General features: G+C 44.0%; 3 protein-coding genes and 1 pseudogene across 5 annotated transcripts in view; 3 read left to right on the top strand and 1 right to left on the bottom strand.

Annotated features, from left to right (window-relative positions):
* The first annotated feature begins 10,690 nt into the window (after nt 1–10,690).
* HMOX1 (heme oxygenase 1) lies at nt 10,691–20,505 on the top strand. Of its 2 annotated transcripts, none has more exons than XM_082265521.1 (5): nt 10,691–10,844; nt 16,973–17,093; nt 17,262–17,753; nt 19,166–19,262; nt 20,361–20,505. In XM_082265521.1, the coding sequence occupies exons 1-5, from the start codon at nt 10,813–10,815 to the stop codon at nt 20,480–20,482; spliced, it is 864 nt and encodes a 287-aa protein (XP_082121647.1). In that variant the 5' UTR covers nt 10,691–10,812; the 3' UTR covers nt 20,483–20,505. The 2 variants fall into 2 exon arrangements, with proteins under 2 accessions (XP_082121647.1, XP_082121648.1); XM_082265522.1 differs by having other exon boundaries at nt 20,364–20,505.
* A 3,466-nt stretch (nt 20,506–23,971) lies between these two features.
* GORAB (golgin, RAB6 interacting) lies at nt 23,972–97,123 on the top strand (the record flags this gene model as incomplete). The annotated part of the gene is made up of 8 exons (XM_082266315.1): nt 23,972–24,059; nt 25,460–26,074; nt 26,291–26,439; nt 57,733–57,799; nt 69,475–69,805; nt 80,604–80,705; nt 84,107–84,247; nt 96,625–97,123. 8 exons carry the CDS (start codon nt 23,972–23,974, stop codon nt 97,097–97,099), a joined length of 1,968 nt encoding a protein of 655 aa, XP_082122441.1. The 3' UTR covers nt 97,100–97,123.
* A 23,685-nt stretch (nt 97,124–120,808) lies between these two features.
* On the top strand, nt 120,809–122,609 carry LOC309562318 (piggyBac transposable element-derived protein 4-like; annotated as a pseudogene). Its single transcript has one exon. The product of its transcript is annotated as a piggyBac transposable element-derived protein 4-like (transcript).
* Nucleotides 122,610–196,946: 74,337 nt separating this feature from the next.
* The window catches only part of NTMT2 (N-terminal Xaa-Pro-Lys N-methyltransferase 2), a 132,736-nt gene continuing 41,324 nt past the window's right edge, over nt 196,947–288,358 (bottom strand). Inside the window, exons 2-4 of the mRNA XM_082266086.1 lie at nt 273,071–273,246; nt 245,443–245,692; nt 196,947–197,317 (exon numbers count right to left, since the gene is read on the bottom strand). Of these exons, the coding sequence (XP_082122212.1) occupies nt 197,061–197,317; nt 245,443–245,692; nt 273,071–273,246 (683 nt within the window). The 3' untranslated portion in view covers nt 196,947–197,060. The remainder of the gene's footprint in view (nt 197,318–245,442; nt 245,693–273,070; nt 273,247–288,358) is intronic.

The following is a 288,358-nucleotide window of genomic DNA, read 5'->3' on the forward strand; positions in this document are numbered from 1 at the left end:
TGGGTGTCTGGAGTCCGTCACATTGGTGGCAGCGGTGGGATGCTTCCTGCAGTCTGGGACATCCAAACCTCCACCGGGATCCAAGACCAGGATAGCAGACTTTGGTCGCCCCAATGGAGATATGGACCTGGGGATCGAGATTCACCATCTTCTGTCTGTGGAATCCAGAAGATGTTACTGGTGCTGGGCAGAGTGCCCCATCATTGGTGTCTGTGGGAGGAATTGTGCCCCATCATTGGTGTCAGTGGGAGGAATTGTGCCCTATCATTGGTGTCATAGGGAGGAATTGTGCCCTATCATTGGTGTCAGCTGAGAAAATTGTGCCCCATCATTGGTGTCAGTGGGAGGAATTGTGCCCCATCATTGGTGTCAGTTGGAGGAATTGTGCCCTTTCATTGGTGTCAGTGGGAGGGATAGTGCCCGGCCATTGGTGTCAGCTGAGTTTGAGGGGGTGCTGCAGATCCCCCCCTTCAGTTTACCCCAGGATGGTGTCTGCGGATCAATACCTGGAGCTCAGGGAGCAGGTGTGGGTGGGGCTCTGGATTGGAGCCCTCCAGCTTGCTGGTATATACCAGAACAAGTACTTTCCAGCCCCAGGGGAACAGGCCAGTGATCAACGAACTTGCGGATGCCATTCCTGGGAGAGCGGCCCCAGGTACAATGGGTGTCCGAATTGGACAGGCTAGTCCAGAAGGAGATAGAGCTGGACAATCAGTATCGGGCTCTGCAATGGCACACAGAACAGAAATATTTAGGGGAGACAACAGAATGCTCTCCAGAGGGATATGACTTTGGCGGCCCTGGATTGCTGTGGGAATGAAGTGTAACCTACCCTTGAAGACCTGCGAGAATACAGAGAGGCTATGCTCAGTCTCGCAGGGGCCTCAGAGCTTAAACCTGATCTAGAACACTTGCTAAGGAAAGAACAGCATCTGGAAAGGGCATACAGGAAACTGCTAGAACACATTCAGCAGCATGCCTTAGAGTCGGCAGCGTAAACCTAGGAGATTGCAGTCCCCAAAGCTGAAGTGCTACAACAGGCCAGAGCTCTGCTAGCCTCTGCCCAGCACCAGTAACATCTTCTGGATTCCACAGACAGAAGATGGTGAATCTCGATCCCCAGGTCCATATCTCCATTGAGACACCACCAGAGGCTGGGTAATTATTAGAATTTTCTGTTGAGGAGGAACAGCCCGGGGAGCCTCCAGCAGAAGAGCTGACTTAAGAGCATGGCGTTGTTGACCTCTGCATACAACAATAGGCTGCCCTGAAAGATTTCTGCAAGGCCACTGACATTTCACTTTACTTCCCAGTGGAACAGCTGGCAGCTGGGCAGAACGCTACTGGCCTCTGCCCACAACAATCAACTCTGCAGGAGCTCCAGGGAGAGAATGCAATCGGCACCTCCCAACTGCAGCTTGAGCTAATATCAGTGGATGGGACTGCGGTATTCACTGACAGAAATCCAGCAGAAGAGCTTGCAACAGGGCAGAGTGCTGCTGGCCTCTGCCCCCAACTAACAGAAGATGGATTTTCTGTGGTAGTAGATGGGACTTCAGTTTCCACTAACACAACCCCAGAAAAAGGTCTGGCATTGGGACAGGAGGATGTCAGCTTTGTTGTACAAGCAATGGTGGATTTTCATTAAGAAAAAGTGGATGAAGAGACTATGGTCTCGACCTGGATACCCCAGGGATGCTGGGCAGTTGGCCCAGATCCCCAACAGCACGATGGAGTGAGCCCAGCTACCCTGTCTTCTCTCCAGTGGCTAAATGGACTCCAGGGAAAAGGGGCATATCACACTTCTCCCCAGCAGGGATTATGTTCTACGAGAGAGGCAGAGGTTGGCTGGGTGAGTAACGATCTGTTATGGACAATTTGTGTGGGGTACTGTGTGGGTACAGACATTGGGGGACTGGAAGTACGGACTAACTTTGAAGTCAAACCGTTTGGGGTCTCCTTCTTTGTCAGTCTCCTGCCAAAAGGGGAGAAATGTGAAGGGAGTCGCTTTGGGCGGGGGGAATTACCTTAGAGAGATTGGGGAAACTCCTTGTCCAGCTTCCCCGGCCCCTCTTATGTGCAAGTCACCCTGTGTCTATTAGGGGCACAGGGTGACCAAGAACCCCAGTTGGGTCTGCACTAATCAGACTCGCTGTACAACCACACTGGACTCAGCATTTCATGTTACCTTGGTTCTCCTGGGTTCTATATGTGTGGTTTGTGTTGAAAGAGTGAGGAGCTCTTTCAATTGGGACTATGATATTTCTGAACAGTGTCCCTCGGGAAATATATGAAGATGAACGGTTTGACTTTTCAGATTGCTAGAATATTGTAGGAGTGTCTTATAGACCCTTGCTAGATAGTGAGGTGAGGTGGGGTTTGTTATTGTTAAGTGCCTATATCCCATTGTTCTATTGTTTCTGTCTGCCTTAAGATTAACCTATTATGGGATGTATATGTGTATGTGGATTACCTGTTAAGGGGGAGGGGGGATTGTCCCAGAGTGTATATCTCTTTGTGCCTGTGTTTGAATAAATAGTTCTTATTCTGTTTTGCTCCAAAACTGGTATTGCCTAGTTCTTGGGGTAACTATAGCCAGATTCACGGGTCTCGTGTTCTAGAGCTTAGGAAGTAGCTTCTTGGCGGAGATACCCAGCGCAGGGTGTTCAAGGTCCTTCACAGGCGGATAAGTGCCCCATCATTGGTGTCTGTGGGAGGAATTGTGCCCCATCATTGGTGTCAGTGGGAGGAATTGTGCCCTATCATTGGTGTCATAGGGAGGAATTGTGCCCTATCATTGGTGTCAGCTGAGAAAATTGTGCCCCATCATTGGTGTCAGTGGGAGGAATTGTGCCCCATCATTGGTGTCAGTTGGAGGAATTGTGCCCTTTCATTGGTGTCAGTGGGAGGGATAGTGCCCGGCCATTGGTGTCAGCTGAGAAAACTGGGCCGCCATCATTGGTGTCAGTGGAAGGAATAGTGAACCAAGGGCCAGAAAAGGGCAAGCAAATGGCCGCATCTGGCCCCTGGGCAGCAGTTTGGAGACCGCTGACTTGGTTGAAATGGTTTGTATCTGGCAGGTAGTGCCTATTGATCGGGACAGGGAGTTTAATTACTGCTGTGGTATGTGCATAACCTCCTATCATTGGTGTCAGTGGGCCGATTAGTGCCCCATCATTGGGGTCAGTCTGAGGAATTGTGCCCCATCATTGGTGTCAATGGGGATGAATTGTGCTCCATCATTGGTGTCAGTGGGGAGGAATTGTGCCCTATCATTGGTGTCAATGGGAGGGATTGTGTCCTATCATTGGTGTCAGTTGGAGGAATTGTGCGCCATCATTGGTGTCAGTGGAAGGAATGGTGACCCAAGGGAGAGAAAAAAGCATGCAAATGGCCGTATCTGGCCCCTAGGCAGCAGTTTGGAGACCACTGACTTGGTTGAAATTGTTTGTATCCGGCAGGTAGTGCCTATTGATCGGGATGGGGATTTTAATTACTGCCGTGGTATGTGCCTGACCCCGGCTACTGCATCTGCAGCTAAAGAGGGAGTGGTTGAGGGTGTGTGGTAAAACTGCAGATTAACCACAGCGTGATACCAACCCTGAACCGCTAGTGTGCACTAGCTGAGCCCCAGATAGCCGTAAAATATGACAGAGGGTCTAACCCTTCTGCAGTCTATCCAAAACTAAATCGTTTTGCTATACTTACATTTTTAGAAAAGCAGTCTTAACTATCAAATTATGCAGTTACCACCTTTTTGGTATTCTAAAAAAACAGAAGACAAGAACAAAAAGGGATGAGTGGCAAGAGAAAGAATAAAAATACAACTGGATTCTTCTCAGGACTGGTGCACACCACAAAAACATTCCAGATGCATTTCTGCATGTTTTTGATGCGCTTTTGACACGTTCCGGTGCGCTTTTGATGTGTTTCGGGATGCATTCCAGATGCTTTCTTTTTTCCTTCGCTTATCCTGTTCTGTTCTTCATTGTACTGGGGTCTGGTGCATTTTTCATGCGTTCCAGTGCATTTCAGTGCATTTTTGATGCTTTTTACCGAGTTTCAGTACAGTCCAGTGCAGGAAAAATGCAGCATGGTCTACTTTTTTTTTTCTGGGAACTGACCGCACTGTAACTGACGAACACTAATCTATTGGAAACCATATAGCCTACTTTCCATGTGCTTTGAATGCAGAAAAAACTGCACTGGACTGTATGTGGTGTGAACTGGCAGTTCCAGTACAGTACAGTCCAGTTCAGGAAAAATGCAGCATGTTCTCCTTTTTTTTTTTCAAGAACTGACCGAACTGGAACTGACTGCACTGGTGTGAGCCAGTGTTAATTTTGTTGACTAAAATATTTCTGTCTGCTAAATTAACACTATTTTAGTAGACTGAAATTAAAACAATTCAGATGACTAAAATACGACTAAAACTAAAATGACATTTTAGTCAAAAGACTATGACTAAAAGTAAATAGAAAATTGACATCAAAATGAACACTACTCTGCTGGCCAAAAAGGCTTTTCTTATATTTTTTTCTTAATATTTAATGTTGGTAATATGTGCAATGACAGTACAGCCAATAGAGTTTACAGTTTTTGACTTTTTTGTATTTTAAAGTTGCACTCTGTTTGTCAGAAATAAATATTTTTGCTTGTTTATGAAGCTTGGTTTTATTTATAAAGACGTTATATATCACAACGACTAAGACCCCATTCACACTAGCGCGACTTGTCAGGCGACTTGGTCACCTGACAAGTCGCGTTGGGTCGCCTGCCATTGATTAGCACAGGACCCATTCTAATAGGAGCGACACAAGTCACCTGGAGGCGACTTGCAATGACTTCAATGATATGAAGTCCGTGCATGTCGCACCGAGGTCGCGGTGCACACAGGTCGCCCCGGCAAGTTGTGTCGCCCCTGTGTGAATGGGCTCTGAATCTGTGTCTGTAGTGCATGTTCAAACCTTAATACCTTAAATCAGAGGTGTCAAATTAAATTTAATCACAGGCCGCAACAGCATTATTGTTGCCCTTAAGGGCCGTTTGTATCAGTAAGACTATATAAATGTATTTACATATCATATGAAATATTTGCCTCTGCATTCAATTATTACTAGTTTTATTACCAACTGAAGACTTAAGCTGTGAAGGGCAGATGCACACCGGCATGGTGCCCACTCACACCCCTGTAGCAGGTGATGCAAGTATCATCCACAAGAAACCGGTTCTGCCATGGCATTCTGCCTAAGGCAGTCTCCAAAAAAGTTTCTTATGGATGATAACAGTGGTGTGCGACCCTCCTTTTCAACCGACATAAAATTCTATTATTCTCATAATAATTATAAGCAAATGTCAAAAAAAAAAAAATGTCAAAAGCCCCCCCACCATCAGAAGTCAAGAGTCCCCCATCCTCTCCTACATCAGAGTGCACCCCCTTGTACCTGCTGACTGGAAGAAGCTAGGAAGCAAAAAGTTCAGGGTCTGGAGCAGGACCAGAGGAAGGCTGGAGTCAGTTGCCAGAATCTGCAGAATGGTGAGACCAGGAGGTGCTGCAAGTGAACAGAGAGGTGCAGAATCTGTAGGAGGTATGTCATCCTCTCTGCTGCTGACTGCTGAAACAAGGTGGGAACGGAGATAAGGGGGGTGCCACAGCTGCAGAAGACGTGCGAGAACCACATGAAATGGCCTGGAGGCCGAAATTGGCCCGCGGGCCTTGTGTTTGACACATGTGCCATAAATAACATGTTATTAGATTTTTATTTCAGGAGTATATAACTAGTTTGAAAAGTATGAAATGTTGAAAATAATGCATTACAATTTACCTAAACCCATTCGATTTGTAGTTGACTAAAATAAATGATATGAAATAGATGAGATAAAGTGTACTGGAGATTTTACTCTTAAATATGACTAAAACTAAAACCAGATGGCTAAAATAAGACTAAAACAAAAATAGCATTTTAGTCAAAGGACGATGACTAAAACTAAATGGAAATGTGCTGCCAAAATGAACACTGGTGTGAAGTAAGCCATTGGAAACCATATAACTTTCCATGCGTTTTGGATGCATAAAAAAAAAAAAAAAAAGCACAGGACTGCATGTGGTGTGAACTGGCCCTAAATAGGGACATGTGCGTTCCAGTGCAATTTTGATGCATTTTACTGCGTTCCAGTACAGTTCAGTGTAGAAAAATGCAGAATGTTCTAGTTTTTTTTTTTTGTTTTTTTTTAGAACACCCAGGTTTGCTGAGTAACGGTAAGATCTCTGTGTTCTGCACAGACGCCCTCTCCAAATCTCTGTCATGTCATGCTTTCATTTTGAGAAGTTGTTTTTCTTTGCAGTGTGCTTGTGCTCAGATTTCACACTTCATTCTCCCACAATCCAAATCCAGGAGAACAATACATCAAGTATGGCCTCTCATAGAGGATGTTCTGCTGAGTCACGCTGCTTGTTTTCCAGACTCTCAGCTCAGGAATGCTGAGTCATGGTCAGATGTCCTAGGAGCTGGAAATGAGAAGTGAGAAAAGAACAGAATTTAAACTTCCTGCATGTCATCTGACCCGCTGTTCATTAACGCTTTGCTGGTTTATGTTTAGGATTCAATACACAAACCTCTGGACAACATAAAGTATTAAAACCATTTAAAGCAGTATTAAACCCGAAAGCAAACTTCGCAGCTTACCAATTGTTATATTTGATCGCTGCACTCATTTTCTTTTTCAGGCTTTCTTTCTTCTATTTTCACCCGGTGATCTGGTCAGTAAGTCTATTGTTTTTTTGCAGAACAAGCTGTCCTGCAAATGTAGCAATTGAGAGCGTTGAGACAAACCATCTACCACTGACAGGGGTGCCTGCAATGATCAGCCTTTTAATAATTAATGTAAAATGTTTATTGCAAAAGGTAAAAAAACAAACAAAAAAAACTTCTGTAAGGCCCCGTTCACACAGGGGCGATCCGACTTGGGGGGGGCGACCTCCGAGGTCGCGGTGCGAGCAGCGCGCCGCGACCTCGGAGCGGCCGGCACGGACTTCATAACATTGAAGTCTATGACGGTCGCTCCTGGTCGCCCCAAAGAAGCTCCGGACCCTTTTTCTAAGTTGGAGCGACTTGTGTCGCTCCTATTAGAACGGGTCCGCAGCTTCCCTATGGAAGGCGACCTACGCGACCTGTGAGGTGACCAGGTCGCCTCACAGGTCGCCTTAGTGTGAACGGGGACTTACTGCTTTTAAAGTTTTAGCTGGAGTTCGGCTTCAATTTGTTAGTGTAACTAAATCTGTTAGTGCATTTAACAGTACCCTACCCCAGTCTAGACTGACAGTGCTGCTGTCTGCTATACCTCATGTGCTCCTTCAGCCAGAGTTGGGGCACAGGTTTGTTACTGGCCACATCACCCAGTTGAAAACAGAGAGAAAGTAAAAGAAAACAAATGCAGCCACCACATCTAAGGATTAGTAAGCTGCAATATACACTATATTACCAAAAGTATTGGGACGCCTGCTTTTACACACACATGAACATTAATGGCATCCCAGCCTTAGTCCGTAGGGTTCAATATTGAGTTGGCTGCTATAGCAAGCTTCAACTCTTCTGGGAAGGCTGTCTACAAAGTTTAGGAATGTGTCTGTCTATTCTTCTATTCTTCTTCTTCGAGAAGCGCATTTGTGAGATCAGGCACTGATGTGGACGAGAAGGCCTGGCTTGCAGTGTCCACTCTAATTCATCCCAAAGATGTTCTATCAGGTTGAGGTCAGGACTCTGTGCAGGCCAGTCAAGTTCCTCCACCCCAAACTCGCTCATCCATGTCTTTATGGACCTTGATTTGTGCACTGGTCCAAATCATTTGGTGGAGGGGGGATTATGGTGTGGGGTTGTTTTTCCAGGGGTAGGGCTGTGCCCCCCTAGTTCCAGTGAAGGGAACTCTTAAGGCGTCAGCATACCAAGACATTTTGGACAATTTCATGCTCCCAACTTTGTGGGAACAGTTTGGGGATCCCCCCTTCCTGTTCCAACATGACTGTACACAAATCAAGGTCCATAAAGACATGGATGAGTGAGTTTGGGGTGGAGGAACTTGACTGGCCTGCACAGAGTCCTAACCTCAACCCCATAGAACACTTTTGGGGTGAATTAGAACGGAGATTGCGAGCCAGGCCTTCTCATTCAACATCAGTGCCTGACCTCACAAATGCGCTTCTGGAATAATGGTTAAACATTCCCATAGATACACTCCTAAACCTTGTGGACAGTCTTCCCCAAAGAGTTGTAGCCGTTATAGCTGCAAAGGGTGGGCCAACTCAATATTGAACCCTGCAGACTAATGCCCCGTACACACGTTCCGATTATCGTACGATCATCGTACGACTAAAGTTTCGTAGTTGTTGCATGATACAAAAATCGAAAGCAACTCTGCGTACAAACCGTATGATTTTTGACGTACGATTCTGGAAAAGCTTCCTGGTTGCTTAGCTACGTATCAGATGGTGCAAATCAAAACAATGGCAGCCAGGCTTTTTCGGGGCTATTTTAGTGTTTCTGAGCATGCGCGGTCTTTGTCGAACGACTTTTAGCGTACGCATACTGTACTGACGAGTCGATTATCGTTCGGGAAGATGTCGTACGACAGAAGTTTTCCTGTTTGTCCCTTCGGATTTTGTTGGACCAACTGTCGTGGTCGGCTGTCGAAAGCTGTGTACTAACGATCCGATTATCGTGAGACTAGGTCGAAAGCGAGGTTTGTCGTACGATAATCGGAACGTGTGTACGGGGCATAAGACTGGGATACCATTAAAGTTCATGTGCGTGTAAAGGCAGATGTCCTAATACTTTTGGTAATATAGTGTATTTTGGTATTGGGTTTAATACCGCTTTAAAGTATAGTTACTGTATACCTATAATCTTCTGCTCATTTGTACAGTGACAGTGCATATTCTTTTTAGCACTGATCACTGTATTAGTGTCACTGGTCCCCCAAAAAGTGTCAAAGTGTTAGTTAGTGTTTCCTGACTGTCCACCGCAATATCGCAGTCCCGCTATAAGTCGGTGATCGCCGCCATTACTAGTGAAAAAATAAAAAATAAATAAATATATCCCATAGTTTGCAGACGCTATAACTATAACGATAACCAATCAATATACGCTTATTGGGATTTTTTTTTTTTTACCAAAAATATGTAGCAGAATACATATTGGTCTATATCACGGGTGGCAAACACAAGGCCCGCGGGCCGAATCCGGCCCGCCAGACCTTTTCATGCGGCCCGCGGCTGCCTGCCACCTCTGTGTCACTGTCCGCAAAAAATACATCCTCCGGCACCCTCTTAGCGCATGCGCGGCCGGCCGGTCTCCAAGGAGACATCTCACGCTTCCTCTCCTGGCGGCGCCTCTGTGTTTGTGCGCATGCGGTGCCGGCTATTAGTGTCAGTGCCTTTTTTTTTTTCCTGTCAGCTAGCTGCACCCTGAGAGCGGGCTTTTTGCCCAATAAACAGGCAGGGCTTGTACCAGAGCAGGAACAGATAGTAAGGTAGGATAATGCACAGATGTGAGAGTTTTTTGGGGGTTTTTTTTTCGGGGGGGGTGAGGGCTGTGGAGGCAGGTGGGAGGATGGGAGCAGAGCACACTCCTGAGCCCCGCACGCCAAAACTCCGCACGCAACCCCGCACTCCATGCGCAGCGCACTCCTGAACCCCACACTCTGTGCCCAGCGCACGCCAAAACTCCGCACACAACCCCCGAACTCCATGCGCAGCGCACTCCTGAACCCCGCACTCCGTACCCAGCGCACGCCAAAACTCCGCACGCAACCCCGCACTCCTGAACCCGCACTCCATATGCAGCGCACTCCTGAACCCCCGCACTCCGTACCCAGCGCACGCCAAAACTCTGCACGCAACCCTGCACTCCATGCGCAGCGCACTCCTGAACCCGCACTCCATATGCAGCGCGCTCCTGAACCCCGCACTCCGTACCCAGCGCATGCCAAAACTCTGCAGGCAACTTTGCACTCCGTACGCAACTCTGCACGCAACCCTGCACTCCATGCGCAGCTCACTCCTGAATCCCGCGCTCCATATGCAGCGCACTCCTGAACCCCCGCACTCCGTACCCAGCGCACGCCAAGACTACAGATACCACCGGCCCCTTGAGGGCAACTATACTGCTGATGGGTGTGTTTTATAGCAGAAAGAAAAAAATATTGTTTACTTTTTTTCAAAATTGATAATTTTTTTTGTTTATGATGCAAAAAATAAAAATCGCATCAGGTGATCAAATACCACCAAAAGAAAGCTCTATTTGTGAGAAAAAAGGACATAATTTTTGTTTAGGTACAGCGTTGCACGACTGCGCAATTGTCAGTTAAAGTAACGCTGTGCTGTATCGCAAAAAATGGCCTGGTCATGGGGGGGGGGGGGGGGGTTTAAACCTTTCGGAGCTGAAGTGGGTAAGCTTATTGTAGTCAGGTACGTTAAAAGAGCAAATCCAAGTTCACAGCCAATACCCAGTTAGACGTATGTACCGTATACAGTATATTTCTGCAGTGTAATGACTATTTACTTCCCTCTAAGGCAGATGTTACAACAGGGCACAAATCAGTGTACTTCTCATGACTCCTGTTTTTCTCCTTTCTCTCCTCCTCGCTCTGTAATGTGTATTTGGAAAGATCCCTGTCAGCACTCCCAGGCCTATCACGTGACTGGAAAAGCAGAAGCAGTTCTCCTATAAAAGAGAAGAGCGATCATACTATTGTTCAACAGAAGCTGCCTGCACAACTCAGTGGGGACAACACATCAGAGAGACTCAGGGACCGAACATGGATTCATCCGACAGAAAGGAATCTAACGGGTAAACATATTACTTTTATTTGACATGCTAAACTATGTGACTCACCCCTATTTCTAATACTGCCTGCAGAGCTGAGTTAATCACGTACATTTATTTAGCTTTAGATTCATGGGGAGAATACGCCTTTATTCCAATAAGCTGGAAAATCATTTCCCATTATATCCCATTACATCTATCTTCATTGCTTGTTTGGTAAGTCCGATAGCCAACAAGCAGTCCATTGTGGAATGCTGGGGCAACAGCAGGACGGGCTGCATCATCTGTCCAATTCTGAACTTCCCATGAAACACATTGAGCAAACAGCTTCTGTAAAGTTACTCGCCACCTCGTTTGTAGATTTGTCTGTATATAGAAGTCTCTCTGTCTGAGTTTAACCCCGTTTGGACCGGAAGATTTTTCCCCCTTAATGACCAGGCAATTTTTTGCGATTCGGCACTGCGTTACTTTAACAGACAATTGTGCAGTCGGCGACGCTATACCCCAAAAAAAATTGATGTCCTTTTTTTCCCACTAATAGAGCTTTCTTTTGGTGGTATTTGATCACCTCTGATTTTTATTTTTTGCGCTATAAACAAAGAAAGAGCGACAATTAAATATACATATATATATATATATATATATATATATATATATATATATAAAATATATATATATTTTTTTTACTTTCTGCTATACAACTTTCCCCAAAAAAAAAATTATTAAAAATCAAATTTTTTCATCATTTTAGGCCAACTTGTATTCTGAAACATATTTTTGGCAAAAAAAATCCCAATAAATGTATATTGATTGGTTTGCGCAAAAGTTTTCGTGTTTACAAACTAGGAGAAAGATTTATGTCATATTTATTTATTTTTTAACTAGTAATTTAGTTTAGCAGGACTGCGATATTGCGGCGGACAGATCGGAGACACCTAACCGACATTTTTGACACATTTGTGGGGGACCAGTGACAGTGCTAAAAATATGCACTGTTACTGTACTAATGACACTGGCAGGGAAGGGGTTAACACCAGGGGTGTTTAAATGTGAGCCTAGGGTGCTTTCTAACTGTGAGGGGGATGGCTTGTGGAATCAACACAGGGACCTGTGTTTCTAAATAGGAGAAACACAGGAGCTATGTGTTGATTACTGAGAAAACAACGGTCTGCTGCGTTTATATCAGCAGACCGTCGTTTTCTCTCCACAGGGAGCGATCGTGGGTGCCCGGCGGCAATCGCGGCTACCGGCCCATGCATCAGCTTCCCCTGGGGTGAATGTCGGTGGGAGCACCCTCCAGGATCGCTTCCGCGAACCGCCGTACAGGTTCGGCGATTCGCGGGTACCTGCCACCGTATTTTGACTGTGGCTGGTCGGCAAGTGGTTAAGGTAGAACTAAAGCCAAAACCTTTTTTAGACAGGACACAGAAGGTTTTTAACCCCTGCAATTTTTTTTTTTTTTGCCTTCTGTGTCCCATTGGGGAGATTTCCCTTCATTACCGGTCCCACTGCCAGAAGTTAGAGGAAATCCCTAGAAAAAACTAGTGTCCCCCTTGGAAGATCTCCATTCTTTCCCTGTTCTGGTGAGAATTTAAAATGTGGGATTTTCTTTCACCATCAGGCTGGGCTCACACTGCTGTGCGGCGCGGCTCACAGCAGGGGTCCGGTGCGTCCCTGATCTCTGTTTCAGAGACAAATCAGGCCCGAATTTATAGCTGGATTCGGACCTGAAACAGACCAGAAGACGCCCAGGACTCTTCTGCCAACCACTCCACAGCCGTCCCGGAGCTGTGTAAACCAGCTCCATTGAGAGCCAGTCACAGTCTTCTGACACACAAATTGAATGCGAGGAAAGCCACAAACCTTGCACTAGTGTGAACCCAGCCTCACTCTCAGTGATAATGGCCACCAGGATAAATAGAGAGGGTGAAGCTACCTATATTTAGCTGTGCACTACACAATATCATTGTAAAATCGTCCTTGGATCTACTAACAAGTGTGTAAATATAAGGGTTTGTGCGAGTTTTGGTAGATATAAATGAGATTGTACAGGGATTGTATAGATAGTGGTGTGTATGGCAACCCTAACGGTGACACAGACAACATTAAAGATTTGACTGACGTTCTAATCCAAAACTCACAAACATTTTTGGGCTGTAGTTGCACTTTAAGCACTAATGAGAATGTCTATAATGTGTCACCAAAGAATGTGAAACTTGTACGCAGGCATTAGTATTATTGTGCAATAAATGAATACATTATAAAAGTTTGTCAGTGTATAACTATGTTATGCTACAACATTCTCTGTTTCTTTTAACATTTCTATGCAAAATTAGATGCATTGTAAGTTCCTTTTAATACTGAGCAGCTATGCAAACAATAGTTCTATGTTGTGGCCTCCTATCCTGTCCTCTATCTCTTACCTGCTGCTTAAGGCTGATGTCAGATAGGGGATTCTGCTGCTAGTGAGAAATTGGCAGCATTAGGATCGCTAAAAAGGTTGCCTGTCTGTCCCTATGAAATTGCTTCCTCTGTTGTCGTTGTCCCCGACTGCTGCTGAATCTTGGTCGCTAGCGATGGGTGTGATATCTCGCTGCCTCGGCTAGTGGGGAGGCAATTCAATTGGGACAGACAGGAAGACACTCTGCAATTCTCCTGCTGGTCTTAGTGATCCTGCAGCTGGCAATTTTTCACTACTGCCAGAAATGTCCAGCTGACATCAGCCTTAAAAATGTTGGCCAAAGAAAAGAGGTCTTCAGATGGCATTTGTGTATAGATCCTAACATTTTCAACAGGTTACTGGGAAGACTCATGGCACTTTCTGTTAATTATTTCTATAAGGACCACATTCTGAAATCATAACCCACTTTTAATGCGTATGCATACCCCTAACTTTTTCCTCAGTTTTGGATCAAATTTGGAAGGGATAAAGCTCCTGTCAATTTATTATTTTATGGCTATGTCCTATCAAGGACAATTTCTTCACTTTCGGTCATGAAGACAGAAGAGGAAGTGAGAGGAACTCTCTACAAAATGAGAAAACGCCCTCTCGTTGACAGTTGTCCCTAGAACAGATGTCACCATTGGAAGAATATTGCTTGATTCCTGCTCTGAGGACAACTATAACATTTTGGATTTTCCATCAATTTCTAGGACCAAGCCTTTTTTGGCACTTTTTGTTTACAAACAAAAAAGTATTTTTTTTCTAGAACATTATTTAGAAGCTCCAAAAATTATATATATACATATATTTAACAGAGACCCTAGAGAATAAAATGGTGATTGTAGAATGTTTTTATGTCACACAGCAGTTTTTCCAATGTATTTTTTTTTTTAAAATACACTTTAAATAATTTTAACGCAAAAAACACAATAACCCAATTTTTGATAAGAGCTAAAAGATGATGTTATGCTGAGTAAATAGATACCTGACACGCCATGCTTTAAAACTGCACATGCTTGTGGAATGGTGACCAACTATACTTAAAATCCCAATGGGCGATGTTTTAAAAATTTTTACAGGTTACATGTGCATGTGTGTTACATGTGGTTACAGAGGAGGTCTAGCACTAGAACTATTGCTCTCACTCTAACATTCACAATTATAACTCACATGTGTGCACGTGAGAGATGGGGGAGCTTTACATTTTTTCTTTACTTAATATTTTTTTTTTTTCACTGGTTCTTTTTTGTTTTTGTTTTGTTTTTTTTATCAGTTTTATTACTATTACAAGGAATGTGAACATCCCTTGTAATAGAAATTAGGGATGACAGGTCCTCTTTATGGAGAGATTTGCAGTCTATAAGACCCCAAATCTCTCCTCTACCTTTGAAAGCAAAAGATAAATAAAAAATTGATCTTTTGCTTTAAACAAAAAAATTGCTTACTTCCACCCTATACCAGAAGTGACATCATGATGTTGCTCCAGTCCTCCTAGATCATAGAGATGACCAGAGACAATCTGGTCTCTATTTTTCTTTATGGCCAGCCGCACGATCCATCAGATCATTTTCCGAGTTTGACGGTAAGAACGATAAGCCAGAGAAACACTAATCAGGCATTCGGATCGCCTTTATGAGAAAGAGAATTGATGGCTGGAAAAAAAAAATCCCTGATAGCTTCAAACATAACCCCCGGTAAACAACTTCAAGGCGCAACATATATACTGTATAAACGTATTGCGGTCGTAAAGTGGTTAAAGCAACAAGACAAATAGGTTAAATCTCCCAAGTTGGACACATACAGAAGTTCTAACCCTTCCTCTCCTTACCCAAACAAAAAATAAGCTTTAGCTATACACTTTTCAGACAATACATAGTATAACAGCTACATAAGCAGTTGGTAAGCATCAAGATGAGATGAAAATATTATATGACAGCGCTACCAGGAAAGTGATAAGTAATTAAATGTAATCCTCAAATAGTTTCCAATTACTTATCACTTTCCTGGTAGCGCTGTCATATATTTTCATCTCATCTTGGTTTTTTTACCTAAGTGGGCAGCAGCTTCAGGTAGCACTTTTCTATATTAATATAATTTTAGCGCGTGTTTTAAGTTCACGTTTTACACCTAGTTGGTAAGCATCACCCACTTCAGGCCAAATCCATTTTGTGGGATCATCTGCTGAATATCACGGGAAAAATGTTGAGGTGAAGTAACCAGATGGGGTTCTGTGGGTAAGAACTTCAGTTTTCATGAATTAGAATTATCACATATTGTCATTGTAACTACTATAGCAACTCATTAATTCGATATCTGTAAATGCTATGACTCCACAGTGAAATTAAAGTAGGTCATGCAGATTATTAATGATTTCGTCAGTAGAGATAAAGCATTGCTCAACATACTTCTTACATTCTGTTCTATTGCTTTGCTGACATGATGGCTTGTTTACATTGTTAAAATGGGAAACCAGCAGAATTTGGACTGCTGGATTCTAGTTTAATTCCAGCAAAGTATTCTCATTGGATGAATAGACATTTTTGTGCAAATACATTTTTATTGAAGTTTTCAGGTTACAAACGAAGATAACAATTTAATCCGTGTAACGTATACAATTTTTGCAACAAAGGTATTAGAACACACATATGGGAGTGACAACAGCAATTTGGTTGAATAATAAAACAGCACAGATAAGAAAACTATGAATAGACATTTTTATACGAAGAGCACATACAGTATGTATATGCATATTCGAAAACAGGACAGAACTTCATCAACCTATTGCACCCAGGTAGAAATTCTATACAAGCATGAAATGATCCTGGTCAATGGGTCAATTCTGGTACCTGTAGTGGGCTCCTTGAACTAAAGCTACTCAAAGACATCAAATGGTGCAAGTTATGTGCCAAAAGATCTTTCCCTGCTTTGATTTCCTGATACCTCTGACACAAGCTTACCTTTCTTTTTGCCTGTTGACTTATTGGGGAGATTTTCCCTCACGTTCTGTCCCTTTTATAACTTTTAACAAATGAAAGGTATCTAACAAGGGTAGGAAGGCACCAAAAGCAATAAAACATTGTCAAAAGTTCTACCCCTTCCTTACCTGATATTGGGTGAGGGGAGATCTCCCCAATAGGCACACAGGTAGACATAAAAAACTAGGGGCGCACCGACCTAGTGCATTAGCATAAAACCATTTATTTAAAATATTAAAAGATGTACAAAGTACTCACAAGACTGGTGTGATACAACACACATCAACATAGCATATGCAATCTCCAAGGTAGCCAGGGTCCCAAATGTAGCGAATGGACATGCAGATGGTCGCATGGGGCTGCTGTGGGTAGGCTGACACGTTTCAGGGGCGAACCCCCTTCCTCAGAGCCAGAAAGAATGCGTTTCAGGGGGTCTCGCGCAGGAGATTTGGTCTTACTACTTAGACATAAAAAACTGACAGAGACTGTAGCCCTTCCCTGCTCTATCTAAAACAAAAAAATGTGATGCCACAGTGGGAGCTGGTTTTAGAAAAATGTCTGGGACAGTAAGGCGTTGGATTGCTTAAAGTCTAATCTACGTAATTAGATATTATTTTTAATCTTTTCTACAGTTTGTGAAAAACTATTTCAAAGTACCACTGTCAACCAAAACTTTTTACATGTTTGCTTTAATCATTTATATAAAACAAACAATGAAATATTATCTCTTTTAGTGTTATGGGGGACTTGTCTGAGGCCTTGAAAGAAGCAACAAAGGATGTCCATCAGCAGGCAGAAAACACAGAGTTCATGATGAATTTTCAGAAAGGACAGGTCACATTAAATGAGTTCAAGGTAACATTTTTATCTAGATGATAATGAGAGACAGTGATAACAAATGTGGGGATTTTACATGAATATATAGTCAGTATAAAGTGTTAAATTTTTACTCTTGAGCTGTATAATAAATGGGAAAATATGCCAGGTCTTTTATCTGATATATTGACTTTCTCTCATTTATAGCTTGTCATGTCATCCTTATACTATGTGTATGAAGCCCTGGAAGAAGAGATTGAACGCAACAAAGAAAATCCAGTATTTTCCCCACTGTATTTCCCTCTGGAACTCCATCGAAAAAGTGCTTTGGAAGAAGATCTTGAATACTTCTATGGACCACAGTGGCGAAAAAAGATTAATCTCCCACAGTCCACTAAAAATTATGTAGAGAGGCTTCATCATATCGGTCGTAAGGAGCCAGAGTTGCTGTTAGCCCATGCATACACAAGATATTTAGGAGACCTTTCAGGTGGTCAAGTTCTCAAAAAGATTGCTCAGAAAGCACTTCAGCTACCAGCCACTGGGGAAGGACTGGCCTTTTTCACCTTTCAACATGTTACCAACGCAACAAAGTTCAAACAGCTTTATCGCTCCAGAATGAACTCTATAGATTTCGACAGTGCTACAAAACAAAGAATCTTAGAAGAAGCAAAGACAGCATTTTTGCTTAATGTTAAGGTAATTATTATATATTTTTGTTGGACAGCAAAATTCCCATTCAAAGTAATAGATTATTATTCATCTAAAGATTAAGAAATATAATAATAAATCATGAGCGCTACTGTATATCTTCACCTGGTTATCATAAAAGAGACAAATTTGGTAGCACATTAGTTAATGTTACCTGCTATTTTATACATTTGTTGGTGTACCTTTAGCACAAAAACCCCTCCCCTTCCAGGTACATCTTAACCTTTTCATAGCTGTGTTATGGCTGCTGTAGAAAGTTTTACTATCACTCCAATATTTAAAATTGTACACATTATTACTCCTCCTATAAAAGGACCCAGTTTTTTGCCCTCACCGTCACCAGTGCTTAATAGAGTCTTGGCTTTAAAAAAATAAGCAGTCATACTAATCTAATAATTGGGGAACTCCAGTAAGGCAATATTTGGGTTGCAAAATTCAGAAACACTATAATACTTATGTAAAATAATACAATACTTATGTATTATAATACTTATGTAAAATACTAACTATTTGTGATGTCCTCATACCTCTAGCTCCACAGTAGTATATGGGCCTGATTAATAGAAGTTAACTAAGTAAATCCCTGCTTGTCTTTCTCAACATATTATACCCAAGAAAGTCAAAACCAACTCTCATGGTCATCCTCATTACTTTACCTTTACTACTACTACAATACTCTCAACAGATCCTAGCAAAATACTTTCCTTTTTCTGAAAAGTTGCTCTAAGCTTTGCTTTGGATGAGCTATGTTATTATTAATAATGCAGAGAAGATGTGTATATAAACATGGCTTCTGAGAATGTCAGGTAACATGTTTGTATACTAGCTGTTCTCAGATCCATGGAATATAGATAGACGTACATATTGACTCACTATTACAATTTCAGCACCTTTCATTTAAAATAACATGATGGTTTCTAATGAACTCATAGCCATTATTTAATTATATATATATATATATACTGTATATATCAAAGAAAAAGGTGTATTTCTTTTAAAGTACTCATTGGCTCAAGTTTGAAGTCCGTGCAAGTCACGGTGAAAGCCACTTCACAGGTCGCCCCCGAAGTCGCGCCGCTTCAGTGTGAACCGGCACTTATTGTATTTCAAACTTATGGGTGACCATGTGGTTCACAGTTATCAGGGTCCATCTAGGGCTAAAGGTGTGGAGCTGGACTTGAACCATGGAAAAAGAGAGAACCCATAATTCCCTGATATGCTTTTTATCTATGGCTTTTTAATTATCTTTGCTAAAAACAGTAAAAAGGAGAAGCAAGCTGCACACAAGATTTTGCTATGCCTGTCCTTACAGGGAGTCCTGACCATCAAATTACATTTTTATGAAAAAAAAAAAAGCTGTAACTGCTATCATATATCTAATTTAGTGTATTCTTTTTAAGGTGTTTGATGAACTACAAACATTATCAACAATACAGAATGGCAATTTAAGAGATGACGCTCCAACAGTAAGAAACAGAGTACCCAAATCAATAAAAGGTTAGATATTCCAATTTTAACTGATTTTTCAAGATGCATTACAATAACAGTGAAATAGTAATAACTAGAATAATGTGCTTTTGAATGTTCAGTTGTAGCTTCATTCATTGTAGGGCAGGTAATCTTAGTTGTAGACTGACCATCAAAATAGTGGAGAAGAATTAATATTTAAGCAACGTTTGTATCATTGGTTCAATAGATTTGCTCCTGAAATCCTATCCAATGGTTTTGCCTTGTGCTAATTTGTTTTAATTTCATTTTTTGAAAAACGGTGGTTCCTTATAAAGGATATTGTCTGGCATTGTGACAGATTTAGCACCCCGACATGCTGTTAGCAGTTCATGTTGGCATTGAGAGAGTGGTCACTCCCTCCCAACAGACCTGGTAAAGGGGTCAGTTGGATATCTTTTATAATAACTTTTTAAGAAATAAAGACACTTCTCCCCCTCTTCAGAAATGTATTAAAATACTTATGGAATGGCAACTGTTTTTTTTAATCAAATACATTCTACTAAAACATTTATTTGTGCAATTTGAAAAAAAATGAAGAAAAGTATTTTAATCTTACATTAGCCAATACAGTTGCCTTATAATTGTTTAAGATTTCCAGTAGAGAGGAGTGACATGCATTTTGCAGGCAATCTAATCAATTTGGCCCCAAAATCCAGTTTGTAAAATTGGTAATTTGTGTTTTTTTCACATCCTATTCTCGTGCTATAAAGCCTGCAGAAGGGTTTCTGGGGGACTTCTCATCTGCAGTTACATAACTTCTCCAATAGGTCTTTTAGAATGCAGTCCAAAAGTTAGAAGTTAGAGTCTCAAAGTGCTTGTTCTTACATATGGAAATTGAACGCGTATAGATTTGCCTTGTGGATCAGTCATTTTTACAAATATTCAAGTATCTGTGGATCCTTGTTAAATCTACTTGAGTAATTTCCCATTGTTTTTTTATCTTAACCTTATTATTAGAATGCATCAAAATACCTGAAAGAAAAGAGCATAATCCACTCAAAGATGTGTATTTATTATTCAAGTAGAAATATTATTGTTATTATAATGGACATGCAAAATGCTTATTTCTGTCCGTTCCTTTTTTAGCAGGAGATTCCAACTACAGGATCCATACGTCTGAGCAGACAGCATTCTTCAATCAGTTTCCTAGATGGGTTGCCATTGGTGGATGTGTTCTCTTGGCCATCGTGGGACTTTACATTTTATAGAAAAAAAAAAAAAAAGTTGTTTTTATGATGATCCCAATTAAAAAATCTAGGCATATCTGAATGTAACAACTGCCTTGTCTGCAAAGAAGACAAACTTTTAGATGACTTGTGTTATGATTTTTACACCAAAATGCACATAATCATGTTATTTGATTGCTTTACCTAAACGAAAATCTGTCATGCCTGCTTATATAACTACTAAAAAGCAATGACACATTTTGCCTTTATCATTCCATTATTTATTCAGTACAATAATTGAAGCTTTCCAGCAGGTCATCTATCCATCTGTAACATGATTGGCTAAGCTTTTAGGTACTCCCATTAGGAAGACATGAAATATGAATGTGCATGACTTCTAAATCAATCAATCATAGGAAATTGTTGCCTCATCTTTCAGCTCATTAATAGTTCTATGGATTTCATTCCAACAGAGCTTGTAAGGTGTCATTTTTTAGGTAATTAGAGAAGCATATGCAGTATAGTATATATAAAACATTCATACTCACAATTATCAGCAAAACTGGTTACAACTTTTGCAATCAAATTATTATTTAAAATAATGAATACCGGTTTTATAAAAATCTTAACACCGTGTAATACTTTTACCTGTAAATTAGATTTATTGAAGTATACCTTTAACTACTGAAACACAGATAGAATGTAGCCACAATTACATTAGTAACTTCAAAATTTACCATGAGCAAGAAAAAATTCAGAACAAAGTGTTACAAAGTACCATAGGTATTATTTTTAAAAGATTTAGCCTTTAATAAAAAAAAAAAAAAAAAAAAGTTTTCTAAATTTATGGTTCCCAAAGCCCTCGTTTGCTGTGGAACTTTTTATATTTATATGCTTTTAAGAATATTGTAAATAACTGTTGTAAGAGTATTTTATATCTTTTGTAACACAAATGTATGTGTCTATCAATCCAGGTGATTGAACAAAATGTTGTTTTTTTTTTACAAACAAAAATAAATGTTTTACTAACATGTCAATTGAAATGGCCCTATCATTTATATTTCAAAGAAATATATTTTTGCTCAATTAAATTTAAAACAAAAAATGGGTACAGAATAAAGTAAGGGGAGGGGGTATAAAAAGTACACTATAAGTGCAACACATTTCAGCATCATGGACATGTTGTTCTAGGTAAAATTTCAAAGAAATATATTTTGAAACCTAATAAAGTGTATTTTAACTTTTGTTATGGTGAAAAAGGGTTAGAAACCCTGATGTGTTTTTTTTTTTTTTACTATTTTTTTTATTGGTTTTGGATGAACAGAAAAAATACTGATAGGTGAGTGTGGTAAGATGACTTAGTAGTAAAGGTGTTTTTGCTGATTTATACCTATAGGTAAGCCTATATAAGGTAGATATGGTAAATATCTTCTAAACGTGTACCGTTTAGGAGATATTTACCTAAGCAGCATGGGAGTGATGACTTTTGCGGCTTGGCCAATTATATGGCCACAACCCTCTAACCTGGAAGGAAGACTGGGTGAAGATGGAAGCCCTGTCAGTGGTGATAGTGTGCCGCTGGAGGGCTTCGTTTTCAAGTATATCTTTCATCAACTTTGAGAATTTTTTTTTTTTACTACCGCTTTAACCACTTGCCGACCGCTCACATGGAGCGTACTGCGGCAAAGTGGCTCGTTCCCGTCCAGCGACGTAGACCTACGTCGCTGGACTCCTCTCCCTGTAGGTGGCGCTCGCGCGCCGCCGGAGGCACGCTCCCGCTGTTTTCATTCACAGCGGGAGTCGGGCCAGGGGAGGAGCAGCGGCGATCGCCGCTGCTCTGCCCCGATCGTTGGGGAATCTAGCGAGGAGATCCACCCGCCTGTGTAAACAGAGCGGGCGGATCTCCATAGTGACAGGGACTGACAGATCGGAGTGTTCAGCATAGCTGGACATCCGATCTGTCCTTCTGTCACTCAGTCACCTCCCCTCCCACACGTCAGTAAGCACCAGGCATACATGAACCCCTCCCTCTCCAATAAAATTAACCCCTTCCCTGCCAGTGTTATTTTTACAGTAACAGTGCATATATATAGCACTGATTACTGTAGTAATGTCACTGGTACCCCCAAAAGTGTCAAAAATGTCAGTCAAGGGTCCGATCTGTCCGCCGCAATGTCGCAGTCCCGCAAAAAAAATCGCAGATCACCGCCATTACGCGTTAAAAAAAAACCACCAAAAATGACAGAAATCTTTCCCTTTGTTAGTAAACGCAATAACTTTTGCGCAAACCAATCAAAATATGCTTATTGCGATTTTTTTTTACCAAACATAGTTAGCAGAAAACAAATTGGCCAAAAATTTAAAAAATTTTTTTCAAAATAAACGCTCTTTTTTTGTTTATAGCGCAAAAAGTAAAAATCGCACAGGTGATCAAATGCCACCAAAAGAAAGCTCTGTTTGTGGGAAAAAAAGGACATAAATTTCGTTTGGGTACGGCGTCGCACGACCGCGCAATTGTCAGTTAAATTCGCACAGTGCCGAATCGCAAAAAGTGGCCTAGACGGAAGACAGCAAAATCCTCCGGGGGTCAAGTGGTTAAAGTATAACTAAAGGCAAAACCTTTTTTTCGATTTTGGATAGAGGGAAGAGGGATTAGAACACCTGTGAGTTTTTATTGCTGTCTGTGCCCTTGTTAAGGAGATTCATTGTCACTATTTGTCTCCTGTTTACCATTATCATTGAAAGTGAAAGACACTTTGGGTTGTCCTCAGAAAAATAATAGAGAGGGAATCTTCCAATGGGGACACTAGTTCTGGTGACCTGGGGTTTCCCAAGGGATTCCCTTAATTTTCAGGGATTTCCTCTCACTTCCTGTTTGGCTATGGGACAGGAGGTGAAGGAAAATCTTTGCAATGGGACAAAAGAAATCTGACAGGGATTATAACCCTCCCCACCCTTGCTCTATCTAAAATGGAAAAAAAAGTTTTGCCTATAGTTCTACTTTAATAACAAAATGCCATCAATGTTTACATACTATTTATTAAAAAAAAAAAAAAAAAAAGAAAATCAAGAAATCATGAGATTATTTGGACCTGGAAAATTAGGAAGATTCATGTCCAAAGCATGGATACATAAAAAAAATGTTAGTTTCATCTACAACTCAGTTATGAAGCACAGTATAAATAAAGACGCAGGTGCGCTAAACTCATAAGTGTCAACCGATCAGGTTGAAGTGAAATGTATTATTTATTCATTTATTATTTATAATTATTTCACTTCAACCTGATCGGTTGACACTTATGAGTTTAGCGATCAGGTTGAAGTGAAATTTATTATTTATTTATTTATTATTTATAATTATTTCACTTCAACCTGATCGGTTGACACTTATGAGTTTAGCGCACCTGCTTCTTTATTTATATTCTTTTCCCCGATCGGTTCTAAGGTTGCAGCTTTACTTTATTTACATCCAGCGCACTTTTTCTATATTTATTTCTTGACACATTTATCAAGTGCAGCGGATTTACCACTATGGATATCTTTGAATACCATAGTTCACGGAAGTTAGCTGTGGAGGAGGTCTTTGATAAGTCCACCAATGATTCCACAGATCTGAGAGGCATTTTTATGCATCTCAAAAACGTTATGGTCGCAATTCACTTCAACCTGATCGGTTGACACTCATGAGTTTAGCGCATCTGCTTCTTTATTTATATTCTTTTCCCTGATTGGTTCTAAGGTTGCAGCTTTACTTTATTTACATCCAGCGCACTTTTTCTATATTTATTTGATGAAGCACAGTAGTAGATAGCACATGAAATTTAAGGATCAGGAGAGAAAAAACAGGAGGGTAGAACAAAAATCTAGAAACTGGGGTGCAACTCCTTTAGTAAGAACAACCTCAGACTAGGATTGAGAGGTACATCTATACTTTATTGACCACAGTAGGTTATCCATAGTTGCCAAAACTTCAAAAATGTGCTATGGGTATCATTTAATAATGCTGTTCGTTTTCCTTGTACTAATAGCTCTGTGTTTTACTTAATTAAAGTTCAGAGTAGGAGTTTTCCATGATCTCGCTATGTTTTAGTAGCCATAAAGATATGCATGTTTGAGTTTTTAAAGCGGAGTTTCACCCTCAAAGGTGACTTTGCCCCATCCGCTTGCTCTGTGTCCCCTGAAAAAGAAGACGATTTTTTTTTTGTTTACTTACCTTGTTTTTGAAGAAAATATACTTACCTTACTTCCTCTTCCTCTCTCTGCGGACACGGCCACCGCCGTCACTTCCTGCTTGCGTTGACTCCTGGGAGCTGAACGTCATCGCTCCCTGGAGTCAATGCGCCTGCACCGGCCCCGCTCGTAAGTTCCGGTGCAGGCGTGTCATTCCCTGCTAAACAGCTTCTGGGCCTGCCCCGGAAGTGATGAGCGGGGCCACAGGCCTGCATTTTAACTTATGTTTGGATACTATGGGCCTAATTCACTAAGAATAAGGAGAATAAATAGTCATTCTACATTTATTTACTCCCAATTAACACAAATGAGACCTCAACTAGGTGAACATGTGAACCGAAAAGTAGGAGTACAAATAGGCCAATATGCATTAGTGAATTCCAAATCGACATAGTCACAGTTCCATAACTGGCAATTGCCAGCAAGTTTCCTATATAAAGCTGCACTGCAGTATTTAGCTATGATCATGTGTGCACATGTATGCCAATACATATGGAGTGTGTCTACCTTGTGTGTGGCTATTTATTTATATTACAATTATTGTGCATAGTTAGTTTTCTTCTTTTACTAACGAATGCTGTTCTGAAGGATTGTCAGAGTAATGTCTCCTATTCCAGATATTGAGGTTACACGTATTTATCATTTACAGTTACATATCTGTTATATGTTAATTTTTTTTCATGTTACATTTAGTTTTTAGGATACTATAGAGTTCTAATTATCTATGTTTATTCTTTAATCATACTAAACTATTATGCAAGTCTAATTGTACTTGGCACATTGGCTTAGTGGTCTGCACTCATGAGCAAAAAGCTTCAGCTAAGGAATTTGTATCCAAAGGTGACAAGAGGGATGAGGAGGAGCAGAGACGCCCAGTGACAAAAATTTTTTATAATTGGCTACAGGCGTTTTTCATCTATGCTGCTGTGCTCTGTGAGAAACACCCTTCCAAGTGTGTTGGTGTTTTCCAGCATTTGGATATTGTGTTAGAGGCCTATAAAAACTTTGGTGGGACGGCGTGGTTCTCCTATGATGTCGCCTTCCGCCAGAAGCTGGCTGTGCAGCAGCACTTGAAGTGGGGCGTCAAGGATATCAGCCTTTGGCTGGATCTCTTGTTACCTCAGAAGCCTTCCTTTGGTAGACAGCCGTCTACTATTACTCAGCAGCCTACCCCTTCTCATTCCTTTCGCAAAGGGGTATGTTTCAGTTATAACGATTCCCAATGCAAATGGCCTGGGAATTGTAGATATAGACACGAATGCGCATTTTGTGCGGGCTCCCACCCAGTTGCAAAATGCTTTAAAAAGATGCAGAGTTCCCAACCTGCAGGGGGTTTTTCAAAAGGCAACAACCCCGGTGAAGCTGTGCGCAATGCTTCCGTGGCTTCTGCAATACCCCGACAAGGTGAAAGCCACGTTAGTAATTGAGGGTTTCGCTTGTGGTTTCTTTTTGCCCGTTTTTAAAGGCGCAGGTTGCACTCTGGTAAAAAATTTGAAATCTGTCACTTATCTTGAGGATGTGGTCGCTGAGAAGATTTGTAAGGAGTTGCAGGCAGGTCGTTTGCTGGTCCTTTTGAATCTCCTCCTTTTCCCAGTTTTCGCATATCTCCTCTTGGCATAGTTCAGAAGCGGGAACCTAATTCCTATCGTCTCATCCATCATTTGTCATTCCCTCCTGGGGAGTCTTTGAATGATGAGATCAGCGAAGACGACGCTTCTGTGCAATATTCTTCCTTTGAGGATGCCTTGGTGGTTTGTGGCGAGGTCTGGGTAAGGGAGCATTGCTGGCTAAGACGGATATTAAATCCGCTTTTCGCTTGCTGCCAGTCCACCCCGCTTCCTTCAACTCCTTGGGGTTTTTCTTTTGGAATCAATTTTTCTTTGATAGGTGCCTTCCCATGGGTTGCTCACTCTCTTGTTTTTACTTTGAGTGTTTTTCCACTTTTCTAGAATGGGTTGTGTCCAGTAGGTCGGGCTCTTCTTGTCTCGTCCATTATTTGGACGATTTTTTGTTCATGGGTAAAGCGGGGTCCTCTGATTGCTTGCATTTGCTTGAGACATTTTTTGACATTTGTGAGCAGTTTGGGATCCCCTTGGCGCATGAAAAGAAGGAGTGGCCGTCTACTGAGGTTCAATTTTTAGGTATACACATAGACTCGGTTTTAATGGAATTAAGGTTGCCCCAGGAAAAGGTGGAAAAATTAACATCTTGTTTGTTAGCAACGATTCGCAAGAAGAAGGTTACTTTGAAGGAGATGCAGTCCCTGTTAGGGCTACTGGCTTTTGCTTCTCGGATCATCCCTCTGGGTAAGTTATTTGCCAGGAAGCTCTATGCTGCTATCTCGGGACTTAAATCACCTACTGCGCACGTCCGCTTATCCTTAGATGTCAAGGAGGATATGCTGGTTTGGGTGCAGTTTTTGATTTATTTTAATGGCAGGGCGGTGTGGCAAGATGAGTTTGTCACCGATCAGGATTTCTGTCTCGCCACAGACTCAGCGGGCTCGGTGGGTTTTGCCGCCGTTTGGCGGACTCATTGGTGTGCTGACTCCTGGCCTGACAGATGGAAGCAATTGGGTTACACTCGCAACAGCGTGCTGTTGGAGCTTTTCCCGATTGTTGTGGCCCTGGAGGTTTGGGGTTCACATTTCCGAAATAAGCGCATTTTGTTTCGCACTGATAATAAAGGGGTGATGTTTGCCATTAACTGCTTGTCTTCTAAATCTCCTCCTGTTGTGAATCTTTTGCGGTACCTTGTATCCCGTTGTTTGAAACTGAACATATGGATAAAGGCCGCCTATGTGCCTGGTAAGGATAACGATTTGGCAGATTCTTTGTCTCGTCTGCAGATGGAGAGATTTTTTCGACTATTTCCAGACGCGGATCAAGTGGGTTGTTATTACCCGGCACGGCTGTGGGGCATTGTATAGATCTGGTTGCGCTTAATATCGCAAGTTCTCTGGCCCCAGCTACCCTAGCCGGATATCAATCGGCATGGGATCTATGGTTGGCACATCTATGTTCCATGGGTGTATCTCCTGATAAATTTTCTGAACGTTTAGTTTTGTCCTTTTTGAATTTTTTGTTTTCTAGGGAATATTCATGGTCTCATGTCAATAAGCTTCTTGCTGGTGTTTCCTTTTTCGCAAAATTGCAAAATCATCCGCCCTGCTCTGCCTTTTTTGCTGTTCGACAGGCTTTGAAAGGCTATCGGAAGGCAAACTGGCGCCCTGATAGCAGGGAGGCGATCACTCCCCATATTTTGGAGCAACTTTGTTTGGCAACCGAGCGTGTTTGTTTTTCGCCTTATGAATCTGCACTTTTTAAAGCGGCGTTTTTGGTCATGTTTTTTGGTGCTTTGCGGATTTCGGAGCTCATACACGACGTGAATAGCGGTTCCGGCTTGCTGTTATCCGATATTGACCTTCGCGAGACGGATGTCGGTATTTTGTTGCGTTTTTCTAAAACAGATCAATTAGGCGTGGGAAAATGGATTAATTTACACCAATATCGTCATTCTGCACTGTGCCCAGTTTTGTTGTTGCGCAGTTTTTTGGCAGTGCGGTCATCTGCTGTGGGCCCCTTTTTTGTTCATCAGTCGGGTAAAGCTTTGACAAAATTCCAATTTAATGCCGTTCTGCGCAAATGCTTGTTATCTGCTGGCCTGGAGCATTTACACCTGTCTTCGCATTCCTTTAGGATTGGTGCGGCCACTGAAGCCGCCTGGTTGGGGGTTAAAGCTCAGGCTTTGAAAGCAATTGGTAGATGGAAGTCGAATGCTTATATATCATATATTCGTCCTAACAATTGTTGTTGATTTTTAGGTTCTGTCTGCCTCTCTGTATGGATCGTTGGCCACTCCTTTGTTCATTGGGCCCGTGCGAGAGCCAGGAGACGAGTTTACTCGGAGAACATTGGTTTGGATCCACGCTTCTATCATGTCCAATGGTTCAGTAAGAGGGGCATGTGTTGGGCTGAACTGTTACCTGAGCTTAGCAGGCTTTTTAAGGTCCTTTCCCCCCCCCGATGTAATGGTCATTCATCTGGGGGGAAATGACATTGGAAAGTTTAGGTCACTAGATCTAGTTTTTAGGATTAGGGATGATTTAGTTTATTTACATTCTGCATACCCTGGTATGCGGATTGTATTTTCTGAGGTTGTTCCCCGGCTTGTATGGTTCAAACACCCGCACCTTAAACCGTTGGAGAAGGTGCGGAGGAGGATCAACAAAGCCTTAGCTAGGTGGTTAGGCTCTGCAGGCATTCTATCTTTCCGGCATTTTGAGCTGGAAGGTGGTATCGCCGGGCTTTACAGGTCTTATGACGTTCACCTCTCCGATATCGGACTTGATATCCTCAATAACAATCTGGGTACGTGTGTTGAGAAGGCCGCGCTGTGGGGGTTGTGACAGGAGGGCTTTAGCCTCCTGTCTGGTGGATAATTTGCTTTTTGATATGATAATTTGTTGGTAACCTGGATCTCAGTGATCGGGTTAAAGTTATTGAGTTTATGTTAACAAATTTTAATACAAGTATTAAAACGGCCGCGGCCTTTATTTTTCCAAATGGTGCTGTCAGTCTCTTTTATTTTAGTTTAAGTTATTTAAATGTATAGAATAAAGTCCTGCCTGCTATCCCATGTAAAGAAAAAGGGGTTTCAAATAACCCCTTTTTCTAGATGGGATGGCGGCAGGCTTTTTTGAAAAAAAATAAGCATCCTTTAGTCATATCAATAGGTTACTAGGCAGATTTAGGTGGGCTAGCCAGTGTATGGTCAGAATAAGCCCCAATCACTGTGGGGCTTATTCTGTAGCTAGGAAGAATAACATTCAAACTGGTTTTTTCTTGTTTTTCTCCCGCCTTTGAGCCTGCCCAGGATCTATTTAAAGGGGGGCTCAGCTCCTGAAGCACCACTTACCTCAGGAAGAACGTCGTGTCAAGTTGAAAGTTTTGTTCCCCCCCCCCTCCCCTCCCCTTGGCTGTCGCGGCCAGTTTATACTTGTTGGGTCATCTTTGCGTGGTGCAAAGAGGGACTTTTTCTTGTGGTTTATCCCCTGTTATTGGGATGAGTATGCTTGGATAATTTGCTTTTTGATATGATAATTTGTTGGTAACCTGGATCTCAGTGATCAGGTTAAAGTTATTGAGTTTATGTTAACAAATTTTAATACAAGTATTAAAACGGCCGCGGCCTTTATTTTTCCAAATGGTGTTGTCAGTCTCTTTTATTTTAGTTTAAGTTATTTAAATGTATAGAATAAAGTCCTGCCTGCTATCCCATCAACCATTCTGATGTGGCAGTGGCAATTAGGTGTTCTATGTGATATAGGGTGGGTATTGCGCTCAGCAATTAAACTCACAATAAAGTGCTAAAGTGCATTGAAATGATAAAGTTCACGAATAAACCACATTAATCAGTTCATAAATAATGTAAAAGTCCTTGCAATGGTGAATAAATAAACAAATAGTGTCCTTAACCACTTAAGCCCCGGAGGATTTTCCTGCTAAACGACCAGGGGGTATTTTGCGATTCGGCACTGCGTGACTTTAACGGACAATTGCGCGGTCGTGCAACGCTGTACCTAAACGAATTTGACGTCCTTTTTTTCCCACAAATAGAGCTTTCTTTTGGTGGTATTTGATCACCTGTGCGATTTTTACTTTTTGCGCTATAAACAAAAAAAGAGCGTACATTTTGCAAAAATAACAATATTTTTCACATTTTTTTATATGAAATTCCCCCAAAAAAATGTAAAAATCAAATTTTTTTAACATTTTCGGCCAATTTGTTTTATGCTACCTATGTTTGGTAAAAAAAATCGCAAAAAGCGTATTTTTATTGGTTTGCGCAAAAGTTATCGCGTTTACTAACAAAGGGAAAGATTTTTGTCATTTTTGTTGTTTTTTTTTTAACGCGTAATGGCGGCAATCTGCGATTTTTTTTGCGGTACTGCGACATTGCGGCGGACAGATCGGACCCTTGACTGAAATTTTTGACACTTTTGGGGTTACCAGTGACATTTCTACAGTAATCAGTGCTATATATATGCACTGTTACTGTAAAAATACACTGGTAGTGAAGGGGTTAACTTTATTTGGGAGGGAGGGGCTGTGTGTGTCCCTAGGGGCGTGCTTTCTACTGTGATTGGCTGTGGCTTGAGGTGAAAGGACACTGATCAACAGATCTACATAGTAGATCTGTCTGATCAGTGTTTTAACACCGAGGAGAATGACAGGCAGCTTGTTTACACTAGCTGCCTGACTTTCTCCCTCTCCCCCGACGATCGCCGAGTGAGCGGCGGACATCGGGTCCGCCGGTCACACGCGCGGGGGGGTCCGTGACCGCGCGGGAGCACGCCTCCGGCGGCGCGCGCTCGCTCGCTCCCCAGACTCTCCCAGGCTAGTGACGTTAATTAACGTCACTCTGCCTGGCAGGGGCTGACCGCCGCAGTAAATTTACTTGCGGCGGTCGGCAAGCGGTTAAAGTGCTCAGTGCAGACTTGTTGTCTCAGCAGCAAACTTGGACTTGATAAGAAGTGCCTTCACCAATCAACATCCACCCAGTGCTCAGATTAAATACTTCTTACCAGAAGAAGTTGACCCCTTAAATTACAGGGGGTCACAAACAGCATATGTCTCCACAGACGCTCCGAGTTGTCCTCAGCACTGTCTCCACATCAAGTGTATATTAAGCCAGTTGACATAGGCAGCTCCGGGGCTCCGGACATCATAATGCAAAATAAAGGAGACTCCAATAGTGTAATAACGTCAGATTACAGGTTTAATTAAAAAGAATTGCACTTACTCCATAGCGGTAGGATAAACGCCTTGAAAGTACAAAACATTCGGCTACTCAGGTGGATGGTACGCCGCTTCCGCATCTGCGCTCCACCACACCGGAACTCTACGGTCTCACGCTCCCGACGCACGTTTCGTCAGGCGTCCCCTGATGACGTCAGCACGCCTGACGAAACGTGCGTCGGGAGCGTGAGACCGTAGAGTTCCGGTGTGGTGGAGCGCAGATGCGGAAGCGGCGTACCATCCACCTGAGTAGCCGAATGTTTTGTACTTTCAAGGCGTTTATCCTACCGCTATGGAGTAAGTGCAATTCTTTTTAATTAAACCTGTAATCTGACGTTATTACACTATTGGAGTCTCCTTTATTTTGCATTATGATGTCCGGAGCCCCGGAGCTGCCTATGTCAACTGGCTTAATATACACTTGATGTGGAGACAGTGCTGAGGACAACTCGGAGCGTCTGTGGAGACATATGCTGTTTGTGACCCCCTGTAATTTAAGGGGTCAACTTCTTTTGGTAAGAAGTATTTAATCTGAGCACTGGGTGGATGTTGATTGGTGAAGGCACTTCTTATCAAGTCCAAGTTTGCTGCTGAGACAACTAGTCTGCACTGAGCACTTTAAGGACACTATTTGTTTATTTATTCACCATTGCAAGGACTTTTACATTATTTATGAACTGATTAATGTGGTTTATTCGTGAACTTTATCATTTCAATGCACTTTAGCACTTTATTGTGAGTTTAATTGCTGAGCGCAATACCCAACCTATATCACATATTACTACGTTTACGTTTTATATTGCTGCTCGCAGGTGGAAGAAATTCCCTTATTGGTTATTTACTTACCTTTGTCGATTCTCACATACAATTTTTAAGTCGTCAAATATCACTCTGTTTACATAGAAAAGAAAGAAAGAGGAGGCGCAAACACCTAGTGCATTACCCGTGGTCAATTTGCAAATTGTTTAATAAAAAATGCCAAATGCATACTCACAGACGTAAAGATAAAAACATGTTACAAGAATCCACCATGTGTGAACTGGGACACGTCCTTCAGTCAGGACCGCTAACGCGTTTCGGGGGTCTGGCCCCCTTCCTCAGAGCTGGTCTTACCACATGCAGATCACAAATATATATGAGACAGCTCTAATTGCATCAGTTCGATCCCCCTCCCTCCCTCCTCCCCTCAGGGGAAAGAGGGCGGGACCATCCAGTGCTTCTAATATTGGCTCTCTCAGCCTAAAAAGAAAAATTAACCCCTTGCTCATCTTGATCAGAAAGATCATGGTGTACCCATCAGGAACTCTGCACCCTGAAATGTGCCTATGTGGGCAGATTAGTCAAGAATGAAACCGTTAGGATGACTGTTGTTACTAGTGTGTGTGTGTTTTCAGAGTGGGCACTTGTCAGCAGTAAGCTGGATGGTTTACAACATTCAAGGGAATTGCATACATTTCGTACATACCCCGCTGTGATTGCTGGCCCATGTCCTCCTGCTCCATGTTGCAGCGGCATCGGTATTGTAACTGTTTCTCCTTGTTGTGTCTATATGTCCACAGCTTCCTATTCGGGATCGCCGTTTGTTCCGGGTCTCAGGACGCTCACCCGCCATTCTGCGCCCTGGGACCCGTGTCACCACACTTCCGGGATTGTGTGCGATGTGGGGCCCGCCTCTGCTGGTTGCCGTGGGAACCTGAAAACATTCTCTGCTCGTTTGGCATTTACTGCCGCCACCTAGCGGCTGCAGTGATGTACTACATCCTGAAGGTATAATATAGCATGGCTGTATTAGAATAATGTGTGTTTGCCTCCAGACAAAAGCAATAAACGTGGGGGTAGGAGGAAATAAACCCCTTTCCATCACTGTGCCCGCTGGCTGTGCAGGGGTAATGTCACATCACATGAGTATAGAGGCCAATCCCAGTTCTCACTTGCAATGCACAAACCTCATGTATTCAAATGGTGTCAGTGTGACACCCACCTTTTACAACCTCCAAATGGCTGGAGTGGCTGCACCCAAATATGGTGCCTATGAGAAGCGCTAGTGTTGACCCTCACCCCAACTTATGAAGTGGGTGTTAGTTCAACACCTGATGTCACTCTGACGAGTGTGCAGGTGGAACTCGAAATCCAATATCAATGAATAACCATGTCATCCATTCCAATCATAGATTGACCGTGTACATGAACTGTGTGCATATACCCATGTTTGTACATACACACACTCATATACACGTGTGGAGCACTGAATAGTCACGCCCCCTCCCCTCATAGCATATATCAAAAACAAGCATATTATAGCTGTCAAATGTATAAATATATAAAAAAAAATATATGGAACTGAGGTTGGTTAAAAAACATTAGTTTGTATGTGTATCCAACCCGTATAAAGTCCATATCCGATGTGGATGCAACTGAATTCATTTAAAACCATAAATTGATTAATCTGCTAAAGTACAATAGTGGTTAAAATTATAATAATTTTCATATAAAATATATAGTTCGTTAGATTTAAAAATTTAGAAAATTTGTAAAAAACAACGAAGAAATGTGGACCAAGTCCACCCAAAGTGCTCATGCCCAAATGATGTCTCATAGAATGAAAAACCTGACTGCTGTTACTGCCTAACACTTAGAACTCTTCAGTGATCCCCTGGACCCTCTTCCACCTCATCCCCCCCCCCCTCACCGATCTTATCATCACTCTACATTTTCCTTGACTACGGTGCTGGGAGGCACAAGGCCTGAATCAACGTATCACAGCTGAGATGTCTAAGCCCTCATTCAATCCCCTGGGAGCCAAAGAACCCAGTAGGTGAATCCAGTATGTTTCTCTACTGCACAGCTTTTGGAACCTAAGGCCGGCATCTGTATAGCCTGTGATGGACTCTATTCCAAAAACTCTCAGACCTATGGATTTCTTGTCATGTACGTCCCGGAAGTGGCAAGAGAGGGAATGTTTGTCAAAGCCTTTGTGGATGTTTCTTTTGTGTTCACCAAACCTAGTTCTAAAGGTGCGTGAAGTTCGTCCTACATAAAGAAATCCGCAAGGGCAGACCAGGCCATATACCACAAATTCGGTGGAACAGTTAATGAACTGTTTAGTGGCATGTACTCTCCATTCTATCCCCATGACCTCTTTTTTACGGTGCCACATGTATTGGCATAATCCGCAATTGGACACTCCACATCTGTAGGATCTCTTCTGGTCGAAAATGGTCTTCCACATTGGTGCCAGCTCTTTCTTATCAGGTTTAACTCGACTGGGTGCTATGGCGCTCTTCAAATCTCTTGGTCTGCGATAGATAACCTTAGGTTTCTTTGGGATTGCTCCTGAAAGTAGAGGGTCTTTTTCTAGGATGCCCCAATGCTTTTCCAAGATGTTTTAATAGCGAATGCCTTTTGATTGTACTTGGTGCAGAATGTCACTTGATGGTCTTCTTTTTATTGACTGAGTCTGCCTCTCCTAGGTTCCCTCCCATCGGTGTATTCCTGCCTATATTTTAAATAGGCCGTATTTATACATTGGTTATACATTGGTTATCATATCCCTTCTGTTGGAATTTTTTGAACAAGGTGGAGCTCTGTTCTTCAAAGTCCTCGAGTTTGGTACATGTGCGTCTCAGCCTGCAAAATTGTCCCAAAGGGACATTACGTATCCACCTGGGATGATGGTGACTCCGAGCGTGCAGATACGAGTTTCCTGCTGTAGGCTTGAAGTGGGTTTTTGATGTAATACGTCCATCTGGTTCCGCCTTAAGTTCTTTTTAGGCTGAGAGAGCCAATATTAGAAGCACTGGATGGTCCCGCCCTCTTTCCCCTGAGGGGAGGAGGGAGGGAGGGGGATCGAACTGATGCAATTAGAGCTGTCTCATATATATTTGTGATCTGCATGTGGTAAGACCAGCTCTGAGGAAGGGGGCCAGACCCCCAAAACGCGTTAGCGGTCCTGACTGAAGGACGTGTCCCAGTTCACACATGGTGGATTCTTGTAACATGTTTTTATCTTTACGTCTGTGAGTATGCATTTGGCATTTTTTATTAAACAATTTGCAAATTGACCACGGGTAATGCACTAGGTCAGTGGTTCTTAACCTGGGTTCGATCGAACCCCAGGGGTTCGGTGAGTCAGTCTCCGGGGTTCGGCGGGGGGGGGGACAAAGGGGCAATTGCTCCCCCCGAGAAAATATTACTGATTGTGAGGCCGAGCGCACCCCGGGAAATCAGAGCTGCGGTCGGGACAACTCACAGCCATTACACATAGACACTTGACACTCCGTCCCCTGTACCTCCCCCAGCAGGTTTCCAGCCTATCTCCTGCAGGCTGCTTGCTGCGTGAGTGGGCGGGATGGGGATGTACCTGACCACGGAGATCGCGCCCGCCTAGAAGAGGGAAGTGTGAGCAGCGGAGCAGAGGGAGCCGAGTGAATGTTCCTAGAGGTAGGCTCAGCTAGCTGTACATGGTGGATTAGTTTACAAGCACCTCTATGCTACGTCTGCTGAGTTACTGCAGCTTAGCATAGAGGTGCTGTTAGCTGACAGATGAAAATGCATGTCCTTTTCATTTAGCTCAATAAAGCATTGTGAATACCCCCTGGTGTGTGCCCTCCTGATACCCCATGGAATGCTCTCCCAACACCTCCCCCCAATGTGTGCCCTCCTAACACCCCATGGTATGCCCTCCAAACACCTCCCCAAAGTGTGTTCCCTCTTGACACCCCATGCTATGTCCTCCCAACCCCCCCAGTGTGTGCCCTCCTGATACCCCATGGTATGCCATCCCAAAACCCCCCCCCCCAGTGTATGTCCTCCTGATACCCCATGGAATGCCCTCCCAACATCTCCCCCCAGTGTGTTCCCTCCTGACACCCCATGGTATGTCCTCCCAGCCCCCCCCCCCCCAGTGTGTGCCCTCCTGATACCCCATAGTATGCCCTCCCAACACCTCCCCCCTCAGTGTGTTCTCTCCTGACACCCCATGGTGTGCCCTCCTGACACCCCATGTTTTAATGGTTTTGTTCTTTGTTCTTAATGGTTTTGTTTTTTGACATACAGTCGCCAACACTTGCAGGGAGGCCCCAGCGAGATTTGAACTCGCGACCCCTGGTTTACAAGACCAGTGCTCTAACCCCTGAGCTATGGGGCCTTTTTTTTTTTTTTTTTTTTTTATGGTTTTGTTTTTTAATGGTTTTGTTCATTTTGTGCACCTATGTATAAATATATATCTAAATATATACCTATGTTTTGAATTTGAAAAAATCATATTTTATTTTTTCAATTAAGAAGGGTTCGGTGAATGCGCATATGAAACTGGTGGGGTTCAGTACCTCCAACAAGGTTAAGAACCACTGCACTAGGTGTTTGCGCCTCCTCTTTCTTTCTTTTCTATGTACCCGTATTGGAGTTCCCTGCCTGAGGAGAGCAGCACGCCAGTCTTCCCATTCGGAGTGAGCGCTGGGCTGAATTTTTGTACTTTATCACTCACACTACGCAGTTCCTTTTTTGGTTTGCACCAAATTATTATTTCACATTGCAATTAGGTGTTCGTCTATTTTCAGCATACTCTGCTGTTTAAAATGTAGGCAGGTAATACCATGCTTGGGATTTGAACCCATGGTTTGAGTTTTTCTAGGTAGGAGTGCTACCCACTATGCCATTGAAATGAGCACAATTATTATTAGAATATACAGTAGTACCATGATTAACGAATGAACATAGATCAAGAGAATATATATTCCCCCAAAATACAAATGTAAGATCATTGCTAAATCATCAAGTTGTAGATGTGATTGTTCTGCTTCTTTTGCTGATATTTATAATATTATCATTGATGTAAGCTCCTAAATCCAGAGTGGGTATGGGGAAAAATCACAAGAGCAGCCTAAAAACAACATCAAACGAGGATATATGCAACCAGTCAAAATTACGAGGTTTGTATACCAATGCCAGAAGCCTGGCCAACAAGATGGGAGAGCTGGAGCTGCTGATGTTTGAGGAGGACTTAGATTTTGTGGGGATAACAGAGACTTGGTTCGACAGCTCTCATGATTGGATGGCAACCATTCAGGGGTATTCCCTTTATCGCAGGGATAGAGAAGGTAAAAAAGGGGGAGGGGTATGTCTGTATATTAGGACAGTGTACAGGTAAATATGAGGGATGATATTAATAATATAGCTATGGACGAGGCAGAATCCGTATGGGTAGAACTTAAAAGGGAAGGCACTATAGGGAAGGTAATATTGGGCGTATGCTATAGGCCCCCCAACCAGAGGGAGGAGGGGGAGGTGGACCTCCTTTTACAGATAGGATTGGCAGCAAGGATGGGAAATGTCATTATAATGGGGGACTTTAATTATCCAGATATAGACTGGGCAGAAGGAACCGCGCATTCAGCCAAGGCTCGGCAGTTCCTAAATGTTTTGCAGGACAATTTTATGGGTCAGATGGTGAACGCACCGACAAGAAACAATGCGGTACTTGACCTACTGATTACCAACAATACAGACCTGATCACGGATATAGAAATATGGGGCAACTTAGGAAACAGTGACCATAGGTCAATTAGTTTCAGTATTAATCATAGTAACAGGAAACACAAGGGTAATATAAGGACACTGAATTTCAAAAGAGCCAATTTCCCAAAACTGCGCTCTCTGCTAGAAAATATCAAATGGCATAGAACCCTGGAAAAAAAGAACACGGAGGAAAAATGGGAGTGCTTCAAGAGCATACTAAACAAAGGGATTGGCCAGTGCATTCCAAAGGGAAATACATTTAAAAGAGCAAAACTAAACCCTGGGTGGCTAAACTCCAACATAAAAATGCATATTAATACTAAAGAAAAGGCCTTCAAAAAATACAAGACTGAGGGGTCATTGGCAGCATTTAAGCATTACAAAAAGTGTAATAAGAAATGTAAAGACAAAATCAAGGCAGCCAAAATAGAACACGAGAGACATATAGTGGAAGAGAGTAAAAAGAACCCCAAGAAATTCTTTAAGTATATAAACAGTAAGAAAGCGAGGCCAGAACACATTGGCCCCATAAAAGACGATAAAGGAAATATGGCCACAGAGGACAGAGAAAAGGCAGAAGTGTTAAATAATTTCTTCTCTTCAGTCTTCACAAAAAAAATAGGGGGGCTACACTAACCCAGCTTTTAAGGCTAAACTAATTAATACACCTCAGGAAGTACCGCCATGGCTAACAGAAGATAGACTTAGAACTAAACTAGAGAAACTTAACACAAAAAAAACACCGGGACCGGATGGCTTGCACCCGAGGGTTCTTAAAGAGCTCAGCCTGGTGATTGCCAGACCATTATTCTTGATCTTTAAGGATAGTCTACAGACCAGTGGCAGCTGGTGCGCAAAATTTTGGGGGGGGGGGGGGGCGCAAACAGAAAAATGTAATAGGCATTGCTTTGCGGCAAAAAACGCTGTAAAAAATTGCGTGACTTTGAGGTTGCAAAAGTGTGAAAGGGGCCTTCAGTAATTAAGGTGTAGTGTGCCCCCTTTCAATGCAGAGAGACCAGCGTGCCCCCTTTCAATGCAGAGAGACCAGCGTGCCCCCTTTCAATGCACAGTGACCAGCGTGCCCCCTATTAATGCACAGTGACCAGCGTGCCCCCTTTCAATGCACAGTGACCAGCGTGCCCCCTTTAAATGCAGTGACCAGTGTACATGCCCCCTTCAATGCAGTGACCAGCGTACATGCCCCCTTCAATGCAGTGACTAGCGTACATGCCCCCAATGCAGAGACCAGCATACATGCCCCCTTCAATGCAGTGACCAGCATACCATTCCCCCATGCAGTGACCAGCGTACATGCCCCCAATGCAGTGACCAGCGTACATGCCCCCAATGTAGTGATCAGCGTACATGCCCCCAATGTAGTGACCAGCATACATGCCCCCCAATGTAGTGACCTGCATACATGCCCCCAATGCCGTGACCAGCATACATGCCCCCAATGCAGTGACCAGCATACATGCCCCCAATGTAGTGACCAGCATACATGCCCCCATTGCAGTGACCAGCATACGTGCCCCCAATGTAGTGACGAGCATACATGCCCCCAATGTGGTGACCAGCATACATGCCCCTAATGCAGAGATCAGCGTGCGTGCCCCCAATGTAGTGACCAGCATATATGCCCCCAATGCAGAGATCAGCGTGCGTGCCCCCAATGTAGTGACCAGCATACATGCCCCCAATGCTGAGATCAGCGTGCGTGCCCCCTTACTTACCTGGAGCAGCAGTGGCGGCGATCAGCTTCTCCTCAGTCCCCCGAACGACGGCTTCTCCTCGGTCCCGGTGGCGCGCCTCCTCCAGTCCTTCCGCTCCCGCCTCCTCGGCCAATGGCATGGGGTTTGCCTTGCGGCCAATCAGGAAGCGCGTATCGGACGCGCTTCCTGATTGGCCAGGAGGAGGATCGGTGTGACAATAGCGAATTTTCATTCGTTATTGTCACACAATGGGTGGGCTCGGGACGCACTGCTCTGCCCCCCGGGTCCACCCTTTGCATCGCCCTATTAGAGCCTCTGGCTCTAATCAGGTGATGCAAAAAAAAATCCCCACTGAACTCCATGCGTCCGGCGCCCCTGCATGCAGATTAGGGGGCCGGACGCATGGATGGGGGGGGCGGCGCCCCTGCGCCCCTAACGAACCGTCCGCCAATGCTACAGACAGGTATGGTGCCAGCTGATTGGAAAAAAGCCAACGGGGTACCAATATTTAAAAAAGGGCCGAGATGTATCCCGGGTAACTATAGACCGGTTAGCCGAACATCAGTAGTCTGCAAGATTTTGGAGGGGATGTTAAGGGACCACATACAAGACTTTAGTAATGAAAATGGTATTATTAGTAGTAATCAGCATGGATTCATGAAAAATCATTCTTGCCAAACCAATCTATTAACCTTCTACGATGAAGTGAGCTGCCACCTAGATAAAGGTAAGCCTGTGGATGTGGTGTATCTGGACTTTGCAAAGGCCTTTGACACCGTTCCCCACAAACACTTACTCTCCAAGTTAAGGAAGGTAGGTATGGACTATAGGGTGAGTACCTGGATAGAGAACTGGCTCCAGGGGAGAGTCCAGAGGGTGGTGATTAACCACTTAACCCCCGGAGAATTTTCCTGCTCAAAGACCAGGGCCTATTTTGCGATTCGGCACTGCGTGGCTTCAATGGACAATTGCGCGGTCATGCGACGCTGTACCTAAATTGACGTCCTTTTGTTCCCCAAAAACAGAGCTTTCTTTTGGTGGTATTTGATCCCCTGTGCGATTTTTATTTTTTGCGCTATTAACAAAAAAAGAGCGTAAATTTTGAAAAAATAACAATATTTTTCACATTTTATTATATGAAATTCCCCCCCCCCCCCCCAAAAAAAAATGTAAAAATCTAAATTGTTTAACATTTTAGGCCAATTTGTTTTCTGCTACATATTTTTGGTAAAAAAAAAAAAAATTGCAATAAGCGTATTTTGATTGGTTTGCACAAAAGTTATTGCGTTTACTAACTAAGGGAAAGATTTATGTAATTTTTGTTGTTTTTTTTTTAACTAGTAATGGCGGCGATCTGCGATTTTTTTGGGGGTACCAGTGACATTACTACAGTAATCAGTGCTATACATATGCACTGTTACTGTAAAAATGACACTGGCAGGGAAGGGGTTAACTTTATTAGTGATCAAGGGGGTTAAGTGTGTCCCTAGGAGCGTGGTTATAACTGTAAAGGGGCATGGCTTGTGATGTAACAACAGAGACATACGATCCTAGATAGCAGGATCGTATGATCTCTGTTCTTACATCAGGGAGAATGACAGGCGACTTTGTTTACATTAGGCGAGCGATGTAGCCCTACGTCGGTTTGCCCAGGAGAGCCAGACTGCCGCAGTAAATAGTCGTGCGGCAGTCGGCAAGTGGTTAATGGGGAGTACTTGGGTTGGGCGGGCGTGGAAAGTGGGGTCCCCCAAGGTTCTGTCCTGGGGCCAATCCCGTTTAATTTATTCATAAATGATCTAGAGGAGGGGATATCGAGTACAATCTCAGTATTTGCGGATGATACTAAACTAGGCATGCCAATATCTTCTGGGCAGGATGTGGAAACCTTACAAGCGGATCTGAACAAAATAATGGGGTGGGCAACTACATGGCAGATGAGGTTTAATGTTGAAAAATGTAATGCACTTGGGCGTCAGAAACACGAAAGCAAGCTACTCACTAGGGGGGAACCTCTGGGTGAGTCTAGGATGGAAAAGGACCTGGGGGTACTGGTAGACAACAGGCTTGGCAGTGGCATGCAATGCCAAGCCGCTGCAAGCAAAGCCAACAGAATACTGGGATGTATAAAAAATGGGATTCACTCCAGAAATATAGAGATTATTCTCCCACTCTACAAGACTCTGGTCCGGCCACATCTGGAGTATACTGTCCAGTTTTGGACACCGGTCCTCAGGAAGGATGGGCTGGAACTAGAGAGAGTCCAGAGAAGGGCAACAAAAATAATTAGGGGAATGGAGGGTATCGGTTATGAGGAAAGAATACAAGCACTGAACTTATTCTCTCTGGAGAAGAGACGATTGAGGGGGGATATGATATCAATGTACAAATACTGTACTGGCGACCCTAGCATAAGGAACAAACTTTTCAGAGAAAGGAAATACAATAAGACACGTGGCCACTCACTAAAACTAGAGGAAAAATGGTTTAACCTTAAAATACGTAGGGGGTTCTTCACTGTCAGAGCAGTAAGGATGTGGAATTCTCTTCCACGAGCAGTCGTATCAGCAGGGAGCATCGATAGTTTCAAAAAACTATTAGATGGGCACCTTAAAGACCACAACATACAGGGGTATACAATGTACAGTTAACAGCAAACACACACACACACACACACATCATAGATTGAACCGGATGGACTGGTGTCTTTTTTCGACCTCACAAACTATGTAACTATGTAAGAGTTATATCTCTATTCTATATATGTCAAACTTTTTTTATGCCTAATTCATATTTTATGAAAATGTTGAGTTCTATTTATACATGTTCATTCTGTAATCATGGTACTTCTTTGTATTCTAAGTATAATTGTACTCAGCACAGTGGCTTAATTTTTTGCACTCTTAGCTAGCAGCACGTAGATAACAAGTTTAAATCCCACCCATGCTACCACCTCCCTAGAATTGCAATGGCAAATGCAATTGTGCTTTGGCGAATGCAATCAGTGAGAAATAATTTGTATCTCACTAATGGCAAATATGCTTTCGTCTACGCACATACCCAATCGTCATTGAAACTTTAGGGAGGTGATAGGTGGGATTTTAACCCATTACTTGACTGTTGCTAGATCAGAGCACTACCACTAAGTTGATCAGATTTATATCTAGAATATATAGTAGTACCGTGATAAAAGCATAAACATATATAACTAGAAGTGAACATTCTATTTAGACATTAACAATTATTTATCATATAATAGAGACCTAAGAGCCTGGTTTCGATTGGGGGGGGACCCCCCACGCTGATTTTTCTTTTATTTAATTAAATTTATATTGTTACACCCACTTGTGGCAGGCAGCACAACTCCACTCCACAAAGCTATGTAGCGTTCTCTGGAGACAATTAAGAGCTACCCCTAACTTTCTAAATGTTACTGAAGTGGATTTGTATTTTGAAAATGTTGTTGCAAAGAAAACAAGGAATAGAAGTAGTTAGCAACTAGTTCATTTTTGGTGGCTAAAGGTGCCCATACACTATACAATGTCGTTGTACAAGCTCTGTACAATCTCCTTTAGATTTATCAAAACTATATAATGGGAGGACACACCAGCTATCCAATCACTCTGTATCCAATAAGGCAGGCCCCTTGCACTACATAATTGATGGCAGATCTAAAGGACATTGTGTAATCAGATTGTATAGTGTATGCTGGGCTTTACAGAATCCAGGACACGCTTCTCCTGTTTTCAATACTACAGCTCTATCCAAATAGGCGGTTATCTGATCTCTCATTTTCTGCACTCTCCAAATGAACAGATCTATGCAAGATTATTTTAAGACAAAACAAAAATGTCTGTATTTAGTGAGAGCAGTGATCACTGATTAATTGAATTAGAAAACTGTGCACCTAGCTGGGGGTGGTTATGATCTGCTAGAAGGAGGGAAGGCAGCCACAGGTGTGCGCTAATGAGATCAGCTGATGAATGCTTTCCTATGTCTTATGGTGGCCATAGACTATACAAAAAATCCGCCGAAATTCAGGCATTTGGACAGTTTGTTCGACTTTCGGACAGTTATTGGGCACAAGGGCAGGTCAGGTCCCCCGTAGATCCCTCTTTACTTAGTGCAGGCAAGGGCAGGTCCCCTATAGATCCCTCTTTACTTAGTGCAGGCAAGGGCAGGTCCCCCGTAGATCCCTCTTTACTTAGTGCAGGCAAGGGCAGGTCCCCCCGTAGATCCCTCTTTAGTGCAGACAAGGGCAGGTCTCCTACTGTAGATCCCCCTTTAGTATATGCCAGGAAAGGTTCCCCCATATACATCCCCACAGACCAGGGCAGGTCCCCTATAGATCCCAGCGCAGACAGGTACCCCAAAGATCCCATTCCCTCTTAGAGACCAGGGTCTCATTCCCAGGCCAGGGTCCCCCTACCATATAGATCCCCCTTTAGTTTTACCTTTTGTTCCCCAATATAAAGGATATATACATATATTTAGCCGAAATAACCCCCCTTAGAACAGGCCAGGATCCCCCATAGATCACCCTTTAGAGCAGGCCAGGGCAGGTCCCCCATAGATCTTCCTTTAGTGCAGGCCAGGGCAGGTCCCCCATAGATCCCCCTTTAGCGCAGGCAGGTCCCCCATAGATCCCCCTTTAGTGCAGGCCAGGGCAGGTCTCCCGTAGATCCCCCTTAAGTGCAGGCAAGGGCAGGTCCCCCATAGATCCCCTTTAGTGCAGGCCAGGGCAGGTCCCCCAAAGATCCCCATTTAGCGCAGGCCCCCTGTAGATCCCCCTTTAGGGCAGGCAGTTCCCCCATAGATCCCATTCCCCCTTAGAGCAGGCCAGGGTCCCCTACCAATAGATCCCCCTTTAAAGCAGGCCAGGGTCCCCCTCCCATAGCCTGGCCTGCTCTAAGGGGATCTATACGGGGGGACCCCTGGCCTGGTGACTGGTCCCAACCCATAGACCCCCCCCAGTCCCCCCCAGGGTGGATCCCCCGCTCCCCCTCCCCATAAAGAAACCTTAAAACAGGCCAAGCCCCAGGGCCAGGGCAGGTCCCATCCCTTCCTAAGGTGGCCTACTGGCCCCCCTCCCCTGTAGACTTCAGTTTAAACTTTAAAAACATGTACCTTGTGTCTCCCATCAGTCTCTGGTGGTCCCTCGAGTCCAAGTCTGGCCTCTCTCTCTCTCCACTAGTCCAGCAGCGGGCTCCCCGGCTGCCTGCAACAAGATTCTTCCAGACCAGTCCAGACTCTGACTTGTGCTCTCCTCGGCTCCTTCATCTGCTCTGAGTGCACAGTCTCACAGGACGCCCACAGCCACAGTGCCACTCCCTAGTCCCTCCTCCAGAGTGAGAGAGACAGTTCTTCTCTGGAGTCCCGCCGCCACGCCGATTCCACAGTCCCTCCAGAGAGATAATCTCACTTGCAGCCGCACAGCCCAGGCAAGCGTGTCTTCTTGTTCTGGGCAGCGCTGGCGGCTGGCCAGTGGAAGGCAGGACTGTCTGCAGGAAGCGGCGGGCGGCGACTCTGGCCGGTGAGGCAGTGAGCACATGACATAATGATGATGGGTGCAAAAAAATTCAATGATGGCGGGGCAGCGCGGCGGACCCGGCAAGGACCACTCACGGACACCTTGCCGACTCCTGCTCGGGAGACCGGTGACATCAGGTCTGTTCCTCTGCCACGGCGCCCACACTCAGTGATGGTCCAGGGCGGCACGACTCGGGAGAGCGAGACTGAGAAGGGAAACCAGCGGCAAGGCGCCCCTAGGCGGCAGTGTGCCCTAGGCGGATGCCTAATTTGCCTTACTGGTAGCACCGGTCTTTAATGCATACACACATTTCACACTGTATTTACATGTACAAATGCAGGTAGTCTACTGTGCATAGAATCAGGAAGTGGTGTGTGTTCTGAGGATCACTAAACACAAAATTCCAACAGTACGTCCCCCTAAACCCTGGGAACACCAAGACATCTCCCACACTTACCTTTCCAATCAGCAACATCTCATGATTAAAAAAAATGATCTTACCATATTAACTTACTGAAAACTCTGAGCAGCATGAACACTTGCAAGTGCATCCGAACGTCCTTCCACACACGAGGATGCATTTCCAGGCCAGGAGCCGGCCTGGGCAACCAGTTGTGTGCCATTTCGAAAATGTGTTCAATATACCTATTTCACTAAATATTTATTTAAAAAATGGTGTTTAAGGGATGGGCAACTTGTGATTAGAGAAAATGAATACTTAATTTTACGTGTTCAATAGTTTACCTAGACCATAGCAAAAATTAATGGAACCTGAAAATCAGCATTGGAGCTGTTAAAAGCTTGCTCTTTTTGTTTTGGATTTATACTTTCTCTATTTAATGACTTGCATGTGTGCAGAATAAAATTATTTTGTAGCAAAGTAGATTTAAAAGAGATTGGAAGGTGTGTTAGCAAGACATTCCACTTTTTTATTAAACCTCCAAAAAAAAAAAAAAAATTAAAACCAATTCTATATTAGATTTGGACAATGGGAACACTATTTTGTTCATTCAGTTACTTTGCCCAAACAATTGACTGATATTTAATGTTGCAACATTTTTCACAGCACTTTACAATATGGTTAGAAGAGCCCTGCTCTAAAGAGCTTACAATCTAAAAGAGAAACACTTAAATTGCCCCCCCCCCCTCAATTTCATAGTGTACAGCAGGGACAAAAATAAGGTGAGCACTAACCAGGTCACGTAACATAACTCTGACCATCCCACCCCATCAAAAGTTTAACCACTTCTGGACCACCCCCTGTAAATATACGTTGGTACTTTGACATTAAATACCGCGGTTATGGCAGCTATCTACAGTGCTTTAACACAAAGGTGGTCCCAACGGCAAATTCTTGTTCCAAGGCTGGTTAAGGCTGATTACTGTCAGCATTCTGTTATAAGACCATCTCTAACTCTGGGGGCTTTTTTCTTGGTAAGAGGCTGCAATTGGTGCCGGTGTGCAATTCTCAAGGCTATTTGTCCTTCCCTGTGGAACACATATGGCAAGATTTGCAATGGTGGTAGAACCCTCTTACATCTAAATACTACATTTCTTTAGGCATTTACCTTTAGGTGGTGGAATTACATCAGGCAGGAGTTCTGTTTCTTGATTTATTCTGTGATATTTGGTGTTTATTGGTGTGTGAGTGTAGAATAGTGCTGTTACCCTCTGAAATTTGGTAATGACATGTTGATTTGGATTAATGATGTTGTTACACATATTACATTTTTGTAGTGAAAATGATGATCATTTGGAAATATTAAACAACACACAAAATTGTTACTCATTTTAAATTTGCATCAGCAATGGTATTGTGTGTGGTTTGTGAAGACAGCTGTGGGAGTTTTGGTTTAGATTTATAGTATCTCACAAAATTAAGTACACTCCTCACATTTTTGTAAATATTTTATTATATATTTTCACGTGACAACACTGAAGAAATGACACTTTGCTGCAATGTAAAGTAGTGAGTGTACAGCTTGTATAACAGTGTAAATTTGCTGTCCCCTCAAAATAACTCAACACAGCCATTAATGTCTAAACTGCTGGCAACAAAAGTGAGTACACCCCTAAGTGAAAATGTCCAAACTGGGCCCAATTAGCCATTTCCCCTCCCCAGTGTCATGTGACTCGTTAGTGTTACAAGGTCTCAGGTGTGAATGGGGAGCAGGTGTGTTAAATTTGGTAAACAAAAGAAATATATCTGCACTTGGTGATAAAAAAAAAATGTGAAAACCAGGCTGCTAGCACCAATGGATATGATTGTAACCCATAAAGATAACATAAACAATGGAGGGGTGCAACGCCAAAGAACAATAACAACAGTCCAATATGAAGGTTCTTAAAGAGAGAGAGGATTAGGGATGATCCCCACACCAGGTGCCGTGATGGATGAGAAACAATTCACCACATTACAAAGAGACAGGAATCTCTTATGGCATAACAAAATTTTCATCCCTCCTGAAGTAAGACCCCAAGTCCTGAAGGCTTGTCATGATCCCCTCCTCACCGGCCACTTTGGCGTCAGAAAAACGTGTGATTTTGTTCAAAAATCCTTCTGGTGGCCCAATCTCAGACAGGATTGTAAAGATTATGTGGACTCCTGCGTAACTTGTCTCCGCAGTAAAGGTTACTATACCAAGACTTGGGGTTTGCAGAGACCTCTCCCTGTTCCGGAACAGCCATGGAGGATGATATCAATGGATTTTATTGTCGACTTACCCCCTTCAGACTGATTCACCACCATCATGGTAGTAGTCGACAGACTGTCCAAGATGGCTCACTATCTGCCTATGATAGGCACCCCCTCAGCTATGGATACAACACATATATTCATTAAAGAAATTGTCCGACTAAATGGACTACCAAGCAGTATTGTGTCCGACAGAGGGATGCAGTTCACTTCCAGATTCTGGAAATCATTGTGCAGGACTCTACAAATCCAAGTCTGTTTGTCGTCCGCATACCATCCACAAAGTAATGCACAAACAGAAAGGACCAACCAAACTTTGGAGCAATACCTGAGATGCTTCTCTACCTTTACCCAGGACAACTGGGCATCTTTTCTTCCTTGTGCCGAATTTGCATATAATAATTTGGTTCACGCCTCCACGAATCAATCCCCATTTTGGGCAAATTATGGGTTCTATCCCTCTTTTTTGCCGTATGTCCTCCCGGAGGCTTCAGTACCCGCAGTCCAGGATAGGGTGGCCTCTATACTGTCCAACTACCAGACCCTTAAAGAAGCAATACTGAAGGCTCAAGAGGATTATAAGAGGCACTTTGACAAAAAGAAGAGGGGAAATCCTATGTTTAAGGTTGGAGACAAAGTTTGGCTTTCCACAGCAAATATCAAACTCACTTGTCCCTCACGGAAATTGGGTCCTAAGTTTATTGGACCTTTTGAAATCAAAAGGGAAGTTAACCCCGTGGCATTTGAACTAAACCTTCCGAACTCCTATAAGATACACCCAGTCTTCCATGTCTCTTTACTTAAATCAGCAGTGACTAGTTAATTTCCTAACAGGGAGGAGCCACCTCCGCCTCCAGTTATGGTAGGGGAGTACATGGAATTTTAAGTGGAGGCCATCATAGATGGTCGGAGAAGAGGAAGACAAGTGCAGTATCTCATTAAGTGGAAGGGGTTCCCGCCTGAGGAAAACTCATGGGAACCAGCAAGTACTGTAGATGCCCCTAAACTCCTTCAGGAGTTCTTCAACAGATTTCCGGAGAAACAGGTACGTTTGGGCATCCGGAGCCTGCCCCTCGGAGGGGGGGTGGCACTGTCAGGGAAGAACTTGATAAAGAATGGCAAATATGCCAATTTCCAAAATGGCTGCGAGGAACTGTCAGGGAATGGCAGATATGCCAATTTCCAAAATGTCCACGCAGGACTGTCAGGAAATGGCAGATATGCCAATTTCCAAAATGGGCACGTGGGACGTCCAAATGAGTGCCAATTATCGACATCCACTTCCTATATAAACCCAGCACTGGCTGCCATTTATTGCTGGATTATCTTCAGCTAGTACCTGATTTCCTTGTGCCTTGAAACTCCTGCTTGATTGATTACCCGTTACCGACCTGGCTATCCTTGACCTGCTCTGGCTTTCTCCTGCTCTGAACCCAGCTTGCCTTACGGACTTCTCCCTGCCTGCTCCTGATTGACTACCTGTGTTTGACCCTTGTCCTGGCTTCTGACCTTGATTGCACTAACCTGCCTGCACTTCCAATGATCCAAGTGACTGTCTTATCTACTGCGGATCCGATTCCTGACACAGCTACACCTGCAGGCAACCCGTGCACCTTTGGGCACAGCACCCTCTGTCACCATCTCCAGGGGTGCTCTGCACTCAGCCGCAAGGGGAGCCTCCAACCAGGTTTGTGACACAAACCTTGGAGTATATTGCTCTCGTGACAGGCTTTCAACAACTGACTAAGGTCTTCACTACCATGTCTGAGAACCCCTGGGAGCTTTAGTATCTGTTCTTCAGATACCAAGCTGTCAACTTTAGGGATGTGATATGAGGATGAGATACCGGACCCTGAGTCAACAGGTCCTGTCTCAAAGGAAGTGTTATTGGAGGTTTTGAGGTTAAAGACTGTAGGCATGAAAACCACGGCCTTTTGGGAGAACAGGGGGCTATTAGAATAAAATTGGTATCCTCTTGGAGAAATTTCCAGAGGACTTCAGAGATTAGCCTGACTGGGGGGGTAGAAATAGCAAAAGTTGAATGATCACAAATGCGTCGATCCCCAGAGATTGATCCCTTGGGTTGAGGGAAAAAAATGTCTTTGTTCTGCTGTTTGTTTGGGCTGTAAAGAGGTCCACTTCTGGTAGACCCCACCTGGCCGCAAAATCTTTCGGGTTGAGGGATCAATTGTCCCGACACACCCGGTAGCGGCTGAGGTAGTCTGCTAAGGCATTCTGAGTCCCCTTAAGATGAAGCGCTGAAACGGAGGCCAGATTCACTTCGGCCAAAGAAAAAATCTTCTGGGCTATGAATTGCAACCCCCGACTTCGTGTACCCCCTGTTTGTTGAGGTATGCCACCGTTGCAATGTTGTCGGATTGAATCTGCAGATGACATCCCTTGATTTCTGCTTGAAAGACCTCTAAGGCTTTTTGTACTGCCACAAGCTCTTTGATTCGATGACGCCCCTGCTTCTAGTGGGGACAATTCTCCCTGCGCTAATTGGCTCTGGAGATGGGCCCCCCATCCAAAAGAGCTTGTGTCTGTGGTTATCCTCTGTAACCCAGTCCAACACCTTTGTGAGGTGGAGTGGCAATCTCCACCACCATAGGGTTCTCTTTACTCTGGAGGGAATTTTTACCTCCAGTTCCAAGGAATTTCAGAGATCTATCCCAGATTTTCAGCAGGAACCATTGAAGGAGACGCTGTTGAAACCGTGCCCAAGGGACAGCCGGAAAACAGGAGGTCATAAGGCCCATGACTCTTGAGATGTCCGTGAGTGAGACCCATTGGTTGGTTTGTAAAGAAGCCACCATCTGAATCATCTTTAACCACTTGAGGACAGAGCCCATTTTTGACACATCTTGTTCACAAGTTAAAATCAGTATTTTTTGCTAGAAAACTACTTAGAACCCCCAAACATTATATATATTTTTTTAGCAACGACTCTGGAGAATAAAATGGCGGTCAGTACAATATTATTTGTCACGTGGTATTTGCGCAGTGGTCTTTCAAACGCCATTTTTTGTGAAAAATTTCGAAAAATTACATTTCACTGCATTTAAAAAAATCAAAACAGTAAAATTAGCCCATGTTTTTTTGTATATTGTGAAAGATGAGGTCACGCCGAGTAAATAGATACCCAACATGTTACGGTTTAAAATTGTGCACACCCGCGGAAATCTCCATAGGCGATCCTTTAAATTTTTTTTAAATTATTGCTCTCGCTCTGTGGATCACGGCGATACCTCACGTGTGTGGTTTGAACAGCGATTTAATTTGTGGGCGCAACTTCCGTATATGTTTTATTTCGTGCGCGAGGTCATGGCGACGGGGGTGGCTAAAAATTATTTTTTTTAATTTATTTTTTAAATTTTAGCACAGGTTTTAAAAAAAAAAAAAAACTCTACATCACTTGTGACAACAATAGGCAGTGACAGGTACTCTTTATGGAGGGATCGGGGTCTAAAAGACCCTAGACCCCTCCACTACACTTCCATGTATTCAAAACGCCGAAAACTGCATTTTTGAATACATTCACTTTTTAAATGCGGCGCCTTTAGCAGCCGAGTAACCAGGATGTGACGTCATGGACGCCGCCTCTGAGTTACGTGACCGGAGACCCGATCAAAGCCACATCTGGCTTTGTTCGGGACTCCATCCAGCCGGCGGACATGCCGGCTGGTTGCTCGGGTCAGGAGACCTGGGCAGAGCCGCGGAAGGAGGCGGGCTTGTCCCCTCCCAATCGCTGGGGTAACGATAGAGCGGCTCCCGAGCCGCATCGGTCATTACCGCCAGAAAGCCGACTGCCGGCTCAAAAAAAGGGTACTGGGGTGATGCCTCTAGTTAGAGGCATCACCCCGGTACAACCACTTAAAGTCAGCCGATGTAGGTGGTCGGTAAGTGGTTAAAACCTTGACTTTTGGAAGAAAAATCTTTTGGTCCAGAGAGGAAATCTTGTACCCGAGATACGTCACTCTTTGGGAAGGCGTCAGACAAGACTTTTCTTTGTTCATCATCCAGACTAGTGACCTGAGGAACTCCTGAACTGTCTGGAGATCCCTTTCTATTTTCTGACTTGAGTCTGCCACTACTAGGAGGTCATCCAGGTAGGGGATGATCAGAATAGATTTCTGTCTTAACGAGGCCAAAGCTTCCCCCAAGACTTTGGTTAAGATGCATAGGGCTGAAGACAACCCTTAGGGCAGTGCCTGGAATTGAAAATGTCGGATTTTTCTACCCTAGCTTCACTGCTAATCGTAAACACTTCTGGTAAGCTAGGTGAATGGGGATGTGAAAATAGGCATCCTTTAGGTCCAGTGTTGCCATGAAACATTCCGGGTATAGAAGATTTCCTATGAAATTCACAGATTCAATGCGAAAATGCTTGTATTTTATCGAGCGATTTAGAGTGCGTAGATTCAGAATTAAACGATAACTCCCCAAAGGGTTTTCTTATCACAAAAATGTGGGAGTAAAACCCCCTGCCCTGTTCCACCTTTGGAACTTGGACCAATACATTCTGATCTACTAAGTCTCCGATTTGGAGACTTAAAGCATCTGCTTTCACTCGATCTCCAAGTAGACTGGTAATTAACAACCTAATAAATGTGAAATATATGTAGAATCACAAAAGATGACTGTGCAAATAAAAACTGTGCAAGTAAATCAAAAAATGTCCATAAATGTCCATAAATGAATCACAATTGGTGCAAATCCACAGTGCAAACAAAAAGTGTCCATTAAACTAATTCCATAATCCCAGTTGCAAAATAACACCTCCGTGACAGTGATAGAAAATCCCTTCACCATATGTAATGGCCTCTCACCTTATTATCAGAGCCGGAAACACGGTTCAAGATTAGCCTGAATCCTCAATGAGGAGGAATATAACCAGCGAACCAGGGGGGCTTAGTCCAGTATTTCACCTCCGGACACAGTATGGCATGTAAAGGGAGTAAAGGAGGACAGATCTAGTGCTCTCTGTTTATAAAACTCTGAAGGTTTATTAGGTAAATAGCTGTACTTACAAAGAAAGTACTCGGCAGTGCATGCTTGTCAAGCTCGTAATCATACCATAAACCGTAAAACTAAGAGGGGTATATGCTAATGCCAGGAGCCTAGCTAATAAAATGGATGAGTTGGAAATGTTAGTACATGAGGAGGACATAGACCTTGTGGGAATAGCGGAGACTTGGTTCGACCCCTCACATGACTGGCTGGCCAATATCCAAGGGTATTCGGTGTACCGGAAGGACAGGGTAGGAAAAATAGGGGGAGGGGTATGTCTCTACGTCAAGAACAATGTAAAGGTGATTGAGAGGAGTGACATTACGGAAGGGATGAGTATGGAGTTAGAATCCGTATGGGTAGAACTCCATAGGGAAGGAGAAAAGGGAAAAGTAATTGTGGGGGTTTACTATAGGCCACCTAAACAAGGGGAGGAGGTAGAGCAGGAATTTTTAGCACTTTTGGGTAAAGTGGCAAAGCTAGGATCAGTCATCATATTGGGGGACTTCAATTATCCCGACATTGACTGGGGAGAGGGGACTACACACTCACATAAGGGCCGTCTATTCACGGAAACCTTACTGGATAATTACATGTCACAGTTGGTGGACTCTCCTACTAGAGAAAACGCAATCCTGGATCTATTGATCATTAATGACCCAGACCTAATCTCGGAGGTAGGAGTCCAGGACAACCTGGGCTCTAGCGATCACAGGATGATCACATTTAGCGTAAATAACAATATAGCAAGGCAAGTGGGGAACATAAGAACCCTTAACTTCAGAAGGGCAGACTTTCCAAAATTGTACTCATTGATGGAAAGGGTAAACTGGGACCAGACCCTGGGATCCCTGACCACAGAGGAAAAATGGGAATGCTTTAGGAACATATTAAGCAAAGGCATCTTGCAGTGCATTCCTATGGGAAATAAATTTTGAAGAGACAAAGCCAAACCTGGCTGGCTAAACCGTAGCGTTAAAAAACTTATTAGGGGAAAAAAATTGGCCTTCAGGAAATATAAATCAGAGGGCACAGTATCGGCTTTCAAGCAATACAAGGAGGCAAATAAGAAGTGTAAACACGAAATCAAGATGACTAAAATAGACTTTGAGAGACAAATAGCGGAGGATAGTAAAAAAAACCCAAAGAAATTCTTTAAGTATATCAACAGCAAAAAAACTGGGGCAGAGCATATTGCACACATAATTAACGATGATGGGAGGATGGTTACAGAGGACACTGAAAAAGCAACCGTGCTGAATGCTTTTTTCTCGTCAGTATTTACACAGGAAACGGAGGGGTACACTGACCATGACGGTATGGTTAGTAGTAATACACAGGACTTGCCACTATGGCTAACAGAGGGTGAAATCAGGGAAAGGCTGGACAAACTTAACACAAACAAATCACCAGGCCCGGATGGCGTACATCTGAGAGTACTCAAGGAACTCAGTAAGGTTATATCCAGACCACTGTTCCTGATCTTTGCGGACAGTATTAGGACAGGAGATGTACCAGGGGAGTGGAGGAAAGCAAACGTGATTCCGATATTCAAAAAGGGTCAGAGGCATATACCGGGAAATTATAGGCCGGTCAGTCTGACATCAGTAGTATGTAAACTTCTGGAGGGGATGATAAGGGACTATATCGTGGAGTTTGCTAAGGACAACAGCATCATCAGTAGTAACCAGCACGGGTTTACAAATGGGAGCTCTTATCAAACCAATCACATCTATAGAAAAATCCATGCTGAGATATGTAGCACATCTATAGAAAAATCCATGCTGGGATATGTAGTACATCTATAGAAAAATCCATGCTGGAATATGTAGTACATCTATAGAAAAATCCATGCTGGGGTTTGTAGCACATCTATAGAAAAATCCATGCTGGGATATGTAGCACATCTATAGAAAAATCCATGCTGGGATTTGTAGCACATCTATAGAAAAATCAATGCTGGGATTTGTAGTACATGTATAGAAAAACCAATGCTGGGATATGTAGCACACCTATAGAAAACTCCTTGCTGGTATTTGTAGCACATCTATAGAAAAATCCCTGCTGGTATTTGTAGCACATCTATAGAAAAATCAATGCTGGGATTTATAGTACATCTATAGAAAAATCCATGCTGGGATTTGTAGCCCGTAGGCATAGCATATAAATCCAGGTTGGGACGCCATTACTTATAGCACACGACGGAAGTCGAAGTCCCTCCCGACTCAGACCGGTGTTCCGTGAAAAAACCTACCCGTGAGAAATGCCTACCCTCGTCACTTCCGGTTCACGGCAGTGTGTGTAACACGAGCGGTTACATTAAAACAGCTCAGCTGCAATATGAGTCATCTCCGCTCCTGTCCCTGTCACTACCCTGATCTTGGCTAGTAAATATAAAAGCGGCGGCGGGTCTATGAAAAGATAAATCACGGAGCCGAGAGCCGCTTTTATATTTACTAGCCAAGATCAGGGTAGTGACAGGGACAGGAGCGGAGATGACTCATATTGCAGCACAGCTGTTTTAATGTAACCACCGCATTACACACACTGCCGTGATCATTTCATTCCCTCAGAGCATGCGCACTTGTCAGCTCCTCAGCTGTTCAATTACGTCTCCGGGGCTGTCAGCATGCGCACTGCTGCGCTGCTCAGCTGTTCTGACAAGGGTCAGGAAGTGACGAGGGTAGGCATTTCTCACGGAACACCGGTGTAATGTTAGAAAACCATACCCTCGTCACTTCCTGTCAGGAACAGCTGAGCAGCGTAGCAGTGTGCATGCTCACAGCCCCAGATACCTCATTGAACAGCCGAGGGCCTGACAAGTGCGCATGCTCAGAGGGTATGGTTTTATCACGGTAGTGTGTGTAACGTTACACTTGCGGCGGTTACATTAAAATAGCTGTGCTGCAATATGAGTCATCTCCGCTCCTATCCCTGACACTTCCCTGATCTTGGCTAATAAATATAAAAGCGGTGGCGGGTGTATGAAATCTAAATGACGGAGATGTCGGCTCCGTGATCCGCTTTTATATTTACTAGCCAAGATCAGGGAAGTGTCAGGGATAGGAGCGGAGATGACTCATATTGCAGAGGAGCTGTTTTAATGTAACCGCCGCAAGTGTAACGTTACACACACTACCGTGATAAATCTATACCCTCAGTAGGTGCCCCGGAAGTGACGAGGGTATGGTTTTCTCACGGGTATGGTTTTTTCACGGAACACCGGTGTTCTGTGAGAATTACCTACCCCGTGAGAAAAACCTACCCTCGTCACTTCCTGCCAGGAACAGCTCACAGCCCTGGATACATAATGGAGCAGATGAGGATCAGACTAGTGCGCATGCGCACTAGTATGAAACGATCACGGCGTCCGTGAAAAAAACCTACCCACGCGGCGGTTACATTAAAACAGCTGTGCTGCAATATGAGTCATCTCCGCTCCTGTCCCTGTCACTACCCTGATCTTGGCTAGTAAATATAAAAGCGGCTCTAGGCTCCGTGATTTATCTTTTCATACACCCGCCGCTGCCGCTTTTATATTTACTAGCTGAGATCAGGGGAGTGACAGGGACAGGAGCGGAGATTACTCATATTGCAGCAAAGCTGTTTTAATGTAACCGCTCGCGTTACACACACTGCCGTGAACCAGAAGTGACGAGGGTAGGTTTTTCTCACGGGTAGGTAATTCTCACGGAAAACCGGTGTTCTGTGAAAAAACCATACCCGTGAGAAAACCATACCCTTGTCACTTCCGGTGCACCTAAGGAGGGTATGGATTTCTCACAGTAGTCTGTGTAATGTTACACTTGCCGCCGTTACATTAAAACAGCTCCTCTGCAACATGATTCATCTCCGCTCCTCTCCCTGTCACTTCCCTCATCTCGGCTAATAAATATAAAAGATCACGGAGCCCAGATCGCCGTCACTTACATTTCATACACCCGCCGCCGCTTTTATATTAGCCGAGATCAGGGAAGTGTCAGGGACAGGAGAGGAGATGCCCCATGTTGCCGCCGAACTGCTTTAATGTAACCGCCGCAAGTATAACATTACACACACTCCGTAATAATTTCATTCCCTCCGAGCATGCGTACTTGTGATCTTCTCTGCTGTGCAATGACGTATCCGGGGCTCTGAGCATGTGCACTGCTGCGCCGCTCAGCTGTTTCAGACCGGAAGTGACGAGGGTATGGAATTCTAACGAGGTACGTTACACCAGAGCCCAGTGCAGTCTGTGGAACGCCCTTCCCACCTCGCTGCCCAGTCTTCACCCATCTGCGCGCCGCTTTCGCCGATCGTCTATGTATAGGGCTCAGGCCACACCCACGGCTGCACTGACCCATCACACTCCCCCTCAGCTCTGATGTCATTTTTATTCCACGTCCACCCCGTGCGCTGGCCACGCCCGGTGTTCACACTCTCAGAGGCGATTGGTAGAGTAATTGGGAACCGTAGTTTGCCATGCCTTTGCATATGGTTGGTCAGCCGATCCCGGAAATGAAATGGAAGCCGTGGTAATTGGCTATCTGACCCCCGGCTGTAGCTGACTTAGTGTTGTATGAGTAGCTGTGCTTGTTTGGGTGGGAGATAGGTGGAACAGGGTAGTCTGAGAAAGGGCGCCCTCGTCCCCCCTCAGTGGGAGATAGTCGGAGCGGGTAAGCCTAGCAGCAGGGCGGGAGGTAGGCGGAGCAGGGTCTGGGGGAGCCTGGGAAGAGGCGCAGTCACCGGCCCGGGTCCTATGAATGGGGTGTGACGTGGCAGAGCGGAGAGATAAGTGGAAGTAGTACGGAGTGACCGGCGAGAGGGCGAACATGGCGGGCTGGTCTGGATTTTCAGAGGCTGAGCTCAGGAGACTCAGACAGCAGCGAGGTACATGAATATCCCGCCGGTCGGTGTAGTATGTATGCTCGCAGTGATACTTATTACATGAGTGTAGACTGTATGGAAGGTTTCCTGCTCTGTATATAGGGTGACCCAGCCATGGTGGGGAGGGATGGGATGTGACACCCCATCTATAAGGGGGAGCCCTGTACATATAACACTGAATCATTTCTCTCTTCTCTAGGTGTTGATCTGAATTCCAGGGATGACATATTTGTAGATGGTTAGATTGGTGCAGTGTGGTCCAGTCCATATTCCATACTTGGCCTGTGGAAGCTGAGGCTCACTGTCTTCTGGCACCTGTGATGAGCAGATGCCCGGAGGACCCCAGAGCTCAGCACGGGGGTCATTCAGGCAACCCCTACCATTATTCCCAATAAATACAAAGCATTCTCTGGTTTGACCAGGTGGAGAAGCAGGATGGTGACATCATGATTTCTTTACCTCATCCAATCCGAGAACACTTTGCATTTATTGAGAATAATGCATAGGCGGTGTTCCATCGAATTGCGTAACGGAAGGGATGTTCCGACCAAAAAATACTGCGCTATGCGTTCCACGGCGCTATCCGATGCAAACACTTCATGATCTGATGGGTAGCAGTAATAGAACACCCATGCGGACATCTTAATACACCCAGCTATGTCTTTAATTCAGAGTAATTTTAGCAATAAAGTGAGCGTATATAAATATAGTGTATACAGATATCTGTGCTGCTGTTTGGATGTTTAATTTTGAACGCATAAAGCGCAGAGCAGTGCGGGGTGAACCAACATGGCCTCCTCTACCTTCCTACTGCTGGTGTCCACCTTCTTTCAAAATGTAACTTTAAAACAGCATCACAGATATTAATATACTATATTTACAAATGCCAAATTTATTGCTAAAATTACCCTGAAATTTAAGACCTTGATAGGTGTAGTAAGATGTCTGCATAGGTGTTCTATTAGATTACCGCTACCCTTCATGGAAGGTGTTGGAACGCATAGCACATGCGCGGTAAGTGTTTTTTGTCGGAACATCACTTCCGTTACACAATCTGATGGGTAGCGGTAATCTGATATAACAGCGGCATTAATGAAGAGGCACTGATTGGCAGCACTTGTGGGTGCTGTTGGGACTGCACTAATAATCAGTGCCCTGATTTTCCGTGTAGATGTCCCTTTAACACAAGCCAGTTATCAGCTCTCTTTTTCTCCTCACGCTGTCAGTGTGAGGAAGGAAAAGCCAATAACCGGCGTTTGTTTACATCCATGGTCAGCAGGCATTGGACACAGCTGATCATGTGTGATTCGCCCTTTACTTCAACCTATGATGAGTTGAATCCGAAGAACTCATCGATCACAAAGTGCACAGGCAGCACGATCACAGTAGGTTGTCATATGACGGCCTCCCAACAAAGTAATCCCATGCTGTAGCAGTCTTTCGGCTATAGCAAGGATGGAAAGTGGGTAATTGACAACTATGCCAAGCGAGCAACCTACTGTGTTCACTGTGCTAGCAGGACAATGGCTCAGCACTGAACACTTGAGCTTGCAGTGATGCTGTAGTAATAGTAGTGCCTGCTACTTTATTCCGTCTCCACGGCGATCTCACAGGTATGGCACGTGCATAGTTATATTGGTCCAAGCTGGACTAATGTAACTATTCAAAAATAGCTGTACCTGGAATTTAGCTTTAACCACTTTAGGTCCGCCCTATAGCAGTTTTACTGCTACAGGGCGGCACCTGTATAAATACGTGATCTGAAACTTTGGATAATTACCCTAAATTTTATGAAGAAATTAGTCTTTATTTTCAATTTTTTATTGGATAGGTTTTATAGTACAAAGTAAAAAAGTCTCTTTCTTTTCAGAATTGTCGGCTTTTTTTTTTGTTTACAGCACAAAAAATAAAAACCGCAGAGGTGATTAAATGCCACCAAAAGAAAGCTCTGTTTGTTGGGAAAACATGACTTTCATTTTATTTTGGTACAGCTTTGCATGACCATGCAATTTTCACTTAAAGTAATGCTGTGCTGTATAGCAAAATATGGCCTGGTCATGGGGGGGGGGGGGGGGGGCTAGATCATCCGGAGGTCATGTGGTTAAAGTAGAATTTCAGGCTAAACCTGACTAGTTTTAAAATCCCTCCCCCTTTCTCCCTAACGCCTACTGTATGCCAACTAACATGTGCTCTCCTTGTAGAGACTCTTTAAATTGTAGAGTTGGGGACTGCAGATCACAGGGTGCCTTGTCGGGGCCTGCAGCTTACGCATGTATTTGCAAATGTGTGCAACCAAACCCGTTTTTAACGCATACTGTTAGACAGGTCAATTTGGTTGGTCGCTGGCTGGTTGGTAAGTTGTGACTGGAAATCTCTTTGTTTTTTTGATCCGCGTCCGCCCTTCCAGTGCTCCTTACCACTAAGACCAGTTATAGGTGGAGGCGGTGACCACTTTTTGCATTGATATCTATATTGAGCCAGGCACTGACACCTTTGCCGCCATTGTGCGATGTGCTGGGTGTTCAGTGTGACCCTGTGCCTTTAAGGAGGGGTGGGCTCCCTCTATTCACCTGTCCTCCATCTATCCCATTAAATGCATGTGCTCTCATTGTAGAGACTCTTTAAATTGTAGAGTTAGGGACTGCAGATCACAGGGTGCCTTGTCGGGGGCCTGCAGCTTACGCATCTATTTTCAAATGTGTGCAACCAAACCCCTGTTTTTAACGCATACTGTTAGACAGGTCAATTCGGTTGGTCGCTGGTTGGTTGGTAAGTTGTGATTGGAAATCTCTTCGTTTTTGTGATCTGCTACAGGGCGGCACCTGTATAAATATGTGATCTGACACTTTGGATAATTAGCCTAAATTTTATGAAGAAATTAGTCTGATTTTCAATTTTTTATTGGATAGGTTTTATAGTACAAAGTAAAAAAAGTCTTTCTTTTCAGAATTGTCAGCACAAAAAATAAAAACCACAGAGGTGATTAAATGCCACCAAAAGAAAGCTCTATTTGTTGGGAAAACATGACTTTCATTTTATTTTGGTACAGCGTGGACCATGCAATTTTCACTTAAAGTAATGCTGTGCTGTATAGCAAAGTATAGCAAAATATGGCCTGGTCATGGTGGAGGGGGGGGGGGTAAATCATCCGGAACTCATGTGGTTAAAGTAGAATTTTAGGCTAAACCTGACTAGTTTTAAAATCCCCCCCCCCTTTCTTCTTAACACCTACTGTATGCCAAATAACCTGTGAAATAAAGGTTTGTATAGATAAGATGTTGTACCTTTGCCCAGTGACAAAGAAATGATCAGTCTATAATTTTAATGGTAGGTTCATTTTAACAGTGAGAAACAGAATAACACCAAAAAATCCAGAAAAACGCATATCAAAAGTAATCAATTGATTTGCATTTTAATGAGTGAACTAAGTAAAACATGACTTCGTACTTGGTGGCAAAACTGTTGTTAGGAATCAGGTCAGACGTTTCTTGTAGTCCAGGTTTGCACACATCTCAGGAGGGATTTTGTCCCACTCCTCTTTGCAGATCCTCTCCTAGTCATTAAGGTTTTGAGGCTGACTTTTGGTAACTCAAACTTTCAGCTCCCTCCACATATTTTTAATGGGATTAAGGTCTGGAGACTGGCTAGGCCACTCCAGCACCTTAATGTACTTCTTCTTGAGCCACTCCTTTGTTGGCTTGGCCATGTGGTTTAGGTCATTCTCATGCTGGATTACCTATCCACAACCCATTTTCAATGCCCTGGCTGAGGGAAGGAGGTTGTCGCCAAAGATTTGATGGCACATTCCCTCGTCCCTTTGATGCGGTAAAGTTGTTCTGTCCCCTTAGCAGAAAAACACCCCCAAAGCATGATGTTTCCTACTCCATGTTTGACGGTGGGAGTGATGTTCTTGGGGTCATAGGCAGCATTCTTCTTTCTCCAAACACGGCGAGTTAAGTTGATGGCAAAGAGCTCGATTTTGGTCTCATCTGATCACAACACTTATACCAAGTTTACCTCTGAATCATTCAAATGTTTATTAGCAAACTTCAGACGGACCTGTACATGTGCTTTCTTGAGCAGGGGAATTTTGCGGGCGCTGCAGGATTTCAGTTCTTCATGGTGTAGTGTATTTTGACTATGGTCCCAGCTGCCTTGAGATCATTGACAAGGTTCTCCAGTGTAGTTCTGGGATGATTCTCCATTATTATTAGGGCTGAAACAACTAATTGATTAATAGATTATGAAAATAGTTGTCAACTATTTTCATAGTCGATTAGTTGGCCTGCATACAGAATGCATTATTTGTTTACAGATCACAAGACACAGTGAAGCACACATACAGCTCAGTACACCATCCATAGATGTCAGTGCCTTAGAACTTGTAAATGTGTGCGGAGCAATGCCTCATGGGACATGTAGTCCTGGGCAGGAAGTGAGTGGTTCTAAAGGCAGAAGTTTTTTTTACCTTGCCATAGGGGCACTCTATACTTTACTTTGCAGTTTGCCATTGGGGCACTCTGAAGGCAGGAGGAGCCAGAAGCTTCAGGGGGACCCAGAAGTGGAGAATCAGGGCTGCTCTGTGCAAAACCATTACACAGAGCAGGTACGTACAACACATTGTTGCATTTTTAATTTGCCCACCAACAAATTGGCCAAAAAAAAAGCATAAAAAATGCAAATCACAGCAAAATCACTTGTGCAAAAAGCATGAAAAGCAAACTGCATAGGTGTAAATAGAGCCTTATGCTGGCCATACACATCGATTTTTTTTTTTTTTGGACATGAGTATTCATACGAAAAATCTTCGTACATTCGCTGAATGAAACCATGCCATTTGAAAATGTTACTTGCTTTTAGCATTCACTTTTAAAATCAATGTCATTTCTGAACGAAAACCACATTCGCTGTCTGAAAATTCCTTTCACCAAGAAATTTTCTATTCTCTTATTTTATCTACTAACGATTTGAAAATCAAACAAATGTTCTTAAAATACATTTTTTTTTTTTTTTTAAGGAAGACATTGTTTTTGTATGGCCAGCATAAGTGACAGCAGGCACAGGTAGCTTTTATCAAGCCACTTGCCTATGACAAGGGAGCCTGTCATACATAATATTTTATAGTTCTGTCTGAAAACCAGAATAAAACAGCCTTTCATTTTCTTTTTTTTTTTTTTTCTTTAAATAAAAAATTTGATTTCCGATTCTGATATTTACCAGGTTCAACCTCTAATAGTATATACAGTATATCTCTTCTGTCTGTTATTATCAGAGTGGATTAGAGGTTTTGCTCCCTAACCATGTAGTTGGTTATTTAGATTTAAAACTGCATGTAGATATTACATTTAGATATTTAGGAATACATTGCCTTTTTTTTTTTTTTTTTTTTTAATTTACATATTAACCAAATTATATATCACACTTTTTTTTTTTTTTAAGGTTATTATCCGATTAGTCGATTTAATCGAAACAATCAGCTAACTTATTGATTATGAAAATAATAGTTGCAGCCCTAATTCTCATGATCATTAAAACTCCACGAGGTGAGATCTTGCATGGAGCCCCAAACGGAGGGAGATTGACAGTTATTTTGTTTCTTCCATTTGCGAATAATCGCACCAACGGCTTGGCGATGGTCTTGTAGCCCATTCCAGCCTTGTGTGGGTCTACAGTCTTGTCCCTGACATCCTTGGACAGCTCTTAGGTCTTGGCCATGGTGGAGAGATTTGAATCTGATTGATTGCTTCAGTGGACAGTTGTCTTTTTATACAGGTAACAAGCTGAGTTTAAAAGCACTCTTTGGGAGTGCTCCTAATCTCTAAAGCTCGTTACCTGTATAAAAGACCCCCGGGGAACCAGAAATCTTGCTGATTTGATGGGGGATCAAATACTTATTTTACTCATTAAAATGCAAATCAATAACTGTTTTTGAAATGTGTTTTTCTGGATTTTTTTTTTTTGTTTTCTGTCTCGCTGTTAAAATAAACCGAAAATTAAAACTGTACAGTACTTATCTGTTTTCAAGCTGCTTCTGTACGGTCATATAATTTAGCTCCCCTGTGTCAGCCAGCAGCAGCTGCTGGGCAGGTGAGAAACTGCTGACAACGGATGAGCCATGGGAGCCAATGGGTGATGTCGCTGCTCCCAGGCATTACCAGCCGTTGAGTGCGCTCTCCACTGCAGCTGGCGCTAGCTAACCCAAGTGATTACGTATACAGAGCTTTCTTGGTGTTTGGAGGGGGGAGGTTTAACCATGGAATTCAGCGTTAACAACTTTACCCCCAGGATAATTCTGGCTTTTTTCATTTACACGTAAACATTTTTTTTTCTTCCAAGAAAATTGGTGTCTAACACGCACCTTCACTTTTAAAAGGGAAGTTTCAGAAAAAAAAATTTAATATTTAAAATGAACAGTACACTGCCCCTTTAACAGCCCCCCTATACATTTCACTGCCCCCCCCCATGCACAGTACATGCCCCCTTTCATTGCACAGCCCCCCTGCACTCCCAGGAGACCCCCAGTCTCCTGGGACAGCTGTGCCAGCGTACTCTAAAGTAAAAACAAAATCACTGCTAGACCCTTTCCATAGATGCTTCCTACAATGTGTCACTGTTACTGTAAACCAATGCCTCTAAATACCTCAGTAACTCCGTTCTTTCATGTCATGTGACTGCTCTCCTCTGATGTTTAACCACCTCCCACCCGGCCATAGTACATATATGGCCGGGCGGGAGTCTCATCCTTCTGCATGGACGTTCCGGAACGTCCTTCAGAAGGAGAGAGATTGCGCCGCCGCGGGCACGCGCAGCGGCGCGATCTAGATGTGCCTGTGTCCCTCGGACACAGAGCAGCAACATTTGGCAGGAGGGCCCTGTGATTGGCCCTCCTGATCACATGACGGCTGTGTCCAAACACAGCCGTCATGTAATGTAAATAGAGCCGTTGTAACGGCTTCGATCTCTTCTCCTCCTGACAGATCCTGTCAGTGAGGAGAAGAGGAAAGGATCGGTGCTGCAGCCGGGGGGATCAGTGAGTATTTCTGATTACTCACTGATCACAGGGGGGGGTCTGTGCTGGTAATCAGAACATTGATTACCAGTGCAGCCCTGGGGGGGGGGGGGGAGGGGTGCCACTAAGCCACCAGGGATGCCCACCCATGACCACCAGGGATGCCCACTATGGCCACCAGGGATGGCAAGCAGGGCCCAGAGAGCCTGCCAGTGCTCTCCCTATCAGTGTTGCCCACCAATGCCATCTATCAGTGCTGCCCACCAGTGCCGTTATTGCCATCTATCAGTGCAGCCCACCAGTGCCCATTATTGCCCACCAGTGCTGCCTATCAGTGCCCTCCATCAGTGCCGATCATTGCCGCCAATCAGTGCCCATCAGTGCTGCCTATCAGTGCCCATCAGCGCTGCCTATCAGTGCCCACCAATGCTGCATATCAGTGCTATCTATCAGTGCCACATATCAGTGCTGAATATCAGTGCTACCTATCAGTGCCAACCCATCAGTGCCACCCCATCAGTGTCTCCTCTTCAGTGCCTGTCAGTGCGGCATCATCAGTGCAGGAAAAAAACATATCTATTTACAAAATTTTATAACCTAAACAAAAAAACTTTTTTTTTTTTTTTCAAACTTTTCAGTCTTTTTTTATTTGTGCACCAAAAAAGAAAAAACCTGACGGTGATCAAATACCACCAAAAGAAAGCTCTATTTGTGGGAGAAAAATGACACAAATTTGGTTTAGGTACAGTGTTGCATGACCGCGCAATTGTCATTCAAATTGCAACAGCGCTAAAAGCTGAAAATTGGTCTGGGAAGGAAGGGGGTTTAAGTGCCCAGTATTAAGGTGGTTAATGGCCAGTCATGTGATCGCTCTCCTCCACCAATCTGAAGCTACATTCAGAGGAGGAGGAGGAGGAGCGGGAGGAGGAGAGCAGCCAGCAAGAACAAAACTAACAAGGTATTTAGAGGCAGCGTTTTTCAATGACAGTGATATAATGTCGGAAATATCTATAAAAAAAGGCATGATTTTTTTTTCTTAACTGCAGAGTACGCCGGCAGGGCTGTCCCAGGGCCAGGAGAGGTAGGGTGGCCAGCCTGACACCCCTCCAATGTGTGGCACCCGGGGTGGACCACCCGATCCCCATCCCCCCCTGTTGGGGAAAAAAAAAAAATATCGGCGTATAACACGCACCCACTGCTTACACTATATTATTTATAGGGGAAAAAAGTGCATGTTATACGCCGATAAATACGGTACTTAGACAATATATACATCTAATATTACGATATTAGCACAGCAGTTTTTCAAACAAAAATATTTTGGAAAAAATACACTCGCATTTTAGGGAACACAATATAATACCCAATTTTTTTAAGAAATATTAAAAATCTTACACCAGGGAAATGGATACCAAAAATGTCATTCTTTATTGCGCACACCCATGTAATGACAACAAACTACATACATTAAATTATCCATAGGCAACACCTTTTACAGGTTACCAGTTTAGAGTTACACAGAAGGTCTGGCCCTCAAATTTTGCTCCTGCTCTTACCTTCGTGCCAATACCTCATGTGTGGTGATCGTCATTTACATATGCATGTTGGACCTATGTGTGCAATCACATTGCATGTAAACACAGGAAGACAGGCTTTTTAAAAAAAAAAAAATATATATATTTTTTTTTTTTTAAATTGAATTCTCCAGAATACAAAAAGAAATAGAAACGTCAGCATGTTCATGAAAGAGTTGCATAGGAACATGTAGCAAAGCCATAGAATATACCATGCAGGGGGTATGTTTAGGCCAAACCTAATCTTATCAAAGATTATATAGTGTATATCTTTTTTTTTTCCACTGTAACTTTCTTTTTTGATCAACTCTATTGCTATCCCAAGGGAGGAACAACAGCCATAACATGTCTTCTTTATGTAGAGTTCTGGGGTCTGACCCCATATCTCTCCTCTGGCCCCCTAAAGCATTTGATCAAACTGAGATTGGTTAGAGCAGATGTTGTACAAGAAGGTAACGGCTTGCCAACAAACCCGAATCAGAAGTGATGAAATCCTTCCAGTTTTCAATTTCTGATGTCAGGGAAGGGGGGGGGGGGGGGGCTTCTGTTCCTTCTAGTCTTCTCAGTTTATGCTGTTGCATCTGTCCCCAGCTTCCAGGTGGAACGAGAGAGCCTGGGAAAAGTTGGGGGCTCCTGCTGGAGTCTTCACTATGTGTGCTTTCCCATTTAGAGCTACAATCGCTCCCTTTTTAGAAATAAAATCTCATTTAGCAAAAAAAAAAAAGTGACTTTACTATCACTTTAAGCTGGACATGCACTATGCAAATTTCTGTTGGTTCCTGATGAAGAAAACTTCCTGTATTGTTAGCATTACCCTGTCCTGTCTAGTTGCTAGGATGCAGACCTTGCCCCCAGCATCACAGAGAGCATTCCCTCATTCAAAAGCTATGCATGTCAAAGGAACACTGAGTTCAGCGTCTGCCGTGTCCTAGCAAGTGGCGTGTATGAAGGAATGCTAATACTACATTTTGTGGAAAAAAAGGCACATTAACACAATACATTTAACGCATATACATGCTAAGCGTAGGGAATTTGGTGTGAATCCAGCTTCGAGCTGGACTAATCCCACTTCTGTTGTATTTTACTGTAGCATGCATTAACATGCACTATTGATTGTGGGTCAGTTTGTGACCCTGACCTGTCACGTCTAATTTAACGTAAACTTTTTTTTACTAACATAGTAAAATGTTAAACGGGAATCCACTGGCCATGCACTAGTAGATGTTTGAATACACATGTATACAAAAACATTGGATGACTTGATGAATGTTCAAAAGACTTTCAAATTCGTATTTGCTTTTAACCACTTGCTGACTGCCGCACGACTATTTACGTCAGCAGTCAGCCCCTCACAGGCAAAGCGACGTAGGGCTACGTCGCTAGCCTGTAAGGGTTTTGGGAGCGAGCGCGCGCTGTTCTTACACATCAAGCCACAGCCAATCACAGTTAGAAACACGCCCCTAGGGACACACTTAACCCCTCCCTCTCAAAAGTTAACCCCTTCACTGCCAGTGTCATTTTTACAGTAACAGTGCATATGTATAGCACTGATTACTGTAGTAATGTCACTGGTAACCCCAAAAGTGTCAAAAATGTCAGTCAAGGGTACGATCTGTCCGCCCCAATGTCGCAGTCCCGCAAAAATAATTGGCGATCGCCGCCATTACGCGTTAAAAAAATTACAAAAATCTTTCCCTTTGTTTGTAAACGCAATAACTTTTGCACAAACCAATCAAAATACGCTTTTTGCGATTTTTTTTTTTTTTTTTTTTTTTTTTTTTTTTTTTTTTTTTTTTTTTTTTTTACCAAACATATGGTTAAAAAAAAATTGGCCTAAAATGTTAAATTTTGATTTTTAAATTTTTTTGTTTTGGGAATTTCATATAAACAAAAAATGTGAAAAATATTGTTATTTTTGCAAAATTGACGCTTTTTTTGTTTATAGTGCATGATCAAAAAATTGCACAGGTGATCAAATACCACCAAAAGACAGCTCTGTTTGTGGGGAAAAAAAGGACGCCAAATTAGTTTAGGTAGAGCGTCGCACGACCGCGAAATTGTCCATTAAAGTCAAGCAGTGCCGAATCGCAAAATAAGCCCTGGTCAGGAAGGGGGTAAAATCTTCCGGGGCTTAAGTGGTTAACATTGAATTTTGGGACAAATGGACTTTACTGAACAAAAACCACATTCACTGAAAAATTCTTTATCCTGCTTTAAACTTTTTTTTTTTTTCTTGTCACGATGGTCGAAAACGAATACCTATTTGATCCCAGAAATTATTATAGAATCGAAGGAACGCTCCTAAAAAGAAAAGTTTGTAACATTCTACTAGTTTATGGCCAGCTTAAGAAATTAGGGGCACAATATCCACAGGTACTTCAGTCTACGGATATTCCTGAAACATGATTGCCTAGAATTATGGGTTGCACATTTTTTCTCAGATCTTGATGGTTTGTGGGCAAATATTCAGGCAAATCAAAAAGTGTTCTCTGACTATTCTGATTCTGTCTTCATTTACATTACTGAGATTTACTGCATTTTCAAAGGTTTTTGATTACTATTTTTTAAATATATAAGGGGATTGTAAAGGTTGTGGGGTGTGTGTTGTTGTGTGTGTTTTTTTTTTTTTTTTTAATACGTTATACTTGCCTACTCTGTGCAATGCATTTGCACAGAGTGGTCCTGATCCTCCTTTTCTGGGGTTCCCTGCCTGCACTCTTCACTCCTCCTTTTCAGTGTCTACCACCATAGTAATTGGGGGCAGATATGGGGCAGATACGCAGGCTTGCACCCGATCTGACTGTCCATAGATCCACACAGTGCGGCTTGGCTCCTCCCCCCCCCCCCCCCTTCTCTCTGCTCACTGGCTTACTATAGCAGGATCCAATGTCTCCTGCTGCTCTGCTGTCCCTGAGCCTATGAGGAGAGAGAAAGTGAGCAGCACTGCTGCTGGATTGAGATTGGGCTCAGGTAAGTATTTAGGGAAGGTGGAATGCACACGATTTTATTTTTTTAACCTAATGCAGAGAATACAAATAAATCTACATTAATTTTTTACAACCATTTTCACAAAAAACTTCACTTTTTATTAACAGATTTATCACACAATCTTAAACAAGCATGTCCCCCTGAAGCATTTTTAAGCCCCCCTCAACCTTCTGGCAAGAAAAGTTCAGAGGAGCCAACTCAAGGAAAGAAAAGTCTTCAGGCACCAACTCCGAAAAAGGCTCTGAAGGATCCGGGTAAAGCAACATGTGCAGAGTCCAAACCAAAGATGACTCCGAGTGTGGCTCCAACGCCCAGCTCACCCAAATTGCAAAATCTTCCGGAGGCATCAATAATAAAGGACAAAGATCACAAGTCAGAGCCACAGCAGAAGAATGTTGAAGAACCAGATGAACGGCTATTAAAAATGGAGATGGAACTGTTAGTAAGTTTTTTTTCTTTTTAAAAAATAAATAAAAATCACACTTCCCATGAATTGGTAGGACATATGTCCACGTTACCAAATCATATCATTTGGTTGTTTTCAATTACCATTGAAGTTTGATTAAATCATTATGGCAGCATAATTTTTACGTTTTATTTCCTTTGTTTAGTTCATATGCAGAGTGTGATTATGATGTCAGTTAAAGCAAATTTTATAAATACAAAACTATATATATTTAAACAATGTAGGTGTTCTTAACCACGTATTAACCCCTAAAGACCCACTCCAGGCAGCATGAAAACATTACTGGCTCTCACCCCTTTAACTGCAAGGGTTAAATGCTTGTTTAGTCTGGGGTAAAGTAATAAGCTGTAATTACTTTTAAGAATCCACTGCTCACATATGTTCCAGCTCTCACACGTTTCATTCTCCATCTCGGTCACCCCCAACCAGGAACAAAAGATAGCCACAATTCAGATCTATAACCTGCTCTAAGGCCGTTCTGCTGAAATTCTATTTACTCATTTCACTCGCTAAGTGCTAATACTCTGAGCAATATCGCCAAAATGAATCCCTTGCCATGAAACATAATGTTGCTTTGTTAAAGCTGAACTCTAGGATTAAAAATCCCTTGCAACGTGGCTCTCCTCCAATGCAAGGGGTAAATGCTTGTTAAAGGCTAAGCTTTTTTTTTTTTTCCTTTAGGGAAAAAAAATAATAAATGCACTGCCGTGCTGAGTTTTGACTTTAAATGTGACCACAGCTGTTGGGGAAAGAACCGCTGTCACACCTTAAATATAAATGCAACATGTTCTAAAGATGAAACCAAGAGTTGAGGCAGGGCAGATGGAGCATAGGTGGACGAGACATGATATCCAAAGCGACAGCCTAAACGTAAAGGATCTGGCTGGAACGGCAGATGGAACACCAGCACTGACAAGCACAACTAGAAGGCAGCTCACAGGAGATAGGGTCTCTGGATAACATGAAAACAAACAGGAGCGCCACTCTAAGTGCAGTATTAAAAGGACTGTGGCTTTGTTAAAAAAAATTAAGCAACTTACAAGATATGTGCACATCAGACCCTCCAGGGGTCAGAGAGGCTATAACACAAGCCGCGCGTCTGAGGCTCGGCAAAATCATACGTGTGTCGGATCTGTTGGTGGGGAGAGCAGGAAGCTTCCAAACCGACACTGCACAAGACCGCATGTGTAAGCAGCCAGGTTCCTGGTTGGGCGTGACGTCAGCACAGGGGACCATGGACTGGGTGTGGCTAACGTGTTTCAGAGCCGCCCACGGCTCCTTTCTCCAAGAGCCTTTAGATAGGAGCCGTGGGCGGCTCTGGAATGCGTTAGCCATGCCCAGTCAATGCCCCCTGTGCCGACATCACGCCAAACCAGGAACCTGGTGGCTTACACATGTGGTCTTGTGTAGTGGTGGTTTGGAAGCCTCCTGCTCTCCCCACCAACAGAACTGACACGTATGGATTTTGCTGAGCCTCAGATGCGCTACTTGTGTCGCTGCTTGTGTTTAAAGCCTCTCTGACCCCCTGGAGGGTCTGACGTGTACATATCATCTTATATCTTGTAAGTTGCTTAGTTTTAATAAAGGCTTAGTTTTAATAAAGGCCTTTTAATACTGCACTTAGAGTGGCGCTCCTGTTTGTTTTCATGTTCTAAAGATGAACTTGGCCTTTAAATCTAGGGGTAGAGAAATAAGCTGGAACACTTGCCTTATTCCTCACTCTGCCAGTCTTTAGACACTTCTCTTTTCTCTGATGCTGTGAATGGGCCCTCTCCTTCCTTTCCTTTTCTTTCCTTTTCTTTCCTTTTCTTTCCTTTTCTTTCCTTTTCTTTCCTTTTCTTTCCTTTTCTTTCCTTTTCTTTCCTTTTCTTTCCTTTTCTTTCCTTTTTCTTTCCTTTTTCTTTCCTTTTCTTTTCTTTTCTTTTCTTTTCTTTTCTTTTCTTTTCTTTTTCTTTTTTTCTTTTTCTTTCCTTTCTTTCCTTTTTCTTTCCTTTTTCTTTCCTTGCAGGATTATTGGACCGAACCTCTGGCCGGAGCAAAAAATTTAAGTGGTTTCAGGGAACGCATAAAAGAAGCCTGTCTGGAGCAAGGAATGGGGTATTATAGCCTATTCACCTACCCCTAGATGTAACAAGCATTTAACCCTTGCAGTGTGGGGAAGACTGACTGCAAGGTGTGTGTGTGTGGTGGGGTTGTTTTTTTTTTTTTTTTTTTTCTATGGTGTCCAAAGTGTGGCTTTAATGACAAATATATTGTATATTAATATAAATTGAAAAGCTTTGTGTACATAAAGTTGACCTTTTTTACGTGTATATCTGAAAGAAAAAAATAGTTTAAGTTTTCTTTTAGAGGAAGTAAACCCTCCTCTGCAACTTTTACCTATAGGTAAGCCATAGGCTTACCTATAGGTACTGTAAATATCTCCTAAACATGTACCGTTTAGGAGATATTTACCTTGCATGCAGCCAGTGACATCACTGGCGCATGCGCTCTGAAGGAACGGCCGCTGGTTCCGTTCCTTCAGAGCCCCGTGCCGTGACCGTCTGCTCCCGCGCGTGTGCGAGGGAGTGACGTCACCGCGGCTCCGGCCAATCAGATGGCCGGATGCCGCGATCCCGGAAGACAGGCGACTGAACATGTCGCCCGTCATACAGCTAAGCGGGCGGCACGGTGGGGGCTCGTTCTAAGGTAAGTATTTCATAATGAGCTAGTATGCGATGCATACTAGCTCATTATGTGTTTTCTCTTTTCAGGTTACAACCTCTTTAAGTACTATGCTACCTGTCTGTCTATCCTTATGATTTATGTGGATATTTTAATAGCCAAGGCATTTAAAATCAATTAAGGTCAGAGTGAAGTCAGTTTGTTCTGTTCATTAATTGCTCACTACCTGGTAATGCAAATGCATAATAAGCATGTCTTAAACACCTGTGTATATCTATGTGCAGTTACTTCTGAAATTAGGTCTTACATTTTTAAATTAGGACAGAAAAAAAGAAAAAATACACAGGTGCATCTCAAAAATTTTGAATGTCGTCAAAAAGTTTTTTATTTCAGTAATTCAATTCAAGAAGGGAAACTTGTATATTATTTAGATTCATTACACAGAGAGTAATATATTTAGGCATTTCTTTCTTTTAATTTTGATGATTATGGCTTACAGATAGTGAAAACCCAAAATTTAGTATCTCCGAAAACTGGAATATTAAATAAGAGCAATAAAAAAGGATTTTTAATACAGAAATGTTGGTTTACTGAAAAGTTGGCCTACTGAAAAGTATGTCCATGTACAGTATAGTATGCACTCAATACTTAGTTGGGGCTCTTTTTTGCATTAATTACTTCATTATTGAAGCATGGCATGGAGGCGATCAGCCTGTGGCACTGCTTAGGTGTTATGGAAGCCCAGGTTGCTTTGATAGCAGCCTCTTGACAATACCCCAAAGATTCTCTATGGAGTTTAGGCCAGGCAAGTTTGCTGGCCAGTCAAACACAGTGATGCAAAGATCGTTAAACCAGGTTTTGGTACGTTTTGACAGTGTGCACAGGTGCCAAGTCCAGCTGGAAAATGAAATCCGTATCTCCATAAAGCTGGTCAGCAGAGGGAAGCATGAAGTGCTCTAGAATTTCCTGGTCGGGGGCTGCGCTGACTTTGGACTTGATAAAACACAGTTGACCAACACCAGCAGATGGCATGGCTCCCCAAATTATCACTGACTGTGGAAAACTCACACTGGACCTCATGCAACTTGGATTCTGTGCCTCTCCACTCTTCCTCTAGACTCTGGAACCTTTATTTCCAAATTTGTAAATGCAAAATTTACTTTCATCCGAAAAGAGGACTTTGGACTAGGGATCGACCAATTATCGGTAACCCCAAAATATAACAGACAAGGGCTCACTGCTCGAGGTGGTGTAATTGTCTGATGACTCACACAGGTGCATGCCCCGGCTCGCCTCCGTGAAAACTTGATAAAGGAAAAGGAATTGGCAGCACTCTGGGTTGAGTCAAAATCCAGATTTATTGACTGGACATCCAAATAATGACAATCGTGACAAGGTAGACGCGTTTCACACACTGACTGTGTGCTTAATCATTACAAAGAAAAATGGATATAACATCTCAATATATACACACACAAAAATCCAATCATCAATTAAAAAGCAGGTGATACAAATAAGGGGTAAACCATTTTCCTAATTACCGAGGACACTTATAGACCCATAAAACCTATATGTGAAACCAGTGAAAAATCAAATGTGAATGCTGTGACACAATTGTGTATGAAAAAATATATAAATGCAAAAAATCTGATAAAATCTAAATATGTATAAACTATGTGTGAAAATTAAATGTATTGTGATTAAAGATATGGATAAAATTACCATTGTTTAACCACTTAAGCCCCGGAGGATTTGGCTGCTAAAGGACCAGGGGTTTTTTTGCTTTTTTTTTTTTTTTTCTCGGTACTGCGACATTGCGGCGGACAGATCGGACCCTTGACTGACATTTTTGACACTTTTGGGGGTACCAGTGACATTACTGCAGTAATCAGTGCTATACATATGCACTGTTACTGCAAAAATGACACTGGCAGGGAAGGGGTTAACTTTATTGGACAGGGAGGGGTTAAGTGTGTCCTAGGGGCGTGATTCTAACTGTGCAGGGACATTCCTATTGGTGTAAAAGCAAAGATCAACCGTTCTACATAGTAGAATGGACAGATTTTCACTTTTACACAGGGAGAACTGACGCAGCTTGTTTACACAAGCCGCTCTGTCTTTCTCCCTTCACAGGAGCGATCGTAGTGTGACCGGCGGACATCGAGTCCGCCGGTCACACGCACTGACTTGTCTGTGAACGAGCCGTGGCGGGCGCGCGCCCGCCCGCAATAGGCTCGCAAGTCAGTGACGTACCAATACGTCACTCTGCCTGGCCGGGGCTGACCGCTGCAGTATATAGTCGTGCGGCGGTCGGCAACCGGTTAATCACAATACATTTAATTTTCACACATAGTTTATACATATTTAGATTTTATCAGATTTTTTGCATTTATATATTTTTTCATACACAATTGTGTCACAGCATTCACATTTGATTTTTCACTGGTTTCACATATAGGTTTTATGGGTCTATCAGTGTCCTCGGTAATTAGGAAAATGGTTTACCCCTTATTTGTATCACCTGCTTTTTAATTGATTGGATTTTTGTGTGTGTATATATTGAGATGTTATATCCATTTTTCTTTGTAATGATTAAGCACACAGTCAGTGTGTGAAACGCGTCTACCTTGTCACGATTGTCATTATTTGGATGTCCAGTCAATAAATCTGGATTTTGACTCAACCTGGAGTGCTGCCAATTCCTTTTCCTTTAACACCAAAATATATCCGGGGCCGATATGCACTTTCCCCGATATATCGGTATTGGCTCCGGCGGTTACCGATTATTGCCGTGACGTCAGCGCGTATGTTGCGCCATGCGCCTCCATGCACTGGGAGTCTGGGACAGCTTCCGCGCCTCCCTCAGCCTCATTTGGAGTTTCACATATGCGCACACAGTGTGTTTTACACCCGCTGCTGCCACACTGGAGTCTCTGCAGTGCACAGTCGGGATTTCTTCTAAGTTCTTATCAAATCACAGTACAGTGACATAGACACAGTGCACGTTGTGTAACACAGCCGCCGCGGCCACCCACCCACCCACAGCTACTCAGTGCCAGCCAGCCACCCAGTCCCACACACCCACAGGCCTGTACCAGCCAGCCACAGGCCCTGCTTGACTGTACCAGCTAGCCAGCCACAGGCCCTGGGCCTGTACCTGCCAGCCAGCCAGCCACCCACTGCAGGGTGCCAGCCAGCCACCCACTGCAGGGTGCCAGCCAGCCACCCACTGCAGGGTGCCAGCCAGCCACCCACTGCAGGGTGCCAGCCAGCCACCCACTGCAGGGTGCCAGCCAGCCACCCACCGCAGGGTGCCAGGCAGCCATTTTGTTTGAGCCTATATATTCATTAGTGTCTCAAGTTTCAATGGAGATGGATGGAGATAGAAAAATGAAAAGTGTGGTCTGGGACTATTTCTCTTCTCCATTTCCAGGAAAATCAGCAGCACTGTGCAACCCTTGCAAAAACAATGTAAGCATGGGATCAATAGCTGCAAAAAACAAAAATACGTCTAAACTTTGGGCTCCTCTAAGAGTTCATCATGTTGAATTGTATCATGCAGCACAGAAAAAACAAAATGAATCACAAGGTGAAACCTCACTATCCCAGGCAACAATAACAGATATGTTTCAGAAAAATAAAACAGGTGGCTAAAATCAGATGTAAGATTGCAGCTGCTGGACAGAGTAATCACAGAGATGATGGTCACTGATAACCAACTATTTACAATAGTGTCTGACTCTGGATTTAATCGGTTGATGTCCATACTTGAGCCAAGGTACACGCTGAAGAGTGACAAATTTTATCGAACTGAAATGCTGGAAAAGATTCACCAAAAGGTCATTGAGAAAGTAAAGGCTATGCTGCAACCAGAGAATGCTGGCAACTCTCTCATTCATGACTGACTGCTGGTCAGGACAAACAGAATCACTAATGAGTCTTGCATGCCACTTCATTGACAGTGGATGGACAAGAAGGCATTTGGTGTTGAATACAAAAGTGATGCAAGGATCCCACACTGGGAGTACATTTAGAGAAATGTTTCTAGGCATGCTAGAAGAATGGGGAATCACCAAAGACCGAGTGATGCTTGTGCTGCGAGACAGTGGAGCGAACATGGTTAAAGGTATGAGACTTGCTGAAGTGTCAGACCTCAGTTGCATGGCACACTTCCTCCAACTTGTGGTAAATGATGGTCTGTCAAACCAGAAAGCTTTGCTCGACATTATTAGCATGCTAAAGAAGTGCACAGGCCATTTCCACCATTCTATCCTTGTCAAGCAGCGACTGAGGTGCATTCAGGAAGACCTTGGCCTAGCCAAAAACAACTTGATATAGGCTGTTCCAACACGATGGAACTCAACACTACACATGTTGCAAAGGATGCTGGACCAGAAGGGAGCTCTCACCATATATTTTGGAGAATATGGACTTGGAGGACGTTCTTGTCCTACTGCTGATCAGTGGGACATAATAGCCAACATCATTGAGACCCTCCTGCCCATTGAGGAAGTGACACTAGAGGTGAGTCATTACGACTCATCTGTGTCCTCTGTCATCCCATGAGTGAGAGTGCTGAAGATGCTGCTTCAACAGAATGAAGGACCCAACACACGTGGCATTTAAGCATGTAGGCAGGCCATGAGGGACAGCCTCGCCAAACGTTTTGAGAAGCATGAGGAGAATAAAAATGTTGCGCTTGCATGTCTTTTGGATCCTCGATACAGGAACCATCCTTTCTCTTCTGATGTATTGGCCAAGGCAAAACAATCGCTGACAGAATATATTAAACAGAAGGTGCAGGAGGTCCCTGACGAAAAGAAAAGTCAAGACTAGAAGGTTTCTGATGTGGAAGAGCAGGATGCAGGAGAAATGTCCAGAAAGACAATGAACAGAAGAGCAAATTCATCGTGGTCAAATAGATACCATGTTCAGCGTTTTTTTATTGGGGCCTCATGCGGAGGGTTCTTCAGAATCTGCAATAATGAGCCTGGATGATGAACTTCGACTCTTATTTGAAGGAACCAGTAATTGACAAAAGAAGTTGTCCTCTTCAGTGGTGGAAAGAAAATGAGGCACGCTACAAAAGACTTGCTTCTCATGCTAGAACATACCTTTCTGCTCGTCCTTCCTCGATACCAAGTGGAGCTTGTTTTTAGTGAAGTGGCAGCAGTTTATGAAAAGAGAAGAAGCTGCTTAACTGGTGAACATGCTGAAATGTTATGCTTTCTGCACTATAATATTGTTCTACTTAACTGGGAGTATTGAAGTGTAGTAGTAGTGTCTGTCCAGTCCATTGAGTCCACTCCAATCCTCTGTCTAGCTTTTTTTCTAGCAGTTTTGCACTGACAGTGGATTGGAGTCAGTGGACTACTGCTGCAGTAGTGCGTCACTCACTGCTGCAATAATTTAAAATCACTACTGCAGTCACTGCAGTAGTGCAGCAGTGATTTATAATTATTGCAGTGAGTAAGTGCCCTACTGCAGCGGTAGTCCACTAACTTCAGTCCAATCCACTGTGTAGCTGTTGCCTAGCTTTTTTCCTAGCAGTTTTGCACTGACTGCAGTAGTTGCAGTGAGTGCCCTACTGTAGCGGTAGTCCACTGACTCCAGTCCAATCCACTGTCTAGCTGTTGCCTAGCTTTTTTTTTTTCTAGCAGTTTTTTTTACTGACTGCACTGCAGTAGTGATTTAAAATTATTGCAGTGAGTGAGTGCACTACTGCAGCAGTTTATTATGCATTAATGCACAATCAGATGATGTTAAACTAAATGTCCCTGCAATTAAAGTTTTCCTATCAGTTTTCATGCAGTTAAGGTGTGAAGAACGAGCCCTTAATGTTAAAAATGTTAATAAAGATTTACGTGTTCAGTAACAGATTTGTGTAGAAATTTGTGTTTTTATTTAGCTAAATTTTAAGTGTACAAAAATATCAGCCGATACCGATATGCGATCGCTAAAATATCGGTATCGACAATGAAAACCCGATATCGGTCAATCACTACTTTGGACCCTTGAGCAAAAGTCCAGTCCTTTTTCTCCTTAGCCCAGGTAAGATGCTACTGATGTCTCGAGTTGAGGAATGGCTTGACACAAGGAATGCGGCAGTTGTAGCCCATGTCCTGGATACGTCTGTGTGGTGGCTCTTGAAGAACTGACACCACCCAAAGTCCATTCCTTGTGAATTTCCCCCAAATTCGTCAATAGCTTTTTCTTCATAATCTTCTTAAGGCTACGATTATCCCTGTTACTTGTGCACCCTTTTTCCTTCCACTCAACTTTCCATTAATATGCTTGGATACAGCACTCTGTGAACACCCAGCCTCTTTAGCAATGACCTTTTGTGACTTGCCCTTGTGGAGGGTGTCAGTGACTCTCTTCTGGACAGCTGTCAAGTCAGCTGTATTCCCCCAGGATTGTGTAACCTACTGAACTAGACTGAGACCATATAAAGGCTCAGGAAACCTTTCTAGGTGTTTGATTTAATTTAGCTGATTAGAGTGTGACCCCCACCCCCATAAGTCTACAATATGGAACTTTTTTACAACTTTCTAGTTTTCTGAAATGCTGAATTTGGGGTTTTCACTAGCTTAAAGCCATAATCCTCAAAATTAAAAGACATGATTGGAATATATCACTCTGTGTGTAATGAATCTATAAATTGAGTTTCACTTTTTTAATTGAAATTCTGAAATGAACCACTTGCCGCCATATCGCATCCCGTACGTCATTTGACATCAAGTGGTTGTACTGGAGTGATAGCTGCAGACATCACCCCCGGTACCATTTTTTTTTTTTTTTGAGCCAACGGTTGGCTCTTGTAATATCAACCAACGCGGCTAAGCAGCCGCTCAGCTGTTGTTACAAGCAGCGGGAGGGGACACCCCCTGCACCGTTCACCCGGCCTCTTCCATTCCCCCCGATCTTGGTGTTTTTTAAATGCTTTCAAGTGCAAAGGAGGGGTTTGGGGTCTTATAGACCCCGGATCCTGCCATAAAGAGTAACATATTTTTTTTTTTTTTTTTTAAATGAAAGTGCCCTGGTCCCGACCTCATGCAAACCGCGATTGTCCACTTGAGGTATTACCGCGAACATCAGATCATGGGCAGTAATTCTAGCACCAGACCTCCTCTGTACATCTAAAGTGCTAACCTATAAAGGCTTTTAAAGCGTTGGCTATGAATACTAAAATTTTATGTCGTTGGTTGCCTTTCTGCAGGTGTGTGCGATTTTTTAAAGAGTGACATGTTTGGTATCTGTTCACTCATCGTGACCTCTTTTATATTTTTAAAAAAAATTGGTGTGTGTGTGTGTGTGTGTGTGTGTGTGTGTGTGTGTGTGTGTGTTTTTTTTTTTTTTTTTTTATAAACCGTTGCGCAAATACCGTGTGACATAAAAAAAACTGCAAAATCCACCAGTGGCAGAAAATGCCTGGTCTTCAACTGGTTAACTTTTTTAAAGATATTCTAATTTCTTGAAATGCACCTGTATGTAAAACAATTATATGTTGCCATTAAACTGAACATGGGGGGGGGATGATGGATGTTCAAGTATTTAATATTGTTAAACCTCCAACCTATCTATCTATATATATATATATATATATATATATATATATATATATATATATATATATATAATCTCCCTGAAATGTAAGGATCAGTCACTCCACTCCACACTGCTGTAGCTAAGCAAATTGCAAAAAATCAACAAGGTAGAGGAGTTGACCCTAAGTGAGGTGAAGGTGAAGGGGTACCTCCTCTTGACACCAGGTTCATCGCCTAACTGTTGTAGGTTCATAGGTTCAGAGGTATACTCTTCCCTCTTTCTTCCTACTCATCCCCTTACCCCCTACTTTTTCCAAGCCCTCTCACCTTTTACCTGAATTCCTGCTTTCTCATCCATGTAGAAAATAAGTGGTTTGAAAGGCTGCATTAGCTTAACGGCACTAAGGTAAAACAAAGGGTGAAAATCTTTTATTTAAATATAAAAAAAATATACAAAATTCCATTTTTGGTTTACATCCACTTTACCTAAGATATAATGAATTATACCATGTTTTGCTTGATATCTAAATTTAAATTTTATATTTTGGAACTTAAACAGGAAAGACAAATCTCGTTTGGATCATCTTCAGCTGGAGCAGCGTTTAATGGAAGAGAAGAATAAGCGCAAGAAAGCTCTGCTTGCAAAAGCCATTTCTGAAAAGTGAGTGAAACTTTTGTGATACAAAATCCTGTGTGTGTACGTATGTGTGTGTGAGATATAGATAGATAGATATAGATATATATATGTGTGTGTATTTATTCATAGTTTGTACATAGTACTGATCAGCAGAGTATTCACCACTTCCATACAGTGCAGTTACACCCCCTTCCTGCCCAGACCAATTTTCAGTGCTCTCACACTTTGATAATTACTCATTCATGCAACGTTGTACCCAATCCAATTTTTTTATAATATTTTTTTTACACAAATAGAGATTTCTTTTGGTAGTATTTAATCTCCACTGGGTTTTTTATTTTTTGTGATCTAAGTGAAAAAAGAGCGAAGATTTTGAAAAAAAAAAAAAACATTTTTGTTTTTAGTTTCCATTATAAAATTTTGCAAATAAGTGTTTTTTTTCATAATTGTGGGCCAAAATTTATACTACTACATATCTTTGGTAAAAAAAAAAACCAAATTATTGGTTATTATTTAGTCTGTGTGAAAGTTGTAGAGTCTACAAGCTATGGTGCCAATCATTGAAAATTGATCACACCTAATCGCACCTGATGTACCGATGACCTATAATTTCTTGAGACCCTGAAATGTCAGGACAGTACAAATACCCCTCAAATGACCCCTTTTTGGGAAGTAGACAGTCCAGGGTATTTAGTAAGAGGCATGGTGAGTTTTTTTTAAAGTTGTAATTTTTTCCCACAATTCTTGGGAAATTGAAGAGATAGATATATTATTATTTTTGTTTTTTTACACAAAATTGTCATAAGTTATTTCTCACACACAGTATATGCATACTTGCAATTGCACCCCAAAATACATTCTGCTACTCCTCCTGAGTATGGCAATACCACATGTGTGCGACTTTTACACAGCCTGGCCACATACAGAGACCCAACATGCAAGGAGCACCGTCAGGTGTTGTAGGAGCATAAATTACACATATAATTTCATTACAACCAATCACACTTTTGAAGGCCCTAGAGCACCAGGACAGCCCCTACAAAATTACCCATTTTGGAAAGCAAACACCCCAACACATAATCTAGAAGGCATCGGCTGCAGATAGGTACTCAGGTACTCTGATGGGCTGCAGACAGGTACACTGATCGGCTTCAAAAAGGTACTCGGGTATTCTGATGGGTGCCTATGTAAACAAGGCAGACCGCCGTTCTGTGACAGATGAACACAGGGATCCTGTGTTCCTGTATAGGTAGGAAACACAGATCTCTATGTTCATCTAATGCGTACATCCCCCACACAGTTAGCCTCTGGTGTTAACCCCTTCCCTGCCAGTGTCAGTATAGTAACCATGCATATTTTTAGCACTGATTACTGTAGTAATGTCAATGGTCCCCTAGTTTGTAGACGCTATAACTTTTGCGCAAACCAATCAATATACACTTATTGGGATTTTCTTTTTTTACCAAAAATATGTGGCAGAATACATATTGGCCTAAATTTGTTATTTTTTTTTTACATTGGCTGTGTTTTTATAGCAGAAAGTAAAAAAAAATTGTGTGTGTATATATGTATGTATTATAATTTTATTTTTTTTGGCGCAAAAAAATTAAAAAGCCGCAGAAGTGATCAAATCTCACCAAAAAGCTCTATTTGTAGGAGAAGGGGACATCAATTTTATTTGGGTACAGCCTCACACGAACGCGCGCAATTGTCAGTAAAAGTAATGCACGCAGTGCCATATCGCAAAAAAAGGCCTGGTCAGTTTTGACCTTTTTAACCTGACCGATTTAATAGATATAATACACTATGGCTGCCGCTGTGAGCTGTAGATTACTCCTGCTTTCATTATTGGGACTTTGGGAGGTGTTTTAACACTGTTGCAGACCAGTTCAAAGGAACAGACAGGAAGACTCACACTGTGGGTGAAGGCTTGTCTTGAACAACAACATATATATGAGCTCAACACCATTCTGCTTTAGGGGTGTTGTAACGGAATCGCCGACCCACATTGTGCTTGTGGTCTTCTGTCAGTATACGGCTTCCTTGCAGTCATAAACATATATCGATTTTCCAGCCGCCCTACATACAAAACTAGTCTTGACAACTTAGCTTGTATGTGTCTGAAAACCTCAACTCCTTTATTGAACAAGAAACAGCCTTTTATACACTTGAGAAGTAGGTCAGTCATTACATGAACAATGACCCGAATATTTACTCAAACCATCACACAATGGTTGGATAACGAGGTACAGCTTACTCATGGCTAATCCCATCTACATTGCCTTACAAAAGTATTCATTAACATGCTAATTAACTCAGCGCACTTAAACCAGACTGGAAGACCAAACTGCCGACACAAGGCTAAAACAAAATACAATACACATATATTAGAGTAAATCAGCATAATTACGATGTGTGGAAGACAGGTTATTGAGCTTATATTAGCATCTGCTAGGAGTCTGACTGTGTGAAGCCTTATTGGCAATAGGCAGCTAGGCCTAGAGTCCCAGAGTCTTCATATATTATTTTAGATAAATGATTGACAAATATTACTGTCCCACTTGAAGCAATCCAAACCATTAAGTATCTGTCTTTCATTCCCAGTGGCAGTGAGTACCGTCACAGGTGTGATCATAGAAAAATATGGGGACAGGAGTAATAGTGCATAGTAAAAGTACTTGTACACTTTAACACTGCAAACTATTGGGCAATAAGGCCTTCTGTAATTTTCAAGTTGACCACCAAGTGCGTAAACTCCTCTCCCCTCTGGAAGTGTTTGGGGGGGGGGGGGGGGTGCAATGTCTCATTAGTCAACCTATTCAAAAGAAATTGTGGCCCTTCTGCATTTTTTTTTCCAGTTTATTATAATGCACACGGAAGAAGTTGGAGTACAGTAATTGTTAGCATTTTTGTCAGTGAACACAATAAGCCTCAACTTTTGGTGTTAGACGCAAAAACCCTCAACGTTTGTGTAAGCGGACAACCCTAGCCCCCAACATTGGTGTCAGTGGGCACGATAGGAAGTAATAATCCCCAACATTGGTGTCAGTTACTGCAATAACTCCCAGCATTGATGTCAGTTACTGGGTGATTGGAGACGACTCTGTCCTCAGTTTAGCCTTCCTTTCAGTGCAGAAGGCTGTAGCACAGACCAGTCGAGCGCCCACCATCCCGCTGCCTAACTGGTGCCCAACAGTGCACGGTCCGCATGTAGAGGGCCAGCAGGTTGCGTCTTGGGCACAGGGCTATAAGGTCCTATTTTATGTGATAACTGCAGTTATTTGCACCAGAAAGATACACGTAGTGAATGTTGGATGAATATTATTATAAATCTACAATATGTGTTTTTGTTTTTTTTGTTTTTTTTCTTCAGAACGGTTACTGCATATATTATGTTTTGTTTGTATATTTTACTTTTTATGTAGATCAAAAAAAACTCAGGCTGAAGCTTTGAAACTCAAGAGAATTCAAAAACAGCTTCAAGCCCTGGATGATTTGGTGTCTACAGATATTGGCATACTACGCACTCGAATTGAACAAGCATGTTTAGAATTTTCCCAAGCCAGGTAAGTAGTATAGCTTTGTTTGGTCTAGATGTTTACATTTTACAGAATGCAAAACATGTTAATTAGGTTGTTCTTTTCTTCCTTTTTTTATTGAACTCAGAGGAGCAGATTGTCACGAACTGTTTGTTTTTTGTTTTTTTCCCCATTTGCTTAAGCCTGGGTTCACACTGCTGTGGTTCAGACACCGAATGTAATTCGCACAGGAATCGGAGCACATTCCTGTGCGTATTACATGCAGTGTCTCTGGAGTGAATGCGGTGCAATTTAAGCTATACAAATCCATGGCTCAAATCGCACCCCAAACTGGTGCAGGACCCTTTATTTTTTTTTTTTATTTTTTTTTTTTTAATTAATTTTTGTTCGCACCAGAATCTGATCGCATGGGTTTTTACACCCATGTGATCCAATTCTGCAAATCCTGCTGTATTTTGCAAACGGATTGCAGGGTGTCGTTAACTTAACACCCCGCAATTGGTTCGCATGGACCGAATGTAGTGCCGAATCCACAGAAAATTTGCTGTGACTTTGCACCGCATAGATAGTATATATAGTAGTTGAGATTGAATAAAGACAATAGTCCATCCAGTTCACCAGTTCAACCTGTGTAGGTGTGTGTGGACATATTAATTTCCCATACCCCTGAATGTTTTGTTCTTGGAGATGTATGTCCAAGAGTCTTTTAAAAGTAGCCATACTCCCCGCAGTTACTACCATTTGTGAAAGCGAGTTCCACAATCTTATTGCCCTTACTGTAAAAAAGCCCTTTGCGTAGCCTGAGGTTAAATCGCTTCTCCTCTAATCGCATTGAATGGCCTTGTGTTCTCTTGCACTCCTTGCGACTGAATAGTTTTTTTTTTTTTTTTTTTCTATGCTGAGATCACTGCTGAGGTATTTGTAAATACTGTAGATATAATTTCCCCTCTCAGTGGTCCTCTTCTCTAGGGAGAATAAATCGGGTGCTTGTAAACGCTCCTCATAATTTAGGTCCTCCAATTCCCTAATTAGCTTAGTTGCCCTTTAGACTCTTTCCAGTTTCAGCACATCCTTTGAGGATTAGCGACCAGAACTGGACAGAATACCCCAGGTGCGGCCAGACCAGCGTTTTATAAATTGGTAGGATCATAGATTTATCTCTGGAATATATCCCCTTCCTTTATGCATGTCAATATTCTTTTGGCTTTGACAGCTGCAGCTTGACATTGCACAATATTCTGATGGCTTTGACAGCTGCAGCTTGACATTGCATGCTATTGCTTAGTCTATCTTCTACTAAGACTCCCAGATCTTTCTCCATTCTTGATTCCCCCAGAGGTCTCTTCCCCCCCCCCCCCCCCCCATGCATATTTTGCGTTTTAATGTTTTCAGTCCCCAAGTGCAATACCTTACACTTCTCCACATTAATCCTCATTAGCCATGTAGTTGCCCACTCTGTTATTTTGTTCAGGTCATTCTGTAAGATTTCTGCATCATGATGTGAAGTTATTGCCCTGCTTAATTTTGTGTCCTCTGCAAAAACTGAGATTGAGCTAGTGATCCCGTCAATGCTATTTATGAATAAATTGAACAAAATTGGTCCCAGAACTGAGCCTTGGGCACCCCACTTATCACTCCAGACCAGTCTGAATACGCGTTATTTATTACCACCCTTTGGACACGCCCTTTTAACCAGTTTTCTATCCTAGAGCAAACCTTGTAGTTGAAGCCTGCAGACCTTATTTTGTAAATTAATCGTTTGTGAGGGACTGTATCGAATGCCTTAGCAAAATCCAGATACACCACACTCCCAGCTCACCTCCTCATAGAATGTTAACATTGGTTTGACAAGAACACCCTTTTGAAAACCTGTGCTGATGATAGTGTTGACTTTTTTTTTTTTTTTTTTTTTTAAATTTGACAATTTTTATTGGGTTTTAAATTTACAGATACAGACCAATTAAACCATAAAAAAAATAATACATACATCAGGATAAACAACAAGAAAAGAGAAACCCCCCCCCCCCCCCAGGGATTAATCTAAACAAACGTGCACGTGTTCAAATAATCCCCCCATAAAAGGGGGTAATAAATAAATTGAGAAGACCCTTCCTTGGGATTTAGTGCAAAATGTGTCTTTCCCCCTAATGGGAATATTGTGTATTTAGAGGCATAGCCAGACCTTGTAAGACCCCCTAGGATCTTGCATAAAGAGAAAAAAAAAAGCCCCCCCTTGAAAAATTGACAACATAAAAGGGTAAGGGTCGGGAGGGGAGGAGGGCACATGCCCATGCAACGCAAAATCTACACCTCAATAGAATTGGAGTACACCTCTGACCCAGTGAAAGATACCCACGGCAGCCACCGAGCTCTAGTCACCTCCTCTGAATTTTTTAACACCGATGTCAGTTCCTCCATCTTATGAATCTCTTTAACTTTTTCGAACCACATTTTCAGAGAGGGAGTCTGAGTTTGTCTCCATAGAATAAGTATGCATGCCTTCGCAGCATTTAAGAGTCTTAAGTGTCAGAGATTTTATATATTTTTTTGATGATCCCTTTGTAAGATGCAGAAGACATAGAGCAGGATCATCCTGTATCTCTACCTCTGTCAACTGTTTAATTATTACAGCGATTTTCATCCAAAATACCCTTATCAGGGGACATGACCAGAAGATATGGACCATAGTCCCTACTTCCACAACGCCAACAACTGTCCGTGTATTTCTCATCCATTTTATGTAGCACCTCAAGGACTCTTTACCACCTAGTAAGTATTTTGTAGCCCATCTCCTGGATCTTACAATCCATAGATGTTTTATAAACTGTAGCCAAAATTTTGTTGACTTGCCCAGGGGTTAAGGATATCTCAAGCTCATGTTCCCACCTCTGTATAAACGAGAGGTGTTGATCTTCTTGCTCTTCTGGCAACCATGTATAAAATAAAGATATCAAATGTTTGGGTGGGGCCTTCGAGATACATATCTCTTCGAAGGGGGTTAATTTCCTAGGGACATACCCCCCTTTCTGATAGGTCCTCAGGAAGTGTCTTAATTGAAAAATACTGAAATAATCCAGATCAACATCTGGCCATTCCGCAATCTCTTCCTGTGTAGGTATTTGCCCCTTCTTCCATATATCATATATACGAACTTTACTGACATGTGCCAAACTTCGTACCTTTTGCGCTTACACATCCCGGAGGGAATTCAGGGTTCCCTAAGATCGGTATCAGTGGGGATGGGCTGAGGGATATCTTAGAAAAATGTTGAATACGTCTGGTTTCCCGTATTGTCGTCCCTATAATAGGATGTGCATACACCTCGTCCGCAGAAGAGTATATTGACCATGGTGCAGGAGGGGTCATTTGGCCCGCCTCGTTTACCTCAAGCCCAACCCATCGTTTAAGGGCCCCATTGCAATTCCAGTCCACTACCCGTGTCAAGTGAATAGCTCTATAATACCTACGAATATCCGGTAATCCTATCCCCCCCCCCCCGATCTTTGGGGAGGTGCAGGGTCTGTAACCAGATCCGCGGGGATCTTTGAGCCCAAATGAAAGAGCGGAACATCGTCTTAATCTGCTGAAAAAGAGTAGACGGAATTGCAATTGGTAGGGCCTGCATTATGTATAGAGTCCTAGGTAAAACATTCATTTTTAGTGCATTACACCTACCAAACCAATAAAAGGAATTGGGAAGGGCGTGTATGGGGGACTTTTTAGCAGGGTGCCATCATGAGACAATATATGCTAAGAACAATGTAATGTAAAAAATATAAAATTTTTCCTTTTATGCATTACTCGGGACGTGGTGCCTTTCTTCATTATATACTTCTTCAACCTGGGTCTGTCCCCCTTTTTGACCTACCAAACCAAGTTAAAAATAGCTGTTGCCAGCTTCTCAGGTCTCCCTTGATCTTCCTCAATAAAGGTAGAAAGTTTTTCCTATATAAATCTGAGGGGTCTGCTGTAATCTGGACCCCCAAATATTTTATCGAGCCCTCAGCCCAACAGAATGGGAATGATGTGCGAAATTGGAGTTCCTCCTGTATTGACATAGAAATGCTCAGTGCCAACGACTTAGTAAGATTCATTTTGTAGTTAGCTAAAGCTCTGTATTCTCTGAGTGCCTCCAGTATATTTGGGAGAGATACTATGGGATTAGTAACGAAAAATATGAGATCATCTGCAAAGGCAGCCACTTTGTGCTGCTCACCAGCAACCCACATCCCTGATATATTGGGAGATCTACGTATTGAACATAGAAAAGGTTCAAGTGTTAAAATGAAAATGAGAGGGGACAACGGGCAACCTTGCCTGGTCCCGTTCAATATTAAAAAAAAGTCCGATCTCCACTCATTCACCCGTACAGCTGCTGATGGATTAGCATATAATGACAGAATGAATGTTAACATCTGTGGACCCAATCCAATATATGACAGGGTGGCTTTGATGAAACTCCAGGCCACCCTGTCAAATGCTTTCTCCGCGTCAGTAGAGAGCATCACCATTTTGTTACAGGAAACATGAGCTGCATGGATAATATCTATGACCCGGGTGGTATTGTCCCTTGCTTCACGCGACGGATTAAAGCCCACCTGGTCATAGTGTATTATATGTGGAATATAAGGAATGAGGCGATTTGCAAGTATTTTTGCTAAAAGTTTCGTGTCGCAATTCAGGAGAGAAATTGGGCGATAACTGCCACAGAGAAGGGGATCTTTCCCCTCTTTCAATATAAGCGTTATATACGCCCTCAGTGAATCTAAAGGCAATGCCAAGCCGTCCCGAAGAGAATTCATATGCCCCAAAAGGGGGTATATCAGGTGAGACCTGAAGTGTTGATAATATAACATTGTGAGTCCATCTGGACCCGGAGCTTTATGTGTCTTAGCCTGGGATATTGCAACGGCCAGTTCTGTTTCTGTAATCTCTCCTTCCATTGCGAGTGCTTGTTCCGCAGCTAACACCGGCATACCAGAGTTTTGAAGGTATGATTCAATCTGTTCTAACTGTTTATTTTGGTTTACTTTTCCATTCCCTTCACTCTGCTGATTATATAAGGATTGATAGAATGTACGAAATTCACCTGCAATTGCCGATGATGTGGACACCTCTCCACCTCCCGCCCCCCTAATACAGGGGATGTGCGTTTGTTGCCTAGGTCCCCTCAGGGCCCTTGCCAACATCATCCCTGGTTTGTTTGCAAATTCAAAGGAGTATCTTTTAAGCCATATCAATCTCCTATTTATCTTTAAGAATAAGATACTATTTAATTCCTCTCTTGCCCGGGTAAGAGGGGCCAGATGTTCGATGGCCAGGGATCTTTTGTGGAGTCTACTTAATTCTTCAATTTGAGAAAGCAACTCGTTCACCTTTTTCTCCTGGATTTTTTTTTGTTGAGAAGCCAGCCGCATAATAACCCCTCGAACCACAACTTTATGGGCCTCCCAAATGATTGGAGGAGATAGTCATCTTTATTTTCTAGAAAATAGTTTTTCAAGGCTTCCTCCATTTTCCCCCCCGTCTCTGGATTTTGCAGGAGTGATTCATTCAAACGCCATGTAGTAGGTCTAGGTGGCATAGAATCCCATCCCATGCAGACATGAGTTGGGGCATGATCTGATATAGAAAAATTGTCGATGCTGGAGGAGAATACCAACGGAAGATCTGACTGAGAGACCAGGATGCGGTCTATTCTAGAGTAGGCGTTGTGGATCGGAGAGTAATAGGTATAGTCCCTTACATTCGGGTGCATTAACCGCCAAGGGTCGACAAGATTTAAGATAGAAAGTACACGCTGCAGACGCCGCAGTCGCGAGTATGAAATACAGGAAGATTTCTTTGAAGTATCTATAAGGGGTTCTGGCACAAAATTAAAATCCCCCCCCCCCCAAGACCAAATGACCTTCCCTAAAACCCAAAATGACCGGTATCAACTGTTGTAGAAAAGCTAGGTGGTCTGAGTTGGGTAGATACACATTCACCAGTGTGAGATCTGTCCGTCCAATACTCCCCTTTACTAACAAATATCTTCCCATGGGGTCTGCTAAACTCTCCTTATATGATCACACTTTCTCTTTGGAAATAAGTATACTGACACCCTTGGACTTAGCAATAGGAGAAGGGACATGATATACCCAGGGAAAATCTTTATTGTATAATTTGGGTATAGACTCCTTCCTGAAATATGTTTCCTGCAGGAATGCTATTTGTGTATGGCTACGTTTCAAATCCTGCAGTAGGCGTGCACGCTTCTGTGAGGTAAATAGCCCTCTAACATTGAGGGTTGTGACTTTACATCCGATTTCCCCTCGTTTATGGGTATTCGGTGTTGCATGCGGTGTCCTCCCCCCTCCCTCCCCCGCCCGCAACCAGGTATTCAGACATAGGGGAAAAAAAAAAAAACCCAACCAAAAAAAAAAGGGAGGAAAGATAGACAAGCTCCGTGAGGTTCCCACAGATCAGATAATAAAAAATAACAAAAAATGAGAAAATTAATTGCCTAGAGCTCCGAGCGCCGCGGGCCCTCCTCTGATCTGAGGGGGAGGCGGGGGCGAGAGGACGGACGCAGCCCCCCCGTCACCCCCCCCCCCCCCATAAAGGGAAAAACAAATTAGAGAGATCTAGAGGGTTGAGGGGGCGCAGAGGGCAGCCAAGGAGACCCAACCCCTCCACCCCCCTCCCGAGCCCCCCGCCCCCCAGAGTTCCGATCCACCCCCACAACTTCAGCAAAGAATGTTTTAACCCTCCGTCACCCTCCATAAAAGAGGGAGAGATCCTTAATACCGGAATTCACCCTTTATAATACCATTATCATGTCAATAGGCCTTTAAAGCAAAGACCCATAGCAAAAAAAAAAAATATATATATATATATATATATATATATATATATATATATATATATATATATATATAAAGAAGGAAAAGAGAGAAAAAAAAAAAAACCGCATGCTATCATCTTATAATAGAAAAATAGTCATCATTTGGAGCAATAAAGAACCCTCAGAAAAACTTATAAATCTTCTTAGACGCATATCTTCACTGATCTAAAGAAAGAAGGAAAAACCCTCTCTCCCCTCTTTTCCTCCTCATAGCATCATGCGCTAACAGGATCCTCTTCTGTCCCTATTTTCTGAGTGTCTACGTATTGTGGCCTGTGTGCTAGAGTCAAGCCTGTTCCATGTGAGGGCACCAGGGCCCTCCCCTCCAAACACCCCCAGCCAGTCCAAAATGGGTATAGGGGGGATCCCAAGGAATGTAAACAGTTTTGGGAGCTGATCATGCCACTTAAGAGTAAACGACTTCTTGTCTCTTGTTACCACCAGCTGAAAAGGATGTCCCCAGTGATATGTTGCCTTCATCCTATGAATTTCCTCCAAGAGAGGCTTTAACATGGCTCTCATTCGTAGAGTGTTATACGAGAGATCAGGTAGTAAGCGTATTTGCGAGCCCTCATAGTCCCATGAACCCTGTTTCCAGGCACACCTCATGATCTCCTCCTTGAAGGCAAAAAAATGTAACCTTATTAACACATCCCGTGGGTTTTCAGAGCCTTTTTTGTATGTGGTTCCAATCCTATGAATCCTATCAATTTCAAGAGGTTCAGTCAGTGAACGCTTTAATAGCCCATTAATGATTTTCATCGCACACTCCCTGAGATCAGGGCCCAATACAGACTCAGGTATCCCTTTAAGTCTAACATTGTTCCTGCGATTTCGATTTTCACTATCATCTTGCTTCAGATGCCGTGAAATAATCTGTTTCTGTAATAACAATTGTGATGTTTTTTTTAAGTCATTGATTATAGAGTCTGTTAGGGATTGTACCTCCTCCACCTGGCCGACCCTGGCGTCTACCTGATCCACTTTTTGCTTGACTGAGTCTATTTCCCCTTTCAGGTTACTCACAATTGTGGACGCCATGTCTGCAATATCTTGCTCGGTTGGAATGCGGGAGATGAACTCCTTCCATTCTGTGACCGGTAGAAGCTGGTGTACTAATGGAGCCTGTGTAGTCCCAAACTCCTCCGTAGCCTGCTCCCAGGCAAGGGAACCCTGCGTGGGGGGAGATGATTCTCCCAACCGATCAGAATTAGCCTTAGAGGCTTTTTTCAGCTGCTGCGGTGATGCCATGGTGGCGGAGCTCGTGGCCGAAGGACGCGTCGGCGCCATTTTAGAGGAGGCTGTAGAGCCCTGAGAGGCTGCCGGGCATCTCAGGAAATATGCGGTGATCTCAGAGCATTTGGAGCTGTAGCATGGCTGTGTAGACGCCTGGGTTACCGGCATGTAAGCTGCAGGTGTGGGGGCTGGGACGCTGGCTGCAGAGGATTAGGCTCCACTCAGCTCAACCAGCTCCTGCTGTCTGCGGCCTCACGGAATCATTGCCTAGCCACACCCCGTCTTGGTGTTCCGATAGTGTTGACTTTAGCAAATTCTTGGATATAGTCCCTTATCATCCCTTCCAGTAATTTACATACTATTGACGTCAGGCTGACCGGCCTATAATTGCCCGGGATATGCTTCTGCCCTGTTTTTTTAAATATTGGTATCATGTTAGCTTTCCTCCAGTCACCTGGTATGTACGGTTCCTGTCAAAATACAATGTGGGCTATGTGGGACTTTAAATGACACACTGGCAGGTGTGCCCAGCGTCTCCATCCCTGTATCAGAAAAAACAAATTGAAAAGGATTAAAAGAGGTGCATGAAAGCCAGCCAGCCCCCAGTCTGATGTACTCACCCTCCAGTCTGCCACCAACCAAGTAGACCTGTCTCAATATACATAAAGAACAGGGGTTTAGTTGACCCGCATTTGCAAACGCATATGTAAGCTGCAGAGCCACGACACGGCACCCTGTTTTATCTGCAGTCCCTAACACTTTTAAATTTAAGTGTCTCCACTCTGGGAGCACATGGCTGCTAATGGGTGGATAGTAAGCAGGTGGGAGGGAGCAGCCCAAACTTCCCCCAACCCACTTCCATCCACGACTGGTATGGTATCTCAATGCTCTAATTGCAATGTTCTTAAGATGGTACAAACTGAAAACGATCAGCTGCGTTTTTGGTGGATGCAGTCTAATTTGACCCCAGTTTTTTCATATACAGGGCTTGCTTGTCTCATGTAAAGTCCCAAATATTTTATGAAATTAGGGATGGAGGCACTGAGCTATACAGGCAAATTGCCTCATATAAAGTCCCAATCTGTGTGTTTACACTGCATCCGCCAAGGGATTGGAGGTGTATGCTTCTCAGCTGGTCGTTTTCAGTTTGTACCATCTTAAGAACATTGCTATTAGAGCATTGAGTTACCATACCAGTTGTGGATGGAAGTGGGTTGGGGGAAGTTTGGGCTGCTCCCTCCCACCTGCTTCCTATCCACCCATTAGCAGCCATGTGCTCCCAGAGTGGAGACACTTAAATTTAAAAGTGTTAGGGACTGCAGATAAAACAGGGTGCCGTGTTGTGGCTCTGCAGCTTACATATGCGTTTGCAAATGCGTGTCAACTAAACCCCTGTTCTTTATGCATATTGAGACAGGTCTACTTGGTTGGTGGCAGACTGGAGGGTGAGTACATCAGACTGGGGGCTGGCTGGCTTCCATGCACCTCTTTTAATCCTTTTCTATTTGTTTTTTCCTGTCAAAATACTATCTGCAAAGATCAGGAACAGTGGTCTAGATATAAACTTACTGAGTTCTTTGAATATTCTCAGATGCACGCCATCCGGTCCTGGTGATTTATTTGTGTTAATGTTATCAAGCCTTTTCATGATTTCACCCTCTGTTAGCCATAACGGCATGTCCTATGAAATACTGCTAACCATACAGTCATGGTCAGTATATCCCTCCTTTTCCTGTGTAAAGACTGCGGAGAAGAAAGCATTTAGCACAGTTGCCTTCTCTGTGTCCTCTGTAACCATCTTCCCATCATTGTTTAATTATGTGTTCAACATGCTCTGACCTTGTTTTTTTGCTATTGATATATTTAAAGAATTTCTAAGGGTTCCTTTTACTTCCCTCTGCTATATGTCTTTCATAGTCGATTTTAGCCTTCTTGATTTTCGTATTTACTTTTCTTATTGGATTCCTTGTATTGGTGGAAAGCCGATAAAGTCCCCTCCGATTTTTATCTCTTAAAGGCCATTTTTTTTTTTTTTTTACCTAATTTTTTTTACATTGCGGTTTAGCCACCCTGATTTGGCTTTGGCTCTTCTAAATGTATTTCCCATAGGAATGCACTGTGAGATGCTCCTAAAGCATTGCCATTTTTCCTCCATGGTCAGTGTTCCTATGGTTTGGTCCCAGTTTATTTTCTCTATCATTGAGCACAGTTTGGGAAAGCTTGCCCTTCTGAAGTTTTGGGTTCTTATATTCCCCTCTTGCCTTGCTGTCTTGTGATTTACGTTAAATGTGATCATCCTGTGATCGCTGGAACCCAAGTTGTCCCAGACTCTTACATCTGAGATTAGATCTGGGTCATTAGTTGTAACGGATCCACGGGCACCCCAACTGGGTACCGCCGTTGACGGATGCTCCTAGGGCTCCAAGCACTCCATCAGATAACCGCCTCAGACCTCACGAACCGCTGCAGCTTGGTTGGGGTCTCACCGTCTCCTACCCACCCTGGTCCTACGACAAGGCTCCAGGTTCCAGTGGGTGAACCTCTCTTTTTCCAGAAAGTGCATCAGGAACAGAAACAAGCTCTTACCCAAGCTCTTACAAGAGCTTAGTGATTTATCCAAGGGTGTATGAAGATCATAGCAATCCCTTGTAGCAGCTTCCCCCAATGAGAGACAGGACTCTAGATTGAGGGTGAAGTATATCTCAAAAGCGTTAATGGTACAGTTGCTCTTTTGTACAGTTTTCTAGGCGGCCTATAACATACCCCCTCTATTACTTTCCCCTTTACTTCTTCCCTGTGGAGTTCCACCCATACGGATTATAACTCCGTACTCATCACTTCCATAATGTCACTCCTCCTTAACACACTTACATTATTTTTGACATAGAGACTTACCCCTCCCCCTCTTTTTATCCTTCCTTTTCGATACACAGAGTACCCTTGGATATTGGCCAGCCAGTTGTGTGAGGGGTCGAACCAAGTTTGTTATTGCCACAAGGTCTATGTCCTCATGTATTAACAGTTCCAACTCAACCATTTTATTAGCTAGGCTCCTGGCATTTGCATATACCCCTTTGTTTTGTAGAAGTGGATAGAGAATTGTACTTAAAGCGGAGTTCCGGGCACAAAATTCAATTTCTAATAATTACTGCATTGTATTCCTTACTCTCCGCTGAGTCAGAATTGGATATTCCCATAGTTTTTTTTTTTTTCACTTACCTGTTTACAGAGGTTTGTATACTCACCTTTCAAAGGACTTCCTCCCTCCTGTGCCTCGGCTCTCCTCGTCACTTCCTGCCGCAATGCGTCCTGGGAGCTCTTCCTCGGCCCTCCCATGATGCACTTTGCAGTCACATGGGCGGCCGACCACTGTTCTCATTTCTTGACTCACAGGCCTACGCCCACTGGAATCAGGAAGAAGGGAAGACATTTCCCCACAACGGACTCGGCAATCCACAACAAAGATGGCGCCGCACATCAGAAATTATATAAAGTAAGATTTTATTCTTGCAAACTCATTATTTCACCATTCTAACCAGGATTAGCGGATGTATCGATTTGTAAGGGTGATTGTTAGGGGGAGATTGAAAAAAAAAAAACGATTCTGTGCCCGGAACTCCGCTTTAAGTTTATTCCTGTTTGGTCTGAGGTTTGTCCGCACAGACCCCCCCCAGTGGTAGTTGCTACGATTCTACTGTCTCTGCTGACCCCAATAATACCTTCTGTCCTTTGCTCCCTACTAACTGACTCTACTTCTGAGCCCTCCCCCCCAGCATCTAGTGTAAACCTAGGCTAAGGGAGAAGTCCAGTGGATCAGAGGAGTGTACTTCGTTCTGCAATCTTGTGTCCCATTTTCAGAAGACAGCGGGCTAAAGCCTGCTGTCAGTTGACTTCACAAGGACGCTTCAGTCTGGGGAAAGATCACGATAATATGGTCAGGAATCCGCCTGCAACCCTGGATTGGCACCTGGCTAAGCCTTTTAGTGAGCCACTGACCTTCATCCAGCTCTCTGCTCACGTAGCTCTGAGAACCCAGCGATGAGCTGTGTATGATTCACATTCATGCATGTTGCTTTTGAGCGTTTCTGCAGTGCTCGGTTTGATATTATTTATACACTAACAAATTGCTGATAACATGTATAGCTGACAGCTATTTCCTGTTGCCTATTGTAGTACCATTCTGTTTTGAAATAAAACAATCCCATTGTTTTCTTGAAAATATATATTTGGGGAAATGATCAAATGTGCGATCCTAAATGAAATGTATTCCATTTGTCTACAGGAAACGCTATGATCGTGCAGAGTCTGAATTTGTTGCAGCCAAACTTGACTTGCACAAGAAAACCCAGATAAAGGAGCAACTAACAGAACACCTATGTACCATCATACAACAAAATGAGCAACGTAAAGCTAAGCGTCTTGAAGAGCTTATGCAACAGCTAGAAATGGAGGCTGATGATGAGGGACTGGAACTGGAGATTGAGGTAGACCACATGCTGCAGCATCAAGAGGCTGAAGCAAGAAAGGAGTCTTTGGGATCTGCAGCTGAAAAATACCAGAATACCTTAAATGTACAAGAAACATGTACGGTAGAAAAAGACCAGAAGCCTGCTGAAAGACAGGAAACAAGTATAGATGATAAAGACAAAATTAGTATACACAAGACACAAATAAAAGAATCTGATCAGCACTCTACAGAAAAAACAGCAGCCACCAGTGAAGACTTGACACATTTGCCTCAGGAACTTGAAAGCTGATGTGCCCAGAGCAGTTTCAGTAAATGGGGGAGGCTTCTACACTGTATTATAGTTTCATAAATACTTTAAATCATATCGCTCTATATATTGCTTAATACAATCCTATTTCCAGGAGGGTTTGTGTAAGGGAAACACTAAATGTATTCACTGTAAATTTCTCTACTGTATAATTTGTTGTATCCAGCACTAGTTGCATATAACATTTTAGTTTGTCACAAATTAGACTGTAATTTGCCCTATTCTTAAAATTTTTTTACCGCTTTCATAAGTTACTCCATTAGAAGCCATAGAGCAACCATAAATGGGACATGTATTTGGCTACTACCATCATGTATCTATGATCATCTGCATCATTTGTATTATTATGCAAAACCTTTTGGAAATGTTATTCTTCGGTGCTAGAAATTCCCAAAGTGCACTAAAAATATGTGGATTCAACTTTTTCTGTAAAATCAATCAAAGCTTCATCCTCCTAAGAGATTTCTACTGGGTGATTTGACCAAAGTTCCTAAATGGTTTTTAGTAGTGGTTTGCTAGCATTGGTTTAAAAGTCAGTTAAATAATATGTGATGTACAGTTTTGGTTTGTACGAAACTGTGTTTTTGAAGCTTCAATGCAGCAAAATGCCATTTGCACATTATGTTGATGATTTGTCTTTTGGTGAATGTAATAAATACATTTGTTTTTTTTTTTTACATTTTTCTTTTCTGTGTATTGGAAAGTTGCCTCATGAAAAGCTGGCAGCTTAAATAAAATTAAAACCGCAGAATAGATTTTTTTTTTTTTTTTTTTTCCCCCCTGTACAGACCTTTTGCATGTAATGAGTTATCTTCTGCTGTGCTTCTAAATAATTTTTATCAAGTGTTCTTCTGAGGGCTGCTCTGGACTTACAATGCTGTGAAAACGTATTCATACGCCTTGGAATTTTCCACATTTTATCATGTTACAACCAAAAAATGGAAGGAACGTGATAAAATGGTTTTCAAAATTTTACAAATAACTGGAAAGTGTGGCGTGCATTTGCATTCAGCCCCCCTGAGTGACACCATTGACAAATATCACTCTCAAGGCCCGTACACACGTGCAGATTGACGGCCGAAAAGATTCGGCCAATGACCGATCGGCCGATTTTCGGCTTGTTAGTATGATGCTTCCACATATTGGAATAGGTGGGACTTTATATGAGACCCAAGCTGGTGTTGCCCGGCGTCTCCATCCCTATAACAAAATACAAAATGAGGTTGAAGGATTGTAAGAGGTGCATGAAAGTCAGCCAGCCCCCAGTCTGATGTACTCACCCTCCAGTCTGTCACCAACCAAATATAACCTGTCTCTTGGTACAAAGAACAGGGGTTTAGTTGACACACATTTGCAAACGCATGTGAAAGCTGCAGAGCCGTATACAGGGATGGAGACCAATAGCATGTCCTGCTTGTCTCATATAAAGTCCCAAAAGGAAATTAGGGATTTCAAAGGCAGTGAGCTTTACAGGCCATGCCCCATACATAAAATCCCTTCCTATCTATTTGCTGCATCCACCAAGGGGATGGAGGTGTAATGCTTTTCAGCTGGTCTTTTCCAGTTTGCACCATGGTTATAAACCTAATTATTTGAGTCTTTGAGACAACAACCAGTCGTGCATGAGGATGGGTTGGGGGAGGTTGGGCTGTCTCCCTCTCACCTGTCCCCCATCCACCCATTAGCGGCCATGTGCCTCCAGTGTGAGGACACTAAATTAAGAGTGTAGGACTGCAGATATAACGGTGCAGTGAAGTGGCTCTGCAGCTTTCACATGCGTTTGCAAATGTGTGTCAACTAAACCCCTGTTCTTTGTACCAAGAGACAGGTTATATTTGGTTGGTGACAGACTGGAGGGTGAGTACATCAGACTGGGGGCTGGCTGACTTATATGCACCTCTTACAATCCTTCAACCTCATTTTGTAGTATGATGCTTCCGACAGCCGACAGCGCACTTTCGGCCGAACAAAATCTGTCGTGCAAGCATTAAAATTTTTGTATGCTGACACAAGAACGGCCGATTGTTCGCCAGTCAGTACAGAATTCGGCCGACAGACAGCAGATTTGCAAGACTGGGCATGCTCAGAAAAGAAAAAAACACAGGGAAAGTTAACCATCACATGACATCACTTCTGCAGTCGGCGGACAAAATTCGTGTGCAGTCTTTTGCACTTTTCAGCGGACAGGACAGCCCGGGGACAAAAGACGGCCGATCGGTCGGCCGACGATCGGTACGTGTGTACGGGGCTTTACTCTGCCATCTGAAGCCATCCAAACCATTTTCTAAGCGTCCCCCCCCCCCCCCCCCCCCAAGTATCTGTCCCTCACTCCCAATGACGGTAAACACCACCTCAGGCATCTGCGTGGCAAATTAAGTTTATTGTTGGAAAATGTAAGGTAATGCACTTGGATGCCAGAAATACGAATGCAATTTACTCACTGGGGGGGGGTGCCTTTGGGGGAAATCGAAGATGGAAAAGGACCTGGGGCCCTAGTAGACGACAAGCTCAACAATAGCATGCAATGCCAAGCTGCTGCAAGCAAAGCCAACAGAATGCTGGCATGCATAAAAAAAGGCTATTTACTCCAGAGATAAAACGATAATTCTCCCACTCTACATGACTCTAGTCCGGCCCTATCTTGAGTATGCTGTCCAGTTCTGGGCACCAGTCCTCACGAAGGATGTGCTGGAACTGGAGAGCGTCCAGAGAAGGGCAAAAGGGAATGGAGGACTTCGGCTATGAGGAAAGACTACAAGCATTGAACTTATTCTCTTTGGCAAAGAGAGGGGATATGATATCAATGTACAAATACCATACTGGCGACCCTAGCATAGGGAAATATTATTCAGTGTAATGGAATATAAAAGGACTCGCGACCATTCGTTAAAATTAGAAGAGAAGTGGTTGTTTTCTTCCACAAGCAGTGGTATCAGCAGAAAGCATCAATCGTTTCAAAAAACTATTAGATGTGCACCTTAATGACCACAACATACAGGAGTATAAGATGTACTATTGACACAAACCATTAGGGTTGGACTGGTGTGTTTTTTTTTGTTTTTGTTTTTTGGGTTTTTTTTTTTTTTCAACCTCACTATGTAATTATGAAGATGCTTTGATCCAAAACATTCCATTGTAGCTCTGGCTGTATGCTTAGGGTGACCCTCCGCCCCAGTCTCAAGTCTTTTGCAGATTCCAACAGGTTTTCTTCTGGCTGTATGCTAAGGGTGACCCTCCGCCCCAGTCTCAAGTCTTTTGCAGATTCCAACAGGTTTTCTTCTAAGATTGCCCTGTATTTGGCTCCATCCATCTTCCTATCAACTCTGACAAGCTTCTCTGTCCCTGCTGAAGTAAAGTATCCCCACAACATGATACTGCCATCACCCTGTTTTACGGTGGGGATGGTGTGTTTGATGTGCAGTGTTAGTTTTCCACCACATATAGCATTTTGCTGTTAGGCCAAAAAGTTCAATTTTGGTCTCTTCTACATGTTTGCTGTATCCCCCACATTGCTTCTCGCAAACTGCAAATGGGACTTCTTATGGCTTTCTTCTTGCCACTCTTCCATAAAGGCCAGGTTTGTGGAGTGCATGACCTAATGGTTGTCCTGCGACAGATTCTCCCACCTGAGCTGTGGATCTCTGCAGCTCCTCCAGAGTTACCATGGGCCTCTTGGCTGCTTCTCTGCTTAATGCTCTCCTTGCCCAGCCTGTCAGTTTAGGTGGATGGCCATGTCTTGGTATTTTTGCAGTTGTGCCATACACTTTCCATTTTTGGATGATGGATTTAACAGTGCTCCGTGAGATGTTCAAAGCTTGGGATATGTTTTTTTTTTATAACCTAGCTCTGCTTTAAACATTTCCACAACTTTATCCCTGACCTGTCTTAGTGAACAAATAGCAACATGAAGGCCAAGGAATACACCAGAGTATTTACCAAACCTCTGAGGGCTTCAAAGAACAGCTGTATTTATACTGGAATTAAATTGCACACAGTTGGATTCTATTTACTAAGTAGGCGACTTCACAAGGAACTGAAACACAGAAGGATTGTGCCGCTCCAGGTGAAGACTATCCCACCCTCAATTATTAGGTGCTGGTCTGCAATCTGAGCAATATCCAAACACCAAGAAGGTAGTGACCGCACTCCAACATTGAACCATAATCAATAAGCTTTGTTCCATAAGAGATCTCTTTACAGCATCACGGACAAACCGGTATAAAAGGAATAGTTGATGCGTTTCATTAACTAAATTCGCTTACTCATAATTTCTGAAAACAATTGGTTCCAATAGATTTTAGTTAGGGGTATCAGAGTAAAGGGGGCTGAATAAAAATGCACACCACACTTTTCAGATATAATTTTGAAAACCATTTATCATTTTCCTTCCACTTCACAATGATGTGCCACTTAGTGTTGATCTATCACCTAAAATCCCAATAAAATACATTTTACGTATTTGGTTGTAACATGACAAAATGTGCAAAATTGTAAGGGGTATAAATACTTTTTCAGGCACTTTATCTCTGTTAGGATTCCAACAGCAGTGGCTCTTCAAATTAAGATCTCTGTTCCAGATCTCCACTGACTGGAAAAAGGGGAGACACAGACATTTTTTAAACCTGTGCCCACTATCCTTCTCCCCATCACTGTCCCCATAGGTAGAAGCATAATCTTGGGGTACAATATATGGGTTTATGGGTTCTAAACCGAGGACAACAGCATTCTATTTCTATAATTGTGTGCGAGTGTGTGTCTCTTCCCCCCCCCCACCTGATTACTTAACCACTTGCCGACTGTGCTATAGCCGAATGATGGCTACAGTGTGGCCCGTTAGCTCAGGGGGGGGGGGGGGTCACGCAGGGGCACGCAGCTGGGATTTTCTGTGATGGACCCAGCGCATCACGGATCGGGGTAAAGGGCCAATCACAGCAGCCCTATTACCATGTGATCACTTTGTCCAATGACAGAGCGATCACTTTGTCAACAAACTGGCATCATGTCTGGTTCAGCTCTCTCCTCTCCTCACACCGATCAATACAATGTGTGTAGACAGGAGGGAGACCCTGCAGGAGCGTGAGTGGGCTGGATTTTGAGTGCTCATCTGTGCCACATCAGTGCTTATCCCTTCTCGGCCTTTTGGCTAAGATCATGTAGTATCTGTTCTTATCAGTGAGGTGGGGGTGCTGTGTTATCATCTGACCTGACCAAGGTTATGTGTTGGCTATGCAAACCTGCTGGAGTGATGGGGGCTCAGAAGGTTAGTACCGGCTGAAACAGAAACCGGGGCACCCACAGGCAGTTGGGGCACGGGAGTAATTCCCCTGGGAAAGCTGGAAGAGCCCTATATCCTCCTGGTTTGAACGCTCTACCTTTTCTGATCAGGGGCTGAGATGGCATAAGGTCCACGGTGTCTGCGTCTCCTGGGAGTGGTCGTCCTAGGGGTGCTCTTAGTAACACTTGGGTGTGGAACCCCATGGTGTGAAAAGGCACATGGTCACAGCCACCAAAAGCTTTTCTTTCTGCACTGCATCTTTTAAGGCCTGGCCTTTTTTCTACTTTTTTTTTTTTTGTCTACCAAGCCTCAGGGCCTAAACTATCACACATTTGGTACGGCCACCTTTTTTATTTTCTATCTAGTTTCTCCCACAGTTTGTCACGCTTTCACTTTTGTGTGTTTTTCTCAGGATGAAGGGTGTGAGTCCTCGGGCTTGCCCTGACGTCTAGGTGGAGGATGTGTGGCCCTCAGGTTCCTTCCTCCTCTGCCCATAGGGGGTCGCTCCTCAGGAGAGCCCCTTGACCAAGTATTTGAGGTCAGCTTTGGCTGGCCTAGAAGAATGGGGTCTGCCAGGCCTTCTGGCTAGGCAGACCATGGAAACCCTTTATCCCTGTCAGGAGCCTTGCGCCCCAGGGGATCATGGTAGAGATCCTACCCCTTCGGGGCGGTGGACTAAAAGCGCACTTTTAAGTGCACTTTTTAGAATGTAGTCACATGCATGTTTTTTTGTACGCTTACGTGTTTTTTCCATCTAGATTTTTGCACCACTGCGGACTAAAAAAAAATCGGTGCCTATCTGTGCCATCACAGTGCTCATCCTTGCCACATCAGTCCTACAGTGCAATGCAGTTTCAATTTTGTTTGCACATTTTCCAAATACTTGTGGAAAAAAATTATATGTTTAAAATACTCATCAGGCCTCCTAGATTATGTGTTGGGGTGTTTGTTTTCCAAAATGGGGTAGTTTTGTGAGTGTTTCCATTATCCTAGTGCTCATTTGTGCCTCATCGATGCCATCACAGCGCTCATCTGTGCCACGTCAGTGCTATCAGAAGTGCTCATCCATGCCACATCAGTGCCATCATAGTGCTCATCAGTGCCCTACACTGTCCAGTGCAATGCATTTTCCTTCCACATTTTTCAAAAAACTTGTGGGAAAAAGAAATGACATGCCCAAAAGACTCATTCTGCCTCTTAGATTATGAATTGGGGTGTTTGCTTTCCAAAATAGGGTCATTTTGTGGGTGTTTCCATTGTCCTGGTACTCCAGGGCCTTCAAAAATGTAATAGGTAGTCAAGAAATGAGATGTGTAATTTATGTCTCTAGAACACCTGACGGTGCTCCCTGCATTTTGGGCTTCTGTATGTGGCTAGGCTGTGAAAAAGTCTCACACATGGTATTGCCATACTCAGGAGGAGTAGCAGAATGTTTTTTGGGGTGTAGTTGCAAGTATGCATATGCCATGGTCGAGAAATAACCTGTTATTATGACAATTTATGTGTAAAAATATTTAATTTTGCAAAGAATTGCTGGAAAAATTCCAACTTCAAAAAACTTACTATGCCTCTTACCTTGGAATGTCTACTTTCCAAAAAGAGGTCATTTGGGGGGTATTTGTTCTGTCCTGGCTTGTTAGTGTCTCAAGAAATGAGATGGGCCGTGAGTACATCAGGTGTGATACATTTTCAATGATCGACACCATAGCTTGTAGACTCCATAACCTTCACAAAGACACTGATTTGGGTTATTTTTACCAAAGCTATGTAGCAATATAACTTTTGGCCAACATTTACGAAGAATAATTACTAATTTGCAAAATATTATAACAGAAACAAAGAAAAATGCATTTTTTTTTTTTTTTACAAAAGATCACAAGAAATAAAAAACCCAGTGGTGATTAAATACCACCAAAAGAAAGCTCTATTTGTGTGGAAAAAAGGACACAAATTGAATATGGGTAGTGTTGCATGAGTATAAGTGCCCAGTGGGCAAGTGGTTAAAGCCTATGCTTAATTAAAAAAACGTTTTACTAAAAGCACAAAAGGACACATCGCATTGATTTAAAGAAGTTTCCTTTGTTGGCTGCTGGCTGAAGATTTAGTTGAAATCTTCCATCCTCTGATTTAGCACCCTTCCACCTACCTCCCAGTACCACTAAGGTTACCAGAGCCAAGGGATCTGTCATTTGCACTTATCAAGAAGCTGTAACAAAGTTTTTATGAATGAGAAACAATCTATGAATGGAGAATGATCCACCTCCTCCATTTCATAGATCAATTTTCATTCAGAGAAGCTTTAGTACAGCTTCTATGTTTTCTTTCAAATACATTTCCTGATAGCAGACGTTTTTATCCTAAAGTTATTTTACCAAGGTGCTTTTGGATGTGTACTTCCTATCGTGTCCTTTATCTTGCCCTGGATAGAAGCATGATTTCTGGATTTTAAAGTTTTACCCCAAGAAGCAGAAATGGAAAACTGACGTTCAATGATACATTTCTCTCATGAATCATTTCATTAGCATCAAACTGAGTTTCAGGAGTGTCCCAAACTGGTAATTTTGTTAACTTACAATTTGCAATTGGTTTTATGTTGAAGAACCTGTAGCCTAGGTTCACACTGAATGCGGGTTTGAAATCAGCTGAACTCACACAATTTCACACCGGCATTTCAGTCTGACTTCTGGAGCGATTTGAAAGACATCTGTGCGGGTTCATGCACAGATATCTATTGAAATCACCCCCAAAGTAGTGCAGGAACTACTTTTGGGAATCGGTGCGGTGCAGTTGCCAGCAATAGGCTTAGATTTGACATGCGATATTACATGTTAAATCGCATGTCAAATCAGGCCGGTTTGAACTGGGGCTTAAAGACAAAAGTAGCAGTCAGAACCTTTTCCTTTTATAAAAGTTTAGTGTTTCTTGATTTGAAAGCCTGCAAAAGCCCTGCCATGTTTCCTGGACTGTGCATGGACCTGGGACTGGCATTGTGAGTGCCACCAAATACAGGGAGGGCGATCAGTGAAGTTCATTCTCTGATCTCCCCTTCCTGCTAGTGATCCACATCACTTCACATCACATCCTTAACCAGTATGGCTGGAGAACTAATGGATTATCTGCCGCCCATTAGTTTCCTTGGAGGGCTGGTGAAACATGATGTCTCATTAACCACTTGCCGTTCGCCTGCCGCAGTTGTACGGCGGCAGTCTGGCTCACCCAGGCAAAGCTTGCTCCCGGGGCTGTAGGGCGCGCTACCGCGCGTCCCCGGCACCGCTGATGGTCTATTGGGTTCAGAACCGATCAGTCATCAGGTCCAGGCCAATGATTTTTGGCCTGGACCTGTTGCTTGGTCCTGACCAATCAGGAACTGACTTGTGCCTATGTAATGTGAACACACAAGAAATTACCCGCTCTTTCCTCCCAAAATCCTTTTTGGATTCATCGAAAGAACAGAGAGCATCAGAACTGTGAGTATTGCACACAGAACACTTGCACACACCTAGCTAGGCACACTTCACCCCCGATCACCCCCCCCCCAGTTAACCCCTACACCCCCTGTCACAACACACACTGTATACAGTATATAGCTGTTTCCTATATTCCTGTATTAGTGTGACTTGTGACCTGGTTTAGTGCTTGCGGCCGTTCCTTTTAGGGTTAGGATACCCGCCACCCCCAATAAAGATTTAACCCCCTGATCCCCCCACCCAGTTAACCCCTTCCCCCTCTGTCACATTGCACATTATATACAGGTAATGCAGTGTTTTTCTGTATATCTGTGATAGTGTGATTGTGACTTCAGTTAGCGCTAGCAAGTTAGTTTCTGTCCCAAATAGATTTAGGGTCCCCACCACCCCCCCATAAAGATTTAACCCCCTGATCACCCCCAGTTAACCCCTTCTTTGCCCTGTCATAGTGTCTCTTTTATAGTGTACAGTTTTTTTTCTGATCACTATTATTAGTGTCACAGGCGACATTAGTTAGTGTTAGCGTCAGTCTAGGACAGCGCAGATCCCCGGCGCATAGTTAGAAATATTAGTTAACCCCTTGATTACCACATACACACACATACACTGCCATTACTAGAATAGTGTTTGAACAGATCAATATTTGATCAGAACTATACTAGCGTCCCCAATAGTTTAGGGTTCTCAAAACGCTGTGTTTGCACGATCAGCACTGATTCCTGCCAGCACCTGCATTTAGCCCCTCTGCCTAGCCCACCCCACCCCACCCAGGCAAGTGCAGCAATCAATAGATTACTGTCACTTCCACAAAACACACAACCGCTGTGTTAGCAGAGTCAGGCCTGATCCCTGCTAGCATTAGCAGTTTTTTTTAATAGCGGTTGAAATAGTCCTTGACAACCAGGTGCTTTTTTACCTGTGAGTCACACTACTGTACCTGTACATTTAGTTGCTAAAATGTCCAAACGGTGGTACAGTAGTAAATAGGCCTACAGTATACTGACCATGTCAGATAAGAGCGATGGGGAAGCCTCACTGGCAGAATTAGGGTCAGTATACAAACCGTTAGAGAGCAGTGGCTCCCTGACAGATAGCTCTGACAACGGATGGATCCCTGTTGTTAAGACCAGGCATACCCGACCCCATTCTGGAGTTGCTGAGGTGCAGGAATTGCAGGGTGCTCGTATGGAGCAGAGAGCCAGTACTAGTGCCGCTCACCCTTCTGGTGAACTGGCAAGCACCAGCGGCCTAGTACATCCTGGACCTAGAACAACCAGCACTACAGTATCACTTGCTGATGTGGCGAGTCCCGTAAGTGCAGTTGAAGCTGGTGCGGTGGCTAGCACAAGTAGTGGCCCGCAGCCACCGCATATTCGAAGACAGGCCCGTAGAGCCCATAGTGTGCTCCCTGATGCGCTGGCATATCCTAATTGGCAGCCCACTGATACTACAGTGCCCGTACTTCTCCCATTCACTGCCCAACCTGAAATCCATGTGGAAACAGCCAATTTTACTCCCCTGAATTTTTATGAGCTGTTTTCACGGTAGATCTTTTCAGATCTATTGTGGACCAAAGCAATTTATACGCTGGTCAATTCATCCCTGCCAACCCAAATTCGCCCCTTGCCAGACAATTCGGCTGGAAACCTATAACGGTTTCCGAGTTTAAAACTTTTCTGGGGCTTTCCCTCAACATGGGCATAACCAAAAGGAGTGAGTTGCGGTTATATTGGTCCACTAACCCAATTCACCATATGCGCGTGTACTCTGCTTCCATGTCCAGCGCGAGATACGAGCAAATTCTGCGGTTTATGCACTTCAACGACAATGAAATCTGTTGTCCTCGGGGAGACCCTGAATATGACCAGCTCCACAAAATTCGGCCCCTCGTAAACCACTTCAATCAGCAGTTTGCAGCCTTGTTTACCCCCCAACAAGTTGTCTACGTTGATGAGTGCCTGATTAAGTTTACTGGCCACCTTGCTATGAAACAGTGTCTCCCCAGCAAGCGTGCCAGATACGGGGTCAAGCTGTATAAGCTGTGTGACACGGCCACAGGCTATACAGTTAGTTTCCGGGTTTACGAGGGAAAAGATAGCACTGTGGAGCCCCCCAACTGCCCAGACTACATAGGGAGCAGCGGCAAGATAGTTTGGGACTTGGTGTCACCCTTATTCGGAAAAGGGGTACCATTTGTACATGGACAATTTTTATACAAGCGTGCCACTATTTAGTCACCTGCTTGAATTTCAAATTGGCGCATGTGGCACCCTGCGACCTAATTGCCAGGGGCTTCCCCCAACGGCTTGTAGATTCCCTCCTTAGTCGGGGGGAGAGAGCCTGCTTGAAAATGGACAAATTGCTTGCAGTTAAGTGGAGGGATACACAGAATGTTTTCGTTCTGTCCTCCCTTCACGCAGACACGACAGTCCAAATTACCATGGCAACAGGCATTTTGGAGAAACCCCTCTGTGTCCACGAATATAAACTTATTATGGGAGGGGCGGACCTCAACGACCAGCTTTTGGTGCTGTACTTAGTTGCCCGTAAAGCCAGACGCTAGTACAAAAAAGTGTCTGTTTATTTATTCCAATTGGCTATGCTGAACGCCTTTGTGCTATACAGAGCATCAGGACGAACTGGATCCTTCCTAGAATTCCAGGAAGAGATCATCGGAGGCTACCTGTATCCAGGAGGCGCTCCTGCCCAACTTCCCCTACCAGATGCATTGAGCCGGCTGCATGAGAGGCACTTTCCACAAGTCCTCACGCGTACCCCTACCAGAAGATACCCCCAAAGAAGATGTCGTGTCTGTAGCAGGCGCGGATTTAGGCGTGACACCTGTTTTTATTGTCCTGAATGTCCTGACCAACCTGGTCTCTGCATCGGGGACTGCTTCCGTCACTACCAAACACTAGTGGAGTATTAGCGTAGGGTACAGCACAACACAGTGTAGGGCACACTAACACAGGGTCTCAAAAGATGTTCGATGGCTATCGACATTTGGAGAGACCCTAACCTGGAAAGTTCAAGTTGAGGAAAAAAAGTGTAAAAAAAATACAAAATAAATTACAAAAAGTGTAAAAAAAAATATAATAAGTTACAAAAAAATTGCAAAAAAATATAAAATAAAAAAGCCAAAAATAGTTGTTGTTTGAGTTATTTTTCTGTTCTACTCTTCCTACTGTACTTTTACTCTACTTTGTTATTGTTTTTCATTCTATTGTTAACCAGTTTGCCTTGCAGGTATACTCATCGGCTGCCACACTGATTTTATATATTCTGACACAAACAGCATTTGCGCTCAGCATATATGGAAATTTCTGATGGCAGCGCTGTAGTTGGTGATTTCACCACTGCAGTTAAAAAACCATTAGGTATACATGGAATTTTGTCATGTATACCCATCATTAAAAAGTGGATTTGGGTGGCTAATGGTGGGTATACTACACAATTTTCTTGCAGAGATTTTTGTTAGGCTCTCTTTTTTTCGTTCAGCCCACAGGCTGCTTGAAAAAAAAAAAACCTACACTATATGCCAAACAAGGACCAACATTGTATTAGTACGTTGCTGGACTTTAAGTGGTTATACCACCAGGATGATGCCTGCAGATTTAGGCATCATCTTGGTATCGTTTTTTACAGCCAGCAGTCGGCTTACATGTAAAAGCAATCCTAGTGGATAATTAGCCGCTAGACTGCTTTTACAAGCAGTGGGAGGGGACTTCCCCCCCCCTCCCGCCGCCTTCCGCAGTTTTTCTCGGGCTCTCCTGTCCCACCGGCTAACCCAAGAGTGCAGCCGGTGGTTCAATTATCTAACCATAGAACTGATTGGAGACGAGACTGGCTCCAATCATCTCTATGGCCTAAGATACCGGAAGCTACGAGCATTTCATGACTTCTGCATTGCCAGAAATAAACAGCGCCATTGGGAAATTGGGAAAGCATCTTATCACACCAATCTTGGTGTGGTCAGATGCGTTAAGGTCAGAGGAGAGATCTAGAGTCCATAAGACCCCAATTTTTTAAAAAAAAGAGTACTTGTCACTACAGATTGCTATCATAGGGGATATTTAAATTCAATGTGATAACAATAAAAATTATAAAAAAAAAAATGAAAGGAAAGGCGTCAAACTAACATAAAAAAGCAAAAAAAATAAATAAAATAAATCAAGCCCCCCTGTCCCCCTGTGCTGGCGCGCAAAGGCGCACGCAAGCGTTGGTCTAGTGTCATATGTAAACCGCAATTGCAGCATGCATGTGAGGTATCGCCACGAATGCCAGGTCGAGGGCAGTCATTCTTGCAGTAGACTTCCTCTGTAAGTCTAAAGAGGTAACCTGTAAAGACTTTTAAAGGCTTTTAAAAATGTACGTAGTTTGTTGCTGCTGCACAGGCGTGCACAATTTTTAAAGCATGTCATGTTTGGTATCTATGTACTCAGCATAAGATCATCTTTTACATTTTTCCAAACAATTAGGAATTATATAGTGTATTGGTGCATTAAATTTAAAAAAATATATTTTTTTTTCCCAGAAATTGCGTTTGGGAAATCTGTGCGCAAATACCGTGTGACAAAAAAATTTGCAACATCCACCATTTTGTTCTGTAGGGCCTCTGCTTTAACAAAATATATAATGTTTGGGTTCAAAGTAGTTTTCTAGCAAAAAGAAAATATTTTTTCATGTAAACAAAAAGTCACAGAAAAGGCTTGGTTTTCAAGTGGTTAGAAGAGTGGGTGATGTGTGGTTAAGATTGAGCATAAAATGCCAGGACAGTTCGAACACCCCCCAAATGACCCCTTTTTGAAAAGTAGACACCCAAAGCTATTTGCTGAGAGGCATATTGAGTCCATGGAGTATTTTATATTTTGCCCTAAGTTTCGGGAAGGTGACAATTTTTTATTTATTTTTTTACACAAAGTTGTCACTAAATGATATATTGCTTATGCATGCCATAGGTTTATGTGAAATGACACCCCAAAATACATTCTTCTGCTTCTCCTGAGTACAGGGATACCACCTGTGTGAGACTTTTTGGGAGCCTAGCCGTGTACGGGACCCCGAAAACCAATCGCCACCTTCAGGTTTTCTAATGACGTAAATTGCACATTTTACCTCCGCACTACCTGTCACAGTTTCAGAGGCCCTGAAATTTCAAGATAGCCCAAAACTCCCCCCAAATGATCCCATTTTGCAAAGTAGACACTCCAAGCTATTTGCTGAGAGGCATGGTGCGTCCATGGAATATTTTATATTTTGCCACAAGTTTCGGGAAACTTTTTTTTTGTTTTGTTTTTTTACACAAAGTTGTCACTAAATTATATATTGCTCACACATGCCATGGGTATATGTGAAATGACACCCAAAAATACATTCTGCTGCTTCTCCTGAGTACAGGGATACCACATGTGTGAGACTTTTTGGGAGCCTAGCTGTGTACAGGACCCCAAAACCAATCACCACCTTCAGGTTTTCTAATGGCGTAAATTGTGCATTTTATCTCCGCACTACCTATCACAGTTTCAGAGGCCCTGAAATTTCAAGATAGCACAACCCCCCCCCCCCCCCCCCCAAATGATACCATTTTGCAAAGTAGACACTCCAAGCTATTTGCTGAGAGGCATGGTGAGTATTTTGCAGCTCTCAGTTATTTTGGAAAATAAAGAAAAAAACAGGAAAATGCATTTTTTTTTCTCTTTTTTCAATTTCCAAAACTTTGTGACAAAAAGAGATCTGCAAAACACTCAACAGGCCTCTCTGCAAATAGCTTAGAGTGTCTACTTTCTGAAAAGGGGTCATTTGGGAGGGGGGTTTGTGCTGTCTTGGCATTTCATGGCCTCCGAAACTGTGATAGGTAGTGAGGAGTGAAATCAACAATTTACGCCCTTGAAAAGCGTGGTCTGCTTCCAGCTCATCATCCAGGATAATGTCGTCCTCTTTCTCCTCCCCCCAACCACGGATAACACCAGGGATCCCAGAGAGGTTTAAAGCATGCTCTTCTTGCTCCTCCTCATCCCCCCAGCACCATCCTCCGCTGACTCCTCTTCAGACTCCCGCTGTTGACTTGTCTCAGATGGAGTAGCACCCACTGGGAATTCATCCAACATTGTGACTTCCTCATCTTCCTGCTCCTCGATGGCGCCCTGGCCGTGACTGACCATCGGTGATCTCATTGAATGGCTGGAGAAGTCTGCATGCGCCCCGCATGAGCAGCCACTGGCGAGGTGAAAAAAACCCAAGCTCCCCAGAACCTCTCCTGCCGCAGAGTTCATACAGGTAGTCGTTAACTGCACGTTTCTGCTGGAGCAGCCTATAAAGCACATGCAACGTTGAGTTCCATCGCGTCGGGCAGTCACAAATAAGACGCCTGACGGGCATGTTGTGTCGCCGCTGAATGTCAACAAGGCGAGCCATAGCTGAGTAAGATCTTCCGAAATGGCCCGAGATTTTCCTGGCCTGCTGCAAGACGTCCTGGACCCCAGGGTATTTGGCAACGAATCGCTGCACCACCAAGTTCAGGACGTGTGCCATGCATGGCACGTGTGTTATTTTGCCCTGTTTCAGGCAATATTGTTGCAGGACACAAATACACTTGCAAAAGTATACTCAGATAACACCCCACTTCAATATGTGGTATTGGGGGGCCACTGGTCTATCACACCAGTTGTTCACAAAATTGGCCAGGGAGTTTGGCACTGTGTGTAACAGAGTTAATGCTGCAAAAGAGGCAATATTGTTGCAGGACACAAATACACTTATGAAAGTATATTCAGATAACACCCCACTTCAATATGTGGTATTGGGGGGCCACAGGTTTATTACACCAGTTCTACAAATAATTGGCCAGTAACTGTTGTCACTGTGTGTAGCACAGTTAACACAGCAAAAGAGGCCAAATTTTTGCAGGACTAAAATACACTCTTAGAAAAGTATACTGTTAAATAACACCCCCCCCCCTTCAATATGTGGTATTGGGGGGCCACTGGTCTATCACACCAGTTGTTCCAAAAATTGTCCAGTGAGTTTGGCACCGTGTGTATCAGACTTAACACAGCAAAAGAGGCAATATTGTTGCAGGACACAAATACACTTGTAAAAGTATACTCAGATAACACCCCACTTCAATATGTGGTATTGGGGAGCCACTGGTCTATCACACCAGTTGTTCAAAAAATTGCCCAGGGAGTTTGGCACTGTGTGTATAAGAGTTAACGCTTCAAAAGAGGCAATATTGTTGCAGGACACAAATACACTTATGAAAGTATACTCAGATAACACCCCACTTCAATATGTGGTATTGGGGGGCCAGTGGTTTATCACACCAGTTGTTCAAAAAATTGTCCAGTGAGTTTGGCACTGTGTGTATCAGACTTAACACAGCAAAAGAGGCAATATTGTTGCAGGACACAAATACACTTGTAAAAGTATACTCAGATAACACCCCACTTCATTATGTGGTATTGGGGGGCCACAGGTTATTACACCAGTTCTACAAATAATTGGCCAGTAACTGTTGTCACTGTGTGTAGCACAGTTAACACAGCAAAAGAGGCCAAATTTTTGCAGGACTAAAATACACTCTTAGAAAAGTATACTGTTAAATAACACCCCACTTCAATATGTGGTATTGGGGGGCCACTGGTCTATCACACCAGTTGTTCCAAAAATTGACCAGTGAGTTTGGCACTGTGTGTATCAGACTTAACACAGCATAAGAGGCAATATTGTTGCAGGACACAAAATACACTTGTAAAAGTATACTCAGATAACACCCCACTTCAATATGTGGTATTGGGGGGGGGGGGGGCACTGGTCTATCACACCAGTTATAATACATTAAAAGTGCTTTTGTCACTGTTTGTAGTATTGCTGCAGCAACGCTCAGTCACCACACCTGTCACAATGCTGCACAGTGCACAATACTAATCCACTAAAATGACTTTTGTGGACATTAACAGAGCGATTTCTGTCACTGCTGCCAATCTCTAACTGCCCTTAAAGCACAGACTGGATACCTGTCCCTAAACTCAAAAGAGACTGTAGTAGACCTATACCGAAATACCAGCCCTTTAAATGACTTTTGTGGACATTAACAGAGCGATTTGTGTCACTGCTGCCGATCTCTAACTGCCTCTAAAGCACAGACTGGATACCTGTCCCTAAACTCAAAAGAGAGTGTAGTAGACCTATACCAAAATACCAGCCCTGAAAAGGACTTTTGTGGACATTAACAGAGTGATTTGTGTCACTGCTGCCGATCTCTAACTGCCCCTAAAGCACAGACTGGATGCCTGTCCCTAAACTCAAAAGAGACTGTAGTAGACCTATACCGAAATACCAGCCCTGAAAAGGACTTTTGTGGATGTTAACAGAGCTATTTGTGTCTGGCAATCTCTCCCTCATGAACATAGCAGACCTTTCTCTAAGCCAAAGGTCGGCAACCCGCGGCTCTTTTAAACCTTTGCCGCGGATCCGGGGCGGATGAGGGGAGGAGGCGCACTGTGCGTCACTCAGAGCCGCCGATTGGCGGCCTGCTGGGTGTCATCGGTGCGCATAGCAATGCACCCCAACGCTCCCCCACTGTGGCGCTGTCCTGGCTGTGATTGGTCCAGGCTGGACCAATCATAGAGGACATCCCGGGTGACGTTGCATGGGGGGCGGTGCGTGCATTAGTCACGCACCGTCCCGACGTCACCTTCCTGCCCGCGTTCAGAGAGGAGGGCAGTGGTGCGAATGCAGTTTGAGGAAGAAGAAGAAGACATCCGACCGAGACCCAACTCCCGTCAGCAGCACGCCAGGCACGGTGACGGCAGGTAAGTGAAGTGATGCTTTGAAGGGGGCACGCACGCACGCACGCTGATCTCTGCATTGAAAGGGGGCATGTACGCTGGTCACTGCTTTAAAAGGGGCATGTGCGCTGGTCACCACCATTGAAAGGGGCATGTACGCTGGTCACTGCATTAAAAGGGGCATGTACGCTGGTAACTACATTGTAAGGGGCATGTACGCTGGTCACTGCATTGTAAGGGGCATGTACGCTGGTCACTGCATTGAAAGGGGCATGTATGCTGGTCACTACATTGAAAGGGGCGTGTACGCTGGTCACTGCGTTGAAAGGGGCATGTATGCTGGTCACTACATTGAAAGGGGCATGTACGCTGGTCACTACATTGAAAGGGGCATGTATGCTGGTCACTACATTGAAAGGGGCATGTACGCTGGTCACTACATTGAAAGGGGCATGTACGCTGGTCACTACATTGAAAGGGGGCATGTATGCTGATCACTGCATTGAAAGGGGCATGTATGCTGGTCACTACATTGAAGGGGGCATGTACGCTGGTCACTTCTTTGAAATGGGCATGTACGCTGGTCACTACATTGAAAGGGGGCATATATGCAGTGTTATATTTGTTTTAAATGTCGCAATGGTTTTGCGGCTCCCAGTTTTTTTTTCCCTTCGGAAACGGGTCCAAGTGGCTCTTTTTGTCTTAAAGGTTGCAGACCCCTGCCCTACGCTGACAAAAAGCAGAATGTGAAATGGCCGACAGCTCAGGTCTATTTATAGGGTAGGGGGCATGCCCATGTGCTGAAATGTTTCAATTGGCTGTCCCGTTCCACCTGACGACTGTGTCATGGGTCTTGGCATCTGCTATCTTGGCATTTCATGGCCTTCAAAAGTGTAATAGGTAGTGAGGAGTGAAATCAACAATTTACGCCCTTAGAAAGCCTGAAGGCGGGGATTGGTTTTCGGGGTCCTGTATGTGGCTAGACTGCCAAAAAGTCTCACGCATGGGGTTTCCCTGTACTCAGCAGAAGCAGCAGAATGTATTTTGGGCTGTCATTCCCCATTTACCCATGGCATGTGTGAGCAATATATCATTTAGGGACAACTTTGTGTAAAAAAACAAAATATTATTCATTTTCCCGAAACTTGTGGCCAAATATAAACTATTCCATGGACTCACCATGCCTCTCAGCTAATAGCTTGGATTGTCTACTTTGTAAAATGGGGTCCTTTTGGGGGGGTTTTGTGCTATCTTGAAATTTCAGGGCCTCTGAAACTGTGACAGCTAGTGCGAAAGTAAAACGCACAATTTAGGCCATTAGAAAACCTGAAGGCGGTGATTGGTTTTCGGGGTTCCATACAGTCTCACATATGTGGTATCCCTGTACTCAGGAGAAGCAGCAGAATGTATTTTGGGGTGTCATTTCACATATACCCATGGCATGCGTGAGCAATATATCACTTAGTGACAACTTTGTGTAAAAAAAAAAGAAAAATTGTCACCTTCCCGAAACTAAGGGCAAAATATAAAATACTCCATGGACTCAATATGCCTCTCAGCAAATAGCTTTGAGTGTCTACTTTTCAAAAAGAGGTCATTTGGGGGTTGTTTGAACTGTGCCGGCATGTTATGCTCAATCTTAGCCACACATCACCCACTCTTCTAACCACTTGAAAACCAAGCCTTTTCTATGACTTTGTTTTCATGAAAAAAATATTTTTTTTTTACTAGAAAATTACTTTGAACCCCCAAACATTATATATTTCTTTAAAGCAGAGGCCCTACAAAACAAAATGGTGAATGTTGCAAACTTTTTTGTCACACGGTAGTTGCACACAGATTTTCCAAACCAATTTCTGCGAAAAAAAAATAAAGCGCGGGGGTACAGGGGGGCTTGATTTTTTTATGTAATTTTTTCATTTATTTTGCTTTTTTATGTTATTTTGACACCTTTCCTTTCATTTTTTTTTATATAATTTTTATTGTTATCACAGTGAATTTAAATATCCCCTATGATAGCAATCTGTAGTGACAGGTACTCTCTTTTTAAGAAATAGGGGTGTTTTAGACTCTAGATCTCTCCTCTGACCTTAACGCATCTGACCACACCAAAATTGGTGTGATAAAATGCTTTCCCAATTTCCCAATGGCGCTGTTTTTTTTCTGGCGAAATAGAGCTGATTGGAGCCATTCTTGTCTCCATTCTTGTCTCCAATCAGCTCTATGGTTAGATAATTGAACCACCGGCTGCACTCTTGGGTTAACCGGTGGGACAGGAGAGCCCGAGAAAAAACTGTGGAAGGCGGCGGGAGGGGGGTAGTCCCCTCCCACTGCTTGTAAAAGCAGTCTAGCGGCCAATTATCCACTAGGATTGCTTTTTAATGTAAGCCGACCGCTGGCTGTAAAAAACAATACCAAGATGATGCCTAAATCTGCAGGCATCATCCTGGTATAACCACTCAAAGTCCAGCAACGTACCAGTACATTGCTGGTCCTTGTTTGGCATATAGTGTAGGTTTTTTTTTTTTCATGCAGCCTGTGGGCCGATCGAAAAAAAGAGAACCTAACAGAAATCACCACAGGAAAATTGTGTAGTACACACACCATTAACCGCCCAAACATCCAAACCCACTTATGTAATGGCGGGTATACATAACAATACTCCACGTATACCTAAAGGTATTTTAACTGCAGTGGTGAAATCAACCTACCACAGCTCTGCCATCAGAGGTATCCATATATGCTGAGCGCAAACGCTGATTGTGTCAGAATATATAAAATCAGTGTGGCAGCCGACGAGTACCTGCAAGAGAAACAGGTTAACAAAAGAATGAAAAACAAACAAAGTACAGTAAAAAGTAAAAGGCCCAGAAAGATTTTAAAATCGGGAACCGTTATAGGTTTCCAGTCGAATGGTCTGGCAAGGGGCGAATTTCGGTCGGCGGCGATGAATTGTTGTGCATATAAATTTGATTGATCCACAATAGATCTGAAAAGGTCTTCCATGAAGAACAGCTCCTAAAAATTCAGGGGGGTAAAATTGGCTGTTTCCATGTGGATTCCAGGTTGGGCAGTGAATGGGGGAAGTACGGGTGCTGTAGTATCAGTGGGTTGCCAATTGGGATATGCCAGCGAATCAGGGAGGGCACTATGGGCTCTTCGAATACGTGGTGGCTGCAGGCCACTACTTGTGCTAGCCACCGCACCAGCTTCAACTGCACTTATGGGACTCGCCGCGTCACCAAGTGTTACTGCAGTGTTGGTTGTACTAGGTCCAGGGTGTACTAGGCCACTGGCGCTTGCCAGGCCACCAGAAGGATGAGCGGCACTAGTACCGACACTCTGCTCCATACGAGCCCGCTGCGATCTCTGCACCACAGCAACTCCAGAATGGGGTCGGGTACGCCTGGTTCTAACAGGGACCCATCCGTCATCAGAGCTGTCTGTCAGGGAGCCGCTGCTCTCTTCGGGTTGGTATACTGACCCTGATTCTGCCAGTGAGGCTTTCCCTTTGCTCTCATCTGACATGGTCAGTATACTGTAAGCCTCTGCACTACTGTACCACCGTTTGGTCATTTTAGTAACTAAATTTACCGGTACAGTAGTGTGACCCACAGGTAAAAGAAGCACCTGGTTGTCAAGGACTACTTCAACCGCTACCAAAAAAAACTGCTAATGCTAGCACGGATCAGGCCTGACTCTGCTAACACAGCGGATTTGTGTGTTGTGTTTTTTTGTAAGTGACAGTAATCTATTTATTACTACACTTGCCTGGGTGGGGTGGGGTGGGCTGGACGGAGGGGCTAAACGCAGGTGCTGGCAGGAATCAGTGCTGATCGTGCAAACACCGCGTTTGGGAACCCTAAACTATGGGGACGCTAGTATAGTTCTGATCAGATCAGATATTGATCTGTTCAAACACTATTCTAGTAATGGAAGTGTGTGTGTGTGTGGTAATCAAGGGGTTTTTTCTAACTATGCGCCTGGGATCTGCGACATTAGACTGACGCTTACACTAACTAATGTCACCTGTGTCACTAATAATAGTGATCAGAAAAAAAACTGTACACTATAAAAGTGACACTGTGACAGGGCAATGAATGGGGTTAACTGGGGGGGATCAGGGGGTTAAATCTTTATTGGGGGGGTGGCGGGGACCCTTAACCTACTTGGGACAGAAAATAATTTGCTAGCGCTAACTCAAGTCATAATCACACTAATACAAAAATACAGTAAACCAATATATTACCTGTGTATAGTGTGCAATGTGACAGGGGGGAAGGGGTTAACTGGGGGTGATCAGGGGTGGGGTTAAGGGGGTTAAATCTTTATTGAGGGGGTGACAGGTATCCTAACCCTAAAAGGAAGGGCCGCAAGCGCTAAACCTGGTCACAAGTCACACTGATACAGGTATATAGGAAACTGCTATATACTGTATACAGTGTGTGTTGTGACAGGGGGTGTAGGGGTTAACTGGGGGTGATCAGGGGGTTAAATCTTTATGGGGGTGGCGGGGACCCTAAACCTCCTTGGGACAGAAACTAACTCGCTAGCACTAACTCAAGTCACAATCACACTAATACAAAATACAGTAAAACACTATATTACCTGTATATTAGTGTGCAATGTGACAGGGGGGAAGAGTTTACTGGGGGTGATCATTGGGTGATCAGGGGGGGGATCAGGGGGTTAAATCTTTATTGGGGGTGGCGGGTATCCTAAGCATAAAAGGAAGGGCCGCAAGCACTAAACCTGGTCACAAGTCACACTTATACGGGTATATAGGAAAATGCTAATACTGTATACAGTGTGTGTTGTGACAGGGGGTGTAGGGGTGATCAGGGGGTTAAATCTTTATTGGGGGGTGGGGTGGCGGGTATCCTAAGTATAAAAGGAAGGGCCGCAAGCGCTAAACCTGGTCACAAGTCACACTTATACGGGTATATACGAAAATGCTATAAACAGTATACAGTGTGTGTTGTGACAGGGGGTGTAGGGTTAACCGGGGGGCGATCAGGGTTTAAATGTGCCTATCTAACGTGGGTGTGCTGGTGCAGTACTCACAGTTTAGATCTGCTCTCTCCTTTCGATGAATCCAAAAAGGATCATGGGAGGGGAGAGCGGGTCTTTTCTGTGCCTGTGTTTAAAATTACACAGGCACAGATCAGTATCTGATTGGGCAGGACCGATCAACAGGTCCAGGCCAAAAATCATTGGCCTGGACCTGATGACTGATCGGTTCTGAACCCAATCAGAACATCAGCGGTGACGGGGGCGCGTGGGAGCGCGCCCCAGATCGGCGGGAACGAGCGACATAGACCTACGTCGGTTTGCCTGTAGGGGGCTGACTGCCGCAGTAAATAGTCGTGCGGCGGTCGGCAAGTGGTTATAAGGCAAAGTTAAAAATTTTATTTTTTTCTCAAAATTTTCGCTCTTTTTTTATTAATATCGCAAAAAAAAAATAAAAGCGCAGAGGTGATCAAATACCACCGAAAGAAATCCCTGTTTGTGGGAAAGAAGGACGTAAATTTTGTTTGGGTACAGCATTGCATGACCGTGCAATTGTCAGTTAAAGTCACTCAGTGCCAAGTTGAAAAAAGGGGCCTGGTCTTTGAGCAGCCAAATCCTCCGGTCTGAAAGTGGTTAAAGAGAACCTGTGAACAAAAATGCATCACATAGGGATCTTTTTCCCCCTATGAGATGTTTAGTCATACCCAAATACTTAACCCTCCTCTTGTGTTAGGGTCAAAACTGACCCGTTTTCAGGTTTTGAATGTCTATAAGTATCACATAAATATGTTTATTGCATCAAAATTTTTTTACTTTGTCAGGAACCTCTATTTAAACAATGTAATCGAAAAATAATCCTTTTCACTAAATTATAAAATACTGTGGTGAAAATTAAGACGTTTATGGTGTTAGGGTCAATTCTGACCCAGTTATAATTTAGTATTATAGGACACTAATAAGTGCCAAAACTGAAATAATAAACACTCTCTCTGCTTAGTAACACTGACAGCCAATCACCTCTCAACCCTCTGAGCTGTAGTTAGGGAGGGGCCTATCTCTTTGCCTGCTTGTCTGCTTCTCTAAATAAAGTAAAGAAACATAGGACCAATACATTTCAGAGTTGCTGACTTGCAGAGTAATCATCTCCAATATGCAGCATGCAAGAGTGAGAAGATTTACAGGAAGCCAAATACTGGATTATATCTTGGATGAAAATGAGGCAGAGGGCACAGAGCAGCATAGCGATATGGATGAGCAGGTTTCTGAGGTAGAAGATGAAGTAGAGTATCAACCAGAATACACAGACACATCTGATGAGTCTGATGAGGAGGCCACCAGTGCTGAACCTGCTGCTGTTCCTGCTGAAACATTCAAATCCAAAAGTGGTAATATCTGTTGGAGTTCAGAACCTCCAGACTTACATGGCAGGGCAGCTGCTGCAGATGTAATCAAAATGACCCCTGGGATCACAAGGTTTGCTGTGACGAGAGTAAGTGACATCAAAACATGTTTTGAACTGTTCATGCCATTGTCACTAAAAAAAAATGAGCATTGCAATGACAAACCTTGAAGGAAAAAAAGTCCATGGCAACATGTGGAATGACATAAATGAGGAATGCCTAGATGCTTATATTGGTGTTCTTCTTCTTGCTGGAGTGTACAGATCCTATAATGAGGCCACTGATAGTCTCTGGGACAAGTCAAGAGGCAGATATATCTTCCCAGCAACAATGTCACTTCACACCTTTCAAATAAAATCAAGAGTTTGCAGATTTGACAAAAGAGATACTAGAGCAAAATCTGACAAGCTTGCTCCCATAAGGGATGTCTGGGAGAAATGGGTTCAGCTCCTTCCACTAATGTTTAACCCTGGGCCTCAGGTAACAGTAGATGAACGTTTGATTCCTTTCCGTGGAAATTGCCCCTTCCGGCAGTATATGCCCAGTAAGCCAGGCAAATACGGCATAAAAATCTGGGCAGCCTGTGATGCAAAAACAAGCTATGCATGGAACCTACAGATTTACACCGGCAAACCCCAAAGTGGCATCCCTGAGAAAAAACAAGGACAACGTGTAGTCCTTGATTTGACTACTGGACTGCGGGGTCACAATATCACGTGTGACAATTTTTTTACCAGCTATGACCTTGGACAAGAACTTCTCAGGAGGAAACTCACCATGGTAGGCACAATAAAAAAAAATAAACCTGAGCTGCACACTGAAATTTTGCAGGTGAAGGACAGAGCTCCACTTTCTTCAAAATTTGCTTTTACAGACACCACCACTGTTGTTTCATATTGTCCAAAAAAAAATAAAAATGTGATACTTATGTCCACTTTTCACAAAGATGCAGCTGTGTCATCAAGAAGTGACAAAAAGCCCACAATTATCCTGGATTACAATAAAAACAAAGGAGGAGTGGACAACCTGGACAAGCTGACTGCTACCTATACTTGTCAGCGAATGACCAGGAGATGGCCGATGGCTGTGTTTTTTAACATCCTAGATATGTCTGCATACAATGCATTTGTGATATGGACCCACATTCACCCAGGTTGGAACACAAAAAAAAAAAACAAGCGGAGAATATTTCTCGAGGAGCTAGGAAGTTCCCTTGTCAAGGCACACATTGAGCAAAGGAAACGGGCGTCTCGAGATCCAATCGCTGCAGCCGTGATCAGACAGATGCAGAGTTCATCAAGCACTCCATCCACACCATCAACAACACAAAGAGAATCAGTGCCAGCATCCTCATCATCTAGCCTTGCCTCAACATCAACCAGAACAGCCACATTCACAACTCCAGTGATGCCATCTAATTCTAAAAGAAAGAGGTGTCAGGTCTGCCCCATCAATAAGGACAGAAAGACACATACATTATGCTTCCACTGTAAAAAATATATCTGCAAAGAACATGCTAAAAGTGTCAGCTTTTGCCACACATGCATCTAAAAACACCCACACAAACACATGCAAGTTCTTGCACAAAGATGCTTTGAAACTAGTACTTGATTTCTATTGGTTTGCCTTGCTTGATTGTGTTTTTTTTTGTTTGACCTTGCAAGTCTACATTTTGTATTATTACTTGCTTTTCATTGTTTATGAAAGTTTTTTGTTAAAAAAAAAAAAAAAAAAAATACTTTTGGCTATTTTCTTGAAGTAAATATATATGGGTCAAAATTGACCCTAACACCATCAATGTTATTATAGTTAATGTTATTAAAATAAAAATAAAAATATAAAAAAAAATTTAAGAGATGTGTTCAAATACTCCCCAGCAACATTCTGGTGACATAACAACCTTTTATTTACTTATAATATTCTATTGAGGCTTATTTTACCATTTTTTTAAATTTGAAAATGAGAGGTATGCTATCAAAAGAAAGGTCTAGGGGTCACACCAAAAATATTAAAACCAATCTTTTCAAGGATAAAGAAGCCTAACAAGGTAACCAAGAGGTAAGAAACAAATTTGATGATAAATAATTATTCAGAGGGTATTTTATGGCTGATTTAAAACACGAGTCAAAACTGACCCTAAACATCATGGATAGTAACGGAATTCTAACATAAGAGGAGGGTTAAATCCACCCCCCCCCATGTATGTATCCTCGAACATAAATGCATGCGTCGTGGGTGCCTGTGCACAAAATCACTGATTGTGTTACATGTGTTACATATCACACTATATGCCAAAGTGGGAGCAAAAATTCTAGGCTCATTATTTAGAGTTAACTCTAAGCTGATAACCTGTAAGGGCTTTTAATACATCAGTTATGGAAAATATAGGGTACTGAAATTTGTTGCCATTTAATGGACACACGCAATTATAAACCCTCACCTTGTAAAAAAACTCATTCAGTTTAAAATATTTAAATATTTGGGTATAAATATATAAAAATATTGTGAATACCCCCTTTTTCTTACATGTATACATATACATATACACAGTATCTCACAAAAGTTATCACACCCCTCACATTTTTGTAAATATTTTATTATATCTTTTCATGTGACAACACTGAAGAAATGATACTTTGTTACAATGTAAAGTAGTGAGTGTACAGCTTGTATAACAGTGTAAATTGCCTGTCCCCTCAAAATAAATCAACACACAGCCATGATTGTCTAAACCTGGCATGTCCAACCTGCGGCCCGAGGGCCTCATGCAGTCTAGAACCGCAGGCAATACGGCCCACTGCCCCCTGACAATTATTTATTTTTTGCTGAGGAGGAAGGAAGTCGAGTCGGGGGCACGGCTACAGAGGTTTACAACTAACTGTAGGCAGAGGCTGCCTCGGAGGGGAGGGGAGGGTGGGGGGAGCGGGGATCTCCTGCTTACCCGGCAGCCGCTGTCATACAAAGCCCTGCCTCCTGGATCGGCTCCTAAGATAGACAGCACATTGGTGTCAAGCCGGTCGAGGAGGCAGGACTTTTTATGACAGCGGTCGCTGGGTAAGTGGGAGATCCCCGCTCTGTGTAATCCAGCAGCTCTCCTCTCTCTTCATTGCAGACTGCATTGGATGAGCACGCACTGGTGAGGCTGCATTGGATGTTCACTGTTGAGGCTACATTGGATGGACACTAATTAGGGTGCATTGGATGCGCATGCACTGGTGAGGCTGTATTGGATGAGCACTGGTGAGGCTGCATTGGATGGGCACTGATCAGGCTGCATTGGATGGGCGTGCACTGGTGAGGCTGCATTGGATGGGCACTGATCAGGCTGCCTTGAATGGGCACGCACTGGTGAAGCTGCATTGAATGGGTACTGTTTAGGCTGCATTGGATGGGCACGCACTAGGCTGCAAGTACCGTGCGATTACCAGCTGCCGCGGGAGACTTAGGATGTCTGCAGTCAGTGACAGAGCCGGTGCTTCCTGTATAGATCTGGCTCCGTCACTGGCGTACTGATATGAAATGCACTTCACCTGTGACAGGAGCCATTCAGGAAGCAGCGGCTCTGCTTTCTATTGCAGCCGCTGCTTCCTCCAGCAGTACCCAACGTCATGACCAGCAGTACCCACATGACCAGCATTACCCGCCAGCAGTAACCGCTAGCAGTAACCACACCAGCAGTAACCGCCAGCAGTATGCAAAATAAGTAGAAGAGGTATGTGCATTAGCGTGTGTAAATTGTTGCAATATGCTTTTTAATAACTAGTTGTGGTTTGTCATAATATGTCATGTCCTTGTTCATACATGTATGAATAAGGACATTACATTTGCTGGCTGCCTAAGTGATATGTGCTAGGAGTGCAACTAGCCCCCAGCACATAATTGTAAATATCACAGCATGTGCAGTGTTTCTAACTCCTACCACCATGACTTCAAATCACTGAAGTGGTCATGGTGGTTAGAGTGTTCCTTTAATATCTATCAGAAGAAGTAAACCTCTGTATACTGATTGCATTTCATTTGATCATCCTCAAGTTGTGTTAAATTGGTGTGGGAGGGGGGCGTGGTGGTGGCGTGGGTAGGGCGCGGTGGTGTTTTATTACTTATATACCTTAACTATAGTATATATTTTATTTGCGGCCCGAGAAAAAGTCTCTACACTGAGTGTTGCCCAGAGAGGCCAAAAGGTTGGACACCCATGGTCTAAACCATTGGCAACAAAAGTGAGTACACCCCTAAGTGAAAATGTTCATTTGGGCCAAAAGTGTCAATATTTTTTGTGGCTGCCATTACTTTCCAGCACTGCCTTAACCCTCTTGGGCATGGAGTTCACCAGAGTTTCTTCTTCCACTCCTCCATGACGACATCACGGAGCTGGTGGATATTAGAGACCTCCACCTTCTGTTTGAGGATGCCCCACAGATGCTCAATAGGGTTTACATCTGGAGACATGCTTGGCCAGTCCATCACCTTTACCCTCAGCTTCTTTAGCAAGGCAGTGGTTGTCTTGGAGGTGTGTTTAAGATCAGTATTGTGACGGTGTTCACCGTCACTGGAATTTAAGGACAGATGGATGATGGTTTGGATTGCTTCATATTTGTCAGCAAGGTCTCCATGTAGAAATATTGAGATTTGTTCCCATTTGCCATGAGGTCTCTGACCAGGAAGTACAACTCCTAATATGGTCATTCCAGGAAGTTCAATGAGGAGACTGACTGTCTAACAATTTTGCTTTTGTCTGAGGTGGCTTTCCATTCACCTATTGTCGGGTGTGCTAATGAACTCACCTGTTGTCTGCTAAGGGATGTATTGACACTCAGAGTAATGTGTATTGGGGGCTCGTTATGGAACCATTGTTCTGTGTCTGGCTATTGTGTACATTGATGGTCCCCTGGGGGCTTCTGTCTCATTACACATAACAGTCCTTCTACTCAAGCTATCTGACCAATCCCTGCTGACTCATTTTCGAGTCCTCATTTGCATGGCTAAGGAGGACCTGAAGGAGAAGGGCATGTACTGTGCAATTGACCAATGGGAAAGCGGTTGTTGGGGGCAGGATGTTTCAAATTCTGTATAAAAGTGTGCTGTGTGCTTCCAATAAATGTCTTCCTGTTTGAACTTACATACAGCCTGCTTGGTGTTTGTTCTAATGGATTCTGAACGGCACATAGCTGTAGTTCGGATCCCCGAGCCTTGGTTGACCGAGCCATCAGACGTTGTGATCTGCAAGCTGACTCACTAGAAACAGAGGAGTGTCGGGAGAGCGGAAGCGAGCGAGCAAGGGTCTCGTCACATTGGTTGGCAGTGGTGGGATTTGCTCTCCTGTTACTGGGACACTCCAAACCACCACAGTCAATGACCAGCTATGCAGCATGCAGGAGAGCCACGCTGAAAGACTTACTTGAGAGCCGTGGAGGGACCGGTGGGACAAAGAACAAGGCCACCCTGATCAGTGAGCTAGCCGAGATGGATCAGAGGGGTGGTGATGCAGGACCCCGGTCGGTTGAAGACTTGTTTCAGCAACGAGTTCGAGAGCGGTTGGGATTATATGGTGCTAACCCATCAGAGACCGCCATACAGAATGCCATTAGAGACATCCAGCTGCAGGATGAGCGACAAGAGAAAGAACTAGAACGACAAGAGAGGGAACGAGAGCGGCAACATGAGCAGAGAATGGCAGAAATGCGGCAATCTGAGAAAACGCCTAAAGATGCAGCGTCCCCATATGAGGAGGAGTTTCGCTGGAAGTTGCAGCAACACTTGGTCACACAGGATGGGCCTGGATCAGAGGAAGCCATACTGGATGGGAGAGATTTCACTCGAAAGGAAATGTGGTATGAGGCCTTAGAGGATGTGCAGTGGAGGCGGAGAGAGAACCTTCCCAGCGAAGAACAGCGGTTCCAGGTATACGCTGCCCTGCGGTTACCTTTCCTAGGAGAGCAACCCCGGGATGAGTGGGTGACGGAGCTGTGGAACCTGATTTGGAAGGAGTTGTGGCTGGATGAAGCTTACCGGGCACTAAAGTGGTACGCCACCAGCTACGACCATGTAAGATTCTGGTACCTCTGGTACCCTTATTTTCTATTTTCTTTTCAAATATGCGTCCCACCTTTCTAATTAGGTGGTACGCATACACCTTTAAGACGGATGACGTCATCGCCGAGCGCCGCAGAGCGGCTATTTCAACCGCCGGCGTTCTCTCTCACATTGTTCGTTCTAACCGCCTGGTTAGTTCGTTCTGACCGCATGGTTAGTTCGTTCAAGCCGTCAGCATAGCAGCCATACTTGATGTCACTCGCTCCTGTATCTCGCTACCTGAACTAGTTTCATTACTGATCCCGTATCTCGCTACCGGATCACTCTTGGCTTACTGCTTTCACTTTCAACCTGCCTGTGTGTCCACATGCTTACAAGCTTGTCTTGCTACCGGAACCTCCAGCTATTTTCTTTTACTTGGAAACAGACCGGAACCTCGCTACTGATCCCTGTATCTCGCTACTGGATCACTCCCTCACTACTGGACCTTTCTACTACTAACCTTACTAAGTGATAAGTACCCCACAGGGGAATCCTCCATAACCTTACTTACACTATCTACCTCTGCACATTAAGGACTGTTACTATCTATGCATACTAATTCTATCATCTGCACTGTTACATAGATTGCTAGCTCTTGAGTCTACTACCATCTATCCTTGCACTGGGTTAGTCTATCCTGTATTTGTCATCTGCTGTCCTTACCACCTGTTACCATACTCGATTACTAACCTATCTGCATTCTACCTAATACCATCTAATACTCTCCTGAACATTTCTATCAAATGCTTACCATCTCTGTCACTGTTCACACCTGTCCCTTCAGCACATCATCTTCATACTATCATATACATCCTATCACTCCAGGAACATCTTATTGAGTGTGTATATCTGTATGCTGAAGCTGACAGGCCCACAGTGATGAGTCTGGAGAGTTGGATCTGGTTATTCAACACATCTCTACATGACTACTGAGTGGAGATTCTGCAGCTGCAAATCCAGCCTACTACAAAAAACGCAGGAGCGTTACAGACCACTGGATGGCTGATGACAATATGCCGGAAGGTGAAGACTATAGTGGCCCGGGCTTGCTGTGGATGGCCTTTGAGGAGAGGGACTTTGGATGTCCAGCAGAGTTTGGGCGCTGGGAAATACAGGACACCAGGGAAGCCCTACTTGGTCTCCCCAAAGCGGATGACTTGGGGTCAGACCTGATTCATCTGGTCGGAATGGAGTGGGAACTGGAGCAGGACTACCAACGCCTGCTCTGCTCTATTCCACCACAATCTACCCTGCAAGCAGAGCCAGAGTCCTGGGTGGCAGATCCAGACCCACAACCCTTCAGTTGGAGAGACAGTACAGACTGGTGGTACTTGGAAGATCCACCGATGGCAGGTGGAGATGGGATCGAGGTCTCTCTACCAGCCCTACAGGGAGGCTGGGCAGCTGGCCCAGGTCCCCAGCTACAGCAGGAGTTACAGGGAGCCGGAGGTGTCGTCTTTCCTTCCAAGCAGCAGTGTACCTTACAGGGAGAGGAGACAACTAATCCTTCTCCCCAACCACAGGGAGACAACAGCCCTGACCCCAATGGTACAGATGGGACCGCGGTCTCTGCACCAGACCTACAGGGATGCTGGACGGCCGGTCCAGATCCCCAACCTGCCCCGCAGGAATACCAGGAGGAGGAGGTAGGCGATCCCTCCTCTCTACAGCAGACCCCCAACCAGGTCCTGGGGGTATTGTTCGCCAACACCAACCCAGCAGAAGAGCTGGCGACAGGGCAGAGTGTTACCGACCTCTGCCCAGCACCCGCAAAAGCTACAATCTCCACCTGTACACCCCAGGGATGCTGGGCAGTGGTCCCAGATCCCCAAAAGCATGAGGAAGTGAGCCCATCCACCCTGTCCTCTCTCCAGCAGCTGAAAGGAATCCTGGTAGAAAGGCCAGTTCATGCTTCTCCCCCACGGTGGGGATGTTCTACAAGAGTGGCAGAGGTTGGCTGGGTGAGTGATGTTCTGTCCCGGACAATTTGTTTGGGGTACTTTGTGGGTGCAGACATTGGGAGGGCCCGTGGAACACAGCCTACCTTAGAGAGGTTGGAAAGTTCTTCTCTCAGCCTACTAGGCTCCTCTAATGTCTAAATCACCCTGTGTCTTTTAGGGACACAGGGTGCCCAAGAAGCCCAGTCTGGCTTGCCCAAACCAGACTTTCACAGACTAATTGGCTATGAGAGCTCCATGCGCCTTGCCAAGACAAACTTACAAACTATGTGGAACTTTGTCAAGGAAGCTGCCATGATGGATGGACTCTTTGGGACTTGTTACCCGACTAACTCAGACACAGACCGATTGTAGGTTTGGTACCTGGATTAGTCTACCTTTGGGGGGAAGATATGTGACGGTGTCCACCGTCACTGGAATTTAAGGACAGATTGGTGATGGTTTGGATTGCTTCATATTTGTCAGCAAGGTCTCCATGTAGAAATATTGAGATTTGTTCCCATTTGCCATGAGGTCTCTGACCAGGAAGTACAACTCCTAATATGGTCATTCCAGGAAGTTCAATAAGGAGACTGACTGTCTAACAATTTTGCTTTTGTCTGAGGTGGCTTTCCATTCACCTATTGTCGGGTGTGCTAATAAACTCACCTGTTGTCTGCTAAGGGATGTATTGACACTCAGAGTAATGTGTATTGGGGGCTCGTTATGGAACCATTGTTCCGTGTCTGGCTATTGTGTACATTGATGGTCCCCTGGGGGCTTCTGTCTCATTACACATAACAGTCCTTCTACTCAAGCTATCTGACCAATCCCTGCTGACTCATTTTCGAGTCCTCATTTGCATGGCTAAGGAGGACCTGAAGGAGAAGGGCATGTACCGTGCAATTGACCAATGGGAAAGCGGTTGTTGAGGGCAGGATGTTCCAAATTCTGTATAAAAGTGTGCTGTGTGCTTCCAATAAATGTCTTCCTGTTTGAACTTACATACAGCCTGCTTGGTGTTTGTTCTAATGGATTCCGAACTGCACATAGCTGTAGTTCGGATCCCGGAGCCTTGGTTGACCGAACCATCAGACGTTGCGATCTGCAAGCTGACTCACTAGAAACAGAGGAGTGTCGGGAGAGCGGAAGCGAGCGAGCAAGGGTCTCGTCACATTGGTTGGCAGCGGTGGGATTTGCTTTCCAGTTACTGGGACACTCCAAATCAACTCAGTCAATGACCAGCTATGCAGCATGCAGGAGAGCCACGCTGAAAGACTTACTTGAGAGCCGTGGAGGGACCGGTGGGACAAAGAACAAGGCCACCCTGATCAGTGAGCTAGCCGAGATGGATCAGAGGGGTGGTGATGCAGGACCCCGGTCAGTTGAAGACTTGTTTCAGCAACGAGTTCGAGAGCGGTTGGCATTATAACTTACATACAGCCTGCTTGGTGTTTGTTCTAATGGATTCCGAACGGCACATAGCTGTAGTTCGGATCCCGGAGCCTTGGTTGACCGAACCATCAGACGTTGCGATCTGCAAGCTGACTCACTAGAAACAGAGGAGTGTCTGGAGAGTGGAAGCGAGCGAGCAAGGATCTCGTCACAAGTATCATGTTAGAATACTGCCCTGTGGCCCAGTCTTCCAAGGGAGGGGATCATGCTCTGCTTTAATATGTCACAGTACATGTTGGCATTCATGGTTCACTCATGCAGCCCCAGGCCAGGACACTCCCACCACCATGCTTGACATTAGGCAAGACACACTTGTCTTTGTACTCCTCACCTGGTTGCCGCCACATATGCTTGACACCATCTGAGCCAAATAAGTTTATCTTGGTTTCATCAGACCACAGGACATAGTTCCAGTAATCCATATCCTTAGTCTGCTTGTCTTCAGCAAACTGTTTACGGGCTTTCTTGTGTATCATATTTAGAACAGGCTTCCTTCTGGGATGACAGCCATGCAGTCCAATTTGATGCAGTGTGCGGCATATGGTCTGAGCACTGACAGGCTGACCCCCCACCTCTTCAACCTCTGCAGCAATGGCACTCATACGTCTATTTTCCAAAGACAACCTCTTTGGTCGACCATGGCGAGGACTGTTCTGATTAGAACCTGTCCTGTTAAACTGCTATATAGTCTTGGCCACTGTGCTGCAGCTCAGTTTCAGGGTCTTGGCAATCTTCTTATAGGCTAGGCCATCTTTATGTAGAGCAACAATTCTTTTTTCAGATCCTCAGAGAGTTCTTTGCCATGAGGTGCCATGTTGAACTTCCAGTAACCAGTATGAGAGAGTGAGAGCGATAGTACCAAATTTAACACACCTGCAACAAGTCACATGACGCCGGGGAGGAAAAATGGCTAATTGGGCCTAATTTGGACATTTTGACTTAACCACTTCAGCCCCGCCCACCGTACATTTACTGCGGCACTCAGTCGCTCAAAGGCAAAGTGACGTAGCCCTACGCCGCTCGCTCCCGCCACTCTGGAGCGCGCTCCCGCGTACCCCCGGCCCTGCTGATGGTCTGATTGGGTTTAGAACCGATCAGTCATCAGGTCCAGGCCAATGATTTTTGGCCTGGACCTGTTTATCAGTCCTGCCCAATCAGATATTGACTGTGCCTGTGTAATGTAAACACAGGCACAGAAAAAACCCGCTCTCTCCTCCCAAAATCCTTTTTGGATTCATCGAGAGGAGAGAGAGGATCTAAACTGTGAGTACTGCACCAAGTACCCACACACACACGTAGATAGGCACATTTAACCCCCGATCGCCCCCCAGTCAACCCCTACACCCCCTATCACAACACACACTGTATACAGTATATAGCAGTTTCCAATATACCTGTATTAGTGTGACTTGTGACCTGGTTTAGCGCTTGCGGCCGTTCCTTTTAGGCTTAGGATACCTGCCACCCCCCCATAAAGATTTAACCCCCTAATCCCGCCCTGATCACCCCCAGTTTACCCCATTCCCCCCTGTCAAATTGCACACAATATACAGGTAATATAGTGATTTACTGTATTTTTGTATTAGTGTGATTGTGAATTCAGTTAGCGCTAGCGAGTTAGTTTCTGTCCCAAGTAGGTTTAGGGTCCCGCCACCCCCCAATAAAGATTTAACCCCCTTATCACCCCCTGTTAACCCCTACACCCCCTGTCACAACACACACTGTATACAGTATATAGCAGTTTCCTATATACCTGTATTAGTGTGACTTGTGACCTGGTTTAGCGCTTGTGGCCATTCCTTTACAGGGTTAGGATACCTGCCACCCCCCCAATAAAAAAATGTAACCCCCTGATCCCCCCTGATCACCCCCAGTTAACCCCTTCCCCCCTGTCACATTGCACACTATATACAGGTAATATAGTGTTTTTCTGTATTTCTGTGATGGTGTGATTGTGACTTCAGTTAGCGCTTGCAAGTAAATTTCTGTCCCAAGTAGGTTTAGGGTCCCCGACACCCCCCCCAATAAAGATAAACCCCCTTATCACCCCCAGTTAACCCCTCCATTGCACTGTCACAGTGTCACTTTTATAGTGTACAGTTTTTTTTCTGATCACTATTATTAGTGTCACAGGTGACATTAGTTAGTGTAAGCGTCAGTCTAGGACAGCGCAGATCCCCGTCGCATAGTTAGAAATATTAGTTATCCCCTTGATTACCACATACACACACATGCACCTCCATTATTAGTATAGTGTTTGAACAGATCAATATCTGATCTGATCAGAACTATACTAGCGTCCCCAATAGTTTAGGGTTCCCAAAACGCGGTGTTTGCACGATCAGCACTGATTCCTGCCAGCACCTGCATTAAGCCCCTTCACCCAGCCCACCCCACCCCACCCAAGCAAGTGCAGTTATCAATAGATTACTGTCACTTACAAACAACACAAAACACACAAAATCGCTGTGTTAGCAGAGTCAGGCCTGATCCCTGCTAGGTTTTTTTGGTAGCAGTTGAAATAGTCCTTGACAACCAGGTGCTTTTTTTACCTGTGAGTCACACTACTGTACCTGTAAATTTAGTTGCTAAAATGTCCAAACGGTGGTACAGTAGTGCAGAGGCCTCCAGTATACTGACCATGTCAGATGAGAGCGATGGGGAAGCCTCACTGGCAGAATCAGGGTCAGTATACGAACCTGAAGAGAGCAGTGTCTCCCTGACCGACAGCTCTGATGATGGATGGGTCCCTGTTAAGACCAGGCGTACCCGACCCCATTCTGGAGTTGCTGAAGTGCAGGAATCATAGGGTGCTCATATGGAGGGGAATGTTTCAAACGCTACCACACACTAGTGGAGTATTAGTGTGGGGTACGGCACGACACAGTTTAGGGCACACTAACACAGGGTTTTGAAAGACGTTCGATGGCTATCGACATTTTGAGAGACCCTAACCTGGAAAGTTGCAGTTCAAAAAAAAAAGTGTAAAAAAAAAAAAAATTACAAAAAAAATGATAAAAAGTTACAAAAAAAATTACCAAAAAATATAAAAAGTTACAAAAAAAAGTACAAAAAAATGTAATATAAAAAAGCCAAAAACAGTTGTCGTTTGAGTTATTTTTCTGTTCTTCTACTCTTCCTACTGTACTTTTACTGTACATTGTTTGTTTTTCATTCTATTGTTAACCAGTTTGTACACTCATCGGCTACCACACTGATTTTATATATTCTGACACAAACAGCGTTTGCGCTCAGCATATATGGATACCTCTGATGGCAGCGCTGTGGTAGGTGATTTCACCACTGCAGTTAAAATACCATTAGGTATACATGAAATTTTGTCATGTATACCCGCCATTAAGAAGTGGGTTTGGATGTTTGGGCGGTTAATTGTGGGTATACTACACAATTTTCTTGCGAAGATTTCTGTTAGGTTCTCTTTTTTTCGTTCAGCCCACAGGCTGCATGAAAAAAAAAACAACAACACTAAATGCCAAACAAGGACCAGCAATGTACTGGTACTGGTTGAGTGGTTATACCAGGATGATGCCTGCAGATTTAAGCATCATTTTGGTATTGTTTTTTACAGCCAGCGGTCACCTTACATGTAAAAGCAATCCTAGCGGATAATTGGCCGCTAGACTGCTTTTACAAGCAGTGGGAGGGGACTCCCCCCCTCCCGCCGCCTTTCGCATTTTTTCTCGGGCTCTTCTGTCCCACCGGTTACCCCAAGAGTGCAGCCGGTGGTTCAATTATCTAAACATAGAGTTGATTGGAGACGAGAATGGCTCTAATCATCTCAATGGCCTAAGATGCCCGAAGCTACGAGCATTTCCTGACTTCTGTTTTGCCAAAAATAAACAGTGCAATTGGGAAATTGGAAAAGCATTTTATCACACCAATTTTGGTGTGGTCAGATGCGTTTAGGTCAGAGGAGAGAAATAGAGTCTAAAAGACCCCAATTTTTTTTAAAAAAGAGTACCTGTCACCACAGATTGCTATCATAGGGGATATTTAAATTCACTGTGATAACAATAAAAATGATTACATAAAAAAAAGAAATGAAAGGAAAGGTATCAAAATAACATAAAAAAGCAAAAAAAATAAAAGAAAAGTCAAGCCCCCCGTCTCCCCCGTGCTTGCGCGCAAAGGCGCACGCAAGCGTTGGTCTAGTCTCATATGTAAACCGCAATTGCAGCATGCGAACGCCAGGTCGAGTGCAGTAATTCTTCCTGTAGACCTCCTCTGTAAGTCTAAAATGGTAACCTGTAAAGACTTTTAAAGGCTTTTAAAAATGTACGTAGTTTGTTGCCGCTGCACAGGCGTGCGCAATTTTTAAAGCATGTAATGTTTGGTATCTATGTACTTGGCATAAGATCATTTCTTAAATTTTTCCAAACAATTTGGAATTATATAGTGTATTTGTGCATTAAATTTGAAAAGAAATTTATTTTTTTCGCAGAAATTGCGTTCGGAAAATCTGTGCGCAAATACCGTGTTACAAAAAAAATTTGCAACATCCACCATTTTTGTTCTTTAGGGCCTCTGCTTTAAAAAAATATATAATGTTTGGGGGTTTAAAGTAATTTTCTAGTAAAAAAAAATATTTTTTTCAGGTAAACAAAAAGGCCACAGAAAAGAGCTCAAAACACCTGAAGTGTTAAAAAAGTGAGTCAAAAATTGAAAGTATTTAAAAGATCAAACATGAAGAAAGTTCAAAGTAAATATTGTGAAGAAGTGCAAGGTAATGTGTTTTAGGTGATCTCCCTCCTCTAGTGCTTCAATTACCCAGTGCGTCCTCCACCAATGCCATAAAAACGTACTCACCAGATACAGTTGCTGTCTAAATATAAGAACAGCAAAAACAAGATGACTCAGGTCCTCAGAGGTATGTAATCATCATTAGCTCACACTTTCCACCTATATCTGAAGAAAAAGACCTACTTTCAGAATGTATTAGGGTATATGGATCATGACCAGAAAGCTTTCTCTCTCATAATGAAAACAACTCAGCGCATCCCATCTGAAGCAATAAGTCACAAATTACAAAAAATCTCATGGTGCCGTATTTTTATTGGTGAACTAGGATATAAAAACAAACATCTAAAAAGCACTTACATAAAAAGTCGCCAACCCCAACCAAGGAAAATGGCAGTAGGACCTCAGGCACTGTGCTGCCACGCAGCTTTAACTGTCTAGCAGTTGTTATTACATGTTATGTTATGCTATGTTATTGGTATCTTCCTTGCACCCCTGCTGTTTCTGGCTAGATGGTTTCTCCCATCCTCCATTTTCCTGCTGTAACTGCCATTTTGTTTAGTTGTTATGAGGAGACTGCAGAGTGTGGAAGCTGTGTAACTTCATTGGAAATTTACCTTTGGAAAAGCCTCTATGTTTATGCCTTTGCTAACTTGAAGCATAAAGAAGCATTGGAGAACACCTCTGGAGTCTTTATTCATTGAGTAAACTATCTGTTAAAGCCATCATTCAGCCTGCTGCACACACTTTCAGACTGGGTCTACAAGGAGGTCACAGGTACAATCGATGCTGAGACAGAACAGTAAATCAACCTGCATAGCTCATGTGCCACCACAACCCTATGTGCATAGAGATTACAAGGGCACAGCAGAAGACTACAGAATGAACTCTATACCCCCTTTGATACAGCTCTCTTTGACTTCAAATGCTCAGAGACCTTCAGACGACAGACCCTTACCTAAATTAAACCCATCTGCAACACCTTTCTCTCTACCTACCAGCCATCATCAGATACCAACCATGGTCCAAGACGGCACACCATTGGTAGACCCTGTGGCTATAAAAACTGAAAGCACTGACATTGCAGAGTTCAGCAAGTATATGATTCGACAAGAGTTGATTACAACTGGACTGTCTGGATTTGATGACCGCCCAGAAAACTACAGGAGTTGGAGATCTACATTTAAGGCGGTAACCAAGAACTTGGACATTGATCCTCAAGCAGAACTTGACTTACTAATAAAGTGGTTGGGGCGTCAATCTTCAGAACAAGTAAAGAGACTTAAATCTGTCTACATTTATAACTTTAAAGCAGGCCTTGATGCTGCCTGGGACTGTCTAGAACAAGACTATGGGAGCCCCGAAGTCATTGAATCTGCCTTATTCCAGAGACTAAACGACTTTCCTAAAATCTCTGTTAAGGACAATCATAAGCTTAGAGAGTTAGGTGACCTCCTTCAAGAACTTGAAATTGCTAAGTTAGATCCTAGTTTACCAGGTCTTAGCTATTTAGACACTGCTCAGGGTGTAAATCCTATTGTAGCAAAGTTGCCTAGTCATCTTCAGGGAAAGTGGACTAGCGTAGGATCAAAGTATAAGTATGAGCATCGTGTTTCCTTCCCTCCCTTTTCTTATTTTTCAGAGTTCATGCGGAAGGTTGCAAGATCCAAGAATGACCCAAGCTTCTTCTATCCAGATACAACCACCATTCCTTTAAGTACTTCAAGGGGTATTGCCACCAACAGTAAATCCAAGGATTTAAGGCATCCTATTGCCGTGAGGAAGACCGCAATAGCATCCAACGTCTTAGCTACAGACATCAAAGCAAGCAATCTTAATCAACAGTGTCCTATTCATAATGCGCCACACTCTCTCTCCAAATGTCGTGCATTTAAGGACAAGCCTATTGAAGAACGCAAGTCATTTCTCAAAGAGCATAATATCTGTTTTAAGTGTTGTGCATCCTCCGATCATTTAGCTAGAGACTGTAAGATCGCCATCAGATGTTCTCTCTGCAACAGTGACAAACATGTGGACGCTCTTCATTCAGACCTGTTCAAAAGGAAACCTTCACCCGGCAGCAACCCCAAGACTACATCAGATGATGGCGGGGAGAGAACTGAGCAATATGCCGACCCCGTAACCACAAGGTGTACAGAGGTATGTGGAGAAGGGCTTCATAGCAAGTCTTGTAGCAAGATATGTCTTGTAAGAGTTTTTCCTGAAGGATGTCCACAAAATTCCATAAAAATGTATGCCATACTCGATGATCAGAGCAATCGCTCATTGGCCAGTACAGAATTCTTTGACCTATTCAACATTCAAGAAGAGACCTGGTCTTATACCTTGCAGACATGTGCAGGAAAGGTCAATACTTCTGGAAGAAGAGCCCATGGCTTCGTAGTTGCATCAGAATATGAGGACACAGAGTTTCCTCTTCCAACTCTAATCGAATGTGGTCAGCTACCGAACAACAGAGAAGAAATCCCCACACCAGAGGTTGCACGTCATCACCCTCATTTGAGCCACATTGCTAACTACATTCCACCACTTAACAAGGATGTTAAGATTTTGATTCTACTAGGGAGAGACATTCCTAGAGTTCATAAAATAAGAGAGTTATGTAACGGTCCAGATGATGCTCCTCAGGCCCAGAAACTTGATCTTGGATGGGTGATAATAGGAGAAGTCTGTTTAGACCAATCTCACAAGCTTTTGGATGTAGCTTCCTACAAAACTAATGTTACCTGTCGATTGATGAAATGTCCATTGCACTACTTTGTGAAGGAAAGACTTGATTTCAAAAACGAAGTTCCATATCAAGCACTCCAAAGCATTAACTGCAAGCTCACTTCTCAAAAGGACTTTGGTGATTCAGTGTACCAAACTACTCGTGATGACAACAAGATTGCCCCTTCAGTCGAAGACAAGGAGTTCATCAAGATTATGGATGAAGAGTTCTTCAAGGACAATTCCAACAGTTGGGTAGCTCCATTAACCTTCCGAGTACCAAGGCTTACTCTCCCTAACAATCGAGAACAAGCTTTAACCAGATTTGCTGCACTTGAGAAAACTCTCCGTAACAAACCTGAGATGCAAGAGCACTTTCTAGCATTCATGCAGAAGATTTTAGTGCCAGAAGTTGTCCTCACACAAACCATTTGGTTTTCAGGACCCAAGATTTAATGGACCAGTCTTCTACAAACTCAGAAGAAATTATCGATTTCCACCTGGAGGATCCAGATACTGATCCGGAAATCCGGCCTGAAGTTGTAGCATTGAGTTCCAACATCTGTTTAAGAAGAAATTTGGAGGATGAAGATGACTCCACAGGTATGGGGGATGGAGCTGATGAATGGATGCAGGCCAAGACTCTGGTTAGGCCTCCGGACCAGCTGGAACTCAGCGACGCTGAACTTAAGGAGGAATTCACTCGTATCCTGACTGCAAACAACCCTCATGCCCCCCAGAACATTGTGAGGTACAGTTTTAAGGAACGGGCCTACAAACCTATCAGCATTGTGGACCAGCTGGCCGTACACTTGTCCCTGGATGGAAACATGTTAAACGAAGACTCTGATGAAGCGCGGCGACAGATGGCGAAGTTGGGAGTCATTGAAGAGACTCAGACCAACGACTCCACAGAGCCGAGAGACAAAGATACAGATGGGAAGTCTGACGCTCAGGCTAGTGAAGAATGGACAGAAGGTGAGGAAATACCATCCAGGAACAAGAAGGAGAGAAAACTGACCAACCAGTTCAATTATAGCGAGAGAGCGTCCCAGAGCATCAACAAACCCCTGCGGGAGCGAGCTTCTCAGACAGAGCCACCTCCAAGGACCACCTTCTCCGCCACTGCAAACCAGTGGAAATTCAACCCACCACACGCTTCACACATGGGCGGAGCATGGGAATGTATGATTGGGATGGCAAGGCGCATACTGGATTCTATGTTGCTTGATGTGAGTTCTTCACGTCTTACCCATGAAGTACTTACTACATTCCTTGCTAAGGTCGCAGCAATAATCGACTCAAGACCGCTGACAGCTGTATCCACAGACCCAGAATGTCCAACTGTTTTAACTCCAGCTGCATTTTTGAGCCGGAAAATTGGACAGATCCCAGCGCCAAAGAGCATCTTTGATGAAAAGGACATATATAAACGTCAATGGAGATATGCTCAATACCTTGCAGATTGTTTCTGGGACAGATGGAGGAGGGAATACCTCACACTTCGTCAAGGACATAAAAAGTGGCATACCCAGAAGCCTAACTTAAAGGAAGGAGACCTGGTTCTTCTAAAAGAAAAGCAAACCAATCGGATCCAGTGGCCAGTTGGAGTTATTTCAAAGGCCATTGCTAGTGATGATGGAAAGGTCCGAAGTGTGGAAGTCAGGATTGTAAAGGACGGGAGCCCAAAAACCTTCCTGAGACCAGTCACTGAGACAGTCCTAATTATGCCTGCTTCCAAAAATTCTGATTCAGTGTTATGTGAAGGAGTCACTTAGACCTCTAGCATAGTTAGCTTAGAGGAGAGGGCTACATAGCATTCTACTGTATGCAATGTTAATTGTATGTTTATGGAAAATAATTGTGTAGTGGTATCTCACGATACTAGGCGGGGAGTGTGCTGCCACGCAGCTTTAACTGTCTAGCAGTTGTTATTACATGTTATGTTATGCTATGTTATTGGTATCTTCCTTGCACCCCTGCTTTTTCTGGCTAGATGGTTTCTCCCATCCTCCATTTTCCTGCTGTAACTGCCATTTTGTTTAGTTGTTATGAGGAGACTGCAGAGTGTGGAAGCTGTGTAACTTCATTGGAAATTTACCTATGGAAAAGCCTCTATGTTTATGCCTTTGCTAACTTGAAGCATAAAGAAGCATTGGAGAACACCTCTGGAGTCTTTATTCATTGAGTAAACTATCTGTTAAAGCCATCATTCAACCTGCTGCACACACTTTCAGACTGGGTCTACAAGGAGGTCACAGGTACGATCGATGCTGAGACAGAACAGGCACAAAACATCAAACATGAAAGTTGTATCACTCCAGGTGAAGTAATCCCCACGTGGAGTGCTCGCCCCGGCTCACCACCGCAGTATAGTAATATGAAGCAAGTTGGCGGCACACCATGCTGTAGAGATGCCAAATCTTCATTCCATTTAGTAATCTAGGACAACATGGAGACAGAGGGATCGGAGCTGTTGACGCGTTTCATATACTTATAACGAGAGCACTAGCATATGTGTGAAAAGCGTTAATAGCTCCAATCATTCTGTCTCCCTGTTGTCCTCGAATGCTATATGGAATAAAGATTTGGCATCTCTACAGCATAGTGTGCCACGAATTTTCATCCTTTGTAAATAGGGCACTTACATGGAGCGCCGCTAGCCTGAAGTGGCGGCAAGGACCTCAGGTGTTGTATAATAAAAAAACCTCTACAGCTGTTTCACGCACACACACATCATCAGGAGTATAAAAAAGTTGGTGCAGTATCCTGCTGGAATTAGCCATTAGAAGATGGGTATGAAATAAATAAATGTGTATGGTGCGCTTAACTGAAGAAAAAAAGGGGGGGGGAGGAGGTGGCTGCACCTGAACTCTAAGAACAATAGAGTGAAGAAATGGATAAAATAAATGAAAGTGCGCTCAACCTGTTCTGATGTGTCCCATGAATCCTCATAGGAACACGTCACAAACTGTCTTTAGTTTCGTGAATCAATACAAAAATTGATATGTGCAGTATGAAAATATGTGATGCATGCAATGCATGCAGTATATATAAAAATATATGCAATGGATGTTATGAAAAAATTACTAGAATAAATAAATTAATTATGCGGCAATTCAAACCTTGCTTCGTGCAGTGGGTAGAAATATATCTGCAAATTAATTAAAATATATGCACTAAAAATTATAAAAAAAATAAAAAATAATTAAAATAAATTGAAAAGGGTAATTGCACACTAGGCTATCTGATATAAATCCACACCAGAATTGTGAAATCTATATGTTCCACACCGTGCTGAATAGCACTTCATTAACCCATAATAAAAATTACACCTTGAATTCCAGTGATTGCAAAAATAAATCAGAATTAACTCCAATGTGTATGTCCGCAGAAATTTGCCTACGGTCATAGACCTTTTAGGCTTGGATGTATTGGATAAAACTCCAGAAAGTCCACAAGGTGAGCAATGAATGAATCTTCCGCCCGGAGGTCCCTTCTCAGAAATTGCTCAGCATGCAGACAAGTAAAGAAGACACTCTCTATGTTCCGCCTATAACCTATATGTAGATGGTCATGCGCTTAAGGGTTACTCCTTACCAGATGCTAACAGGTAAAAACTGTAATCTGACACACAACTCTGCTTTAGCGGTGATAGATGCGTGCTTAAAGAGTGGCTCCTTACCGAATACCAGATGAATGCCCGCAACCAGACACAAGATTCAACCCGTGTATTTTCCCGTGCAGGATCCCTTCCTCAGTGTGACACCTCATGTTAGATACAAAGTGTATGATTAACTTCTTACCAGATTTTGTATAGTGGTAGGCTTCAGACATGTACATCCCATCCGCAGGGCCGCTGATAGGGCAGTACAACCAGCCCTGTTGTACCGGGCCCGGGCCTCATCAGCAAGACAGGGGGCCCGGGCAGCTTTATTGTTCATTCTTGCCTATAATAATAAATTGATTTTAATAGTTCCCACTCCTGCTTTTACTTACTACTCAGGGCCTAAATTAAGTTTCCCTGGGCCCCATCTGGTCAAAAGAGGGTCCCAGGAGGCTGGAGCAGAGCAGGAACTTTTTTTTCATTTTCGGGCGTAGGTATATGAAGTGCGGTTGCATGTACCGCTGCACATTATAGTTCCGGCCAGCCGCCCACTACCTATGCTCTGCCCTCCCCGGCGGAGTGATTCTTTGTACCTCCGCTCCCTCTGCAGGTGCCGTGGAGTGAGGGAGAAGCTTCTGTGAGGTGGCTGGGAGGGCGCAGATCGGCAATCCCAGCGGCGGGTGGCGGTGCACAGGCAAGCGGCACACAGTCGCAGGCAACATGCCTGGAAGGAAGGTAAAGTCCCCTGACTCCCCACTGTGTGCTAATTGACATTATCATTGTAATAATCACAGCACAGCAGCTTCCTTATGGCTCTGTGTCAGTGTCACATGGCTGTTGGCTACTGACTTTGTTAGGGCTGTCCAGTATTAGTTTGAAGCACCTTATACCTCCATACCAAAGTCAGTACCCAACAGCCACGTGACACGGTGACAGAGCCAAAGAGTACCTGCTGTGCTGGGATCATTATAACAAGGATGGTCATATGATGCTAGGATGTATGCCACAAACGCTGTTTTCTGTGCAGCAACAAATTACCCCCCCTATCGCCACCCACCATTTTTTCCTGCTGAGCACAATCCCGTTCAACTTGTATCAGGGTTTTTAAGTGGTTATACCTGTCAGGTTATCTCTATATAAAATTATAAGAGATGAAATACATTTGCCACCCGTACATTGACCTCGGCCTGACACAACAACACCTGTGCAGGAAAAATGGGCCACACACACGCACACACAATAGTGTTGACCAACCCTTAACAGTGCAAATTAAGACAGGCTTGTGTAACCAGTCAGGGACAATTGACCATGCAAAAACGTCCCCATTTTCAAGGTTTTCTACAAAGAGATGTGATAAGAGGCTGAAACAAAGTTTGAAGAAGAAACTTCATCAACAAAAGAAACAAAGCAATAGACTGTCCTCATTGTTCTAAGGGTGAATTTATCTAGCCCTGAGACACCCAGCGTTGACTCAGCTGACAAATACCAGCCCAGCTCAAAGTGGATAAATAATTTGGGATGTGTATGTATGTATATGTGTGGGTGTGTATGTGCATGTGTATGTATCCAGTTATCACCATATATTGAATTTTGGTGTGGTTATATGTAAAGGATAATGCATCACAAGAATAACTCATCAACAGAGATGGCTCACCCACCAAATCATAAATAATGTCCAATGACGCTATAAACTACAAATAGCATGATATATCCCTATGAATTTCTTGTAATTAAAAAATCTTGCACAAAGATTATGGGAAGATGAAATAAAGAGTTTTCCCACAGGAAATGAATACCGCTACTAATAATGACACTACCAGCAGAGAACACAATCTTGGAACAAAATATTGGAATGTTATAAAAGCAGAAATCACCAGATCCCCAAAAATATGATTCATATTACTATATGGTTTACAGCAAATTCCACATCACATTATAGGACAATCCCAATGCCAATGATGTAACTGAACTGTTAGCCAATGGGCAGGTGAAAAATGACCATTCACTGCCCACTTCTGAAACCACCACTGAGGAGACAGTCAATATTGGTTGGGGAGTGGTCATTTCAATCAATAGTTTCTGATTGTATGAAAACCCCTGGAAAAAGTAAAGGACTCTGAAAAAAAAAAAAAAAAAAAAAAACCCCAAAGAACACACCTAAGGAAGGACACAGGAAAAGACTGCTGCCATTGACCACACTGCCCACTTGCTGATTTCTTGCTGTTGAGACCAACCACCATACTTTGAACATTTTTCCTTGGAAGGAGTGGTGAGAGATAGACTTAATAATTTTTTTCTTAACCCAACCCATTTGTTTCCAAGATAGTAGGAACTGTATGGTACTGTTTGAAGTTTTTAATGATAATCTACATTGGGTAGAGCAACTCTATATGTTAATTTTTCTTTTTCCACTGAATCAATTGATTTTATTAATTTAAATTGTTTGTCTAGAGTTAAGACTAATTTAACAGATTATTGAATTGAAGTGTATTGGGTATAATAGGGTGTTGCTCTTTAAGATAAGTTTCTTTCTTTCCTATGGCCGCGGAAAGTGAGAAACTGCCTTAAGAGTGGTCAGGCATTTTGTTTTTAATATTTTAATTCACAGTTAATTTTACTTTCTATCGGGTCATATCTAATTCTGTTTTTGGTTTCAAAAATTGATTTCTAATTACATTGTATCTGTGCAACATATTTTTGATATTGTGTGTGGAATATGAATCACCAGTAAATTTAGTTTTGTATGTAAATATATAATTATACATGTATTTTAATAAATTATATTTATTAATTTAATTGGGAGATATTTATATATTGGTAAGAAATCACCATAAGCTCCAAGAACTCAGCTGTGGTATACTATTGAGTGTCTGAACAAAATTGATTGGGTTTTTCTTAGTTATTAAATTATTTGCCGTAATCGGCTGGAGGCACTGCGTCATAATTCTATTGATAATTCAAACACCGCCTTTTAGTAATAAATTAAAATAATCCGATTTTATACCACACTGCACAACATACCGGGTGGTGAGGAGGTCATGAAACACCTCACTACCTGCCAAATGTTCTCTGTACAGCAATCCAGATGCAGATCACTCTTCAGAGAGCAGTAGTGTGAACTAACCCATAAAGACTGGGTCAGGGGCAGCAGTAGACTGGGGGTGCCGATATGTAGGTGGGAATTTTGGGATGGGGCCCCATTAGGAAGACTGTATGGGACCCCGTGATTTCTAACAGTGGCCCTGCCCATCCGTGTCCTGGATGTGACCGCAAGTCCGCACAGATAGCTGTCAGCAATCCCTAGATATCTGTTTCCCCATCCAGAGGATAATTCTCCCAAGAGGTGGTTCCAGAATAAAAAGAGATGCTAATAGTGCATTATCCTCAGTAACCAAATAACTTTATTAAAGACTTGCAGTTACATGGAGTAAAATTGGAATAGGTGTGTGTGATGTTCTTACAGCCGGTGCGGCTGCCTGCAGTACAGACCGCGCTAAATGATGTGACGGCGCCGCTCTCCTGTCCAACGCGTTTCCCCTCACTAGGCTTCTGCTGGGAATGGAGATAGCGCGCGCCGTCACATACTGCCTTTTAAATAACCTTCTGGTAAGAAGTTTCTGCCTGTCTCTGTCGGTAAACCGGAAGAAAAGGACTCTATACAACTTCCTTAGTTTGCCATTGTTTACAAACACAAGAGACTGATGACAAACCTCTTTTAAAACAATTTAAAAAGTAACAAAAACCTTTTTGAGGATCTTGTAGTATTTACAAAATTATCTATAGCAGTACACGGGAGGTACTCTATTCTGTTACACACAGTATTAATGAAGCGATCTAAAAGATCGATATACATAGCACCATCCAGTGTATAATAATATGAAAAATCCTTATTATATATGCTTTTTGATCATCCTGACCATAAATAAGGTCATATTATCCCTAAGTCAGAAAATCTGGAAGCACAAATAGAGACATGAATTAGGAACTTCTTACCATTACAGAAAATGCATCAAAATGTTCAGATAACATATTCACTTCAATGTTTTATCATACCTGAATTATGTTATATTCATATTTAAAATTATATAAAAATATAAGAAGCATTATTAATGCCAAAACAACATGGTTAAAAAAGTAAAATAATGAAAATGTAAAAATGTAATTAAACAAAGAGACATTCAAATAAGAAAAAGAGCCTCTTTGAAATAATAGAGGTAATCATACTAAAATATATAATAAAAAGGGGGAGGTAGATGGCGCTGCCTATGAAAACAATGTATATACTAAATATGACTCTGATTGCAAGATGTTAAAATGTAAAAAATATAAAAATATGGCTCTGATTGTAAGATGTTAAAATGTATATAAAGTGAACGTGTGCCAAACCAGGGAAAAAAACTTAAAAGTGACCACGTAATAAAAACTCCTTAGAGGGGACAACCCCTTGGGCTAAGTGGATTAAATAAAAAGGAGGCCCTAGTCCTAGAGCTCAGTGTTCCTGAAAAATTATAGTGTAAATATACATCAGGTGAACTGTGTCTTAAGGATAGAAAGTGCAGTAGTGATAGAGTAACCCTAAACAGGGTTATATCATAGTATATGTTCCTAGAAACTGTTCTTCAAATGCCTAGATATTACAATCAAGGTGACTTCCGTGCAGGTGCCTTTAAAAATCCATATAGGTGCTCATTGGGGTGATCACACAGTGCTCCCCGCACTCCCAGGACCGCACTTACCGGAGACAACTACCCCTACAGGGGTAACGAGCCTGTGTGTTATACTTGGCACTCCCTTTCCTCAAGTCACGGCCACCGGTTTGTCCTAGATGGTCTGGTTGGCTCTGGATGTTGTCCCGGTCTAAATGGGCTGTGCCTTGCTCGACCCTGATCCCTTAGAGATCGTTATCTCATATGGTCCAAAGGCACAGGCGTCACGAGCCGGGTGCGGGGGGGGCGGGCCGCACCAGGGTGTCCATCGAGGGGGGGTGACACCCAGTGTAAAGTAAAAAGGCTGCCAGACAGTAAAAAAAAACAGCCTGTCTCAGCCTGTGTCTGTGACACTTGCAGTTCCGGAGCCTGCCTGACGAGTCTCCACTGATCTTTCTGAGTGCTTCTGATGCTTCTTGCACCCTCCCCCTTCTCCAGCGCGCCTTATTTGATCTAAACAGGAAGAGATGCCGGGAGGGGGGAGAAGTGCAGTCTGCAGGGGAGGACGGACTTGTTTAGCCTAGCACTAAGGTAAGCTGCTAGCTAAACTAGGCAATAAACATGTCATGTCGGTAGCTTGTTGTCTGGAGGGAAGGAGGAGGAGGGAGGGGGGAGAGAATGGGCTCTCTCTAGCAGGCTGCTGTCTGTGTTTTTTTTTTGTGTGAGATCTACTCTGCTTCTGAAGGGTGGATATTTTCTACATTCTACCCCCAATGTCTAATACACCTCCTTAGGATCCCTATCCCTTACCTGCTCATCAGTCCAGTTCAGGCACAGACTCTTCTCCTGCATTACCACCTCATGTCTGTGGCACTACAAATCCAAGCATGCCAGGAGAGGGGAGGCAGCAGCAGACAGATCAGGCTGATTTTCAGATTAAATGTGCATAGTGTATATGTACTGTATACTGTATGATCATTATTTATTTATTGTGCTTGGTGGTCTTAAGGTGCTTACCATTTATATACCTATCAGAGTAAGTAGAGAGCACATTTGCAGTGGAAGTGCTCTGGAGCATTTTTATTAGTGTAAAATGGAAAGACAGAGACAGAGTGGTGGAGTGATGGGGGAGGAAGATGGACAGAGAGATGGAAAGAGTGAGGAGTGAGTAAGGGATGGAGGTATAGATTGGGTGACAGAAAGGCAGATAGAGGAAGGGATGGAGGGATGGTAAGAGACACAGAGAAATGGAACAATGGAGCAAAGGATATAGGGATGGGGTGATGGGGTGATGGAGGGATGGAGTTATGGAAAGAGAGTGAGAGACAGACAGAATAATAGGATAAAAGTGATGGAGGGTAGAAAAGGGGGAGGGATATATAGGGCACAAGGATTTTTGGATGGACAGTATGATGGAGAGATGGAGCAAGGGGCAGACAAATGAAGCAAGGGACGGATGGACCAAGAGATAAAACGATGGAGTTATGGAAAAATGAAAATAATGGAGGGCGAAGTCGTGGGAGGGAAGGTTGGATGGACAGGGGGTGATGGAGACAGGAGGTGATGGAGACAGGGGGTGATGGAGGGATGGAGACAGGGGGTGATGGAGTGATGCAGACAGGGGGTGATGGAGTGATGCAGACAGGGGGTGATGGAGTGATGCAGACAGGGGGTGATGGAGTGATGCAGACAGGGGGTGATGGAGAGATGCAGACAGGGGGTGATGGAGTGATGGAAACAGGGGGGGGGGATGGAGTCAGAAGATGATGGAGGGATGGAAACAGGAGGTGATGGGGGATGGAGTGATGGAGACAGGAGGTGATGGAGTCAGAAGATGATGGAGACAGGAGGTGATGGAGGGATGGAGTGATGGAGACAGACAGGCGGTCCTTAGAATTGGGGACATAATATTTGGGTGATCCTGGTGGCTTCCAGGGATTTCCCCCCACTTTCTGTGATGGCTATGGAACAGAAATTAAGGGGAAATCTCTCCAGTTTGACATAGGTGACAAAATCTGATGGGTTATAATCTAATCTGGCTTACTATATCAAAAATAACATAAGAAATATGTTATTTTACCTTAATGTCTATCTTAAACCACATTGCTAATTGCATATTGTACTTGTTTGTAGCTTATGCACTGAAATTTGCAATTAAACCTGTCATTTTGTAACTTTTGGAAAATGCCAGTAAAAACTTGGCTGTGCCAGTAAATTTTGAGTGTCGTGTCAGTGAATTTCAGTCTGGTAGGTTGGCAACACTGGTGACACCAGTGTACCTGAGGCGGGAGCCGAAGCTGCCAGTCTGTGGCCCCACCACTCGCTGCCTCTGTGTCTCGCGGCCGCCGAAATTGCAGTGTGTTATAATCTATTCAGACCAGCAGCCTCCTCCAGCAGTGTTTGTCACGAACAGATGGTGGGTGTGTTACCTGACCCCACCTCCTCGGCTTGGCTCCTCCTGTGTACTGTACATTGCTGGGGTCCTGGGAGCAGGCAAACAAGACGAGCGGCAAAGGTCTGGAGTGGCCATCAGTGCCATAAAAAAAACATTATTAAAAGGAGTTGGGGTGACACCATGAGTTACCGCACCGGGTGACACCAACCCTAGTGACGCCACTGTCCAAAGGCATTCCAAGGATATGTGGAATAGAAGGGGCTCACATAGTACAGTATTGCAGGCGAAAAACTGTATATCTTTATTAAAATAGTACTCACATTTGGGTAATAGGCAAACAGCAATGGATGCAGTAACACAAGCGCACTTCCGCGACGCGGTGCGTTCCACCAAACCGGATGTGCGTTCCACAAGGCGGATGTGATGTAATGACGCTCTACGTGTTTTGTCTGTCTGACGTCATCAGAAGTTGTGTCATCACGTCACCGCCGCCCTTATATAGCACACGGGTAACCAGGCACCTCCTGCCGGCCAATGGGAAAATCTAAAAAAACTTGCCAATCGTGCTCCTCTTGTCATACACTGTTACTAGGTAGAAGCCTGGAGCCAGAGGGAAACGGGGGGGGGGGGGGGGGGGGCAGGAAGAAAGCGAAGAAGGGAATTTTAGGAACGGGCATTTTTAACCTTAGTGGCACTGTTTTTAGCAAAGAGGAGATGGCAATTTTAGACTTAGGCCTTAAGTTTGCACCATTAAAGATATAGATAAGTTTGAAGCATACATTGATATACAGAAGTTCATCCGGAAACTGAATATCAAAAAGTTTTTTAAGTTTAAGGGCGAACAAAGAAATACTACCTTTACGCATTTTAAACATACAGGTTTAAAGAACCACTCCATTTTTAACCCAAAGGTACCGAATAGAGAGTGCATTAATGCTTTTAAAAAGATGGTGGAGGAGAATGTAAAGAAGCTAGAAATACACAATAAAGACAGCAAACGCATCTGGAAAGCTATTAAAAATATTGAGAAAAATAAAGAAGTCGTCATAAGACCAGCTGATAAGGGAGGGGGGGGGGACTAGTCAAGACTATGAAGAGGAGATGGAGAATCTTCTTAAAGTCCCAGATACCTATAAAAATTTGAAAAAAGACCCCAAGAATGAATATCTGCGGAAACTGAAAGAATATGTGAAAAAAGGAAAAGACCTAGGAATTCTGACCGAAAAGGAAGCAAAATATTTGGTACCTGAGTCTTTTAAGACACCTGTGATCTACCATACACCAAAAATACATAAAAGGCTGGAGAAACCACCCGGAAGACCTATAGTGAGTGGGGTAGACTCTCTGTTTTCTCGCCTGGGAGAATATTTAGATAAGTTCCTCCAACCCCTAGTACCCAGAGGCAAGTCCTACCTTAAGGACAGCACACTACTCATTAGAGAAATTAGGAATATGAGAATTGATAAATCTCATCTTTTAGTTACCATAGATGCCAACTCATTATATACGAGTATAAGACAAACGGATGGACTTAAAGGGGTACGGAAAGCCCTCTACGAAGATAGTGGTCTGAAAAGATCACAAATACAATATATCCTAGAGGGATTAAAGCTGGCGATGGAAAGTAACTATTTTTGGTATGGGAAAACATTTTATGTGCAAACTAAAGGAGTCGCTATGGGGGCAAGATATGCGCCGAGCGTGGCAAATGTGTTTATGAACATGTGGGAGGAGCTACAAATCTACAATCAGAACAGACCACAGCTAAAATTCTACAAGCGTTTTATAGACAATATTTTCATGATTTGGGAGGGATCTACAACCACTTTGGAAACTTTTCTGAAAGAAATTAATTGTAATGAATATGGACTCACTTTCACAGGACATTGGAACCAGGAAGAAGTAAACTATTTAGATCTACAAATTTTTAAAGAAGATGGCTATTTACAGACCAGGACTTTCTTCAAAACTACGGACAAAAACGGGTATATCCCGACTACAAGCTGTCATCATCCAAAGTGGAAAAATAATATCCCTAAAGGACAATTCATGAGGATGAGGAGAAACTGCTGGAGACTAGAAGACTGACCAACAGACATCAACCCTGATTAAAAGATTTGAAGAGAAGGGCTACCAAAGGAGTAACTTGGAAACCACTAGGACATTAGTCAGGAATATGGATAGGGAGAATTTATTAACAACCAAAAGAAAAGAAAAGAATGGATCCTTTGACTATGCCTTCATAACGGGATATCACAGACAATATAAAATTGTGGAAAGAATTTTTAGAAGATACTGGCCTGTATTAACCACTTTACGACCGCTTACGTTGCTACTACTGCTGCAGTGTGGCACGATCCCATCCAGTGACATAGACCTACGTCGGGTGCGATCTCGGCTCCCAGAGCGCGCCGCGGGTCCTGATTCCGATCGGATTCGGTAGGGAACCGATCAGTCACCAGATACTGACCAATGATTTTTGGTCAGTGTCTGGCGATCGGTCCCAGCCAATGGAAATCTGTCCCCTGTCTGTGTAATGTAAACACAGGCGGCAGGGGAAGTGATGTCACTGTCCCTCCTGGAGTCATTTCGGTTCCAGGAGAAGATAGAGAGACATCAAAAACGTGAGTTCCACCAAACAGCACACTGACACACCTCACATAGGCACATTTAACCCCTTGATCACCTCTGATCACCCCCTGATCACCCCCAAACCCCTCACAGTGAACACTATATACAGTGGTATACAGATATTTTACTGATCACTGTATAAGTGTCACTTGTGAGCCTAGTTTGCGCCTGCGTTAGGCCCAAATAGGGTTAGGGCACCCGCCACCTATCCCCTAATAAAGTTTTAACCCCTTGATCAGCCCCAGTTAACCCCTTCACTCCCTATTACTCTGTGCACTAAATACAGTATATAGGTAAATACTGATCACTGTATTTAGTGTCACTAGTGACCCTAATTTGCGCTTGCGCTAAGCCCAGATCCCCTAATAAACTTTTAACCCCTTGATCTCCCCCAGTTAACCCCTTCACTCCCTATAACACAGTGCACTAATATATACAGTAAATCAGATAACTACTGATCACTGTATTTAGTGTCACTTGTGACCCTAATTTGCGCTTGCGCTAAGCCCAAATAGGTTTAGGCCACCCGCCATCTATCCCTTATAAAGGTTTAACCCTTTGATCTCTCCCAGTTAACTCCTTCACTTCCTATCACACAGTGCACTAATATATACAGTATATCAGATAACTACTGATCACTGTATTTAGTGTCACTTGTGACCCTAATTTGCGCTTGCGCTAGGCCCAAATAGGTTTAGGCCACCCGCCATCTATACCCTATAAAGGTTTAACCCCTTGATCTTCCCCAGTTAACCCCTTCACTGCCCTGTCACAGTGTTCACTATATACAGTGATTACCGATCACTGTATTAGCGTCACGGGTGACACAACTTAGGCTAGCTAGTTAGCGTCAGGGTCCCACTACACCACCATTACTTAGCGTCAGTTAGAGTCAAGTACACTAACACACATACACACACACACACACACCTCCATTACTAGTATATTGTTTGAACAGATCAATAGCTGATCTGATCAGAACTATACTAGCGTCCTCATAATTTAGTGTTCCCAAAACGCAGTGTTTGCACAATCAGCAGTGATTCCTGCTAGCACCTGCGTTTAGCCCCCTTGCCCAGACCACCTTACCCAGGCAAGTGTAGTAATCAATAGATTACTGACACTTCCAAAAAACACAAATCACACAAAACCGCTGCGTTAGCAGAGTCAGGCCTAATCTCTGTTAGCACTAGCAGTTTTTTTTTTGTAGCGACCAAATAGTCCTCGACAACCAGGTGCTTTTATTACCTAGTAGTCGCACTACTGTACCGGTAAATTTAGTTACTAAAATGACAAAACGTTGGTACAGTGGTGAAGAGGTCTACAGTATAATAGCCATGTCAGGTGAGAGCGATGGGGTCAATATACGAACCAGATGACAGCAGCAGCTCCCTGACAGATAGCTCCGACGACAGAGGGGTCCCTGCTAAGGTCAGGCGTACCCGACCCCATTCTGGAGTTGCTGACTTGCAAGAACCGGGAGTTTCTCGTATGCAGCAGAGTGCCAGTACTAGTGTCGCTCACACTTCTCGTGATCTGGCAAGCACGAGCGGCCTAGTACACCCTGGACCTTCAACCAGCACTGCAGTATCATCTGGTGACGTGGTGAGTCACCTAAGTGCAGTTGAAGCTGGTGCGGTGGCTAGCACGAGTCGTGGCCCGCAGCCACCGCATATCCGAAGACAGGCCCGTAGAGCCCATAGTGTCCTCCCTGAAGCGCTGGCATATCCTAATTGGCAGCCCAGAGATTCCACAGCGCTAGTACTTCCCCCATTCACCGCCCAACCCGGAATCCAAGTGGAAACATCTGGTTTTAATCCCATAAACTTTTTTGAGCTGTTTTTCACTGAAGATCTTTTCAGATCTATGGTGGACCAATCAAATTTGTACGCTCAACAATTCATCGCCGCCAACCCAAATTCACCCCTTGCCAGACCATTCGCCTGGAATCCTATTACGATTCCCGAGTTTAAAATCTTTCTGGGCCTTTCCTTCAACACGGGCATTACAAAAAAGAATGAATTGCGATTATATTGGTCCACTGACCCAATTCATCAAATGTACGTGTTCTCTGCTGCTATGTCCAGGGCTCGATACCAACAAATATTTTGGTTCATGCATTTCAACGACAATGAACTCTGTCGTCCTCGGGGAGACCCTGCATATGATCGGCTCCACAAAATTCGGCCCCTCGTAGACCACTTCAATCAGCGGTTCGCAGCCTTGTTTACCCCCCAACAAGATGTCTGCGTTGACGAGTCCCTGATTAAGTTTACTTGTCGCCTTGCTATCAAACAGTACCTCCCCAGCAAGCGTGCCAGATACGGGGTCAAGTTGTATAAGCTTTGTGACAGGGCCACAGGCTATACAGTTAATTTCCGTGTCTATGAGGGAAAAGATAGCACTGTGGAGCCCCCCGACTGCCCAGGCTACATAGGAAGCAGCGGCAAGATAGTTTGGGACTTGGTGTCATCCTTATTCGGAAAGGGGTACCACTTGTACGTGGACAACTTCTATATAAGCGTGCCACTTTTTAGACACCTCTTTCAATTTCAAATTGGCGCTTGTGGCACCGTGCGATCTAATTGCCGGGGCTTCCCCCAACGGCTAGTAAATGCCCCACTGAGCTCAGGGGAGAGAGCCTGCTTGAGGTGCGAGGAATTGCTTTCAGTGAAGTGGAGGGACAAACGGAACGTTTTCGTTCTGTCCTCCATTCACCCAGACACGGCAGTCGAAATTACTACGGTCTCCGGTGTTGTTGTTGAGAAGCCCCTCTGTGTCCACGACTATAACCGTAAAATGGGAGGGGTGGACTTCAACGGCCAGATGATGGGACCGTACTTAATTGCCCGTAATGCCAGACGCTGGTACAAAAAAGTGTTTGTATACCTATTTCAATTGGCTATTTACAACGCTTTTGTCTTATACAAAGCGTCTGCCGGAACATTATCCTTCTTTCAATTCCAAGAAGAGATAATCAGAGCCCTCCTGTATCCAGCTGGTGCTCCTGCCCCAATTCCCCAACCAGATGCAGTGAGCCGGCTGCATGAGAGGCATTTTCCGCAATACCTCCCGAGTACCCCTACCCAACGATACCCCCAAAAAAGATGCCGTGTCTGCAGCAAGCGCGGATTTAGGCGTGACACCTGGAATTATTGTCCCGACTGTCCTGACCGACCTGGTCTTTGCCACGGTGACTGTTTCCGTCGCTACCACACACTAGTGGATTATTAGCGTAGGGTACAGCACGGCACAGTTTAGGGCACATTTACACAGGGTCTCAAAAGATGTTCGATGGCTATCGTCATTTTGAGAGACCCGAACCTGGAACTCTAACATTTGAGGGAAAAAAAAAAATACATAAAAGCCAAAAATAATTGTCGTCTCAGTCATTTTTTATGTTCTTCTACACTTCCTACTGTACTTTTAATGTACTATGTTTGTTTTTTCATTCTTTTGTGACCTGTTTCTCTTGCAGGTACTCGTCGGCTGCCACGGCATTGATTTTATATATTCTGACACAAACAGTGTTTGCGCTCAGCATATATGGATACCTTTGCTGGCAGCAGCTGTGGTGATTTTCTGATTTCAGCACTGCAGTTAAAATCCTATTTTGGTATACGTGGATAGTGTCATGTATACCCATCATTAAATTCAGTGGGTGGTTGTTTGGGCGGTTAATGATGAGTAATACTACGCATTATTCCTGTGCTGATTTCTGATAGGTTCTCTTTTTTTTTGTTCAGCCCACAGGCTGCATGAAAAAAAAAAAAAAACTATATGCCAAACAAGGACCAGCAATGTACTGGTACGTTGCTGGACTTTGAGTGGTTATACCAGGACGATGCCTGCCGATTTAGGCATCATCTTGGTATCGTTTTTACATGTAAAAGCAATCCTAGCAGGTAATTGGGCGCTAGACTGCTTTTACATGCAGTGGGAGGGGACTCCCCCCCTCCTGCCGCCTTCCGCCGCCTTCCACGGTTTTTCTCGGGCTCTCCTGTCCCACTGGTTAACCCGAGAGTGCAGCCGGTGGTTCAATTATCTAACCATAGAGCTGATTGGAGATGAGAATGGCTCCAATCATCTCTATGGCCTAAGATACCTGAAGCTACGAGCAATTCATGACTTCTGTTTCGCCAGAAATAAACAGCGCCATTGGGAAAGTATTTTATCACACCAATTTTGGTGTGGTCAGATACGTTAAAGTCAGAGGAAAGATCTAGAGTCCAAACGACCCCAATTTTTTTTAAAAAGAGTACCTGTCACTACAGATTGCTATCATAGAGGAAATTTAAATTCACCGTGATAACAGTAAAAATGATTTAAAAAAAAATGAAAGAAAAGGTGTCAAAATGACATAAAAAAGCAAATAAAAAAAAAAATCAAGCCCCCCTGTCCCCCCGTGCTTGCGCGCAAATGCGCACACAAGCATTGGTCTAGTGTCATATGTAAACCGCAATTGCACCATGCATGTGAGGTATCGCCGCAAATGCCAGTTCGAGGGCAGTAATTCTTGCAGTAGACCTCCTCTGTAAGTCCAAAGTGGTAACCTGTAAAGACTTTTAAAGGTTTCTAAAACCGTACGTAGTTTGTTGCTGCGGCACGGGCGTGCGCAATTTTTAAAGCATGTCATGTTAGGTGTCTATGAACTCGGCATAAGATCATCTTTTAAATTTTACCAAACAATAGTGTTTTTCTGCATTAAATATAAAAAAGTGTTTTTTTTACGCAAAAATTGCGTTTGGAAAATGTGTGCGCAAATACCGTGTGACAAAAAAAATTGCAACATCCACTATTTTGTTCTGTAGGGCCTCTGCTTTAAAAAAAATATATAATGTTTGGGGGTTCAAAGTAATTTTCTTGTGAAAAAAAATATTTTTTCATGTAAACAAAAACTCACAGAAAAGGCTTGGTTTTCAAGTGGTTAGAAGAGTGGGTGATGTGTTGCTAAAATTGAGCATAAAATGCCAGGACTGTTCAAACACCCCCCAAATTACCCCTTTTTGGAAAGTAGACACCCAAAGCTATTTGCTGAGAGGCATATTGAGTCCATGGAGTATTTTACATTTTGCCCTAAGTTTTAGGAAAATGACAATTTGTTTTTTTTTGTTTTTTTTTTTTACACAAAGTTGTCACTAAATAATATATTGCTCACGCATGCCATGGGTATATGTGAAATGACACCCCAAAATACATTCTGCTGCTTCTCCTGAGTACAGGGATACCCCATGTGTGAGACTTTTTGGCAGTCTAGCCGCATACAGGACCCAAAAACCAACCCCATCTTCAAGTTTTCTAATGGCGTAAATTGCTTATTCTACCTCTGCACTACCTGTCACAGTTTCAGAGGCCCTGACATTTCAAGATAGCACAAAACCCCCCCAAATGACCCCATTTTGCAAAGTAGACACTCCAAGCTATTATCTGAGAGGCATGATGAATAGTTTATATTTTGCCACAAGTTTCGGGAAAATTATTATTTTATTTATTTTTTTCTTTTTACAAAAAGTTGTCAGTAAATGATATAATGCTCACACATGCCATGGGTATATGTGAAATTACACCCCAAAATACATTCTGCTGCTTCTCCTGAGTACAGGGATACCCCATGTGTGAGACTTTTTGGCAGTCTAGCCACGTACAGGACCCGGAAAACCACTCCCCACCTTCAGGCTTTCTAAGGGCGTAAATTGTTGATCTCACTCCTTACTACCTATCACACTTTTGAAGGCCATGAAATGCCAAGATGGCACAAAACCCCCCCAAATGACCCCATTTTGCAAAGTAGACACTCCAAGCTATTAGCAGTAAATGATATAATGCTCACACATGCCATGGGTATATGTGAAATGACACCCCAAAATACATTATGCTGCTTCTCCTGAGTACAAGGATACCCCATGTGTGAGACTTTTTTGCAGTCTAGCCGCGTACAGGACCCGGAAAACCACTCCCCACCTTCAGGCTTTCTAAGGGCGTAAATTGTTGATCTCACTCCTTACTACCTATCACACTTTTGAAGGCCATGAAATGCCAAGATAGCACAAAACCCCCCCAAATGACCCCACACTCCAATCTATTTGCTGAGAGGCATGGTGAGTATTTTGCATCTCTCATTTTTTTTTGGAAAATGAAGAAAAAACAGGAAAATGCATTTTTTTTCCTCTTTTTTCAATTTCCAAAACTTGGTAAGTGAGATCTGCAAAACACTCAACATGCCTCTTTACAAATAGCTTAGGGTGTCTACTTTCCGAAAAGGGGTCATTTGGGGGGGGGGGGGGGTTGTGCTGTCTTGGCATTTCATGGCCTCCGAAACTGTGATAGGTAGTCAGGAGTGAAATCAACAATTTACGCCCTTGGAAAGCCTGAAAGTGGTGATTGATATTCGGGGGCCTGTACTTGGCTAGATTGCAAAAAAGTCTCACACGTGGGGTATCTCTGTACTCAGGAGAAGCAGCAGAATGTATTTTGGGGTGTCATTTCACATATACCCATGGCATGTGTGAGAAATATATCATTTAGTGACAACTTTGTGTAAAAAAAAAAAAAAATAATAATAATATATTTCCCGGAACTTGTGGCAAAATATAAAATATTCCATGTACTCCCCATGCCTCTCAGCAAATAGCTTGGGGTGTCTACTTTGCAAAATGGGGTCATTTGGGGGGGTTTTGTGCTATCTTGAAATTTCAGGGCTTCCGAAACTGTGATGGGTAGTGAGGAGTAAAATCAAAAATTTACGCCATTAGAAAACCTAAAGATGGAGATTAATTTTCGGGGTCCCGTACACAGCTAGGCTCCAAAAAAGTCTCACACATGGGGTACCCCCATACTCAGGAGAAGCAGCAGAATGTATTTTGGGGTGTCACATATACCCATGTCATGTGTGAGAAATTTATCTTTTAGTGACAACTTTGTATTAAAAAAAAAAATTTTTTTTCTTTAGTCATTTTGCAAACACCTGTGACTAAAAAATGAAATATTCAATGAGCTCAACATGCCTCTCAGAACATTCTTTAGGATGTCTACTTTCCAAAAAGTGGTAATTTGGGGGGGTCTTTTACTGCCCTGCCATTTTAGCACTTCATGAAATGAGATAGGCAGCCAGAAATTAAAGCTGCGTAAAATGTCAGTATTTACACAATAGTTTGTAGACGCTATAACTTTTGCGCAAACCAATAAAAATATGCTCATTGAATTTTTTTTGTCAAAGACATGTAGCTAAATATATTTTGGCCAAAAAAAATGACATAAATTGAGTATATTGGATATTTTTTAAAAGACAAATTTGAAAATGTAATTTTTTTGCAAAATTTTTGCTATTTTTTATTAATATCGCAAAAAGTAAAAAAGCGCAGAGGTGATCAAATATCACCAAAAGAAAGCTTTTTGGGTGGGGGAGACACCAAGTGAAGATTAACATTGAAAAATTGTGATTTTGTTGGATTTTAAAGTCAAAGGTCAAGGGTCAAGTGTCAAAGTTCAAGTGTCAAAGGTCAAGGGTTAGGGTCAAAGGTCAAAGGTTAGGGGTTAGAGGGTTAGGGTTAAGGGTTAGGGTTAGGGTTAGGGTTAGGGGTTAGGGTTAGGGGTTAGGGGTTAGGGTTAGGGTTAGGGGTTAGGGTTAAGGGTAGGGTTAGGGGTAGGGTTAGGGTTAGGGTTAGGGTTAGGGTTGCCTATTGCCGGTAATGACACAGGGGATGGTTTTGACACAGGAAATGGATCATGGACCCACCCCAGGTCATGGACACACCCTAAAGGTCAAAGGTCAGGAGTTTTTTGCTCAGAGGTCAAAGGTCATAGCTCCACCTAGTGTTGGACACAGGGGGTGGCGTAGGCTGGCGCTTCGCGCTTTCCACCATAGTGTTGGACACAGGAGTTTCCCCACAAACTTTTTTTCCCCACAAAAAGTTTGTGGGGAAAAAAAGGACATATATTTCGTTTGGGTACCACATTGCATGACCGCACAATTGTCAGTTAAATTTGCACAGTGCCGAAGCACAAAAAGTGGCCTGAACGTAAGACAGCAAAATCCTCCGGTGGTAAAGTGGTTAAAATCGGATAAAGTGTTGGCCAAAATACTTCCAGACAAACCGAAGTTTATCTATCGGAGGGCACCCACTTTGAGAAATAGGCTAGTCAAAAATGTTATAGACCCTCCAAAAGATGTTAAAATCTTTCCAGATATGAAAGGGTTTATTAGATGTAGGAGATGTTTGGCATGTAGAAACAACCCATCGCAGCCACGGAAAATATAGATTTTAAGTCTAAAGTAAACCATAGAAGATTCCAAATTAATAACCTCATCACATGCAATAGTACGCATGTCACTTATGTAACCGAGTGCACATGTAATCTGCAATATATAGGACGTACTACAAGACCCCTCCATGTGAGGATTAGGGAGCATATTAACAATATTAAAAAAGGCTTCCCAAAACATAGCCTCTCCAGGCATTACCTGGAGGTACACAATAAAAATCCGAAGGACTTAGTATTTTATGGCATAGATACAATTACAGGTCATTGGAGGGGAGACAGTAAGAAAAGGAAAATATCCCAAAATGAGACAAAGTGGATTTATTTAATTTGGACATAGACCTGAATTGTTTTATCTCTAATTTCTAAGTATTAATTGATTTTAACTATTTTAGTCCTTCAGTTTTTAAAATTTTAAAAGAAATTTTTTAATTTTTCATTACTTACTCCCTACATAATAGTAGCACACCAATAACATTGCATGTGTCCTGATCATTTGGATACTTACTTACTTCATTCTATTGAGGTTTTACATGGTCCAATTTCCGTGACCCCTATGTATGTACAAGCTGCTCTATGTTAATATCATTCACCTGGTTCCTATACAACAAAATTATGCCCACACTAATTTTTAGGAAATCAGCTACACGTAAATATACCTATTTAGGTGGCTTACAATGTAGTTTTCCATACTAGTCTATATGACCTTTTTTATGATGATTTTTATGCTGATTTTTATGCTGGCCTTTCCAAGTTAATACATATTTATGAGGTATAGAAACATTCTCCCTATATATATTTACATTCTCCCTATTTATATATACTCTATTTATATCTACCCTATTTATATAAAATTTCCCTACCATAATGGTCTTTTTTAACAATAACGGCTTTTTAGCATTTTACATAGGAACCTTCCAATTAGCTGTCTATAGCAACTGTTTTTATATTTTCCTGTTTTTAGTAATTGTTTTTATATTTATTTGGCAATATGTGTATTGTATAGTATACTCACCCGATACCTTAAGAGTTAATATTGAGTAATTTTTATATACATTGTTGGTCATAGCATATTACGGGCTGTATATGTGAAATATACAGTTTTTATTAGTATTTTTTACAAAAGTAGTATACGGCTGTTTATTGTATTTAATCTTATATATATTTCAATATTTTCAAACTTAGTTCGGAATGCCGGTTTTCAGCCTTGGGAATCTGTTGGGTAAATTGCATACACTATTTGTTGTAACCTAGGTCAGAATACAAGCTCCAGGCTTCTACCTAGTAACAGTGTATGACAAGAGGAGCACGATTGGCAAGTTTTTTTAGATTTTCCGGCAGGAGGTGCCTGGTTACCCGTGTGCTATATAAGGGCGGCAGTGACATGATGACGCAACTCCTGAAGACGTCGGACAGACGAAACGCGTAGAGCTTCATTACATCACATCCGCCTTGTGGAACGCACATCCATTTTGGTGAAACGCACCGCGTCCCGGAAGTGCACTTGTGTTAATGCATTCATTTCTGTTTGCCTATTACCCGAATGTGAGTACTATTTTAATAAAGATATACAGTTTTTCGCCTGCAATACTGTACTATGTGAGCCCCTTCTATTCCACATATTCTTGGAATGCCTTTGGACCATATGAGATAACGATCTCTAAGGGATCAGGGTCGAGCAAGGCACAGCTCATTTAGACCGGGATAACATCCAGAGCCGACCAGACCATCTAGGACAAACCGGTGGCCGTGACTTGAAGAGGGGGAGTGCCAAGTATAACACACAGGCTCGTTACCCCTGTAGGGGTAGTTGTCTCCAGTAAGTGCGGTCCTGGGAGTGCGGGGAGCACTGTGTGATCACCCCAATGAGCACCTATATGGATTTTTAAAGGCACCTGCACGGAAGTCACCTTGATTGTAATATCTAGGCATTTGAAGAACAGTTTCTAGGAACATATACACTTTAGCGGACTGTTATATGGGATAATCCAACACCCTGTTGACCCTTATCCTGCTGTACTTCTATTTAGAGACTTTGGGACCCCTGCATTACATATATTCTTTCTGATGATATATTGTTAATTTAAATTTCTGCAATATCTTTATATCAATTAGTGAACCTATATATTTGATATTAAGAATGTAGGTCCCAAATACCTGTGTCCAACACTTCTGCAAGTCTTAATTTATTCTAATAATTTTATACATTTATATATGTGGTGTTTTTTACATTGAGCACGTTGTCACTTTCTGCACTAGTTTAGCACTTTTTTAGTGTTGATGTATATGCGATTCTGGGAATCGCATGATACGTAATATCATTGTTTTCAAGTTGTTTTTCACGTTGTATTGGATTCTTATTTTTGCATTTTTATCTATGATATACCCTGTTTAGGGTTACTCTATCACTACTGCACTTTCTATCCTTAAGACACAGTTCACTTGATGTATATTTACACTATAATTTTTCAGGAACACTGAGCTCTAGGACTAGGGCCTCCTTTTTATTTAATCCACTTAGCCCAAGGGGTTGTCCCCTCTAAGGAGTTTTTATCACGTGGTCACTTTTAAGTTTTTTTCCCTGGTTTGGTACACGTTCACTTTATATACTTTTTAACATCTTACAATCAGAGCCATATTTTTATATTTTTTACATTTTAACATCTTGCAATCAGAGTCATATTTAGTATATACATTGTTTTCATAGGCAGCGCCATCTACCTCCCCTTTTTTATCATTTTCAACTATACATCCTAGGATTATAGTTTTAGAGGTGGGCAGCAGCCATTGTTTATATTTATATACAGATATCCTAAGCGCGGATTCATTTACATATTTCTGAATCATACTAAAATATATGAGTATAAATTCTATGGAAAGGAAGAAACAAAAATGGATACCCCTTTCCTTATTCTTTCATTTAACTATTGTTGATATGGGCGTTAATGTCCCATTCGACATTTAGTCCCAAGGGCCTATAGCTCTTTAAATTATATATCCACTGAGTTGTTCTGATGGATATATTCCTCTTCATGTTGCTGCCCCTCCAGTGTGGGGTATACTTTTCAATGGCAATAACCTCTAATTTAGCTGGATTTATCCATTCCCAGCGGAAGCCTAGTGAGGGGAAACGCGTTGGACAGGAGAGCGGCGCCGTCACATCATATAGCGCGGTCTGCACTGCAGGCAGTCGCGCCGACTGTAAAAACATCACACACACCTATTCCAATTTTACTCCATGTAAGTGCAAGTCTTTAATAAAGTTAATTGGTTACTGAGGATAATGCACTATTAGCATCTCTTTTTATTCTGGAACCACCTCTTGGGAGAATTATCCTCTGGATGGGGAAGCAGACATCTAGGGATTGCTGACAGCTATCAATGCAGACTTGTGGTCACATCCAGGCACTGTTACCTGAGAGAAACACGGATGGGATGTACATGCCTGAAGCCTACCACTATACAAAATCTGGTAAGAAGTTAATCATATACTTTGTATCTAACACGAGGTGTCACACTGAGGAAGGGATCCTGCACGGGAAAATACACGGGTTGAATCTTGTGTCTGGTTGCGGGCATTCATCTGATATTCGGTAAGGAGCCACTCTTTAAGCACGCATCTATCACCGCTAAAGCAGAGTTGTGTGTCAGATTGCAGTTTTTACCTGTTAGCATCTGGTAAGGAGTAACCATTAAGCGCATGACCATCTACATATTATAGTTATAGGTTATAGGCGGAACATAGAGAGTGTCTTCTTTATTCGTCTGCATGCTGAGCAATTTCTGAGAAGGGACCTGGGCGGAAGATTCATTCATTACTCACCTTGTGGACTTTCTGGAGTTTGATCCAAAACATCCATGCCTAAAAGGTCTTTGACCGTAGGCAAATTTCTGCGGACATACACATTGGAGTTAATTCTGATTTATTTTTGCAATCACTGGAATTCAAGGTGTAATTTTTATTATGGGTTAATGAAGTGGTATTCAGCACGGTGTGGAACATATAGATTTCACAATTCTGGTGTGGATTTATATCAGATATCCTAGTGTGCAATTACCCTTTTCAATTTATTTTAATTATTTATATTTTTATATAATTTTTAGTGCATATATTTTTATATACACTGCACGCAATTAATTTGCAGATATATTTCTACCCACTGCACGGAGCAAGTTTTGAATTGCCGCATAATGTATTTATTTATTCTAGTAATTTGTTCATAACATCCATTGCATATATTTTTATATACAGTGGGTACGGAAAGTATTCAGACCCCCTTAAATTTTTCACTCTTTGTTATATTGCAGCCATTTGCTAAAATCATTTAAGTTCATTCTTCTTCCTCATGAATGTACACACAGCTCCACATATTGACGGGAAAACACAGAATTGTTGACATTGTTGCAGATTTATTAAAAAAGAAAAACTGAAATATCACATGGTCCTAAGTATTCAGACCCTTTGCTGTGACACTCATATATTTAACTCAGTTGCTTTCCATTTCTTCTGATCATCCTTGAGATGGTTCTACACATTCATTTGAGTGAAGCTGTGTTTGATTATACTGATTGGACTTGATTAGGAAAGCCACACACCTGTCTATATAAGACCTTCCAGATCAAAATGCATGTCAGAGCAAATGAGAATCATGAGGTCAAAGGAACTGCCTGAAGAGCTCAGAGACAGAATTGTGGCAAGGCACAGATCTGGCCAAGGTTACAAAAAGATTTCTGCTGCACTTAAGGTTCCTAAGAGCACAGTGGCCTCCATAATCCTCAAATGGAAGATGTTTTGGATGACCAGAATCCTTCCTAGAGCTGGCTGTCTGGCCAAACTGAGCTATCGGGGGAGAAGAGCCTTGGTGAGAGAGGTAAAGAAGAACCCAAAGATCACTGTGGCTGAGCTCCAGAGATGCAGTCAGGAGATGGGAGAAAGTCGTAGAAAGTCAACCATCACTGCAGCCCTCCACCAGTCGGGGCTTTATGGCAGAGTGGCCCGACGGAAGCCTCTCCTCAGTGTAAGACACATGAAAGCCCGCATGGAGTTTGCTAAAAAACACCCGAAGGACTCCAAGATGGTGAGAAATAAGATTCTCTGGTCTGATGAGACCAAAATAGAACTTTTTGGCCTTAATTCTAAGCGGTATGTGTGGAGAAAACCAGGCACTGCTCATCACCTGTCCAATACAGTCCCAACAGTGAAGCATGGTGGTGGCAGCATCATGCTGTGGGGGTGTTTTTCAGCTGCAGGGACAGGACGACTGGTTGTAATCGAGGGAAAGATGAATGCGGCCAAGTACAGGGATATCCTGGACAAAAACCTTCTCCAGAGTGCTCTGGACCTCAGACTGGGCCGAAGGTTTACCTTCCAACAAGACAATGACCCTAAGCACACAGCTAAAATAACGAAGGAGTGGCTTCACAACAACTCCATGACTGTTCTTGAATGGTCCAGCCAGAGCCCTGACTTAAACCCAATTGAGCATCTCTGGAGAGACCTAAAAATGGCTGTCCACCAACGTTTACCATCCAACCTGACAGAACTGGAGAGGATCTGCAAGGAGGAATGGCAGAGGATCCCCAAATCCAGGTGTGAAAGACTTGTTGCATCTTTCCCAAAAAGACTCCTGGCTGTATTAGATCAAAAGGGGGCTTCTACTAAATACTGAGCAAAGGGTCTGAATACTTAGGACCATGTGATATTTCAGTTTTTCTTTTTTAATACATCTGCAACAATGTCAACAATTCTGTGTTTTTCTGTCAGTATGGGGTGCTATGTGTACATTCATGAGGAAGAAGAATGAACCTAAATGATTTTAGCAAATGGCTGCAATATAACGAAGAGTGAAAAATGTAAGGGGGTCTGAATACTTTCCGTACCCACTGTATACTGCATGCATTAAGTTTTTCACATATTTTCATACTGCACGTGTCAATTTTTGTATTGATTCACGAAATTAAAGACAGTTTGTGACGTGTTCCAATGTTGATTCATGGGACACATCAGAACAGGTTAAGCTCACTTTCATTTATTTTATCCATTTCTTCACTCTATTGTTCTTAGAGTTCAGGTGCAGCCACCACCTCCCCCCCCCCCCTTTTTTTTTCTTCAGTTAAGCACACCCATACACATTTATTTATTTCCTATCTTCTGAGCCACACGGGTAGCAGCTAAACTATACACTATGGATGTCTTTAAATACCATAGTTCTCGGAGAATAGCAGTTGAAGAGGTCTTTGATAAGACTAGATCTGAAACTACTGACCTCAGAGGCATCTTTATGAGGCTAAAGAATGTGATGGTGGCAGAATTAAACGCCACCTGGGACAGAATTTCTTGAAAAATATATACTAGAGAAAATGGTTCCTAGGAGCCTCAGATGGAATGTTAGTCCAGAGCAAGGAGATTTCGAGCTCCTTGACTGGTTTCAACTTTTTAATGGAGCCGGTTTGAGCTTGTTGAATTTTTTAATTGAAAGGAAAAAGAAAAAAGTGGTCAGGTTAAATAAAGAGATTCATGGACATTAAAGAAAAATTATCCCCATTTGTTCAGGAGGAAGCATATAGAATAAATAACCATGAATTAAGGGAGATTCTTGTTATGGAGGAGAAGGAACAGAAAATTAAAAGGAGAAGAAATTCTTTAGAGATCTAGAAGACTACCAATCCTCCCAAGTGTTTAAGTGGCAAGCCAACTTAGAAGGGAACCTAATGCCTGCCACTAATCCTACCACTGAATCCATGGAAACTGAAGTGGTGAAAACCCCTCTTAATTCGACACAACCGAATAATAGGGATTCTAATACCAAAAGACCATCTTTGAACATGAAAGGAAGAAGCTTGAAAAATATTAAATATAAACCCCTTAGGGAAAATATACCTACACACCATCCAAAAGGAAAAGGGAACCCCGGAATCACCCAGGAGGACAATATCCCAGAGGTGATAACCAAAGACGAGAAAGAGAAATTCCATATAATTCTTGGGAAAGAGAATATGAGGAACCCATATATAGGTCACCCAGATGTGTCTCTGTTGACTAGGCGGGTAACTATAGGGGGCCACCGCAAACGTCAAGACCTTATCAAGGAAGTACTCAAAATCGCTACGAACCACTTAATTATGAGACAAATGATAGCGAAGAGGATCCCCAAGACTTCCCTGTAGAAAATTCTTCTAGAACACCCATTAGTTCAAAACCTAGGGTTTTTTTAGGGAAGGGCCACCAAAAAGGAAAAAGAAAAAAACACATGGCTGTAGAGGGGGAGACTCCAAGAAAAAAGAAAAAGTAAAGGGCCAAGGGATTTTTAACCTTAGTGGCATTGAACTAACTGAGTCAGAAAAGAGAACTTTAGATAAGGGCCTAAAGTTTGCACCAAAGAGACCTCTAAACAAATTCGAGACGTTTATAGACATCCACAAATTTGTTAGGAAATAAAATATTAAGAGACATTTTCTCTCTAAAGCAGGGGATAGAAACTTTAATCCTTCCGGTGCTCAATCCAATAACATCACGGTTTTTAAGGATCTAGTTTTGAAAGATCTGGAAGAATCCAAGTTCATATTTTCGACCACAAAATGACCTGATGTTGGGAGTAGAAACCCTTTGTAACAGGAAGGATCTTATTATACGTCCGGCAGATAAGGGAGGAGGAATCGTCCTTTTAAAAAAAGAGGATTATTTGAAGGAGATGGACAATCTTTTGTCCAAAAGAAAAACCTATCAAATTCTCAGAAAAGATCCAACTTCAGCTTACATAAGGAAACTAAAAAAGGTGATCTTGGGCAGATTTAAGGAAGGTATCCTTAATAAAAAGGAGAAGGAATATTTGATACCGTTAGCTCCAAGGATCCCGACTATTTATTACCTCCCGAAGATACGTAAAAGTCTAGTAAGACCACCTGTCAGGAAGGCTCTGGCAGAGGATGAGTTAAACTCACAGCCTAATCCTGGCTCCACCCTTCTCATCAAGGAAGAGCACTATTTAAGCTGGATCAGCACACAGGTTCAGTGCTGCTTTGTCTTCAGCCTTGGATACCTGTTACCTGTTTACCTGCACTTGTTCCTAGTTCCAGACCCGGCTTGTCCTGACGATTCTCTGATCTCCACCTGCACCGACCTTGGCTTGTCCCGTGACCACTCTTCCTGTCTGCTCCTACTGGCTTATACGTTACCGATTTGGCTCCTGACCCGGCTTGTCTTACTACGCTTCTGTCATTCCCAGATCCATCCATCCTGCCTGGGAAGCTCCTCCTGTTATCCAGGAAACCTGCTTCCAGCACCTGCTGCCTGCACAACACCCTGCTCATCGGACTTCTCTGGCAACCCTCACCAGTAGCCATCGTCCGCTTCAAGCAAGACTCCAGGCGCTCGTGCTACTCTACACTCTGGTGTCCCCTGTTTGCACTATCAGGGGTCCCGAGTCGGAGGCGCAAGGGAGGCCTTCCTCACAGTGTCAGGCTCATCTCCAGGTACGTGATAGTACAAAGCAGCCAGATGTCTGAGCCTGACCGAGGAACCTCCCCTATGGACGAGTTATGTCATCACCTGGCGGCACTGACCCGATCAGTCAAAGACTTACAAGAAGGCTATAACCGACTTGAGGAACGGGTCCAGTTACTTACCCCGCCAGCCTCCTCTCCAAACGCCCAGGGGGGATCTCCTGCTACACCTACAGTCATGGTTTTGCCTCCAGAACCTCGTGTACCTACTCTGGAAAAGTTCTCTGGAGATCTCAGCAAGTTTAGGTCCTTCCATAATGCCTGCAAACTTTATTTTGCATTACAACCCCGGACTTTTTCACTCGAGGCCACTAAAGTAGGCTTCGTCATTTCCCTTCTACAAGGCGAACCCCAGTCCTGGGCCCACCGTTTACTTGAACAAAAGGATCCCTGCTTATCCAGTTTAAACTTGTTCTTTGGAGCTATGGCCCAGTTATATGAGGACCCCCAGAAAACCACTACTGCTGAGGCGGCCCTCTACACTCTACACCCTTCAGCAAGGCCGCAGAGCAGCAGATGACTATGTAACTGACTTTAGAAGGTGGAGTGCTGATACTAACTGGAATGATGCTGCCCTCCGCCACCAATTTCGTATGGGACTATCTGACTCTCTGAAAGACGAATTGGCCCGTGTAGGGGTGCCAGATACTCTGGAAGCCCTGATACACCTGGCGATCCAGATCGATAGACGCCTAAGAGAGCGTCGTGCAGAAAGATCATCTGGTCAATCCCGACCCGTATGGATGATGCCTCGAGTCTTCAGACCTTCTGGTCCGACATTCCCAGCATCCGCTCCTCCCACCACTGACTCTTCTGAACCAATGCAGCTTGGCGTAATCCGTCCTTCCCTCACCCCAGAAGAACGTCAACGCCGGCGTCTGAATAACTTGTGCCTGTACTGTGGAGAAGATGGACACTATGTGAGGTCTTGTCCAGCTAAAAGCCGTAAGTGTCTAACCCTTTCTTCTACCAACCAAGGGTTGAGCCTCCACAATTCATCTCACCTGACTGTGCTTATTTCATTACAGCTTCCAGAAGGGGCTATCCAGGCACCCGCCATTATTGATTCAGGAGCCTGTAGCTGTTTTATTGACCTGAAATTTGCGACTCAGCTAAAGGTTCCGCTAAGGCCCAGATCACAGGGACTGACTATCCATTTGGCTGACGGATCTCGTATCAGATCTGGACCTGTCACACAAGAGACTCTTCCCTTGCATGCTACCATATTGGGTAACCACAAAGAGTTACTACGCCTAGATGTTATCACCTCACCACTGTTCCCCATCATTCTGGGCATGCCTTGGCTGCAGGCACACAATCCCTGCATTAATTGGAAAACTGGAGAGATTAGATTCCAGTCCTCTTACTGTCAACAACTCTGCCTCTTCCAACCACAAGACCCCCTGTCTCCATTACTGTGTATGGACTCTGATACCGAATCGTGCTCTTCTGTGCCTGCAATCTACCACGATTTCTTAGACGTCTTCAGCAAGAAGGGAGCAGAGACTCTTCCCCCTCACAGACCATACGATTGCCCTATCGAGCTTCTTCCCAGAGCCTAAAAACCCTTCGGACGGATTTTCCCACTCACTGAACTTGAACTTTCCGCACTAAAGGAATACCTTGATGATAGCCTGAGAAAGGGGTTTATCCGCCCTTCCACATCCCCGGCAGGAGCTGGGATTTTCTTTGTAGGAAAAAAAGACCACTCGCTCCGCCCCTGCGTGGACTATCGTGATCTAAATAAAATTACGATTAAGAATCGTTACCCGTTACCATTAGTGCCGGAATTATTCCAGAGACTCCGCTATGCCACCATTTTTACTAAATTGGACTTACGGGGGGCATATAATCTAGTGCGAATCAGGGAAGGTGACGAGTGGAAAACAGCATTTCGCACCCGTTTCGGGCACTATGAGTACCTAGTGATGCCCTTTGGGCTTTGCAACGCCCCAGCCACCTTCCAGCACTTTGTTAATTACATTTTCCGAGATTTTCTGGACTTGTTTGTTATTGTTTATCTTGATGATATTTTAATATTTTCCTCCACCATAGAAGACCATCATGAACACGTAAGAAATGTCCTTGCCCGTTTCAGACAGCATGGCTTATACGCAAAACCTGAGAAGTGTGAGTTCAGTCGACAGAGTATCCAATTCCTGGGTCTGATTCTTTCCACAGAAGGTATTAAAATGGATCCTCAAAAGGTTTCTGCCATTTTACACTGGCCGGTTCCCTCTGATAAAAAAGGGGTGCAACGGTTCGTAGGGTTCTCAAACTTTTATCGGAAGTTTATCAAGAATTTCTCCGCAATCATCTCCCCCATCACTCAGTTAACCAGACAAGGTATCCGTTTCCTGTGGACTCCTGAGGCGCAGACCGCATTTGAAACCCTAAAGGATTTCTTCACCTCTGCACCAGTCCTTCGACACCCAGATCCTGGCCTGCCTTACGTCCTAGAAGTAGACGCATCTGAGTCGGCTGTAGGAGCAGTATTGTCGCAGCGGGCAGGAGCCAAAGCTCTGTTACACCCCGTTGCCTTCTTCTCACGCAAGTTATCTTCGGCAGAGAGAAATTATGACGTCGGTGATCGAGAGCTCTTGGCAATTAAGGCTGCCTTGGAAGAGTGGAGATATCTCTTAGAAGGGGCAGCCCATCCAATTCTAGTGTACACAGACCACAAGAATCTAGAATACTTGCAAGCAGCTAGACGCTTAAAACCCCGCCAGGCCAGGTGGGCTCTCTTTTTCTCCAGATTTTCCTTTCATGTCACTTACAGGCCGGGATCAAAGAACACAAAACCGGATGCATTATCCCGTATGTTTTCTGATGCTGAGAGATCTGCAGTTCCAGATACAATTCTGTCGTCAGGAAACTTCCTGTTACTGCAAGACGACTTACTGCTACAGCTCAAACAGGCCTCTAAGGATATTTCCCTACTTCCCGGAGTTTCCTTACAGGTTAAGGACGGACTTTTATGGCATAATAACAAAATATTTGTACCTGAGAGATTGCGGGTCCCTGTCTTGGGTCTCTGCCATGACCATTCCCTTGCAGGACATTTTGGAGTCCATAAGTCCTCTGAGCTACTTCAACGCACCTTTTGGTGGCCTGATCTACAGAAGGATTGTAAAAGGTACATTGAAACCTGTGTTACATGTATCCGGAACAAGACCCCCAGGTCTAAATCTTGGAGCTTGCTCAAACCCTTACCAGTCCCTGACAGAGCATGGAAAATGATTTCAATGGACTTTATCGTTGAACTCCCGCCATCTGAAGGCTACACTACCATCTTCGTGGTGGTAGACCGGCTATCCAAGATGGCGCATTTCTTACCAATGAAGGGCACTCCCTCGGCCATGGATACAGCCAAGTTGTTCATCAAAGAAATTGTGAGACTGCATGGAGTTCCTGCCAACATAGTATCCGACCGCGGAGTCCAGTTCACCTCCAGATTTTGGAAATCCCTTTGTGAGGAATTGGATATTGAACTGTCCTTTTCTTCAGCATATCACCCACAGACCAACGGTCAAACAGAAAGGACCAATCAGACACTGGAACAGTATCTACGCTGTTTTTCATCCTTTTCCCAGGATGATTGGGTGACGCTATTGCCACTAGCGGAGTTCGCATACAACAACTCTGAACATTCGGCTACCAAGCAGACTCCATTCTTTGCCAATTATGGTTACCATCCTTCTTTTCTGATCACCACAGTACCTGAATGTCCTGTCCCTGCTGTCCAGGACACAGTAAACTTTTTTGCATCCAACACTGAGTTACTTCAGGAAACCATGGCTAAGGCTCAGGAAAATAATAAAAGATTCTTTGACAGGAAAAGAAGGGGAGAGCTGATATTGGAACCTGGTGATCAGGTATGGTTGGCCACAACCAATTTAAAGCTTACCTGTCCCTCAAGAAAACTTGGACCTAAATTTTTGGGTCCCTTTCCTATTATAAGAAGAATCAATGACGTCTCTTATGAATTGGAACTACCAGCTTCCTTTAAAATCCACCCGGTTTTCCATGTTACCCTGCTAAAACCTGCCATCCCTGATCCTTTTCCGGAGCGAAATACAGGTCCCCCCGAGCCAGTAATTGTGGACAGTGAAGAGGAATTTGAGGTTGAAGCAATTGTGGGTTGCAGGAAAAGGAGGAATCAGGTACAGTACCTGATTAAATGGAAGGGGTATGGTCCTGAAGACAATTCCTGGGAACCTGAAGAAAACATCCATGCCAAAAGACTCATACAGGCTTTCAACCGGGCCCACCCAGCAAGAATGGCCCAGTTGGGCATCCGGAGGCTGCCCATTGGGGGGGGCCATGTCAGGAAGGCTCTGGCAGAGGATGAGTTAAACTCACAGCCTAATCCTGGCTCCACCCTTCTCATCAAGGAAGAGCACTATTTAAGCTGGATCAGCACACAGGTTCAGTGCTGCTTTGTCTTCAGCCTTGGATACCTGTTACCTGTTTACCTGCACTTGTTCCTAGTTCCAGACCCGGCTTGTCCTGACGATTCTCTGATCTCCACCTGCACCGACCTTGGCTTGTCCCGTGACCACTCTTCCTGTCTGCTCCTACTGGCTTATACGTTACCGATTTGGCTCCTGACCCGGCTTGTCTTACTACGCTTCTGTCATTCCCAGATCCATCCATCCTGCCTGGGAAGCTCCTCCTGTTATCCAGGAAACCTGCTTCCAGCACCTGCTGCCTGCACAACACCCTGCTCATCGGACTTCTCTGGCAACCCTCACCAGTAGCCATCGTCCGCTTCAAGCAAGACTCCAGGCGCTCGTGCTACTCTACACTCTGGTGTCCCCTGTTTGCACTATCAGGGGTCCCGAGTCGGAGGCGCAAGGGAGGCCTTCCTCACAGTGTCAGGCTCATCTCCAGGTACGTGATACCACCTGAACAACCAATAGTAAGTGGGATCCATTCAGTAACCTCAATAATTGGTAAATACATTGACTTCTTCCTACAACCTCTTGTGCAAGATACACCAGCATATTTAAAGGACACTGCACAATGCATTAAAGACATTACAGAAATGGAGGTTGCAGGTGATGTTATTTTGGTTACCGCGGAAGTATCGTCCTTGTATACCATGATCCCCCACCAGATGGGATATGAAGCAGTCAGTACTTTTTTGGATTTGAATTTTAATATCCCTCTCAAACAAAAAAAGTTCATCCTTGAATTGCTACAATTTGGGATGGAATACAACTACTTTTTTTGGCAATCAGATCTACATACAAAGGACAGGCGTGGCTATGGGGGCGAAGTTTGCTCCCAGCCTCGCCAACCTCTTTATGGCACTATGGGAGGATAGGAACATTTTTGCCTAGAGAGAGACGGAGTTGTGTTTTTAGGGAAGGTATATTGATGATATCTTGTTCCTGTGGAAGGGCGATGAGGACTCTTTGAGTGACTTTATGCAAAAACTCAACAGTAATGACTGGGGTATTCGTGTTTGTGCAAAAAGGATATGAAGCCAAAGCCCTTGATCAAGAGATACAAGAGTTGAAAATCCAGAAACAGCAAGAACTAATTCCCCCGAAAGTTAAAGAAAAAACTGGAAAGACGGGTGGAGAATCAAGTTTTGAATATGCCTTTATTACAACCTTCTCTAACCAGCACAAGTGGATTAACCACATATTCCAGAAACATCGGGATATTTTAAAAGGGGACAAAACTCTTGGCCCCATGTTGCCTAATAAACCACAAGTCATTTTTAAAAGTGCAAGAAACTTGAAGGACATGGTTGCCCCAAACCCTATAGAAAAACCATCAAGACCAGAGATGTTTGGGAATTTAAAAGGATTCTTCCCATGTAAGAAGTGTAAAGTGTGCACAGAGTCTAATACAGTAAGAACACAAAGATTCACGTCCTCTATCACAAAAAAATAATATACTATTAAGAGCTTCATTAAATGCCACGCAAAGGGTGCTGTCTACCTACTTACCTGCAGTTGTGGAGTTCAATATGTAGGAAGAACTATAAGGACCCTGGCAATCAGAGTGGGGGAACACCTCACTAACATCAGAAAAGGCTTTGTAGGGCATAGCTTGTCCCTACACTTTGCTAAATGTCACCAAAATAAGCCAGCTAAATTAGAGCTTATTGCCATTGAAAAGTATACCCCACACTGAAGGGGCAGCAATATGAAGAGGAATATATCCATCAGAGAAACTCAGTGGATATATAATTTAAAGAGCTATAGGCCCTTGGGACTAAATGTCGAATGGGACATTAACACCCATATCAAAAATAGTTAAATGAAAGAATAAGAAAAGAGAGGAATTTCAGTTTTTTCCTTTCCATAGAATTTTATACTCATATATTTTAGTATGATTACCTCTATTATTTCAAAGAGACTCTTTTTCTTATTTGAATGTCTCTTTGTTTTACATTTTCATTATTTTACTTTTTTAACCATGTTGTTTTGGCATTAATAATGATTCTTATATTTTTATATAATTTTAAATATGAATATAACATAATTCAGGTATGATAATACATTGAAGTGAATATGTTATCTGAACTTTTTTATGCATTTTTTGTAATGGTAAGAAGTTCCTAATTCATGTCTCTATTTGTGCTTCCAGATATTCTGACTTAGGGATAATATGACCTTATTTATAGTCAGGATGATCAAAAAGCATATACTGTATAATAAGAATTTTTCATATTATTATACACTGGATGGTGCTATGTATATCGATCTTTTAGATCACTTCATTAATACTGTGTGTAACAGAATAGAGCACCTCCCGTGTACTGCTATAGATAATTTTGTAAATACTACAAGATCCTCAAAAAGGTTTTTGTTACTTTTTAAATTGTTTTAAAAGAGGATCATCAGCAGTCTCTTGTGTTTGTAAACAATGGCGATCTAAGGAAGTTGTATAGAGTCCTTTTCTTCCGGTTTACCGACAGAGACAGGCGGAAACTTCTTACCAGAAGGTTATTTAAATGGCAGTATGTGACGGCGCGCGCCATCTCCATTCCCAGCGGAAGCCTAGTGAGGGGGAACGCGTTGGGCAGGAGAGCGGCGCCGTCACATCATATAGCACGGTCTGCACTGCAGGCAGCCGCGCCGGCTGTAAGAACATCACACACACCTATTCTAATTTTACTGCATGTAAGTGCAAGTCTTTAATAAAGTTAATTGGTTACTGAGGATAATGCACTATTAGCATCTCTTTTTATTCTGGAACCACCTCTTGGGAGAATTATCCTCTGGATGGGGAAGCAGACATCTAGGGATTGCTGACAGCTATCGGTGCACAGAAACACAGATGGGATGTACAGAGGCGGCTCTAGGCTTTGTGAGGCTTTAGGCAGAATTTAGACATGAGGACCCACTCACCCCCTTTGCAGAGGTTAAGGAAGAACCCAGAGGCTGAGCATCTAATTACTGCTGCTTGTGTGGGTGGGATGTGTACTGTGGAAATCACATGGGATGAATAGGAGAGGGATTGGACTGGGAACCATGGGATAGGGGAGAGGGAGGAGGGGGTAAAAAGGGAGGAATGGGTAGATGACAAGGGATGGGTAGAGGAGAACTGGAGTGAAACTGGGGAATCCTGGTCTGTACAGCAATAAAAAAAGAAGGATTTGTGCTTGCATGAGGGGGACAGAGGGACAGACAGACAGGGGGACAGACAGACAGGGAGACAGACGGGGGGACATACAGACAGGGCGACAGATGGACGGACAGACAGGGGGACAGATGGACGGACAGACAGGGGGACAGACAGACAGACGGACAGAAAGGGGGACAGATGGACAGAAAGGGGGACAGACAGAAAGGGGACAGACGCACAGACAGGGGGACAGATGGACAGACAAGGGGACAGACAGACAGGGGGACAGATGGACAGACAGACAGGGGGGCAGACAGACGGACAGACAGGGGGACAGATGGACGGACAGACAGGGGGACAGATTGACGGACAGACAGGGGGACAGACAGACGGGGGACAGACAGGGGGACAGACAGACGGGGGACAGATGGACGGACAGACAGGGGGGACAGACAGGGGGACAGACGGACAGACAGGGGGACGGACAGACAGGGGGACAGACAGACAGGGGGACAGGAGGACAGACAGACAGGGGGACAGACAGACAGGGGGACAGACAGACAGGGGGATGGACAGAAAGGGGGACAGACAGAAAGGGGGACAGACAGAAAGGGGGACAGACAGGGGGACGGACAGAAAAGAAAGAAAGAAAAGAGGGAGAAAGAAAGAAATGGAAAGAGATGGAAGAAGGATGCCCCTTAGATCAGAGTACTCACTGGAAGGGATGGATGGATGGATGGAGGGATCAGGCGCCATCTTTCCTCTTCTTTTTCCTGGTCTGCAAATTCTTCCCGCCCATAACTTCTTCTGAGATGAAAACTGTCTGGGAGTGTGGGCGGGGCAAGCACAGGTGGAGAGGGCGGGAGGAGGAGCAGAAACAGCTCCCTCTCCTCCCCCGTCTGAGGTCTGTGAGGGAGAAGTGTCAGCACCGCGGCTCCAGTATTTGGCTGTGATCCAGAGATGTCAGTGAGCTCCCATTCCTCAGTGAGCTGCTCCTGATCACAGCCCCGAATCGTAGCAGATTCTCCTGCTTACAGACTGGCCGGGACTCGGAGTCGGGACTGTTCTGATGGCAGGGAGATCCCCGCTGCCAGCCTCAGAGGCGGCTCTGTAACTCGGCAAATTAGGCGGCCGCAAGGCTCCTGTGAGTGCGAGGCCTTAGGCGACTGCCTAATTTGCCTAATTAGAGAGCTGCCTCTGGGGATGTACATGTCTGAAGCCTACCACTATACAAAATTGGTAAGAAGTTAATCATACACTTTGTATCTAACACGAGGTGTCACACTGAGGAAGGGATCCTGCACGGGAAAATACATGGGTTGAATCTTGTGTCTGGTTGCGGGCATTCATCTGTTTTTTGGTAAGGAGCCACTCTTTAAGCACGCATCTATAACCGCTAAAGCAGAGTTGTGTGTCAGATTGCAGTTTTTACCTGTTAGCAGAGGCGGCTCTCTAATTAGGCAAATTAGGCGGTCGCCTAAGGCCTCGCACTCACGGGGGCCTCGCAGCCACCTAATTCGCCTAACGCACTGCAGGGGGGGAGGTCGGTCCACCCCAAGTGCCACACATGGGGGGGTGTCAGGGAGCAGAATGCAGGGGACAGGGGTGGACTAAGTGGACGCCTTAGCGCTGGCTCTGGCTCGCCCCCACATAACTAGTACTGACTGGTTGCTAGAGCCGTCTGGCGTCTAGCAACCAGTGCTCCCTCCCTGTCCATCGTTGAAAGCAGAAGATTTAACTTCCTCCTCCGCGCGCTGAGGGCGCTTCTTGGGGCCAAAAGCAGCTGCCCCTTAAGTTGAGCCCTTTCCGCCGCTGCAGCACCTTGGAACAGCCCAGGACTCAGGAGGGGGTGGGAGAAAACCTCACCGCCGCCTTCCTGACCCGAGCAGCAGTGGGCGCAGCAACCCCAGCAGGCCGCCACCTCCCAATCAGAGCCTGCACTCCTTCCCAAACCTCCGCTGCCAGCTGTCACTGTCCTCAACAAGAAGGAAGACAGGCTGACCGAGGGCCCAGAGGAGGAAGACGGCGGGAGGTAGGTGCATCACACACACACACACCTACCCACAGACAGGGGGGCCCAGGAGGGACTGCAGGCAGGGCTAGGGGTCTCACCCACCCCCCCTCTCTTTTACCCACCCTCATTTTTCTCTTTCACCCCCACTCACTTACCCACCCCTCTCTCTCTCTTCCACCCCCCTCTCTCTCTCACCCACCCCCATCTCTCTTACCCACCCCCTTTTTCTCTTTCACCCCCCCTCACTTACTCACCCCCTCTTTCTCTCTTCCACCCCCTCTCTATCTCACCCACCCCCCTCTTTCGCTCTTCCAGCCCCCTCTCTCTCTCTCCCATCCCCCCTCTCGCCCACCCCCCCCCCTCTCTCTCTCCCACCCCCTCACTCTCCCCTCCCCCTCCCCCTTCTCCCCTTCCCTCCCTCTCTCTCCCTCTCCCTCCCTCCCTCTCACCCTCCCTCCCTATCTCTCACCCTCCCTCCCTCTCACCCTCCCTCTCTCTCACCCCCTCCCTCCCTCTCTCTCACCCTCCCTCACCCTCCCTCTCCCTCGCTCCCCCTCCCTCTCTCACCCTCCCTTACCCTCCTTCTCTCTCACCCACCCTCTCTCTCACCCTCCCTCTTATCCTCCCTCTCTCACTCTCATCCTCCCTCTCTCACTCTCATCCTCCCTCTCATCATCCGTTCCTCTCTCCCTCCCTCTCTCCCTCCCTCTCACCCTTTCTCCCACCCTCTCATCCTCCCTCCCTCTCACCCTCCATCTCTTTCACCCTCTCTCTCTCTCACCCTCCCTCTCTCTCTCTCTCTCTCTCTCAACCTCCCCCCTCTCTCTCTCTCTCTCTCTCTCTCACCTTTCCTCTCTCCCTCTCTCTCACCCTCTCACCCTCCTTCTCTCTCTCTCTCTCTCACCCTCCCTCCTTTCCTCTCTCTCTCTCCTTCCCTCCCTTCCTCTCTCTCTATCTCTCTCTCTCTCTCTCCTTCCCTTCCTCTCTCTCTCTCTTGCTTCCCCTCTCTTTTACTCTTCTCTCTCTTTCTCACTCCCCCTTAATTTTTCTCTCACTCCCCCCTCTCACCCACTTTTCCTCTCTCTCATCTTCCTCTCTCATTCTCCCTCCCTCTCATCCTCCCTCCCTCCCTCTCTCTCATCCTCCCTCCCTCTCTCTCATCCTCCCTCCCTCTATCTCACCCCTCCCTCTCTCACCCTCCCTCACCCCCTTCTCTCTCACCCTCCTTCTCTCTCATCCACTCTCTATCTCACCCTCTTACCCTCCCTCCCTCTCATTCTCTCACCCTCCCTCCCTCTCATCCTCCCTCTCTCCCACTCATCCTTCCTCTCTCCCTCTAATCCTCCCTCCCTCCCTCCCTCCCATCCTCCCTCCCATCCTCCCTCCCATCCTCTCTCTGTCTCTCTCTCTCTCCTCCCTCCCTCTCTCTCTCTCTCTCTCTCTCTCATCCTCCCTCCCTCTCTCTCATCCTCCCTCCCTCCCTCCCTCTCATCCTCCCTCTCACCCTCCCTCCCTCCCACCCTCTCACCACTCTCTCCCCCACCTTCTCACCCTTCCTCTCTCCCTCTCACCTTCCTTCCTACCCTCTCACCCTCCCTCCCACCCTCTCTTCCTCCCTCTCATCCTCTCTCCCACACTCTCACCCTCTCACCCTCCCTCCTACCCTCTCTCCCTCCCTATCACCCTCTATCCCACCCTCTCACATTCTCTCCCTCTCTCTCTCTTTCACCCTCTCTCCCTCTCACCCTCTCTCTTTCTCTCAACGTCCTTCTCTCTCTCTCTCTCTCTCCATCTCTCCCTCTCTCTCACCCTCTCTCCCTCCTTCTCTCTCACCCTCTTACCTGGCCTCTCTCTCTCTCTCTCTCTCTCACCCTCCCTCCCTTCCTCTCTATCTCTCCTTCCCTCCCTTCCTCTCTCTCTCCTTCTCTCCCTTCCTCTCTCTCTCTCTCCCTCCCCCCTCTCTCTCTCTCTCGCTCCCCCTCTCTTTTACTCTTCTCTCTCTTTCTCACTCCCCCTTATTTTTCTCTCACTCCCCCTCTCACCCACTTTTCCTCTCTCTCATCCTCCTCTCTCATCCCCCTTTCTCTCTCTTACCCCCCCCCCCGTCTCTCTTTCCTGGGAACTGGACTAGTTAACTCCTGGAGGGGGTAAAGGAGCAATTCGTTAGCAATTTCGCTAGTCAGTAAAGTGCAGCAAGAAGGAGTTAATATTCTGCCACTGGTGCATTAGTGACCAGTGACAGTTATTTATCCCCTTTGTGCTTCATTAGTGGCATCTGTGTCAGTGTTAATTAACACTGCCAGTAACCACTAATGCAGCACAAATAGTTTAAATAACTCCGCCAATGCCCACCAATGGGGAGGGATTAAAGTCGAATTTCTAGTTTAAACCTGACTAGTCTCAGAAAATTCTCCCATCCCCCTCCTAATGACTATGCTGGTTAACCCTTGTAGAAAATATGTACAACCCTGTTTTCAGACTTCTCCAGTCTGGTCACGTTATTCTTTGTGTGCTCCAGTGGTATATGCAGGGGAGAGGAGGGAGCGCCAACAACAGATGCGACATGGGAACCTATGGGTGATTTCACCGCTCCAGGCTTTACCGGTCTTTGTCAAGTGCTCTCTCCTCTCCCCTGCAGCCACCGCTGACATAAGTTAGGGGGTACAAATTGCTTGTCTGAAAACCCATGCTACGCCCCTACACATAACCCAAGTTTTGAGGGACAAGGGACCTTAATGCTGCTGTTCTCAGGCAGTGTTAGGAGTGTGTCTCACTTAAGCGGGCCTCGCAAAATTATTTTTCCCATTATGGGTATGAGTTGGGCCTCATGGCTAAGTTTGATCCAATACATCCAAGCCTAAAAGGTCTTTGACCGTAGGCAAATTTCAAAAACACATTGGACTTAATTCTGATTTATTTTTGTAATCACTGTAATTCAAGGTGTCATTTTTTATTATGTGTTAATGAAGTGGTATTCAGCACGGTGTGGAACATATACATTTAACAATTCTGGTGTGGATTTATATTAGATATCAGATATCCTAGTGTACAATTACCCTTTTCAATTTATTTTAATTATTTATATTTTTTTTATCATTTTTAGTGCATATATTTTTATATACACTGCACGCAATTAATTTGCAGATATATTTCTACCCACTGCACGGAGCAAGTTTTGAATTGCCGCATAATATATTTATTTATTCTAGTAATATGTTCATAACATCCATTGCATATATTTTTATATATACTGCATGCATTAAGTTTTTCACATATTTTCATACTGCACTTATCGATTTTTGTATTGATTCACGAAACTAAAGACAGCGTGTGACGTGTTCCTATGTTGATTCATGGGACACATCAGAACAGGTTGAGCGCACTTTCATTTATTTTATCCATTAGAAGATGGGTACCCTGTAATAATAAAGGGATGGACATGGTCAGCAACCCTACTCAGGTGATCATTTGGTACTAAGGGGTCCAAAGTGTACCAAGAAAATATCCCCCACACCATTATAATACCACCACCACCAGCCTGAACCGTTGATATAAGGCAGAATTAATCCATGCTTTCATGTTGTTTATGCTAAATTCTGATCCTACCTTCTGAATGTTGCTGCTGAAATCGAGACTCATCAGACCTTGCAATGTTTTTTTCCAATCTTCTAGTGTCCAATATTGGTGAGCCTGTGGGAATTGTAGCCTCGGTTTCCTGTTCTTAGTTGACAGGAGTGGCACCTGGTGTGGTCTTCTGCAACTGTAGCCCACCTGCTTCAAGGCTCGATGTGTTGTGTGTTCAGAGATAGTATTCTGCATACCTTGGTTTTAACGAGTAGTTATTTGAGTTACTGTTGCCTTTCTATCATCTCAAACCAGTCTGCCCATTTTCCTCTGACTTCAACAAGGCATTTTCATCCACACAACTACTGCTCACTGGATATTTTCTCTATTTCAGGCCTTTCTCTGTAAACCCTAGAGATGATTGTGCATGAAAATCCAAGTAGGTCAGCAGATTTTAAAACACTCACACCTGCCTGTCGGGCACCACGTCAAAGTCACTTAAATCCCCTTTCTTCCCCATTCTGATGCTCGGTTTGAACTTCAGCAAGTTGTCTTTGCCACGTCTAGATGCCTAAATGCATTGAGTTGCTGCCATGTGATTGGCTGATTAGCAACTTGTGTTACCAAGCAATTGAACAGGTGTGTCTAATAAAGTGGCCAGTGAGTGTATATGATCACATTCCCTTTGTTCTCAGCTGCATAAGAGCTAGGGGGAAGAGAAGCAGCAGCACACAGATCTGCCCAGTGACAGGCTGTGCAGCAGGGGCATGTCAGGACAAGTCTGATCATTGGAGGAGAGCACACTGAGTTTTCAGCACAGCTAGAGAACTGACCACAGTGTATTCTCCTGCTTAATGTGGTCAGTTTTTAATAGAAAAGCAGAGGGACTGGTGGGAACCCCAGGGATTTTACATAACTTTAGTGTATTTTTATTGAAATTTTGCATTTCATAAACTGTTGCCTATATCATGTCTCAATTGGAACTACCACTATGTTATTCTGTGGGGTGTCTGCTATCATAAAATACATAATATTTGAGGGGTTTCGCATAATCTTCAGGCCTTAAATTATTATTTTTTTTTTTAAAACGTGTGCAAAAAATGTAAAATGGTCCTGGCAGTGAAAGGGTTAATGGTACAACTTATATGCTATAAAATGACATCAATTTCTGTACTTTGCAGTAAACCCAAGGAAGCTTAGAAAAAACACTGTAGCTTATTAATATGCCTCTACTAAACAAAATTGCTGTGCATACAAACTATTATAATTATAGGAAAACAATGCAAGATTGACAGATATACATACAACAAGCAAATAAGCAGGAACTACAGTCTGTATACAATAGAAGTATGCTAAAAGGTTACTTGGCTCAGTTTATAGCAGCTTCACGATCTCCTTATGCAATGAAGATCCTAGGCCTATTCTACAGTGATTGCAGGAGATCAGGCGAATTGCATCATCAGGTAAAGTTTCTTCTGGCACAGACCCTCCTTGGTGCTCTTCTTATAACCTTAAATGCAACACAATAGGTGCAAAGGCAGTTTTAGGCTGGGTTCACACATATCAGAATTGACTGGGGGTTTCTCAATGGAGCCGGCTCACACAGGTTCTGGGCAGCTGCGGTCCACATTTAAAAAGGGTCCTGTGCAGCTTTCAGTCTGATTCTAGTGCAAATTTAGACCTGATTCGCACCTGTACCGGTGAACAGGGACACCACGAACCTGCGGCCGCAAATGTGTGAACCCGTCCCTACAGTTCTCTGTGCTGCACAGATCTCCAACCTATGACATGTGCAATGTACTGTTTTCTGGTTCAGAGAATACAGTCAACTGACCTTGAGGGTCATGGGGACATTTTGTTTCCTTTTGGTAGGCAAAGTCATAAGGCAACACAGTTGCACAGTTGTGCTCCTGATCAAAGCTGTAGGATAAATGAGAGGGTGAACATGAAGGACATTGGTCTTTTTTCAACCTTTTTTATTATGTAATATTGTTGAATATTTTTTTTTATACAGTGTGAAACAGAGCGTTGATACATTATAATTATGAGACAGTGACTGGTAAAAAAACAAAGCAGTCAAACATTGAAATATGTATGCAGACAGCTACTGCAATTGTCATAAAGGGAAACTCAAATAACAACAGTGATTGGAAAGATGAACTTCCTGTGGTAACAGAGTATTAAGCCTTTTCTTTTCCCTCTGACAGCAAAGACGTGATAGGGTAATCGTGTTAAGGAATGGAAAACAGGGATTAGAGTAGAGAAGACGGGAGATGGGGATAAAGTAAGAGGAAAGAAAAGAGTGGGGAGAATAATGGGACAGAGAGGAAAAATAAGGAAAGGGGAGTTGGGACAGGGAGTGGGCCAATGATCAGAGCAAGCTCATTAGGAGTGCATTGGTAGAAGAGCCTTCAGGACATAAGCATAATCATTCTCAGCAGGGTATAGGCATTAGATCAAAAATTAGTCAGTATAGAATGTAGGAAGCATGTAGGCTTTTATTCATGGAGTCCATATCCTCCAAAATTTAGACAGGGTGTCATTCTGCTGAGCCATAGGTTTCATAAAACATTACTAGAGAAAACATGTCTTTAACCTCTACAAATGGTTTTATCAGGGTCTTCCACACTGGGACCAAAACCTCCTCCTTAGCAGCAATGAGGATGTGGGTTAACGGTTTAAATTGGGTAAGTGTGCATGTTTTATTTTTTTTATTTTATTTTTTTAAGAAGAGCCATGTAGGGGTTCAATGTGTATAGGAGTTTGTAAATTATGGTTCAATACCTTTTTTCTGTAAAAAGCTAAACTCTGGGCAAAAAAATAATGATAATAATTCTATGAAGTGGGACTGTGCCCACACTGCAAGGGTTTATTGTTTGTTTTTGTCTAGGAGAGGGATGAAGGGAGATAGACTTATCTGATCCTCTGATCCTTCATGCACAAGACCAGTCCCCACAGCTCCTTCACCCCCACGCTAAAGCGGTCTTGAGCCGTGGGCTGTTTCTGACATCATCAAGCTCAGAGAAGGCTCTGGATGTGAGGACACCAGGAACAGTCCACCGCTAAATCGTGGGGAGCACTGTTTGCGGAGTGGAGAACCAAGTGTGTATATAGCTTTCTCCTCTCCTGTGTCTAAAACAAGTACTTAAAGTGTTACTAAACCCAGGACCCTGCATTCACTATATCTGGTCTCCCATAGTACACAGAACATAGAAATGCAATTATTTTAGAAAATATAAACTGCTAAATACCTTTTCTCATCAGCAGTATATAGCATTCTTGTGACTTTGATTAGTGTCTGGTTAATGTTTGTAGGAGGAATTTTCATTCTACTCTGATTGTCCTATGAGGCTGCAGGATCCCTGACCCTTTGTCTGGACAGTGCTGATTGGCCCTGTGCAGATCACATGCACACTCCCAAGAAAAAAAACCTCTCTAGCAATACATACCAAACTGAGCATGTGCAGAGTGCCCCCAAGGCTCTGTACTGTCAGGAGATAGATTGGGGACAGTAAAAGAAGTGGGGGGATCATAGAAGACAAAATCAAACAGCCTTTTTACACAATGCAGAGGATTATTCCCTTAGGTTCCACAGTGGGTATAACAAGCATGTTTTACTGCATATACACACTGATTTTACTGTAAATAAATAATAGTAGCGCAAGTACAATGTCAAATTGTCTCAAACAAGCCTAGAGGTAGAGATCACCAGTGACTAGTGTACACATAATGAATACAGTACATAAAATCACTAAAATCACTAAAAATGTCCCACAGTCCTTCCAGGCAAAAGTGCATGTAGCATGTAAATAAATAGTCCAATAGATAGCCAATTGATCGTGCAATCTATAGGTATCACCTCTGTTTCCACCACCAAGTGCCGGGGATAATGGAAGGAATGGCAACTCACCAGACCCCAGTGCTCATCTATTCTCATAAATGAGCAGGAATCACATTCATTACACTGGACCAGCAGGAAAACATGAAACATGTATGGACCAATTGGTCGCTGTCCACTCCACCATAAATCCTCCACCTTTAGAGGAGTGTCCTGAAACAAAGACTTCCTGTCACACGCTACATGAGCTTTCTTGGCACTCTGTGATGAGAAATATCGAACAACTGCATAATAACCAGGGTCAGCCACACCAGCGTTTGGGAAAAGCTTCAGAGAGTACAGAGGTCCAAACTGAGAAAACACCTTCGTCAAGGAGCAATAGATCTCCCCCTCGCTTCATTCATATCTGAAGCATAGTGAATTGTGTTTACTATGCTTCAGTTTGTAAATGAATGGGAAGCTCTATACAGAGCTATTCATGTCAATTTATTCTGTTCTGCTGAGGCTATAGAGATGGAGATTGAGGGTTGTGTCTTCAATCTTTTTTCTCTGTCTCAAAGGTGAAACATTGTAGGTCTGTTTAGACCCCTGATATATCACCAAAGCCTGCCAAAAGGGGTCCCAAAAAACTATAAAAAATTAATAAAAGATAAAGTTGCAAAAAAAAAAAACATTAATAAAATAAAATGGTCAAAAATAATAACAAAAATAAACAACTACTGACACCAGTGGCGGAACTACCAGGGTCGCAAAGGTTGCACTAGTGACTGGGCCTTGGCGTTCCACCATCAGGCTCGGAGGGACCTTTCATGTTTCTTGCAACAGGACCCTGAAGGTTCTAGTAACTCCTCTGATGATAATGCTTATTTTTATCTTAGAATTTACCTAGGTATGCCTTTGAGCTCATTAGCATATTTCAGTGTGCATCTGTGTGTGTATGTAAGAGTAAAGCTCCTACCCTTGCAATAAATTATAATTAATGTGGCCTTCAAGATTTATAGTAACACTGAACTCTAGCTTCTTATGTTGGCATTTACCTCATTAAGGATTAACATCATCCATCCACCATTTGTAGTGGTACACTTACCATGCTTTCATTTCAGTGTGAAAGTGGTCACCTCTTCATTGAAAATAAATCAATTATCTCTCAATACAATCCAGTTTCACACGTCAACAATTAAGCAAACATGGGCATAGTTGTACCAATGAAAGTTTTACATTCCTCCACTTTTGACAAATCTTTATTGATCTTATAAATGTTATATATTTTGATACAGCGCGGTGTGAATGGGTAGATTAAAAAAATAATAAATAATTGACAGCAATATTTTATTGACTACTTCGTCAAAGTATTTTCAACTATGCTACAAAGTAAATATAGATTTTAATGCCTTTTCTAACAGGTTACCTTTCTTCATTTATTTTCTATCAGAAAAAAAATAATTTCACATATTTTCAGCACATTTACATTTAAAGTCAATGAAAAGCATTTTAATGCACTGTATCACTGACCTGGCCTAAAAAAGAATCATTACATCCCATATCAAGATTTAAATATCAATCACAGATAATCTGACAATGAAAGCAAGTAAACATGGATGTAAGTTGCAATCAAGCTACATTTTCCAGTAGTGCTTTGATACTGGTGACCATCTTTTACAGATTTAAAGCATACGTAATCCCAGTCACTAAAATCTCAGATAATCTTAACATGTACATGTAATTTCAAAAGTCATTTTCAATCTTTTTAAATTTACAGCATTCACTAACATAAGACCTAGTTATAAATGGTTATCAAAAAAGTCCGTGTTCATGAACCTTCTGTTTTGGGTTGACAATGCTTTGTCCCAGTGTCCCAATTACTCTCCTTCCTCTGCTGGAAACTAAAGTTGGCCATATACTGTTTTTTTGTTTTGGTTTTTTTTTTGATCAGCCAGCGGGCTGAATGGAAAGAAAAAAACAAATGGATTCCTCCACCCACACAAATGAGGTGGTTGGAGTAATCCTCCATACCGGGACATTGTATTTTGACAGCTGCAGCTGTCAGGATATACTCATCAACTGCTGTAGCCAGTTGGATGAAGTTGCTCATCGAGACAGGTTTTTCAGCATATTCCTTCACCAAATGATCGAATTCTGTCAAGCGGTAGCGGCTAAACACCAATTGAACTTCACCTAGTCCCCATTGAACAGACTTCATTTTGATCAGTGTATGGCCAGCTTAAAAAACAATGCTTATGCTCATTGTACAGACATGTCCCACCATTGACACCACCAGGAAACCCATCCTAAGTAGAGATGGGCTCGGGCATGTTCAAGTTCCCACGTGCCCGATCCTGCCAGGTAGCCGACACATCACTCTGCTAATCAAAGGCACTAAGACATTTCCCAATCTAGGAACTGTCTCACTGCCTGTGATTAGCGGAATGCAGTGCCGGCTTCCTGGTGGAATCAAGCATGTGGAAACTCCAACACACCCAAGCCCATCTCTAATAGTATTTTCTTTAAAAAATGGTTTGAACGACAGGACATATACTAAAATTGGAACGATACAGAAAAGATTAGCATGACCCCTGCGCAAGGATTTAACACATATTGGTAAAGCGTTCCATATTTAAAAAAAAAATGGCAATGATTTATGATGCAAAGTTCTTAAAGCAGTATTAAATGCTACCACAAAATAAAAAAATAAATAGGTCCACTGCAGTTTAGTGCCATAATGGGCTAGTATGTGGTGCAGACTGACCTTTCAAAAGGAGCCCTCCAGCAGCAAGCTGTTACTGCTTCTGGTGTTTCCATCTTTGCCCGGTCTTCTTTCTGGGTTTGCACTCTCTGGCTGTTTGAATAGCTGGGCCATGATGATGTTATTCCTGTGCATGCAGGGCCGTCGTTAAAACAGGGCAAAAGGGACAGCTGCCCTTGGCCCAGTCATTGTTGTGGGGCCCAAAGCGGCTGCCCTTTGAACTCGTACTGCCCACAAATAGTTGACAACTTACAGGTATTATGTACCATGCAATTTCATCCAACGTTATCAGAACTCCATGCACAGCTTGATTATCAGTATAATGATTGGACAATATTCTAGTGAAAAGAACTAAATAAATAACACAAATGTAGAGCATTTTCATATATGTCTATTCACATGTAACAATAAGACATTATTTTAGTAACTTGTAAAAGACCATATTTTAGTCATTCAAGGAACAGGTAAAACTAGAACAAAAAAATAGGTGAGGTTGTGCTCAAGGCACTAAGAAATACATACTGCATTAATTTTTGTATTTAAAATAACTCATGCGGTATTTATCTTAGAATCAATGTACAAATTCAGTTCACAAAAAAAGTGTGTTAAATATTGCACCTAAATTTTTTATTTTGCAGTATTTAACACACTTTTTACACCTTATTTTACAGCAGACAGGATTTCAGGCTGCAGCGGGAAGTAACACACTTAGCAGTGGTATTCCTTCCTCTACTAAATGTGACAGTTCCAGCGCAGAGATGCTTGTTGTCAGGGATCTGGCAACTGGAGATCCCCAACTGATGAATGAATGTAAACAAAGAAGTTGGGGAAAAAAGGAAAAAGCATGGGGGTTCCTCCACAATCCATAACAGGCTTTTCAAATCTGGTATGACTTTTAAGGAGAGTCAGCAGCAAAAAAAAAAAAAATCTATGCATTGTAGGCATTTTTTTTTAATGTCACTGTACGTTTAAAAGCATTTTAAGGTCTTTAAACACACTTTTAAAACAATAGAAACTCATTTAAACACATAAAAGATACTGAGAGACATAGCAAGAGCTATGGAAAACACAAAAATATTTCATTTTTAATGATTTACATAGTAAAATAACATTACACAAAAAAACGCAATATACCGGGACCGCAAAAACTGAACCGCGATGGAGGTTTACTGTACATTGATATTTTAATTATCGCATGCGATATTTGGATAGACTGAGTCATTCGATTCAAATATCACATGGGATATTGCTTTATAAATTGAGCTCATTATTCTTAATTGAGAGAAAACAATAAACAGGGTGTTTTAGTGCAACTCCTGATATGCCTTAAAGAGGAACTATTGCTAAAATGTTTTACATTTTATTTACCCCCCCCCCCCCAGGGGGCCTAATGTACATAATCTTTGGTACCCCGGTTGACTGCTACATTGCCCACCTACTGTCTACTGTAGCTCAACCCTCTTTTGAAGCCCAAATTATGGGCGTTCCTGTGGAGGGAGTTACATCCAGCACCCTTCCTTCCTCTAATCTGAGTGATCAGTCGCTATTAATATAAAACATTCAGCTCTGCTTGTTCATTCATAATAGAGGAAGATTATTCAGAGCTGTGGCTTTGTGTAAGATATCTGTCGCTACTCTGAAGAAAAAGCAGCTGCAGATTACGTAAGGGCTCTTTCACACTGTCCGCCTCCGTAGGCGGACCTGTGCTGCTCAGCGGGGATCGATCCGCCGATCCCCGCTGAGCCGGCGGATGACAGCTCCGTCTCCGCTTGCAGTGCGGAGAGGGAGGTGTCACAGCCCCCGCTGCTCTCTATGAGGGATCGGATGAGAGCGGACCGTCTGTCCGCTCTCATTCGATCCCCAGGACGGATGGAAAATAGGGTTTCCATCCGTCCGGATTCCACGGACAGGATCGGATGCGGATGGCAGCGGCTGTCAGCGGACATGTCACCGCTGACATCCGCTGCTCCATAAGGCTGAATGGGGCATCCGATCAGATCCGCCTAAAAAAACTTACAGGCGGATCTGATCGGACCGCCCGTGTGAAAGAGCCCTAAAACTGCAGCTCTATTTGACCTTTTACTATTATGAATACACAAGCAATGCTGGTTTTTCATTCACAGGGCCACCATCAGGGGGGGACAGCTCATACAGATGTAGAGGGCTCGGGCATCCTGAGGGGCCCAGTCGCCTATCAGGGCAGGGAGAAGGTATGGGCTTGTGCACGGGTGCCCCTTTGCTATGCTGGCTTTCTGTATGTGTGTGTGAGTCAGCAGCTGCTGCTGCTCTGTGTCATTAAGCTGACATCAGCCTCTTTGCTGCCACCTCTGGCTACTTCTTGCACTACTCATTTGTGTTGCATGTACTATATTGTGGACTGTACTTAGCTCTCTGTGTCTCAGCGACATGTGGACACAAGAGCGGAGACTAGGAAGACCACCTTACAAGTAAAGGCTGTTGTACAAGTGAAAGGGGGGAGGGTGTACGTGTGTGTGTATGTACATGTCTATGTGTGTGTATATGTGTGCATGTGTGTGTAAAGGTGTGTGTGTCTCATATATACATGTGAGGAGGGACGTACAAGTGTGAGGAGGGGGCTCCGTGGGTACAGATGTGAGGAGGGGGCTGAGTGCGTACAGGTGTGAGGTGGGGCATACAGATGTGAGGGGGGCTAAGTGCTTACAGGTGCGAGGAGGGGCCTGAGTGCGTACATGTGTGAGGGGGGATAATTGCTTACAGGTGTGAGGAGGGGGCTCCGTGCATACAGGTGTGAGGAGGGGGCTCCATGCGTACAGGTATGAGGAGGGGGGCTAAGAGTTTACAAGTGTGAGGAGGAGGTTGAATGCATACAGGTGTGGGGTGGGGGCTGAGTGCGTGCAGGTGCGAGGGAGGATGAGTGCGTACAGGTGGGAGGAAGGGGCTCAATGCGTACGGGTGTGAGGGGGGCTAAGTGCGTACAGGTGTGAGGAGGGGGTTGAGTGTGTACAGGTGTGAGGGGGCTCCGTGCGTACAGGTGTGAGGAGGGGGGCTAAGAGTTTACAAGTCTGAGGAGGAGGTTGAATGCATACAGGTGTGGGGTGGGGGCTGAGTGCGTGCAGGTGCGAGGGAGGATGAGTGCGTACAGGTGTGAGGAGGGGACTCAATGCGTACGGGTGTGAGGGGCAGCTAAATTCGTACAGGTGTGAGGAGAGGACTGAGTGCATACAGGTGGGAGGGGGGATGAATGCGTACAGGTGTGAGGGGGAATGAGTGCGTACAGGTGTGAGGAGGGGGCTGAGTGCGTACAGGTGTAAGAAGGGGGCTCAGTGCATGCAGGTGTGAGGGGGATGAGTGCGTACAGGTGTGAGGAGGGGGCTCAGCGCATACAGGTGTGAGGGGAAGGCCGAGTACGTATAGCTGCCGGATTGGGTCCTCTCTTTGCTAGATTGGGATGTCTCTTGGCTGAATATATTTGTTTTTTTGTTTTGGAGTTTTGATTTTTTTTTCTTAGCTCTGCTAGGGGACGATAACTTGGAGGAGGGGGTCCTTGAAAAGGATCTATCTCTGTATCTATCAGCAGCTGCTTTTATATGTACACAGCCTAGCCTGGCCAATGGATGGCACAGTGCTGCATGAGTGTTCATTTTATGAATGAAAGATCAGCAATGTCGAGACCTGTGCCAAGTATTACACAGCCTGACATTGCTGATCGCCTATTGGTAAAACTTAAAGATCATTCAGCACTGCAACGCTGTATAATTCATTGTGCATGTGTAAACGTAGCCATCGATAGACACATTGCAGGATACTGTGAGAGTTTTTAGTAAATGGCAGCGCTGGCCCCCTAGAGCGGCCCCTGCTGTCAGAGACAAGAGCTGTCAGTCACAAATCTGTCTCCTATCTAGCAGCGTTATCGGATGGGGTAGATTGGGAACCTGTCTGACCAAGCTGCTTTAGAAACTTAGGCCCCTTTCACACATATGGACTGTTCATTTCATCAGTTCAGTCACGTCTTTTTGTCACCAGTTTTTTCAGTCAACATCGGTTTTTCATCCTTTGTCATCCGTTTTTTATCCGTTTTCATCCTTTGTCATCCGTTTTTCATCCGTTGTCATCAGTTTTTAAATTCTTTATTTAGTGTATAAAAGCGCGCATCACAAAGGGTAACACAAAAGATAGCAGGTCAAAAGAAAAAAACTATGTAAGCAGATTGCAGTCAATAAAAACAAGTAAAGGTCACTGAGCAGGTTAAAAATGCATAACAGTGCAACGTAGCATAAGAGCAAGAAAATACCGTAACAGGTCACAAACATGGAAGTCATAAAGGAACCATCAGATGAACAGGTGTGACTGCATGAATACATAGGGTCAAGACAGGTAGGCGGATCCCGCAGACGTCCCCCATTTCCACCGGCATCTGTCTCATGGCCCGGCTCTTGGAAACGAGGAGGCGCGCCATATGGGGCAGCCAAGTGAAATGACCTCTCCACGGTGGCCCCAATGTAAGCATGCCCGGGAAAAGATGGGGGAGGAAAGTTTTTCCAATATGTGAAAGAGATAAAGAGAAGACAAAGACTGGGAGAGGTATCAGAAGGAGGTGTGGACGAAAGAAGAAGGGGTGAAATAAAGGGAGATGAGGGGGAGAGGAAGAAAAAAAAAAGGGGGGGAGGAAGGGGGGCAAAGATGGTCGACCGAGAGACCCAGAGAGAGTTAGGCCACAAGTTTTTTGTAATCCTCAGAAAACGTGAACTCATGCCAGTAGAACCAGCATTCCAAAAACTTGTCTCTGGTACCCCTCTCCGCCGCCACGAGATCTTCCATTTCATTGATTTGAGCTACCTTTCGCAGCCACATGGCCAGCGTGGGAGGCTGGAATAGGCCGCCACCTTCGGAGAAAGCGAAAGGGGACACCGGTAGGCCAGTATCATCCACGTTGGCTCGCACGGTCCTAAGAAATGGCTCCAGAGTTAGAATAAAAATCAGAGGAGACAGGGGGCAGCCCTGCCGTGTGCCATTAGAGATCCTCAATTGCGTGGAGAGGAGGCCATTAACCTTTACCCTCGCTGAGGGCTGGGAGTATATGGCGGCAATCCAGGACATCATCCTCTGGCCCAAGCCGATATGTCTAAGTGTCTTCATCAAAAAGGACCAATTCACCCGGTCGAATGCCTTCTTGGCATCCGTCGAGAGGACCACAGTAGGAATCCGACGCAAGTGTGCCATGTGGATTAGGTCGATCGCTTTGGTGGTGTTGTCACAGGCTTCACGGGAAAGAATGAATCCCACCTGATCTGAATGTATCAGTTGGGGGATCAAAGAGGCCAATCAGGTCGTCAGGATCTTGGTAAACAATTTTAAGTCTATGTTGAGAAGCAAAATTGGGCGGTAACTAGGACACAAAAGAGGGTCCTTACCGTCCTTGGCAATCACAGCGATATGGGCCCTTAGCGAATCCTCCGGAAAGTCAGTGCCCGAGCCGGCCGCATTGTACGCGGAAAGAAAATACGGAGAGAGAATGTCCTCGAAAAGTTTAAAATACACAAGGGAAAACCCGTCTGGGCCCGAAGCCTTACCACTTTTTGACCCTGAAATTGCACTAGCCAATTCTGTGGGCTGTAAAGGATCGCGGATATAGTCCACAATTGCAGCCCGGGAGTCGGAGATCAACTCCCGAGGGGGAATCAGGGGTCAGATTGTAAAGCGAGACATAATATTGGCGGAAGACTTCCACAATCTCCTCCGTCGCATGTACTTTCTGCTTCGAGGGATGTTATTACCCCTGATATGAAAGTACGAGCCCTCTGGTGGCGCAGGGCTCGCGCCAGGATCTTTCCACATTTGTCACCATGTTTATAAAAGGTGCGCTTACACTTGGCCAGGACAGCCTTTGCTCTAAACAGCGCCAGGGAACTGAGCTGGTCACGTAGAGCAGTGAGTTCCCCATGAACCGAGCTTGCCCAAGACCTCTTGTGAGAGATAAAGGAAAAGACAACTGCGCTAATTCAAACAAACAAAGCAGCAACTTCAAGTGCGACTGACACCCCAAAAATAATGTATGTATAGTAAGCTGCGCTAGAAATTGAAACAGTCCATATGAATGTCCATAAAAAAAGTGATGATTTTTTGAGAAAATCATCTCTGATGAAACTAGTCAGGTCACGGCGTGCTGACGTCACACCTACCTATCTGTTTGTGAAGGACGGGCGAGCGGAGCCGTCCGGCCGGCAGCTGTTACCTCCCTTCAATTCCTCCTATCCACGTTTGTGTCATCTGATGTCTGTAAGTGCAATCTTTATGTTTTGAATAAATAGTCGTTGGATTGTATGCTATGGCTCTCCCTTCCTTATTTCTCGGGTAACCTGCATCTTTCCCTGAGCCTGGTTGGTGGAGCCCTATCTGAAGTTTAGTTCAACGTCACTTTGAACCCCCGCTCATACAATACCTGGAGCTGGTAAGAGTACCCATCCTTACTGGTGCCCTCTTGGTTGCATGATCGGGACCTTCTATTCTCTATGTTCATTTATTAGTCCATCTGGTAAGCGGCTTATCACACCATTGATTTGTCCTCTTGCTATAACTAGTAAGGGAAACCTATCTTTTTTGGTGGTGGCTGTCATCTTTCACCATTATATTCAGTATTGGATTTCCAGTTTCACAATTTGGGTGCCATTACTTGTTGTTTTATGGTTTTACGCTATGGCGTTTGCCTCTTTTTTCTTTTTCGTTTAAAACCTATTCCTGGAGATTTGCATCACCACGGTGCAGGCTTGCTGCTTATCCTTTGAGGTCTGTGGATCCAGTTCCCAATATTTTGGCTACAGTATCTGCTACTTCTGGTAAGCGGTACCTGCACAGGTCACAACTCATTTGTTGTATTTACTTTTTATTCCGTTACTGGTTTACACTATGGTGTCGTTTTCTTCTTTTCATTAATACACTACTGAGGAGATTCATATCGGAGCCCCTCTGAAGCTTACTGCGTTTGAAGAATCTGCCTTTATCCATTTGGCTCTTTCATGATTGGAATCTGGTAAGCGGTACCTGCACAAGTGTCACCACTTTTTTTATGGACATTCATATGGACTGTTTCAATTTCTAGCGCAGCTTACTATACATACCTCTTGTGAGATGCCTCAAAGGAACCGATACGAGTTAGAAGATCTGTCATCGTCTTTGACCTCTCCTTCTTCAAACGCGAGCCAAGCTTTATCAGGATCCCCCTGATGTAGCTTTTATGGGCCTCCCAGACCATCAGAGGTGGACTGTCCGGGATAGCATTAGTCTCGAAAAACCGAAGCAACTCCAGACCGATCTCGTCCCGGATCTTCGGGTCCTGAAGAAGGGAGTCATTGAGCCGCCATTGCCACTGCTTCGTTAATGCTCTACGCAGATCCAGCTCCATCAACACCGGGGCATGGTCCGATATAGTGATGGAACCAATCGAGGCCGAAACGACACGGGAGAGCAGTGACTGCGGGATCAAGAAAAAATCAATGCAGGAATAAGAGTCATGAGGCGAGGAATAAAAAGTATAGTCCCGGTCGTGAGGGTGCAGGACGCGCCAACCATTGATCAGATGAAAGGCCTGGAAGTTCTTTTTGATGCGCTTCAGGGCTGCATAGGAAACATGAGAGGCCCCCCTCGAGGCGTCTATGGTCGGGTCTAAGGCCAAGTTAAAATCACCGCCCATGAAGATATTACCTTCAGCAAAGTCCGCTAGTTTTGAGAGCATTAATTTGAGGAATGGAACGTGATTAGAGTTAGGGAGGTAGAGATTTACCAGGGTGACCATCGCGGAACCGAGTCGACCCTTAACAAAGAGGGCTCGGCCCAACCGTCACTTCATTGCTCCGAGAACACCCAAGGGGAACTGCCGCTAATCAGTATACTCACGCCCCTGGTCCTGGAGTCAGAAGAACAGCCTTGGTATACAGTGGGAAACCGCCTATTCACCAATTTGGGGATTTTGTCTAGGTCATCAGTTTTTATCAGTTTTTTCATCCAATCTGTTTTTCTAAATGGATGAAAAATAGCACTTCATCTGTTCAAAAAAACGGATGTGGACGGAAGCAGATGAAAATGGATGTAAATGTATGATCATCCGTTTTTCCATAGGAATGCATTCATGTCCGTTTTTTCATCCATCAACGGATGGATGAAAAATGGACGAACGGTCTGTTTGTGTGAAAGGGGCCTAAGGGATGAATTTGAACGAGACCAAGTGCGATATGTACTTAGTCCCCTGGGAAGTTAAAAAAAAATAAATGATTTTTAACCACTTCCCTCCTGCCATATAGCAAAATGACGGCCGGGAAGTGGTTGCTCTATCCTGACTGGCCGTCATATGATGTCCAGCAGGATAGACCGGGGGGGCGCGCAGAGCGGCGATCGGTGGTGTGGTGTGTCACCTTGACTCGACGCATCTCCGATCCCGGTGAAGAGCCTAATTGCGTAGGCTCTTTACCATGTGACCAGCTGTGTCCAACCACAGCTGGTCACATAGTAAATAGGAAGTGCCATTAATCGGGTTTCCTCAGTTCGTGCTTGACAGGCACGAGTAGAGGAGATCCGATCAGTCGCTCTCCTAACAGGGGGAGGGTCTGTGCTGGTAATCAGAGTATTTATTACCAGTGCAGACCTTTGGGGGGGTGCCACTAGAGCCACCAGGGCCCACCCATGGCCACCAGGGGTGCCCACCCATGACCACCAGGGATGCCCACTCATGGCCACCAGGGATGCCAATCAGGGCTCAGGGACCCTTTCAGTGCCCTCCTCATCAGAGCCTGTCAGTGGGGCCTCATCAGTGCAGGAAAAAACTTCTCTATTTACAAAATTTTTTTTTTTTTTTCAAACTTTTCGGTCTTTTTTTATTTGTGTAGCAAAAGAGAAAAAAACTTTCAGTGATCAAATACCACCAAAAGAAAGCTCTATTTGTGGGGGAAAAAAATACGTAAATTTGGTTTAGGTACAGTGTTGCATGACTGCACAATTGTCATTCAAAATGTAACAGCGCTAAAAGCTGAAAATTGGCTTGGGCAGGAAGAGGGTGAAAGTGCCCTGTATTGAAGTGGTTAATTATAGTTATTCTTTAATTATATTCTAAAACACATAAATTAATGCCTACACATTTGTTATCAACTCTGATGTTATAGAATAAATCCAAAAAAAGTAAATGTAGGCTAGCCACAAATGTTGGATGATAAAATACTGACAGAATGGAACCCCCAATGAGGAGTGAAAGGAAATACTGCTCATAGCAAACAATGCAATGAAGTAAAATGACTATTGGATTGCAATCATCCATATTGGAACACAGAGTTCTGGAAAACCTCTTTGTTTCTCTTCTGCAAGGATGGCCATCCCTGCTCTCTCAATGATGTTTCTTAATATGTGAATATCTCTAATCACACTGCTGTCAACAGGATCCAGCCGACAACCTTCCCTGGCTACATTATCTTTTATTATTATGACACCATTTTCTTTCAAAGCATTTTTGCAGCGTAGGAGGGATATCAAGAGATCTCTGTCAGTCAGGTGACCTAAAAACAAAATGAAAATAAAACATTTAAGTATAATCAGCATAAGAATCAAGACTTTTAAACAGCTTCTCATTAATAATTGACTGTAAGTGAATACAAACCCACTGTACAAAGAGGGTGATGTGATATTCATAAATTTCGATTTTTCTTTTTTCATGTAAATGTTATCTACCCTCTATCTCTAGTCTCCCTGATTTGATGTGTTGACAAATAGTTAATAAGAGACCATCGGACTTAAACTGTCTCTACTCTGCTTACCAAAACAAAATGGGGGAATTCCCCTTCCAGATATTGCCAAAAATCAGGTAAGCTCTCATCTAATGCAACTTCTCAACTAATGCAAACATTCTGACCTTAAACTATGGGTGTTGCCTCTTCTAAATCTCTGTCTAGGTCCCCCTTGTAGTCCTCCACATCCCTGAAAGCTCACCCCACACAACCCTGAGCATGTGTGCCACTGCTTTCAAGGCCTTTGGGTTATCCCCAACCAACTCACCCTTATACCTAATATTGGCAACCCTAATTTTCCTCTGTGACCAAAAAGACAGCCCACTTTGTACTCTGACTTCTCAGGGTAAATATCAAGCATCTCACTTTATACTCTGTGGACATAGGCCATCCATGGAGGATCTGACTGCTCATGACAGTGCTTATAACCTGACCAGTGTTTCCAACCTTCTGCCACATTTTTTACTGACAAAACATGAACAATTTACTGACAACCTTGAAAAGTACAGAACTCCAATAAAAACTAAGACAGACGATATTTAAAAAGTATAAACACAACATGGAAACACTGACAATGCCCATAACAAGTTATTTGCTTGGTTTACACCTAAAAAGTCAAAACAGCATGACAGATTATCAGTCCCTAATATTAACAGACAGTTGTTTTTATCTTCTCTCCTGTCCTTGAGATCCTTCTTTAGCCTCTTAACTCTAGTTCTTAATTCCATGTGCTGACTCTGACCCTGTCACTCAAGGTCCATCTTGTATGGCTTCCTTTCCTCTTCACAGCAGGGATATAGAGCAGTCTTCCTGCAATGCTGGTAGGAGGACTTTCAACAACCTTTTACTGAGGAACAATGTCAGAAAATACTGCAATTCTCCCTAACAAAAATCGTACAGGGCCCCCTCACTGTCTTTCACAAATTTTACCCCAACATATCAGACAACTGCTAGAGATGTGACAAGGAAAAGAGAACCATTTGACACATGTTTTGATCTTGTCCAAAGCTGATCCCCCTTAGGCAAACCGTCAGACCTATATTTCAAAAGTTCATGGATTATGTGGACCCATCTCTTTTTTGTCTTGCATCCTTGTGAGAACCTATCTGAGATCATTCCCCCATCACCTCTTTAATGCAGCGAAAGAGGCCTTCTACTCCCCCCCCCCATGCCTGTTGCTAAACAAAGAGGAAGAATTCAGAAAGATGGAGGAACTACCTCTGTTGTTTCCAGGCAAGCACAACATGTATCTCAAATATGGTTCTCTTGGGTAGACTTCTCCTTCACAGATGTCGTTAAGGCCCTCTTAGAAACATTATTTTGTTGTCATGTTCGAACATCTTGTTGTCAGGTTAGTTACCTGACAATTGTAGGCAGGGCGTAACTCTTCCCCTCTTTCTCCCCAACCATTTCCTCCACCCTGCCCTTCCCCAAGGCCACTCCCTATTTCCTTTGACTCTTTCCACTTCCTAGCTTATTCCTCCCCCTGACCCCTGCACTTCTTCTTTTATTTGTCCTACTCTTCCCATTTTTCATCTTTCACCCTCATCACCCTCTTTCCCAACCAGTTTTTGGAGGATGACCTTGGAGGATGACCTAAGAGATATTAAAATCTTCCAAAAGACAAAGCTTGAGTTCAGCTTTCCCTTTACTACCATCCTTTAGGCACTCATGTCTCCCCTCACTCGACCTCAGACAATCAACCTAATCTCCACTGTGCTGACAGTGCTGTATGGTACTAGACTGCAATTTTTATATCTGAAGACTTTTCTCCCCTTGGTTATTGTTAGAAAATGCACTTTTTGAACTTGTATGAATTCACCTGAAGTGACTTGTCAGATCTTAACCATGCCTTTGCACGTATAGCCAGGTGACTTGACTAAAAATGGAGAGTGAGAGAAACACTGGCTGCCACTGCTCTCTGTAGCTGCTGCTCTATGGTGTTGAACTGGATAACAGCTATATCAGCAAGAGGAGGGAGCTGCTGAGCAGAAAGAGTTTATTAGACTCAGGCAGCACTGCACTGTAATCCAGAGGAGAGAGACACAGATGTAATCAAGAGCTTTTAAACTACATTCCCCAGAGAGAGGGACTATTCTCGTATGCACCAATGGTACAACTGGGTCCCAACACTACCCGGCTGAAGAGTTAGGACTAAAGAATGTCCCTTTACAGATGCTACGCAGAGACCTTTACCTATCAATTATGCTAAGGAGTATCTCTCAAGGAACATTGCACCATATCCTAGCCATTCTTCTAAAGTGCACTCTGAACTAGTTATAATATTATTACTAACATTGCAGTTAATGCCTATATGCACTGTTTATTGCTAATTTATTTGTATCTAAAACATAATAGGATTCACTTCACCTATATGTGAAAGTGCATGATGCTTAAAAGTGCACTCAAAACAAAAAGTCTCTGAGTCCTTGATATTTTAAATTATATAACAACACAAGTTTGTTGATGTTTAATGGATTCACACCGCATGTGGTATTCAGTGCTGCATGCAACCCCAAGGTGTCCACACACAAAAGACAAGTGGCAGCTTACCAGAAAGAGGCGTTGCATATTACTAATTGCATACGGTCACAGGTATTTTTTCATAATTTATTTATTATTATTCAAGATTGCACATATTTATATGTTTTTTTATCCTATACATTTCTTGAGGGCACTAGTATACACACACTTCACCATTTATCCTAACCTATACCGATGCATGGAGTTAATTTACAACTAAGCTATCTTGTGTCTATTTCCTGATATTAGTTCACAGGAGAGTTAAAGGTATCCACACTTGTATTCCTATAAGTGCCTGCAGTAACTTTCTCTCAACCAGGTGTGTCAGAAGGGCTGACGTTGTTCTTGGAGATGCGGCACAGAACAGAGAACCCAAAGTACCAAGCTGCTCCTGCGGTGGTAGTGCTACACATATGTAAATCGCCTCAAGGATCTCTTTTGGATAAATAAAGAATTTGCAAAAGAAAATGTCAAGGGTATTATCACTCCCTTACTTTATCCAAAGCAAAAAAACAGGAAACGTTTTAGCTTACATTTTAAACTTGCCATTCAGTTTTTTGGTTTTTTTTTCATATATCCCACCAATGGTATAAGTAGTGATTCTGTGTGAACTCTAAGATTACATAGGATGAGCAAGCTTCCTAAACCTGCTTGTACATAAAGTATATTTATGCTAAAAATGTAAATCATATATTTTTTCCACATCAATTATTTCTAGGCTACTCCTATTAATATGAACGTTCTTAAAGTGGAGTTCCACCCTATTTTTATACTTACCTCCATCTTCTCGCTCCGGGTCACCTGAAAAAGAAATGGATAATCGCATATTTTTTTTTTTTTTTACTTACCTCGTAGAGAAGAAAATATACTTACCTTACTTCCTTCTTCCTCCTTCCTCGGCCGCGGCCCGTCGTCACTTCCTGGCTCTGCAATGATTCCTGGGAGCTGAACGTCATCACTCCCAGGAATCATTGCGCCTGCACCAGCCCCGACGTCAGTTCCGGGTCGCGCGCGTCATCCCCTTCTAAACAGCTTCTGGGCATGCCCAGAAGCTGTGGAGTGATGACGCGCGCGACCCGGAAGTGACGTCGGGGCCGGCGCAGAGCATCGTGGGACCAAAGAAGGCGGAAGAAGACGCCGAAGGGGATCTCGCTGGCTTCAAGCTGCACACATCTGAGATGGCAGCGCTGGACAAGACGTTTGCAAGGTAAGTATTTGTCCTAACAGGTAAGTGCAACCCGGGACAGATCAGAGGCTAGCCATTGTGGAATGTACTAGCCCTGACTGTCCCGGGGGTATTAAAAAAAAAAAAAAAAAAATCCAGGGTGGAACTCCGCTTTAAAGTTTGAAATCTTAGTTTGTCAACAATCCCCCGCATTTAAAAAAAAAAGATGTGCTTTAACTGCAGACTTTCAGCTTTAATTTGAGGGTATTTACATCCAAATCAGGTGAAAGGTGTAGGAATTACAACAGTTTGTATATGTGCCTCCCACTTTTTAAGGGACCAAAAGTAATGGGACAGATTAACAATCATAAATCAAACTTTCACTTTTTAATACTTGGTAGCAAATACTTTGCAGTCAATTACAGCCTGAAGTCTGAAACACATAGACATCACCAGACGCTGGGTTTCATCCCTGGTGATGCTCTGCCAGGCCTCTACTGCAACTGTCTTTAGTTCCTGCTTGTTCTTGGGGCATTTTCCCTTCAGTTTTGTATTCAGCAACTGAAATGCATGCTCAATCGGATTCAGGTCAGGTGATTGACTTGGCCATTGCATAACATTCCACTTCTTTCCCTTAAAAAAAACTCTTTGGTTGCTTTCGCAGTATGCTTCGGGTATTTGTCCATCTGCACTGTGAAGCGCCATCCACTGAGTTCTGAAGCATTTGGCTGAATATGAGCACATAATATTGCCTGAAACACTTCAGAATTCATCCTGCTGCTTTTGTCAGCAGTCACATCATTAATAAATACAAGAGAACCAGTTGATCTTGGTCTCATCTGTCCATAGGATGTTGTTCCAGAACTGTGAAGGCTTTTTTAGACGTTGTTTGGCAAACTCTAATCTGGCCTTCCTGTTTTTGAGGCTCACCAATGGTTTACATCTTGTGGTGAACCCTCTGTATTCACTCTGGTGAAAATTTCTTCATCAATTTAGGCCATAATATATTCTGAAAAAATATGTGAATCAGCGCTGCCCTACTGCGTACTATAATGTAATAAATTATAAAGTGCAGGTGTGCAATACCTGATTACCTACAATATTTTAAGTAATAAGTTCTATTGCATATCAATCATAAATATCATAAAAGTGCTGATCATAAATTATTAATAAATAAATATACAATAAATATGATGTGCAATTATTCAGAAAATCATAAAGTGATACATGCAAGGTGCTTCTCAAACAAAGTCTCTCAAATTTTTTAGATCTCACACTTTTTAAACATAATGGAGGAATGGTTACCAAAACTTATTTTAGGTAATAGTTATATTCAGATCATGAGTGGACACCACCCCAGATTGCTCTCAGCAGTTCCTAAGGAACAATTCCAAAGAAATGTGAGTAAAATCAGATGATGGGGAATGGGGGGGGATCTCCCTCTACCTTTGTATCCTTTTGCCTCTCCTCTCACCCTCCTTTATGGTTTCCCCCCCTTTTTTTCCACTCCTCTGCCCTTTCCTATACTCTCCCTTATTACATATATAAGAAATATGATGCCTTGCCTCACATCTGGTTGTCTTTGCCTCTTTTCCCTCAATAGGGAAAACCCCTGGGAATGGCTATGGGCCACAGGGGTAGTTAATGGGTATTTATCCCAAATGTTTGGATTTTATTTTTTTTGTTCTTTTCAAGATTTTGTGTTGGTTTGTTGTTTTGGGTGGTGTTTTTCCATGTTTGGGTTTTGTTTTAGAGCAGCAGCAATCAGATCCTTTTTTCTGATTATGGTGTGCTTGACAGAGGATGGTTGAATGTGGATGTGTCCCCCCCCTCTTTTTCCCCTTTTTTTCTCTCTTCTCTCTCCTGCCCCTCCCTTTTGCCCCCTTGCCTCTCAACGGGAAAGAGCTGCATTGTGGCAGGGTGCATTATCTAGAGTTCACGGAAGAGAGCTGAGATTACTTTGTTGGCTTTTTGCTCCCTGAATGTTCAGGGATTTAATATCCCTCAAAAAAGAAGCCAGGTGCTGCATCATATGCACAAACAGAATGTGCAAATGCTATTCCTTCAAGAGATACATTTTCAAAACAAATAAGGCCCTGAAGCTCATATTAAGATACTATAATCAATGGTACACAAGTGATAACCCCAAGAACAAAATCAAAAGGAGTAGCAAAATTATTCCATTCCAATCTTCCAGTACAAGTTTCTTCAGAGGTAAGAGACCTGAAGGGGAGATACTTGATATATATTTACCCAATAGAAGTCAGAAATCGACATTTCAAAGAATTCAAATTAAACTACAACAAATAAAGCAAGGCTATCTTATAGTAGGGGGAGACTTCAAACTTGTGATGGACCCGAAGCTAGACTGTTCTAAGGGGAAAACTGAACTACCGGTATCCACGTTTAAAATTATACGTAAACGATTATACTCCCTTCAACTAGTGGATGTGTGGTGTATACTGCACCCCATTGTGAAGGATTTTACATTTATTTTTTCAGCGCCTCATTCATCAAATAGTAGAATAGATTATTTTTTTATCTCCGTTATTGAGTTGACAATCAGCATCACAAATTGGCATCCAGTTCAGATCAGATCATTACCCACTCTTCCTGACTTTCTGTATACGACAAACTCTGAAAACCAGCTCTTTGTGGAGATGGAACAAATCTCTATTAGCAAAGGAGAGAGTGTTAAAAGTTCTAAGGGAAACTATAGAGAAGTTCAAGATAATCCACCTGACAGATTCCTCTCAACTGCTAATTAAATGGGAACCTTTAAAATACATCCTATGGGGTAAACGAATACAATTTGGATCAAAATTGAAAAAGGAAAAAACTAACGAGATATCGACTTTTTTGGGGAATATTTCTGTTCTAGAACAATGTCATAAGACAAACATAGATGGTACAACATATCATATATTATCCCAGAAAAGAGCTCATGTATGCTCCCTTGAAGATATATCTTATATGCGCCACAGAGCATTAGTAAAGCAAAATCTTTATGAATTTGTCAACAAACCGGGAAAGAGGTTAGTCAATTCAATACATAAAAAGCAATCACGCACATACATTAACAAAATAGTATTTCCATCTCAAGGGACTGTATGCACATTGGAAAAAATAGCCAAGGCATTTCAGGAATATTATACTAGGCTTTATAATCTAGCCACTGCAGACTCAAAAAGTCTTTTAATTTGTCCCTTAGGAAAAATAAAAGTATATATTGAAAAAAACGTCACTTCCAACTATTTCGGAGGAAACTATAGAGTTATCAGCAACCTTATTCAGACAAGCCGAAGTAAAGGAAACTATTAAGAAATTGCATCTAGGAAAAAAGCCCTGGTCAATATGGATTTACAGGGCTTTTATAAGAAACTGCAAGATCAGATCAATTTTGTTACGTACTTGCAATTCATTTTTAGATTCATGTCCATTCACGTCAGTCTCAGGAAGCCCATATAACAATAATACCTAAAGAAGGGAAATACCCTTCTCTGTGTTCTAGCTCCTGTCCAATTTCACTTATAAACATAGATCTAAAGATATATTTTAAAAATATTGCAGAGCAGTTAAAATCTTTAATTCCATTGCTTATACACCTAGATCAAGCAGTTTTTGTTCCTTCTAATGAGTCAAAGGACAATACAATCAAGGTTTAGAGATGTATAGAACTGTTCGCCGGCGAACAGTTCCCGGCGAACTTAGCATGTTCGCGTTCGCCGCTGCCGGCGAACATATGCGATGTTCGGTCCGCCCCCCATAAGACATCATTGAGGCAAACTTTGACCCTGAACTTTACAGTCAGCAGACACATTTCCAGCCAATCAGCGTACCTCCCTCCCACACCCTCCCACCTCCTATAAATAAGCAAGGGCAGCATCCATCTTAGATCATTCTGAAGCAGTGTGTGTAGTGAGAGTAGGGAGAGCTGCTGCTGCTGCTGCTGCTGCTGTTAAGCTAGGGACAGTTAGTCAGTGTTCCTGGTCTTGCAGTGTTCTTGGTCCACTACTGCTGTAATATCAGCACCCCAAAAAGCCCTTCTAAGGGCTGGTATTTGTGTTTTTTTTTTTATATATATATATATATATATATATATATATATATATATATATATATATATACCTAGCGTCCCCAAAAGCCCTTTTAAGGGCTGGTAATTGAGTTGTTTCTTCATATATATATATATATCTATATCTATCTAGTGTCCCCAAAAGCCCTTTTAAGGGCTGGTAATTGAGGATTTTTTTATTTATATATATACTGTGACAGGAAGTCAGGTAAATCTGGGAATGTAGTCACTGAGAGGAGACACATTCCCACCTGCTTTGAAAGTTCACTGATACTATAGGGTGTTGGCTGCAGAGAGAGCCAGCAGGAAGTTGAAAACCATTCAGCTGTTCAGAATGAGGAGATCAAGGACTCTATAATTTGTCCAGAGAAAATCTATTGAGTGCTGCCTCCTGTCGCTGTGTGAGCTGGGAAGAGGAGGACAGACATACGTGTACCTCCCGACGCCGTGTGGGCATGGGAGAAGGACTGCTGCCGCCTGTCGCCGTGTGGGCTGGGAGAGGGGGACAGTCGGATGTGTGCCTCCCGACAAGCTGGTGAGCATGGGAGAAGACCCCCTACAGCGATGTGAAGCTAAGGAGGGTAACCATGAGTGAAGACGTCTCAAAGGTGAGAAGACAAAGTGTTCCATGTGAAGAGTGTGAAGAGAAGTGTTCCATGTGAAGAGTGTGAAGAGTAAAGGGACATGTGAAATGGACAATGTTTGTGCTGTGTGAAAAGCAAACAAATGGACATTTGAGTGTCTGCTGTAGGATCAGCAGTGTCGGCCTAACAGTAGGTTGGAAAGACTTCTTAGGTAGGTTCCAGCTGTGAGAAGGTAGCCGCCCACAGAGGCAAGGATTTATTTTGTGTTTTATTTTATTTTGGATGTTTTGCTGCATACAGCCTGGTGAAGAAAACACCATTTAATAAACCACACTGTTTGTTTGCAAGCACTTGTCGGCTATCTCTCTGTGAAAACGCACCCCCAAAGGGGTCATCCACGCCTACCACCGAGCTAATCCCTTACATATGGTGGAGGTATGCAGTGGGCATAAGCAGAGATCCCTGCAAGGAAGTGCAAATGTTTGATGAACTTTGTCTGGTGCATGAGATTGCACAATCTATGTGTGCAGGAGAGAAGATCCTGACAGAAAAAAAAAAAAAAGTGTTTTAAAGAGACAGGGGTCTCAAAATTTTTTGATGAACTTTGTTGTGTCTGGTGCAAGTGACTGCACAAACTGTGTGCGCAGGAAAAGAGATCTTGCAAGAGAGAGAACTACATGTGTTAAAGAGACAGTGGTCTGAAAATTGTTTGCTGGACTGTGAAAAATTTGTTTGTGGAGTTATTGAAGATGGGGCGGTCCAAACGCCTGAAAAATGCAAAGATAGATGAAATGAGAGACCGGATTCTATGGATGGAGGGGATGTTGCCGTCTGAACCAGCCCCATCCATGCCTAAAGAGAGTCTACTAAAGAGGAAGGTTGTTGTCCCTAGCAACACTGATGAAACGTGTGCTCAGATGAAAAGTAAACTCAAAATGGAGGAGATGTTGAAACATCTGATTATATCAAATGCAGCTCAACAGCAAGCAAATGCAGCTCAACAGCAGGCAAATGCGGATTTTCAGCAGAGCTTTGCAGCTCAACAAAAGGCTCATCAAGAGAGCATGGCAGGCTGGAAACAGAGACGCCAGCAGCCAATGGAGGCCATCGGTTTGGAGGAAACCGAGTATGTGTGCAGGGCTGAGTTGGATGCCTTGCAACGGAAAATGGAAGAAAAGGAACAAGCCTTGGAATTGCTTAAAATGGAGCATAGAAACTTGCAGGAAATGAATGAACTACTCAAGTCTCATGTGTTACAGTGGGAAGAATCCACTGCTCTTCTTTTGGTCGAGTTGCAAAAACGCAGAGAGACTATAATGGAGAAAGATACCATCCTCATGGAAAAGGAAAGTGAAATTCAGACTTTGCAGAAGCAAAGTATGGCTGATATGTTGGAGTTGCGTAATCAGCTGGAAAAAAGTCTTCAGTCTTTGGGAGCTACAAAAATAGACCTGCAGGAGTCGCAGGAACAGAATGTTGCTCTGAAAGCGACATTGTCTCTCAGCGACAAAGAGAAAAGTGAAAGAGAGGCTAAATTACTGAGTACTGTGTATGAGCTCACTACTTTGAGCAATGTGGTAGATGAATGGCGTGCGGACTGTGAAAGTTGGAAAGGGGAAGCCCAACGTGTCCAGCAGCAGTTAAAGGAGAAAGAAGCCTGTGTGGCAGAATTACATTCTTATTCCCAGATGCTAGCCAATGAGGTGAAGGCTCTTATGCAGGGAAAAGGAGATTGTGAACATAAGAGGGAAAAAGTAGAGGCACAGCTTCTGGAATCGCAAGTCAAGGTGTCAGAAGGTGACCGATTGTGTGCTAAGCTGTCAGAGAAGGCAAACCGACTGCAGGTTGAGTTGGACAATGTTACAAATCAGCTTTCTCAAGCAGACAGCAAATCTAGAGAAATTGCGGAAGATTTTTCTATCTTGGAATCGCAGCTGCAAGACACGCAGGAACTCTTACAGGAAGAGAGGTGTCAAAGGCTGAGTTTTAGCACAAAGCTCAAACAAATGGAAGATGAGAAAAATGGCTTCCTGGAACAATTAAAAGAGGAGGCGGAAGCAAAGAAAAACCTATCAGAGCAAGTCGCAACATTGCAAGCTCAGATAGCGGATATGAAAAAACGCATGGAAGAAAGCGTTGGTTCATTACAGTGTGTTGAAGATGTGAAAAAGAAGTTTGATCAGATGCTTGGTGAAGAGAAGACTGTGTCTGCAAAATATGCAGAAGAACGCGCACGTGCAGAAACGGAGGTGCGTGATAACGAGAGCAAAGCCCTGTTCTTGGCTCGCTCTTTGGAGGAAGCTCTAGAGTGTAAGGCTGAACTAGAAAGTGTTAAACAGCTACGTACAGAAATGGAAGAATTGGTCAGCTCCAAGGATGATGTTGTGAAAAGCGTTCAGGAGCTAGAAAAGTCTAAGCGAGCCTTAGAACAGCAAGTAGAAGAGATGAAGATTCCGTTGCAGGAACTGGAAGAGGAATTCCAGGCAACAGAGGATCTGTCCCAAAGAGGGGATAGTGTGCCTGATGCAGTTTTTAAAAGGATCAGAGTTTTGGGGTCTGTCCTGAGTGAGCCTCAGAAATGTGATGACATGTGGCTTGAATCACCCCTTTGGAATAAACCGTTCCTTCAAAAACTTCAAGCATTGGAAAATGTATCATTAGAACTTCAGCAAACAAAGGAGCTGAGTAAGAAATGTGGTGATTTCTCAGTTCAGGCTGAAAACCTAGTGGAGAAAACTAAGGCTGTTGGTGAAAACGTGAAGCAAATGAATAAGTGCCTTTCAGGGAGTGTTTCCAAAATGGAACTGGTGAAAGACGGGTGGCAGAAGTTTGATCGTGATCTTGAGATGCATTCCATGTGGAATTCAGATAGAGAAAAAGAACTAGGTGACCTTGAGCGGTCAAATAGTTCAGCAGAAAGTGCATTGAAGAAACCTGTAAAAGAATGTGTTGCAGTTCCATGCTTCTTCACTGATGCAGAGAGGAGGTCTATAATGGATACCACCCAGATCGCTGGGTTCAACTGTGTTGTTGCCTTTGACCCCTATGTTGGTGGAAGGAAAGTTGATGATGTTCTGGTTGGCTTCTTCTGTGAAGAGTTTGGCAAGAAATATAAACTGAATATCAAATCAAATAGTAGGCCTTTACTGCGACTCGCTCAGGAGGGCGAAAAGTTTAAGAAGTTGATGAGTGCAAATGCTTCAGATCTGCCTATGAATATGAAATGTTTGAATGATATTGATATCTCTGGGAAAAGGAACAGGGGTCACTTTGAAGAAATGTGTGACAGCCTGTTGTCTCAATTGGAAAATCCTCTGCACAACATCTTAGAGCAAGCAAAGCTCAAGAAGGAAGATCATTCCCTTTTACAACAAAAAGTCAATGATTGTGTACAGATGTATGGAGAGGCAACTCAAGTCACAGAGGGATGTCAAGAGTCCCTACTTGGAACAAAGCTTAGTGAAGCAAAGGTTCTCAAAGTTTTGTGGAAAACATTTATGGATTGCAGAGAGAGGCGTCTTAAGAATGTTGAAGACATTAAGACTAGCCCAATTGAGTTGCCTATGGATCACGGTCCTCCATGGTGGATTGGACAGACGGTTATGAGGGACAAGCTGTCTGACATTTATGAGAAAGCTGTCAATGAAGATGACAGAAACGAGAAGGAGCAAAATGATGCCAAAAATGCAGTTGAAGAATGTGTATATGAGATGAGAGACAAACTGTGTGGCATTTATGAGAAATCTGTCAATGAAGATGACAAAACAGTTTCATCCGGAAGCTTGAGGATAATAGGAGGCTTATCAGTGAGTCAGCAGTGCCTGACACATGCGTGCCTGGAAATATGTGTCCCAACCCTAGGGTTGAAACAAGAGGGGGGGGTATGTGACAGGAAGTCAGGTAAATCTGGGAATGTAGTCACTGAGAGGAGACACATTCCCACCTGCTTTGAAAGTTCACTGATACTATAGGGTGTTGGCTGCAGAGAGAGCCAGCAGGAAGTTGAAAACCATTCAGCTGTTCAGAATGAGGAGATCAAGGACTCTATAATTTGTCCAGAGAAAATCTATTGAGTGCTGCCTCCTGTCGCTGTGTGAGCTGGGAAGAGGAGGACAGACATACGTGTACCTCCCGACGCCGTGTGGGCATGGGAGAAGGACTGCTGCCGCCTGTCGCCGTGTGGGCTGGGAGAGGGGGACAGTCGGATGTGTGCCTCCCGACAAGCTGGTGAGCATGGGAGAAGACCCCCTACAGCGATGTGAAGCTAAGGAGGGTAACCATGAGTGAAGACGTCTCAAAGGTGAGAAGACAAAGTGTTCCATGTGAAGAGTGTGAAGAGAAGTGTTCCATGTGAAGAGTGTGAAGAGTAAAGGGACATGTGAAATGGACAATGTTTGTGCTGTGTGAAAAGCAAACAAATGGACATTTGAGTGTCTGCTGTAGGATCAGCAGTGTCGGCCCAACAGTAGGTTGGAAAGACTTCTTAGGTAGGTTCCAGCTGTGAGAAGGTAGCCGCCCACAGAGGCAAGGATTTATTTTGTGTTTTATTTTATTTTGGATGTTTTGCTGCATACAGCCTGGTGAAGAAAACACCATTTAATAAACCACACTGTTTGTTTGCAAGCACTTGTCGGCTATCTCTCTGTGAAAACGCACCCCCAAAGGGGTCATCCACGCCTACCACCGAGCTAATCCCTTACAATACATATATATATATATATATAGTGTCCCCAAAAGCCCTTTTAAGGGCTGGTAAGGTAATAGATTTTTTTCTTTATATATATATATATATATATATATATATATCTATTGTACACTGCAGTTGCCTGCCCGCTGTGTGTGAGAGGCCACAGACCTACCACAGACTGTACTGTGTGCACACCACACTCATTTCGGGTGGCACAGGCACAGTACCTGGCATTTTAAAAAATATTTTTTTTTCCTCTGTCATAATTGCAGTGAGTGCTGTGTCAGGTCCACAGAGTGCACTGTACCCACTGCAGTGCACTGCCCACCACTGATATATATACGTTGGCACAGCATCTTGTTGCAATAAATTGAAAAAAAAAATATTTTTTATTATTGCAGTTGCCTGGGCTGCCAGTGACTGTCAGGTCCACAGAGTGTACTGTGCCCACTGCAGTGCCACTGTGTGCCCACCCACCACTGATATATAAGGTGGCACAGCAGCTTGCAAAGTAAAAAAAAAATATATATTTTTTTAAATTGCAGTTGCCTGGGTGCCAGTGACTGCTGTCAGGTCCACAGAGAGTGTACTGTGCCACTGCCCACCCACCACTGATATATAAGGTGGCACAGCAGCTTGCAAAGTAAAAAAAAAATATATATTTTTTTAAATTGCAGTTGCCTGGGTGCCAGTGACTGCTGTCAGGTCCACAGAGAGTGTACTGTGCCACTGCCCACCCACCACTGATATATAAGGTGGCACAGCAGCTTGCAAAGTAAAAAAAAATATATATTTTTTTAAATTGCAGTTGCCTGGGTGCCAGTGACTGCTGTCAGGTCCACAGAGAGTGTACTGTGCCACTGCCCACCCACCACTGATATATAAGGTGGCACAGCAGCTTGCAAAGTAAAAAAAAATATATTTTTTTTTAAATTGCAGTTGCCTGGGTGCCAGTGACTGCTGTCAGGTCCACAGAGAGTGTACTGTGCCACTGCCCACCCACCACTGATATATAAGGTGGCACAGCAGCTTGCAAAGTAAAAAAAAATATATATTTTTTTAAATTGCAGTTGCCTGGGTGCCAGTGACTGCTGTCAGGTCCACAGAGAGTGTACTGTGCCACTGCCCACCCACCACTGATATATAAGGTGGCACAGCAGCTTGCAAAGTAAAAAAAAAAATATATTTTTTTAAATTGCAGTTGCCTGGGTGCCAGTGACTGCTGTCAGGTCCACAGAGAGTGTACTGTGCCACTGCCCACCCACCACTGATATATAAGGTGGCACAGCAGCTTGCAAAGTAAAAAAAAATATATATTTTTTTAAATTGCAGTTGCCTGGGTGCCAGTGACTGCTGTCAGGTCCACAGAGAGTGTACTGTGCCACTGCCCACACACCACTGATATATAAGGTGGCACAGCAGCTTGCAAAGTAAAAAAATATATATATTTTTTTAAATTGCAGTTGCCTGGGTGCCAGTGACTGCTGTCAGGTCCACAGAGAGTGTACTGTGCCACTGCCCACCCACCACTGATATATAAGGTGGCACAGCAGCTTGCAAAGTAAAAAAAAATATATATATTTTAAATTGCAGTTGCCTGGGTGCCAGTGACTGCTGTCAGGTCCACAGAGAGTGTACTGTGCCACTGCCCACCCACCACTGATATATAAGGTGGCACAGCAGCTTGCACTCATAGTACAACAGTAACAACACATTAAAAAAAATGACAGGCAGAGGCAGGCCACCCCGCAAGGGCCGTCGTGGTCGTGGTGCTGTGATTTCCTTAGGCCCTAGAATAATGCCCAGTGTTCAGAGGCCACCACAGACCCTGAACTCAAAAAAAGGCCATAGTTGACTGGCTTACACAGGACACCCAATCATCTACAGCTTCCGCTCGGAACCTTAATGTACCATCCTCCTCCAGCTCAGCTTCGGGCACCTCTCAATTTACCACTCGTCAGCCCGCCGGCACCACCACCAACACTAGCACCACAACCGCTTCACTTGATCCATCAGAGGAGTTATTTTCACATCAGTTGGAAGAAATAAGTGATGCGCAACTATTAGTGCCAGAGGATGTAGATAACGGGGATATGTCTCAGTCAGGCAGCATTATACACATGGACGTACATTGTGATGATGATGATGTTGTACCTGCTGCTGCTGCCTTTGCTGAGTTGTCAAGTGAAGCGGCTGATGATGACGATGTGTCTGTGGATGTCACCTGGGTGCCTGCTCGAAGAGCAGAAGAAGAGGGGGAAAGTTCAGATGGGGAGACAGAGAGGAGGAGGAGACGAGTTGGAAGCAGGGGGAGGAGGTCATCGCAAGGAGCTAGTGGCGCAGTCAGACAGCATGTAGATTCGGCACCCGGGGTCAGCCAGACAGCACGCCAATCAACGCAAGCTGTTGCCACCACCAGAATGCCGTCCTTGCAAAGCTCAGCAGTGTGGCATTTTTTTTGTGTGTCTGCCTCTGATATCAGCGATGCCATTTGTAACCTGTGCCAAAAGAAACTGAGTCGTGGGAAGTCCAACACCCACCTAGGTACAACTGCTTTGCGAAGGCACATGATCTCACATCACAAACGCCTATGGGATCAACACATGAGTAAAAGCAGCACACAAACTGAAAGCCACCATCCTCCTCCTGGTCCAGCATCTTCAGCCACGTCAACCACTGCTGTCCTCCATGCCCCCTATCAACAACCCGCCCCTCCGCCTCTCACCTTCAGCAGTTCCTGCTCATCACCTGCCCACAGTCAGGTGTCTGTGAAGGAAATGTTTGAGCGTAAGAAGCCAATCTCACAGAGTCACCCCCTTGCCCGGCGTCTGACAGCTGGCTTGTCGGAACTCTTAGCCCGCCAGCTTTTACCATACAAGCTGGTGGAGTCTGAGGCCTTCAAAAAATTTGTCGCTATTGGGACACCGCAGTGGAAGGTACCCGGCCGAAATTATTTTTCACAAAAGGCAATCCCCAACCTGTACTCTATTGTGGAAAAGGAAATCATGTCCCGTCTGGCACACAGTGTTGGGGCAAGGGTCCATCTGACCACTGATAGCTGGTCTGCAAAGCACGGTCAGGGCAGGTATATAACTTACACTGCGCATTGGGTAAACCTGCTGGCGGCTGCCAAGCATGGAATGCGTGGCTCTGCTCAGAGGCGTAACTAGATTTCTCAGGGCCCCGGTGCAAGAAATCATGAAGGCCCCCCCCCCCCGAAAAAGCATATTTTTGACACTTTTTTTTTTCCAATGTACAGCAAAGTAAAACATTTGTTTCTGGTTTCAACGGCGGCAATGGTGGTGGGGGTGGTATCAGTGGCAGCAAGGGTGGTGAGGGGGGGTGGTATCAGTGGCGGCAATGGTGGTGAGGGGGTGTGGGATCAGTGGCGGCAATGGTGGTGAGGGGGTGTGGGATCAGTGGCGGTGGCGGGGAGGGGGGAATGGGAACAGTAATAGTGCTGGTGGACTAAAGAAACACCTCCAAATTCACCCTTAAAAGGAAAACAATTGCAGAGTGACCCTATGCACTCAGGAGTATATGACACATATAATACAGTGCTGCTACTTATATAGAAGTAATTATAGGTAATGAAATCATGTATAAATGGTGTCATAAGAATTAGATCACACAATACAAAATATAAAAATTTCAGTAGAGCAGGAATGGTGGTATCTCCTAGCCACCTGAAGGGCCCTTTCACACGGGCGTTCCGTATGTCCTATTTTTTTGCGGATGATTTACGGACATAATGTAAGTCAATGGGACTGCGGATGTCAGCGGAATACCATCCGCTGACATCCGATTTTCTTCCTTTCAGTTCTGTTCCGTTTTTTGGAATGGAACAGAACCCTATTTTTCCTCCGTTCAAAAAACGGAAAGGAAGGAAAATCGGATGTCAGCGGTGTCCTCCACTGACATCCGCAATGCCCATAGACTTACATTATGTCCGTATATCATCCGCAAACGGATGGGATGATATGCGGACATCTGGACCGGATGACACAAATGTCATCCGCTCCGTGGAAAAAAAAAAAAAAAAAAGCACCGGAGCGGATCGCAATGTGGTCCGCTCCGTGTGAAAGAGCCCTTACGTGTTTAAAGTAAATTGAGAAAACCGACTATAATATAATAACTGATTTACTGCACACTTCAGCTTAAAATCATTTCATTTAAAAGTCCCTAAACTCAAATGGGCAATAACTTGAAGCACACACACGTACATATATCCACACACATATAAACACACACATACATACATGCACGCACATGCATACATACACATACAGTACACACACACATACATACACATAGATAGGTACACACACATACAGTACACACATACAATACATACAGTACACACACATACAGTACACACACATATACAGTACACACACATACAGTACACACATACAATACATACAGTACACACACATACAGTACACACATACAATACATACAGTACACACATATACAGTACACACATACAATACATACAGTACACACACATACAGTACACACATACAATACATACAGTACACACATATACAGTACACACATATACAGTACACACATACAATACATACAGTACACACACATACAGTACACACATACAATACATACAGTACACACACATACAGTACACACATATAATACATACAGTACACACATATACAGTACACACTGTAACAGGAAGTCAGCTAAATCTGGGAATGTAGTCACAGGAAGGAGATACATTTCTACCTGATTTAGAAAGTCCATTAATTAATTTAGGGTGTTGGCTACAGAGCTAGCCAGCAGGAAGTTGAAAGGCCTTCACCTGTTCAGAATGAGGGAGTTAAGGCTCTATAATTTGTTCAGAGAAATTCCTATTGTTTGCTGCCTCCAGAAGCTGCATCCTGAAGCCATGTGGGCTGGGAGCAGGAGGACAGTCAGCGTGTGCCTCCCGACAGGATGTGTGGGCCTGGGAGAAGACCCCCCGGAGTGATGTGTGCCCGGGACGGTAACCAAGGGTGAATACGTCTCAAAGGTGAGAAGACGAACTGTTGATGTGAAAGAAACAAAAGGACTGTGTTGCCCTGCGAAGCTATTATAAAAGGACTATTGAGTGTCCGCTGTAGGACAAGGAAGTCTGCCCGACGGTAGGTTGGAGACAGACACTTAGGCAGGTTCCAGTTGTGAGAAGGTAGCCGCCCACAGAGGCAAGGATTTATTTTCTGTTTTATTTTATTTTGGATGTTTTGCTGCATACAGCCTGGTGAAGAAAACACCATTTAATAAACCATACTGTTTGTTTGCAAGCACTTGTCGGCTACCTCTCTGGGAAAACGCACCCCCCAAGGGGTCATCCACGCCTACCACCGAGCTAATCCCTTACATATGGTGGAGGTATGCAGTGGGCATAAGCAGAGATCCCTGCAAGGAAGTGCAAATGTTTGATGAACTTTATCTGGTGCATGAGATTGCACAATCTATGTGTGCAGGAGAGAAGATCCTGACAGAAAAAAAAAAAGTGTTTTAAAGAGACAGCGGTCTCAAAATTATTTGATGAACTTTGTTGTGTCTGGTGCAAGTGACTGCACAAACTGTGTGTGCAGGAAAAGAGATCTTGCAAGAGAGAGAAAAACTACATGTGTTAAAGAGACAGTGGTCTGAAAATTTTTTGCTGGACTGTGAAAAATTTGTGGAGTTATTGAAGATGGGGCGATCCAAACGCCTGAAAAATGCAAAGATAGATGAAATGAGAGACCGGATTCTATGGATGGAGGGGATGTTGCCGTCTGAACCAGCCCCATCCATGCCTAAAGAGAGTCTACTAAAGAGGAAGGTTGTTGTCCCTAGCAACACTGATGAAACCGCTATGGAGACGCAGTGTGCTCAGATGAAAAGTAAACTCAAAATGGAGGAGATGTTGAAACATCTGATTATATCAAATGCAGCTCAACAGCAAGCAAATGCAGCTCAACAGCAGGCAAATGCGGATTTTCAGCAGAGCTTTGCAGCTCAACAAAAGGCTCATCAAGAGAGCATGGCAGGCTGGAAACAGAGACGCCAGCAGCCAATGGAGGCCATCGGTTTGGAGGAAACCGAGTATGTGTGCAGGGCTGAGTTGGATGCCTTGCAACGGAAAATGGAAGAAAAGGAACAAGCCTTGGAATTGCTTAAAATGGAGCATAGAAACTTGCAGGAAACGAATGAACTACTCAAGTCTCATGTGTCACAGTGGGAAGAATCCACTGCTCTTCTTTTGGTCGAGTTGCAAAAACGCAGAGAGACTATAATGGAGAAAGATACCATCCTCATGGAAAAGGAAAGTGAAATTCAGACTTTGCAGAAGCAAAGTATGGCTGATATCTTGGAGTTGCGTAATCAGCTGGAAAAAAGTCTTCAGTCTTTGGGAGCTACAAAAATAGACCTGCAGGAGTCGCAGGAACAGAATGTTGCTCTGAAAGCGACATTGTCTCTCAGCGACAAAGAGAAAAGTGAAAGAGAGGCTAAATTACTGAGTACTGTGTATGAGCTCACTACTTTGAGCAATGTGGTAGATGAATGGCGTGCGGACTGTGAAAGTTGGAAAGGGGAAGCCCAACGTGTCCAGCAGCAGTTAAAGGAGAAAGAAGCCTGTGTGGCAGAATTACATTCTTATTCCCAGATGCTAGCCAATGAGGTGAAGGCTCTTATGCAGGGAAAAGGAGATTGTGAACATAAGAGGGAAAAAGTAGAGGCACAGCTTCTGGAATCGCAAGTCAAGGTGTCAGAAGGTGACCGATTGTGTGCTAAGCTGTCAGAGAAGGCAAACCGACTGCAGGTTGAGTTGGACAATGTTACAAATCAGCTTTCTCAAGCAGACAGCAAATCTAGAGAAATTGCGGAAGATTTTTCTATCTTGGAATCGCAGCTGCAAGACACGCAGGAACTCTTACAGGAAGAGAGGTGTCAAAGGCTGAGTTTTAGCACAAAGCTCAAACAAATGGAAGATGAGAAAAATGGCTTCCTGGAACAATTAAAAGAGGAGGCGGAAGCAAAGAAAAACCTATCAGAGCAAGTCGCAACATTGCAAGCTCAGATAGCGGATATGAAAAAACGCATGGAAGAAAGCGTTGGTTCATTACAGTGTGTTGAAGATGTGAAAAAGAAGTTTGATCAGATGCTTGGTGAAGAGAAGACTGTGTCTGCAAAATATGCAGAAGAACGCGCACGTGCAGAAACGGAGGTGCGTGATAACGAGAGCAAAGCCCTGTTCTTGGCTCGCTCTTTGGAGGAAGCTCTAGAGTGTAAGGCTGAACTAGAAAGTGTTAAACAGCTGCGTACAGAAATGGAAGAATTGGTCAGCTCCAAGGATGATGTTGTGAAAAGCGTTCAGGAGCTAGAAAAGTCTAAGCGAGCCTTAGAACAGCAAGTAGAAGAGATGAAGATTCCGTTGCAGGAACTGGAAGAGGAATTCCAGGCAACAGAGGATCTGTCCCAAAGAGGGGATAGTGTGCCTGATGCAGTTTTTAAAAGGATCAGTGTTTTGGGGTCTGTCCTGAGTGAGCCTCAGAAATGTGACGACATGTGGCTTGAATCACCCCTTTGGAATAAACCGTTCCTTCAAAAACTTCAAGCATTGGAAAATGTATCATTAGAACTTCAGCAAACAAAGGAGCTGAGTAAGAAATGTGGTGATTTCTCAGTTCAGGCTGAAAACCTAGTGGAGAAAACTAAGGCTGTTGGTAAAAACGTGAAGCAAATGAATAAGTGCCTTTCAGGGAGTGTTTCCAAAATGGAACTGGTGAAAGACGGGTGGCAGAAGTTTGATCGTGATCTTGAGATGCATTCCATGTGGAATTCAGATAGAGAAAAAGAACTAGGTGACCTTGAGCGGTCAAATAGTTCAGCAGAAAGTGCATTGAAGAAACCTGTAAAAGAATGTGTTGCAGTTCCATGCTTCTTCACTGATGCAGAGAGGAGGTCTATAATGGATACCACCCAGATCGCTGGGTTCAACTGTGTTGTTGCCTTTGACCCCTATGTTGGTGGAAGGAAAGTTGATGATGTTCTGGTTGGCTTCTTCTGTGAAGAGTTTGGCAAGAAATATAAACTCAATATCAAATCAAATAGTAGGCCTTTACTGCGACTCGCTCAGGAGGGCGAAAAGTTTAAGAAGTTGATGAGTGCAAATGCTTCAGATCTGCCTATGAATATGAAATGTTTGAATGATATTGATATCTCTGGGAAAAGGAACAGGGGTCACTTTGAAGAAATGTGTGACAGCCTGTTGTCTCAATTGGAAAATCCTCTGCACAGCATCTTAGAGCAAGCAAAGCTCAAGAAGGAAGATCATTCCCTTTTACAACAAAAAGTCAATGATTGTGTACAGCTGTATGGAGAGGCAACTCAAGTCACAGAGGGATGTCAAGAGTCCCTACTTGGAACAAAGCTTAGTGAAGCAAAGGTTCTCAAAGTTTTGTGGAAAACATTTATGGATTGCAGAGAGAGGCGTCTTAAGAATGTTGAAGACATTAAGACTAGCCCAATTGAGTTGCCTATGGATCACGGTCCTCCATGGTGGATTGGACAGACGGTTATGAGGGACAAGCTGTCTGACATTTATGAGAAAGCTGTCAATGAAGATGACAGAAACGAGAAGGAGCGAAATGATGCCAAAAATGCAGTTGAAGAATGTGTATATGAGATGAGAGACAAACTGTGTGGCATTTATGAGAAATCCGTCAATGAAGATGACAAAACAGTTTCATCCGGAAGCTTGAGGATAATAGGAGGCTTATCAGTGAGTCAGCAGTGCTTGACACTTGCGTGCCTGGAAATCTGTGTCCCAACCCTAGGGTTGAAACAAGAGGGGGGGGTATGTAACAGGAAGTCAGCTAAATCTGGGAATGTAGTCACAGGAAGGAGATACATTTCTACCTGATTTAGAAAGTCCATTAATTAATTTAGGGTGTTGGCTACAGAGCTAGCCAGCAGGAAGTTGAAAGGCCTTCACCTGTTCAGAATGAGGGAGTTAAGGCTCTATAATTTGTTCAGATAAATTCCTATTGTTTGCTGCCTCCAGAAGCTGCATCCTGAAGCCATGTGGGCTGGGAGCAGGAGGACAGTCAGCGTGTGCCTCCCGACAGGATGTGTGGGCCTGGGAGAAGACCCCCCGGAGTGATGTGTGCCCGGGACGGTAACCAAGGGTGAATACGTCTCAAAGGTGAGAAGACGAACTGTTGATGTGAAAGAAACAAAAGGACTGTGTTGCCCTGCGAAGCTATTATAAAAGGACTATTGAGTGTCCGCTGTAGGACAAGGAAGTCTGCCCGACGGTAGGTTGGAGACAGACACTTAGGCAGGTTCCAGTTGTGAGAAGGTAGCCGCCCACAGAGGCAAGGATTTATTTTCTGTTTTATTTTATTTTGGATGTTTTGCTGCATACAGCCTGGTGAAGAAAACACCATTTAATAAACCATACTGTTTGTTTGCAAGCACTTGTCGGCTACCTCTCTGGGAAAACGCACCCCCCAAGGGGTCATCCACGCCTACCACCGAGCTAATCCCTTACAACACACATACAGTACACACATACAATACATACAGTACACACATATACAGTACACACACATACAGTACACACATACAATACATACAGTACACAAACATACAGTACACACACATACAGTACACACAAATACACATACATACATACATGCACACACATACATATATAGATGCACACACATACAGTACACACATATACATACAGTACACACACATACATACATACATACACACACACATACACAAAGCCTTTTTAAAAAACGCTAGAGAGAGGTCTGTACCTTCCTGTAACTTCCTGCCGACCGGGTATTGCACTGTAGGGGGAGGCAGAGAGCACAGCACACATTCTGCTTTCAGTTTCCTATATGAGACCAGCTCCTTCAGTGCCGATTTATCGGGGAGCTCCGGTCTCAGTTGCGCTTGCCGCTCCTCATTTCTATACATACAGGGGGCCCTATCAGGCCCCCTGCAGCATGGGGCCCGGTCGCCATGGCGACCCCTGCGACCCCTGTACGTCCGCCCCTGGCTCTGCTGCAGACGAGTTGGTGACACCGCCACGACTTGCAGGCAGGCCTGCTGCCACCTCCTCTACTCCTCCTACTCCATCCTCTTTGCTAACCTCCTCGGCTGAGTCCTCTTCTGCTGTTGCGTCTTGCTCCACACCAACTGCACCCCCCCAGCTCCCCAGGGGCTATTCCACATGCCGGATACGACAGTGTCACGCTGTCTTGGGGTTGACTTGCCTGAAAGCAGAGAGTCACACCGGACCAGCACTACTGTCCGCCCTGAACGCACAGGTGGATCAGTGGCTGACCCCGCACCAACTGGAGATCGGCAAAGTGGTGTGTGACAACGGCAGCAATTTGTTGGCGGCATTGAATTTGGGCAAGTTGACACATGTGCCGTGCATGGCACATGTGTTGAATCTGATTGTGCAACGTTTTGTGCAGAAGTACCCAGGCTTACAGGACGTCCTCAAGCAGGCCAGGAAGGTGTGTGGCCATTTCAGGCGTTCCTACACGGCCATGGCGCACTTTGCAGATATTCAGCGGCGAAACAACATGCCAGTGAGGCGCTTGATTTGCGACAGCCCGACACGTTGGAATTCAACACTGCTAATGTTCGACCGCCTGCTCCAACAAGAAAAAGCGGTCAACGAGTATTTGTATGACCGGGGTGCTAGGACAGCCTCTGCGGAGCTGGGTATTTTTTTGCCACGTTACTGGACGCTCATGCGCAATGCCTGTAGGCTCATGCGTCCTTTTGAGGAGGTGACAAACCTAGTGAGTCGCACCGAAGGCACCATCAGCGACATCATCCCATATGTTTTTTTCCTGGAGCGTGCCCTGCGAAGAGTGCTGGATCAGGCCGTAGATGAGCGTGAAGAGGAAGAGGAAGAGTTGTGGTCACCATCACCACCACCAGAAACAGCCTTACCATCGATTGCTGGACCTGCGGCAACACTGGAAGAGGAGTGTGAGGAAGAGGAGTCAGAGGAGGAATGTGGCTTTGAGGAGGAGGAACACCAACCACAGCAGGCATCCCAGGGTGCTCATTGTCACCTATCTGGTACCCGTGGTGTTGTACGTGGCTGGGGGGAAGAACACACCTTCAATGACATCAGTGAGGACGAGGAATTGGACATGAGTAGCTCGGCATCCAACCTTGTGCAAATGGGGTCTTTCATGCTGTCATGCCTGTTGAGGGACCCTCGTATAAAAAGGCTGAAGGAGAACGACCTGTACTGGGTGGCCACACTACTAGACCCCCGGTATAAGCAGAAAGTCTGTGATATGTTACCCAATTACCGGCAGTCGCAAAGGATGCAGCAGCTACAAAATAAGTTAAAAAGTATGCTTTACACAGCATATAAGGGTGATGTCACAGCACAACGGGAATCCAACAGGGGAAGAGGTGAAAGTAATTCTCCTCCTACCACCACAACCACGCCGGCAAGGACAGGACGCTTTACAGACGTCTTGTTGATGGAGGACATGCGGAGCTTTTTTAGTCCTATGCATCGCCACAGCCCTTCGGGGTCCACCCTCAGAGAACGACTCGACCGACAGGTAGCAGACTACCTTGCCTTAACTGCAGATATCGACACTCTGAGGAGCGATGAACCCCTTGACTACTGGGTGTGCAGGCTTGACCTGTGGCCTGAGCTATCCCAATTTGCCATTGAACTTCTGGCCTGCCCCGCTTCAAGTGTGCTGTCAGAAAGGACCTTCAGCGCAGCAGGAGGTATTGTCACTGAGAAGAGAAGTCGCCTAGGTCAAAAAAGTCTTGATTACCTCACGTTTATTAAGATGAATGAGGCATGGATCCCGAAGGGACTGACAGTGGGGGATGCATTAGACTAAAAAAGGCCTGATGACTCTGAGATGCCTTGGGCTAAAAATGGTCCACACGCTGCTGTATTTAATCTCTGCATGCCAGATGACTTACGTGACGTCTCCGCCACCAACTACGGTTCAAGCCGCAATGTTTTAGTGCACTTTCTGCCTTGAAAACCTCAATTTTTCCGGCCGCTGCTACAGCAGCGGCTGCAACAATACCTATTTTTTCATGCATGTGTACATGCCTAATTTTTCTGGCCTCTGGTGCTACACTGTGGCTGCAAAAAAAAAAAAAAAAAGGCACATACAAGTGTCAATTCCCCTTCGTGATCGTTACCTTGTTGTGGTGAAGGGGCTTGCGTATCACAATTAAGCAATCACCTCTAGGAGTGTGTTGGCACTGTTGGCACACCCCAGATGATAAGGTCGTTGCTTCATTGTGAACAGACCAAAAGCGATCAGCATGATAATTTTTCATAGAAAAAACATTAATTTTCTTTAATTAAAAAAAAAAAGAGGACAGCCTCTGCGGAGCTGGGTATTTTTTGGCCGCGTTACTGAATTCTCATGCACAATGGCTGTAGGCTCATGCGTCCTTTTGCGGAGGTGACAAACCTGGTCGGTCGAACCCAAGGCAACATCATCGACCTCATCCCATATGCATTTTTTCTGGAGCGTGCCCTGCGAAGAGTACTGGATCAGGCCGTAGATGAGCATGAAGAGGAAGAGTTGTGGTCCCCATCACCACCAGAAGCAGCCTTGTCGTTGTCGATTGCTGGACCTGTGGCAACGCAGTGAGAGGAGTCTGAAGAAGAGAAGTCAGAGGAGGAAGGTGGCTTTGAGGAGGTGGAAGACCAACCACAGCAGGCGTCCCAGGGGGCTTGTTGTCACCTTTCGGGGACCCTTGGTGTTGTACATGGCTGGGTGGAGGAAGAGACCTTCAATGACGTCAGTGAGGACAAGGAACGGGACATGGCTAGCTTGGTATCCAACCTTGTGCAAATGGGGAGTTTGCGGTTGTGCAAATGGACTGACTGACTGTTGGCCAATGGCCAGGTGACAACTGCACCCTGTTGGAGGCAGGGGCGCAGCGCAAGGTAGTGAACCCGATAGCAGACTGCTGCGGATGGACCGGAACATGAGCCCAAGATTCCCCAGGGCGCGGAGTCTAAGACCCAGCAGGTGTTCACCATAGCCTCTAGTGGTGAGGATGGACTTGGCTGCAGCTGGGCCCAGGTCGCGGCCCCTGGGGTCCCCCAGGTCACGCTCCGTAGGGAGAGAAGGGAAGCAGCCACTCAGGACACACGGAATGGTGATGGGTAAGCCGAGGTCGGGGTAACAGCCAAACAGGAACAGTCAGTGACAGAGCCAAGCCAAAGTCGGTACACAGTAGATCAAGCACACAGGAAACAGGAAACTAGCAACAGGGAACAGCAAAGCTAGCTGGCCTGCAGTGCACTGGTTAATATAGACTTCCTGTAATGGCCTGGGGTGGAGCCAAACAGGGAGGAGAGATAATAAAAACAGCCAGAAGGAATGGTCTTGCCCTTAATGCAGACATGAGGAATGAGGAAGGATAAGGAGGGACAGGTAAACTACCAGACATTTATTGCATGTCCATGACAATGGGGAGTTTTGTATGTCAGAGTTTGGTCAGACTGTCACTGTGAAGCGGGCGTAACCCTTACACTATAAATATAATAAATAAGAGTAAAAATCTGCCTAGTTGCTATTTCAACGATATTGGTGACCAATCCAGATTGTACTGTGTATGGTGTGCTATCCAAAAATGTAAAATAAAATAAACCTGTGTGATATAAATTGTTGAAAACAGCACTTTATATTTGGTAACACTGTATGATTATTGAAGCGGATAACACATTTATTGATATACTCAGCAGCATTGGAATCACATGAAAACATTGACTTTTCACAAAACAATTTATATCACACAGGTTTATTTTATTTTATTTTATATTTTTGGATAGCACACCATACACAGTACAATCTGGATTGGTCACCAATATCGTTGAAATAGCAACTAGGCAGATTTTTACTGTTGCGCAACACTATTTATTGTATTTATATAGCACAGAGCACATTCTGAGGAGTGAGGTGTTTGCGGCAGTTGTAAAATCTAGATTAGGGGGGTAGCTCGCAGGATTCCAATCTGATTTTGAGTAACCCTTACACTACCTGATTGATACAATATACCTGATCGTATACACACACTGGATGTTTTAAAGCACGTTATTCCAAACAATTTAGGAATGTTAGGTGATTTATGCCCTTTATGGAATAAAACACAACTCTGCGTCAACTAGATAATTTTCCATGGGAGTTTTGCCATGGATCCCCCTCCGGCATGCCACAGTCCAGGTGTTAGTCCCCTTGAAACAACTTTTCCATCACTATTGTGGCCAGAAAGAGTCCCTGTGTGTTTTAAAATTCGCCTGCCTATTGAAGTCTATGGCGGTTCGCCCGGTTCGCCAAATGTTCGCGTTCGCTGTTCGCGAACGGCGAATTTTAGGTTCGCGACATCACTATCAAGGTTTTGACCTGGATGCACTGTGCTAAGAGGAACGAAATTCCCCTTCGCCTCTTAGCAGCTGATGTAGAAAAAGCATTTGACCGCTTAGGTTGGCCCTTTTTCACAGAAACCTCATCTCAGATAGGGATACAATCAAGATTCCTTGTGAAAATACTAGCGCTATATCAAACCTGATGGCTAGGGTAAGGATTAATGGGTTGTTATTAAATCAAATAGTTATAGGAAACTGCACAAGACAGGGGTGCCCTCTGTCACCTATTGTATCCTGTATATTTTGGCAATGAAACATCTAACCAATGCTATCAAAAAGAACCCCTTAGGTACAAGCCATTGAAATAGGTATTTTTGAATGTAAAATGTGCCTCTTTGCTGATGACCTATTGTTACTTGTTTCAAACCCTTGCATTGCTTTTCCAGCATTGTTAAAATAATTCAATGACTTTTCTATGGTCAGTAACTTTAAGGTGAATATATAGTACATAAAATAAAGGCATTGGATGTATTCTTAACCACTTAAGCCCCAGAGGATTTGGCTGCTGAAAGACCAGGGGGTATTTTGCAATTCGGCACTGCGTGATTTTAACGGACAATTGCGCGGTCGTGAGACGCTTTTTTTCCCACAAACATAGCTTTCTTTTGGTGGTATTTGATCACCTGTGTGATTTTTTGATCATGCGCTATAAACAAAAAAAGAGCATCAATTTTGCAAAAATAACAATATTTTTCACATTTTTTTATATGAAATTCCCCCAAAAAAATGTAAAAATCAAAATTTTTTAACATTTTTGGCCAATTTGTTTTATGCTACATATGTTTGGTTAAAAAAAAATAGCAAAAAGCGTATTTTGATTGGTTTGCGCAAAAGTTATCGCGTTTACTAACAAAGGGAAAGATTTTTGTCATTTTTGTTGTTTTTTTTTTAATGCGTAATGGCGGCGATCTGCAATTTTTTTTGCGGTACTGCGACATTGGGGGGGAAAGATCGGACCCTTGACTGACATTTTTGACACTTTTGGGGTTACCAGTGACATTTCTACAGTAATCAGTGCTATACATATGCACTGTTACTGTAAAATTACACTGGCAGTGAAGGGGTTAACTTTATTTGAGAGGGAGGGGCTGTGTGTGTCCCTAGGGGCGTGATTCTAACTGTGATTGGCTGTGGCTTGAGCTGTAGGAACAATGATCAACGATCCTACATAGTAGAACCGTATGATCATTGTTTCTACACAGGGGAGAATGACAGGCGGCTTGTTTACACTAGCCGCCTGCCTTTCTCCCTCTCCCCCGACGATCGCTGAGTGACCGGCGGACATCGGGTCCGCCGGTCACACACGCGGGGGTCCGTGACCGCGCGGGAGCGGGAGTCAGAGCCTCACAGGCTAGTGACGTACCGATACGTCACTCTGCCTGTGAGGGGCTGACCGCCGCAGTATATGTACTTGCGGCGGTCGGCAAGTGGTTAATAGAAGGTGAGGTAAATGTCCTACATAAAGATTTTACATTTCATTGGCAGGAGAAAACATTGAAATACTTAGGTGCCTATCTGGCTAAGACAGAGGGAGATTTGTATACGTTGAACTACCGGGCACTAATTGCTTTAATGCATCAGAAATTAAAACAATGGGTGAGACTAAAAAATCTTGGAAGAATATCAATTTTAAGCAATGCCACTCTACCAAACCATGAATTCTGGTGGTTTGGTAGAGTGGCATTGCTTAAAATGGATATTCTTCCAAGACTTTTGTATATATTTCAGACTATATCAATAAGCCTCCCTTAAAAGTTCTTCTGAATTGTACGTTCTGCACTTAAATATGTCTGGGCTAGCTTCAAACCAAGATTAATACGACATGCCTATAAGGAGGAAACAACAAGGAGGACTGGGACTACCAAATTAAGCACTTTATCATAAAGCAGCACTTATGGCCAGACTCATAGATAGTATATTTTGCTTTAGGATAAGCAATGGGTCCAGATAGAAGCCCAGTTGTCTCCACTTACCCCACTGTCTTTGCTTTTACTAAAAAAAAACATCCAAAAACAACTTACTCTTTTTTATTATTACCACTTCTTAAAATGTGGGATAATTTAATTAAAACTATACCTATTTCAACCTGTGAAGGTCCAATGACCCCAATTTTCGGTAACCCAGATTTTCCAACAGGACAGTTTAGACAGTGACTGTTCAAGTAGATTTCCTGCTCAATTTCACCAATATTGATTGCCCTCTCCAAGAGCAACTTAAAGTCCCTAAGGGAAATACCGGAGGGTTCAGAAAAAACGCAAGGAAATTGGCTGGAGTATTTTCAACTTAGGATTTTTTATAAGAACTTATTAATTAAGGGACCAATACACAGACCACATACATCTTTTGAAAAACTATGCTTAGGGTCGCAGGCTCCTTCCCGCCCAATTTCAACCATTTATGCTCTACTGCTGTCCGCCTCAACCCCAAGATTCCCATAATACATAGTTGAGTGGGAAAGGGAATCGGAGAGTACAATCTCACAGGAAGACATTAGAAAAGCATTTATGTGGACACTAAAATATCTGGTTAGATTGCACAGAATATTTCTTCAACAGTCAAATATCTGTTAAAGGTGTCAAATATACCTGGGCGCATTGCTCCATTTGTGGTGGACATGCCCAATAACTGTACCCTTTTGGACAACTACCTGTATATTCAACGTATATAAATTTATGACAAATAGAGAAGCTGCTTGCATGCCGCAGGTAGCATTGCTGTAGATCTTTCCAGGTTCTGCTAGGGAGATAAAGAAGGCACTCCTACGATTTTGCTTGTCGGCCGCGAGGGTTGTAATACCAAGATTTTGGAGATCTCCCCCCCCCCCCCCCCCCCCCGGGAATAGTAGAGTTGGTAGAGTAAATGCCAAATTTACGGAGAATAGAGGAACTGACCGCAGTGATAAATGACAACAGTGAGAAATTTCTTGCAGTATGATCCTCATGGAATTCTCTGTGCATCTCCAAGGATGAGGGAGTTGTTAGAAATTAAATGGGTTATATAGTAAAGTAGTTATTTTGGGTATAGGAATGCAGGTGGAGAGGATAGGAGAGAATTGAGAGATTTATTTGTTTTTCCCCCTTTTTATTTTTAATTATTCCCTGAGTGGCTGGGGGTTGGGTTTATGGAGAAGGTGTCTTAAGAATTCTTCCCCTTATGGAAGATTATAATTGCATATGCAGGCCTCTCTATGATAATATAGAATGTGGTAGATTTATTTAGGAATAGAGAGACACATATTTGAAGGTTATGTGAATATTGTTGTGACAGACCCAGCAAGGACAGGGGCCTTTGGAGGGGATTCCAGAGTGGCTTCTTACCCACTGACTGTGGGCCCTGGCTTTTAAGGGAACACTACTGTTTGGGAGGTGTATGCCTGGGGGACCCTTGGAGTGGTCTTGTTTCAGATTCAAGTTTATGTCCCCAAAAACACACAAACTCTGGGAATCTAGGCACCGGAATCCATGTTTTAGGGCCTAGATTCCCCATTAACAGCAATGACTGCTTCAGATTGTAAGACTCAGAGCAGATGTTAAAATTGTGACAGTACCAGTGTCAGGGTACCAATAGCAGGAGGGCTCTAGGACCCAGTGTCCGTCAGAATAGGAGAAGGGCTCTAGGACCCAGCAACTCTGTCAGCCCCTTACCTGGGCCTTTATAAGTAAGCCAGCCCTTCTCTAAGTGCTGTTTGATCTTCAGCTTCTACCAACATCCTGTTTCCTGTGATTCCTGGTTCCTGACTCGGCTTGTTACACCTCCATCTCCAGCTTGCTTCCTGACTTTGACCTCGGCTTGTTTAACGGATCTCCTCTGCCTGCTACCTGTCCAGACCTTGGCTACCACTTGACCTTGTCTCCTCCGCTACCCACCTGGCATCGAACCTCGGCTTGAATCAACCACCCTCTGTCTCAGCGATCCTAAGTACCTGCTTCATCTCACAGGTGCCACCTGCCTGCAGTAACCCCCGCAGCACCACAGCGGTATTCCTGAACCCGTTTCTGCAAGCAACTCTGCAGGCGACCTGTGCGACTTTGGGCCTAACTCCTCCTGTCTCATCTCCAGGGGAGTTTGGCACTTAGCTGCAAGGGAAGCCCTCTCTCCATTGGCCTCCAGCACTTGATACCTGATAGTATCAAACAGCCAGGATGTCTGAGGCCGAGAGAGGTGCTTCTGCACTTGAAACCCTATGTCAGCAGATGGCGGCTCTGACACAAGCAGTCAAAAATCTGCAGGAAGGTTACTTCCAACTTGAGGGGCGGTTCCACGCCCTCACAGGTTCCATGACTTCCACCGAATCCAATCAAGCCACTAGCCCTGCCTCGTCACCAGCGTCCTCCACATCAGCTGTTGCCGCTCCACCCGCTGTGGTACTGCCTCCTCCAGAGCCCAGAGTTCCCACTCCTGAGCGTTTTTCAGGGGACCGGCGGAGGTTCAGAGCTTTCAGGAATGCCTGCGAACTTTACTTTGCCCTGCAACCTAGGACCTTCGCTTCAGAAACTGTCCGAGTGGGGTTCATCATCTCCCTTCTATCTGATGAACCACAATCCTGGGCCCATAACCTCCTAGAACGACAGGATGAGGTGCTGAACTTAGTCTCCATGTTTTTTGAAGCCATGGCTACTTTATATGATGACCCACAGAAAACTGTCACCGCAGAGTCTGCCCTTCACTCCCTGGTGCAGGGAAGACGACCAGTAGAGGATTACATTGGGGAGTTCCGTAGATGGGCAGCTGATACCGGATGGAATGATGCAGCTTTGAAGTATCAATTCCGTTTAGGCCTATCCGAAACAATCAAGGATGAGCTGGCCAGGTCTGAAGCTCCCGCCACGCTAGAGACTCTGATCCAAACTTCCATCCAGCTAGATAGGCGTCTGCGGGAGCGACGCTTTGAGCGTTCTCAGACCTTTCGGCCAACCTGGGTACTGCCCAAGGTCCCGGCTCCAACACTTCCTGCCGCTGCTCCTCTAAATACCTCCAATATAGAACCAATGCAGATTGGTCTGCTTCGACCCACTTTAACCCCAGAAGAAAGAGGACGCAGGAGGCAAAACAATCTCTGTCTCTACTGTGGAGCATCAGGACACTACCTTCGCAACTGTCCGATTCGGCCAAGTAAGTCCAGGCACCTGTACCCTACATATCTTCAGCTGTCCGGATCACTATCTACTCACATTATTCTCCCCATCTCTCTGCAGGTGGCTGGAAGGGAGGTCAAACTGCGGGCAATAATCGACTCTGGAGCTTGCAGCTGCTTCCTGGACATCAACCTGGCTAAAGACCTGCACATTCCTCTGACTACCAAGGATCAAAGACTAGACATACACCTAGCTGATGGAAGTCAACCTAGTTCAGGACCTGTTACCCAAGAAACAGTCCCTATTCTCACAACCACAGACACAGGGCACCAGGAACTTCTCTGTTTTGATGTGATCAGTTCTCCAATTTTTCCAGCTATTCTTGGAATCCCGTGGCTACAAGCCCACAACCCATCAGTGGACTGGTCCCGAGGGGAGGTCACCTTCTCTTCCAGCTACTGCCGCCAGCATTGCGGTATCCCCACGCTAACCAACCCCCATACCTGCCTGACCATACAACCAGCAACAGACACCAGTCTAGTAGTCCCTTCAGTCTACCATGACTACCTTGACGTCCTATTGAATTGCTCCCTGGAGCAGAAATTCCCTTCGGGCGCATCTTCCCTTTGTCCGAGGTGGAATTGGAGGCTTTCAGACAATACATAGATGAGAACCTAGCCAAAGGTTTCATTCGTCCCTCTTCCTCACCTGCTGGCGCAGGCATCTTCTTTGTTGAAAAAAAAGACCACTCCCTCAGACCCTGCATCGACTACCGGGAGCTCAACAAAATTACCATCAAGAATAGGTACCCTCTTCCCCTCGTTCCGGAGTTGTTCCAGAGGTTTCGAGCGGCCCGGGTATTTACAAAACTGGACTTAAGAGGGGCTTATAATCTAGTTCGCATCAGAGAGGGGGACGAGTGGAAAACGGCCTTCAGAACACGCTTTGGCCACTTCGAATACCTCGTAATGCCATTTGGGTTATGCAACGCCCCCGCAACATTTCAACACCTGGTCAATGATATATTTCGAGAATACCTTGACTTATTTCTGATCGTCTACCTGGATGATATCCTGATCTTCTCCCCCTCTCTCGAGCTCCACCGAATCCACGTCAAGAAGGTATTGGGTACCCTCCGCAGGCACGGTTTGTATGCCAAGGCCGAGAAATGCGATTTTGAAAAACAATCTATTCAATTTTTGGGCCTCGCAATCTCCGTTGGGGGAATCTCTATGGATCTCCAGAAGGTCACAGCAATCCTAGACTGGCCTGCACCTACAGACCGAAAGGGAGTCCAAAGATTTGTAGGCTTTGCCAATTTTTACCGGAGATTTATTAAGGACTTCTCCACTATCATCGCCCCAATTACTCAACTCACACGTCTCCACACCCGTTTCCTCTGGAATCAGGAAGCCCAAGTAGCCTTTGAAAAACTCAAAACCTTGTTTACCTCTGCTCCGGTGCTGCAACACCCGGACCCAGCGCTCCCTTTCGTTCTTGAAGTAGATGTATCACGTACCTGGTGGAGACCAAGCTGTAGAGGGGGCTTCTCTTGCACCTCCTGTCCAACACCCCTGATAGAGATGACAGGCGGTGTAGGACACAGAGTGGCACGAGGGCCGGTATAGCAGGTGATGTCTTGGCAGAAGACTGATGGCTGTGGATCACCGGATGAACACCTGGAACTGGAACTCGGTGATGCTGGATGAGAAGGCAGGAGCGAAGTCGGAACACAAGCCAAGGAGTTGTCAACAGCCGGACAGCACGGGTACAGGAACGTGAGGCAAAAGCGGAGTCAGGATACAGGCCGAAGTCGGTACACAGTCTGGCAGCAAGGTACAAAGGCATAAGGCAAGGCAGGGTCAAACACAGGCTGAGGTCACAGGTAGGCAGGCAGGAATCCAAGGAGAGTCAAAGGCATGCCGGGTCAGTATAACGGGAAATCCACAAGCAGGTCAGGGCACAGGTAGACAGGAACACAAGCTGAAAGACCACTCAGCAATGTGCTCCTGTCACCGCTTGGTATAAATAGGCCGTTTGGCGCCAATTGCGTGCGCACGTTGCGTACGCACGTTCGCGCCTTCGCGCGTTCGCGCATTGGCGCATGCGCATTCGTACATTCCTTCCCGTGTGCCTGGGCATGCACACTGAGCGTCTCTTACATTGCCCCCCCCCCAATGGGCGGCCTCCGGATGCCCATCTGCAACATCTTCTCAGGATGAAACTGAAAAAAGGTTTGTATTAGATCCGTAGCATGGAGGTTGGCTTCTGGTTCCCATGAATTTTCTTCCGGGCCATAGCCCTTCCATTTAATCAGGTACTGGACAGTACCTCCTCTTTTCCTACAGTCCAATATTGCTTCAACCTCGTATTCTTCGTTGCCATCAATAATTTCAGGCAGGGGTGGATCCGACTCACGGTCAGGAAATGGATTGGGTCTGGTAGGCTTCAGTAAGGACACATGGAAGACAGGGTGAATTTTGTATGTTTCCGGGAGTGAAAGTTCGTAGGCAGCAGGATTGATCTGTCTCTTAATAGAGAATGGACCGATATATCTAGGTCCCAATTTTTTAGATGGACATGACAGTTTCAAATTAATGGTGGATAACCAAACCTTGTCTCCCGGTCTGAGGTTCAGATCTCCCCTTCTTTTCCTATCAAAAATTTTTTTGTTGTCTTGCTGTGATTTGACAATGGCGTCTTGCAATAGCTTGTTGTTGGTTTGCAAAAATGTGGCTCTTTCCTGGACTGCAGGAACTGAGGAATCAGGCATCACATCAGGTATAAAAGCTGGGAAGTACCCATAGTTTGCAAAAAACGGGGCTTGACCCGTGGCCGAATGCACTGCGTCATTATATGCAAACTCTGCCAGGGGTAAAAGTGATGCCCAGTCATCCTGTGAGAATGAAGAAAAACACCGGAGATACTGCTCCAGGGTCTGGTTTTTTGCGCTCCGTTTGCCCGTTCGTTTGTGGATGATAGGCAGAGGAAAAGTACGTGTCGATTTTCAAAGTTCTGCAGAGGTCTCTCCAGAATCTGGAAGTAAATTGCACCCCCCGGTCTGAGGTGATGTTGCTAGGTACCCCGTGGAGCCGAACCACTTCCTTGATAAAAGTTTGGGCGGTTTCCATTGCTGAGGGAGTTCCTGACATAGGGATAAAGTGGGCCATCTTTGTTAATCTGTCGACCACCACAAAGATGGTTGTGAATCCTTCAGAAGGAGGAAGCTCAACTATAAAATCCATATTTATCATCTCCCAAGGCCTCTTGGGAATGGGCAAGGGCCTTAGTAGACCCCAGGCTTTGGCCTTGTCATTCTTGTTCCGAATGCAGATTCCACAAGTGCTAACATAATTATGGCAGTCAGACCTCAGACCAGGCCACCAAAAGGACCGTTGTACCAGGTCAACCGTCTTAGATATTCCAAAGTGCCCTGCCAAGGGGTGATCATGGCACAGGCCGAGGACCTTGGCACGTAGACTTGGGGGTACGAACACTTTTTGGTTGTAAAAAAAAAAGTCCCTCTTGTTCCTGAAGGCACATACCTGATGGTAAAACATCCCTTGTGGACGCCTGCTTCAGCTGTGTTAACAGATCTGTTTGCAACAGTAGAAAACTTTGGGCCGGCAGGATTGTGTCTACTTGACTACACTCTTCGTCCTCTGGGTACATGCGGGATAGCGCATCAGGTTTGCCATTCTTGGAGCCCGGCCTGTAGGTGATATGGAAGATAAAACGAGAAAAGAACAGTGCCCACCTGGCTTGACGTGGTTTCAGTCTTTTAGCTGTTCGGAGGTACTCCAGATTTTTGTGATCGGTAAAGATCAGGATAGGGTGGGATGCTCCTTCTAACAGGTAGCGCCATTCTTCCAAGGCTACCTTGATGGCCAGTAGTTCCCGGTCTCCAACATCGTAGTTCCTTTCTGCTGGGCTGAGCTTCCTGGAAAAGAAGGCAACAGGGTGAAGAAGAGATTTCGTACCTGAACGCTGTGACAGGATCGCACCAACGGCATTTTCTGAAGCATCCACCTCAAGAACATAGGGTAATGCAGGATTTGGGTGTTGTAAGATAGGTGCAGTAGTAAATAGGACCTTTAACTGGTCAAACGCAGCTTGTGCTGCCGGTGTCCATTGGAAACGGGTACCTTGCCTTGTTAGCTGGGTGACCGGAAGGATAATAGCGGAGAAGTTCTTGATAAACTTGCGGTAGAAATTAGCGAATCCAATGAACCTCTGTGTGCTCTTCCTGTCTGTGGGAGTGGGCCATTCGAGGATCGATTTGACCTTTTGGGGGTCCATGGAGATCCCAGAAGTGGAAATGACGAGTCCCAAGAATTGGATTGATTCCTTTTCGAACTCGCATTTCTCGGCCTTCGCGTATAATCCATGGTCTTTTAGGCGGCCGAGAACCTTCTTGACATGTTCACGGTGTACTTGAATGGAATCTGAAAAGATAAGAATGTCATCAAGGTAGACAATCATAAATAGATCAAGAAAGTCTCTGAAAATGTTGTTTACAAAATGCTGAAAAGTGGCTGGAGCATTGCACAATCCAAAGGGCATGACAAGATACTCGAAGTGTCCGAATCTTGTGCGAAAGGCGGTCTTCCACTCGTCGCCCTCGCGGATCCGTACTAGATTGTATGCTCCTCGTAGGTCAAGTTTTGTGAATACCGTGGCTGCCCTGAAACGTTGGAATAGTTCAGGAACCAAGGGCAGAGGATATCTGTTTTTGACAGTAACCTTGTTCAACTCCCGATAATCAACACAGGGACGTAGAGAATGATCCTTCTTTTCAACAAAGAAAATACCAGCCCCCGCGGGGGACGTAGAGGGCCGGATGAAGCCTTTTTTCAGGTTTTCATCAATGTAAAGGCGTAATGCCTCGAGCTCCAGTTCAGAGAGGGGGAAGATACGCCCAAACGGTATCTCAGCACCTGGTAAAAGTTCAATTGGGCAGTCATACGGCCGGTGAGGTGGTAGGATGTCTGCTTTCTGTTTATCAAAGACTTCCAAGAACTCATGGTAAGCTGCGGGCACAAGTTGGGATGCAGAGGGATCAGGTTGCAGGCCCAAAAGTGATGCAGGTTTCCCAGGACTGGGCTGGAAGCAGTTTTGTTGACAGTAGGTGGATGGAAATGCCACTTCTCCTGACTTCCAGTTTATCTGAGGATTGTGTGCTTGTAGCCATGGAATACCGAGAATGATAGGGAACAGAGGAGATGGGATAATGTCCAAACATAAGTATTCTCGGTGGCCTTTATTAGAGATAGCCAGTAATGGGCAGGTTTCTTGGGTTATAGGCCCAGACTTGAGATGGGATCCGTCAGCTAGATGGATAGATAGCTGGCGGGTCTTTGCTTGCAAAGGGATTTGATGACGCTGAGCAAAGTCACTGTCCATGAAGCAGCTGCAAGCGCCAGAGTCAATAATGACTGGGACTTGGATGGTCTTTCCGAGAATCTGTAGCGAGAGAGGTAGGGTAATGTGAGTGGACAGATCCCTCCTATAAGTGTTTGCAAGGTAAGAAGGGAAAGCAAACTGAGACTTACTAGGCCGCACCGGGCAGGTCTGAAGGTAATGTCCGGCCTCCCCACAATAGAGGCATAAGTTGTTCCGGCGTCTTCGCAATCTCTCCTCAGTGGTTAGTGGAGAGCGTAAAAGTCCGAGTTGCATGGGCTCCACACTGGAGGTTGTGGGGAAAGAGACAGGTGGACGAAAAGCCGGAGGTGACGGCACTTGAGGCAACCTCCAGGTAGGTCTGGAACTTCCAGCTCTTTCCACTCTCCGTTCCCTGAGCCTGCGGTCAAGCTGGATAGTAAGACTAATAAGGTCATCAAGAGAATCAGGCGTACCCACTCTGGCAAGTTCATCCTTAAGGCCCTCTGATAGGCCGAGACGGAATTGATGCCGTAAGGCTGCATCATTCCAGCCTGTATCGGAAGCCCATCTGCGGAATTCGGCGACATAGTCCTCAGCAGGGCGGCGGCCTTGTTGTAACGTATGTAGGGTTGCTTCGGCTGTAACAGATCGCTGGGGGTCGTCATAAAGCTGCGCCATTGCTTCGAAGAATGATGAAATGGTGTTCAGGGTTATACTATTTTGTTCCAGCAGACGGTGGGCCCAGGATTGCGGCTCTCCGAGAAGTAGAGAGATCACGAACCCCACCTTGGTGGATTCAAGTGAGAAAGTCCGTGGCTGCAGGGCAAAGTATAGCTCACAAGAATTCCTGAAAGCCCGGAATTTGTGTCGGTCACCCGAAAATCGTTCTGGAGCAGGTACCCGAGGTTCTGGTGGTGGCAAAACCACTGCAGGTGTAGATAGAGCCCGTTTGGGCACGGAGGACCCAGGTGCCGGGGTTGCCGGGATAGAAGCCATGGATTGGATGCGACCCTCTAATTGGAAGTAGCCCTCTTGCAAGGATTTGACTGCTTGGGTAAGCGAAGCAAGTTGCTGGCATAATGTCTCTAGAGGTGAAGCCCCTCTCTCGGTCTCCGACATCTGGCAGAGTGGTACTATTACGTACCTGGTGGAGACCAAGCTGTAGAGGGGGCTTCTCTTGCACCTCCTGTCCAACACCCCTGATAGAGATGACAGGCGGTGTAGGACACAGAGTGGCACGAGGGCCGGTATAGCAGGTGATGTCTTGGCAGAAGACTGATGGCTGTGGATCACCGGATGAACACCTGGAACTGGAACTCGGTGATGCTGGATAAGAAGGCAGGAGCGAAGTCGGAACACAAGCCAAGGAGTTGTCAACAGCCGGACAGCACGGGTACAGGAACGTGAGGCAAAAGCGGAGTCAGGATACAGGCCGAAGTCGGTACACAGTCTGGCAGCAAGGTACAAAGGCATAAGGCAAGGCAGGGTCAAACACAGGCTGAGGTCACAGGTAGGCAGGCAGGAATCCAAGGAGAGTCAAAGGCAAGCCGGGTCAGTATAACGGGAAATCCACAAGCAGGTCAGGGCACAGGTAGACAGGAACACAAGCTGAAAGACCACTCAGCAATGTGCTCCTGTCACCGCTTGGTATAAATAGGCCGTTTGGCGCCAATTGCGTGCGCACGTTGCGTACGCACGTTCGCGCCTTCGCGCATTCGCGCATTGGCGCATGCGCATTCGCACATTCCTTCCCGTGTGCCTGGGCATGCGCACTGAGCGTCTCTTACAAGATGCTTCTGAAGTGGCGACGGGAGCCGTGCTTTCTCAGCGGATGGGCCCAAAAGCTCTACTACACCCAGTAGCCTTCTGCTCTAAGAAATTAAACCAGGCTGAGAGAAACTACGACGTAGGTGACCGAGAGCTTCTGGCTATTAAAGTGGCCTTTGAAGAGTGGAGATATCTATTGGAGGGCGCCAATCACCCGATCATGATTTTTACGGACCACAAAAACTTAGAGTATCTGAGGTCCGCCAAACGCCTAAGACCCCGACAAGCTAGATGGGCATTATTCTTCTCACGATTCAACTTCCATTTAACCTATAGACCAGGATCCAAGAACGGGAAGGCAGACGCCTTGTCCCGGATGTTCCCTGAATCCACAGAACCTGCTCCACCGAGCACTATTCTTTCAGCCCAGAACTTTTTATTGATTCAACCCAGCTTGAAATCGGTCATTGAACGAGCCTCTGCTTCATGCCAGGAAACTGAGCAGGTCTCGTTAAGGAAACAAGATGGATTACTCTGGCACCAGGATAAGGTCTTCGTGCCTCAGGAGGCAAGGCTTCAGGTCTTCAAGACGTACCACGACCACCAGTTAGCCGGCCACTTTGGAGTTCGTAAAACAAGTGAGCTCATCCAACGGTCCTTCTGGTGGCCCAACCTTAGTCGAGACTGTAGAGCCTATGTTAAATCGTGCTCTGTGTGCCTACGTAGCAAGGGTGACAAGACAAGGCCATGGGGACTACTGAGACCCTTACCTATTCCTAACCGTCCATGGGAAGGTATCTCGATGGATTTTATTGTGGAGCTTCCGCCCTCGGAGGGTTTTACTGCCATTATGGTGGTGGTGGATCGCCTGTCGAAGATGGCCCATTTTCTACCCTTGGTAGGCACTCCTTCAGCAACTGAGACTGCCCACATCTTCCTCAAGGAAATTGTGAGACTCCACGGCTTTCCCGGAAGCATTGTTTCTGATCGGGGGGTACAATTTACCTCCAAGTTTTGGAGAGCTCTGTGTAATGCCCTGAAAATAGAACTTTGCCTCTCATCAGCATACCATCCTCAGAGCAATGGACAAACAGAGCGTACGAATCAAACCTTGGAGCAGTACCTCCGCTGTGTCTCAGCCTTTTCACAGGATGACTGGGCCTCGTTGCTTCCATTTGCGGAGTTTTCTTATAACAATTCACTACACTCAGCCACAAACCAGTCTCCATTCTGGGCCAACTATGGATTCCACCCACTTGCCTTGCCTGACACTATATTCGAATCTGCAGTACCTGCGGTCCAGGACAGACTTGCTTTTATACAGCAAAACTATCAAACCCTTCAAGAATGCATACTGAAGGCTCAAACCGACTACAAGAAATTTTTTGACAAGAAACGCAGGGGGAATCCCTCCTTTAAAATTGGGGATGAGGTATGGCTGTCTACGGCCAATCTGAAACTGCCTTGCCCATCGAAGAAGCTAGGGCCTAAATACATTGGTCCGTTTCCAATTAAACGAGAGGTAAACCCAGTGGCTTTTTGAATTATCCCTGCCGGATTCTTATAGGATTCACCCAGTTTTTCATGCCTCTCTCCTAAAAACGGCCATTCCAGATCCATTTCCTGGGAGAGTGGAACTTCCTCCACCATCAGTAACTGTTGGTGAAGAAACAGAATATGAGGTGGAGTCAATATTGGATTGCAGGAAACAAGGCAGGCAAATCCAATATCTGAACAAATGGAAGAGGTATCCACCTGAAGAAAGCTCTTGGGAACCAAAGATCAACATTCATGCCCCTAGACTCCTTCGGGAATTTCATGCCAGATATCCAAGGAAGATGGCCTGGTTGGGCATCCGGAGGCTGCCCATTGGGGGGGGGGCACTGTCAGGGTACCAATAGCAGGAGGGCTCTAGGACCCAGTGTCCGTCAGAATAGGAGAAGGGCTCTAGGACCCAGCAACTCTGTCAGCCCCTTACCTGGGCCTTTATATGGAAGCCAGCCCTTCTCTAAGTGCTGTTTGATCTTCAGCTTCTACCAACATCCTGTTTCCTGTTTCCTGTGATTCCTGGTTCCTGACTCAGCTTGTTACACCTCCATCTCCAGCTTGCTTCCTGACTTTGACCTCGACTTGTTTAACGGATCTCCTCTGCCTGCTACCTGTCCAGACCTTGGCTACCACTTGACCTTGTCTCCTCCGCTACCCACCTGGCATCGAACCTTGGCTTGAATCAACCACCCTCTGTCTCAGCGATCCTAAGTACCTGCTTCATCTCACAGGTGCCACCTGCCTGCAGTAACCCCCGCAGCACCACAGCGGTATTCCTGAACCCGTTTCTGCAAGCAACTCTGCAGGCGACCTGTGCGACTTTGGGCCTAACTCCTCCTGTCTCATCTCCAGGGGAGTTTGGCACTTAGCTGCAAGCGAAGCCCTCTCTCCATTGGCCTCCAGCACTTGATACCTGATAACCAGTCCCATTTAGTCTCTGTCCCAACCCCCTTGTTTCCCTGGATTATCTGTTCCCTGTACCAGCCAAGCTATCTATGTTATGTGCTTATACGGATGGCATTATAGTGCAGCCGGGGGTCTGTGGTGCGCCTACAGAGACTCAATTCTTGTGGCAGCGGGAATGCGCACATTGTGTAACCGGACTCATGAGACTATTTCGGGATCTGAGGTCTGGTTAGCAGAAGAGGAGAGGTACGGATAATACCAGCCACCATGGAAGAGGAATTCGTAAGGAGAGTGCAAGAGAAGCAGATGAAGCACAAAGGACCAGTGCCAACGCAGGTCCTACTGGAATGGTATGACTCTGTCCGCTGCCAACTCTGGAAGAAATCCTCTTCTCCACCCAGGAAAGGTACTGGTCGCAGTATGGATTATGGATGCTGTTTTTGGGAGAACTACCACACAAGCAGTGGACAGCTGAGTTAAGCAGGCTGGTCCGGGCAGAGATACAGCCAAATGAAAGCAACAGAGCTCTTCGGTGGCATGTAGCCCAAGCATGCCCTTGGACAGCGGATGACAGCCGAATGGAAGGCTTTGGTTGGGGCTGTTGTAGGGAAAGTTGCCAGGGGATCCTGACTTTGGGAGCAATCTGGAATGGCGGTTGGATTACAGAGAACAGATACTAAACATCTTGGAAGTGCGCTGGGCACTGGAAGATATGGAGTTTTGGCCATTTAGGAATGGGAGCTGGAGATCGCCTACAGACGGCTGCTAGACTCTGCTCAGCAGCAGGGCAGGGCTCCCTTTGCCTTGGACTATCCAGAAGTACCAGCCGACAGTTCTGAAATCCCGGCTAAAGTGTCGGCAATAGGGCAGAGTAACAGTGTGGTTTGCTCTCCTCCACCTCCAGCTAAGGAAGCAGAGCTCTTACTGTATGTTGGATGCAGCAAGTTTTGACTCCTCTTGACGAGCCTGTTTCTGCACAGGACGAGCTTGGATGGAGGAATGCATCTGTCAAGATAAGGGTACAGGAGATGGAGCAGCCGGCTCATCTTCCTAGCTGCAGTTCAAGGACTCGGGAGAAGAGAAAGACATCCTCACTCCCCAGCCACAGATCACAGAAAGCATGGATTTTATTGACTTTTCATTGAAGGATGTAACATTTACTGAGATTCCAACTGAAGTGCTGACAACAGGGCAGAGCTCTGCTAGCCTCTGCCCAGCACCGGGAACATTTTCTAGGTTCCAGGGACAGGCGATGGTATACCTCTATCCAGTGGTGGGATTCAAAAATTTTAGTAACCAGTTCCAACTTTCCTAGCAGAATGACCAGCGTACCCCTTTCAATGCACAGTGACCAGCGTGCCCCCCTTTCAATGCACAGTGACCAGCGTGCCCCCCTTTCAATGCACAGTGACCAGCTTGCCCCCTTTCAATGCACAGAGACCAGCGTGTCCCCTTTCAATGCAGAGATCATCGTGCTCGTGCCCCCCTCAATGCAGAGATCATCATTCATGCCCCCTTTCAATGCAGAGACCAGCATGCGGCGTCACGGCGTGCCCCCTTCAATGCAGAGAGAGACCACCATGCTGCGTGCCCCCTTCAATGCACAGATCATCATTCATGCCCCCTTCAATGCAGAGACCCCCATGCTGCGTTCCCCCTTTCAATGCAGAGACCAGGCCAGCGTGCTGCGTGCGTGCCCCCTTCAATGCAGACATCATCGTGCCTGCCCCCTTCAATGCAGAGTGAACAGCGTACCAACTTGCCAAGCCCCCAGACCAGACCAGGCCAGCGTGCTGAGTGCGTGCCACCTTCAATGCAGACATCATCGTGCCCCCTTCAATGCAGAGTGAACAGCGTGCCAACTTGCCAAGCCCCCAGACCAGGCCAGCGTGCTGCGTGCATGCCCCCTTCAGTGCAGACATCATCGTGCCCCCTTCAATGCAGAGTGAACAGCGTGCCAACTTGCCAAGCCCCCAGACCAGGCCAGCGTGCTGCGTGCGTGCCCCCTTCAATGCAGACATCATCGTGCCCCCTTCAATGTAGAGTGAACACCGTGCCAACTTGCCAAGCCCCCAGACCAGTGACTGTCACTTACCTGTTGTAGACTTGTAGGCAGCGACTTCTGCTCTTCAGTCCCCGCGTCTCCTTGAGTCCTCCCGTGTCCCGCCTCCTCCTGGCCAATGATGATTTTCATTCGCTATTGTCACACAATGGGCGGGCTCGGGGCGCACACTGCTCTGCGCCCCGGGTCCACCCTTTCCTTTCCTACTAGAGCCAATAGGCGGGGAGTCGGGGACTGTCTGGGAGGCGGCGGCCTGCAGGAGAAATGGGTGACGTCACTGGTTGCTAGACGCTAAGCGGCTCTAGCCTAGCGACTAGTGACTGTGTGTGGGCTCCGGCCACCTCCCTGCAGAGAGACAGCGCCGACAGGGGAGGGAGCAGCAGATGGTCAAACTCAAACGGTTCTGCGAACTTGCAAAAAGATATAAAAAGGGTTCTATGGAACTGGTGCGAACCGGCTGAATCCCACCACTGCCTCTATCCCCAGTCACCAGTTCTAGAGACTTTTCTGCTGAGGAGAAACAACCCAGTGAGCCTCCAGCAGAGTAGCTTGCATCAAGGCATGGCGCTGTTGACTTCTGCATTCAACAATGGTTTGCCCTGATGGATTTGTGTAAGGCCGCCAACTTTTCAGTTTACTTACCAGCAGAAAAGCTGGCATCAGGGCAGAACATCAATGAGCTCTGCCCAGCACCAACAGCAGCTTCAGCCTTCCTAAGAGATGAGGCAGCCGGCCTTTCTTCCACACCATGACAGGGACATGGGTTTTTCTGCCAGCAGCATCTGTGGAGTTACAACTGTGCACTTGGGAGACAGTACAAGAGAAATGTCATACCAGCAGCCAGATGAGGGTAAGGGAGGTGGAGAAGCTGGCTCATCTCCCCAGCAGCAGATAGTGTCCCAGAACGGTAAAGACCACCCAGCTGAAGGGCTGGCAGCAAGACAGAGATTCCAAGACCTCTGTCCCACATCTACTAATGACAACTATTACCTGCAGCCAAGAATGGAAATCATGTGTACCGACTATGTGAGTTCACTCTGACTAACGCATGTCCAGACCAGGTGGAGGTCTGGGACATTGTTAGTCAACCTTGGATGGGGGAGAAATGTAACAGGCCCAGCCAGGACAGGGGCTTTTGGAGGGGACTGCAGAGTGGCCTCTTACCCACTGACTATGGGCCCTGGCTTTTAAGAGAACACTACTCTTTCGAAGGTGTATGTCTGGGGGACCCTTGGAGTGGTCTTGTTTCTGATTCAAGCTCATGTCTCCCCCAAAACACATCACAAAAACATTGTTCTGTTACCAGGCAATGGAAGTTTACACGATGGACATACATCTCCTGAGTACCGGGGTCTGTCACAATTGTGTTTGTGTTAATATTGATGTAAAATAAAAATTATAATATAAAAAAAAAGAAAAAAATTGAAGGGAGAAAAATGTTAAACAGCATACAGTACTTTCATTTCCCTGGCTTCCATCAAAGGTGACATCATGTTCCAGAGAGATCCTAAGAGATGGTAAATAGTCCAGTCAGGCAAAAATATGATCCTGTACTTTGCTGGAGTGTCTTTGCAAGATTTATTTCCCAGGATCTCACAGTATGAAGCCAGAAAATGGTAAGACTCCGTTCACACTATGTCGGATCCGACTTCGGGGTGACCTGTGAAGTCGCATGCAGTGCGAATTGCACGGACTTTATAAAATGAATGTCTATGCAAGTCGCTCCAGGTCGCCCCGAAGTAGTACAGGTTCTAATAGGAGCGACTTGTGTCGCTCCTATTAGAACCGTTCCTGTACTACATTATGGGACGTGACGGACTGCGACTTGTCAGGCTGACCAAGTAGTGGTCCAAGTCGGATCAGTGTGAATGGGCTTTAAGTGTATTAAAGCATAAAGTATTGCAGCTTACTGTCCTTAGATGTGGCAGCTGCATTCGTTTTCTTTTTTTCACAAATTTTATTTTTATTTTAACCTGGTTACTCTGCCAGTAACATACTCCCTGTCCTAAAGTGACAACTGTACTCAGCAGTGCTGTCACCCTAGGACATAGCATGGTACTTGGACCACATAACACCTCCCAATCCTTACTTTTTAACTGGGGGAAGTGTTTTGTAGTCTAAAGAGATGGCAGGGAATAATGCCAGCTGTGAACAATACAGAGGGAGAGACTACAGGAAGTCCTCATCTTAGGAAATTTATGGCTAGAAAAAATGTTTTTTGTACTTGTCAAACAGATATAACAAAAACACACATTCAGTGATATATTTTAACAGACCAAAATGGTGCGCATATCAGTGCCACCTATCAGTGGCCATCAGTGTGGCATATTAGTGCCACCTCATCAGTGCCACCTAATCAGTGCCCTTCAGTGCCACCTCACCAGTGCCCATAAGTGCCACCCCATCAGTGCCCATCAGTGCAGCCCATTAGTGCCACCCCATCAGTGCCCATCAGTGCAGCCCATTAGTGCCCATCAGCGCTGCCTCATCAGCGCACATTAGTGAAGGAGAAAAATTTCATAACTTATTTACATAAGTTACTGAGAGAAACTAAGAAAAACTTTTTTTTTCAAAATTTTCTATTTCTTTTTTTTTTTTTTTTTTTTTTTAAGAAACCCATCTGTGGTTAAATACCACCATAAGAAAGCTTTATTTGTGTGAAAAAATGTTTCATTTGGGTACAGTGTTGCATGACCACGCAATTGTCATTCAAAGTGTGACAGCGCTGAAAGCTGAAAATTGGCCTGAGCTGGAAGGGGGTGAAAGTGCCCTGTATTAAAGCAGTGGTATAGACTCTGTTGAGGATAAAGGGGGGCTGAATGCTGCACATACGAATTACAAACACCTAGAGATGCCAGTACATAATTGGCAGCAGCTTCCAAAACCTTTTATCATGGCTGAATCGCAGACACTTCTGTTTCAGCACTTGCTGATAAGCTTGTCCACCTTCTGCACATTCTTGTTGACCCATAAGGCTGCTCATCATAGTATTGAGTCTATAGGAAAATGTGAGGCAGGCTTCACAGCAAGATCATGCTCTATCAGTTAGTAAGGTTCCTGAATCTGTTGCAGATATGCGGAGGCACATTTAGTGCCTAAACTAACTTTGGGTCCAAAAATGTGAGCAATTGGGCTAAGTATTTAGTTTCTGACCATCTATCCTAATAGCTGGTGATGGAAACCTGTATTGAGAGAAATATGGCAGTTGTCAGTGCTGAAAATACTAAAAATGGTAGTTACCTGAATGCTCCTGCTTTATTATATTCTTGTCACTGACTGCAAGAATGCAAATCAGAAAAGTTGTAGTGAAGTCGGAACACCTACATTTTATAATTGGTCCAGATCAGTGATTCAAGTAAACCAAGCAACTAGCATTTACAGAAGAAGAGTCCATATTTCCTCAGTGTGTCTCCATTTATAGCTATACATGTGCGATAGTGAATGCATGTTTTTGCACATTTTGATGCATCACATTTAGGGCAGCCCAAGGAAATGAATGTGCAAAAATCACATGAAAGAAGTGTAAGCATCCTTTTTTAAGTCATGCCGCACCAAAACAGTAAGGTGATTTCACTCAAATATAAACAGAACCTACAGGTTTACAGTACTTTTATATGTTGCTGGTTGTGAGTTATATATTTGGTGCTTGAATATCAATTACCAACCTGAAACCCACTGCATCCAGATTACATCGTACTTTTTTGGGGTGGGAATGAAGTCTTGTAGACAGTAGCAATAAAGAGTTTCAACCTTGTCTGCTTCTTCTTCTAGATAGTTTTGGGCTTCTTCTAGGAAAGGCTCTGTCATATCCACCAGTTCAATAGTATTGAAAACTGGTAAAAGGACATGTTTACTCACTCTACCAATCCCCGAGCCACAATCAAGAGCATAGTCTGTACCAGCTTTTCCAGGTCCCTATAATTGGGGAAAAAAATGCAGTTAGTCTTTATTGCCAGTGCTTTTGCAACAAGTAAGTTGCTATATGCAAAATTAGGTGACCAACCATGGCAGTGTTAAAGGGGCGTAAGGGTTATCAGCTGTGACAAAGTCTGTAAGACCTCCTATATGTGAATATTAAATATACAGTGCCTTGAAAAAGTAGTCATACCCCTTGAAATTTTACAACCAAAAACGTAAATGCATTTTATTGGGATTTTTTGTGGCAGACCAACACAAAGTGGCACATAGATTCTCCCACCTGAGCTGCAGATCTCTACAGCTCTTCCAGAGTTACCATGGGCCTCTTGGCTGCTTCTCTGATTAATGCTCTCCTTGCCTGGCCTGTCAGTTTAGGTGGACAGCCATGTCTTGATAGGTTTGCAGTTGTGCCATACTCTTTTCATTTCCGAATGATAGATTGAACAGTGCTCAGTGAGATGTTAAAAGCTTGGGATATTTTTTTTATAACCTAACCCTGCTTTAAACCTCTCCACAACTTTATCCCTCACCTGTCTGGTGTGTTACTTGGCCTTCATAATGCTGTTTGTTCACTAAGGTTATCTAAAAAACCTCTGAAGGCTTCACAGAACAGCTGTATTTATACTGACATTAAATTAAACACAGGTGGACTCTATTTATTAATTAGGTGATTTCTGAAGGCAATTGGTTACACTAGATTTTAGTTAGAGGTATCAGAGTAAAGGGGGCTGACTACAAATGCACACTTTTAGGATATTTATTTCTAAATAGTTTTGAAAACTATTTATCATTTTCATTTCACTTCACAATTATGTGCCACTTTGTGTTGATCTATCACATAAAATCCCAATAAAATACATGTGTTTTGGTTGTAACACGACAAAATATGGAAAATTTCAAGGTGTATGAATACTTTTTCAAGGCACTGTAGCTTGATGATGTTGTGCTTTTACATAATGATATTATACCAGGCATAGTATGTATCATCTGTGTTAGAGAAAAAAAACAGTCTTGCTGGAAGGTGTGAATTTATATGCCAGAGAAGAAGAGGATATTTACTAAAACTGGAGAGTACAAAATCTGGTGCAGTTCTGCACAGAAACCAATCAGTTTCCAGGTTTATTGCCAAAGCTCAAATGAACAAGCTGAATTTAGAAGCTGATTGGCTACCATGCACAGTTGCATCAGATTCTGAGAGCTCCAGTAAATCTCCCACAGTGAGTATATATTTTACTGAAATGTGGGAAATGGGGGATGGGCAACTTTTATGCAAGGTCAATGTCTGTGCTGGAAAAGAATATGTGGGGTAATGTTGGATAGGTTTAGGCAAGTCATAAATTGTGGCAAAAAGGCAAAGAAAATTATTAAACACAGACAAATGTAGGACTGATCATCCTCTAAATAGTTTCCTAATTGTAATGATATAGGAATTCTTTTCTATAGATGCCCCTACTTCCCTGCCATCAACACTGTTCCATAACAACTATCCTCCCCATTACCCTATAATGAGTTGATGTTGCTCCTTTTGGTTAGCAATATCCCTCTACATATAAGCTGTACAAATTATAATTTCAGATTAACTGATTATCATATTTTTAAAACTACTTGTCTCAGAAATATTAAGCAAAGTTGGACCTATCACAATTGCACCACACATTCATAAAGTAAAATTCTAACTATATTTTGTCCCTGTGTATGTGTGTTGCATGCCTGTTCATATAATTTGTTAAACAGCAAAAATACACAGCTTTAGCCCTGGGCCCCTCTGGACCTGACCATCAACATTTCCTAGGGCCCAATCAATATAGAAGAAATGGCTGCACTCCAGGTATCATCAAAATTCTGGTTTATTAACCGAACATCCCAATGTGGCAAACAACAGGTAGACGCGTTTCACACACTAGCAAGTGTGCTTAATCATTACAAAGAAAGGTCAGCAACACATCTCTATTTATACACAGATGTCTAAATTAACAACAGGTGATACAATAAAGAGGCGGACCATTCTCTAAAGTGCAGGTGATGCACATGCACCAAGAATACATCCAAATATCGGTGAACAAGAAACAAAATCTTAGCACATATATTCAAATAATCTTGTGTAAATAATCACAATATGTGAAATGTGACAATATAATGAATCAATATTACAAAAAATATGTATTATCCTTGAAAATAAAATGTAAATGTAAAAGAAGACTAAAAGATACATGTGAAGGAAAGATTGTATGATGTATGGAGGTGAAAAAATCGTACAATCGAATAAAAACAAAATAAGTTATACACATACAAAACAACAAGGGATATGTGCCATAGATAAATTGTAAAATATCAAACTGTATATGTTTCATTATAGTTCGAACTGTATATGTTTCATTAAGTTCGATTGGTATAAATAACTATTACATCATTCATTCAATGCACCGCTCACTCCTCTAATATTTCCCATAACTACATTCCATTTATTATACGTTCCTCATTAAACATCCACATTTTTATCATGGGACTCCAACAAAATGGTGACCAAAACCGGAAATGAGAATTCCCTAGTGACCCCAATCACTACATGTGGTCTGATGACCTAATTAAATACATATATATATATATATATATATATATATATATATATACCTGTTTGAGATGATAACTGCAAAGCTCCTGAGGACACGTTGGGCGCGAAAAGGCCGTAGAGCTTGTTATCTCAAACACCTAAGGTCCAAGCCATCACTTTTCATTTTAGTGGTGGCTTTTTATGTGAGTTCTTTTTTATCGCTATTTGTTTTGATATTATCCTTTATGTACACTGTATTATGTATCAGTGGTACATAGTATTTTATTTTTATTAAATTGATTTTACTTCATACTACACCATGAGCATCTCCCATTTTTTGCAATTTAACCCTTTCATGACGTGCTCAATCATCGCACTGGAGGTTATCCACGAGGCCGGAAGTTGCTGACTACATTGTTGTCCTAAAGATCTTGAGACTGGTCGCACAATATTCGATTGCTGTCCTATAATCTAGACAGCATTTGGCTCTGGTGGGTTTGCATTTCACTCGCTTTTGAAGGTGGAGAAATCATTTTCCTTTTCATCGCTGTTTACACTTGTTCACTGGATTACACCGACTGAATATCGTCACATTTATTATATGAACTTTTATCACAAGAGACGTTTTATATTTTGTACTGTTTATTTGAATTAGTTTTCATTTGTATACCATATTAAGCGCTGCAATATTCTCTTTATTCTTAGATGTCTCCATATATTCATCAAAGACACATCCCCATATATTCAGCAGACATCCCAATCCAGCAAAGAAACATTCCCATATATTCAAATAAGAACTATGGGAAAGACCGTAAAAAGAAGGTAACTGTAAGATCCAAGATGTCGGTGTGCCGTGTGGCAGTGCTCACTCAGTATCCACTACCACCATGAATTGCATGGTGGGTGCAGATAGTAGCACTGAGTAAGGTCAGGTCGGCACAGTACATGTGTATGAGACCTAAGTAACTGGTGTACAAAGTAACATGACCCCTAAAAGACAACAAGATATGTGGATACGACAGAGAAATCTGCTTCAGATGGGGAAAAAGTGAGATCTCCACAGATGGGGCATAGAAAATATGCTCTTGGATGGAATGATGCAGCCACGGAATAGAAGAACAAAAACACTGTTCTAATGTTACAGTTGATTAAGAAATGGACAAATCCCATTTAGTAGTCATGTAGGGCACCGTATACGTGGCAGTGATGAACTAAAGTTGATGAAGGGACATGTCTGTCAGGTATCCGAGATGGTATGGACGGCCCAAGTGTGAACTGAAGTAAGGTGCCGGTAATGATGAGTGTGCAATTCACTAAGGCAGCGGAGCCATTACGGTTGTACGACCCAGGAATAGTAATAGAGTGGTAATGGTCCAGGGTAATCCCAGAATATAGTCGTAGTTAAGGCTTGTCTACTGGCGACACCGTACAGAGTGGTGGGTACTCACCGCTTGATGTCCGTGATCCTGAGTGGATCTACTGTAGGGAAGACCTCCAAAGCAGTATGTAGACCCTGTTCACTCCTCTCCACTCCAGTTACTCCCAGTGCACAGGGCGGCAACAAGTGTCCATTCGTATAAGCCAGGTGTAGGAAATCAAAGTCACTGGCAAATCCAGGCTGCAGCTGTAATATGCTCCATTCAATTCCAGTCTCCAGCTATTCATGGTCGAGTAAGTTGGAGTATCTCACATCCCCAGAATGAGGGGTTGTCAATGGGTCAGCTAAGAGTCCAGGACCCCGATGGAAATGAACTGCTTTCAATGCGTTTCGCCTGCTTGTGTGACCACAAGCTTCTTCAGGATCCTGTTACCAGCACCTTACTTCAGTTCACACTTGGGCCATCCACACCATCTCGGATGCCTGACAGACATGTCCCTTCATCTACTCTAGTTCATTACTGTCACGTATACTGTGCTCTACATGACTACTAAATGAGATTTGTCCATTTCTTAATCAACCGTAACATTAGAACAGTGTTTTTGTCCTTCTATTCCTGTGGCTGCATCATTCCATCCCAGCACATATTTTCTATGCCCTGTCTGTGCGGATCTCACTTTTTCCCCAATCTGAAGCTGATTTCTGTGTAGTATCCACTTATCTTGTTGTCTTTTAGGAGTCATGTTACTTTGTATACCAGTTACTTGGGTATCATACACATGTACTGTGCCGACCTGGCCTTACTCAGTACTACTATCTGCACCCACCGCACAATTTATTGTAGTAGTGGATACTGAGCTCTGCCACACGGCAACTAACGTTTACATTTTTGTTTTTTCTACCTTAATGAGTCCGGACCTCCTTACATGTGACAATACTTTTTATGGTTTTTTACACTGTGTGTTCGGTGGAGGTTATCCTCCATATATATCACATTTTGATGTCTTGGATGTATTTCACTCAATAAATTATTTTTGGCTACATTACCTGGATCTTATAGGTATCTTCTTTTCATGGTCTTTCTCAGTTTTTTGTTTGCATATTGCCCTTGGTACATTGATCCGCATCTTTACTCAGATGAGCTAATGCTTTTATTTGATGGTTTATCAATGCCATCATAACCCCTCAGTTTACCAATGGGTGCTATGCCCCAATTGGCTTTTTCCATATATTAATTCCCCGATATTCAGCAAAGAGACAGCCCCATAAATTCAGCAAGAGACATTCCAATCCAGCAAAGAAACATCCCAATCCCGCAAAGAGATAGCCTAATCCAGCACCGGCATACACTTAACCCCCCACACCTGTACTCACTCAGCCCCCCTCACACCTGTACATGCTTGGCCCCCCTCACACCTGTACACACTCAGACCCCCTCACACCTGTACGCACTCATCCCCCCTCACCTGAATGCACTCAGCCCCCCCCCCCACACCTGTATGCACTAGGCTTCCCTCACATCTGTACGCACTATGTCCCCCCTCATACCTGTACACACTCTGCCCCCCTCATACCTGTACACACTTACCCCCGACACCTGTACACAATCAGCCCCCCTTCACATCTGTATATATGCCAGCCCCCCTCCCCCCACACACACACACAGCTCTGGCCCCCCCTGTTCATAAACAGCCCCCTCCCTTCACTTGTACACACAGCTCCTACTTGTAAAGAAGGTCTTCCTAGTCCCATCTCTTGTTTACACAAAGCTGACACATGTTGCTGAGACACAAAGAGGAGCTGGAGCCAAGCACATGCCAGAATACAGTATAGGCTGCACACACACGAAGAGTGCACATGCAGGAAGTGACAAGAGGTGGCAGTAATGAGGCCGATGTGAGCTCAATGATATAGAGCAGCAGCAGCTACTGACTCCTCTTCTGTACTGTACCTATATAGAAAGCTAGTGCAGCCATGTGGCACCCTGCCTGCTGTCGCCCATGATGTCGGCCCTGCCTGCCTAAAAGAAGCCGGCTTAATGGCCATGCTGAAAAATCAGCAGCAAATTGCCATCCTATCAGCGCTGGCAGTCAATGGCTGTGAGGGCTGACCAATGTGTTCTGGAGGGGGGGAAGTCCCCTGCCAGAACAAATTAGTTTGAGATCACTGTACTAACTTTGCATAGTTAGTACAGCAAGCTTCTCCTGAGCTCCTCAATTTTTTTGTTCAGCCCGCTGGGGTGAATGAAAAGAAACCTCACTGTGTGTACCAGGCTTTATGTTGAAGACAACCAATTTGTGTGACATTTTAGATACAGGTAAACTTCAAATACATGTATGTATAAAATATCCATTTATTTACTGTATATGTAGACATAAACTGGCCCATTTCCTAAAGATAATCAAAAGAACGTCTGATTATACTGCACAGTCATAACATTTTCTTTCACATTAGATCACATATGAGTCTCCCATCAATACATATAGGTTTTTATTGGTTTACAATTATGATCCACCTGGTCTAGAATGACAAGAAATTCCTCCATCCATGTTAAACAGGAGGAGTAATCTCTCCTGCTGAGTACTTTATTCAAGCAGCCACAGTCACTCCTAGAAAGAAGAATCAATAATCATTTTAAAAATGATATTTTATGACATACCATAAAATCTATTTCTCTGAAGTTCATTGACGGACACAGCTCCTGATCTTCTTGACCATTGGGTTATACTGCCCCCTACAGGAGTAGGACACTAGGCAGAAAAAGAACTTGACTATACCTAAGGGAAGTCCCAGGAGGTATTCTCCCCCTTCTCTGCTATAGGTACTCCGTTTTGTTACAAGCAGTGTATAAAGTAATACAACTCCATAGAGGGGTGGGTGCTTTGTCAGTTAATGAACATCACAGAAAAGGATTTTACAGTAAGTCAAAAATCCCATTTTCTCTTTCGTTCATTGACGGACACAGCTCCTGATCTTCTTGACCATTGGTAAGTCCCAAACCAGTGTCAAACAGCAAGAAAAAATTCCTGAGGCTAAACTGTCACCAACCATGTAACAGGAGCTCAACCAAAAACAACTGGAGCCCACCTAAAAACATTACACCCCCAAAGAAAGAACAAGCCCCCTAAACAGCAGCCTGCAAAACCTGGCAGCCAAAAGAGGCATCTGCAGTTGCCAACACATCCACTGACCCTTAATCGAATAGACCTGAGCCACCGTCTGTCTGATACATCTGGAAATGGTCGCAAAAGAAGCGGATAGTCCTTTTCGAGGCCCATCTGTAAGCGCAAATAGTGAGTCTGGCTTCCTAAAAGACTCTGTAGCTGCCAGGTACACCCAAATAGCCTGAACCACATCCAGGGAATGCAGCGCAATTTCCTTAGGATGTTTTGGCCTGGGACACAGGGGGGGCAACACAATGCCCTCATTCAGATCAAAATCAGAGACCACCTTTGGAAGGAACGACGGACAGGAGCGAAGAACCACCTTATCTTTGTGAACCACCAAATAAGGGGAACGACAAGACAACGCCGCCAATTCTGACACCCTGCACGCAGAGGTGATAGCCACCAAAAAGGCGTTAAAGGAGGCCGCACTGGTAGAGTCAAATGTCGACAAAACATGCCTAAGGACCACTGCAGAAACAGTCTAGAAATCAGGGGAGCCGCATCCAAAGAGGCATCACATAATCTGCAGCCCCTGGACCAACTGGTCCACCAGCCCTGCAAAGGCAGGGGGGAGCTGTTCAGCCTCCAGGTCACAGCGTAAAAGCTTAGCCCACTCGGTCAGAGTTTGTGACGCCAGGGCAATGGTGAAGACCAGTTTGAGTGCCGAGCCAGCCACAGTGAACATACTGCGGGCCACAGCCTCCACCTTTCTGTCAGCCATATCCTTAAAAGCCGGAAATTCTTCTACCGAAATCAATCCGTATTCAACCTGGAAATCGGGGTGAAACAGTCCACTTCTTAAGGAGGGACTCTTCAAATGTATACCTCATTGCGAATCGCTTAGGGACCACAAAGGGATGTTTTGGACGTTCCTACTCTTTTGAAACAAATCTGTTAACCACTTTAGGACCGGAGGATTTTCCTGCTTTACGTCCAGGCCACTTTTTGCAACTTGGCACTGTGCGACTTTAACTGACAATTGCGTGGTCATGCAACGCTGTACCCAAACAAAATTTATGTCCTTTTTTTTCCCACAAACAGAGCTTTCTTTTGGTGGTATTTGATCACCTCTGTGCTTTTCATTTTTTGCGATATTAATAAAAAAAGAGCGACAATTTTGAAAAAATAACAATATTTTTCTACTTTGACAGTTAAAAAATATCCAATATATTCAACTTTTGTCATATATTTAGGCCAAAATGTATTTAGCTACATGTCTTTGACAAAAAAATTCTCAATGAGCGTATTTTTAACTACTTTAAGACTGGAAGATTTTACCCCATTCCTGACCAGGCCATATTTTGTGATTCGGCACTGCGTTACTTTAACAGACAATTGCGTGGTCGTGCGACGCTGTACCCAAATTACATTTATTTTTTTTCCCACAAATAGAGCTTTCTTTTGGTGGTATTTGATCACCTGTGCGATTTTTACTTTTTGCGCTATAAACAAAAAAAGAGCGACAATTTTGAAAAAATAACAATATTTTTCACATTTTTTTATATGAAATCCCCCCCCCCCCCCCCCCGCCAAGAAAATGTAAAAATCTAATTTTTTTTACATTTTAGGCCAATTTGTTTTCTGCTTCATATGTTTGGTAAAAAAAAATAGCAATAAGCGTATTTTGATTGGTTTGCGCAAAAGTTATCGCAGCTACTAACTACAGGAAATGTAATCATTTTTATTGTTTTTTTTTTTTTAACCAGTAATGGCGGCGATCTGGCAGCGATCTGCGATTTTTTTTGCGGGACTGCGACATGGCAGAGGACAGATCGGACCCCTAACTGACATTTTTGACACTTTTGGGGGTACCAGTGACATTACTAAAGTAATCAGTGCTATAAATATGCACTGTTACTGTAATAATGACACTGGCAGGGAAGGGGCTAACTTTATTGGTGATCAAGGGGTTAAATATATGCCTGGTGCTTACTGACATGTGTGGGGGGAGGGGACTGTGTGACACAGGCACAGATCGCAGGTTCCGCTATGCTGAATCCTGTAATCTGTCCCTGCCTGTCACATAGGAGATCCTCCCGCTTTGTTTACACAAGCGGGCGGATCTCCTCACTCGATCCCCGACGATCGGGGAAGAGCGGCGGTGATCACCGCCTATCCTCCCCTGGCCCGACTCCCTCTGTGTCTGAATACAGCGGGAGGGAGCCCTCCGGCGGCGCACACGCGCTGCCCACAAGGGGAGGAGTCCAGCGACGTAGGTCTATGTCTCTGGACGATAACGAGCCACTTTGCCGCAGTACGCTCCATGTGAGCGGTCAGCAAGTGGTTAAAATCTGTTAAAATAGGAAGGAAACGGAAACACTTTTGCCGCTCTAGACTGCTTGTGACCAGTGCCTCCGATGGAGCTTTAGCTGCTTCCACCAGCACCTTTTCGTGCATGGCTACAGGAGTAGTGGAATTAGCCTCACTATCTGAGAACTCAGGGCGCATGGCCACAGACCCCTTAGGGCAGGCCCTGTCCACAGTGGCCATATCAGATTCAGAATCTGAGGAGACAGATGAAGCAGGGGAAGGCAGGGGACACTTTTTACTACCCCGCCACTCAAAAGCAACCTCCCCCAGGAACACAAAGGACTCCAGAACCGCTGTCAGTGCATCAATGGATGGTTGGGATCCAGAGGGCCCCGCAGACTCTGAGAGAGGGTCAGGTTGGGAAATGTGCTCCAAGGACTCCATGAGGAATAAGGGTACCCCACAAAAGTGCAAAAAAACACTGCTAAGGGACGCCCCCACTGCGCTGGTAATACAACCTGGTCACCAGCCACAGAGCACACCCCGATTATGCAGCAGAGAGAGGGAGAGGACCCCACCAGACTCACCACCCCACCAGACAGTAACCGGCAGCACCAGGATCAGGATCAAAGCACTCCACATGAAGTGTCCAGGGAGGAATGAGGCCCAGGAGTCAGCACCAGGGCATAAGGAGGGGCTCCCACAGCTAAAATGGCCACCCAGAAGGCTCCACAGTAATCGCCACCATTCTTTTCAATGCCAGACTAACACAAAATGGCCACTGCCATTACACAAACATCGCCGCCAGCCTATACAGAAAATAGGCTACCACAAAATGGCACATTGGGTACAGCCCTCCTCCCCCACAGGCGATCATCCGGTCGCTGGTGGCGCACCCCCCGCCCCCATTGCTAGTACAGCCCCCTGCTCCAGCCCCAGGAGGTAGCCAGACTACCATACAACCCCAGTATAGGTGGAGGGGGGGTGGGAGGCAGAGAGGGGGAATAGATGACCCACAGGACCATTAGAACCAAGGGAGGGCCTAATGGAAAGGAGGGAAACCCGGGGGTCTGACCATCCCAGGGAGGGGCCCGCGTCCACACCAAAATCCTCCAGGGGGAGAGGGGGGATAGCTACTCACCATACCAGGAACCAGGCGGGCACCATTCCAGACAGAACCTTCCCACCATCAAAATGGGGGGCTGTTGGCCAGGAGAAATGCTGCAATGCAGGCCGATACCCGGTCGTATGCAACCTCGCGAAGCATTTAACTTGCATGCCAGCCCCCGTCCGGTGTGGCTATGTCGCAGCCGACCTAGCACGGAGCTGAGGTCTGCGCAAACTGGATCTAGATTATCCAGTCCATCTTTCAGTCTAGCAGTCGACTGTAGATCTCTAAGGAAAAAAAACAGGAGAAAAAATCTATCTAAAAAGAAAAAATTGGCATTAGATCCCAGCAAGGAACTAGGTCCTTACTCCTGACTAGGCAGAAAAGGGGGAGTATACCTCCTGGGACTGCCCAAAGGTGTAGTCAAGTTATTTTTCTGGCTAGTGTCCTACTCCTGTAGGGGGCAGTATAACCCAATGGCCAAGAAGATCAGGAGCTGTGTCTGTCAATGAACGAAAGAGAAATACAAATCTTGCTGGTTTTACTGAGGACAGATCAAGGCTAATCTGTTTACATTTTTTGACTATATCAAAAATGTTTTAAACCAGGGTGCTGCTGTTGCCTAATTTAATTTAATAAGAGCATGGAATACAATATACAGTATTAAAATAAACATAAATACAATTCCACACCTTGTTTTCTTGTGTAGCGCTACCCCCACCTGAGGATGACACACCTCACTCAACCAGTACTTACCAATACACCTTGGTATATTTCAAAAAATTTACTAGGTCAAACATAGCCTAAATGAAGAGAGAATTTGCAAGTGTACTAATACAAATAATGTATAAGATAATAACATTACTTTTAGAGATGTGGTTAAACACCTGCAGTCCTAACTTGCTATAGCAATCCCGATTTTATCCCACTGGACAGTGAATGATGAAAAGTTGGTGCCCTTGAAGAAAGCACAACAGTTCCCAGTAAACAACAGAATAACTTGTGCAATGTTAGTCTCTTTTCCTAGACCCAAGGAGCCTTCTTCTGGGCTCTTGTTCACTTCAAGGCCTCAGACAGACAGAAATAGAAGAATCTTTGATTTTCCTCTTTCAGTCCTGCTGAGACAGACCCTCTTTTCCCTCCATAAAAGTGGTGGGAGTGCTCTGTAGTACAGTCTGATCTCACATTGCATTCAAATCACACCTCACACTTTCCCAGGGAGAAAGTTCCCACCTCAGAGGCATGGTCCTGTACAATAGGCAGTCTCTTTGAGGTGTCACGCAATTGTGGTCAGCTATGACACACATAGGCGTGCGCACAGGGTGTGCCGGGTGTGCCTGGGCACACCCTAATCACCTAGGGCACATTAGCATTATCGCTCTGTTTGCCAGTGAGGAGATGGGAAAGATCTCCCTCGGACCTGCTCTGCCATAAGAGAAGTGCCACACACTTCTATTTCACTTTGCCAGCAGGGAGAGTAATGTCCCGGGGCCATATACATGTAGGCAAACACGTGCATGTGTATTTAAACTTTGGGGTGCACACCCTAATGCAATTGGCTGCGCACACCTATGATGACACAGTTCCGTTCAGTCAGCAATCCAGTTTCTCCATTTATCAAGCAGTCCAGTTCTTTTTTCTTACCTCGTCTCCTTTAATACTGTCCTCTATTTTCCTTTCAGCAGCTCACTGCCCTCCTCTCCCTGCTTTGTTGCAGCAGTCAATCACCGTCCTTCCAGGATCGACCCAGACAAGATGGCTGCCCCCTATACTGTAGACACTCCATAGACAAGCATAGCAAAGTGGTCTGCCCTTCTGCATTATTGAATATACAGTTTAACCCTGTTCACACTGTAGGAGAACAAAACTGCAGCAACAAAATCAACAAAGGAAGTTCTGCAGTAGTTATCAGCTACAGTCCAAGAAGATCTTTTTTTGCATGGCAGTCTATTGTTGCTAGGAAAGTCTACTATTGTTGCTGGATTATCAGTGGAGTCCCATCAGTGCCCACCAGTGCTGCCAATCAGTGCCCATCACTGCTGCCAATCAGTGACTCCTCATCAGTATCACCTATCAGTGCTGCCTACCAGTGCCCATCAGTGCTGCCAATCAGTGCCCATCAGTGCTGCCAATAATTGCCTCCTCATTAGTGTCACCTATCAGTGTTGCCTATCAGTGCCAATCAGTGCCACCAAACCAGTGCCCATCAGTGCTGCCTAACAGTGCCGCCTACCAGTGCCCATCAGTGCTGCCTACCAGTGCCCATCAGTGCCTCCTCATCAGTGCCCACCAGTGCCGCCTCATCAGTGCCCATCAGTGCAGCCTAATCAGTGCACATCAGTAATGGAGAAAAATTACCCGTTTGCAAAATTTTATTTGAAACTATGAAAACGTTTTGTTTTTTTTTTCTTTTTAATTTTCTGGGGGTTTTTTTGTTTTTCAAGCAAAACATAAAAAACACAGTGCTAATTAAATACCACTTAAAGAAAGCTCTATTTGTGTGAAAAATGATAAAAATGTTCTTTGGGTACAGTTTTGCATGGCTGCGCAATTGTCATTCAAAGTGTGATAGCACTGAAAGCTGAAAATTGGCCTGGGCAGGAAGAAGGTAAAAGTGCCCAGTAGGCAAGCAGTTCAGGGTGTAAATAAGGTTTGGGGGACAGTATTTTCAATTTGAAGGTAAGATCACGAAAATAGGGACACCTCAAACTAGCAGGTGGAAAAAACTAACCTTGGAAAGTATTACTTTACTGAAAGAGTAACTGGTGCTTGGAACAGACTTCCAGGTGAGGTAGTGAGTCGGTACAGTAAGAGAATTTAAACATGTTTTGGAAAACCTAGATCTCTACTAAGACAAAAGGGTTAAAAAGAAACAACAAAAAAGCAAAAAAAAGGGGGAAGATTCTACGGTCTATAAAGACAAGGATGAACGAGTTTGGGGTGTAGGAACTTGACTGGCCTGTGCAGAGTCCTGACCTCAACCCAATACAACACCTTTGGGATGAATTAGAGTAGACTGCAAGCCAGGCCTTCTCTCCAACATGGAAAGGTCAAACATTCCCATATACACACTCCTAAACCTTGTGGAAAGCCTTCCAGAAGAGTTGAAGCTGGTGTAGCTGCAAAAGGTGGGCCAACTGAATATTGAACACTACATAGTAGGACTGGGATGACATTAAAGTTTGTGTGTGTGTGTGTGTGTGTGTGTGTGTGTGTGTGTGTGTAAAGGCAGGTGTCCCAATACCTTTGGTAATATAGTGTAGATTAGGCTTAGAATGTGGCAGAGAGTACGTTTAGAGTTAAAGGGGTTGGAAAGTCTGCGCTATGGAATAAATTAAGGCTGCAGCCTACCTCAAAATACAACCCAAAGGGTTGTATTCAATAGATAAATAAGGGGGTAGTGAGGTGAATGGTGCTGCCTTTCAATAGGTAAGTAAGGGCTCTGTACATAAACGTTATAAGCAGGGTAATCCAAAGCCAATGTGATCATATTGCTACTTCTAACACCACAATAAATATAATCTATACATATAAATAAATAAATATATATTAAAAAGTGCAGACAGTGCAACAAAGTGTTGGTTCATGGTGTGAGCAGTAAATAAGTTATTATATTAATAAATATGACGCAATAAAAAAAAAATATATATAATATAAATATAAAGTGCTCAGTGGGAGGTGACAAACTTGAATAATAAATAATAGCCAAAGTGCATCAACAAGTGGTCAATAAGTATACTAGCTGATAAGGGAAAAAGTCACTATATGTGAGTGAGCACAAGATATGTGAATTAAACGAAATTAATGTGTCCAATAAATATGTAATAAAGTGACGTAGTGCGAATTCATCCAATATATGACTTTACATGAAAATGCAAAAATAAAGAAAATTAAATATAAAGTGACTTAGTGCGGCCTGACCCGATATATGTGCAAAGAACTTGCAATATGGGGCGGCCAACGTAGTGAAATAAAGTGAATAAAAAATATTTAATTATGGTTAACAGTATAAGTCCATAAGGTGATTGGTTGGTGAAGTAAATTCCCAAAAAAGTTGATGGGTGAATCTCGGGGTGATCCAAATGGAGCATGCCAGGTGAGGAAACTAGTGCTCCCCTCTCAGTTCTGCCAACACTCACCAGAGCTCAATACATCTACAGGGGTAACCAGTGTGATATAATAAGGGGTTCCTTCTGCCAGACAGGGCCCGGGTGCCGGTAGCTTCAGTGGTTCTAATGGATCATCTCTCCCATATACATAGTATACTCAGTATAATCGATACAGCCTCATGTGGTATCAGCATCCCATCATTTGTTTACGGCAAGTTCCAGATCATTTACAAGAAGAAAAGCCTCATATAGTGAAGTATAGTAAAAGATTCTTTGTTTATTAAGTAAAAAAGGGTACTCACATTAAGAGCAGGTAAACGAGCATGCAATGGTATAGGGACCACAACTTCCTCGTTCACATTATGCTTCCAGAATGCAATGCGTTCCAACCGGCGGATGTGTGTTCCAAGGTAGCGGAAATTACATGATTACGCTCTACGCGTTTCGTCAGATTGACGTTATCAGGAGCAGCGTTAATCACGCCATCTATTATAGTAAGTGGTTACCAGGCAACCGGACAAACCCCGTAGCTAATTAATATTCTGGCCAATCACTGAATTCCTGTCTCAATAGTCAAATTTTGCCAGGCAGGCAATAGGACATGCAAAACTATATGTTTCAGACAATGCGGCCAATAGAAAAACTGATTTGTGTATGTAACTAGTTGCTAGGTAAATGCCGGCTAAATGCATACTGGCTGAATAGACTGTGTAGAGGCAAGTGAAAAATTAGATATATACGTGGTGAATATCATATTTAAATATTTACCACACAATAATTTTTTATCTATTTGTCCCTTTTATATATATATATATATATATATATATATATATATATATATATATGTATATTTATTTATATATATATATTGTGAGGGATTAGCTCGGTGGCGGGTGTGGATGACCCCTTGGGGGGTGCGTTTTCCCAGAGAGGTAGCCGACAAGTGCTTGCAAACAAACAGTGTGGTTTATTAAATGGTGTTTTCTTCACCAGGCTGTATGCAGCAAAACATCCAAAATAAAATAAAACAGAAAATAAATCCTTGCCTCTGTGGGCGGCTACCTTCTCACAACTGGAACCTGCCTAAGTGTCTGTCTCCAACCTACCGTCGGGCAGACTTCCTTGTCCTACAGCGGACACTCAATAGTCCTTTTATAATAGCTTCACAGGGCAACACAGTCCTTTTGTTTCTTTCACATCAACAGTTCGTCTTCTCACCTTTGAGACGTATTCACCCTTGGTTACCGTCCCGGGCACACATCACTCCGGGGGGTCTTCTCCCAGGCCCACACATCCTGTCGGGAGGCACACGCTGACTGTCCTCCTGCTCCCAGCCCACATGGCTTCAGGACACAGCTTCTGGAGGCAGCAAACAATAGAATTTCTCTGAACAAATTATAGAGCCTTAACTCCCTCATTCTGAACAGGTGAAGGCCTTTCAACTTCCTGCTGGCTAGCTCTGTAGCCAACACCCTAAATTAATTAATGGACTTTCTAAGTCAGGTGGAAATGTATCTCCTTCCTGTGACTACATTCCCAGATTTAGCTGACTTCCTGTTACATACCCCCCCCCTCTTGTTTCAACCCTAGGGTTGGGACACAGATTTCCAGGCACGCATGTGTCAAGCACTGCTGACTCACTGATAAGCCTCCTATTATCCTCAAGCTTCCGGATGAAACTGTTTTGTCATCTTCATTGACGGATTTCTCATAAATGCCACACAGTTTGTCTCTCATCTCATATACACATTCTTCAACTGCATTTTTGGCATCATTTCGCTCCTTCTCGTTTCTGTCATCTTCATTGACAGCTTTCTCATAAATGTCAGACAGCTTGTCCCTCATAACCGTCTGTCCAATCCACCATGGAGGACCGTGATCCATAGGCAACTCAATTGGGCTAGTCTTAATGTCTTCAACATTCTTAAGACGCCTCTCTCTGCAATCCATAAATGTTTTCCACAAAACTTTGAGAACCTTTGCTTCACTAAGCTTTGTTCCAAGTAGGGACTCTTGACATCCCTCTGTGACTTGAGTTGCTTCTCCATACAGCTGTACACAATCATTGACTCTTTGTGTCTTGAGTTTAGCTTGCTCTAAGATGCTGTGCAGAGGATTTTTCATTTGCGACACCAGGCTGTCACCCATTTCTTCAAAGTGACCCCTGTTCCTTTTTCCAGAGACATCAATATCATTCACCAAACATGTTATATTCAGAGGCAGATCTGAAGCATTTGCACTCATCAACTTCTTAAACATTTCGCCCTCCTGAGCGAGTCGCAGTAAAGGCCTACTATTTGATTTGATATCCAGTTTATATTTCTTGCCCAACTCTTCACAGAAGTAGCCAACCAGAACATCATCAACTTTCCTTCCACCAACATAGGGGTTAAAGGCAACAACACAGTTGAACCCAGCGATCTGGGTGGTATCCATTATAGACCTCCTCTCTGCATCAGTGAAGAAGCATGGAACTGCAACACATTCTTTTACAGGTTTCTTCAATGCACTTTCTGCTGAACTATTTGACCGCTCAAGGTCACCTAGTTCTTTTTCTCTATCTGAATTCCACATGGAATGCATCTCAAGATCACGATCAAACTTCTGCCACCCGTCTTTCACCAGTTCCATTTTGGAAACACTCCCTGAAAGGCACTTATTCATTTGCTTCACGTTTTCACCAACAGCCTTAGTTTTCTCCACTAGGTTTTCAGCCTGAACTGAGAAATCACCACATTTCTTACTCAGCTCCTTTGTTTGCTGAAGTTCTAATGATACATTTTCCAATGCTTGAAGTTTTTGAAGGAACGGTTTATTCCAAAGGGGTGATTCAAGCCACATGTCGTCACATTTCTGAGGCTCACTCAGGACAGACCCTAAAACACTGATCCTTTTAAAAACTGCATCAGGCACACTATCCCCCCTTTGGGACAGATCCTCTGTTGCCTGGAATTCCTCTTCCAGTTCCTGCAACGGAATCTTCATCTCTTCTACTTGCTGTTCTAAGGCTCGTTTAGACTTTTCTAGCTCCTGAACGCTTTTCACAACATCATCCTTGGAGCTGACCAATTCTTCCATTTCTGTACGCAGCTGTTTAACACTTTCTAGTTCAGCCTTACACTCTAGAGCTTGCTCCAAAGAGCGAGCCAAGAACAGGGCTTTGCTCTCGTTATCACGCACCTCCGTTTCTGCACGTGCGCGTTCTTCTGCATATTTTGCAGACACAGTCTTCTCTTCACCAAGCATCTGATCAAACTTCTTTTTCACATCTTCAACACACTGTAATGAACCAACGCTTTCTTCCATGCGTTTTTTCATATCCGCTATCTGAGCTTGCAATGTTGCGACTTGCTCTGATAGGTTTTTCTTTGCTTCCGCCTCCTCTTTTAATTGTTCCAGGAAGCCATTTTTCTCATCTTCCATTTGTTTGAGCTTTGTGCTAAAACTCAGCCTTTGACACCTCTCTTCCTGTAAGAGTTCCTGCGTGTCTTGCAGCTGCGATTCCAAGATAGAAAAATCTTCCGCAATTTCTCTAGATTTGCTGTCTGCTTGAGAAAGCTGATTTGTAACATTGTCCAACTCAACCTGCAGTCGGTTTGCCTTCTCTGACAGCTTAGCACACAATCGGTCACCTTCTGACACCTTGACTTGCGATTCCAGAAGCTGTGCCTCTACTTTTTCCCTCTTATGTTCACAATCTCCTTTTCCCTGCATAAGAGCCTTCACCTCATTGGCTAGCATCTGGGAATAAGAATGTAATTCTGCCACACAGGCTTCTTTCTCCTTTAACTGCTGCTGGACACGTTGGGCTTCCCCTTTCCAACTTTCACAGTCCGTACGCCATTCATCTACCACATTGCTCAAAGTAGTGAGCTCATACACAGTACTTAGTAATTTAGCCTCTCTTTCACTTTTCTCTTTGTCGCTGAGAGACAATGTCGCTTTCAGAGCAACATTCTGTTCCTGCGACTCCTGCAGGTCTATTTTTGTAGCTCCCAAAGACTGAAGACTTTTTTCCAGCTGATTACGCAACTCCAACATATCAGCCATACTTTGCTTCTGCAAAGTCTGAATTTCACTTTCCTTTTCCATGAGGATGGTATCTTTCTCCATTATAGTCTCTCTGCGTTTTTGCAACTCGACCAAAAGAAGAGCAGTGGATTCTTCCCACTGTGACACATGAGACTTGAGTAGTTCATTCGTTTCCTGCAAGTTTCTATGCTCCATTTTAAGCAATTCCAAGGCTTGTTCCTTTTCTTCCATTTTCCGTTGCAAGGCATCCAACTCAGCCCTGCACACATACTCGGTTTCCTCCAAACCGATGGCCTCCATTGGCTGCTGGCGTCTCTGTTTCCAGCCTGCCATGCTCTCTTGATGAGCCTTTTGTTGAGCTGCAAAGCTCCGCTGAAAATCCGCATTTGCCTGCTGTTGAGCTGCATTTGCCTGCTGTTGAGCTGTATTTGATATAATCAGTTGTTTCAACATCTCCTCCATTTTGAGCTTACTTTTCATCTGAGCACACTGCGTCTCCATAGCAGTTTCATCAGTGTTGCTAGGGACAACAACCTTCCTCTTTAGTAGACTCTCTTTAGGCATGGATGGGGCTGGTTCAGACGGCAACATCCCCTCCATCCATAGAATCCGGTCTCTCATTTCATCTATCTTTGCATTCTTCAGGCGTTTTGAACGCCCCATCTTCAATAACTCCACAAACAAATTTTTCACAGTCCAGCAAAAAATTTTCAGACCACTGTCTCTTTAACACATGTAGTTTTTCTCTCTCTTGCAAGATCTCTTTTCCTGCACACACAGTTTGTGCAGTCCCTTGCACCAGACACAACAAAGTTCATCAAAAAATTTTGAGACCCCTGTCTCTTTAAAACACGTTTTTTTTTTTTTTTTTTTCTGTCAGGATCTTCTCTCCTGCACACATAGATTGTGCAATCTCATGCACCAGACAAAGTTCATCAAACATTTGCACTTCCTTGCAGGGATCTTCGCTTCTGCCCACTGCATACCTCCACCATATGTGAGGGATTAGCTCGGTGGCGGGTGTGGATGACCCCTTGGGGGGTGCGTTTTCCCAGAGAGGTAGCCGACAAGTGCTTGCAAACAAACAGTGTGGTTTATTAAATGGTGTTTTCTTCACCAGGCTGTATGCAGCAAAACATCCAAAATAAAATAAAACAGAAAATAAATCCTTGCCTCTGTGGGCGGCTACCTTCTCACAACTGGAACCTGCCTAAGTGTCTGTCTCCAACCTACCGTCGGGCAGACTTCCTTGTCCTACAGCGGACACTCAATAGTCCTTTTATAATAGCTTCACAGGGCAACACAGTCCTTTTGTTTCTTTCACATCAACAGTTCGTCTTCTCACCTTTGAGACGTATTCACCCTTGGTTACCGTCCCGGGCACACATCACTCCGGGGGGTCTTCTCCCAGGCCCACACATCCTGTCGGGAGGCACACGCTGACTGTCCTCCTGCTCCCAGCCCACATGGCTTCAGGACACAGCTTCTGGAGGCAGCAAACAATAGAATTTCTCTGAACAAATTATAGAGCCTTAACTCCCTCATTCTGAACAGGTGAAGGCCTTTCAACTTCCTGCTGGCTAGCTCTGTAGCCAACACCCTAAATTAATTAATGGACTTTCTAAGTCAGGTGGAAATGTATCTCCTTCCTGTGACTACATTCCCAGATTTAGCTGACTTCCTGTTACAATATATATATTTATATATATTTATATATATATATATATATATTTCTTACTTCCCCCTCCTTTCGCTAGATGCATACTTTTTTATGCCAATATTTAAATGGTTTGGATCTCAGCTGGTTCCTGCTGAACCGGCCGAGATTCAAACCGTATATGGCCAGCCTGAGTGCCTAAAAGGGTAGTCAAAATGCATCCACAATCATCTTCAAATTGTTTCACATGCTGCCATCATATAGCCATTATGTTTTGTTTATGATGGCAGTGTCCCAAGGTAACCAGATTTAGAACCAGGCTCTAAAGCCTTAAGGTTTGTTTTTTTTTTAACCTTAAAGTGGTTGTAAACCTCAGAACAAAGCATATCCCTCTATAGTGTGCACTTGTCTCAGATCAGAGCAGTAAGTGTCATTTCTGTCTGCTGGATGACAGGCTTAGGGATCTCCAGCTGATAGACAGGCTTAGCTCTGTTCATGTGTGCAGGGTGAAGGGGGGGGGGGGTTGTTCCTTCCCCAATTAGCTCTCAGGGCTCTCCTCACTGGGTTCTGCAGTGTGTAACCTCAGCTATCTGTTTTCTGACAGCTCAGACAAAATTCTGGACTTTGAATAGATGTAGAGAAAATTTTTTTTGCAGAAAAACAGGTACAACCTATGTAGTTATATGTTTAATCTCTGTATCACCTGAGGTCAGCCACTGTTAAAATGTAAGGGTTTTCAAGCACTTTAATGCATTCTTTGCATTAGGTAAAAAAAACTTCTGTGCTGCAGGATCTCCCCCCCCCCCCCCATATACTTACCTGAGCCCAATTTTAATCCAGTGCCGTGCACAAAAAAAGCGTATCTCTCCCTTTTCTGCTGCTGTCAATCAAATTATGTGATGAGGGAGTGGGGGGTGTCTATAAACACAGCTGGGGGGGGGGGGGCTTTGGATCGAGCCTCCACAAGGGCCCCCATAGAAAGCACCTTTCTTTGAGGGCACTCACCAAAGAGGAGAAGGCAGGTTCGCGGAGGATTAGGTTATTGAATAGAGCAAGTAAGTATGACATGTTTATTATATTAATTTAAAAAATTAAGTTTTACAGTCACTTTACCAAACTGTATTAACAGTAGTTTCTTGATGCACAAGTATACTCACTGAAATAGAAATGTTTTTAAAACATTTTCACAGTAACACAGTAACCATTTTTCCCCATATCTAAGTGAATAAAGTACAATGCTAATCAATCGATCAAGTACAATGCTAATCAACCAGTATAACTGGTTTTCCTAAAATATGCACCTGCTACAATTTCAAATCATTCCATATTAGTATGGTGCATGCAAAAGTTAATTGTACAACCCCAATTCCAAAAAAGTTTGGATGCTGTGTAAAATCTACATAAAAACAGAATGCAATGATTTGCAAATCTCATAAGCCCATATTTTATTCACAATAGAAAATAGAAAACATAGTAAATGTTTAAACTAAGAAAATTTACCACTGTAAGAAAAAATACGTAATTTTAAAAATTATGGCAGCAAAATGTCTCACAAGGAACAGCTTGAAAAACATTATGCAACTACAGTGGGGATCGAAAGTTTGGGCACCCCAGGTAAAAATTTGTATTAACCACTTTAACTCTGCTCACATTGCTGCTACTGCAGCAATGTGGCTCGTTATCGTCCAGCGACGTAGACCTACGTCGCTGGACTCCGCCCCTTGTGGGCAGCGCGTGCGCTGCCGGAGGCTCGCTCCCGCCGTGTTCAGTCACAGCGGGAGTCGGGCCAGGGGAGGAGCGGCGGCGATCGCCGCTGCTCTTCCCCGATCGTCGGGGAATCCAGTTTGGAGATCCGCCCGCTTGTGTAAACAGAGCGGGCGGATCTCCTCAGTGACAGGGAGTGACAGATTGCAGTGTTCAGCATAACTGAACATATGCGATCTGTCCCTGTGTCACACAGTCACCTCCCCCCACACGTTAGTAAGCACCAGGCATACATTAACTCCTCCCTCTCCAATAAAATTAACCCCTTCCCTGCCAGTGTCATTTTCACAGTAACAGTGCATATATATAGCACTGATTACTGCAGTAATGTCACTGGTACCCCCAAAAGTGTCAAAAATGTCAGTCAAGGGTCAGATCTGTCCGCCGCAATGTCGCAGTCCCGCAAAAAAATCGCAGATCGCCGCCATTACGCGTTAAAAAAAAACACCAAAAATGACAGAAATCTTTCCCTTAGTTAGTAAACGCAATAACTTTTGCGCAAACTAATCAAAATACGCTTAATGTGATTTTTTTTTTACCAAACATAGATAGCAGAAAACAAATTGGCCAAAAATGTAAAAAAATTTAGATTTTTACATTTTTGGGGGGGGGGGGGGGAATTTCATATAAAAAAATGTTAAAAATATTGTTATTTTTTCAAAATAAACGCTCTTTTTTTGTTTGGGTACGGCGTCGCATGACCGCGCAATTGTCAGTTAAAGTCGCACAGCGCCGAATCGCAAAAAGTGGCCTGGACGTAAGACAGCAAAATCCTCCGGTGGTAAAGTGGTTAATGTTAATAAAGAAGCTAAGGAAAGATGGAAACATCTCCAAAAGGCATCAAATTAGAGATTAGACATTCTTATAATATGTCAACAAAAGTTAGATTTTATTTCCATCATTTACACTTTCAAAATAACAGAAAACGAAAAAATGGCGTCTGCAATAGTTTGGACACCCTGCAGAGTTAATATCTTGCACTGCCCCCTTTGGCAAGTTTCATAGCTTGTTAACGCTTTTTGTAACCAGCCAAGAGTCTTTCAATTCTTGTTTGAGGTATCTTTGCCCATTCTTCCTTACAAAAGTCTTCCAGTTCTTTGAGATTTCTGGGCTGTCTGTCACGCACTGCTCTTTTAAGGTCTATCCATAGATTTTCAATTATGTTGAGGTCAGGAGATTGTGAAGGCCATGTCAAAACCTTCCGTTTACGCCTCTTGATGTAATCCTCCGTGGATTTCGAGGTGTGTTTAGGATCATTATCCATTTGTAGAAGCCATCCTCTCTTTAACTTCAGCTTTTTCACAAATGGCATCAAGTTACCATCCAAAATTTGGTGAAATTTTATCGAATCCATTTTTCCTTCTACTCCTGAGATGTTCCCTGTGCCACTGGCTGCAATACAACCCCAAAGCATGATTGATCCACCCCCATGCTTAACAGTTGGACAGAGGTTCTTTTCATTAAATTCTGTGCCCCTTCTTCTCCAAACGTACCTTTGCTCATTCCGGCCAAAAAGTTCAATTTTAACCTCATCGGTCCACAGAACTTGTTTCCAAAATGCATCAGGCTTGTCTATATGTTCATTTGCAAAGTTCAAACGCTGATTTTTGTGGTGAGGACGTAGAAGAGGTTTTATTCTGATGACTCTTCCATGAAGACCATATTTGTACAAGTATGTCTAATCTGTAATTTGATGCCTTTTGGAGATTTTTTCATCCTTCCTTTATGCACATTAATACAAATTTTTACCTGGGGTGCCCAAACTTTCGATCCCCACTGTAATTAGGTTAATTGGCAACAGGCCAGTAACATGATTAGGTATAAAAATGGCATCTTAGAAAGCCTGTGTGTCACAGAAGTAAAAATGGACAGAAGTTTGTAGGCAGGTTTAGTGTACTTTCTCCACTGCAGGTGACACTCGTCCGCAGCAGCACTGCAGTTGGAGAGGAAGTCAAAAGGAACATGGCTTCTCTATGGTTTCCTTGTCACTGGGAAAGATACCCCATTGGATGCTGCCGCCCCATGTGACTGGCCATCTTAGGTTAGGTTTGACACACTTTCGCGAGTTAGTAGGGTAGGGACAGGTACCCTGTCTGGTAGGGACAGAACTAGCGGTGGAGAAAGGTTCCTGATGGGGAGGGAAAGTGTGGGGCTCGCTGCTTCTCTGGACATATGCCTGCTTCAGTGCAAGGCTGCATTCTGTTCTTTCTACAGATGCTGTCAGTTCGGCTGAAACCTGCTCACTACATGCTGTTGGGCCTGTGAGTGTTCCCAGCTGGGCTGCCTTCCCACTGGGTTATTTGTGAACTGTGTTTGCATTGTTTCAATACAAGTTCTTTCACTGTCCTGGGATTGTGTCCTAACGCGGATGCCCCACGCTGCACCCCACCTACAAGTTCACCAATCTGTAAAGCATGGGCAGCCCCCCCTACCCCCCAACCAATGGCAAATGTTCCCCTGGTAACAAATTATATTCCTTTTCTCCCCTAATGTATAGAGCCCCCCAAAACTCAGTTTAAAAAGAAAGAAAAAAAAAACTCAGTTTGAAAAGAAAATGTTAGAGGCCTCACCTCCTGGTAAAGACCCATTCCCCTGCCCAGCCCCCCCCCCCCCCCCCCCGCTGCTGGTCCTAGTAATTATTGGGAGTTTTCTGTCAGTGTCAGCAGGTGGCAGTGTGTGTCTGTTCCCGGTTGTCAGTGTTGTGAGGTGAGCAGACTGGAGGGTACAAAGGGTCCCCAATTGGTGGCACAGAACCGAGCAACGTCTTTCCTCACCAGTGACAGCTGTCTCGGCTACCAGGCAGCACTCTCCTCCTCCTCCTGCCTTGCTCAGCTCTGTGACAGTTTGGTGTCCATTCCACCTGGTTGTCAGCACCAGCACTTCCTCCTCCATACCAAGCTGCTCTCAACCCCGTCCTCCTATCTGCTCTGTTTGTGAAATAGTGCGCAAAAGCTCAAAACTTCTCCCCAGCCAATGAGAGTGGAGGAGTGTGGAACCAAAGGCAAGGTGGAAGCCAAGTAGTAGAGCAAGCATTCCACCACTCAGCTGTGGGACACAAGATGCAAGAACACTACGGAATCCTAGCAGTACTCTGGCATTTTGTGTACAGAGTAGGTTATTATGACAGGAAGGCCACACGGGCCCCGTACAGCATGGGTGGGGTGACCCCTGATGTTACGCCCATGCCTGCAGCTTAATTGGAAGAGATAGCTCAGTGCGAGTAACAGCAAGGTTCCTCCTCCGCTCCACCCACCTGGCTCTCTTCTCCCCCACTGCACGTCCCTGGCTCTCCGTCCCTGCTACAGAACTTCTTACCCTGTTCCACCCAGCTCTCACTCTGACAGCACTGGGGATGAGAGGTTTAGTCCAGGGTCGGCAATGCTGAGATGCGATCTACCCATCACCGCAGTTGACCCAGTGGATCGCAGCAGTGTTAATTTCGTTGACTAAAACCGACTAAAACGTTTTCGTCGACTAAATTAACACAATTTTAGTCGACTAAAATACGACTAAAACGAAAACAATTCAGATGACTAAAATACAACTAAAAGTAAAATGGCATTTTAGTCAAAAGACTATAACTAAAACTAAATCTAAATTTGCTGCCAAAATTAACACTGGTGCATGCTCAATGCTTAATACCATAAATAATAATATCATATTCGATTTTTCACTCCAGGACCAGCAGTAGTATATAATGAGTTTGGAAATTGTGGAGAAATGCTTAAATAATGCATTACAAATTACAATTACACCCATTCGATTATAGATGACTAAAATGAGTTTTAGTCGACTAAAATGTAGGACGTTTTAGTCGACTAAAATGTACTGGAGTTTTAGTCGACTAAATACGACGAAAACTAAAACACTTGCAGAAGACTAAAATGTGACTAAAACTAAAATGCCATTTTAGTCCTAAGACTAAGACTAAAACTAAATTTAAATTTGCTGCCAAAATTAACACTGGATCGCAGTCGACAGCTTGCTGACCCCGGCACTACACTGACCTCTCTGTAGATTTGAGAGTGATGCTGGTTTGTACACACTCATTCCCATTTAGGTACTTTCTCAAATTCAGAAAGCTGCTGCAAGCTGTTCCTGGCTTGGCTTGATGCCTCAAGTGCAGACTTAAAGCTTCCTACTTCTCACTCTCTTCTGCCCCAGGGGAAGAGCCCCCAGCTCCCAGACTGCCATGCTTCTGAGTATTTATGGGTTATCTACCCACATTCTGAGCTCTGCACCCCCCCCCCCCTCGGGATTGGCGGAAATTACAAATATTCAGGCTGCAGCCTCTGGTCCTCCACCCACTATGTTCTGGAAATATCCACAGAGTTCCAGAAGGTAGGTGGAGGTAACAGAGCCACAGCTTCCTTTCCTATCATTTAAAAATAACAAACATGTTATGCTTACCTGCTCTGTGCAGTGGCTTTGCACAGAGTAGCCCAGATTCTCCTCTTCTTGGGTCCTTTACTGCTGCTCCTGGCCCCTCCCTCCTGCTGAGTGCCCTGACAGCAAGCAGCTTGCTATAGGGGCACTCGAGCTGAGCCACTGCTCTGTGTGTCCATTCAGACAAGGAGTCGTGGCTCCCCATCCCCCACTCTCTCCTCATTGGCTCACTTGTGTAAGTATAAAGGGGGCTGAGGTGGGCTGTAGCACACAGAAGGTTTTTATCTCAATGCAAAAAATGCATTAAGATATAAAAAACTTCTGACTTTAGAACCAATTTATCTTTTGCTCCTCTGCCTATGGGGGGGGGGGGGGGTAAATTTACTTACACTAGCAATAGTGAGGGTGCTACTGTACAGTCGTGTTTGCTTTTCATAGCTGGTCACAGGGATGTGATAACCTGATATGTATACTGGAATTTGTAAATTGCTGGCAGGTCCTACACATAAAAAGTATTTGTCACAGCATTTATGTAGCTGACAGGGAGTCCCTGAAGTAGCAGCCAAGATCAGAAATTGGAAGTAAAAATATCCTGACCTTCTCTTCTGCACAAAGCACACAGGCAGGCATTTCTCTTTCTTCTTGAAGGAATTAAAAACTTTAATGGATAGATTGCTACTTTCATACAGTAAATTGTACTAATACACTAATACTAGTACAGTAAACTGTACTATAGCTTTGTAGCTGATTTCATGTAGAATACAATGGGCATTTAATTTGTTCTATGGTATATTATTTATTTATTTGAATAAAATAATTATTTTCTAAGTATAATATTATAGATATTTGCTGGACTTGACCACTTGACCAGGGAATTTTATGAAATGCTATTAAACAATAAAATATAGTAATGTTTAGCACATGGGTTAGTGTGCTGCTATTTGGTTAAAAAAAAAAAGAATTATCTACTAACCCCAACAAATTTCCTCAGAAATTCTCTGGATGATTCTATGTCGATATTGGAGAGGTCAGAAAAATCCCCCATCATTCCTTCATCTGTTGCAGGAACATCCTTGTAGAAGTTTCGTGCTCTAATATAAAACTGCATCTCCCCATCAATCACTTCGCTTGTCATAGCAAATAGTTTCACTGTGAAAACAGGATAATGACCTTAGGACAAAGCACCATAGAAACCTTGATACTGAACACAATTACAAAGTATGACTTGATGACTTTTGTTGTTGAAGTTTGTATACTTTTTAATGTAGATCTGATCACCATTTAAAGAAAACCTAAAGTCCTATATTGATTGCCATTATAACAAGGTAGTCTGCCCTCCCATACTGTATGCTTGCATTTAGAGCTAGGGCCACTGAAGTATTATAAATTGCCATCTCACCTTCCTATCTGAGATTAATATTCTATGTAAGGCACTGATTGGCTGCCTATGCCTCACGCAGAACTCTCATTTGGCCATGGATGGGAAGAAGAAGCAGCAGTTGGTTGTACAGCAAGGGGGACCAGCCTTTAGGTCGAATTTAAGAGAACCTGTATTGAAAGCAACAAATTATAAAAAATAGGCAAGCATCCACAGATATTAGTAATCTCTGTATAGTAAGTCCATTGGACCTGATTCACTTAAGTGTGAAGGGAGGTCAAGTAAAGTGAATCAGTGTTTTCTTTAAACATCTAGTCATTTATGGGGAAATTTTAAAAAAGACAAGTACTTTTCAAAGGACTGGATAATTGATGTGCACGCATGTTCTTTTCACTTCAATTTTTCACACTTCAGTAAATCAGGTCTACTTTAACAAATATGCTGCCCGAAAATGTAATATTCCTGATTTGTGACTATTGTACCATTTACTTTTGTTAAAAGTATCCTGTTCTCTTTGCATTGTTTCCTTTGTGTGAAATACCCGGTGATCCTGCCAGACTCCTGTTCTCCTATTTCAAACTGGCCACACTAGGCATGAGAGCACTTCCTTCTTACATGGTCATTTTTTTTTTTCTCTTGTTGTGCTGGGATAACAGCCCGCCTGTCCTCTCCTTAAGTGGCCAAGATTTGTGCTGACACGTGCCGCCTCCCCACACACACACACACACACAAACACACACACACACACACTCACACACACACCAGTTCACTGGGAAAACAGAAAAAAATGGTATTCATTATATATAAGTATATACACTATATTACCAAAAGTATTGGGATACATGCCTTTACACGCACATGAACTTTAATGGCATCCCAGTCTTAGTCAGTAGGTTTCAATAATGAGTTCGCCCATTCCTTGCAGCTATAACAGCTTCAACTGCTCTGGGAAGGCTGTCCACAAGGTTTAGGAGTGTGTCTTTGCGAATGTTTGACCATTCTTCCAGAAGCGCATTTGTGTGGTCAGGCACTGATGTTGGAGGGAAGGCCTGCCTCACAGTCTGTACTCTAATTAATCCCAAAGGTGTTCTATCGGGTTGGGGTCAGGACTCTGGGCAGGCCAATCAAGTTCCTTCACCCCAAACTCACTCATCCATGTCTTTATGGACCTTGTTTGTGCGTTGGCCTCTTAGTTCCAGTGAAGGGAACTCTTAAGGCGTCAGTATACCAAGACATTTTGGACCACTTAATGCTCCCGACTTTGTGGGAACAGTTTGGGGTTGGCCCTTCCTGTTCAGACATGACTGCGTACCAGTGCACAAAGCAAGGTCTAAAAAAGACATGGATGAGCGAGATTGGGGTAGAGGAACTTGACTGGGCTGCACAGAGTCCTGACCTCAATCCGATAGAAAACAGTTGTCATTAAGGGATATTGTTTGTAGATTTTTGAGGAAAATAATGAATTTAATCCATTTTGAAACAAGGCTGTAACATAACAAAAGGTAAGTTCTGTGAATACTTTCCGGGTGCACTGTGCAGTGTATCATAAGGGAGAAGAAAAAATAAAAAACGTCCCTTACCTGCCAATTCTCCCCTGGTGCCCCCATAGCAATAGAAGCACCTAAAAAAAAAAAACATTAACCACCCTCCTAATTCTCTAACAATAAGGGCATCAAGAGAACAATAAAAAATGTTTTAAAAATTATATATATATATATATATATATATAGACACACACACACAGTATCTCACAAAAGTGAGTACACCCCTCACATTTTTGTAAATATTTTATTATACCTTTGCATGTGATAACACTGAAGAAATAACACTTTGCTACAATGTAAAGTAGTGAGTGTACAGGTTGTATAACAGTGTAAGTTTGCTGTCCCCTCAAAGTAACTCAACACGCAGACATTAATGTCTAAACCGCTGGCAACAAAAGTGAGTACACCCCTAAATTTAAATGTCCAAATTGTGCCCAATTAGCCATTTTCCCTCCCCAGTGTTATGTGAATCGTTAGTGTTACAAGGTCTCAGGTGTGAATGAGGAGCTGGTGTGTTAAATTTGGTGTTATCACTCTCACTCTCTCATATTGGTCACTGGAAGTTCAACATGGCACCTCATGGCAAAGAACTCTCTGAGGATCTGAAAAAAAGAATTGTTGCTCTGCATAAAGATGGCCTGGGCTATAAGAAAATTGCCAAGACCCTGAAACTGAGCTGCAGCACGGTGGCCAAGATCATACAGCGGTTTAACAGGACAGGTTCCACTCAGAACAGGCCTTGCCATGGTCGACCAAAGAAGTTGAGTGCACAAGCTCAGCATCATAAGCAGAGGTTGTCTTTGGAAAATAGACATATAAGTGTTGCCAGCATTGCTGCAAAGGCTGAAGGGGTGGGGAGCCTGTCAGTGCTCAGACCATACGCCGCACACTGCATCAAATTGGTCTGCATGGCTGTTGTCCCTCTTCTAAAGATGATGCACAAGAAAGCCTGCAAACAGTTTGCTGAGGACAAACAGACTAAGGACATGGATTACTAGAACCATGTCCTGTGGTCTGATGAGACCAAGATAAACTTATTTGGTTCAGACAGTGTCAAGCATGTGTGGCGGCAACTAGGTGAGGATTACAAAGACAAGTGTGTTCTGCCTACAGTCAAGCATGGTGGTGGGAGTGTCATGGTCTGGGGCTGCTTGAGTGCTGCCAGCACTGGGGAGCTACAGTTCATTGAGGGAACCATGAATGCCAACATGTACTGTGACATACTGAAGCAGAGCATGATCTCCTCCCTTCGGAGACTGGGCCGCAGGGCAGTATTCTAACATGATAAGGACCCCAAACACACCTGCCAACTGCCTTGCTAAAGAAGCTGAGGGTAAAAGTAATGGACTGACCAAGCATGTCTCCAGACCTAAACCCGATTGAGCATCTGTGGGGCATCTTCAAACAGAAGGTGGAGCAGCGCAAGGTCTCTAAAACCCACCAACTCCATGATGTCATCATAGAGGAGTGAAATAGGACTCCAGTGGAAACCTGTAAAGCTCTGGTGAGCTCCATGCCCAAGAGGGTTAAGGCAGTGCTGGAAAATAATGGTGGCCACACAAAATATTGACACTTTGGGCCCAATTTGGACATTTTATACCGAGGGGTGTACTTACTTTTGTTGCCAGCGGTTTAGACATTAATGGCTGTGTGTTGAGTTATTTTGAGGGGACAGCCAATTTACACTGTCAAGCTGTACACTCACTACTTTACATTGTAGCAAAGTGTAATTTCTTCAGTGTTGTCACGTGAAAAGGTATAATAAAATATTTACAAAAATGTGAGGGGTGTACTCACCTTTGTGATCTACTATATATATAATATATATATATATACACATGGTGGGGGCTTCCCATCTTGTACTCACTAGATATTATAAATCTTTAAATATAAATAAGAATATCCTAACCAATTTCCAACCCTTTATAAGGTGTTTGAATCCTTACTTTTTAAACAGTTCGTGAATAATTCTAGGATTACCCAACCAAGCTATGACATACTCGATGATCCAAATTACCAAATTGTTTATGCATTGTCTTTTTATTGCACACGATTCTAAATGGTATCAGATCTAGATACAAAGGGGCATATTTATAAAGCAGTGAATGGTGCTTACTAAAGCATGAGAGAGATTGAGGCTACGTTCACATGTTGACATTTTTAAGGCGTTTTTATTGGCGTTTTTTCAGGCGTTTTTAGGTTGACTAGTGACCAATGGAAAAAAATAAAAACGCCTGTAATCTGCCCAAAAAGAAGCTCATGTACTTTTTTGAGCGTTGGGCGTTTTGCTTAAAATGTCAAAACGCTCAGATGTGAACAGGGGCTATTGAAATGAATAGGATTTTTCTTGTTGGGCGTTTTTTGAGCTGATCCTAGAGCAGAAAAACTCCCCAAAAACGCCCCAAAACGCCTACATGTGAACTTAGCCTGACTCTACCTTCAAAGGCAGGAAACACAACAGGAGGGACTTTAAAAGGGCATTCCTAGGACTAGTCCATCAGTGTTTTGTGTGAAAATCCCATAGGGAAACAACTACAAGACAAAAATATTCATACAAATACAGAAAAATATTCAGGGAGCGAAGTCCTGTTGTCCTGGACAACTCTAGGAAACAGAGTTACCAGTAAGTCTAACTCTGGTTTTCCTCAGTCGTCTGTCCAAGGCTACACAGGAGAGGATAGGCAAGTACTTACCCGATTAGAGAGGGACCACTTCTTGAAGTACCTTTCTCTCAGTGGCGGCCGGCTGATAGGGGGCGCAGGGGCGGCGCCCCCCCCCCCTCCCAAAAAAGGAAGGAAAAAAAGAGATTAAATAAAAAAAAAGTATATTTTTCTTTCGCCCACTAGGGGCGCCAGACCTAGTGCTGGGTATGTGGGGGGTGGGGTTTTTGACCCCACCTTCGGCTGGCAGAGACGCCAATTGGCGCTCTTCCGGGGGTCATCGGGGCGCAGAGCAATGCGCCCCGACACTCCCCACTTTAATGATGTCCGGGCTGTGATTGGTCCAGACTCCAGCCTGGACCAATCACAGGAGGACATGGACCTGGTGACATGATGCGTGGGGGCGGTGCACCGCCCCGGCGTCACGATCACCTTCCGTTCCCGCCCAGCGCAGAGAGAGAGAGAGGAGCGAGAGCCACGCGACATGAGTCCTGAGTCAGATCCGATCGGAACTTCGCAATCGGCGATCTCAAAAGAAGCTCGAGTGACCTACGCCTATCTCTACTGTCCTGAAGGCTGAGTGACCCCAGACCAGTCTCCCAGTCCCAGAGTCAGACACTACTTGTCTTGACTGCAGTCAGGCAGGCCGCAGGCGCAGCTGCACAGAGAGACTGAGAGTACTCCGAGTCCGCAGCAGGCCTCAGACAGTCTCACAGTCAGACCAGCAGCAGCGGGTAACGGTAAGTGAAGTGATTCAATTTCTGAATGGTGACCTGATCTGTGACCTGACTGTGACATGACCTGTGACATGCCTGTGACATGACATGTGACACGACCTGTGACATGACTGTGACATGACTGTGACATGACCTGTGACCTGACCTGTGACCTGACCTGTGACATGACCTGTGCCATGACCTGCGACATGCCTGTACCATGACCTGTGACATGCCCTTACCATGACCTGTGACATGCCTATACCATCACCTGTGACATGCACGTACCATGACCTGTGCCATGCCCTTACCATGACCTGTGACATGCCTGTACCATGACTTGTGCCATGCCTGTGTCATGACCTGTGACATGCCTATACCATCACCTGTGACATGCCTGTACCATCACCTGTGCCATGCCCTTACCATGACCTGTGACATGCCTGTACCATGACCTGTGCCATGCCTGTACCATGACCTGTGCCATGCCTATACCATCTGTGCCATGCCTGTGCCATGACCTGTGCCATGCCCTTACCATGACCTGTGCCATGCCTATACCATCTCCTGTACCATCACCTGTGCCATGCCTATACCATCATCTGTGCCATGCCTTTACCATCACCTGTGCCATGCCTGTACCATGACCTCAAAGTCACACAATTTTTTACCGCATTTTTTGCCGCGAAGCAATACCTATTATATTTTTCTTTTTGCGTCCCCCCCCCCCAAAAAAAAATTTTGAGCACCAGCCGCCACTGCTTTCTCTCAAAAGACTTGAGAGTTGAGAGAAGGTCTAGTTGATAAATTCTGAAAAAAGTAGCTTGACCAATGACCATGTTGCTGCATGACATATCTGCTCTGGTGTAGCTCCTGCTAGCCCAAGAGGCAGATAAGCCTTTGTAGAATGTGCCATAGGAGAAATGGACAAATTTTGTCTAAGGCCTTATGAGATTTAACCACTTGCCCACCGCTCACATGGAGCGTACTGCGGCAAAGTGGCACGATCCCGTCCAGCGACGTAGACCTAAGTCGCTGGACTCCTCCCCCTGTAGGCGACGCTCGCGTGCCGCCGGAGGCGCGCTCCCGCTGTTTTCATTCACAGCGGGAGTCGGGCCAGGGGAGGAGCAGCGGCGATCGCCGCTGCTCTGCCCCGATCGTCGGGGAATCAAGTGAGGAGATCCGCCCGCCTGTGTAAACAGAGTTGGCGGATCTCCATAGTGACAGGGAGCGACAGATCGGACTGTTCAGCATAGCTGGACATCCGATCTGTCCCTGTCTCACAAAGTCACCTCCCCCCCCACACGTCAGTAAGCACCAGGCATACATTAACCCCTCCCTCTCCAATAAAATTAACCCCTTCACTGCCAGTGTCATTTTTACAGTAACAGTGCATATATATAGCACTGATTACTGTAGTAATGTCACTGGTACCCCCAAAAGTGTCAAAAATGTCAGTCAAGGGTCCGATCTGTCCGCCGCAATGTCGCAGTCCCGCAAAAAAAATCGTAGATCGCCGCCATTACGCGTTAAATAAAAACACCAAAAATGACAGAAATCTTTCCCTTAGTTAGTAAACGCAATAACTTTTGCGCAAACCAATCAAAATACGCTTATAGCGATTTTTTTTTTACGAAACATAGGTAGCAGAAAACAAATTGGCCAAAAATTTAAAAAAAATTTGATTTTTACATTTTTTTGGGGGGGAAATTCATATAGAAAAATGTTAAAAATATTGTTATTTTTTCAAAATAAACGCTCTTTTTTTGTTTATAGCGCAAAAAGTAAAAATCGCACAGGTGATCAAATACCACCAAAAGAAAGCTCTGTTTGTGGTAAAAAAAGGACGTAAATTTCGTTTGGATATGGCGTTGCACGACCGTGCAATTGTCAGTTAAAGTCGCACAGCGCCGAATCGCAAAAAGTGGCCTGGACGGAAAAATCCTCCGGTGGTAAAGTGGTTAATGATGGCCTTCTGAACCCAGCAACCAAAGTTGTCTTTGCTAGCACTAAATACTTTATTGTGCGAAACACAGGTGATGAATCCTAAACTTTAAAACATGCACCAGGAAGATTAACCTGCAGCAAATTTTTAGTGAATGTCAGATTTAATGCTTTTCAAAAAATATTCTCAAGTGTTCATTAAAGCTAATAGCTGACTATTGGCTATCACTCCTGGAGAGCTGCCTAAGGAAAAATTATTCCTCCTATTTTCATCTGAAAACAACCAGCACAATACAAGACCGAGCACCCCACACCTTTCTACTATGTTCAGCAGTAAAATCCTCATGGAGGTTCTAACTCTTTCACACCGTACAAAGTTAAAAAGAAAAAAACACATTAAGTTGGAGGCTGGGATTCAATGTCTTCTGGTTCAGTTAAAGTAGAACTATAGGCAAAACTTTTTTTTCCATCTTGGATAGAGTAAGGGAGGGTTATAACCCCTGTCAGTTTTTTTTTTTGGTGTCCCATTGGGGAGATTTGCCTTCACTTCCTGTCCCATAGCCAAAACAGGAAGTGAGAGGAAATGCCTGCAAATTAAGGGAATCCATCGGGGCCCACCAAGTCACCAGAACTAGTGTCCCCTTTGGAAGATTTCCCCTCAATTACTATTCTGGGGACAACCAAATTTTTGGGGTTTTCCTTTACATTCACTTTTGATGATAACCTTAAACAGGACAAATAGAGAGCAAGGATCTTCCTAATGAGGGCAAAGATAGCAACAACAAAAACGTTTTCTAACAGAACAGATGTTCTACACCCTCACTGCTCTATCCAAAATTTTTAAAAAGTTTTGCCTTTAGTTATACTTTAGAGATTTTAGTTTGTTATAGCTAAGACAATACCAATGGCATTGCCAAACACAATGGTAGAGACCGCAGAAATAAATGCCAGAAATCACTCACAACAACTAGAAGTAAAATATAGTCATTGATTTCACATGAAGATAAAGAAATTACATTAAAAGGTCACTTATGCCAAGATAAACCTGTAAAATTGTAATAAGTATATAGTATGCATAACGAGATCATATTGAATTACATAGTTAGCAGCACTCCCAATGCTGACTTCTCAACAGGTGGCGACAGTATAAGCCTCCATTTTTATAAAGAATATTTGTAATTTTAATGCCAAGCACATTTGGCTGCATACAGTATATTAGTGATGTATAATCCAACCAAAGGAAATTCCTTAAAGTCCAGCGCTAGGGGATACATACAGTATGTGTAGAATAGACTTGCAGCATATTGTCCCAAGATAGGCAATAATGGTGACTGTGCCACAGTTGGTATGTAAACTTTTTAAAAGGTTTATTCAAATAAAATACACAGTCAATGTTCCATGATAGAAAGAAGTAGACAGCCAATATGCATTAAGCTCAAAGACCCAGGTCTCCCCTCTGCAAAGGCTTACTGTCTAAGTTCCAGGTCTGGTGCTGCGGTGGATGAAAGTAAGTCACTGCCCAGGCATCACGTCCCTTTGGTGGGGGTGGAGGGGTAGCGATGCCTTTCCCATCCAGCACCTCAACTTTTTGAGTTGATATATAAATGCTGTATCTTCCAAAAGTTGGCTAAGCCATATTACCTCTTTAAAGTGATTGTAAACCTTCACCTTGTAAAATAACCCATTCCGTTTAAAATAGAAAATAAAAGCATAACCTTTGTGCATATATATATATATATATATATATATATATATATATATATATATATATATATATATAAAACATTACCTTTTTTTCCCCTTTTTTAAAAGTGATCATATTCCCTTTTTCTTATTCTTAGCTGCATAAGAGCTAGGGGAGGAGAAACACTAGTAAATAAAGAAAACTTGTATTGAAGCCAAGGAAAAACAGTTTACAGGAAGCCCGGTGGGAGGCAGCCCAACCGGGACCACTCATGGGTGGCACAGTGTGTAGCGGAGTAGGTCTCACTCCAGCTAACAGCGTTCATCTGGAGGGGTGGAATGTGGCCTGGCCGATCAGCGCCCTTATGGGATTGTGTCCAAGGAGAGTGGCAGATCTATAAGCTTTTCATACTGCTAACACGGGCGATCTGTCCCTAAATGAAACAACACGCTAAAAGCGCTCCAAACCCAGCAGCCAGGGTCTTAAATAGACTCTGCCAACCTAACATGGCTGCCAGAGTCACAATGGCGGCCAACATCTAACCAGGTCTCTGCCCCTGTGACCCAGGCAACCAGACAGGAACCATGTTCCTCTTGACTTCCTCTCCCCCTGCAATGCCGCTGCGGTTGAATGCCACCTGCAGTGAAGATAGTGGACTGCACCTGCCTTCACACTGATCTTCCCAGTGAAAGGCTGTGCAGGAAGGGCATGTCAGGACAAGTCTGATCATTGGAGTAGAGCAGGCTGAGTTCTCAGCAGAGCTAAAGAACTGACCACGCTAAGCTCTGATTAGTGTGTTTTTAATAGGAAAGCAGACGGACTGGCAGAAACACCAGGGATTTCACATAAAGGAAGCAATACAAAGACAAGAGGATACTTTTTCATACATGTACAAATACATGGTATAGCCTCAAAATATCAAGAATATGAAATGTTGGGTTTACCTATTCTTAACCACTTGCCGACTGCCCACAGTAATATTACTGCGGCAGTGCGGCTCCCCTGGGTCCAGTCACGTAGTACTATACGTGACTGAAGGGAAAGGTAGACACAGGGGGTGGAGGGCCGCGGGAGGAGAGGCAGCGATTGCCGCCTTCCTCCCATGATCATCTGGTAAATGGAGAGAAGACCCGCCTGCTTTTGTAAACAAAGCAGGTGGATCTTCTGTGAGACAGTCAGGGACAGATCTGAAGTTTCAGCTAAGCTTAACCACTTGCCGACCACCGCAAGTATATATACTGCGGCGGTCAGCCCCGATGTCTTCCGGTCACTCGCGATCGTTTCGCCGGGAAGGGAGAAAGGCAGGCGGCTAATGTAAACAAGCCGCCTGTCATTCTCCCCTGTGTAAAAATAGAGATCAGACGGTTCTACTATGTAGGACCGTTGATCTCTGTTTTTACACTAGTAGCCATGTCCCATCACAGTTAGAAACACGCCCCTAGGACACACTTAACCCCTCTCTCTCCAATACAGTTTACCCCTTCCCTGCCAGTGTCATTTTTACAGTAACAGTGCATATGTATAGCACTGATTACTGCAGTAATGTCACTGGTAACCCCAAAAGTGTCAAAAATGTCAGTCAAGGGTCCGATCTGTCCGTCGCAATGTCGCAGTCCCGCAAAAAAAAATCGCAGATCGCCGCCATTACTCGTTAAAAAAAAAAAAACACCAAAAATGACAAAAATCTTTCCCTTTGTTAGTAAACGCGATAACTTTTGCGCAAACCAATCAAAATACGCTTTTTGCGATTTTTTTTACCAAACATATGTAACATAAAACAAATTGGCCGAAAATGTTAAAAAATTTTGATTTTTACATTTTTTCTTTTGGGAATTTCATATAAAAAAATGTGAAAAATATTGTTATTTTTGCAAAATTTACGCACTTTTTTTGTTTATAGCGCATGATCAAAAAATCGCATAGGTGATCAAATACCACCAAAAGAAAGCTCTGTTTGTGGGAAAAAAAGGACGTCAAATTCGTTTAGGTACAGCGTCGCACGACCGCGCAATTGTCCATTAAAGTCACGCAGTAAAAAATCGCAAAAAAACCCCTGGTCAGGAAGGGGGGTAGAATCTTCCAGGGCTTAGGTTAAGCTGCGATCTGTCCGTGTCGGTCAAAGAACCCCCCCCTACACACACACACACACTCACACACTTAGTAAGCATACAGGCATACATTAACCCTTTTGATCACCCACAGGGTTAACCCCTTCACTGCCAATGGCATTATTACTGTAACAGTGCATATTTTTAGCACTGACTTTAGTAATGTCACTGGTACCCACAAAAGTGTCAAAAATGTTAGTTAGGGTTCGGATCTGTCCGCAACAATGTTGCAGTCCCGCTAAAAATCGCAGATCGCCGCCATGACTAGTAAAAAAAACAAACAATAAAAATGACATAAATCTTTACCGTAGTTAGAAGACGTGATAACTTTTGCGCAAACCAATCAAAATACGCTTATTGCGATTTTTTTTTTTTTTTACCAAAAATATGTAGCAGAAAACAAATTGGCCTAAAATGTTAAAGTTTGATTTTTTTTTTTATTTATTTATTTTTTTGGGAATGTCCTTTAGCAGAATGTGAAAAATATATATATATATATATATTTTTTCAGAATTATTGCCCTTTTTTTGTTTATAGCGCAAAAAATAAAAATTGCACAGGTGATCAAAAACCACCAAAAGAAAGATCTATTTGTCGGAATAAAGGACATCAATTTAATTTGGGTACAGCGTCGCACGACCGCGCAATTGTCTGTTAAAATAATGCAGTGCCAAATCGCAAAATAGGGCCTGGTCATTGACCAGTTCCCGACCACCCGCCGCCTTTTTACTGCGGCAGGGTGGCTCGAGGAGGCAAAACGATGTAGATCTACGTAACTCACCTGAGAGGAACTGGGGGGCAAGCGCGTGCCGCCGGCGGCACGCTCCCTCCCCCGATCGTCAGCGGGGAAGCCATTGCGTGTGTCAGATGGCTCTGATTACCGCCTGGCACCCGTGATCGTTCCCCGCTGGGAGAGAAGGAAGGTCGGCTGTTGTAAACACAGCCGACCGTCCTTTTCCCTGGGATGATCACAGAGCTCATGTGATCCTGCTATGTGGGATCACGTCTCTGTGGTCATCTCAGAAGCCACACCCCCCCACAGTTAGAATCCCTCCCCTAGGGTCACATTTAACCTCTTGATCACCTATACTGTTAACCCCTTCCCTGCCAGTGTCATTATTACAGTAACAGTGCATATTTATAGCACTGATTACTGTAGTAATTTCACTGGTACTCCCAAAAGTGTCAACAATATGTCAGTTAGGGGTCCGATCTGTCCGCCACAATGCCGCAGTCCCGCAAAAAATCACAGCTTGCCGCCATTACTAGTTAAAAAAAAAAAACAATAAAAAATGACATAAATCTTTCCCGTAGTTAATAGACGCGCAAACCAATCAAAACATGCTTATTGCGATTATTTTTTTTCCAAAAATATGTAGCAAACAACAAATTGGCCTAAAATGTTAAAAGATTTGATTTTTAAAATTTTTTTGGGGAATGTTATATAGCAGAAAGTGAAAAATATTGTTTTTTTTTTCAAAATTGTTGCACTTTTTTGTTTATATTTACACAGGTGATCAAATACCACCAAAAGAAAGCTCTATTTTTGGGGAAAAAAGGACATACATTTTGTTTGGGTATAGCATTGCACAACCGCGCAATTGTCCGTTAAAGGAAAGTAGTGCCGAATCCCAAAATAGGGCCTAGTCATTAAGGAGGCAAATCCTTCCGGTACAGAACTGGTTAAGGGGGCAAATCCTTCCGGGGCTGAAGTGGTTAAACTGCTTTTGCTGCTGATTTTCAGATCCGGCGCTGTATAGTACTCAAGACTTGGGGTGTCCAAATTTGTAGAAATGTATTTTGGGGGTCAGAGAGAATGCTGGAGAGTCTTTTATTGACCCACAAATTTTCTATTTTTCCCTTCTGAAAAGATTTTTTTTTTCTGCTCTGTCAGTGCAATGTTTGGCAGCTAGAAGTATTTTCTGCTGTTTTTTTGTTCAGGAGTTCAACTTTTTTAATGGAGCAGTGCTTTCCAGGGATTAGTATTATTGCAGTATGGAGAAGAGTAGATATATGGTGAAAGGCTTTAGAATGGTATTTATGTAATCTGGGGCATGTGGGCATGTGCATGTGCACGGGGTGTGCCGGGTGTGTCTGGGCCCACCCTAATCACCCGGTGCTGTGTTTGCTGATCACTCTCTTCACCTCTAAACATAGAAGCCTGCCATCAGTGTTTAGAAGTGACAGCTCTTCTCTGAGCAGCTGCACTGAACCCTCCACCATCCCTGGGCGAAGCTATTGTGATATGCAAGAACAGCGGGGGGAGGGGAGGGTAGCAGTGAGAGCCAATGAAATCTCCAGTGCCAGGCATCCATTGCAGTGCAGTGATTGCCGACACCGGCAGCATCTCACCCCGCCGCATGTGTCACAGAGCTGACAGCTGAGGAAGCCTTCACTAGGCTCCTCCTCAGCTCTAACCTGTCTTATGACAGACCACACAAGGAGCCTGGAAAAAAGAAAATATAACCCCCCCCCCCCCACAGGGGGCCACGCTGTATCTGAGGTCTGTGTTGGGATGGGGTAAATAACAAAATTTATAGTGGCATTTGGACATCTAGGGGAGGGGGGCATTGTGATGCAATCCTGTTGAGGAAAGGGGTATGGGTTGGAGGAGAACTCTGTACTGGGGGAGGAGAAAGATTTGAGGGGAAAAGTATGAGTCATTTTTGGATTAAAGAGGTCAGTGAGATATGCGGTCGTGAACCCTGCTATCTGTTCATACCATGCTCCTTAACTCTCTACACTGCACACTCCTAAACCATGCACTCTGTATGTGGCGTAATCCTGAACCCTGCACACTGTACGCAGTATACTCCTGAAAACTGCACTCTGTACATAGTGTACTCCTGAACCCTGCACTCTGTACGTAGCGTACTCCTGGACCCTGCACTCTGTACGTAGCGTACTCCTGAACCCTGCACTCTGTACGTAGCGTACTCCAGAACCCTGCACTCTGTATGTAGCGCACTCCTGAACCCTGCACTCTGTATGTAGCGCACTCCTGAACCCTGCACTCTGTACATAGAGCCCTCCTGGACCCTGCACTCTGTACATAGCGCACTCCTGAACCCTGTACTCTGTACGTAGCACATTGCACACTTCTGAACTCTGCACTCTGTACGTAACTATATGTAGCGCACTCCTAAACTCTGCATGCTGTACGTAGTGCACTTCTGAACTCAGCGCACTGTAAGTAGCGCAATCCTAAACTCTGCATTCTGTATGTAGTTGTCAAGGTCTTCCCTTGCCCTCCTGTTGGCAGCCATCGTGGGAAAAGGGGAAGACTGCTGCCTCTTATAAACTTTGATTGCATCATCACTTGCATGCTGCCTGGGTGTCGCACAGATGACCCCGAATCGGCAGACGACCCCGCATCGGTAGACTACCTGCTTCTGGACTCTACCCCGGCTTGGATGACTACCTGCTTCTGGACCCCAGCTTGGATGACTACCTGCTTCTGGATTTCCCGCTTCTGGACTTGACCCGGCTTGTTCCTGCTCTCACTTCCTCTCTGTTGCTGTGCGTTTATTGTTGTTTGCTCCAATAAACTGCTTTATTTTACCGGATCCCCATGTGGCCTGGTTTCCTGGCACCCTGACACAGTGGCGTACTAACGGGGGGGGCGGGCCGCCCCGGGTGCCACGCACTGGGGGGGTGTCAGGCTGCTCGGAATATCAGTCAGTGTGAAGGAGCTGCAGTTTCTAAAGTCCGCGCTGCTCGCGGGGGCGGCGGCCGGCGGGAAGAAGGTGAGCACTGAGCAGCCTCCTCCTGTGTGTCTGTGTGACTGTCTGGACTGGAGAGGAGAAGGGACAGCTGGATATAGAGGGATTCATCTTTCCGTATTTCTCCTGCTGCCGTTGAATGGCCGATTCTCCTCTCCCTCCTGCAGTCAGTTAGCAGCAGCAGGAGGAATATGTAAAGATCAAATCATCTATATGCAGCTGTCCCATCCCCTCTCCTATACAACTTGCTGGCCCCCTAATGCTCTCCAGCCCCCCCCCTCCCCTTGCTCTTAACACCCCCCCTTCTCTTAACACCCCCCCTGCTCTTAACACCCCCCCCTGCTCTTAACACCCCCCCTGCTCTTAACACCCCCCCTGCTCTTAACACCCCCCCCCTGCTCTTAACACCCCCCCTGCTCTTAACACCCCCCCTGCTCTTAACACCCCCCCTGCTCTTAACACCCCCCCCCTGCTCTTAACACCCCCCTGCTCTTAACACCCCCCC

The sequence above is a fragment of the Pelophylax lessonae genome (genome assembly GCF_965119305.1).
Source record: "Pelophylax lessonae genome assembly, chromosome: 8".
Lineage (NCBI taxonomy): Eukaryota > Metazoa > Chordata > Amphibia > Anura > Ranidae > Pelophylax > Pelophylax lessonae.

Excerpts from the sequence above, each read along its gene's own strand:
- HMOX1 (XM_082265521.1), top strand. The coding sequence starts at position 10,813 with ATGGATTCATCCGACAGAAAGGAATCTAACGG. Across the intron at positions 17,094-17,261 it reads TCACATTAAATGAGTTCAAG|CTTGTCATGTCATCCTTATA; the intron begins GTAACATTTTTA and ends TCTCATTTATAG. Across the intron at positions 17,754-19,165 it reads CATTTTTGCTTAATGTTAAG|GTGTTTGATGAACTACAAAC; the intron begins GTAATTATTATA and ends ATTCTTTTTAAG.